The sequence below is a fragment of the Phaethon aethereus genome, assembly GCF_964289735.1.
Source record: "Phaethon aethereus genome assembly, chromosome: 4".
Lineage (NCBI taxonomy): Eukaryota > Metazoa > Chordata > Aves > Phaethontiformes > Phaethontidae > Phaethon > Phaethon aethereus.
Window position 1 is genome coordinate 2160103 of NC_138578.1, and position 254467 is coordinate 2414569.

At 44.4% G+C, this 254467-nt stretch overlaps 12 protein-coding genes across 16 annotated transcripts; 5 read left to right on the forward strand and 7 right to left on the reverse strand.

Annotated features, from left to right (window-relative positions):
• Positions 1 to 839: 839 nt before the first annotated feature.
• MOB1B (MOB kinase activator 1B) lies at positions 840 to 40275 on the reverse strand (the record flags this gene model as incomplete). Its single annotated transcript, XM_081999595.1, has 7 exons — positions 840 to 2187; positions 2754 to 2917; positions 5239 to 5372; positions 11636 to 11729; positions 16994 to 17160; positions 40007 to 40104; positions 40192 to 40275. The coding sequence occupies 7 exons, from the start codon at positions 40273 to 40275 to the stop codon at positions 2110 to 2112; spliced, it is 819 nt and encodes a 272-aa protein (XP_081855721.1). The 3' UTR covers positions 840 to 2109.
• Positions 40276 to 45300: 5025 nt separating this feature from the next.
• Positions 45301 to 53931, forward strand: GRSF1 (G-rich RNA sequence binding factor 1; the record flags this gene model as incomplete). The annotated part of the gene is made up of 9 exons (XM_081998749.1): positions 45301 to 45486; positions 45878 to 46022; positions 46933 to 47088; positions 47451 to 47591; positions 49058 to 49187; positions 51802 to 51962; positions 52102 to 52226; positions 53492 to 53627; positions 53847 to 53931. The coding sequence occupies 9 exons, from the start codon at positions 45301 to 45303 to the stop codon at positions 53906 to 53908; spliced, it is 1242 nt and encodes a 413-aa protein (XP_081854875.1). The 3' UTR covers positions 53909 to 53931.
• Positions 53932 to 70144: 16213 nt separating this feature from the next.
• On the reverse strand, positions 70145 to 104942 carry RUFY3 (RUN and FYVE domain containing 3; the record flags this gene model as incomplete). 2 transcript variants are annotated; one of them, XM_081999043.1, is made up of 14 exons in its annotated part: positions 103962 to 104942; positions 91222 to 91275; positions 82352 to 82525; positions 80882 to 80999; positions 79074 to 79175; positions 77913 to 78036; positions 77181 to 77242; positions 76089 to 76154; positions 75915 to 75984; positions 73754 to 73852; positions 72933 to 73013; positions 72132 to 72299; positions 71301 to 71398; positions 70145 to 70217 (listed from the first exon to the last, which is right to left on the reverse strand). In XM_081999043.1, exons 1-14 carry the CDS (start codon positions 104137 to 104139, stop codon positions 70145 to 70147), a joined length of 1467 nt encoding a protein of 488 aa, XP_081855169.1. In that variant the 5' UTR covers positions 104140 to 104942. The 2 variants fall into 2 exon arrangements, with proteins under 2 accessions (XP_081855169.1, XP_081855170.1); XM_081999044.1 differs by lacking the exon at positions 91222 to 91275.
• A 7123-nt stretch (positions 104943 to 112065) lies between these two features.
• Positions 112066 to 113279, reverse strand: LOC309404549 (uncharacterized protein). The gene has a single exon (XM_081999045.1). The coding sequence runs from the start codon at positions 113150 to 113152 to the stop codon at positions 112481 to 112483; it is 672 nt and encodes a 223-aa protein (XP_081855171.1). The 5' UTR covers positions 113153 to 113279; the 3' UTR covers positions 112066 to 112480.
• Positions 113280 to 117877: 4598 nt separating this feature from the next.
• UTP3 (UTP3 small subunit processome component) lies at positions 117878 to 119413 on the reverse strand. Its single transcript, XM_081999190.1, has one exon. The coding sequence runs from the start codon at positions 119386 to 119388 to the stop codon at positions 117949 to 117951; it is 1440 nt and encodes a 479-aa protein (XP_081855316.1). The 5' UTR covers positions 119389 to 119413; the 3' UTR covers positions 117878 to 117948.
• A 5746-nt stretch (positions 119414 to 125159) lies between these two features.
• Positions 125160 to 130986, forward strand: JCHAIN (joining chain of multimeric IgA and IgM; the record flags this gene model as incomplete). The annotated part of the gene is made up of 4 exons (XM_081999660.1): positions 125160 to 125223; positions 129215 to 129350; positions 130211 to 130291; positions 130785 to 130986. The coding sequence occupies 4 exons, from the start codon at positions 125160 to 125162 to the stop codon at positions 130984 to 130986; spliced, it is 483 nt and encodes a 160-aa protein (XP_081855786.1).
• A 1789-nt stretch (positions 130987 to 132775) lies between these two features.
• Positions 132776 to 141715, reverse strand: LOC309404940 (protein FAM47E-like; the record flags this gene model as incomplete). The annotated part of the gene is made up of 5 exons (XM_081999596.1): positions 132776 to 132807; positions 133144 to 133204; positions 136907 to 137056; positions 141146 to 141483; positions 141703 to 141715. 5 exons carry the CDS (start codon positions 141713 to 141715, stop codon positions 132776 to 132778), a joined length of 594 nt encoding a protein of 197 aa, XP_081855722.1.
• A 14256-nt stretch (positions 141716 to 155971) lies between these two features.
• Positions 155972 to 171842, forward strand: SDAD1 (SDA1 domain containing 1; the record flags this gene model as incomplete). Of its 3 annotated transcripts, none has more annotated exons than XM_081999476.1 (22): positions 155972 to 156061; positions 156234 to 156414; positions 156698 to 156825; positions 156993 to 157103; positions 157851 to 157922; positions 158010 to 158110; positions 159755 to 159812; positions 160718 to 160792; positions 161611 to 161712; positions 162198 to 162267; positions 162955 to 163058; positions 163661 to 163718; positions 164318 to 164376; positions 164752 to 164828; positions 165911 to 166008; positions 166423 to 166499; positions 166881 to 167013; positions 167606 to 167703; positions 168149 to 168342; positions 168851 to 168935; positions 169314 to 169475; positions 171792 to 171842. In XM_081999476.1, the coding sequence occupies 22 exons, from the start codon at positions 155972 to 155974 to the stop codon at positions 171840 to 171842; spliced, it is 2184 nt and encodes a 727-aa protein (XP_081855602.1). The 3 variants fall into 3 exon arrangements, with proteins under 3 accessions (XP_081855602.1, XP_081855603.1, XP_081855604.1); XM_081999477.1 differs by having other exon boundaries at positions 156234 to 156338; positions 156727 to 156825; XM_081999478.1 differs by lacking the exon at positions 156993 to 157103 and having other exon boundaries at positions 156234 to 156338; positions 156727 to 156825.
• A 2088-nt stretch (positions 171843 to 173930) lies between these two features.
• Positions 173931 to 185529, forward strand: NAAA (N-acylethanolamine acid amidase; the record flags this gene model as incomplete). The annotated part of the gene is made up of 10 exons (XM_081999767.1): positions 173931 to 174136; positions 174835 to 174999; positions 176845 to 176971; positions 177763 to 177853; positions 180822 to 180898; positions 182208 to 182380; positions 183239 to 183301; positions 183896 to 183962; positions 184521 to 184549; positions 185454 to 185529. 10 exons carry the CDS (start codon positions 173931 to 173933, stop codon positions 185527 to 185529), a joined length of 1074 nt encoding a protein of 357 aa, XP_081855893.1.
• An 8218-nt stretch (positions 185530 to 193747) lies between these two features.
• PPEF2 (protein phosphatase with EF-hand domain 2) lies at positions 193748 to 209177 on the forward strand (the record flags this gene model as incomplete). The annotated part of the gene is given in 16 exon segments (XM_081999256.1): positions 193748 to 193808; positions 197397 to 197524; positions 198460 to 198517; positions 199688 to 199863; positions 200902 to 201016; positions 201941 to 201987; positions 202424 to 202675; positions 202677 to 202712; positions 202804 to 202953; positions 203748 to 204083; positions 205241 to 205426; positions 206112 to 206254; positions 206778 to 206884; positions 207974 to 208137; positions 208668 to 208755; positions 208999 to 209177. Coding segments are annotated over 16 exon segments (2226 nt in total).
• Positions 209178 to 210620: 1443 nt separating this feature from the next.
• On the reverse strand, positions 210621 to 225372 carry NUP54 (nucleoporin 54; the record flags this gene model as incomplete). 2 transcript variants are annotated; one of them, XM_081999479.1, is made up of 13 exons in its annotated part: positions 210621 to 210889; positions 211234 to 211344; positions 211748 to 211867; positions 212259 to 212366; positions 212881 to 212974; positions 213538 to 213592; positions 215327 to 215523; positions 216395 to 216582; positions 219476 to 219705; positions 220434 to 220568; positions 220698 to 220781; positions 223070 to 223231; positions 225321 to 225372. In XM_081999479.1, the coding sequence occupies 13 exons, from the start codon at positions 225370 to 225372 to the stop codon at positions 210761 to 210763; spliced, it is 1665 nt and encodes a 554-aa protein (XP_081855605.1). In that variant the 3' UTR covers positions 210621 to 210760. The 2 variants fall into 2 exon arrangements, with proteins under 2 accessions (XP_081855605.1, XP_081855606.1); XM_081999480.1 differs by lacking the exon at positions 223070 to 223231.
• Positions 225373 to 227930: 2558 nt separating this feature from the next.
• On the reverse strand, positions 227931 to 250047 carry SCARB2 (scavenger receptor class B member 2; the record flags this gene model as incomplete). The annotated part of the gene is made up of 12 exons (XM_081999703.1): positions 249754 to 250047; positions 243083 to 243240; positions 239018 to 239165; positions 237443 to 237631; positions 236576 to 236667; positions 235756 to 235875; positions 234631 to 234809; positions 233969 to 234087; positions 231929 to 232002; positions 230409 to 230460; positions 229588 to 229746; positions 227931 to 227972 (listed from the first exon to the last, which is right to left on the reverse strand). Exons 1-12 carry the CDS (start codon positions 249868 to 249870, stop codon positions 227931 to 227933), a joined length of 1449 nt encoding a protein of 482 aa, XP_081855829.1. The 5' UTR covers positions 249871 to 250047.
• Positions 250048 to 254467: the final 4420 nt, after the last annotated feature.

The following is a 254467-nucleotide window of genomic DNA, read 5'->3' on the forward strand; positions in this document are numbered from 1 at the left end:
AAATGAAACCGAGGACTGCCTGAATTACCAATGGTAAACTGCTGGTGTTTTGCAAGCAGCAGCCTCTCTTTTTAACACTGGTGTCGCCAAACCTAAATTCAGTATGAACAGTACTGTATGACCGTTCTTCACTACACAACACTCTACATTTCCATTTCTAAATAAGCAGCAGTGAAAGAAGTACACAATGACAGTTTCTAGCTCAATACTAGGTTCTCTCAGTTGTTCTCAAGTCTGTTTGGGGCAGGGAAGACAGGCAGACAGAAAGAAGAGGTAACAAAACGTTGAATTGCTTCTCCAGGAAGCAGTTTAAGCAGACTAGGAAAATTTAACTCCATTGAAGATAACTAAGTTCTTAAAATAGCCTTCAGATGATTCTGAAATACATCATTCTAACCCAGAAGTACTGATTCTAGTCTCTCAAATGCGTCTATGTTTATTACTGTGCTTAGATGTGTATTAGCTGGCTATACTAATGGCCCCTTACTAATGGCTGCTGCACAGTATGTTCCACTTGACTCAGCATTTTCAGTCAAGCAAAGGCGCAAAAGATGTAATCTAAACTTTTCTGTCACGCACATGCTAGCCTTGGCTTCACCTGTAAATTTTAGGAGTTCAAGAGTCAGTCTAGCGTACACCAGTCAGTTAAGGGCTTCACGTTATTCAGGTCTAAAAATAGTGGTTTTGCAGAGTCGCAAGCTAGCAAAGCCTGGCAACGTTAGTCACCTAGTGTACCCTATTTGGCAACTAGTGATATCGTAGGATAGCGCGTTGCAGAACCTCATTCACCTCAGAGGTTGACTTCTCACAAGCGATTCTCATGTCTAGTTTGAAATAACACAAGGCTAGAGAGGTAAGTCTACTCTGACCCAGGTGGGGGAAGGCCACATTTTGTTTAGGTTTTCTCAGAAACAGAAGATGCACTTAGCAAATTACAAACCACTACAAATTCACCACTGTGCTCCTATTACTTATCCCAACTGCTGTAGACAGATTGGGAGAATTGGAGACGGGCTGCAATTTTAAATGGGGCAGAACATCACCATGCTGACTTAAATCCAAAGTGGTCCATGAAATTACACTGTCTCCAAGATACATTTCCTACCACAGAAAACACTGGCCACCAGAGCTCCTCCACAGAGCCAGGCTTTTTCTTCGTAACTTACAAACATCATTTCAGCAGTTATTTTTCAATCTTTCAAGGCAGATTTTTCTTAGTATTACCCCAGTGCTTTTTTTTTTTTTTATATTCAATATTTTCCCTAACTGTATTTGTGCAAACTGACCATTCATTTGGCAAATGCAAGGAAACTTAACTGAAGCAACCAACACAAGTTGACGCTTCCCTGTTAAATAAAGTAAAAGCAAGAATGGAAAACCAAAACCAACAGCAACAGGCATGTAACTACTCGCTAAGTATAGGTTCTTTGTAATTTTGACACCACCTTCATCATTTCACTTTAGCCACTAAAACTTCACCATCACTTCTCTTTATAAGAAATATCTACTTTTGAAAAATTCTATATTAATCTCTAAAAAAATAAGACAAATATTTGTATTAAAAGCTGGAGATCATTGATTTCAGTAAGTTATGGCTTTTTTTAGTGTAAGCATATATATTTTTTTCTAAAACAAGTATCAGTAAGTGTCCTGGGTGTTAGTTCATATTTTCTGTTTCCAGCAATGTTCAGTATTATATGTGCTTTGCACCTCAGAAGTGAGTCTGCCAAGGCACTTAGAGAATGTAAGCAAGTCTTTTAGGGACTTCATGAGAATGGGCTACCACTGACACAATACAAGAACCCATCCACCAGCAGAGTCAATCCCCCAACCAAGCATGTTTCCTTTATAAACACTCAGCACCTGCCAAAATTCCACAATGAATAACAAACACACAAAAAAAATAAAGGAACAAAAAAAGCTATTTACCACATGTCACTAACAGATAAAAGATTTCCCCTAATAGAAGCACAGAAAGTAGATCTTGGCTGTCATTAGTAACAGCACAGGTTTTTGTTTTTCTTTTTTTTAATAAAAAAAAAATTAACAAAAAAACAAATACCACACGCTCGCTAAAGAAACAAGTGACTTCAAGAAATCCTCTTCCTTTTATCTGTCCTTAGAGGTGAGTTTTTCAATCAGTTCTTGAAGCGGTGCAAGTTCTCTTCTATCAATAAGGTTGAATTCCTGTAACAAGGATGAGGAGAGACACATACATACAGAGTTTTATGTGCAGCTCAGGCGAGAAGTCTTACGCAGATCTAAGTTACTTGGTAGTAGGCTCTTTGAGTCCAGCCTTAGCCACTACAGCATTTTCTGCCTGTCTGCCGTTAGCTGAATAGCAGTGTTCCACTGCCTACATCTCACACACACACACTTAAAGGAAGGAAACATAAGATGCTCTTTTTTTAATAAGCCGCAGGACGACACATAGCTTTGCAGCAAGCACACTCTTTTCAGCCTAGCTTCAGATGCTGTCCTCCCGCTTTCTCCTGTTAGGAATTCCCATTCTACGGAATTATTTGGTAGGGAACGCTTTTCGGTATTCAATTTTGTAGCCCACGAATACTTCATTCTTTGACTGCTTCTAGCAGTAAATATACATACAAATGGGCTAAGACACTATCTTAGGGTCCTGGAAGGGTCAACTCTCCTACAAACACCCCAGCTCTTAAGAAACTGAATGGGCATCACTTTGATGCATTGCTTTTTCCAGAATATACTTCTAAACATAGTGCTCCTGCCACACTTACCTGAACAAAAAATATAAAGTGCTTGAAAGAAGTGTTAAGGTGTGCTTCTTCCTGTAGCTGGATCACCGGATCAAAGTGCTGGTGATAAATGTGAGCATAAACTCTGAAGAGACGCTTTAAAATTGTCTTTGCCACTGACATGAAATTCTTTGGGAACGGTACACCTAGGAATAAGACAACATGGCTTATTTTTAAACGCCCATGCCACGTTCATGTATTTTGAGAGCCATTATAACCCAACCCGATCTGCTGCACGAGAAAGGCCGCTCTGTTTCATACGGCAATTCGGTCTGTAAGTCACACAATGTTCTTAGGCTGAAGCACGATAACAAGAAAGACCGGAGGGGAGGTTTCCCTCCCTTCAGTACACCAGCAGCTCATGAACTTTTTCCAAGATAAATCTGACTCCATTTCTATGCTGAACCCTCCTAGCTTCAGCTTCCAGCTACTAAATCTTGTTACGCCTCTCTCTGACCGAGAATCTTCCTCCCTGTTGGTAGGATTCAGATAGCCACACACAGTTATCTAATGCACTTTTATGTCTTCTCAGTACCTGCCTGGCCTCTGACTGCCACTGCAGAAAAGGGGAAATCACCTGCAGCCTCCGAGTCTCACCGGTGGCTCTGCGCACGTGTCCAAGGCACCACAGGGTGCTCCAAGGGACACCAGATACCTTTGTGTAGGTAACTGAAACCACCTTTGGTATAGGCCATGGAGGTTTACACTTTCCTTGGCTATAGCGGAATCGGGCATAGGCTCTCTTCTGCCTGTCCCCTGTGCAGCAAAAAGACTCCATCGTGCTCATCACCATCCCTTATCCAGAGGCTACTGCTTTCTTAACTGCCTGCTTAAGTACTCTGAAACACGCTCCTTTCAGTCATTTCAGTGACAATGACCGAGGACAGGTAAAATCAGTTTCAACAGAAAATCTTTGTCAGTGCACAAGTTTTATTAAAATAGGTTAGGAAACAGCAACGGGCCACTGGGAGCAATAATCTCTTTAGTTGAGACACATCCGCAGGCTAAAAAAAGATACGTATCAACCATCTCAAAAGATTAAACCTGTTAGCTTCTCATCACATAGCAGTTTTCCCAGTTAGCTTAGTTCTCGTGCAGCCTTTCCGGTTGCTGAAGTCCTGCCTGAAGGCCAGAGGCCCAAGCTGGATGCTATAGGCCAATCATCATCGCACCAATGCTTTAAAACCCTAGCGATAAAATTTTCATACTCCTACTTAAACTGTCCCTGCTCACACACACATTATGTTTGCTTCGCTGGCTGCTGCATCGCATGGGAAGTTCATACTTAGCCGGTTACCCCCTGTGGCCTTTAAGTCTCTTTCTGAATCGCTACCTTCCAAAATACATCCTATTAAAAGAAAAGAAGTCTTCAGCAAAGTACATGCTGCAGTTAAAAAATGATCAAGTCCTGATGTAATCTTTTAAACGCAACTTTAATATTAACTCTAACCTCTACTTAATATCATTCCTATTAGCAAGCGGACTTCTACCCCAGCTCTGAACTCTACCCTGAAATGCTAAAACAAATGCCATAGTATGCCAGGAAACCACGCTCACATCCACTGAGCGGGGAAAATAGAGCTTTTTGTCACCTCTTCCCAAACTAACCAGCCTTCTGCACATTATCTGCTTAACTGTAAGTAAAAACAAATGCCACTTGATTTTAACAGGTGACCCCTCTGTTTGTCTCAGGAGGCTTATTGATAATGTGTCAAATGCTTCAGAAACTATTCACAAAATGAAAGCAACTAAGAGATCTCCCCTCCTTTTTCCGCAACGGATCATAAACCTGTGTGTAGTGGTGCACTGGAAAAATGCCAGTTAGGAGCTTGAGGCCAAATCGTCCTTCGTGCCTCTAGAAGCAGGGCTTTCTTCTTGCTGTCGTTTCTGAACTGCTGGTTGTTCATTGTTTTCCTCCTGCTATTCTGAAAGAAGCCTCTTAAAAATATACATCTTGCATCCTCAGTTGAAAAGAAAAAAAAAAATAACTAGAGATCAAAGATCTAATTCAGCTTCTTTGGAGGTAAGGTCTGGGCGAAGTTCCTTATAAGGAACAAACATCTTTCCTGCATCAAAAAGCTGCCAGCTTATACCAATTACTGGTTATAAGTTTTGAGACGCTCTGCCTTATTTGTAAGGAAACAAGCCACTGTTCAAAATGAAAACACATCAGATTTGATCAACAGTCAGTTATTAAATAGAAACACAGTACTTCCTGCATTCAGAACCGTGACAGATGTTTATTAAGAGTATTAACACATGGATCAGAGTTCACGTACTATCACATAAATTTTATCTTAAGAGATTAAAGTGCTTTTACATATATATATATATTTTCAAAAAATGTAATTTTTTCAAGTTGCCCTACTCACCAGTCATTTAGACAACCGTTTAATGCTGTAAGATTTGAATATTCCTGTACAACTGTAATCCAAATACATTGTTCAATTTTAGTTATTTACTTTACCTATTTTAGAAGGAAAGAGCGTTTCATCATCCAGCTGATCCTGGACCCAAGTCATCAGGTAATCAATGTACTTTGGTGCAGAGCACTTAATTGGTTTCTTTATGTTTGTCCCATCTGCCCAGTGGTACTCATATCTGGGTTGGGACAACAACAACAAGACATTTCTTAACACAAGTGAATCATTCATATTAAGGCCTGCAAGGTTGCTCTTCCTGCTCCGCTCCCCATACTCCCACACCCTCCCACAGCACTTCCTTGAAACTAAGGCCCAAATGCTCCCAAGTCATCTGCGGCTGCTCCGTACCCCACCTCCCCAGTGCAATCCTGCTTGAGCTGGACTGTCATCTGCAGTCTGTGAAACCCGTCAAAAACTTCATCCTTTACAGCACTACTCATTCGGGCTTGGTTGCAAGGCTTCTGCCAAAAATGCACACAGCAGCCTGTGGTCAAACCTGCATCCCTGTACATCAGAAGTTGCTGTATGAGTAGTTTTCCAAACCCTGAAAGTCCAATAGCTACTTATTCTTCTTCAAAACTTCTTGGTTTTACCCCTCCAAAAGAAAAACATTACGGCCTGCTGAAGTGAAACATCAAAAAGTTACATGAGATTCTCTCACAAAATAAAAGCCAAGCTCCGGGGCTCAAATCCATGAAGGCACCTGACTGATTTCTCATGTGAAATTTCACCCAATCGGCCCTAGCAATGGGCTTCTCTTCACCTCCGCTGGCAGAGAAGAACTGGAAAGTGAGGGGCAATGCTCAACATCTGCAGCAGCTGCCAGCCAGACACATTAATCCCCTACAATTTCAAAAGTGAAGACATTTCATAGAAGATTCTTACAGATTTTGCGTAATTGAAGACCAAAGTACATCGGCTGTTGCCAGAGGTTCCCAAATTACAATTGTACAAGACATGGAATATATTCAGAGGTAGGCTAGTGCCAAGGAATGCTATTACAAAACTGGAAGCTGGTGTACAGTGCCTTTCAGCCAACAGTTAGAAGAAACCTTCTAGGCTAAACAGTCCTCCTTTAAAAAGGTTCTTATCTGAAGATCTAGGGCTACCACGCAGCTCACCAAGATGCAGAAGAATCTCAGTTTCCAGTTGTACCACTGACCCACTTGATAGTTGCAGGCCAGTAACTGTCTTTTAGCTTAATTTTTCCATCTGTAGATAAGGTGGTATCACACCTTTACAAAGCACTGACATGACTATGGAACAGTAAAACGTGTGCTCTTTTTATCCTTTCCCATTTCCAGAACTAGTAATGCTGACACCTTTCATGTAGCACATTTAATGAGCATATTCCAGCGTCGTTGATCGTACGCTCATCATTTTAACTTCAGGAATTGAAAAAGCCATGGGAAAACATATTGAACAGCATCCACTCACACGGACAACCAGAGCACAGAACAGCTATTTTGACTGGCTTGGGGAAAGCAGCTGACACAAGTCCAGACACAGAAGATGATGGCTCATCTTCGGAACAAGATGAGAGCTTAAAAAAACCAAATATATTTAACACTGGGATCCTGACAATAACAGCTTTCAAATGAACCACCGCATTTCTTTCTATGTCTTGCTGAGTACAGGTGCATGGATCTTAATGTTCCTTGCCAATCCCTAACATCTGAGCAGTTTCTTCTCATCAGCACAGAGCTGTGCACAGCCCTCTCTTCTAAATCCAAACGCAGCATCATTTCCCATGTAGGTTTTAAATCAGCCAGCCTTGCTCAGCCACCCAGCGCTGCTGCAGAACAGCCACCCGTGGGGCAAGCCCGCCGCCAAGCCAGACGCGAAAAGGACTGCTAAGCTCCACAGCTCTGAAATCCTCCCAGAGAAGAAAAAGACCAGTGACTCAGACTAGCTGCAACACTCCTCCTTCAAAATGTAAAGTTTCAAAACAAATAAACAAAACAGACAAGGAGAGTGATGTCAACTCAGTCATGCTTTTACAGGAAACATACCCACTTCATCTACAAGTTCTCTCTCAGTTCTTTTCAAAAGAACTAGACGAGATGCTGTTAATGGTTAATATTTCTTCTTTTCATAGATAGAGTGCTCAGTTTGACTGTTATTTCTCAGTACAGCAGCAGCATAACACAATGTTTGGGCTGCAACCACCACTGTTTAAACTTTCCCTTGCTATCTCCACCATCAGTATTGTGCAGACAGTGGAGAAGGTCATCTATTTTCAAATCATAGGCATCATTTTATGCAAAGCTTAACTGCATCTGATAAAACTGGCTTCTATTTTTGTTTAACAAATTCAGTTCTGTCAGAACAGTAACTGGGAGAACATTTTCACAACAAACAAATTTTACAAATGATGACAAGCGTGCTGCTCGCAATGGTATAAAAAGATCCCATTTTTATAATGGCAACACATCAAGGGTCCTGAAAGTATTTCAAAATTCTATCTCAAAAACACAGCCAAAAATTCATGGTTGTTCCTAGGCTGTCAAAAGGCTAAGGGTTCGCAAGGGAAGGGAAAATGAACTCTTCCTACAAGACTAAATACATGACTGAAACCAAGTCAGGAATCCTAGCCCAACTTCTTAGGCAAAAAAAGAAAACGAACACACAAAAATTCCAATATATTAGAATCATTTCAACTGGTACAGGAAATGAAGGGTAAAAAAAAAAAAAAAAAAAATCACATTCTAGCTCAAGCTTGTGAGCGAACACCTGCAGCTCTGGTGATAGAAACAAATTAACCTTATTGCCATAGGCAGTTCCTCTACAGAAAATACACCTTTAGAAACCTCTACAGTTTAGTAGAGGCTTTTTTAAGGGCAAAACAGTATGTGAATGACAGAGCAAGAAACATACAGTTCACTTTGGCAAGCGCAGGAGAAAAGCTAATAATCCTTAATGACTCCAGTAGAATTCTCTCAAACTGATAAACCCAACTTACTTGCCACCTATAAACAAAAAACCCAACTATGCTTCTCACAGTAGAAAACAGCCCTAAGAATAAACAATCGTAGGACCAGCTCCTTTACCTACACATACATAGCCTAAAAGAAAAACGACCACCAAAAAAACCCAAAAAACAGCTTGACTAAAACTAAAGCTGCTATCTTGGTCCAACAGCAATAAAATGCAGCAACTCGGTAATGCCTTTTAAAAGATTCTCAGACATTTATTTGGACCTATCGCCTCTAAATCCCAGCAAAATCATATCACATCAAGACTGCTGAAAAGTACTTTGTTTTGTCCCTCGGCCATCAGGTGACACAGGCACAGAGTGGAGCATCACAAAAAGGGAAAAGGACTGGTATCGCTAAGAGACACAGGGTATTTCAAGGACGTGATTACGTGATTTATTCTTTTTTTTTTTTTGCTGCAGACACACCGGGCAGAAGGCAGCATGCGAACGTTTAGCTGCACCGTACTACGCCCATGTCGGATTTATGGGAGCTGTCCACTTTGCAGTGCCCAGCTACGCCGATTTGAACATTTGAAGACAGAAGCACTGCGGACCAACAAACCTCAGGAAAATCAGAAGGATCTCACAGCCATTAAGAGAGAGTTTAGTGCGCTCACACAAAGGCCTAAATAGGGATTTTCAGAGCCCCAGTTCAGACAACCAGCTCTGAAAAACACAGCAGCCGTGTCCCTCCTTTGCGCTCTTATTGAGGACTTGAAGCCAGGGATGAAAACAAAAAAAATTCCCCTCACCCAATGCTGGTTAGGAACCATATAACTACTATGCAGGTTCTTAAGCTCTTATCATGCCTGTTGCACTGATGGTGATACTGCAACTGATCTAAGAACAGCAACAAGTGATAACCAACTAGGGTTTGTTTGGGTAAGAAACAGTTGGTCTTTGCTGAGGTGTAAAAAGTGGAACATTACAGTGAATTATCGTATGTTTTGGTACAGATTAAACCAATACTTTTTTTGAGCTGTTAGACAACAGACTGTAAAGCAGAAGAAGGAGCTCCGTTCTTGATCTTGACGTCAATCCTTAACTAATGCAATGTACTAACACGCTGATAAAAGCTAAGTCAGCAATCCTTCCAACAAAGACAAATCCAGAAGAAATGAAAGTGATCCCACAGCACACAAAAATTTACCTGCCCCAGCTAAGCCCTTCTGTTAAGGACGCTACCAAATAGAACCAGTGGGCCAAAGGAGTAGTCATACAGCCCCAAGCATTGGCTTAAAGGTAGCCCTTGAGAGAAGATAACCTACCCTGCATCAAAAATAAAACACAAAAAACCAGACACAAACCTAGGTGACCTGTCTGTTGCCAAGGGACAACTTTTTTTCCCCTTTTAGAGGGGTTTTAAAGACAAAACACCAGTACCTGGCAGTGGATTCAGGAAACATCGCATTTCTGCTCCGGAGAAATTCAGGAAACTCCGCATTTCTGGTTACCGTCTCACTTGACACATCTGGTTTAGTTTTTCCATAGACTGCTCTAAGTTTGTCAGTCGTGCTACGAAAACTGCAACCGAGCAACAGCGAGTTCTAAATATCTAGGGATGTACGCACCAGCACCGTACAAGCCTTCTTAATGTACTGACCATCAGTATTTTTCAAGGGAGAATGCAGAAATCAGACTTGAGAGCCACAGAGCGCTTGCTGCTTTTGGTTCTCTCCAGCTACTCGTGCTACGGCTGCCTAACCTGTTTCAAATGACCTCACGTAAGTTGTTTCAGCTAAGTCATACTCTTTTGTCTGAAAGAGATGAGGATGCAATACTGGTGGTAGCTCAGCCATGGGTGTGAGGAGACAGCAACCTTCAGCCTAGAAACACTAATGAGCACCTCAGACTCAATGCCTCTTCAACTAATACAGCCTGAGCCAGAAGAGAAGAGGAAATGGAGATAAGAAACAGAGAAAAAGTCTGTAAATATCAGTGCTTTCACGCTGACAGTTTTTCCAGCAGTACTTCCCTGAAAAAAATTTTGCAGGCCACCTTTTAACTGAAAGCAAGCCATGCTTGCTCAAACTAAGAAAAACACCGAATATGCTCCGCTGCCGGTCACCATCAGCCTCACACATCACCCGATCCTGTGCCTGCCTGGCCTCCGCCCCTCACGTGCACAGACGCTTCTGATCCTTTCGCAAAACCCATCCCTGAGCACAGGCCGGGGCTGCAGAGTTCGGGCAATGCTCTACAAATCCTAAGGACAAGATCGCCCGATTAAAACCTTGGCAGAATGCATCTTCTAGCCTCTAGCACGTCTCTTCTACCCTGCTTCATAACAATATTTGAGTACGACATGTATTTCTGTCAATGGCTATCCATCTCTTGGGAGAGAAATAAATTGTTTCATCTAGCAACCAGACAGCTAATCCTTTAATAATTAACTTCCACCCCCAAATAACTGCTTCTCAGAAGACAAACAATAAAGCAAAGAAATATTTTCATGCTCTTATTTAATAAATAAGAGTCTGTTCTGCATGCCAAAGCACAAAGCAGACAACGGGCTATGTTATTGCACAAACTTATCCCGAAGTTCTTCTGCATAATGGTAAACTTCTATTCCTTTTGTATTTTCACCCCTCCCCACTTTGCAGCAGCAGGTCTGCCTGCCCACACTGCTTTTGGTATTCGGCAGCGTCCATTTTTAGCTGAAGAACGTAGCGCCAAAGCTGTCCTTGGGCCGCCTGGCTGCTTTCGCCTTGCCGAGCTCCTGCTCTCCCTGCTGCACAGCCCCAGCTCTCCACCACACCGTCTGGCCATTACCGGCTTCAGACAATAGCAACACATGTCATTATAAAGGAGGAGGAAGTGGAGGAGAAGACTGTTTTTCTTTATTGTTTGTTTAAGATTTTTCAGTCATTCAAAAAGAAGCAGTGCCCTCCCTCACCACCGGCTTAGAAATGCAGGTATTTGTCTCTTTAGACCACGCTAATCAGGCGGAGAGCAAGCAAAAACACAAACATGGGATGTCTGTTCAAAAGCCTAAGCAAAAATCAAAGAAGCAAAACTTAACTGAGGGACAGAGTAGGGGATTCCTATTCAGACTACTCAAAACTGTAGCCAAGTTTAGCCTAAAAGAAAGATTTTCGTAAGCCCTAACTGAACACTTGCATATAAAAAACTTCCAATCTTAATTTAAGAAGCCCTCATTAACATTAAAAAAAAAAAAAAAAAAAACCAGTTTTGATAGTCACTTTACTTCTCAGGCTAAAGAAAAAAATAAAATACTAACAATAAAAACACGCAACAAACAAAAAACCCCATCTTTCCACCCCCCACTGCCTTAGCAAAGCTTCAAAATTTTTTTCCCCTCCGCAGATAACAAGAGAAGACACACTTCCCACGTACAAAAGCTACCTTATCTTTGGCACTCAACTGAGCTGGTCTCATGTTTTCAAATGCAAAATCATTTCAAAAATTGCACGCTCTCAACAAAGCATAAAAAATAATCTTACTTTGGGCCAGCAGACATCACAGGGCAGCTCTCCTCTGTGCAGAAGTCCGTAATGGTTCCATAAAGCATATTGATCTGGTTGAAGAAGTCAACAGCTGAAAAGAATTTAAGCCATCAATTAACACTCTGCAATGCAACAGTAACGCAAGCTTCCTACAGCCTTAACTGTAAAGCACACACCGCTGAGGAGGGTCCTGGAATATTTTCTGGGAAAAAAACCTCATTATTACTGCTTCCTTAAGATATATTATGAAAAAGATGCAGAATGCAACCACCAACTTTGTAAAACAGCCTCTGGCAATAATTACTTCATTGTTCGCTGCAGCAAAACTGTCATTTGAAAGAAGAAAAGGGAAAAAGAAAGCTGGATTATTGCCTTTTCTGAAAGTTTGGTGCATTTTATTAGAATCACAAATTCTACTGCCAAGTCTGGAATAAAACAGAGATTTTCAGTGTAAAGTTTCCAACTAGAGAGAGAGCTGTTACTTATTAGGTGACACTGACTCCCCTTGGGCTTTGTATCCCAAAAGACTGTCTCCTCAAAGAACACTTCACAGAATCACAGAAGAGTTCGGGTCAGAAGGTACCTTTAAAGATCATCTAGTCCAACCTCCCCGGGCCATGAGCAGAGACACTTTCCACGAGACCGGGTTGCTTAAAGTCCCATCCAACCTGACCTTGAACACTTCCAGGGATGGGGCATCCGCAACTTTTCTGGGCAGCCTGTGCCAGTGCCGCACCGCCCTCACAGTAAAGAATTGTTTCCTTATACCCAGTGTAAATCTACCCTCTTTCAGTTATGCTATGGTCAGACGCTGCCTGGATGGGAAGTGGGTACAGAAGTCATGACATAGGAACAGTTGCAGTGCCCAGCAACTCCTGTGCCTTAGATAATCAATTTATTACCACAAATCAATATTTAGTCCACAATGTTTCCTCATTATAAACTATCCTTGGAGTTTCTTTCTGCTGGGTGTTACCGCTTACGTTTTGTTACATGTTTGGGAAAGTAGTTCTCTTAAACAAAGCTTTTTTTTTTTTTTTAAAATGGTCTACAGTTGAATTACTGAAATGATAGACCAAAAGAGAGCATATCTAAATATTCCCATAGTTCTTACTCCTTGAAATAGGTGCTCGATTATTTAAAACTCTTTGAAAGCAAGACTCTTCTTCGATAACCTTACAGCAGGTTCTGTTCTTAGGAACTGCGGTCACTGTAATCGGTTTATAAAATTCACTTTATCCCCCCTCGATGAATGGCCCCCCTTGCATCTTCTGAGGAGCACAGCACATAACCAAGTGGCTTGGTTTCAGGCAGGACAGAGTTAATTTTATTCCTAGCAGCTGGTATAGCGCTCCGTTTCGGACTTAGAATGAGAATAATGTTGGTATCACACCTATGTTTTAGTTGTTGCTAAGCAGTGTTTACGCTAAGTGAAGAACTCTGCAGCTTCTCACAGGGCCCTGCCATCAAGGAGGCTCGGGGGCACAAGAAGCTGGGAGGGGGCACAGCTGGGACAGCTGACCCAGACCAGCCAAGGGGATATTCCAGACGACAGGAGATCACGCTCAGCACATAAACCAGGGGGAAAGCTGGCCGGGGGCCGCTACTCGGCAACTGGCTGGGCAGCTGTCGGTGGGTGGTGATGAACTGCATTGAGCATCACTTACTTTGGTTTTGGTTTTGGTTCCGCCCCCCACCTTCCTTTTCTGTGCTATTAAACTATCTTTATCTCAACCCATGAACTTTACTTTTTTGTTTTTGCCCTGATTCTCTCCCCCATCCCACTGGGGCAGGGAGTGACCAAACGGCTGTGTGGTGTTTAGCTGCCTGTCCGATTAAAGCACACCACCGAAGTATCAATACCTAAGGTTATCTTTTCAAAATGTCTTTCAGACAGTGGATGTCATGAGTAAAAATCAAAAAGTGACCAATATTAAGCACTAGAAAATAAAATTTTAAGTAGGCTGGGTTCAATTCTTACAACTAACTAAGTGCATGATGTGGTTCAAGAATAACATATTTACTACACATTCCTGTCTCCCTCACCCTGCAACAGTTACTGTAAATTCTGCTTCTGGATGAATCCACATAAGTACGCACATACGGGAACTTAATGGTGTCCTTATTCATCCATATTTATGCATGGATGAAATTCAGCAATCGTATAAAAACCCAAATCAAGTGTAGTGGCATTCAACTCCTATATAACCCCAGTGCTTTGCCAATTTAACTATTCCAACAACACGCTCTTACCCAGAAAAGAACCCTATATAACATATAAATGGATATAACGCCCCAGTCCCCGGTCCAGGCTACATCGCTTCTACCGCTAAGAGCATTGGGCCTGCCACCTCTGACAACAGGAGCCTTTAAAGTCAGAAACCTCACTTACGAATCACAACTGCAGAGCTACTCCTCAGGATGAGGAACCGCTGTGCAGTCTGTCTGGGCTCACCATAACTTAAAATTTACTGTGGCAAGCTGTTTCTTTATTGCAAGTTACCACTTGCAACACTGAAGAGTTTCACACAACCAATCTGCAGGACAGTGTGGAATGAACACCAACAACCCACTCCTCTCAATCTGGTGCCATGCCAAAGAGAAGCCAGCGTATGCCTTGGTAGCCTGGCCGAATTTGTGTTCCTTGCTTAACCTTTTACAAAGATACACAGTTTTGCTGTAATGCAACGGAGATTGACATCCTAAACGTAAGCACCAGCAGATACCAGGCACTGTGAAAGTAACTGATGGCTGATGGAAAGGGAGGATTAAATACTGCAGCTCCCCTCACTGACTTTTGCAGCGAATAAACATCAAAGATTACACGAGCATCATAGCCGCAAGTTACAGCTACTGTTCAGCAGATGCAGGATACGAGCTACAACTGTGTCATGCAACTTGCCAGGTATCAAAAAAGGGAAGCAAACAACTGGTATGGCATGCACCTAGCACAGTTCACCTCCAGCAAAAAATCTTCTGCCCTCGCCCCCCACAGAGCAAAAGCATAAAATAGGAAGACAACATTGGGAAACGTTGATTAAAAAGTTACAGAGGAGCAGGAGGGCTCCTAACGCTTGTTTGGGCCAGGGGAGAAGGCTGTTAACACCAAAGGCAGCCAGGAGTGGTTAGATACAGCCCCTGTTTCTTAAGGGTACAGAAGAACTGTTCATTAAGTTTCCATTCCCTGCTCCCAGTAGTAACCGCAGCCCCATGTTTGCTTTAAGGCAAGCATGTTCAAAAGACCCACACAGACTTCGAGAAGATGACTAATTATTGTGAATCCCACACGTGCAAGTCTCAAAAGGCCATGAGACACACCACCCATGCACCAAAGCCAGCAGCGTGTGACAAGCAAGAAAAAAGCAAGAATCTCCTTTCCAACACATGTAGAGCTGTACCGTGTGCCTGCATATTTGCATTTCCTCTTTTTACTCATTGTTCTTAAGTTTTGAGGGTTTGGGTTATTTTTTCCAAGTGCTTTTCTACTAGAAGAGGTGCACACTGTCTGCTGTTCTATTACAAAGATAGAGGCAAAATGTACTTCTGAAATTACTTTGTAGCATTTTCCAATCAAGGAGATCTCACATGAAACTCCGGCCTAACTGATTATACACTTAGCACCCTTTTTCATTTTGGAAACATATTGGAACAATCTACACCTACATCAACTCATTACAACAAGACATCAGTAAGGCTAAGAGGTGAGCAAGAAGTAGAAGTGCAAAACCTGTTTGTTCCTGCGCTGCCACTATTGTGAAGGGCAAAAGCAACGACATTAAGCCACACGTTTTATTTCCTTATTAGATATCTCAACCAATACAAGGGGCTCACAGCTACCATGAACTGGTACTAGGTGTGGTAGAGGGATGCTGTAAATGAAGCAAGCACGTAATCTGTTAATCACTTCTAGACAAAACAATTAACCATTAAAAACCCACTTGGTGGCAGGATGCACAGAAGAGGACCGTGTCATTACAGAATGCAGCGGTTACCAAAAGACAGCTCCCCCTCTTTTGCCAAGTAGTCTGGCTGCCTTTTGCCACCCAGCTAATTTCGCAGTTAAGTCATTTGGGAAAGGAAAAACACTGCTGCCACAGAGGAAAGAAGAGACGTGGAGCGGAGAAACCACCAAAAGGGAACTATGCCAGCCATCTATGAAGCATCTTTAGTAATGCTTATTCATAAAAATGGGCTGGCTTTTTTTCTAGACAGTTTTGCAATACAGTGTGAATAACTGTATTTATCAAGAATTGTGTCAGCAATTTCAACATTCCCTGGATGCTCTAGCAAGTCATATTCCAGAGCACCGTGGGGGTAATTAAGAACCGGAAGGTTGAAGTTTCACTGCCCAAACATGTCAAAGAGCAAGAAGAAACAAGCAGAACCACATAAAAAATTACAAAACGTTTATCTTGAGCATAATTTATAGTGCACTACAGCGCACAATCACTACCATACAATCACAGAAGCACACCAAGCCAAAGACACAAGAGATGAGGTAATACCCAGGCATGGCACAAAGTCTGTGGCAGCCAAAACTCTGCATGGCCTAAGGAGCACGACAGGACTGCGGTTAATCCATTCTTCAAGCGCAGAAGGCAGGCAGCAAAGCCATGCAGCAGGGAAAGGAAGGAGGAGGAACGTGGTCAAGCCATCGGAAAACACTAATTTGGGCATCATTGTATGGGCTGAGCTAGCTTGAAAGGAGAGAGCTAGGAGAAATAGCTTTAAAGGAAGTTAAAGTAATGACGTCAGGGACTTACCAGAGCAAAGGCTCAAAGCTTTGTTAGAAAAAAAGGAAGGAACTAACTTTTGGAAAAATTGCAAAGATCCATCTCTAGGTTTGTTACAGGCAAAAGGAAAGCCAGGCCATACATGTGGCTGTAGTCTTCGGCATCTTTTAGACCTGGCCCTCACGCTTAACTAAATTAAGGTTTTACACGTAGCATGTAGAGGCTTGACTGTACCACTGGGTAACAAACCTAGCCGAAAAAGAGCTAGATTAAACGTATTAAGATGGCACTGACAGGCTACTTCCTAAAAAAAGCAGTGACATTTCTACTTCAGCACTTGTTTGTCATCAAGTGCTCAGACTTTAACCATTAAGAATAAAAATTATTTTGTTAACAGGAAGGTATTTTCGGCGCAAGGAGATTAAGGAGGTTTTGTCTCAGCGAGACGCTCTGCATCTGTCAGCTCTAAACCATGCGACATTCACCTCTCCCAACCGCAGCAGAGCGGCGCGTGGAGGACAGAAGAACCTACCGCACCACAAAGGAGTACACAGTTGTCCTCCCACAAATGTCAGCCCACATTCAAAAACCCCCTTATGAAAAAAAATGTTAGCTGACTTACTGTTAACTGCAACCCATTCATTTAAGTCTTCACCCTCTGGAAGCATAACAGCCATCCGGAGATTACCGCTTCCAAGCGTGGCTTCGGCATGTTTTAGCAGCTCGTACTGATGAGACCCTTCTGGAATGTTCTTCTTTGGTTTGAAGGTTTTGGAAGAGCGACTACCACTGCAAAAGGGAGAAGAAATATTTAGAGAACTTGCGGAAAGGGAAAAAGAAAAGAGCCGACAAGTCACACGTAAGCACAGGATTAGCATTACATACTTCCCCCACTCCCATATTTTCATGTTAAAAAAACTTGGATGCAACAGACACAGGTGCTTTGATTTTTTCTTTTAAAGAACTTAAAGATTGTCCACTATCCTGCCTTCTCATCTGCCGACCTTACTGCTAAGCCAGTCAGACAATTGGGAGCGCTCAGACTCCCCTCCCTCAGCAAACTGAATCATGGGCTACATGACACAAAAAGCACTTCCTTCCCTAGAATCTGGACAGCCAAATACAAGCCTTCTTTACTCTGAACAGTCATGAAGCTCGTCATGGTGATTAAAGATATTATTTATTTAACAGCAGAACCCCTGTTCTTTTTCTAACACCCACCTTCATGAGACCTGAGATGTCATCACACCTGCACAAGTGTGATAAGAAAGTCAGGACAGCGTGTTCAGACCTCTCTGCCTGTTCAGATCAGGTATGATACGTTAAATAGTTACTGCTAATTCCTCAAAACCAAGCTGCTGTTATTTAGGAAAGCATACTTTCTGCAGGCCTAAACAATTCAGAGTATTATCTCAGCAACAGACATAAAATAACTTTTCCAGTATCCAGGACTGTTTAGGAACTTAGTTTTTAAAATACAGTTTCTCAAAAATACATACACACTGTAGCTGAAGGCTGATACAAACCCACATTTTCCACAGACCGTCTATGTCTTTTTTCTCACATTTATAGCATACAGACCTCTCACTCCACCAGTTAGACAAGAAATAAGGATGACAACTTTTACCACTTCCATATAAATACTTGTCTTACCTATAATTTTGTTTGAAAAACACAGACTGACTTAGAAAAAAGTTTAGACATTTGATTTTTAAATGATGTCAGTGAGCCTGGATGGCACATCAAGACCTAACGTGTCAGAAACATGACATGTAGAATTAAATATTTGCAGAAAAATGTCAAATGAGCCAATATTTGTGAATGTTTTAGTACATGAGCTGAGAAAAGATTTCTGTCAGAAAACTAAGCTCTGAATTCCAATGATAGAAAGCGGAAAGATGCGAAACCCAGACAGCAGAATTTTCATTACAAACGTTATCTGGGTCTCATTTCTTCACATAAAAGACTTAGCCAATTTATCACCACCACTCTACCGGGCCAAACAGAAATTTTTCTTAGTGGGGCGTAAGGGTTCTCCCCGGCTCACTACAGTATTTCAACTGCATGTTTGAACACGCAAGGGTTGTAGCTTTTCTTTGGGGCAACGCCAGTGTAGCTACGCTGTCACACCAAAGCGCTCTGAGAAACCTAATTCTGCATGTCATTTTCCCCACCACGCCACACTACAGGCATCACAGAAAATTAACGCAGCAGATCACTCGTTTCTACAATCCCGAATGCCAACAGCGCTAGCAGAGATGCAGCACGCACCAAAGAACCCAACAAAAATTGTTCTTTCCAAAACACATAATGGCAGGTGATGGAGAACATGTCATTTGCCAAGCACACGACAAAACTGCCTGACAGTTCATTAAGCCTCAGTTCAAGCCTGAACAAGAGCAATGGAAGAAGAAAACGTAATGAAACTGGAGATACACGATGAGTTTCCCAAATTCTTTTGCGTAGGTAACAACATCTTCGCAGATGCATCTTTGGGTATTGAACAGATCCCACAAGTCCGGCTGGTTAGAGATTTACATGGTCCCGCTCCTACGCTGACTCTCCCTTGCTACAAAGGAGCAGCAGCATCCTGCCCCTCCCGCAGGTCTCCGCAGTAATCCCCTTTTCTAACCCTCTGAAGAAGCACTCGGCCAGACTAACAGAGACCGTGGGACGATATAGTTGAACGGGACACGTACATTCACACAGATACCCGAAAAACACTAATGCAGTCAGCTACTAAATGCAACGGACAGCCAGGAGGAGGATGAGGAATCATATGGCTCCCATATATTCTTTTACAGGACACTTCTAACATCGACCCAGTCATTTGCATTTCACCCTAAGCAGGGATACCAGATTCAAATCTTAAATAAAATAATTGCCTCCCAGTGGGAGTAGAAGCTTTTGTGGCTCAGGGAGTTCCCTTCACCTCCTACCCCTCCAGCCACCTGCAGTTGTTGCCAGGCCAGATTCAAACCAACTCTTAAGAAAAAGCAACTGAAAAAACCCCACAAAACAAAAAACCAAATCTTTTCACTGACTACTGAAGAGACCCGAGTTTTCCTCTTCAGGAACATACCCGCTTTATAGCCACTATGCCAACACAGGGGGTAAAAATACAACTTAAAACACCTGGCAATCGCTTTGGTAGATGGCTGCACAGACAGGGCTGACGCAAGGTAATATTCACAACAAGCGACGAGCAAGCGAGGCTGGTGTTGTTACCCTTCCACGCGCGTCAGCGTAAGCGCAAGAAGAACGGCGCATGCTAAAGACAAGCGCAGCACTTCCTAACTTGCTCACAAGATTTTGTTCTTACTCCGTCACACCTAGACGATGAGGGAAACCAACTCCTAGCACTGTCACGAAAAGCAAACCAAAGGTTTCCACAGACTGAAAAACTCAACTGCTGTAACTGGCCTGTGCAGTTGCCCGAGGCAAGATCTACAAGCTCATTATAGGGACTACTACTGGGTGAGCGGAACTCCCCGAGCGAGCGTGACGAGGAAAGCTCTATCCAGACAGAGGGAGCACTTCCCACGAGGATTCTGATCACAAAGGGCAGCACCCCACTTACGGCTTCAGCAGAAAAATCTTTCTTGGGGATGAGAAGATGGTATAGAAGCCAACGAAGAACTAACTGGGAAAAGGTTATGAAATAACTAAACCAGGAAACTGTTTGGATTTTAGCAAAAAGAGTAAGCCAAGAGAAGGAATGAGTGTTCGAGAATGAGGCACGAGGAAAGCATGGCGAAAGAACTCCCTAAAGAAAATAATCTTGAGAAAACTCTGGCTAGGACTTCACACCGTTTCCACCCCAGATCGTGAGCTTGCCCAGTAACAAACCAAGGCATTGCAGATCTGCTGAACACCCAGCAGAGATCTCCTGTGGTCACCGAGGGAGAGAATGTACAACAAACTGGAAAATCATTAGGCATCACTTCATCCCTGCTATCCCTTTCCCAAAAACAGGGTTTCTTCCCATAAGCTGGCAAAAGCTGTAACGGCAGAATACACAACGGTTTGGTCTCATCGGTTGTTCTCAATAAGCCATTCCATATTTGCTTCCACTACCTTTCTGATCGCTACATCTCAAATTCAGCACAGCCATCCTAAGACAGCAGGAAATGGTCTCACACAAAAAGCAGGCAGGCATCCAAAAGGAAAAGTCATTAGGATAACTGCAGGCTGCTAGTCGTCGCATGCTATGCAAATATCTGCAATTTTGGCAAATTATCAGAATTCTATGCATTTACGTAGGTCACCATATGTGAAGCCAGTTACCTGCATGCACGGTCATACACTCCTCGATACAAACAGAAGTTCAGGGACCCAACAACCTAATACAGCTTCTCTAAGCCAAAACCCTTATAGGACACGTTTGCTCTTGGGAAGCCTGGTTCTAAATGCTGCTGCAAACATTATTTCAACTACCTTAGTAGTGCAGAAGCTCCCCTATTATTTATTGATAAATCACCCTCATTTATTTATGCCTTAGCAACGTCAGAGAACTACCCCTTCAAATGGTTACCTTACCAAGTAATCCTGCTTCGTCCCAAAACCCTGACCACAGCAGCATGTTATTCCTGCTAACCTACATTATGATTTCCAACACTAAGCTGAAGGTAACGTGAAAAAACAAAGCAAATTAATATTTTTTCCCATTATGTTCATCTGTTACACGTGACTGACCAATAAAGTCTTCTTGTTCCACTTCTATTTCCTCAGCTCCTTGAGCCTTCACTGAAAAAGTAACTTTGAAGAGCTCTGTCTGGTGGCCAACAATACACAGAATAATAGACGTCTCGATCAAGTATGACATGTTATTTTCACCTACGTTCCATCACAAACTTACCTCCATCTGTGAGCCATTTCAGCCGAGATGTTTAGAATGCTCCCAGCTAGTTGGCAGCACTTCCCTTTCCTTGTTAAGAGCCTCTGAACTCTCCTTCAGTTTTGAAACATCACGTTAATGCAGAAGTGACAGCAGACAGAGAAACGCTCAGAAATGCCAAATTCCTTGGACATAAAAAGGTCATGAACGGGCAACATGTTGCAACATCCCCGCTATTTGTTACAACCAATTTCCAGCCCGCCAAGAAGAACTGACTTCTCAAAAAATCCCTGCAATTCCAAGGACGTCTTGCTCCCTTCACTCCCACATCCAGCACTTCTAGCAAATTATGCCCTTCTATTTTTGTAGGTAAGTACAGCTACAGCAGTGCCAGATGCAGCTCGACCTAGCACTAAATCAGGAAATGTGTTTAAAGCAACTGACTCACTGAGCAGGGATGACTCTGGAAACCTGGCTAAGAAGCCACACCTCCAAGCCACAAGAAGCCCACACGCCACTTGGCCTCACAAAGACATGACAACTTGCTTGTAAGCTAGAACTCACATTTTCCTCCAAAGCTGTAATTTTATCTAGTCATCTGCTGACAGGGAGTGTTTTTAATGATACGGATTCCGCAGGCTGTTCCCTCTTAGGTTAGCAGGATGACGTTTCCAGAGGAAAGGAACGTTTTCAGGCATCCTGCTTATACCACACTTACCATGCTGCCTCAACAGCCCACTTGAGCTTCAAACGCAGCACTGGCAGAGCTTTCACCATCAAAGCAGCCAAACATCCAGTCTAAACTCTTGATACACTTCTTGTTCGCTGCAGGAAAGGAGCCACTTAAACCTTCGCGCTCCTAAGAGAAACGCTTTGGCTGGCTTGGCTTAAGCCTCCTCACACCTGACTCTCTGTGCACTGGAGTCTTTCAATGGAGCTTTTTATCTATTTCTATGAAGTCTGCTGCATATCGAGGGAAAATTGAATTGAAACAGCAAAGTTTAGGCTCCTTATGCATAAAACTTCAGAGCTTGTTGCTACCACAGAACTAAGCTCAAGCTCTAACCTACTGTTGTGTCTAACATGGCTCAAACCAACAAGCAAAAAACCTCGCCCTGAATCTAGCGTGTTTCACAATCGATCATACGGATGCAGATCAGAGCCCAAATCATGCCTCTACCCCGTCTGCCAACCTATCCATTTTGCAGCAGCACCACAACCTAAACCACTGAAGTATTGACAGTGCTCCAAAGTCTTCCTCAAATTCCTCTTGAGTGAAGAAAACCAGATCAAGTTATCCCATAATTCACTAACAATTCATTACAGCATCTTCAATTAATGCAGTACTTACAAAGCATGCGATTACCGTGCCATTGGCAAAACAGAAGAAGAGCAGGAGACACCACCCTGGAGAAGACAGGAAAACCTGAAAAGCTTCCCCCTCCACCCTCCCCCCCGCACTTGCACATCACATACCAAACTGACATGTTTTACAAGAAATTAAGATTTTATTTTCAAATATCACAAGCATTCAACATACACGGAAAGTATAGGAAATAGTGCTCCTCCAATCTCTTTCGGGCCACCGGTAGGCTCCACAACGCAGTGCTGTGATTAGCGTAAATCGTTTCATGCAGGGCTCGTCAGGTGGACTGTTCTGTCCAACACCAGAAAGGGCAGAAGCTTGCCCTGGGGAAAGATAAATAGGAAACGCTGCAGCAGCACCGTTTTCAGCATACACCTGCCACCTATATTCTTCTAACTGGTATATAATGCTGAGGCTGGGGGATAGAATCTTTCTTGCTTTCCTTAGGGGAACGTGCGAGTAACTCACTTCTGCGAGTACAGCCATACCACTCAGCATCTCCCAAAAGCCTTCACCACCATGGTCCAACTGAAATAAGCCCTTCAAAATATGTGGAAGTGCTCGACAGATTCCAAAAAAGCTGAACTCAAGACAGTACACAGAACAGTACCTGGGGCATGAAAACTTGTCATATTTCAACTCCTGCTTTTTCATCTTCAACGGCCTTTGCAAACATTAATTAATCTTTACAAAGTCTGTTTGAAGTAGGCATGATTAGCGTCTTGTTAGACACCGGGCAACTGAGGCACCGACTCAGTGCCAAAGGCCAACGAGCAAATTTATTAGAGAAGCCCCCGAGTTTTAGTTCTGTACCTCCTTGTTTCCTTTCTCCCGCTGCGCCTCTTTTCAAATGCAGAAACTCTGCAAGCTGAGAACCCAACTCTGGAAAAGCAAACATTTCAAGCTCTCAAACAATAATACAGAGCTTCCAAGGATAAAATCCTGCTAATAATAGACACATCAGAGTATGATCGTGTTAGTTTCCAATAGCCAACATGTCAACATCGACATTAAAATAAAAGCTCAACCTGCTTTTTGGAAATCAAATCGATAACTGCAGCATTTAAACGCATTTTCCCCTGTGACAATCACAGCATCGGAAGGACAGCAGGTACAATTAAATCGTACGTGTTCAAAATCCACACTGACAAGATTTAACTTGAGCGTTTCTATTTATAACACTGAGCAGTCACAACATTCCTGTTCTGAAAAGACGGTGTGCAAGCCAGGCATTACTTTCTTCAGCTCTTACAATACCAAAAAGTCAATTACTTTCCAGTCAAATTCCCACTCATTAAAATAAGCCTGTCTCAGTTCACTTTAATTTGGAGGTAACAAATCCGATGTAAGAATCCAGGAAGCAAGCATTCCACAATCTCGTGCTCCTTAGACGTACCATCATGCAAGCAGGTCTATAGACAAATAAAGGAACCACCAACAGAGGACAGAGGAAGACGGCCAAGGAAGCTTCAACCCAATGCTCAGATGTTACAAACACAATGGGCCAGAGAAACAAGCGCTTCTGCCAAGCTCTAGGGCAGGATGAGAAGCCCCACAGCCCAGCTATTCAAGAGCTATATACAATATTGCAAATGCTCTTCTATGCCCCAATATTACTTCCCATGGAGATGACCATGAGACCCCTTGAACAGAGCGGGCTAACTGTCTGAAATGAGACATGGTGCTATCAGTCCAGCCAACTCAAATTCAGAAGACTCAAGTGCTCCGGGACAGTACGATACTGGGTTACAACTCAACATTAATGAGTATTTGAAGGCTGTTCAACACAGTATGAGAGTTAAAAGCCAGCAAGCATACAGGTAATCAGAGACTCTAAGTGCACAAGCTGATAGCTCTCACCCTGAAAAATGTCCTTCTGTGTAAATTCTTCAGATACAGTCACTGTATTATTCTGAATGATAATAAAAGCAACACGCTTCTAAAGAAGGCTCCCATCTAACTCAAGTAACTTGCACAAACATTAAGCTGTAAAGAGTATAATTCTCTTCCCATGGAGGGAAACACAGACTCTGCCAAGATCACTAAGCAAATCAAAGCAGCCCATATGGGAAAGAGTTAAGAGCTGCCAACTCCTTACAGAACAGAGCTGCTCTCCCCAAAGGTAAAGCAGCAGTTAGAAAGCAATTCCAGGCCCAAGGTTTTTGTTTTGCTTTGTTTCTTTGGTTTTTGGGGGGTTTTCTTGGTGTTTTTTTTAAGGAACAATCATTTGCGCCAACTTGAAAAAAGTTTCCACAGACACCTGGTCATTCCTATAGAAACAGAATCTATGTTGTTTATCATTTATACACTCTATTTAGGAAACAGTAACTGCAAATACTTAGATCGATGGCACACAGCTGAAGTTTTCCAGCATAGCTAGTATGACATGTAAGAATAACCTAAATTGTCTACTACAGCTAGAGTAAATCCCTGAAATTAGAAATACCGAAATTAAAAAGGGCGAAAGAAAGGGTGCCTAAGAAATGATTCTTCCCAAAGCTAACGCTGCCCTTGGTAACCAAGAGGCCTCGACTTCATAAGGAATGTCTTCGTGTGATTAACTCACCTATCGCTGGCCCAAGCCACAGCTGGTTGCCAAGGTGACAAAGAAACGGTGCCACACTTTATAACCTAGGAATTTCTTTCCAGATTTCAGCGCGCTCCTTCCACAGCACTGTCATTTGGAAAGCCGCGTGGAGCATCGTCAGGAACAAGCACTCAATTTCGCCACAGTAACAATTAGGCTTCCAGATATTTCTCTGCAACCCACCCCCATCGTATTCCCACCGTGGCTCCTGCTCGCTCCAGGACAGGATCACTTCCTACGCTAGTTCGCCTGTTCAGACCCTGACACTCTGTTGCAACCCAGGCAGTGACAGGCTCCCCGCACCCGCCGGCCAAAGGCCTCTCCGGAGCAGGCAGGCAGGCCCCGCTCAGGTCCCCTCCTTGCGGGCGCTCCTGCTGAGCACGGCCGAGCTGCCCACCTCTTTGTCGCAGATCTCTACGGTGGGTGTTTCCCCCCCGCCAAAAAAAAGCCTCAGGTCCCTTCAGTTTAGCAGCTTAACAAGAAATTCAGATTTATAAATAAAGAAATCCCAAGGTAACGGATACAAAACACAACTTTCCACAAAAGGCAGGAGGTCCCTTCAGAAAAGAAAGGAAGGAAAAAAAGCTGGGTTTTAAACACCTGTTTTAAAAATACTGAAAACCAGGGGTAAAAAAAAAAAAAAAAAATCCACCAACAAACATGAATCAAAAAGTTTCCTCATCTTAAAAAAAAAAAAAAAAAAGGCAAAACAAACCCACAAACCCACAACTATCACAGACTGAGGGCATTTAAAACAATGTCTTTATCTTCCAGCACATGGAATTGACAACTATGGCAATACAACACAGGTTATTCCTAAAAGAAGAGCTTCTTCAGATGTCCGGAAATGGAATAAATACAAATCCAGACAAAACCCCAAATTCCACTTTTTTCTTTTCAGTGAAACACTGTTATTCATACTTCCTCATCCACCCTTCTTCTTTGCTACGCCATGGAGTAAGTTCAATTTCCTGTAGGCTTTTTGACCCGAACATGCTTCTCAAGGGGCATAGTGACTCTTATCATTATAACTGACTGGAAATAGTGCCTCTTCCTACCAAAGCACTGACAGTGAAATAGCTATTTTTATGAGATTATTAATTCTCTAGCCATCCAGGCGGGGACTAAAGTCTGGCTTCCCCTTCTCAGAAAAAGAGTCGTCTTCATAAATCGAAGTTCCACACAGGATGGTATAAGAGAAGGCAAATGAAAAAGACATCATGTCATCAATATCTCTTAAAAAATACAGGTATCATTATACACAAGACTCTACATGTTAGAAGAGCAGAAGTTTATCAGACCATTCACACCCAGTAAAGAGAAAGTTACTTAAGGCAGCCTCAAGGAATGGTTTTGGTTTGGCTTGTCCCAACCATCACCGCCCAGTGTTGAAAGCTGTCATGACACGTACATGTCCACATTCTTAAAATACTTTTTTTTTCCTTCTATACATACTCATTTCAGCATCAGTGAAATCAAGCAAAAGTAGGATTCATCCAGAAGTCACATGCTCTTAACATGTACCAGAACACAGCTGAAGACAAACTTCTGCCGGCTGAGCTATGATTAGGGGACAGGTGACTGGCGCTTGAACTTCATCCCTCCGACACATGCCCTCGCTTGCCCTGCGGCAGCTCACTTGGTGCCAAATCCACGAAGACATTAGGTGGCCACAGATTGTTTCTAGCCGAGCCAGGCACCTATGCTTCTCGGCTTCTCTCTGCCTCCATTTTTCCATCTGTGAGCTCAGAGTGTGCCTGTAAACAAGGCGGAGGTGTTATGCTACAACGTTCATGTCTACTACAATCCCACCCATGTAGGTGGCAACAGTGTTCCGTTTACCCAGTTGGATGCAACCCTTCTCCCAAGTAACCACAATTCCTAATGTAAGGAACAAGCAAGTGTCCAGAACACTGTCCTATAACCAGGAAATCATCATCGGTTTGCTATGCTCACACACAAAATAAATTCCCTTGTTTCCTTTAAAACATCTTCATTTAAGACACTTTCATCTCCTGGAAAATCCTCAAAATAAACAAAGCGAGTCACAGTTGCCCTCACTGGATACTACCAGAGCTTGCTCTGTGCACTCAAAACCACATTTAAACTAATTCCCAGAGCAGCCAACAGTTGCGGAAGTGACTCAACTTCAAGCGTTGTCTTCTGCAGGACTAACAGCAGTGCTGGGCAATGAAAGGAAAAGGACAGGCCAGAGACTCAAGAAGTAGTATACCAGAGTATCTGTCAGAGAAAAACTCTGAAGAAAAAAATAAAGTAGTACACATTCAGCCAAGTATACCATACTGAATTGTAAAGACAGGCAGGCAGATGTGCAGACAGCAGAGGAACTGGTACGTGCCCATGGTATAAAATCCCGAGCCTCCCAAAAGCCTCATTATGCATGTTTCATGAATGTCACTGCACTGCTGCTCCCAAGTTTCCCCACAGACCTGCCCCTCCCCCAAGAGTTTTAAGGCCACCAAACATCACCTGAAATGAGTTTTCACTCCTATTTGCAAGAATGCAGCTTTTAGCAGAAACCCAAGCATCTCCACATGTTCTCCTCTGATATCTATTTGAAATCCTGTTACTTGAGAAGAATCAAAATTATCCAGAATGTTTTGCTGCATGCCCCCAGGTACCTACTGGCTACCTTAGGGCCAACGCAACGCTCTCTTCACTCACAAAAGTTCTGTCTTATTACAAACAGAAGTTAAATTTTCAAGAAAGCTGAGGACTGGTCTTGGCTGTTTTGCTGGGTCCTTTCAATCAGATCCAGGGTCCTCAACTATTTTAATACTAATACTTACTGTGTACATACACACACATATCATGGAACTGTAGGGCATAATCACAACCAGGTTTATTGCCGCAGATTCTAATATCCTAATATTCATGTACTACTTCTTTAGAAGAGCAGGCTACTAGCAGCTTTGAAGAAATAAACACAAAGTATTCCTTCCTCTCCAACTGCTTTGTTTTTTACTATGGACCACTGAGATGGAGGTCAGTATCTTTACCATTGAAGCCACTAATTAAGCTCTCTGTGAACTAAATAGCACTATTTTCTCACTAACTTTCCCGTCTCTTCTCAGAAAACCCTTATTTCTGTCAATTTGCATTAGCTCACTTAAAAGGGAGGGCACAGCATGAATTCAAACATGAGTTAGAACTTCACCCAGTTATGCTTCAGTTTATTTTCTACAAAGGTTCAAACCTCAGTTTACTGTACCTCATAAATCATTCAGTAGACATCACTACACTTCTTTTGTAAAACTTACCCTTTCCCGTACATGAAACTTGGCCTAAAAAGCCATTTGAACACTTACTTCTGCCGTACCTGAGTGTATGGCACATTTTTCTTTGAAGAAGGAGGACTCAATCGAGCTGTAAATAGTAGACTACTGAAAGAAGCTGAAAGGCTGCCGAAAAGGATGCTGTACCCTGCAGCGAGGACTGCCATATAACTCACGCCACAGAGAGTGCGGTTCTGCCCCGTGACAAGCGAATTCAGAAACAAAGTCAAAGGCCTGTGACAGAAGATTATGTAACATTTGTTAAGGAAAGTATACCTACATGCTTCAGACCCATGGAAACCTTCAGAAACACTCAACTCCGACCAGTTTACAGTCCAAACCATCTCTGACTGTCTTCCGCTGATTTGTTATATGCATAATGAAGACACAAACCGAAGAGCAAATGCAGGCAGAACATCTGCGTATATTTGAGAAATGCCTGAAACCTGTCACTCGGATGTATCCAAAAAAATGCTATGTTCTAGAGGAAAATGATTACACAGAGGGAAAACGCTTGCTAACTCATGTGGGAGTGAGGATGACACAGCACATGTTACGCAGACGCATGGAAACATGAAAAGCAGTTATTAGACGACTTAAACGTCATGCAGAACCTAAGGGAACGGAATACTGGTTTTTTTTCCTTTTAAGAGGGAAGCAATAACATTTAAGTCCTGGCCTGGCAGTCAAAGTGAGTATCAAGAAGACAGGGAAACAAATCAACCGCAGAATATGAGCACTACAGACAACCATAAATCAAAACTTAAAACTAGAAAGTAGCATTATGGATGCAACTAAGCAAATTATATAAGAACGACAAGGAAACAGATAAAGCTACAAGTCTGGGTTATTTCTTTCAATAACGTATCTGTTGGTGTTTAAAGAAAAGATACTGGAAACATTAATAAAGAAAGAAGGTTTACTAAACCATTTAAGTAGGCATGAAGGAGTTCAAGATCTTTCAATAAGTAACTGAAAATATCATCAAGTGGCCTGGAGAGCTGCAGCATGCCCCGGGCAGCCTTGGACACTGCCAGTCCCGCAGAGCATCATCTGGCTTGCGGGGCAAGAGGAAAGGGGGGGCGTGTCAGATAAATAACGCAGGTGATATACAGTATTTGCCCACCTACGAATGCTTCACCTTAGTAGTTTTTTGAGTTGATAAAACAAGGACAGAAGTGACTCCTACAAAAGGTATACGGTACTTGCCCTAGCAAACTCTTCCTCGGGCTACAGGGGTCTCCTTATATCCAGCTAAATACTCTTCATCTCTTCGCATTACTAACACCCTCTGCATCCTAAACTGTATCTGCTGGTAATGGTCACACTCTTTAAATACATTTAAGAAAGTAGGAAGCAGAGCTTTTCAGAAAGCTATCTAACAAGCCATTGAGGATGATGAATGGCAGCAATAAAAGCTTGGCTCCAGTATCAAATTAGATCCTTACTTAGACACCAAATATAGTGCTTGAAGAACATGCCTCAGAACATGGACGGTTTCCCAAAATGCTGATCAGTGCTTTGAAAACCAATGCTTTATGAATGACTAAAGCAAATCTTGTCATACAACCTCAGAATACACAGCAGGGCATTTAAAAAAAAAAAAAAAAGACTAAATAGTTTAATACAGTCTTCAATCCTTTTAAACACAGTAAAAGGAACAATTTGTTAACGTGTTTAGGAAAAAGGCAAAGTTAAAAAAAAGAAAATAATTAACTAGATTTTAGTGGGGGAGAGGAGTCACTTCAGCACTTTGTAAAAGGCTGTCTTTTCTTGTAACCCCCATGCAGAACCAGCTGATGGTAGGAATGTGGCAAGTGAGAAACCCTCGGCAACTTCCCAACAGAAAACCTCAAAGCATATACGTAAGGTTGCCTTTACGCTTTGATTAATAGGTAATACAGGGTCTGAATTCAGGAAGTAACAGAACAATCATTAGGGGCAAGAAATAACACAGAAAACAACAGGAAGAAGAAATGGAAGGGAAGCAGTAATGAATAATCTAACAGCTTTCCAAAAATACGCTGCATTATCTCATCACGGAGTATTTCTTAAGCATGTCCCATATTTAATACAATTTTCTAAGTACTGTGTATAACTATCTTCAGAAAAATTGGCTTCTATCTTGGAAGTATCATATCATGAAAAGCCACCTGTCTGAAGCATCTGAGGGTGAACAATAGGCTCCTACATACACAGGAGAACGCTTCTGAAATTATTTCAGCTTTTGCATTTGGCAGTTGAGTCCACAGCCAGTTTAACTGTTCTGTGGTTAATTTTAATATAGATTTCTCCTCTTTTCCACTCACACTGCAGCAAGAAATTTTAAGAGGAGCTGTCAACCACAGAAGTTAAGAATAGGACATTAAAGACACTTTTTTTTTATTTTTTTTTTTTTAAATACACCTAAGCGTTAGAAAAAACATTATTTTCTTGCCACAAAGGATAACAAGTAAAAGACACAGTAATACCATTTGGATTCCTGAATCTAGAATATTTAGCAATTGGTCCGTTCAAGCAAAACCAGGACTGTGCTACTGAATTTGCTAAAAACACAATTAAAGTAAGAGCTAGCAAAACAAAATATGGGTTATTTTATATAGGAAGCCCACTCAATCATTATTTGGGTTGAAATTATTTCTGTATCAAAAATCAGACATCTCACTCTTTAGCAGAGGAATTTACCAAAGCTTGTTTAAGCTTATTTAGTCTCTTCGTCATAAAGAATAGAATTAGACTTGTGATAAAGACAACAAATCTAGGCATTATGAGTTCTTTTCTGCAAGATGTTCTTCTTCACTGAGGAGGGGACTAAGATTTTCTACGTCAGGAGCGCTCATATCTCTACAACACAAGCAATTAACTCTGGAAGCAAGCTACCAAATTTAAAGATGAAGTGCAATGACAGACAAACAAAAAACCCAAGTACATGGAACAGAAGCAAACTTCAAATAAAACTCAACTGAAATATGCATAGGCTCACAGGAGGTATGCAAGAATAACATAAGGAATGGATTCCTGCCAAGGAACAGCTGTGAACTGGGAAAGGGAGAGCGGAGGGTGAACAAGTTCGAAGTGTCTTCACAACAAAAACAGAAGAAAAGTTGGGACAAGAAGCTCAAGTCGCATTTGGATTTCAAAGCGAATGGGAAAAGACAGAACAAAGGAAGAAAGACCGTTTACATTTGCAAGTTATATCAGAGCAACCAAAGTCAATGTTTTGAAGGGCAAGGCCTGAATAGACCAAATAGCTCCATCTTAGCCTTAGCTTTCTCCTAAAAAAAAAAAAAAAAAAAAAAAAAAAAATGCAAGAGAAGAGTGAATGAATTCACTTCCAAGTACTACTTTTAAAGTTTCAAAATGTGTTTGCAAGGAAAAAACTAGTTACCTTCATGAATTCACAGCAGAGGACTGTCTTCTTAACAACACAAAATTAGCATCTCAGACACATGAATTTACAGTCTGCTGACTCAGGCTACATATTTGAAATGGGAAGCAAAGACTTGAATTAAACAGAACACCTCCGAGATGCATATTTTACTACACTGCACAAAACAGTGTATCACGTCCCGGAAGCCATACACCTACCAAAACTAATTAAGAAATAAAAACTCTTTGCCAACTTCTTATCAAAAAAACCATTTAAGCTGCACAGATACATCTCTCTCCAGACAAGCAATACCCAGCTCTCACTCCCTTCTTTCAAATCCCTTCTCCAAAATATTAACCCAGGCAACAGTGCCCTGGTAAAGCATCTGACAGATCCATAGGCAGACTAAGCACCATGGTGGCTCTAGGAAATTACCTGAAAGATTATAAAACGAACTTTGTGGTTTCTTCTTTATGCTCCGCTTTAAACCGATCCTGAAAAACTGCAAGCACATGGTTTTAGACAGCCTAGTCAGCATGTACTGTAACTCCGGAGGAAAATTTATAGCAGCCTGCTCTATTTTAAAATTCAGTGTATTTCCTTCCAGGAGAGCTAAATGCAACAGATGTCTTCCTCTGGAAGACAGACCCCTGAAAACTTAAAGAAAAATAATTTCCTAGCCCTTAGTTGTCTCATAGAGACTCTAAAAAGGACTCTTCCAGTTTTTCTTCACAAACACTTTCAGCGTCATTCACCTGTGTTGACCTTCCTACAGCACAGCACGGTCCTTCACACCAGTACAAATACGTCCATCACAACCTCTTTTCAGTAATGTCTACATATCACGCAGCACGTGAAGTTACAATACCGTGAGCCAACATTACACTAGTGCCACAGAAGCACTATGAAAGAGAAAGGGAAGGAAACGCCATGTTTAAAATAGCAACACACACAAGACATGACAAAGGAAGGGACTAGACCCTCATAATCCAACATCATGAAATTCAGAGGCTAGAAAACTTTTTAAAGTCTATGAAAAGCAATTGAATTTATTCAGTTATAGGCTGAAAACAGATTCAATAGCATTTGAATATAAAAACCACAATCTCAGTCACTGTGTACTTAAAAAAAAAAAAAGGACAAAAACCAAACAGCAAGTTCATTGTAGATCAAGTCTAATAGGAAGTGGCTTAGTTTACAAATGCTAAAAGCATCACAAAGCATATCCTGCGGTTTAGGTTGATTTCTGGGTCAGAGGCTTATTGATAGCTTTGGCAGCAATAACTTTCTTATTGCTTCCTATGGAAGACTTAAAGCGGCATAATTAAATGCAGCTATTTACTCCTCAAAGATAAACAAGCAGCTTCATTCTGTCAGCCTTGGGCACGAAAACATATGACCACACTTGCAATTCTTAAGCCACGCCTCGGTGTACAAATGCTTGTAAGATTTTATCCTTTTTCAAAGAAAACAAAAACCTCTGTACCTCTCAGGACACGTGCAGCCTAAGATGTAACTGTGATCCCTGGGCTGTCCTTACCAAGGTGAGGTCCCAAATCCAAAGCCTCAACAGAAAATTATCAAATGCTTTTGGCACCTTTTCAAGATTAAAAACCAAGCCGCTTCACACGTGGGCAAATCCTCCCCTGAAAGAGATCCTTGTTCCATTGCTGTTCTCGGCTGACAAATGTAAATAGCTAATTGCATAGGTTCGCTTACATTGCAAACACAAAGGGAGAAGGACAAACGAGGGAAAACAATTGTGGCATAAAAGCAAACAATTAGGAAGCAATTAAGACAGGACATCACCGCGATGCAGTAAACACAACTTTCACACTGAACAATGCCTTTCTTGGTACGGTTTTGTTGGGTTTTTTTCCCATTCGAAACTAATGCTTCTATACTGAGAAGAAAGCATCTAAGAACATTTACAAATGCCAATCGCTCACTTCATCAATTACATGTTCCCCAAAACAGAGTATTAGTGACAGTTCTTTTTTTTCAAACGCAATTCCAAGATCAGACATTTACAGCCTGAACTGGCCTGCACAGCTCTGTTGTTATTCCAAGGCACACTCGTTCTTCCTGAAATAAAACCCAGGCGGCAGCCCCCTGACTCCAACCTTACCGATAAGGTAGCAGCACTGGTGCACTGCTGGCTACAATTTATTTCCATGTCATCCGACACAAATTTGAGCAGCTACTTTTTGAAAGCGTACACCCGTTTACCATGACAGGCAGACATTTCGGCAAACTCATCAAGAACAAAGTCACCAAGAGGGGAGTGGCAAGAACAGTTACCTGAACAGGTAATAAGGCACACACAAAGCCAAGTGGAGTCTGAAAGATGGGCTTGGCAACACAGCAAAGCTTATTCGGTTGCCAGTTTGCACAGAAAAAGGAAAAAGTCTCCTCCCTGACTTTGGCCGGGTCCAGACACTCCTACTGCTTCCGTTATTCTGACACCATACTTCATGTCACTACACCATGACAGCAAGTACCTAAATACTCAAAAAAATAATCCCACCAAAACAGAATTAATAGTTTTCTGGGGGTTTAGCTTCTTCAACCAGTTTATCAGAAGGACGAGAAGTGCCTCAGTGAGCTTAATCCTATCAGCAAATTGCACCCTAAAAAACTGTTCTGGGGTCTTCCAGAAAGATGAATGAGGAAGGAAACAGAGTGACAAGCACTTCAAAAGGCCTCTTCCAAAATATTTTGAAAACTGTAAAATTAATTGTACCACAGGCATCACAAGGAGCAACATGAACACCTTAGTCTAAGTTGATCATGGCCATGAAAATGGAAGTTTTCATTTCAAAGGTTTCTGGAAGCTTTCTGTTCCTTGGTGCTCCCCTCCTTGAAAGCGAGACCAGCTGCCAGCTGAGGGGCAAATCTTTTGACAGCGGGCATTTCAAAACAGGAATTAAAGAGAGTTAACACCGTAAGTGAAGCGATGTGCCTCAACAACATTAAACACAAATTTCAGGTAAAAGCATATATTTCTATAGCCACTAATTCCATGAATCATAGAATCATTTAGGTTGGAGAAGACCCTTAAGATCATTGAGCCCAACTGTTAACCTAACACTGCCTACGAAAGCTATAAGCATAAAAAAAAAAAAATAAAAAGAGAGAAAAAGCTTTACTTTCTGTGAAGTTCATAGTCAGAGCTGACTCCATATGAACTCTACCTCTAAGGAATCCTTTTGCTTTCCTCAAAACTCAAAATTACTGTTACCAAGACTTAAAACAAACAAAAAAATCCTTTAGAAAGTTGGCAATAACCTTCAACTTGTCTCTCCAATTTATTGACAGGCAAACTCAAGAGACTTTTCAAGTCCAGTACAAAAAAACAAAACACCACCAAAAACACAAAACTGAACACCTCACTAATGGTACTGGTTAAACAACACGTTTTGCGGGTAAGGTAACACATTCATGTGTCGAAAGCCTCTACCCCAACCTTTGCTCTAGGAGCGCTGCCTGCACAGTAGTACATCGGAATGCATGTATTTCCCATTCCTAACAGTCTGTAAATGCCTACACATTGATTTTCAAGGACCGAAATTCCAGTTTAGAAGTGCCTAACAGTCTTCTGTGGGAGTCCTTGATAAAGAGGAGATAAATACCACATCTCCAATTTCTAACTACAGAAGGAGCACTCACGAAGCACTCGGTTGCTCTCCAGCTACAGTGAGATGAAAAACAGTGCCCACTTTAGAAACGGCTTTCACTTGGTAAGTAGCAACAACTCGGCATCTAGGAAAGCTGAAGAAGGGGAAACAACAGCTAGCCATGATGTTCTTCAAGAGCAGGAGCAAACTGGGAAATCAGGAAGGCTGTAATAATGCTCGTCAACCCGGAAACAAACACACCAGTTCTCGTTTTGCTATTACACTGCAAGGGATGTAAGGAAGAAAAAAAAGTAACGTCCCACTGCACCTTCTGCACATACATATACACACAAATTATGATTTTAATTAAATTTAAAAAAAAAATTAACCCAAGGGCACCATCAGAAGCAGCTGCTAGGTTTCCTGTATAACAAGACAGAGAAGGAAGAGCACGTCTTTCCCCCAGTTTGGTTTACGAGTTAACTTCGCATGGATTCATAAAGCTATGCGCCCCAAACAACAACTACTCGTCCTCACCCTTACTTGCCATTTCCACCAGCTCCTAGTCTTTCAAACTCTCATCAGTTACGACTACTTACATGAAGCTCATTTTAAAAAACTATATGCTATAATGTTCTGAGAAGGATTTACTAATAATAGATGGCTTTTTTTGTTGTTAAGACAATTTCACAACTTCAATAATAAAACTGAATCCGTTCCTTTTAAAAATAAATGCTTTTCATCTAGCTTCTTTTTTATGTAAGTTTTGCCAGCGTAGGATAACACAAGCATGTTAACCATATGGCACGCCTACCAGAACTATCTTTAATTTTTTTTCCTCGGAGATGTAAACTAAAGTACCTACAACTATGCTGTAATTTCCTTTTAAAGAGAACTTATCAAGCTGAATTTTTTTGCAACTGAAGATATTTTGTAGTCCAATCCTCATTTTTTATATTTCTTTAAAGACTCAGGATAACCCAGTCAACCATCAGAGAGGTTTATAAAGTCTTCTCAGAAAGGAAGAAACAGATCAGAAAGAGAAAGTAGAAGCACTGAAAATAACAATTGCTGTCAAAACCGAGTTGTGTTAATTCAGCGCCTCGTCTCACAAGACACTCTTTTTATAATGTTACCCATAACGACAGAAGACAATGGTTTCCCTTGATTTCCCCCCCACCTCCACGTAGCTTTATATGTCACTGGCCCTAGCAACAGAGAAGAATACCAATGAATTTGTCAGCAGACAAGGACCATGCCACGGGCCCGCGAGGGGGGGCCCCAAGCACCCTGCGTTATCCAAGCCCAATCGCCCTGTTATTTGACAGCAAGCAAGTCTGCAAGCGGAACGCGGCTTTTGATATCGTACTTGAGTGTCAAACTGACAAACAACAGCCAAGTTACCGACGATAAACCTGCATGACAGGTTCACTGCAACTCAGAAAATTTTTCTAGTCTAGGTGTACAAGGACAATCTTCACCTGCCGCATCTTTAACAAAAAGACGACAGTATCGCTGATGCAGAAAAACAGCACGGTCAATCAATCTGCTTTGCTACCTGCGTACCAAGGAAACTCCGGGTGAAAAAAAGGAGTGAAGAAGTACTATGAAAAACTATGTCAAAAGTACTGTGAAACTGTGGGGGATTTGCAGCTCAAAATACAAGTCTGCACTACTAAATCTGTAAAAGTGCAAAGATACTCAACCGCTATCTTTGAATAACTCTACAAAGGTAACATGAAATTCAAGTTTGACAAAAGGTGATGCTTTCTGGCTCCTTAAAAAAAAAAAAAAAAAAAACGATGACACCAACAAAAAAACCTAACTACCTGACAGTAACACAGAAAGTTTCCCTGAGGCCTACTGTGCATATTTTAAAATTATTTTTTTAAATCCACTTCTAGACTGCAGATGAGCAAATTAGGTGCCGTCTACAACGCTCTGCCAACAACAGCTGAGACAGCTTTGCAACATTTCTAGCTTTGCCATGCCCTAACTTGGGTTTCCATTTCCACATTTCATCCAGCAGGACAACTTGAAACAATGGGGGTGGGGGTAAAGGTTCACTTGCCTACGTTTCAGAAGGGTCTGGAAAAAGTAACAAGCATCTCATTATTGCCTGTGGCAGAGGGTGGAAGGTTTCCTGCTTTTCGATTACCACTTAGCCAAATGCCACGGAGAAGGAGGCTCTCTAATTTGCAAACCAGACTCCCAGGACACCGCCGGACTCGAAATCCTGTCCCCCCTTCTCCGTTGCAGCAGCTGAGAATTACGAAGGAGGAGGACAGCTGGGCTCCTCATTAGGAGCACCGTGCCCGAATCCACGGACAGCCATTTGTACCCACCTCCCATTTGCAGCTTCCCCCCTGCAGCTGATAGGTGTCTTTCAAAATCTCTCCTGGGGTACGGCAATATGAGCGCAATGACAGGCAAGCTGGTTTGGTACGGCACAGTTAAAAGATAAATGTGACCGACAGATTTAAAAGGAAGGCAGCGTCAGTGTTATTTGTCTCCATGAGAACACAACTTACTAGAGCACTCCAGTTCCCAAGATAAAGTATCTTCTCTAAAAGCAGGCTACATATACATCTGTTGATTAACAATATAGGCCTTTAACAACTGTCAGATATTATGGCAACGGTCCCACTAACCGCTCGCATGTAACTCTGAATGTGCAAGAACACTCAGCGGGGCCAAGGCCTTAATGGAGCTTGGCTCTGCCAGGGTGCCTTTTTCAGCTGCCTGGATTGCCCTTCTTTCCCTAGAGCACATCTTCCCTTTAATTAATAGGTCACTCAACCGGTTTATGTTAATTGTCAGAAGTACCTCGTCTTTGTTCCCAAGGGGAGGGACCAAAGTTCATTCAGTTGCTGTCTACGAAGCAAAAGTGCAAAACGTTAAGCTTTTGCACACACCTAAATTGCCACCAATTCCTAAGGGAGCTTTTTTTAATGCCGCAGTAAACAATTGCCTTCTCGTTAGCCAGGCGCACCCCGCCCGCCGTCCCTCGCTGGCCTGCTCGCCCCGTTTGTGCCGGATCACCGTCCGGCAGCTGCGCAACCATCACCTCAACCGGGAATTAACTTTTAAACGCTGCCGCCCACCAAACCTGCGTCAACGCCGTCCAGTTTTACCTCCTCTACCGCCGATAACGCTACGGGCAGCAACTTCTGCCCGTACCGTTCTTTGCAACGAGTAAAAAGAAAACATTATTTAACAAAAGGAAAAAAAAAAAAAAGACTCCAGCCGACGGGTGTTTCTCGCCTGAAGGCTGCTCCCGCCTTTCCAGCGATCCCCCTTTTCGCCCTGCCAGACACGCTCTCCGGGAAGTTCTCCCCCGCCCCCCAGTTAAGAGTCTCCCGCACGGATTTACTCGCCCCGCGGGGCTGGCTTCTTAAATTCAGCTCCCCGCTGCCCGTACGGAAGGTGGAACCTTCCCCACTCCCAGGACAAACTGCCGCCCTCCAAAGGCCCCCGCGCCCAGGAGGCGCCGGCCGGCCCCGGGCAGCCGTTAACTCCAGCTCCCGCCGCTGAGGCGGGCGGCCGTTACAGCCGTTAGCGCGGCCGGCGCTCTCCCCCCACACACCCCCCTACGGGATCGGGGCACAAAGGGAGCGAGCGGGCAGGGCGCCGCTCCACCGGAGCGGGACGGAGAGAAGAGGTGCGGGACGGGGCGCCATGCCGGCGGGGAGCGGCCGCCCCGCTTCCTCAGGGCGGCGGGGAGGGGTGCCGGGAGGCGGCCGCGGTCCCTCCGCGAGCTGCGCTGCGCTGCCCGGCGGGACGGGGAAGAGGAGACGGAAGGGACCTTTCTCCCTCCTCAGGCAAAAGAGACGGCCGGAGCCCGGGTGGCCTCCTGCCTGCACGCCGCCGCGAGCTCTACGCGGTTACTCACAACAAGAAGCTCATGGCGATGGCGGCAGAGCGGGACCGGCGGCTGCCTGGGTTCGGCGCGGCTCGGCTCGGCTCGGCGCTGCTCGGCTCCCAATGGCAGCGGCGGCGCAGGGCGGGCGTGTGCGGGGAGAGCGCCGCGGGGCGGGGACAAGGCCCGCCACCTCCCGCCGCCGCTCGCGGCCCGCCCGGCCGCCATCGCCCCCAGCAGTCCCCACGGCCCGCGCCGCCCCTCCGCCGACGTTCTTTCACGACCGCTGCAGCCGCCGGCAGCCTGACCCCCGGCACAGCTCTCCCTCTCAGGCGTTCCCCTGCTTAAAGACCCTCTCAGAGCTCTCCCCGCGGACACCCTCGTCTTCCCTTGTAACAGGCACCCCCCCCCCCGTCCCTCCAGATACCCCCTTCTCCTCGTCAGGCATCCCCCGGACACCCCCATCCGCACCCGGCGGCCGCGGCCTCTGCCCCCGGGGCAGCACAGGGCTCCCTGGAAGCGTTTCCCCGAGCCCGGGGTGACCCAAAGCGAACAGAGAGCAGGGCCGGGCCTCCCGCCAGCTGCTCTCCTCTGCACAGCTCCAGGTCGCAGTGTCCCAGCCGTCAGTGGCCAGGGGCATAACATAAATGCCTCTGACAGCCTTTAGGTAGTCCTGGGCAGTGAAATCCCCGTGGTTGCCTACCAAATGTCGCAGGGGAACCATGAAAAGTGCATGAGCAATAGTGCGGCCTGCCGGTGTTCACCCCTCTTCTGCCCCGAACTGCCTCCTGTGCCACAAGCCTGCGGGGTTCAGGAACGGAGCGGTGCTCTTCGCTTTAGGTCACGTCAGGGACTCAAAACGCATTACAATTCCATTATTTACACCACCCAGGCTTCCTTAGGCGGTGTGTTCTCATTCTTCAGGTGCGTTACAAAGGGCTTCAGGTACCGCAACCCGCAGATAACCACCATGGCCGTAAAAAGAATAGGGAGATCTTAATTGTCATTTCTGCTCTCCTCACTCAACAGTCTGATCCTTCTTAAAAGACATATCTCAAAATGGCTTCTAATTTTTCAACACAAATGTTTGATTTCTGAGCAATTTTTAACTCGGCTGGCTAGGGCGAGCAGCCAGCTAGGAAACGACACACCTCAGAAGTGGAGATATGGGCAGCTGCAAACTACTGAGGTAAAAAAAAAATCAGTTTTTCTTACAAACCCTTGGCAGGTCCTTCGCCTGACCTCTTCCCTGAACCATCTTCACCTTGTGTGAGCGTGGTTACAAACTGCATGTCCTCCCATTTGTGGAAATATAATTTGTGGAACTACAATGTACCGCACAGAGTATCATTTCAGCATAAGTTTTCAAATAAGCACAATCGTGTCTTTGCTGGCAACGATTATCACACAGTGTGCCCTTCCCAGGTAAGAGGGCTGTTCTATGAAGCACAAACCGAGGGTTTTGCAAAAAAAACCCCAACCAACCAGTGCATTGCAAAAGGTGTCCGGCGGCTCATTCGACACCAGACGACAGCTGCAGGCTGTGTTTTTGGGGTTTGGGGACTCTGTTCTGGCAATCCCTACCTCCTGTTCCCAAACCAGGAAAAATGCTCTTAATTTTTGGGTTTGTCTCGGTCAGTTTATATGTTCCATGAGAAACCAAGATAGACAACAGCATCCAGAATGCTTAAAAATAAAATATTATATTCATTATCAAACAAGGACCACACATCCCACTCTAGCCTTAGCCGCATCCAAGTGCCACCTCTTTATGGTAGAAATTACAATGCCAGGGTGTAATGTCATGTAAAAATCTGCCTCTGTTTAGGTCACTAAGAAGCCAGCTGGATTTCAGAGAGGGGACAAGACAGGCAGCACGACCCCCAGAGGTTCCCTCCCGCCCCAAGGGGATTCTGTGAGCCCTGGCAACCTCACAGAGCTCACGCTGCTGCAGGTAGGCCAGAGGAAAACCCAATGCTTTTCAGATTCGTTGTCAGGCAAATTCAGTACATCGAAACGTGCTACAACCCCGCAGAGCATTAAGTTTCTGTACGGCACACAAGGGGTTTCAGCTATAATGCCTTACGTGGCAACATCGACAGCCGTCTGCTTCTCTCATGTTTTTAAATGCCGAAACTGCATTTTCTACTTTTCTGGCTCTGTCCTTCCGACTGAGTCAGAATGCCAGGTCAGTGCATTTCTAAGTAAATTAAAATTACACTACTGTTAGGACACTTTTAAAATCAAGTGTTTTACTGGGCAGCGAAAGCGTAATTAAAAAGCATTTCCCGACGTTTGCAATTTTCCTTTTGGTGGTATTAGTAACATCATCAGGCATGAAATGGGTCTCGGGGCAGTTTTTAACAGATGCTATCAGACTAAGTTGGCCACATAAATCCAACTCCAAAAAATACTGCTGATCTTTCTGGAGCATTCGTGTTGGGACTTGAACAACCTCCATTCTCTGTTCCCACCCATACGCTTCCTTCTACCCACAGCAGGTTTTATTTTAGCGTCAAGTTAAAATTAAATGTCTGTTACTGCAGCAGTCAGTAGGAAATACTTGGCCTGGGCAGCTGTCAGGAGAAATGCTTACGTAATGTGTACATTTTATGTCTCACATTAATATTGGTCTATTCGGGACTGCTAAGGGTCACACGAAGTGCTCGCTTCAGAGGCTGCCGAGGCAAGGGACTGGCAGCACGCTGCAGTCTTACATAAGAGTCGAACCGCTCAGTTGCTCCAGGAAAGGCACAGCGAATGCACCCGTGGCCTCACATCTGTCATTTTGGTTTATCCATTATGCTGTAGAGCTTAAAGAATTACTCTGAAAGGGCCCTCAAGCTGACAAAGTGCTTTGGTCCTGAACGGAACTTTCTAGCTCTTGCAGCACAGCTCGGTAAATGCAGAACATGCCAGACGAAAAAAGTTCAAAAATTAAGATCACAAAATTTAATGCGTATGTTATCGAGAATACAAAAAAAAGGAAACAAAATTTCGTGTTGAAATGTAAATAATGCAGTATGTAAATACTGAGCTCTGTAAACACTCTCCCCACGTTCTAGATTGAACCAATAGCATCCGTCATTTTTTTAATCAGATACTTGTTTGTGCATTAAAGTAAGGGATTTGATTTGTGAACAAATGAAACATTTAAGTATAAATATGAGATCAAACCTATGTACTTGTAATTATTCTCTACAAAAAATGCAGAGCATGAAGAAATTACAGGAATTATGAGGCGGTTATACAGTGGTCCTGGGAGTCACTGTAGTTGTGGAGCTGGGATAGTGAACTCAGCAGCCTTGTTATTGCTAGACTGTAGTAATAAATAACAAAGAGCAATAAATAACGTTGCCTTCAGCGCTGCTACGGTGCTCAGATATGTGTCATTCCTGCTACAATGTTCATACACTTTAGTAATAGTGTCTCAGAAATAAACTATTTGTGTAGGACCTGCTCCAGAAATCTCAACAGTGTTTATGGCGTCGACACCGTCGGCAGGGGGGTTCGTGCTACTTGCGTTTCTCCGTGCCAACTCCGCTCTCGGTTTTCCGGAGCTGGTGGGCACGCTCAAGCTAAGCACGCTATCACCCGCTGAATGCTGATGAGCAATTGTATAACAGGCTCATCTTTCATAGAAAATGGTGGAAGCCCAACTGCTTGAGTAACTTAAAGCTAAATGAGTAATTTTGGAAAATATCACAACAGAGTATAAGGTCAATTTTTATGGATGACAGATTAGAGCGAAAAGTAATGTTTCCCAATATAAGATAAGCCTTTGTTTTATTATCAACTGAGAAGATCTTTCTTTTTCCTCCGATTAAACTAAAGAATAGCTGCTATTAATTACTCTTAACAATAACCTGTTTAACATTAGGTATTTGAAAAGGCATCTTCCAAGGTAGATAAATCTAACTTCTTGGTCAGCAGCAGTACGGAGGGGCATCTCCTGAGGTTTTTTTTCATTTTTACTTAAGGTAACAGATTTCCTTTCATAAGCAGACTTCATCCAACACCAGTTCAGTCGAGTAAATAAATGAAAATTCTATCGTCCTAGGACAATTTTTTTCCCCCTGATCATAGGTGCAGAGGCTTTGATCCTTCACATGTGCTAAGGAAGCTCTGAGATTCCTGGAAAACTTTTTGTGGCATCTGAAGTGCCAAAAGATGCCCAACAAAAGGGTGCCCTCTAAAGGTAATTCGCACACACGGACAAGCTGCAAGACAAAACACCAGTGGGTTATTTTTTACTGTACTTGGGAAGCATGTATATTGAAGGAAAAATGGGTGGAAGACGTATATCTGTTAAAGAGACCCTTCTTTGCACCCTGCTTAGTTCATAAGAGAGGAATGCACATAACATTCCCTGGGTCCGTAAGATTCAGGGATCTGCTTATTCAGTTAAACTTAAAGCATGAAAGCCAATCTAGATAAAGATAAGCGTTCAAGATGAATTCCTATAGTTATCTTCATATTTTGCTCCTACCGGAATTTGCTTGCTTATTTAAGAGAAGGTTTTGAAGAGAAACGTGACTTGTAGACTATGAAAAACTGGAATGTGAACCACTTGAGCACTGATGTCAACATTCCTTTGAAAATGTGTGAATACGTGATTGACCTTGAAATTTCAAAAGAGGCGAGAGTGCTATTGTCAAGAGACTGTGCTATTATCAAGGTAACACTCTGTCTTATGAACGTTTGTTACAAGAAATAGTTTATAAAAGCAAAAGCCAGCGACAACGAGATGACATAAAACAGCCTGTTAACATTTTCAAAACGGTGATAAGAAACATTCAAGGCCTCTGAGAAATTAACGGGTTGGCAGTACTACAAGCTGAAAGACTTCTGTTGAAAAAACCCGAAACCGTGTTTTGTGTAATAGCGTGCAATGGTTTGAGACGGCAACTCGCACTTGGCAATCCCAAGACTAGAACTACAGGATGCCAGACAGAAGAGGGAAATCTTCCCTGTCTTGGCCGTCACCATCTTCCCAACACCGGGGTCCACATGCCAGGACAGCCTGGCACACGCTCCTTGCGAACAACCGCTCAGATACCTGCCTAAATACCCTGGATTTGGGCCTCCACAGTCTCCCTTGGCTTCCTCCACAGTTGGGGTATTTTTTTGGCTCATCTTTTCTCTTCCTGCTCACTTCGCTTCATCCTAAAAATTATTCTTCTGGCTTCAGCATGACCTACCTTCCCCATGCGTGCACTTAAAAGTAGCCAGAGACTGCTCTTTCCCCCTCGCCCCTCTTAGATGCAGCAATAACCGCAGGACGGTTTCCCCGATCATCCGAAAGGCGTACGTTCCTCACAAACGGGTGCGGCCAGTACTGCCTTTAAGAGAGCAGACTGTCAAGCTAGGATGGGAGCGAGGGGGAGAAAATCAGCTCTCATAAAAAAAGTCTACAGGGAAGGGGTCTAAAAGCGTTGTCCTGCTCAAGCCTGACAGTAAACATTTCCTTGCAAATATACTGCGGGGTTGTTGTCCTTCCTGCTTTGTTTGATAAAATATAAAAACGTGGCGGTGATAGAAACTCTAAATGAGCGTAAGCCAGTAACGACTCGTCCTGCAAGCCCTGAGCCACGCTTCTCCCTCCAGCTCTTCCTGCTCACGAGCATTTCGTCGGCAAGCCGCTTGTCGGCGGAGAGAGCGGAGCCGGAACGCTCCCCGCTCGGCACGGCCGGACACAGGACACCCCCGCCACTCTCCTCGCTGCGGCCGTCGCTTCGCCTCCTCCCCTCACGCCTCGAGCTCTCCGAGCCGGGAAGCAGCAGCCGCGGCCTGGCCAGAGGGGTGAGTAGCGCCCGCCGGCAGGGAGGACGCCGTGCAGCGGGCACCGGCAGGCCCCCACCCTCTCCCCCCGCCCAGGGCCGCCTCAGGGCGCCCAGGCGCGGAGCGGGGCGCGCCCCGGGAAGGGGGCACCCGGCTCCGCCCGCCGCCGCCTCCTGGGAAGGGGAGGCGGAGCCCCCGAGCCCCCGCCTGCCGGCCATGGCCGCCGCCGCAGCAGCCCGCCGAGGCCTAGCCGCCCTGCTGCTCGGCCGCCGGCCACCGCTGCCGCCCTGGCTGCGCCCGCCGCCCGCCCGCCGCCTCCCCAGCGCCGCCGCCCTAGGGCCGTGGCTGGGCGCGCCGCGAGCTGTCGCTCCGCTCTGCGCTGCCGTCCGCAGCTGCAGCCAGGTAGGGGCCCGCGAGGGACGGGGGCCTAAAATGGCGGCGGCGCGTGGCCGGGGGAGACGGAGGGGACCCCGCCCGGCAGCTGCCCCGGGACGGAGCCGGGGGAGGGCGCGACCGTCGCCTGCGCCTTTGCGCGCGAGCCGACCGGCCTCCGCCGCCCTGGTACCTCGGGGCCCCGCGCACTTACCCCCGGCAGCGGGGAGGCGGCCGCGGCCTGCGCCATGCCCGCCCGCTGGCTTGCCCTTCTTGCTGCTCCCTCCTCGCCCTGCCCGCCGTACACAAGGCCCCGTTCGCAAGCACCCGCCTACAGAGCTGAACGTAGCAGGGTGCCACTGCTGAAGGGTGCGCGCTGCCCTTTCTTACTTGTTTTTTGTTTGTTTCTTGTGGGTGACAGGCTACAGATGCACCATCCCAGGAAGGACGTCTCTCAGAGCAAGAACCAGAGTCGGCCAAGGCAGAGAATGATCATGTCTTTCTCATCAGGGCGCAAGGATTCCCCTTCTCATGCACAGAGGAAGATGTGCTTACCTTTTTTGATAGTATGGGAGTTAATTTTTCTGCATAACTGTTCGGTGTGGTGTTATTGAACCCAATAGTTAACGGCTATTTAACAGGAAGAAAATTTGAAGGTCATTAGCCAGAGAAAGATGAATTTCCAGTAGTGCTGCAAAATAATGCGTAATTTACACATATAAAACAAATAATCAACTTCCAAACTGCTGGGCCATGACCAGAAGCTCATCCTTGTGGCATTTGATATTTAATTAAGCAAGTCTTTCCCTTCTTGGTCTGCATCTCCACAGTAAAGGCAATCCAATTCAAAGTGATTCCTTCAAAGACCACTGTGATTGGCTTTTTCCCCCAACTCCCTTCTTTTAAACAAACTGGAGTGGTTTTTACTTACCGGTTTAAATTTCAGTGTTGATTTCCGATCCCCATTAATAGACTTGTGCATTCCTTAGCGAGGCTGATGCCTCCGTCCTGTAATACTACGATTCATCCTTCCAGAGTAGACTACATGGTCAGATCCAAGTGGTTAAATGGTTTAATAACCTGCCAAATTATATAAAGTCGACTTGAAGTCCTAGGAGAAAGGAACATAAACTAGGCAGAGTATAGCTGTAGAGCCTGAAAGACTACAGCATTTGTTCTGGATTTCGGATGACTCAGAAACAATTAAGTTTACCGATAAAATGGGAATATATATTATCCAGTTACACAGCTGGGGAAGCTAACGGATGTCAAATGAGTTTCTCATCTGTGATAAGCACTGTGCGTTAAAGTAAGGGTTAGAAATAGGAGTTTCCTATCCTGTGTTTCAAGACAGTATTTTGCACTGCTGAGGGGGATAGCTCTGAGCAGAATATTCAGTTCTCATCTGCGATCAAAAGACCCCCATGTTAGATGCGGTTGCATATGTTTCTGTATCATGTGTTCCTTGATTTCTAGGCTGTAGAATTCGAAACGGTGAGAACGGCATACACTTCCTCTTAAACAGGGATGGGAGACGCAGGGGGGATGCCTTGATCGAGCTGGAGTCGAAAGCAGATGTCCAGAGAGCCTTGGAAAAGCACCTGAGGTATATGGGCCCACGCTACGTGAAAGGTGGGTTTGAAACGGCAGGAGTTACATTGGAAGAAAACTCACAATAAAGCCAGTAAGAACCGCTTGAATAATAAAGCGGGCTGGCACGAGGGGGGCAGCGTGGAGAGATGCAGGATGCGGAATAGAGCAGCAAATTAGCCGGCAAGGCACCATTAAGCCAGAACTTCCGAAGCTGGACAGGAGAAGCAAAGTGGCTTGTGCAGTGAAGGGGCACCATTGCCGGACCACAGAGTATGGGTGCGGGAAGAAACATTATCTAGTTTTGTGGGGTGTAAAAAAAGCAGCTTGAGAAGAATGGCTGCAGAGTGCCACCTTCCGAGCACCGCGAGGGAAAACCTGTTTTGTGCCTGTATTCCTTGCAGTTTTTGAAGTGCACGATAGTGATGTAGAGGGCTTACTACAAAGTCTGCGGGAAGAGTCACAAGCCATAAGTGATGGAGTTGTACTACTCAGAGGCCTTCCGTTCAGCTCCACTGAGGAGGATATTGCAGATTTTTTCTCAGGTAACTCAGCCTTGTCTATGCTCTTGGGTTATGAAGCATTTATGTCTTCAAGTTGATGCTTAGATAGACTGTCGTTCCTCTAAGTGAGAAAAGCAAAAGCACATGCAGCCTTTAACACCTTAAACAGCATAAAGAGTTGCTGTCCCCCTGCAACTATAAGTAACCAAATCTTTCTGAGCAACCTTTTGGCTGCAAGGTTTTCTTGTACCTTGGACTTTCTTCAGGTCTAACCTAGGATCAGTACTTGCAGCACTTTTTTGGGGCCAGGGGAAGGAAATAGAGGAACCCAGATCCTATTGCCTGCAATTGGATTGCTACCAGTGCATAATTTGGGAAAATTGAGAGAGACAAAAATGCCTGTATGATAGTTACAGTGCTAGTGAATGCAGCATGGGTATTCACAGCTGTAAAATTATGACATCAGGTATACTACTTGAAACTGTTCACAGCAGGTTGTTTTTTTTTTTTTGTTACTGGCTTGTTTGTGGTTGTGGAAGTTAACGGCACCGGTTGTCAGCTGAGCAACTATTGCACAGCGTGTGCACGCATGCTCACATCCCACACTCCGTGCTACAGCAAGGCAGGTGGTTGTGGCCTGCATTTGTTAGCAATGAAACCTTTCTAGGTTTTGCAAAATCAGTTGACATTTCCTTAGGTAAAGTTTAAATTGTAGACTAAACCAAAAGCAATTCTTCCCCTCACCTTCTTCCACTCCAGGTAGGCATGCGCACAGAGTCCTATACATAGCTGATAATAACCACCGACATGCCAAAAGCTGAGGCCACCGCCGGTAAATTTTTCCATTGATAGCCAGTAGTCCAGTATGCTGGAATGCATCTAGTAGCAGAGTTGGCATAATGAGATGACTAGGGCAGCATCGTGGAGCAAATATTTCCATTTCTTCAGGAGCTTGGGGAGACCCTTTAAGAAAGTGACAAGGCGCAAAGAGGTACGCAGAACCACTCCTGAACAAGAAAGTGTAGTAGCCCGGTCCATTGTGTACTCTGTATCACATCAGATATAGCCATTTGCTGGATTACAGACTCCCCGAGAAGGCATTATACAGCACAAAAATTGGAGTTCAGTCAATTTGACCTGGGTTTTAAAGAGATGGGAAAAATTACCATAATAGTAAGAAAAAATTTCAACAACATTTGTCCTCTGGCCCTCCTTGTGGTCTAGAAGTTGGATTGACTTGTTATTTTCATGGTTACTTGAAGCCTTGAGTCGATTCATTATTGACAATTAAGCCTTCTGCATAACTTAAAGCAAATAAATTGTCATTAAAAACCTAAATTTAAAAAAAAAGTACATAGGCCAGCATGAGCAGTTGTTTCAGAAATATTTAACTACCTGATTAGCTTGTCAAAAACCAGAAGAGTCGGGGGAAAAAAAAAAAAGTCTCTCTCAGCTATAGCACAAGTTCCTGACAAAGTAAATGTCTTCTTCTCCCCCCACTTCTATAGGTTTGAAAATAACTGACATAGCTTTCGTTTACCGGGGAGAAAGAAAAACAGGAGAAGCTTTCGTGCAGTTTGCGGCTCCTGAAATGGCAGCTAAGGCCCTGTTACGACACAGGGAATATATGGGAAGTAGGTAGGTACTTCACTGGAGTTCACAATGGTAGAAGAATATAGTACAAAGCATGCTGGGTGTCTTACAGCTTGCTTCTCATCAGGCAAAACAGCTAATCTTCATTTATTCCCTACTTCATTATTCAGGAAGCTTCTGCCTTTATTACGCTTAAACCCTAGAACTCTGACTTCAGATTCAAATATCAGTAGAAATCATATCTAAATCTCTCTCGTGGTGTCAGGCGGTTACTTTGTGGCTTCCAACATTTCTTTTTTAATAGTACTCTCTGAAATACTCTGTGTAACCTAAGTGTTACCTTCTCTGGTGATGTTTTCTTTAGAACTTTGACAGAACTGGAAAAAAGAAGATGAAGCCTTTGTAGGCTTCTGTGCGCTGCAGAGGTACCTTTGGCACTCGCAGCTTGGGGGAATTTGGGTCCTCTCAGAGAAAAGTCTCAGGTCTTTTTGAGTACTCCTGAAGGCAGTGTCATCACAACAAAAATGGGGTGATAGCATTCAGAGCCAGGAACACTAGATAGACACCACCTACCCAGTCCCAAGTGCATGGAGATCCTGGGCCTCCTAAAGACATTTGCCCCTGCCACGTTTCCACCAGGTTCCCTAGTGCTTTTCACAATTTTGGCAACCCTTGGTTGGGTTTAGCCCAGTACCAAGCAGAAGCAATGCCTCCACTTGCAAAGTCCATATTACAAAACACAGCTTACCAGTCACCTCTGGCTTGAATCCATTCCCAGCATTGACTGCTGGCCAACAGCATACAATTGCTGACCTTTCATTGACCACATCCACCTGGGCTCTACTCCTTCCTCAGGAACCCACAGTAAACCCTTTCCTTCCAGAGCACTAAGCCTTGTGCCACACACTTCTCTCATGAGAGCCTCTTGTCTCAAAGAGAAGTGTATACATCACATTACCCCAGAACCAGAGAATCATTTAGATAGGAAGAGACCTTTAAGGTCATGAAGTCCAACTGTTAACCTAACACTGTCAAGTCCACCACTAAATCATGTCTCTAAGCACCCCATCTACACATCTTATAAAAACCTCCAGAGCAAGCACTTGGGAGAAAAATCAAAGAAACTAACAGATAGCTTTCACCCAGCTGAGCTTTCTGATTTTTTTTTCTTTACTAACACACTAAGTTCTCTTTCTAAACACCAGATAACAAATAACCTCTCCAAACCTTACCACTTCTCCTGCACAACACCCACCTACCTTCTATTCTCTCATTTCCTGTTCCCACTCTCCTTTTCCTTGCATTTGTCCCCTCTGTGGCCCATATTAAAAGAAAACAGCTGCTTTGTAGGTGTGCCCAGTAATTGAATTAACTAACACAGTTCCCTACTCTCTGGTAGAGAGTAGTTAATTCTCAATCTGCCATTAGTTTTTTCTTTGTCACGATCGAACAAGACCTGATCTGACTCGCCCACGCGAGCTCATGTACCTCTCTTTCTGTGTGATGAGCTAAGAAACTGAGTGGTTTCCAAAACTGCTTCCGACATGCTCTGGTTCATTCTTCCCCGGGGCTATCAATCTTACCCAGAAATGGCCTTCAGCTGTGCACCGTATTGAGCGTGGGTTCACGGGGGCTGAGCTGTAAGCTCTGTCAGCCTGTGTGGGGGGTTACTTCCCTTACTCTGGCTGCTCTCTTCAGGAAGGGAAGCACGCCTCCTCACTTGGACATCCCTATCGTCTTCTTTTTGATGTTATTCCTTCACTGCTGTGCATATCGCCTGATTTAACGCTGCTGGTCAAATTTCTGTGAGGCCCAGTGGGTACTGTTGCCAGCTCTCTGAAAGATTAGCACAGGCAGCTCTGAACTAAGAGGTTCTGGGATGGGTAGCTAGAAACATAAGGCATTATAATTTTATACTTTTACTAAACCTGTGAAAAAGGGCTTGGGTTTTTTTTTCTTCCTGTGGTGTAAGTGGGATCTTGCTAGAGTCCCCTAATATTCCGTTACATATTGTTGTATTCTACCCACTACTTTCACACGCCCCCTGTTACGTTTTATCCCATTAATTTTTGTAGCTGTATGTAAAATCTTAAGAGATCCACTGAAGTATTTAATACGACCCTGTGCATCTTCTGTGTCTGCCTGTCTCAGTAATCTGGTTTGGGGTTGGCTGGGTTTTTTTTTCAGTTTGGGGTTTGTAGAAATTGGAAAGGGCAATGCGCAGACATGCAGTGAGGGGAGAACAGCCTCACATACAGGGCTGCCTAGAAGGATGCATACTACTGAAATAAATAGGAAATATTTTTCACAGGAAGTAAACCTGTATTTCTGCGACAAAACAGAATTTAGGCTTGGAAGCGATTGGTATTACTTTGTATGAGGCTGTAAACTAAAGATACTGTCCAGACCAGACTGGTAATCTGTCTCGCTATATATGGGTTCATCCAGGAGAGTGGCCGTCACCGCAAGTTGAGAAGGGCTTTTATAAACGTAACTGTGTAATTGAAATGAATTAATTCTTTAGAACTGTTGCTTGCCCTGCTGTGGCTCTCGCACCCAGTAAAGCTGAGCTAGAACGTCCTGAAGGTGCTTTCTCAAAACCTTGGGTTCTTTGTGGAGGTGCAAGATGTGCCCTGTGATCTTTTCCTTTGAATTCTAGATACATAGAAGTGTACGTAGGTAGAAAGCATCAAATGCAAAGGCACATGCCTTATGACAAGCAGATGGTGTCCTACCCCAAAGTGAGAGAAGAACACGAATCCGTTTCTGAAGAAAGGGGATGGAGCGACGCGGGAGGCTCCGACGCTGAAAGAGAAAATAGTGAGTCCCTCCCTGCCGTGCTTATTCTTTGAAGCCCCTTCATTTTACCCTGCTCGTCGGTCCCCGCGTGTCTGCAGTTTTCACGCGAGGGAGGTGATCATTGCAAATATTCATGATGTTTTTTCCCTCCATTCCACAGAATTGCGCAGAGAAGGAAAGGAAAGCTCTGGGCACGTTTTGGAATCTGGGGGCGTCTCATCACCACTGCACTTCGTCCACGTGAGAGGTTTTCCTACCCAAGCTAGTGCCCAAGACATAATAAATGTGAGTAGTGGTAAAACTATGAATTAAATTCGGTTCTCATTACCAATGCAAACTCTTGATTAACTGCTACAGATGAAGTGGCTTCACATTTTTAATTTATTTGTGTTAGTCTTCACCGCTGCGTGGCTTCAAGTGGAATGCGTTTGGAAACTTGAGCCTGCTGAGGGTGACAGGCTCCCCACGGTAGCTGTGGCTTCGTGGGCACAACAGTGCTGTGCTCGCCTCCATAAATAGGAATGGATTAAAGCTTGCTGAGCTGTCTCGGTATCCGTCATTTGGACTGGAGTAGCCATTGCCAATCTTTGCTAGATTTCCCAGTAGCCAACTGCGTTGTCCCACAAGTGGGATCGTATACCCAGTGTGTAACACTCCAAGACGCGCACAGAGTGGAGGTATTTTATTTATCGCGTATTTGCGCAGGTGTGCGTGCTAGGTGGTACTCCACAAAGCTAGCACACCACACAAAGGAATCGCCACGTATCTATCCCGTTACACAATTAGCAAAAACAATAGAGAGCCTCCCAAATTTACATTCATTGTCTAGCAGTTACTGCATTGATTATTATTGGGTACACATATTTAAATTATTGCACACACTCCTAGAAATAGGGAGGGTGATTTGCATAGTCCCTCAATTGAGTCAGTGGTCATAATCTCCCCCTGCCACCTTGACCTTTGCCCCAGTTACTGTGAACTCTGCTGATCTCATGACAGTTACATTGCTGAAGAGTAAAACAACAACTCAGTCTTCATGGTTTACTGCTTAAGTACAGCTGCTTCTTCATCTCCTTGACCACTAAATCCAGGTTCATGAATCTTTTTTAATTGTCTTCTCTCCTACTAACCTGCCCCCCCAGAATCCTTCATTTGTGTCTGACGTCAACTATACAAAAAAATTAATTTCAGAATCTTTTTAGTATCACTTTTACTTCATTGTAATAGCATAGAGCGTGACAGAGTGCAGGTACCTTAGTGACTTAGATGCGTACGGAACACGTGCGCTGCCTGAAGATTTCTGTTCCTGTCAGGAATTACTCTGCCAGGAGCTTACCGAGGGTGGGAGGCTGCGCACCGGGGGACAGGGGACTTGGGTGTGCCTCAGCTTCACCCCGACCGAGAAGGGGGGCCTTTTGCTGCTGAAGAGCTCAGACTCCTCTGTAGGTGGACAGGCTTTGTGCGTACAAAGATCAAGTTTCTTGGTAATAGGGTGCTTTACTGTTCTGTTTCTTTCTCACCGAACTCTCTTTTGTTTTTCTCCTTTTCAGTTTTTTGCTCCGCTGAAGCCGACACGGATCATGGTAGAATACAACTCCCATGGAGATGCCACAGGAGAAGCGGACGTGCATTTCGGGAGCCATGAGGATGCGGTCGCTGCAATGGCTAAGGAGGGCTCACAGCTGCGTAAGTAAGGAGGAAGCGGTCCCTGAGACTCAGCTCCTCAGGTAGTTTGGCACGGCTTGTCAAGCTACTGTTAACAGCCTAGGCAAAAGGATCATCTTTAATGTAGATCTCCAAATTGCCCTATAATGTGACACTGGCTTGGGGCGGGGGGGAGGGGGAAGGAAAATGTAACAGGTACAAGTCACTGAACACAAACTGGCTCTCTCAAATTGTTCCCAGGGTGCAGTGCCATTGAATTATTCCTGAATGAACACCCAAAGGCAAAAGAAAACTGCCAGTGACAGTGGCACGGCCACAGATTTGGTAAGTGCATCCTCCTTCTCTGTTGTTCCTGTTCCATTTTTAGCACCGTGTACCTCAAGCTTAGTCCTCCTCATACTTCGGATTTCAAACAGCTTAAAGAGTAAAATTTGGAGTGGCTGAAGGGGATATCACAGCTAATCTGTCAGGCATCAGGCCCTGGACCCTCTGGCCTGCAAATCCAGATTGCACAGGATAAAAGTCCTGTGCCGAAGGGGCAGCAGCTCCTTTCTGGGGCTGCAGCAGTAGAGGTTGCTGTCCTGCCCCGACACTGCGCAGCTACGCAGCAGCTTGCCCTTCCGCAGCCGAGTGTGCCACAGAGCTTTTTTTGTTTCCCTCCTCCTTTGAACACTCTGCTGGTGTGATTGATTAAAGGTTCCGACGGGGTGGTATTCCTTGGCATGGCAGAGGAAGCGTGGCTAAATACTTACCACGGATATAGGTTAATTAGGGGCAGGGAAACGTCGCTTACAAGTACAGGCAGCAGAGTTTGACACAGCAACATTCTTCAGGTTCTTTTAATCCCTCCACTCTCTCGAAAGCAGGCCACTAGTCTAGCTGCGTGTGGTAGCCAGCCTCTTCCGTGCAAACAGATTCTTGCTGCTGAAACCTTGTCAGGTCACACTACTTACTGAAAACACAGGACAGCCCTGCCCGCTGCAGAAAGGTTTCCTAGGTCTACAACTGCGCGGCTGAATGTTTGCACCAGGGAAGATGTTTCCTGTGACCTTTATGGAAGGCCCTGGCCAACTTGTGATGCTTCCATCAACTCCCTTCTGAAAGCAGGGGGTGATGGCTGCCGCTCCCCAACGTCCTGGCCCCACAGCTACGGCAGGGAGGGCAGCCAGCACCCCCCCAGCCCCCTTCGGCCCTGTAGCTCTGTATTTCTTACCTAGGCCAGGGATAAGCTCTTGGGGCAGATTCAAGACCTTCACCTAAGCTGCGACCTACATCCCACGCAGCCTCTCTGCGCCCTGGCACAGGAACACCCGGCCCAGTTTCTGGCCCCAGCAGAATGAAACGCCCCCCACCCTGTGTGTGCGTGTACTGCAGCCCCACGTGCACACCTCACCTGTTGTAGCGGTTTGTGTCACCTTACCTTTTTGGGTGAGATCTTTTAGTATTGCCAAATTCTACTATTCTGTTATGGGAGACAAGAATTCACAATGAAATGCAGCGGTGCATTTGAAAAAATGAAAGCAACAAGCTGCAGGTGGTGATTTTTCTTTTCCCTCTTCCTTTCTTTTCAGGCCAAAGCAAACACATTCCCCGAGTACAAGCGTAAAGATTGAGTATGAGTGTCGCCGCTCAGTAAGAAGGATAAACTGTATAAAATTGAGTTTAGTGTTGTGTAATAGCATGTAATAAACGGTGTTGACATACTCTGGAAAAATTGTCTGTGCAAAACCAGAAGCAGCTGTACTGCAGGAATGGCAAATGCTGCAGGATGGAGCAGTTCTAGTTTCCAGCCGTGTAATGGTGTACAAAGCATGAATAAAACACCAGTATTTGCAATTAACAAAACCAGAGCCATTTAAGATCCTCGTACGCGAGCCAGCAGGCGCACCATGTAGTATTATAGCCAACAGCTCATGCCTCCTACCATGCCTCCCTCAATCTGCGTAAGCATCCGTCACCTGTTCTGAAATGCTTTCATACGCGTAGCCAAAGCAGAGTGGAACGGAAAGACCACTCCGGACGTGGAATACAGGCGATCAAGTTTTTATTACTGTGTGGAACAAAACATCAGAAAAAGCACCTTCCGCTCCCCCCAAACCAAACATCCAGGTGTCAACCCACACTAGCATTACAAGCAGTACCTGAGCAAATGCGCCTTGAACATCACAGAGTCTGACATCCAGTTCTTGCAGGCAGAGACGTTGACAGGAGCCTGAGACACCAGGAAAGAGGCAAGAGCGGACACAGGCAGCTGTCACTAGCTCCCTCTGACGTTTCTAAAAGCCAGTTTCCATTACAGCCCCCAGAGCTGTATTCTGAAGGGTTGGTAGCTGCCTCCCTGCTCCTTCACAATGATCTCTGTCACCTCAGAGGACGTGCTCAGGAGCCGTCCTGCTTTCCATGCGAACAACAGTCACAGCCTTCGCTTCCAACGAGCAGCCGCTCCTGCCGAGACAGTCGAAAGCTGGGCACAGGTCACAAATCGTCTGTCACTTCGGAGCTCCAAAAGCTGGACATACCAGCACAAGCGTAATTTACAGTAAGGGCGCGGTTTCCAGTTTAATCCTATACCACGGAAATTCCCCGTGGGAACCCCACTCTAGGTTTGTATGCAGGAATTTGAAATCTCGTAGATGTGTACAGCGTGTGCACAAAACTATTAACACTGAAGTCAGGGTTTTCTCCATTCATGTGTGGTGTTTCACCCCTGCCAGGTGGTGTGCCCACACTTGAGTTCTAGGCTTTTTGTATTTCAACACTGTCTACAACTACTAATCTACTTTAAGGGACAGCAGCAAGGAAACGTGCCTGGTAACTACCATGAGGGAAAAAGAAAGCGCAGAAAAAGAAAAACTATTTGAAGTTGCCCCCCCGTGAAGTGCTCTGGCTCTGAAGGCCCTTCAGAGGAGCTGGAAAACTTGGGTGGCTGAACACACCGAGAGAACTAGAAAAGAGTAATTCCTGGTACAAACTAGCACCAACCACATATATAACCTCATCTCTGACACGCTTTTTAATGTGGTTCCAGCCAGTCTAATCAAATAGATAAATCCCCTCTGAGAAATTAAACCACTAAGCCCTAAGAAAATTTGTACAAATCAAAAAACATTTGTCACATATAAATACATCCGTTTTCTACGGACTACAAAACATTCTGTGGTCTTAAAGACTGCAGTAGGCTTCCGGTATAAAACACACCAAACGCGACTACAACAGGCTACGTGCTTCATGAGGAAGCCACCACCGCTTTTTGGATTATTGTAGAATTCCTTGAGTTAAGAGCAACAAAGAATGACGTAGCATGCCCTGTGAAACCTTCTTAAACCGTGTGTCGTTAGAATTTCTAGTAGGTGAAAAGCATTCCCATTTCTTCTCGCCTTCATTTTCATCTAACCAACGAAAAGACAAAATGCCAGGTTTATTGCGACAACTTTTTCATGTGCAGAAGGGGGAGAGGTGGATCAACGTGGCCCTAAACCTTCTTTGTCCTGATGAGGATTTGGGATCTAAATACTTGGGAATCCAGTTCCTCCAGTTACCACACCAAGACAAGAAGTACAGTCACACGCATGGCTTTGGCTACCATTGTGTAGTCGCCAAGTCATGGTGAGGGTCTGCGAGAGGAAGGTCAGCGATGCCTTAAGGCATTGCCCTGCCAGACGGGTGCAGGTCGTCAGTTCTTGTATTGTGCACACCTCAAAACCACCTACACCCCCCAGCCCCTAGAACACAGGGCAAGAACTTTCACAGCTTTGATTTTTCGATACCGCTTTGCATAGCAAGCCCATGGCTGAAGGGCTGAGTCGAAGAAATGAAGCTAGAAAGTCTTTATTTGGGTCTCACCTGGCCTCCGTACACCCGGCACTGATGGAGCACAGTCGAGCCAGAGTGTCGGAGGCAACCAGGAAAGGGGAAATGGTATTTCAAGTGCAGCCAGACATGAGGATTAAAAAATGAGTGAGCCTTTGCCGAACAGCAGCATGCTCTCACACCACACGCTTAAGGACAAGACCCTTCCCAGCTTGCACACCCAGACACACATGCACACACACAGAGGTCTTGTTTTGGGTGGGGACTCTGTTGTCGCTGCATCCAAGGCTGCCCGGGCAGACCTTGGGACTACTTCACATGACAAGCTCAGGTCTGAGAGCAGGCAGACGTTTGCACAGGAGAAGGCTCAGACTGTCATTTTAGTCACAAAGAGACCATACACACCACGGAGCTGCTTCCGCTCTGAGCTCCAAAGAACACAGGCGAGTGTCTTCTCTTCACGCTCCCCCCCCGAACAACTCCAGAAAACATCATCGGCCACAACCATTTTTTGGCCACCTCTCTCGGCAGCCCGTGCCCTACAAGGGACTGGTCGAATACTGCTGGATGAGCTGCTTGTGACAGGGATTGCAGACACGCTCGGGGTTAATACTAGACGGGAGGGGCAGCTCGTTCACTGAACAGGCTTCACAGAAGATGCCACCGCAGTTCTTGCAGATGTTCTAGAACGCAGGAAAAGGACAGAGAAATTAAGGAGATGCTGAAGACACAAGCAACACAAAGCACCATTTCCTCTCATTAACACTCAGTCACAACCCAAATCCTGCTGGGCAAGAAAAAGCTGCTCCAAAACTCCACTCCTGTCCCCCCCTGAAGCCCCAAGGTTTGCTCCCATGCTCAGGACCAGTTTATAGCAAAGCTCCTTGGGTCAAATGAGAGTAGGTGAAGGCTTGTAGTAAAGCAGGTAGGAGTTGCCAATAATGAACCACTCAAGTTTTAATTGACTCAGTCTAGCAGAGCCTTTTGCCACTTAAGGTGCACGTCTATTTTGTAGCCATGGAAATACACTGGAACAAGTAGCCTTGCCCAAGATGAGGATTTAAATGTGCACATGCATTTGGAAATATATCAGTCGGATATAAAGCTGTGGCATTTGCTCTGGACTTGCACGTCTTCTCAAGATAAACGTAGGGGAATGGGCAAGACTGGAAATGCTACAGAGCGTTCCCACATGTGCAACAGGAGACTTTGTGGGGTGACGGAGGGGGCAGTCGGGGGGCCGTTCCAAGCATCGTGGTAGCGCAGTGCTGGGGAGAAGGCTGGCTTCCAACCCCGTCGAGGAACGCCATCTTGGCAGCGCCGTGGAGCAGGCTGTGTGCTCTGGCAAAACCACTAATCACCGGACCTGTCTCTGTGCCAGGCAGAACTGCAAACCCAGCTGCAGCTGGGAGCCTCTGCCCGCAAGAGCGGCGACACCTCACTGGCCACTTGGCCAGCCACGGCCTCTCCACACGAGCCCGAAAGCTTCCTGGTCAGGTAACCTTGCTGTGCTCCTCAGTCCCGTCCCTCCCCCCTATTTCCCACAGCCTATTTGGAACTGAGGTCCTGGTTCACCTTTACCCAGGTGCGGAGGCCAGAGCCCTGCACGCCGTGTGCCGGGGATGCCTGAACCGACCCCTCCCCGCTCCCGTCTGCCCACGGCTCCGCGACAGCCTCTTGGTTCAGGTTTCGGCTGATCAACGCGGGGAAACCACAACCCAGCGCCGCCTCCCAGCTCCCCCCTAAAGCACTTGCACCAGTGTGGCCGGGACACCTGCTGCCCTGACACCAGTTTTGTCAGCACCTTAACTTGCCTTCTTGCAAACTGCTCCTCAGCATCACTGCAGGAAGGTTATCAGCATTCCCACTGAACGCCCTTTCAGTAACTCTCCTGTAATCCCTCTAGATTCAGACTGTAAAGCAGTGAGGAAAGCAAGAGGGGCTTAGCCACAAAAAAGAATAAAAAAAGAGAAAAAGGCATGGTGGCTTAAGTGGAGAAATAACAAGTGTTAACACCTCCTATTCTCACTTCCAATTGATCCCAGAAAAAAGCCACTTGGCTAAAAAGGGAAGGAGCTGCTAAGGGGAGGGAAAAGCAAACCGCTGAACACAGAGTGGGGAACGCTCAAGCAGCCCCTGTTTACTTTAAGGGCAAAGAGAACTTCAGAAACAGGCTCATTTCTTTGTCCCAAGTCACCAGTAGGAAATCTTTGCTATTCCAAGGAAACACACAGTCACCAGATGACGGAGGTGACAAAGCGAGTGCGTGGAGTTACCTTTTTTTTGCTTCGGCTGCTTTCTTCCTGGCAGAGGTGGCAGATCTCGGCGTTCCCAGGTCCTGACAGCTGTTCCTAAACCCCAAGTGAAAACCCAGACGTTCTGCTTTACACGCTTCTTTACACGGCACCTGTATAGGAACTCTGCGACTGATGCGCGTATTACAACGGGGAGGAAGATGGCCCGTGCCTGTGTTTTTAACCCCTCCCTACTCACAGCGCCCCGTGCAGCCACACAGGACCACCGTGCACTTGCGGGATGACCTACAGTCGTGCTGGCCACACCACAGGGCAGGCAGGGAAGCACGGCACGGCTGCCTGAGCCAAGGACCACGCGGCTCGGCTTTCAGGCTGCGGTCAAGGCTGCCGGCCGAGCAACAAGGCGGGAACTAAACATGTTTTTCACCATGAAAAAGAGCTGACAGATGCCAAAATTCCCAGTGGACAGGACACGATGTGAGTGTTACGGCATCCCATTGGCAGTTAGGGGTCTAGCTGTGCTTTGCCAGGCACCCAGGGGAGAAAGAATGGATTCTGGTCCATTTGACGTACATGAAAAAAACAAACCAACGGACCAACACATCCCTTCCCTGTAGCCTGCAGAGCAACTGGCAAAACCCTAGCCCAGACCAAGGAGGTTAAACACCGTCATTTTCACAAAGACAAAATTAAATTATGTTTTCATTGTTCTTTTTAGACATACCAACAGGAAAAGGCATGGGGCAAAGGAATAATAAAAGGGGTTAATATTAGTTTAAAAAACAACACGGTTGTGCTGAGGAGGCAAAATGAACTCACGCAGGCGCAGCACTGCCAACTAAAAGCCTTTCTAATGAGATACGCAGCGCTTTTTCCACCAGGGAACGACTGCTGCTAGGGACCTCGCCCTTCAGTATTTCAACGCAAGAAAAAGAATCACCAACCTGCTCTTCCTGTGTGCCGCTCGGTAACCTACAAGAGAAGAACGAACACTGTCACTTGGAGCTGGCGCTTCAGTCACCGCACCATTTAAGAGAAACATCTGGACTATCAGAGAAATCTCTCATTCTGTTTTTAAAATCCTACTCGTACAGATTGTCGCGTTTGTTTCTTCAAAAGGACGCCGCCGCGTCTGCTCGCCCGAGAGGTGAGGTGTTCAGAAGCTTTGTCACACAGCGAAGCAAAGAGGCACTATGTGACCGGTGCCGTTTAGACGTTACAGCACTCCTGGCTAAATGGGAAGAGCAGGAAGAAAATCTTGTAAAATGCCTTCAGAAGAGCAGAGAAAGGGAGCATGAACATAGCAAAGACTCTTTAGATGGTACAAAGGCAGTTTAAGACTAGCTTTAAACTTACTGCTACAAAATGTTTGACCCCTTACAACTTCTGTGAACAGGCGGTGATAATGCATTTTGAGGCCTTCCAGATAAATCAGCAGCCTGACGCTCACAGCTGCTTAAACACTCAAGGTTAAACGGGGGTAAAAAGCACCCAAAGCCTGAAGGTTTTTAATATCTGGTAAAGAAGATTTCAACTGGGCTTACGCTATTTTTAAGACAATACTTTTCTGATTAACTTTACATTGGCATTCGGCGTGCTGTCAGAGCACTGCCTTTTTTCACTGGCATTCAGAGTACTTCAAACAGGCTGTTAACTGTCTCCTAGCAAAGTCCTCATTACAGAGCTGTTCCCTGAGGCTTTTAAAACATCTCTTCACCCTGAAAACCAAATCTGAAACTTGGCTTTCAAATACTGAAGAAATCCTACAACAAGAATCCTGCTCCGTAATATTCAGCTTAGAAACGTGAACTTCATTTTTACACAACCATCTCCTTGAAATATTATTTCAAGTTCTCTTTCTCCAACAGCTTCTATTCTTGTCCAGAAGCCACGGTTTATTAGCTCCAAATGCCACTGATCCACCAACCCTCACCAACAAAGATACCTTCTTTGGACACGAGTACCAAGGGTCCAGGTCCCTGCAGCATTTGGCTAACGAAGGCTGAGTAAGAAGAATTAGTCAACAGCAGATTTATATAGAAACTAAATCAAAGGTAAATGGGAGAGAGAGAGAGTTTTTCAGATCCAGGAATGCTAATGGCAAGCAGCAGAACCTCCTTCTTCCCTTTGAGAGCTATGAACAAGCAGCAAAGAGACGTCAACAAAGAGCACGAGGCTGACAATCTTTCTTAGAGAGGGAAGATGCAACATTCCCAACTTCTCATAAGCAAAGAGATTAGAGAAGGGGAAGAAGGATTTAGAAAAGGAGAAGGCAAAAATGAGATTTCTTTTCCTCCCTACTTGTGCGGCAGGACACTGTTCTCCTCTCTCGGTGGCTGTTTCAGTTTAGCGTTTTCTTCCTGGCTTTTGAGCTTCCCATCCTGCCAAAAGGAAACATTTACCCGTCAGTTGACCTACACGAAGGCTCAGGTTTGATCCCTGCCACGCTGCAAAGGGAGACTTTACATCGCTGTTTTGGGAATGCTGATCTGCCCCTCCGTGGCGCAGAGGTGCGTTTGGACACGTGAAAGCACACAAACGCCAGTCCACCCTAGGAGCGGCTCTACGCGCTTTCCTTCTGCCGTGCACAAAAAACTGGTGTCACATTTTAGAGATGGACTCTTAAACAGGTCCAACGATCTCCTTTTACTAGGAGGTACAAGAAACTTCACAGTCAACCATTTGTTTTTTTAACAGCAGAGGTTGAAAAGACGGACGTGCTGAAGAGGCTTTTTAAAGGCTGATCAGCGAGACAAATCCTCTCAGGCAGGAAAGGAAAGAAATGCTCCCCTCCTCCCCAGCTAAAACCTGTGTCACAGCCCGAGCCATATACGTATGTAACGGCACACTGAAACACGGCGGCCAAAATCCAGCCTCCCGCCTGCACGGTAAGTGCTGGCAGTCACCCACGCACGCATTGCTCTGAAGTTGTGCCTACGAGCTCAGGCGAGCTCTTAAATTTCTGCAAATGCAGACTTCCACTGGATCACCACCGACCAGTGTTGTGGCAACGGAGAAGTCCAATCTGAAATCGCTTTTTCGCACGTTGGCCCGTTGGTTCCTGGTGGGAGCACCCCGCTCGTGCCACAGCGCTCGCCTACTGAGTAAAGGACAATAACCCCACACGGGAACCTGCTCTCAAAGCCAGGGACAGGCTGTCAGCTAAGCAGCAAAGCAGAAGCAGCTAGTTTGCCTTGCAGAGAGCTACGCAACCTTTGCTTTAGAAGATCAGACTTGCCCAGTTTTGGGTTTGGGGCTTCCTCGTTTTCATTTTTACTGGCCAGCTGCACTGCACTTAATTCCCGATTCCTTCTGCTGAATTATAGCTGTTCTGCTACAGCAAACGTGGCTTTTGGATAAACGGCTCACGATGCGGAAATAACTTCACTGAAATTATGTGTAATATTGGTTTAAAAGAGAAAAAACTGAATGGTTCTTGCAGCCCGGGGGAGTCCAGCGAAGGCAACTCTCAAGCGCAGCAGCACACATGAGAACTGTGGGAACAACCTCTATTACTTCACAGTTCTCACAGTTAGAAGTTTTGTTCTCCAAAACAACTGTTGTACTGCCAATTCCCAGCAAAAAAGCCTGTTTTGTTTTACAGAAAAACCTGCAGAGCAGATTTTCACTTTCAAAGGCAAATTTACTGCTAAAAAGGGAGTTCCACTTGGGGACTAGGAGTTGTACTCTCGAAACGAACGCTGCGCATTGCTTTAAAAAACCCCACGTAATTCACTAATTCGCGGCACTACAAGAGCACTGAAAGGGATTTGTCATGCCCTCGAGATAGTTTTGTCTTCCGAGTTTTACTATTTACCGCTTTCAGAAGATTTTCCCTTATTAATATGCAAAAAATAAAAACGGGCGAGCTTGCTTTTCTTAAGAGGTAACGTGCACGGCACCTCGCCTGCTGTATTTTTACCACCTGCGCTTAGTTTTATTACACCAGTGAAGGAAAACCACAACCACTGTCAAGATTGTGCCAGGTACCCAGCTTGGAAGAGGAAACCAGCGTTCTGCAATGAAGCGTAACGCTGGCAATATCTCTGCGAGGCTCACCTTCATAAGCCGCCTATTTAGTGTGTGTGAAAAATGTTTCGAAGCTCACTTGCTTGTGGCACGTTAACAGTACCTGTTTGTTGACTAATAAAGCTCAGGAAAAGCAAACGAGCAAAATGAAACCATACTCCAAACAACAAGCCCAGAAGACTAGAAGTCGTATTACCTGTCTCAGCCAGTTCTTTGCACCTTTTTTGTTTTCTTGGCTGTGTTGGTGACCGTACGACCATCTGTCTCTTTCCCGCTTCAGTTCTAGTTCAAGGTGGCTCCTAGAATATCGAGGTGGAATTGTGAGTAAAGGCTATGGTTTTGTAATACTCGACATCGAGAGCTAATGAACTATTTAACCCTCTTTTTACACTAAAGCAGCCGAACCCCAACTCAAGAGCAGAAAACTGCCTCTTTGTATAAAAAGTTGTCTCACACTGTGCTAAGCCATAATACGTCAGGATGGAAAATTTAAAAGTTCTCAATCTAATTCCAGCACAATTTCCCAGAAAACAAACCTGTTGACTAGATCTGCAAATCCTTAAAAAATACTTGGTTGTCCATCTGTTACAGAACTGTTGATCAGTGCCCTGTTCAAGAAAACGTTATTCATCACGTCACCTGCTAGAGGACAGGCTCTGCAGCCAAAGCCAACATGCTTGACCATTTCCCAAAGCCATCCACACAGGATGGATGGACCGCTCCTCCCTGAGAGCCATGGCAATCTTCTGACACCTCACCTGGAATTGGGGCTCCTCACCAGGAGGACTCTGCAGCCTGTTCTGCTACTGACGCGGGTCAAGCTACAGCATATGAGCAGGTCAGAACACGGGCTTGAATAGGAGAGGGGAGCCCAGTGGGCTGAAAACAGGGTGCGCATGCTTATTTACGGACCGCAGTCCACGCCCTGCTCTCGCCTAACCTGTAACAACGGGATGACAAACACTCCTTCAAGACTGCTAAGCAGTCGGGCCGCTGCTCTGCACAGGTACTGCAGCCGAGGCTTTGTGTCAGTCCCGTGCGGCGGGTGCTGCCGTACAGCGAGCCGGAGGGAACAAAGACACGGCTGAGCGCAGCACATTCATATCCGGGAGGACAACTAATCAAGTGGGTCAAGGACAGACGAACGAGCACACCCGAGATCCCTGACGCAGCCCGAAGGGAAGCACGACTAAATCTAGCCGTGGATTGCAGAGCCTTTCCTCCGGGCCACCAGAAAGCTCGACGCCTCCACGACGGCAGCCTGCCCGCGCGCAACAGCGACAAAGCTCTTGGAGCACACGGACCATCAGGGACTGCAGAGCTAGGAACGCCGTCGTCTGAAATGACGGCGAGGAAATCAATGCCACACAAGCTATGGTAGCTGCCGTAGGGAACGACCCCTCCTCCAAAATCAAAGCGTATAAACTGAACATCTACTGGTAAAAGTAGTGGTAAGACTTCTACTCTAGAACATTGATTATCCTCATTGCTATTAAAACCAACATTATCCATTATTACCCCTGTTAGTCTCCTTATCACTCCAATAGTTTTTTAAATAACTCCTTATGACTACAGCCTCATTAATTATGTAGCCAAACTGAAGTGAGTAAAGCTGGTGGGGACTCGGATCCCGATATTAATCCCTTGCCCATGTTGACATTTAAAAACAAACCAACCGAGGGAATTCCTGTTTACAGCTTGATTTAAAACCAACACCACCACCAACACAAAAAGCCCCATTTCCTCTTAAAGGAATACAATTCAAGCAACACGACCCACCACCCACTGCAGCAGCCTCCAATAACTCACTGCTTTAGAAAGCTGATTCAATAAAGCAGTATAGCCTGCCGGGAAAGATGGCTCAATTATTTTCATACTGTCACCTTGATTTAGCTTGAGCGAGGAAGGCAAGTCCAACAGATGCAAAAATAGACCAATTTGCAAATGTCCTCCCCAAGTAGCTACGCCAAGGTAAACTGAGTCGGTGTGAAGCGCACAGGCAAAGAAGATGCATTTCTCCGTTATACCCTAGAACACCGCAAAGCTCACCCACACACACCCAGGGCGTTGTACAAATTTCTGGTCAAAGCCATTTGCTGGCTTTATAGGCACCCTGTGTAACTTTTTGAAAAAGGAAACAACAAGCCAGGAAGGGAGGAGGGGACCAAATAAGAAAAAAAAAAAAAAAGCATCCAGCAATGCTTCCACACAGTTCATTCCAGTGACCTTGCAATAAGAGGAAGATGCATCTCGGCGGCAGAAAGAGGGATGCTCTTCTATTTTAATGTAAGAGGATTTCTCTGTTTTCCCGATACTGGTAAACTGATGACACTGCAGGAGAAAACATGATAGCTCTCGCCAAGTTCTCTACAGTTGGCTTCCAGCTTTTTGGTTGCCTCCCAGCAAAACAGACCAGTTTCAGCTGGGAGTAAAAAAAATTAAAAAAAAAAAAAAATCACAGCACTGTTTGTCAGACGGACAACCAGGACTGACACCCCTTGCTCCAAACCCTTCAGTGTCGCTCCAGGCAAAGATTTAGCTGCTACAGCCCTGCCGATGAGTAGCAAGCTGCCTGCTTCTGCTCTTAGCCTTACATTCCAAATTATGCTGTTAGAGTGGAAAGTCTGACGCAAGGCCAGGCACCGGAGAGGTCTACGTTGCCGTCAGAGACCCGACCGCGCTCTGACGTGCGCATCCAGCTCTCAATCCCTAGAGCTGCCTCAGTGCAGCCTGAGGAGCTACCCAGCGTCCCAACCGTGTGCTGGGGCTTGTGCTGCTCTCCGTCCCGCGTCTCCAGCGCTGTAGGCTTTCACAAGAGGCGGTTATCAGCAGATGCCCAACTAATCTAACCGCAGTGCGGAAAGCCCCTGTGGACATTTCTGTGTTCAGAAAAAAAACCTGACATTTCATGGCAGTGGCTGGAAAGCTGCCTGGCAGAAAGGGGGGAAAAAAAAAAAAAGGCAGCAGAAAAGGTGCTGGCTGACAGCCGGCTGAACATGAGCCAGCAGTGTGCCCAGGTGGCCAAGAAGGCCAACAGCGTCCTGGCCTCTATCAGCACTAGTGTGGCCAGCAGGAGCAGGGCAGTGATCGTGCCTCTCTGCTTGGCACTGATGAGGCCGCACCTCGAATCCTGTGTTCAGTCTTGGGCCCCTCACTACAAGAAGGATGTTGAGGTGCAGGAGCGTGTCCAGAGAAGGGCAACGGAGCTGGGGAGGGGTCTGGAGCACAAGTCTGATGAGGAGCGGCTGAGGAAAACGGGGTTGTTCAGTGTGGAGAAGAGGAGGCTGAGGGGAGACCTTATCGCTCTCTACAACTCCCTGAAAGGGGGCTGTGGTGAGGTGGGTGTTGGTCTCTTCTCCCAAGTAACCAGCGATAGGACGAGAGGAAATGGCCTCAAGTTGCACCAGGGGAGGTTTAGACTGGATATTAGGGAAAATTTCTTTACGGAGAGAGTAATCAAACATTGGAACAGGCTGCCCTGTTCCAATGTGGTGGAGTCACCATCAGCGGAGGTGGTGAAAAAACACGTGGACGTGGCACTTCAGGATATGGTACAGTGGGCATGGTGGTGTTGGGCTGACGGTTGGACTTTATGATCTTAAAGGTCTCCAACGTTAATGATTCTATGATGTCCACCCAAGAGATGTTCTCCAACCTGCTTCTGATATTCCACCACCACATAAGACTTGGACTTTTGCTGCTGTTTTCTGCTGGCTATGTAGTCCTTTTGCACCTTCTTCCAATCCCATTTTTCAAGTTGTATCTTTAAAGACACACACATTCAAAGATTTGCCACCTCGCGAAGCATTTCACCTCCCCAGAGTTAATGCCTGCCTGGCATCTGAAGCACCACTTGTCTTCCTCCCCGTCCAACCCCTGCTTCCTTATGCACTCGCCCTGCCCGCTTTCTACTAGACACCGTAAAAATGGCCTAGAAAAAAAGATTAGAAAAGGATCTCTTCACCGCTGCCTGGAGAGCTCTTCCACTTCTAGCTGGAGGCTGTTGATTTTGTCCCCAAACTCCTGCTTGAAGAGACGGTTGTCCTGCTGGGCCAACTGACGGTCCTTCTCTGCCTGTCGCAATCTGGATTTGAGCCACATGAACTTGTGATAAAAAACAAAAGCCATGGTGGGGAGGAAGACCGAGTTTAACCAACAAATAAAAGACCCAGTGAAAAGGTAAAGCCAAAAAAAAAAAGGAATGGTAACAACAATGGAAAGGAGGAAAATATTTTAAAGAAAAGCAAAATGTAGGTGAACCAGGCAGAAGCTCTGATTTTCAAGAGTTTTTATTCTATTACTACAGTTTACAGCCATTAGATGAAAAACATAAAACATCACTATTATCCAGATTCAAAGCAAACCTCAAGTACACAGAATTTTAAGTCAAATTTGATTTTAATGTACGTTACATTTCAGCTTTACACGTGTAACTGGAACTTGCAACATAGGTTAGCTACTATATTGAGAATTAGTGCATTTTCCTGGTCTCTTCCCTGGACTGACACGTGGGCTCAAGCGCCCAGGCATTAATACACCAAAGCATTTCCGCTTCGGGCCTGACATCAGAAATGGCCAGATCCTTAAATTCTGTCTTGTTTTAGCATTACTGACACAGCAAACACAGCCCAACCCTCTGTTTTTACAGAAGAACTCTGGGGAGGGGCAGGGGAGTTAACTGTTCTAACAACTGGCTATTTGGATAGCTTGATGAAAGCTTCTGCCTTTTTATTTATTTCTCCCCCCCCGCCACCCCCAGGTAGTTAAATGCATTTCTAGTAAAAGGTTACTGAAGGTTAAGTTTATACTTTCAAGCCTGCGACTTGGGCATCGCGTAGATATTTAAAACAGGCCTCCAAGTCTGCTTGTGCGCAGGAGTCCGTTAAACAGGCTAAGCGCTGGTACACGCTTGCGGTACCGGAGGACTAGGCTGAGCCTCACCGATTTTGAAATATATCTGGAGAGAATCAATAGGTGTTCTTTCCCCAGTTGCGTTTCAGTTGCATTTGCCACCCAAGGAGCGAAATCCCACAGGACAAAGGGAGAACTGGCACCAAAGAATTTCAACAGGCATCTCACCGGAGAAAAAACACCCTTACTCAATACAGAAACCCCCCAAATGTGATCTTCTTGAAATGATAATTAAAAAAAAACCCCAAACCTCTAGGAGCACTTAAAACCTAAAGCCCGTGACAGGCCAGCACGGTGAACTTGTGCAGCCACAGGGAAGAGGATATTAGCTTGTAATAGTCCAAGCTACAGTTACTTACAGGTTTGCACTGGGGTGTTAAATTGGCAATTATTTTTCCTATTCAGAGCTGTTTCCAAGCTTTATCTGTTCTTTCATTAGCAAATCCCATTTGTATCGAGCAACAGAAACCCAGAAGCCAATGAAAGAAGTGTCATAGTAAAAGGCAACTCTTCCTTTTAAACCACTAACTACTCAGACAAGGAATGGTCAAGTACCAAATTACCATTTCCACTCCCCACCACTGCACATTTTGTTCCTTTTTCTTTTTTTTTTGTTTTGTTTTTGTTTGCCTTTTTTTTTTTTTAAACAGTAGAGTATAAAGATCAGATTAGTTTTTGTAAAATGTGTAACTTCCCTTTCTAGGAAGGGGAGAGACCTACCAAAACACCTCTCCTCGGCTTCCTTTGGTCAGGAAGAACTGCAACGTAGGTCTAGAGGGGTTCATGGCAGAGGTAGAAGGCAATGCAGAGATAAGGAGGTTTCCACTGAACTTACCACGCTATCATGTTACTCTAAGACACCTAGCTACTAATTCTGGACACACGATGTTTAAAGGAATAAGGGTAAGTCATAAATCCCCACCCTCCCACCGAGTCACTGAGGCAAAATCGTTGCAAGCAACGTCGGTTACAAGAGGGATGGTCTTCACAGTGACGAGCTATCGAGTCGCTCCCGCTCGTCCTGGACTTGGGGCTGAACCCACACAACGTAAGTGAACGGGAAACGGCTTGGGGTATGCACACAACTACTTTCAACAACTTCCAGGGATGCATTTTTTTCGCCTACTTCACAAAAAGGGGAACACAGAAAACTATTTGACTTTACAGAGCTGGCCACTCTGATATTGGCTTGACCAACACACCTAGTATCCATAAATGCTGAAGACTTGTGCTGCTGTATGCGGTATGCGTCACCGGGGTGTACAGAGCCACATGTGCCTCATTCCTTATGCTTTTCTGGTGTGTTTATTGGCCAACTCATCGGTACTTTAACACAGTTTAAATGGCAAAGTTAGGGATTTTTATACCCGACTCTGAATCTCTGAAGAAAAACTCATTTTAAAAATTCAGGAAATTCCAAATCAACTTTAGGTGACAATTAACATTTTAACAGTTGCTTTTAGCAATTCTCAAGTTCTCCCTCATAAATGAGTTCTGATGTCAGAGCTGTGAGGTGACCCGACATAAAAATGTCTAGTGATGCTTCTGGATCAGTTTGTTTGCTGCACTATTTAAGGTTTTTGCCTGTTTCACCAAATCCTTTTCACTGTATAAGTAAGTCAGAATGAGGAGGATGAGAAAATGGAAAAATAAAAACAGCAAGAGAAAAAGAGCAAATCAGTTAGCTGAGCAGATACCATAAAACATTTCAAAACATACATTTTCTACAAAGAAAATGACCTTTTTTATAAAGAACCATTCACAATACTAACCCTAAAACGAGAGCATTAATTTAGTGCAATGCCCTACTCATTAAGTAAGCCCAAGACAATACATGTTGCTGCAAGCTAGGCTTTCCCCTGATTTTCTTGGCGCTACCATGACAGTCAAGGCAATTCAAAGAGACTGAAGTTCTGAACCTCTGGCCAAACCACCACGAGGCCTGGCTTCGAGAACAAGACAGAGGGGGAAAAAGGAGCAGAGGGGAAAAATTTGCTCCTCGTCAAATCAATCTGACTTCGCTGCTGAAGCCCTCCTAAGTTCATGAGGGTTAGTAACCTGAGAGCAACACTGCCATTAGGATGGAACTTGTGCCACTTCCAAATATTATAGCTACGGGCTATCTTTAAAAACTGCTAGCGGCAGCCAGGCTGCCCTCTAATCCTCCTCCATTTACTTTCACTTGAGGATTTTTTTCAAGCTCACCTCCCTCAGAAAGCACAAGGCTGTTCGTAATGAGAATGGTTCAATTTGGGGTGTTTTTTTTAAAAAGAGTACCAGAGAGATTTGGAATAACCAAGCACCTCCGAGGCTGGCCTCTGCTGCACACTTGTCCTTCCTGCTCCCACTGTAGTATTGTCATCAACAGTCCAGCACTTCTCTAGTTCATATTTACATTTTGTATCAGTGCTACCAGAGACAGCAACTGACTTGTAACAACACACAAAAGTGCAGCTCACACAGACAAAGCTGCTACCTTAATTACCGGTTTAGTAGCATATTCTTTTCTAATGGAAACCCTCCTGAGCATGCAAAACACTTCTCCTAAAAGCATCTCACAAAATTATAGCTCTCCTTGTGTGGCTCTGTTGACTCTAAAGACTCTCGCCTGGTCCGTTCAAGGTCAGTGGGACACTACCGCTAGAATACAAACATCATTTTGTAATTGTAAAAGTTGGGGTTTTTTTACCTTTGTTCAAGCTGTTTGATGGTGGCAGCCATCTGATTTGTTTTTTCTTCCAAACGGCTGTTTAATTCACTCTTCTGTTTCACTCCCATGTCTGAACTCTGGAAAAAGTAGCATCATCGTTTTTTGTAAGTTCCAGTAAAACCAAAGCAAGTCGCGAGAAATCACGTGGCACGTGAAACAAACGGGGCAGGAGCCAAAGAGGCAGGAGAAGGTGCTCAAGCAGCAAATGCCAGGTCAATATTGCAAGGACAAATGTCTTGCCATGCAGGTAGGCGTAGGCTACATCTGGACGCCACAGAAGGGCAATACCGTAATCAGTGAAGCTTCCTGTTGAATACATACTAATGCACTACCTGCTAGTATCTTTCAACTGTTTTGCACAGAATGACTGGCTCAAGGACAGCACAAGCAACTCTTTCGTGTTCAGAATTTTTTTAAGATTCTTCCTGAGCATTTTGGTTGCTTTTAGTCTTAAGAGTCTGCTTTTGTCATCACACGGTAATGTACGTCAGTACACCATACACCTTCAAAAACTAGACTGTATTGGAACAGGAGCGACTATGGCTCGGTTTTTATACCACACCACCACAGAAGATGCTTTCCCCAATCACACACACATTTCTGGATCATCACGAGTCTTTCTTTGGTGGAAACAACATTTTCCTTTAACCTCCACCACATTCATTTGTTCAAGTACTACAGCTTTCCGGCTGGAAGACAGAAGGATGCTATACAGCCTCTAACCCTTTCACAATGAGCACCTTACAAATAGATAGGGGAAAAAAGACTATGACCTGGAACTCACTGCATCTGGTTTAATTATTTCCCTACCTGCAACTTGAAAGACAGTTCATGCTTTAGGGCCCTGAGATCATCCAGTTGCTGCCTGAGCGCCACCAGCGCATCTTGCTTCTCGCAGACATCTTTCTCTAGCATCTTCATGGCTAGCTCCATCTCCTGTCGCATCCCGATCTGCACCTCCAGCTCCTTCTCCACATCCTGGAACAAACGGATTAGTCAGCATTACCGGCCAGCTTTCCTCACTGTCCGCGAGAAAGCCACCCTTCGCCGGTGCTCCTGCCAGTGCACTCACTATCTACAAGCGTGCTGCACTGCCACAGCGTCACAGGTACAGACCTGACCCATCCAAGACACTTAAGGACAACAAATTCACATTTTCAGTCCAATATTAAAGCAATGTAAACAGCATTACCAGCAAAGGGTCACAAAGTACCACATAGGGCCATCTTTTTGATGGAGGGGACTAGTGAAAAGCTGGCAGACTTTTTATTTCCTAAAAACCTTCTGTTCAGGCAATTTTCCCCCCACCAGCTGAACACACTGTATTGAGTAACAGTTCAGGCAGTGGCAATATCCTCATCTAGCAATGGGGATATGTCAGACCTAGAAATGCAACTGTACTGCTCATTTTGAGAGACGGACCTCAAATCCATCAATAGAGCCACAAAGTTAACACCGCTTCTGACAAGACTGTCTCGGATCAGGCTGAAGCACGCAGGCAGGCATGAAAAAAAGTCCCCATGCCAAACATTTTCAGAAGTGATTGTCTGACATGGAGTTATGACGTGAAAAAGCCATTTGTAGCGAGCGCCAAGCTCACGCCATCCTTACCAGCCTCAGCTGAGTCTCCTCCTTTAACTGTTTGCGTGCCTCGGTCAGTGCGTGTCCATCAGCAGTTCTGTCTTTAGCGACCTAAGTTCAGGAAGATACCCAATTAACTTGTCATTACATACTACCAACCCTCACATTTGCTGGTTATTTGCTTTTCCCACCATCTTGACAACAAATTCTGCAACTAGCAAAACTCAGAGCTCCAATCAGTTAACGCAGCATGCGGCTTCCCTGGGAAATGATTCTATCGCCCCGTTTCCCCAAGCGCTCGGTGCGCTTGAACAGACATGACTTACATGGACGGACTGTCTGTTTTCACAACTTTCACAATATGCTAAGTATGGTTACAAAACCTCAGGAAAAGATCTTAAGGGTTTTAAAACTGAAGCCAGGTTCTGCCATAGTTACTAGCCCTTTCAATAAATCAACAAAAAAATTTTTTAGAACCTGCCCCTTGATTTCCAAAAAGGGTAACATTTCAGGCCAAAAAAGCACAACTCCTACGTCCAAGTTTTTCTGCCACCCCCTCAGTAGATCAGCCTTCCTCTTGTCCCTTCTGACACCTCCGCCCAGCAAGTCATGAACATGCTGCGTTAGCTCTTGGCTCTGCGCACGCTCACGGTTAAATCAGCTACCGCCAGGCAGGATTTACCATGGCCAGGGTCCATCTGTCACCCTCTGCGGAGAACCCACCTGGAGTCACGCTACCTAGTGCGGTTTTTGTGTGAGATGGATAAGGAAATGAAGTCTCTTCCAAAAACTGACTTCTCGGTCGAATTTGGCCTGGGACTGCCCAAAAGGTTCAGTAATCATTCACAAACACCAACCTTACGATTGGACTCTAAGATGTAAGAACTTTCTTCTTTAACCCGTTCCATCTCCTCTTGCAGTGTGATAATCCTGTTGTTTGCAACCGCAAGCTGTGAACGAAGCAGAACCACAGCAACTTATCAAAAGCGTACTCAACCCTTTTTTTTTCCTCTCTAGACATGATTTCTGTACTCAAAGTGAGGGGAAAAAAAATATCTGGAGCAGCAAAAGACAACTTGGCCTCCACCATGGAGAAAGACTAGCTGAAAAAGCATCAGTTAGTGTCACCAGTGTGATGGATTTCCAATATCGGATAAAACAGAGACTTCCCAACCAGTTTTGGTTCCTGTCTTTCAGTAAAGTTATGAACTTCTTCAGGTCTCTACCTGCTAGGCTCGGTGTAACATGTGGTTAGCGCAAGTCAAGAGAAATCCTCGCTTCATTCTCCTTCCCTTGCCAAAGATAACAAAAAGGAAAAACATGAGCACAGGGCAGCTAAGTTTTGTTGACTTCTAGCACTTGAAATTATTACCAGAGAAGAAATACTTGCGTGGGTTTGCTAAAGCTTCAGTAGTTTGGGTACAGCGGGAAGTAGGGCGCCTCAGATCTAAGATGCTCAAGCATTTGGGCAGGAGAAGAATGATGAGAACCTCACCAGAGGAGGAAGATTTGGCTGGAAACAGAGCATCAGTAGCACACATCGCCCTTAGAGACAGGGAATTCCTGCCTCAGAGGAGTTCCCAGTGAAGACATCACTGCAGACTAACAGATTACTTTGAGTGTGTGGTCAAAGGCCAAAATAGCTTCAGAAAACTCCTTCCAGCTTTGTAAATCCTAATTTGCGTAAGCCTTGCGCACAAGAAAAGCTCAGTGACATTCCAAGAGACCAGCAGTGATATTAAGTGACAAATCCAAATAGAAACGACGCTGACAGAAGTGCGAGTCTTGGGTACAGCTCGTGCCAAATACACAAATTGATGTGACGCGACGCAGTTCACTAACTACACCATGCAAACAGCCCTGGTTGGCACCGCGTGTTCCAGTGTCCCTTCAATTCTTACTTTGAACAGCATGCAGACTTGACTAAGATACAAGCAAGTAAATTATTGAAAATCAAAAAATACTTCAGACAATATTGCAATTCATCTCATGGGTACCGTGCCTAATGGGCACAGCACTCATACTCTGCAGGTAATACATCAAAAGCCACTTATTATAGTAGCACTGACGAAGGCCACCTCTACTGCAGACTACCTTTTTAAAATTAGAAAGAGCATTTCAATTGTAAAAAACATTTCTTACTCCTTAATTGCAAGAGTGGTTACACTAATTTCCATCGCTAAAGCTTCTCATCCTTTGGAATACATCCATTAGAGTAAACGTTCAATAACCAGACACACAGACCTCCTTTAATGAGGGTAAGCGAGCAAACAAGAATTGCTATTTCATATTTTTACCGCAAGAGCACCGAGACATCCCCATCAAAATCATTCTGCTGAGCGGACAGACATACTACAAAACCATTAGGATGAGACCTCATGTCACGCACTTGTCAGGGAACTGACTCCAAAAGATTTAATGACATTTATGCCATTACTAATGAACTGCAAGACCAATTTTAAAACACAGGTTATGCCCATGACTCACGTACCAACCATTCCTCATGCTCAGCCTGAACAACGTTTTCTCTATAATGGTAATTTTTGCTTTATTGCTTGAGAACTGTGACAGGCTAGAGAAAAAGTTATTGACAGTTCAGTTACTATCCTTACATTCTAGTAAAGCTCTGCACCTGTCAAGGTCAACAGACATTCAAAAACTTCTTTGTCACGTCTGGACATCTCAGAACCTACATCAGCTGTACAGTGCTGGAAACCACATCCGCCATATTCTAAGGTGTTTTCCGAAAATCACAAAGCCGTCAAAGGCTTCAGAGGGATAAAGTGCATTCAGCAGCTTTTGATTTTCAACATACACATTCGGTTGTTTTTCCACCTCATGCTTAGCCAGTAGCAACATCCAGTGTAATTCCTTGGCAGGTCAGTTATTCCAGTTCCATCGTTAAGCACTCATCATTATGTACACCAGAAAGCTGAAAATAACTCCTCCCTTACCTTTTTAATCCCTGATTCCAAAAGGCCAAAATATTAGATGATTTTCTGTTACACTTACCTCCTCGGTCAGTTTAGTGTTGGATTTTTCTAAGGCATCCACCTTGGCCTGTAGGTTGTTTACTGTAGCGCTGTTGAAGAGAAACAAAAACCCTACCGTAATTCCTTCTTTTTTAAAACCCTGTTTTCTATTTGGTTATGCTATATAATGAAGAACAAATAAATCATGTCTTACCTTAAATGTCTATTGAGTTCTTCCACATAGTTTTTCTGGTCCAAAATAGCAGTTATCTGACCATCTCTGGAAAAAAAAAAAACATCATTCACCTCAAGCATTTGGATTCAAAGAACTAGAAAGCGTGGCGACGCAGCCCGTGAGTCCAGCGTAGCACCAATACCCAGGGTCTCAACGAGTCTGTGTGACGTATATGAAATAGGAAAGGCGAGTTACAGTCTATGCCTCGGTCATCAGGCGCTATCCCCTGACTTCTCAGCAGCTGCAACTGCATGACACTCAGGCATTTTGTGACACACAAAACAGAGGAAAAAAATGGGTTTGCACTACATTTTTAGTGCGCAAGAGTCACCACATAGAAATCAGGTCAAGGAAAAGTGTCTACAAATGCATGTTTTGCATGCACTTCCCGCAGGAAATGTTAACTAAAGAAAAGAACGTTCTAAAAATCAAACTATAGATAAAACAAACGCAATCAGAACACCTGATCCTGAGACATAATTATTAAACATATACCCGAATTCAAACTGGCAGGGCTTTCTTAGAAGGAAGAAGTACTACTCTTGAAGAGCCTCAGAAAACCGCAACACCCGATCCGTGTGCCAGCGTGCCCACAATGCGTTTTTCCACTGCTTGCTCTGAACGTTGCACAGCTCTGTGCATGCTGGCACGAGTACTTTAGGCTATTATTACAGTTACCATCTTTTCCAGTTGGAGACATTTTTTTTTCTAAGGGTGTTATGGTGCGAAAAATCAACTACTTTCCTGCTAGCCGTACAACTGGTGAAGGCTACTAAGCTGCTTACCAACAAGGCTTTAAAGAACAGCAGACATAAGACCGCAGAGGGTCCCTTGTAAAATATTTTTATCTTCAATGGCCAGTTAAGGAAGAACGCACAGAATTTCTGTGAAACTTTCCTTTGTCCATGCCCCCTCCCAATATTTCCAGTATCTTATTTATACATTACGGTTTATCGTACAAGAGCAATTCAGTCTAAGTGGCTTTTTCATTAAAAATTGATCAGCTTGCAGGGCAACCCAGAATACTTGAATACAAGTGATAGGAAGCAGGAGAACTGTGCGTGTACCTACCCTTCGCTGCCTTTCGTGCTGTTCCCATCTTTCAAATACATTGAGAAATCAATAACTCCAACCTAGAAAAGAAAAATCTGCATTTTCCTTTGAACACTTTTCCCAAGACTAAACACCGTCAATAGTTGTGAAAGGTTGGAGTCATTCAGTTAGAACACCAGTACATATTGTATTAGAGCAAGGATCCATTATACCAGTAATCTACCCATGAAAACGTGGCCTATTCCAAGCAAAAACATAGTAGGATAAGCCACAAGTTGGCAAGCAAGTCTTAGGACATAAGGAGAAACCATTACCATCCCCGTACCTGTGATAGATACGCTGCTTATGCAAGCCGGAACATAAGCGCACACAGGCTCGTTTTCTTTTGTTTAACAGCTACAATGATCTCATCACACAGCGTGAGTCAATTAACAGTTCTGTCCACTTCTCCCCTCACTTTGGCTAAGTCCTTCCCTGTTTTCGCCTCCTTTTTCATTTACTACATTTCAAGTCCAGTGACCTGCACGCAAACCCATAGCAAAGCGCAGCAGCGAAGAGAAAACCAAAATCCTGAGTCTCTGATCTCAGCGCCACCAGCAAACCAAAGACCCCAATCACCATAACAAGCTTATATTAGTCTTCTATTACGTATAGTAACCAACTCTTATCTCAGTTGATGCAAGTCCTCTACAATGGAAAGTACTTCCAATTTTAAGGAGCAGAAAAGAACATTAACTGAACACCCAGTACCTGTGAGTCCAGGTCTTCTCCTTTCATGCAGAAGTTGGCATCGATGACATTCAAACCTACTAGGAGGCCAGCAATGATCGCACCTTCTTCTTCCATCATCAGTGCATTAGGCTCATAAAATTCACTGCAGGATACACGGCAAGAGAAGACAAGTGTTGCATCTTTAAAAATCAACTAAAACTATGTCAACTGCCACGGGATCCCTGCGATTTCAAAGGACAATATCACACAAGCGCAGCCTTAACAACAACCCAGGCAGCGGCACATAGTCCACACGGACACGTACTTCCACGTACTATCAACGCACTCCTGCTCTCTCCTGGCACAGTAAGTCTTCAGGCGAGGCAAAGACCCAGTAAGTAGGAGACCTGGGGCCTCACTGTTGAAAGGTGACGGAAAGTAAGCACAATTCTTGAGTAACGGTACAGCACGCTTAAGGTTTAAGAGTGGGGCTTTATATCAGAGGTTTTTTTTTTTTTAAGTAGCATACGTCTACTACTACATAATACTACTACTGACTACATGGCGTTATTAACACAGGCCGCCGCCGCCGCCACATTTTCCAGCGGACAACACCAAGTTCCCCTTTCTAGCCCCAAGTCAGTTATGGATTTACATGGACAGCCAATGGAAACCTACTTGTTTGAGTAAAGAAACACCAACACATTTATTAAATCCTACCGCTTTACACAGATGTAGTAGTTCACATCGGTGGCCTTTCAATTAGATGACAAAATTATTACTGTTTTATGAGCAGGAAGAAGAGATACAGAGAAGTGAAATGACTTGTTCCAAGTCAGACGTTAACAAAGCGACAAGGTGAGAAATAAATCCAGGGCCAAGATTTTGCAGAGACAGAATGCTGTATCCCCTCTGTCCAACTATTTCACCCAATTCATCTCTTCGGAACCAAAATCTGTGTTGATTCTAATGGATATTTGAGACGAAGCTGAGAAATAACAGCTTCTGAATTCAGAAAGAATACTAAGCATTTTTAATGATGCTTAGTATTTAATTCCTTCCTCAGAGGAAGCTCTGCATTTCACAAATATTACCATTTGTCAAAAAAAGTACATGCATACTTTACCATTCGGGTGTAAAAGATCTTAGCAGAGAACAGAAGCGAACCTAACCTCATCCGAGAGCGAGCTCAGCGCTCACCTGAGAAGATCCTTTCTGTTAATCAAGGCCTTCATGTATTCTGACAGTTTCTTCTGCATTAGAGCCAGGCGAAGCCAAGCTCTTCCTCTGCCCACAGGTGTCCTACAAAGGCCGGAAACAAAACAGTTAGGGATGTCCTGCAATGCACTTTCACAAACAGTGCTAATAATCCCATTCCATCTAAAGTTTCTGCATCTCAAAGACAGAGCTGGCACCGACAAAAACATTGAAATACAAGGTATGTACATGCAAATAGCTACGGGTAGGTTTATCTAAGCAATCGCTGCTTCTCTCATCGCTAATTTTGTATTTGTTGTTATACTAAAAAAGTATTTCCCTGACTTTAACCCTGGTGGATGCTACTACGTAGACAGAGATCAGCTGCTTCGACACATCACTTTCTAATTCAAGATCAGTTTTGCGTAAGGCAAGCACCGCTCCTTCAGGTAGGTGTTCAGTTGGCTGAGAATCCACAAAGACAACTGAAAACACAGATTCAGTACCGTTCTCTTCAACTATTTTGCTCGTCAACGCACCCACAGGATGCAACGGGTTACGGTCACAGTCCTTCCCCCTCAGTTTCTCCTGTCAATCGGAAGCACACAGCTTGAAAAATACGGTAACCGATAACGCTGCATCAAGAGCTCTGGCTCACCTCCCCTGGCATGCTGGCCAGGAGCCAGCACCAGACGCTCCAAAGGAAGGTGCAAAGCCCCCGCGCTGAGCCGTACTGCGATTACAATGAAATTTCTTTTCCGTCTCCAGCAGTCAGTCAGCTGCCTTATACCAAACAGCACGTGGGGCACTTTATCTCCTAACCTTCACCGGTATAAGCAGCAATTGCCCATGAAATTGACCTCACTAATACGTGCCACGACATTTCCCAAGGGTTAGTATCAGTGCAAGGTTTAGAAATGGATTCTAAAACTGTTCTTTATTTCAATTTCTGTAACCTTTCAATATTATTTTACAGCAGGAAAAGGTAACAGGAGATCTGGCACAACGCTGTTGGCACTCCACGCTGGTCCTGTGAGCTCTTCCAGAAGGAGTCCTGCACAGACCTCCAGTAAAAGCGCTTGTCCATATGTATCACTAAATACTAACCCAAAAGAAGCTGCTGTTGAATCTGTTCATCTCCTCTTTCAGCAACGAAGATTTAATCCTTAGTCCTGCTGCTCATACAAAAGCTTCCTTAGATCTTTTTTCTACTCCCCAGCCTGAAAGCCTCTTACAGTTTCTTTTTAGCATGGAATAGGCAAACTTCAACGTGATGTCTGAAATGACTACAAAATTTTGTGAACGCAATATATACTTAAAGTGGTTTTTTCCCCTCTCCTCTTTAACATAAGCTAGTATCTTCTCCAGCTTCTTGACTGAGCTTCCCTTCTACAAAAACTTGACAAGTTTACCTTAATTTATTTAAAAGAAAAATACCTCTGCCCATCAACCTCAAATCTATTTAACCTGGCATCACCTTCCTTCCCATTCCCTTCCTCTTCAGTCTGACTTCAGAAATAGTCAGAAAAGGTTTTTCCTGTTCCTGAGACACATCGTCACTCGTTTAGTGCTAGCAATAAATGCATTATTGCCCATCAGACCCCATGCACTTAACACAGAAAGAAAGAATATATGCTATCCTCTCCTTCTGCAGCTCCTTGATTAAGAATAAAAGAGAGTAATGATCCATTTTTATCAGCAGAAGGTGGCAGATGTATTGCTGAAGGTCGCGTTTGCCCTTCCTTCTCTTCTTCAGGATCCTTCTTACAATAAAAACATTATGTGCTTGTGCAGTGAAAGACTGTACTTACTTCAGCCCTGGGAGATCCTTAACGCTTGCTGTAATTTCTGCAGCTTCAGGAACAAGCTTTTCTACTAGTTCTAGAGGTCCCCAAAAGGACTTATTTTGCCCAAGAAAAGTCTTTTTGGCTAGAAAAGAAAGAGAGATAAAATGAGCCCGTTAGGCCTGTGCTGACTAAACACATTCTCAAACATGGTCAGAAGCGAACAAACAGTACACAAAAATAGTCAGATTTTTCTGGGGCTGCGGCTGGGCACGTACAAAAGATGACTCTTTATGCCCGAGTGTGGCAATTACTGGTATCATTCAGATAAGGCAACGGGAGCTCGAGATGGATGCCAGAAAATATTCCATGCATCCCCACTATGCCAAAGCAACAGTATCTGGTGACAACCAGCAACTTAGATTCACTGCCAGAGGTCAAAACTTCTACCAGGATGCTGTCACTGTTCCTAAGTTACAGCTGATGTGTGCACAGTAGTTTTCTCTCACTGACCATCACATTACAAGGAAAAGGACCACACCACTTAGAACCTGCTCCTTCTCCACAGCCTCCTGGGGCTTCTCTGTGCATCCTTTCCTCCTTCAGGAAAGCTTTCTAGTGACCTCCAGGTACTAAAGCTGGAAATTCATTTTCCTCTTCCATAGTTCTTACTGATACTTCACAGCAGCAGTGAGAAGATCGAGAACTCGCTTACCTTCAACCTTATGGCCAGCAGTAGGGACACTGGCAAATAGATAAACATAGAAGCTGAAGAATACGAACCCTTCTCCCCTGCATAACGTTACCCTCATCAGCACAGGCATCCCTTCTTCTGCGCCTCAGGCTGACCACCGGTACTAAAGAAGCACCGCAGGACATACATACGGGTGCTGAAAGGGCATTTAATATCCTCTGCTTTTCATGTTAAGCTGCTATCACACAGGCGCAGCACATCAATTAAAGTATTCTGGTACTTGACAATTTTAGTTGTGATTCCACATTATTAGACGGTTAAATACATGCTCTGCTTGCTATCGTAGAAAGCATCTTACAAGACCATAGCTGCACAAAGCCAAAATCCTCAGTTTTGACAGAACTGTTGAGAAAGGACCTCCGTGTTGCAGTTCCTCTTCCAGCAAGAGGACCGTTGTGTCCCCAAAGCACAAGGGAGTGCAGAAGAAAAAAAAGGGAGTCATGAGCTTGCTGAAAAGCTAATTTTACCATTGATCACTTAGTTATACTCGAGTCATCTGAAAAGCTGTTTTAAAAACAGCAAGCACCTGCAACAACTCTGAACTTTTCCCTGGCAGTGTGATACCTTCAGCAGAAGTTTTTCCCTTCCTGTGGCCTGGCAAGTCAACTGTGATCGCAGGAGTGACCCTGCCCGGCCTCTCTCTAGTCTACTGTAGAGTACAAACCCAGATTTTTGAAACGAGATCGCTCTTTCTCGCTCCCACGCTATGACGAACAGCTACGACTCCTGTCGAGCAAGGTCACCTTTCAAGCCATGTTTAAGGCAATGTTCCATCACAACGAAGAACTGCTGAAGAGGTGCATAGTCAGAGTCCAGCGTCCTGCCCAGATTAAGCGCCGATTCAATCAACCCCTTGATACTCAGTTTCGCCATGTTCATCAGGTTCATGCGTTCATTAGCCATGAGATAATTAGGATCTACAACAAAAGGAAGAAAAATACTGTTGAGTAACAAAAGCTATTTCTAATACAATAAGATATCCCATTTCTCTCTCTTTTTGTTCCTCAGCTTTAAGGACATTTTTAGGGGCAGTGGCAGTTTCACGCGAGGCACTCTCTTCAGGCCTTTTGTTGAGAAAAATCAAAATTAATGACCATTTTATAGCCAAAGCCACAACGACATGGGTATGGGCGACAGAGCACATTAAGGGTGCCTCAATACTTCAAATAACTACAGAAGCTTTACATTTTCAAGAAAATGAAGTTTGATGACAGCTGTTAATATTGTGCTTTACCTCTTGCCAACACGATACCAAATGTTACGGCCGTCACTTGTTCCAACTCAACTCCCCAGCAACTATAAACTGCTAAGAATTCTCCACTTGTGATTTGCTCCCCCATCTAAAGACAACCATGAATTCACTCACGCTTAATCCAGCAACATGCGTGTCTATCCAGTCTCGCATCTTCTCTTTTTTTTTTTTTTTGATTTAACATGGAGCCAATTCCCACCAATCTCTCTTCATTTTATCAACGCTACTGTTTTTTACCACTGACAATAAGTGGCCGATCTTCACGGCTCCTCTGACAGCTCGCCCTAAGTCCCGACACGCACAGATCTTCCAAGACTATATATTCTTCCCCTACCATAATATAAATATTCAGACCTTTATACATGCTAGTTGCTTCTCACTGCAAGAAACAAATACAGGCATCCATTTTCCAAACTACACCCTGCCTGCAGGCCTCCTGCTCCCTGACCTGTATAATGTGCCCAAGCCAACACCCATCCTTTCACAGAGCACCTCTCTTCCCAATCACCATCAGGGCATTTCCAACACCTCAAGAAACAAACTCATTTACAACAGTACTGTCCCGTAACTGGAGTGACTTGTCCTACGTCCACAACAAATAAAGTGTGCTTACGCTTTAGGCCTGGAGACAGGCAGCAGTAGAAAAAAATTCTGGCTACTAGAAGGATGTTGCATCAGTTACACGTTTTCTGTTTGTATCTGTTCCACTGGCAATCTCTCACCCAATTTTTGAGCAGGAGTTCTTTGGCGCAAGCGGTTTCATCCCTGTAAGGCACGTTTATTCTAGGGCTGCTATAAACAGCCATGGACCCTTGAACCAATTTGCCACCTTCGCAGGTGACTTTACTACGCCTAGCAGCAGAAACGGGACCAGAGGACATCCAAGACTACGTATCTAAGCACGGAGTACACCTTTTATCTGCTGTACTGACAAAGCATGCTTGCATCTAGCAAACAAGTAAAGCAAGTGAGTATCGGAGACTGAAAACTTTCAGTTAGAACAAAAGGAGATATATTTCTATTTAAAACACAAAGGAACACGTAGCTAAGTTGGAGGAAAAGCCATAAAAATATCTAGAAATCTAAGCGGCGGAAGAACGGCTGTTCCTGCCTGCTCTGTGGAGTACCACCACCCGGACCCACCCAGCGACGCTCGTGGCGGTGTTCTCAAGCTCTTTTTGACTGTTCAGAGGCTCCGTCTCTTCAACGTACGGACAGCTGAGACAGGTTCCTATGTCTCTGCTTAAAACACCTGTCATGGTCGAGGAGGAGGGGAAGATGCAACCCTCATCCTCAGGGGATACAGTCCCTAAGTGAAGTCTTGTAGAAGTTTGGGGTTATATTCAACAGCTTTGCCACCGAGTAAACACCAAATCTCTACTAGGCAGGTGGACTTGAGCTGTCTGGATTGTTAACAGTTCTCAGCCTCTTGCCAACACAACTGTGAAGAACGATTTCTTGCAATTTAAAATGCAGCAACTTTGCCAAAAGAGGCCAAGGGGTACATTCTTCTGAGACCACTGCAGTCTCCTATAGGACTTGTCCTGATGATGCAAGTCATCACCCTGCTTCATCACAACGCTGATACTGACAAGTGCGGTTTGCTCAAATACAAACTCCTTTCCAACCTAGTGATTCTGTGATTCCTTGTCTTCTCAAATGTACTGCCTCTGCAATGAGGCGTCTTGTCAGTACCCACCAGCCCAAGAGAGAGCAAGGAGCAAAGCTGAATAGAACTACAGAATCATGAAGAAAATACTTGGTATCTCCTGTACGTTGAGAAGCACTGTAGGCCCAGCAGCCTGCACCCAACAGGACTAATATTTGATTTCCATAACCTACGGCTGAATCCAGAACAGGCAAGAGGAGGAGCAACTGCTGGCGTACAACTGAGACTCCTTAGGCCAGACAGAAGGGGACGCTGAAAGGCACCGCCGGGCTGGGAGACGAAAAGCAACTACTGAAGCGGAGACACAAACATCCTCAATCAAAGAACCTGAAAAATTACAAAAGGGAATCAAAAGCGAGCACGTGTGAAACCTGGGAACAAAGGCAGATTTGCTGTACCTGCCTCTGCAGCACGCCATGGTCAGGTTCCCACGGCTCCAAGGCTAGCGGGCACCCAGGCCAGTGAGGTCTCCTTACTGCTGCTTACTTCTGGGTGGCCCGTCTGCCAGAGGACAGGCTGTTTTTACGGGGGATGCTGCTGCTGACTCAAAGAAATAGTCAGACCTAGCACCGCGGCGACAGCGCTAACAATACTCGAGTACACGTCATTAAAGCTGAGGGCTGTGAAAAAACCCACAGTATAGGGAGAGCAATGGGTCAGGGCAGCTGCCACCATTCAAACCCGATACCACGGCTGCATGTGCTTAGCCTCTCCAAAAGCAGGTGAGGACAAGGCCTCTCTTTTCCCCTTTCTTCTCCTCTAAGTTTCCCTGGAACCACCCTGGCAGGTACCGCACCGAGCGGCTCAAGGAGAGAAGACGTCTGATGGAGAAGGGGAGCGAGCGGACGGCGCTAAGCAATGCCAGCTGGGATTGCCATCAGTTGACGGCCGCGAGTCTGGCTGCACTCCAGGCCACATCTGCTGCCATGGACAAACGCCTTCTCGTTCAGGGAAGTGGCAAACAAGTCCAGCTGTTCCTGCGACTCCACCCAACCTTCTCCTGATGAGGGACAAAGCCATGAAAATCCCCTCTGAGTTTTGGTTTACTAACTGCAAGCTCTTCAAGCGCTGCTTGTCTTGGCTCACGCCTTATAAAAAGGCTGAGATTAGGCACTCTCAATTTATTTTCGTAGTTCAGAAAACTTCAAAGTACTCATTTAGGAATGCAATTCTCATGGCAGCGTTGGGATGGAGCAAGATTTAATTTAGCGGGTGATTTTTATTGCCTTTGCAGAACTACTACTATTTTAAGCCAACAGATTTGGCACGCACTTCGAGCGGATCACCCATTTCGCGATTTACAATCCATTTTATGATTTGCAATGTAGCTAACAGGCACCATTACTAGGAACGCAGACGCAAGAAAAAAAAAAGTCAGACCTGGTATTACACACCATTGCAAAAACTAATTTTTGTACCTGGAATTCAAAACCACTGCCGTATCTTTTCTTCAGTGTAGTTATACATAAAACTAACGACCACCACCTCCGACAGCATCCGTCACAGTTGCCCTGCAGGAGTACACGAACATCACTACAGCATTTGCCTCTACCGCAGACAACTACCGTCACAAAAATCGCGCTTCGCTTCGATACCGCCATTCAAAAACCGCTCTGAACAAGCTCATCTGGTAAAAAGCCATCAACCCGCTCCCTCAATACTGCTGGGAGCACAACCCCACCTGCAGCATACCCGCCCTTCTGACCAAAACAGATAAACCAGCAGAAATCTCTACTAGGTTTGAATTACCTGAGGCAATTTTTACACGTACCCTCAAAAGAGTATGATGCTGCGGTAAGAGAAACAAATGGACCTTTTTTTTTTTCTCCCCCCCCAATTTAAATACATTTTGAAGTCTGGGTTGAAGAGGATTATTTGCCTGGCCAGGCTTTGAGGACACACACCCGTGCATACGCACACTGCGCATCCTGATCTCAGTACTGAGATCAGACCCTTTAGAGAAGCCGAGTGTTTGCCTCCTGAACATACCTAGAAGTTCTGAGACTTAACCAAAACCTTGTTAATAATCACAGCTTCTTCTCCCCTGTCAGGGCAATAGCCAGATACAGGACGACGGAGAGACATCCTCTCCTCTCCAAACAGGACGTTGCCCCAGCGGCCAAGGTCCCGCGGCAGCACGCCCCGAGCAGCAAAGCACTGCCGCAGCACAGCGCGGTCCTGGCCCGCGGCCGAGCGGCTCCTTGAGCCCGTCGGTAGCAAGGCGGGCATCCGAAGTGGCCCCGCGCAGGTGGCAAATCAATTGCTAACGCCAAATTAAATAAACCGAACAAGACGACGACACGGAAAACGTTCCTTTGGTTGCGGTTATCAGCTGGTTTGAATTACGCTAGAGTGCAAGGACACTTCTCGGAATTAGGGTCCTACTCCATTATACGCTCGCAGGAAACCACACGCATTTCTTAAGAGTATTGAGAGCTGCTGCCACAGTCAGACCTTTACTGAGGTCAAGGGTATGCTTTTTGAGGCAAGGCACGTGGTTTTCCACGCGTCTGAGCAGTCTGTGACCGCTGTGTGTCAACTGGGGTCAATATTACCCTAATTAAAAAAACACAAACAAACAAGACTAATAGAGGGGTGCATGAAACATGTTCAAGACCGCTAGATCCTTTCAACACTTTTAAGAGCTAATTAACACCTGAGCTGAGGAAAGCACTGGAGAAAGAAGAAAAAGCAGGGCTATGCTTTTATTTAACACTAAAATGTGCAGTCACAGCCTAAAGAACTGAAAAATGTTTTCATCACATGAACTAATGAAAGGTTTCTGCTTCATTAGTCTGTTGTGAACGGTGCTCTGCATATGCAGCTCATCCAAGATTCTCATCTTGCAAACCGATTAACTGTTACATAGCATGAAATGGGATAAAATCCCCAAGAATTATTAAGAAAATTAAATCCTAAGTAATTTATACCATTGTTTTATGTTCTGCAACATATACACCTTTAAAATGGAGTCTTAAGAGAGCTGGGTAAGCAAGCAAATATGACTTTTACACAATAAGACTATCCGGCTGGCTTTAAGCCTACCCAGACGCTTTCTGCTTTGGCAAGCCTGACCCTCAATGTGCAACTGAGATTCTCAGTTTGAGTCAGTATCTTGTCCAACTTTCTCCTTCTGCCTCTAATTGCAAAAACTCTACCCGTGTTATACTATACGTGCCACGCCGTAAACATTAAAAGGTAAAATCTTGGCCCTTCAACTTTGCCTTCCCATGTGGTTTGGATTTCAGTTGAGGTCATGTAGGTTCTACAGAATAGACGTGTTGTCTATCCAGCCACCTTGCACATGGGATTTAAGTGGTCATGACTGAGCTGGGCTTGCATCCTGCTAGAATGACAGGGTAAAACAATCCGACTGTTTTCTTCAGACACTGAACTACCATGTTTCTCAAGAGGTAAAACCATGCCACAATCATTCACACGCTAACAGCACGAAAAGCAAAGGGTTCCTTCGAAGCTCCCATGAAGAGGTTTTCAAAAGCATCCAAGAACCTCAGCAATCCTGTCATTTGTTTAAAAGGTAAAAGAGGTACCTAAAAGTCAAAGAAAAAGTCAATGCAATACTGAATCTCAAAGGCTTAAGCGGCAACTGTGGTCTAAGTACTTCTCGCCCGGTGACAATATATTTTATCGCTCCTCATATTGAATTACTCTAAAAGAATGAAGAAGAAACTAAAATAAAACTAGAACTCTGATCAAATGCAGGGAGTCACGAAACACCGTAGATGTGAACAAATCTGCTCAAAGTGATGCCAATTAATTAGTATTTCAGCAAGGTTGTCCGTGTAGCGAAGCCATCGTAAATCAGCAATACAAACTTAGAGCAATCTGAAATTTAGAAAGGCTGCTTCTGTGTATGGAAGAGAAATGGCATCTCGCAAACAGTTCATACTGTACTCAGGTTAATTGAGATACGTTAATGGTGAAACACTTGGTTTCAAAACAAACCAGCCAGCTACCTACAGTACACTGAGTTTCGGTTAAGCAAATTCACATTAGGGAAGACGTTAGTTCCAGCTGCTCAGTCTATGAAATCATGAACGTATGTTTAATTTCAAATAGATGTGGAAAGCAAATCCCTAGATAAATTAAAGACTTCCATCATTTAAACTGGAGTTCAACATCATTATGCATTTTTTTTAGCCGCTTCTACTTCCTGACGTTCCCTTACATTCAAATGCCTCATATGCCTTCCAGCCACGCAAGCCCCTGACTACCATCCCAAGGAGGAGGTGGGTACACATTTTGCATGTCATGCAAAAACCCTCTTAAAGTCAAGCAATGATGAAAATTAAAAGGTCATGACTATTCATAAGTGAAAAGCAGGAGCATGTCTGTTTCTACAGAAATATCTTTTACTCTATTTTTTTGCTTCTACAGTCAAAATTCAACCTCTCAGAGGGACTGTGGATAAACAGGCAAGCAGCTGGACTAACGCCACGTTACAAAAACAAAATGGGATTTCCTAAGAGAAGAAAGATTTTGACAAAGAGTTTAAAAGGTGGCTTCATTTGTTCTTGCTATTATGTCCTTCACGCTGACTTTTGAGGAGGAAGGCACACTCCCCGCCATCAAGCATCCATCAGTCTCTGATGCATCACCGAGGAGGACAGTTTCCCCATGCACATCAGGCACATAGGGGCTTTGAAAAAAGCAGAACGGAGTGGTGGTCATGGGAAACAAAAATACAAGCGCAAACAAAGACGACACACATTTCCAATGTATCCTAGCCTCAAAAAGTAAACGCAAAAAATATGTACAAAGCTTTATGGGAAAAGAAAAAAGCGTCACCCCCTTTTTCCCCCCAGAAAGACTATCGTGGATATGCCCTCGGCGGGAGCTGCTGGCGAAGCAGAATTACCTGTTGTGCCAGGAGAGAGAACGTCTCCCGGGGCTGATGAGAAGCTCGTGGGGTTTACGAGGCCAGCGGGCAGAAGCCCAAGCACGTAACCAAGCGCAACAGTTAAGAAAGGCACCATCCACTGAAGATGACCAGCAAGAGAGCCATGTAGTTAATGCACCAAAAGTAATTTTTGTCCACAGTACACCCTCTTCAAAAAGATTTATACCATCTGAGTCTCCAAATATAAAGAAAAATAAATTTTCCTAGGTCATGGTTGATTTAGCTCTTTTCTTCTGCCAGAAACAACTATTTGCACTGGAAGGTTTTTCCTGAGTTGCCAGTCTAGCGGCCTTACTTCACCATCCTTAACTATCAGTTATTATTCCAGTACAAGTCACAACTACATATTTTAAGACAGATGTATCCTTCACAGTATTGCTCACACTTCACCCTCTATTTATAACCCTGAGTCCATAACATAAACGCGCTTCGCTTAATTCTACCGTTTTGCTTTACCAAGTTCCACGTTTAAATTGCTTATGTGTGCTATGAAGAAACAAAGGCACCTTTGGTTTAACACCCTGCCGGTGAGAATTAGACCAAAACCGAATAAAACCCCGGTAAGGAAACAGCCACCGTCGGATCTGCAATCCGCAACACCTTCAAAACAGTCAATGCACAAATTGGCAAAAAGAGCTGGAACGTATCTGCTGACCTTACTCTTCTGGGACTATCAGTGTGAGAATAACAGGACTTGCGCTCTGAAGTCTTCTAGACACCCAAACCCCTAGCTTTAGCTTCTCATTTGAGATTGCCGTTTTAAGAGTTTGGCCCGTATAGATAAATACCCCTCACCATCCTTCTACAGTGAAAACTACATTCTTCCTAAAAAGGAGCATTTAAACTTCTCAGCCACAAAAGGAAAAGCCCCTTATTACTCCCTTGCCTCCAAAAGGTGCATTAGCCCTTCGCACGGCAAACGCTTGCATCCCAATGGTGAACAGTTACATTTTGTCATCAAACTACAAATTTACTTCAGTGCATGCTGAATTAGAGATTCAACTATTTCACGCTTGCACCATTTTTAAGAATCAAGTAATAAGCACTAAAAAAAAGTCTTTTAGTACTTCACAGGGTTTAATAAAAATTTGCAATACAAGTTTTAGAGTCACTTTTGCACAGTCTCGAGTTGATAAATAGAAATAATTCAGAAAACCTGATGCTTCGGGGTGATTTCTGAAATATTTTTTTAAATTTAGCTTCCATATATTGCTGCTACTGTTTAATTTGTGTTTAGATCAGGCTCAGGAAAAGAACTGCCTCAGAAAGCATTTAATGTAAATTATCTAGCTGCTTGTTGATTCACTTTGTCTACCTCCACTTGATGTCGAAATACCCAAGAATTATTGAAACACTTATTAAGCACCACTGTATGCACGTATTGTCAAAAAAACAGAGGTAAGAAAGAATTTAGAAACTAAAACTGATCACATGGACCCCATGAAGGGGCTGATAAAATTTAGCAGAGAAGCCTTCACAATATCCATTTCAAATTTAAATTAATGCAATCGCAAGAGCAATACATCCACGTGAGTGATCAAAGACATTTTCTTTAACACGCTAACAGCAGAAACCAAACATCCAAACAGAGTGCAACTCGTACAGCTTGTTCTGGCTGCCAACCCGGTTCAACCAGACAAGCACGTTCAGAACCCCACGGCCATCCGGCACTGGAAAGGAAAACTGGATTTTGCACTCAGGTTCCGAATAAGCAGGCAAAAGCCAATCATTAGTGGAAATAATAGCTGAAAGATGTTGGTGTGGCACGCACCTTCAGTATCATCACGCAATTGCTCCACCACATCTGTCAAATCCTCCCAAGAGTCTTTGCAAACAGCAAAAAGAAAGGAAAAGAAAGAAAATGTCATGCAAGCCATGATCGAAAGGAAAGATTCAAAATCAACGTTTAAAAAAGGATAACTGAAAGGGAGATTTGCGTAATACAAGACTTAATTCATAGCGGCAAGAGATTTGCAAGTCAAAAGGGTTTATTAGTCTCCACAAAGCAATACAGCAAAGCATTTTTTTACTTAAGAGTCAAATTAAGGCAGGTTTCAGTAAAGCTTTAGAAGCTTCGTTTCTTCCCGCATTAAGACAAGCAACGTTTTGGTAAAGCACATCCTAAAAAGAAAAGCAAGAAGAGCATTATTTTGTTTGTCAGATCAAAGCACTAAACTTTTGATATTTATGCAGTGTCAGCATTTGCTTCAATTTCCTCCTACCCAGCCCCAAGAAGAACCCCCCCACCAGGGACACACAGCCACACATGAAAAGCAAGCACGTTTCAGGAAAAGGACATAGTGAGGACATTTTAAGTAAGGTTAAACAGAGCTTTAACTCCATTACAACCGTCACTCCAAGTGAAAAATCTTGCAGAGGTGATCCAACCGAGCCTGGACGCGGGTCACAGGTTTTACGTCGTCGTTCAGATGATGATTCGCTAAGGCCTCCATCAGGAAAACACCTCTAAGTCCTTGCCGGGAGCCTGCAGGCGGCTGGCAGGCACGGGGAGGAGGCAGGTATCCTGGGAGAGGAGCAGGCAGGACAAGGAAAACTTGTTTCCTAATTCCCAGGTTTCAAACCCAGAAAACAAAGCCAGACGAAGGCCTGGAAGGTGGGAACCCTGCGGGATTGTCAGCTCCCTACTTACGTGCTCGCTCCCCCCAGCGCTCATTTGCCATCGGTTGAACGTCAGAAGCACAAGAAAGGCTCTATGCCCCTTTACCGGCCAACCGTGCCGCAGTCCTGAGCAAAGTACACACGCCACTAGGACCTCCTCCCTCCCACGGAAAAGCTACGGCCAGCCTCCTCGTGCTTGCAGGAGCCAGCGTCGGCTAGCAAACAGCAAATTCACAGGCACTGCATTTAAAGCAAAAAAAAAAAAAAGTCTAAATATCAGTACAACTAATAAGTCAACTGATCCCCTGTCTCTGATGCTTTCCTGAATTCTACTGCACTCCTACCTCGGAGTGCTACAATGGGTCACTTTTAAGGCTTCCCTCCTTTTGTGGGTTTTTTTTTGTTTGTTTGCTTGGTTTTTTTTTAGGACTTAAAACACAGATGTTAGCATGATTGAGAAACTCAGTATTCACAGAAAATGCTTTGCATAACAAAATTACATCAACAAGCTAATAGAGTTTGTGTTTACTAGCTGTGTTTCTAGCATTTCTGAAAATGAATCAGATGAGAACCTAGCTGCCCATGCAGCTCTTTCTTTAACTCCAGTTTCCATCACATGCAAGGGTCCGAACCAGATCCCGACCACCCCAGGAGCCCTACCTGCATACTGAGACTGAAGCCAGCCACCATCACGGTCTGTTACCTAATACCGACGGTTTGGGGTTTTTTTCCTTAATCTAAAGTGTAAACGGTGAAGAACATCTCATAACCGAAACAAGATTTACCATTAGCTTCGTAACGGGGACAGAGAAAAGTGCCAGGCTTCACTTGATCTTTTCATGTGATCTTTCTCACTTGGACTTTGCACTTCAAACTCCTCCCTACACGCACCACGTAGCCTCCAGTTATTTAACCTCTAAGCCTCTTTGCTCAGCTCCATATCCAAAAAACACCCAAGACCTCCAACCTACTACGACAGCCGTTAACAACAGGTAGCGAGGCTTAAACGCAGAAGAACGGGTTTTGCTTTCTCATCACATCTCACCGCTCATCACGAGATATTTTGTTTTATTTTATTTTTTAAATCAACATAGGAAATCGCTTAACTGTATTAGGTCAGCACAGCCCAAGCAGCCCCATACCCCACCTCAGAGAACATCAGGGCTACGTTTCACAGAAAGGTGCAGCAGACCTCACGTGACCGTGCTGGCTACATCTGGACAATTGCTACCCACTTCACAGTAAAGGATTAAGGGTGTTTTCTTTTTAAACACTTAGCAAATGATTCATGTAAAACTAACAAACAAATGTCCAGCGGAGTCACTAATATTTTTTTCTATTATATCCCTACAGACAATAATCCTATCCTCTCTCTAACAAGAAAAGCTTGCAAGCATGGCATGAGTTTATGTTGGCACAAAGGCACTATGGGATTTGGACACATTTGGAAGCAAAAGCACACATTACATGAGCAATTTCTTTCATATTTTCATTCACTTCCTCATGCACCTAACCGTGGTTTGCATACATTGAATTTCTTCTCCATTGTGCAGTCTCCCCAACTTGTCTGGAACTTCCATCCAACAACAGCCGGGGAAAAAAAGGCTTAAGACATACACACACAAAAGAAAAGTCCCCAAACAAACAAACAAACAAATCACAAACCCCTGCAACTTGATAGTTTCCATGCTCCTTATCATTGTACATCTAAGACAAACTCAGTAATTTTTATTATTATGGAATTTTAAAAGCTTGTAACGGATGCGTACCAAGTTTAGAAAACAAGATGACCTACACTTCAGCCTTCATAAAACGATTGCCTCATTCCAACTAGATTCTCTGGAAGATCGATATTATGGAATTGTACATCCCACTGGAATAAATACACAAGCAAGTTCTTCACAAAGTGTCAGGAGTCCTTATTATCACTAACATATTACGCATGAAAATCCCATCATTATTTTAACAATGACATTTTTACAAGTTACTCTCTTCTCTGCTTCGCTGACCCAGCAGCGGTATTCCCAGCTGGTTTAACAGTCCCGGAGCAGCACGGGACTCAATTTGGGCTGAATTACCCCAATTAGCACTGGGCCAAGAAACCCCTCACAGCCACAGCCAAGCGACTTTGGCTGCCATGGAGCAGCGCAAGTTCAGGCTCTCTTACTACCAACCACAAAGTCTTTCAAATCCCATGTCAAATAAGGTTTACCAAGACGTTTTATCCACCACAAACAGAACCGTCTTAATGAGCAGGGATATTAACACATATGAAGCAGCAGCTCCTCCGGGTTATAACTTTGTTCCCGCTAATAAGAATACTTAAAAAGAGATGGTGATTAATGACTAGTGAATGATTACATACAGTAAGAAAACAAACAAAGACTTTCCCTCCAACCTTCATCTTCCGGAATTTGCTCATATCTTAATTTTTGGTTTAGTATTTCTCACAGACATATGCAATACTTAACAATTACACTGAAATTTGAAACAACTCCTGCAGGAATAAGGGATATTGCCAGCGGATACGGTTTCCTACGCAAACAAAACCTTTTAAAAATAAACCCGGGGAGAATGTGCCAGCATAAAAATAATTTCATGCTGCTATTAAACAGAAAGAGTGCTTTTTTTTTTTTCTTTCTTTCTTTTTCAAGATTGATGTTATTAGCTTAACATAGGGTTGGGAGTAGAAACCTTTACGAATATTCCCACCTACCACCGTACCTCTCCAATTGCCATCCAGTTGTGCGCTGCAGTACAACGCTCCTACACTTCCTGGCAGCCCCCGACACCGTTGTAAAAACGTTCAAGTCCAAAGGCAACGCTGCTAAGCAGCGAGTTGCCACGCTACCATACAACGCTGATAAAACGTGCTACATGCGAAAGCCGAGTACATGAAGCAGAAGTCAAGATCGCGTCTTCTTACGCTGAAGGCAGGACGGAGATAAAAACAGCGTCCAATTCATTTTACTGGGCTCTTGAACAGTTGCCTCATGAGCAGAAACCAGAAAAGGTTCCCAAATATACAGCAGAAGTATCCCCGTGTTATTTTAAATAAACCTAAACGAGCAAGGAACATGTGCCCTTTGACAATCGCCAAGACCATCCCATAGCTGCACAAACCCCTGTATACTCCCCTCAAACTGCCGCCACAGAATGCGGTCATTAAGAAATCATGTGCAATGAACATTATCACCTCAAAACCAGCATCTTAGCCTATACTGGGGTACCATCTACAAGCACACTCCCAGGATTTGCAGTAAGCCTAGCAGCAGAACTGCAAGTTCCCCCACGCACACGGGTTCCTAGGCCCTCAGTTTTCTGTCTACACCCTCTTTACTTCTATTAGTAAGTATCTTGCGAGTGCAACTAGGAGGATGGAATGCTCCGAACTTTTTCTACCGCTACGGCATTTTCTCATGTGTAAAGAAAGATGCTCAGAACAATACAATGAATCCACACATCCTTTGTAGTTTGTAAGCACGATACGAGAATCAAGTTCCTCCAAAGACAGGCTAAATAAGTCAGGATCATCTTTTTTTTTTTAAGTACAGAAATTCTGAACAAATGCACAAGCAGAAGCTGAGAAGTCAGTAAAATAACAAAAAAAACCCACCCCAGCACCAATTGTGGGAAGTGAAAACCAAGCTTGATACAGAAACTACCCAGCAACGGTGCAATGTCAGTCATGCAGCTTTGGCTGCTATGAAGGGCTTCACCCAAATCTGTTACGTTTACATACAGACACTTACAGAAAATATTAACTCTCTTGAAGGGCTATAAACAAACAAAACTGCAACTAGACCAGGGTGCCCATGTTCTGTTCACTGGTAAGGAAAGGAGTTATTTTTCAAGCTTGCCCACCACAGCAGTCGAGATGAATACCAGGAAAGACAACTAGACTGCGCTCAGTCAGTGCACTAGTGTGAAATCCCCTCCGCTCCTGCCTGGTGATTTCCCATGACTGAAAAAGTTCTGAGGAAAGAAGAAAAAACAACCGACACAGTTAAAATAAGACCTACAGAAGTGCTGACAAGTTAGTTAGGACTGAACAACCACCGCAGGAATTGGGGTGATGATGAAGTGAACCCAATCAAACCAAACCGAACCGCCAACAAAAATGCCAAGCAACAAGGACGGCTTTCTCCCACTCCCCCATTTTTACTCAGCATCTTTCTTTTACCTAAGCCCTGATATTCAAAGCACTGGAAGAATTCTTTCTTTGCCCTCCAGAAAGGAAAGCCAAGCCCACTCCTCCAGGCCTCCCGACCATGCCGGAGTCGGAGTGCCAAGAGTTGCAGCAGCACTTCTCATTCACTCAAAGGCACTTTCCCGTATAATTCTAAGTGAGATTCTACAGCGACCATCAGTATAACCATAACCGACAGCTTCCCTGTCAGTTATGCCTCACAACACGCTACATAGGAAAAAGCACTGTCCGTATTCTAGAGAGGGACGCTAACGGAAGAAATGTTGACACACATGCTCTTCAGAAGGTTAATTACAGGATTATTTGTCCAATTTTAACTTTCAGTCCGCTGCTCTCACCACTTGCTCTTCTTTTTGAGCCAAAGCATCCCACAACACAACGGAAAGTTGGAAGAGCTTACTGAAAAATACTGAATATGCATGATTCATCTCATTCATGTCATTTTTTTTCTTTGAGGCTAGCACATTCTCCTTCATTCTATGGACAAACACTATTTTTATCATGGAACTGAAACCTATAATCACATTATTATATTTATTTAAATTGCATTATCTCATATTTGTTGCCTTAGGAACGATATGTAATTAAAGTGTTCAAGAAAGAAAATTAAGTAGATGCTGTTAATATTATCACAGGTATGTGATGATTTTTTTCAGGCTACATTTGCAAATCAGGTGCATCATGAAGCGTCGACAAAGAAAAGGGATCAGCGAAGAGAGTTTCAGCATCGTGTTCAAACACCTCGCAAACGAAAAATCGAGGAAGCAACCAGACAGCACGCAGTCTAGAACGCCAGGAACAATCTAGTCAGAACTTATAAAGTAACTTAAGAAAAAACATTTTTTAAAACCCACTACATAAAAATCCTGTCTCTAAAAATATATCTATGTAGAGAGAGCCTTGCATAAAGAAGAAAAAATAAGTCCATCCATTCCACCCTACAGCTTCGGTCTGGGAAAGCTGTTTTGAAACCGGGAAGCGTGAAGAATGGATACTAACAACACTTAACATACGCGTTCTCCCGTGAAAGCATACTGCTGCACCAACACACGCCCGCCAACAGCGCGTCCCAGCTGTACTTCCAGAGGAGGAGAACAAACAGGAGAACACGGAGTGCTGCCCCGGGAGCCTCCGCTCTCCTCTTTGCTGACACTGCTGACCTTGGCGCCGTCGGCTCCCTGCAGATAATAGTTCATTTTATCTGACCTCTCTGAGCACACCAAGCACATTGACTCAATCCTGGCATTGTTCTCCCACAGTCTGTTCTCTCGGTTAACGCATCCTTATCCAGCATCCAACTGCCCAGAACTGCTTTACCTCACGTTACAGCACCAACACCTTGTGCTTTCATTATAAATTGTGATAATTGACTGCCAATACTTTCAGTGTAAAAGTGTTACCAGATAATCTTTTTTTTTTTTTTTAAGGACATTGTCATCACTCTTGTTTTAACACATGCTGCTCCTCATCTGGCAGCACCAGGTCACAGACTGACATGATCATTTTTCCTATGCCATGGACATTTGGACCTAAGTTAAGGCTTGCACTGCGCCAGAAGAAACAGCAGTCGCAGTCCGCAACAGTCTGGGTGGATTGCTGAAGGAAAAAAAAAAGGCACAGAGGACTCGGGAGTTCCAAGCCCACTCTCTCCCTTACACGTACGGGACAAGCAGATAGCAAAGGTACCTTCGCTACGTTAACGGCGTATTCCCACCCTGGGTTTTATTCCTGCTTCCAGACGGTTACCATCAGGCATTTCTGTATGTTGCAGCTGTGTGGAGTTACACAGACTTTCTTCACAACCAGCCTCTTCCCAGAGAGAAATACATGAGTAACTGCTATGGGAAATTTCTCATTCTATTTTGGCACTTGATAATTTGCACAACGAAAAGAAAAAACCAAACCCTGCCTTTTTTCCTGCCCCTCATCTTTCACTTCCCATCTTGGTTGACACCTAAGAGGTTTCTCTGCAACACTTTTGGTTCATTTTCTCTGAGGGAAATAAACCTGCCCCACATTTCCCACATCTGACTTCATTTAGACTGAACAAGCTTAGAAGAGCAAAGAAAAGAACTCTCACTTGTAATTTCTTAATGACAGCCCTGGAAACACAAAAGTCTAAAATTTAAAATATAAACCAAAATTAGAGTAACGCTGATTTAGGCTGAGACCTACCTTTACAGGGCACTCACTCCCTCTCCTTCTCTGAACTGCTCCCAGGCAACTGGAGGGCTGGCACATGGTACCAACTGTCCTGAGGAGCTTGTTAAAACTGCATCTTACCCCTCCTCGGTCCAGGGCCAAGTGGCCATCTCCTCTCCCTCATTTCCCTTTCTTCCCGGCATGCGATGGGATTGGGTTTAAGTACAGTAAGCAGGACATCTCCTCCGTCCCTGGGGAGATGACCTTCTTGATCATGTTATGGGCTGTCTAGATTACGTGACCTAGCTGCTATTCCAAAGGTTTATGACCGCTAACACACTCTAATTCCGTTATCTTGCATATTATTGACTTCACACGTGTTTTGTTAAACGTGGTCTCCAGCTCCTTCCAAACTTTTCATCTGTTCAGGAGAGGTACTTTTCTAACAAGAGAGGCACAAACCATGGAGCAATGCCACCTCTCCCAGCAGTTTGCTTTTCCTATTCCATGCTACTGGAGAAAACCTAAACCAAATTAACAGCTCTCAGGGTTTCTTCCTAGGCATGCTTCGTTCCCTGCAGACCAGCGTGGCTTTATACCAGGACCGCAGTCGCCCCAGTACGGTGGACGAGCCCTCGTGCCACACGGTTCCCTCACTACTGAACGGCTCTGTGGCTGCCCCACCAAAAATGAGGTGATTCTTACTCCCACATCCCCAGGCAAGCGTAAGTGCCAAGGCGGCTGCCAACTTGCAAAACAAAACTAATAACTAACAAAGTCATGCTGCTTCCTTCAATCATTTCGAAGTGTGCCAAGAAACACGGAAAAACGGAGAGGAAAACTAGAATCTGAAGGCTTATGCAATAAACAGTGCGATAGACTAATAGGCAAGAGGTATTTGAGCTTTGAGAAGAGCGCTTGCTTTTTTTGAAGAGCTGTACAACTTCTACGCAGGGCACTTTATACAAGGAAGCGTCTGAAAGTAACACTTTTAAATTACTGGTCAGAAAAGAACAACAAAAAAATCTGACCTTAGCTACCAAAAATTATCCTATGGAAAAGATAATTTCACCTTTGCATGTTATAAATATACCACTCCAACTCCCCATTTTGGTGCAAATAGAACAGGTTTTGAAAAAAAAAAGGGGGTGGGTGGGGAGATACCGCAATTCTTGACAGTTGCGAGTAAATTCAGACCATACAGTTATCGCGTGTACTTATCCTCTTCTCGATTACCAGCTGATCCCATGAGGATTAGAATTCCCAACGCTCTAACGTGAAGTTCCTCATGATTATTCAGAGTAGAAATCTAGCATCCAATAAAACCGTGCAAGGCCACTTTGCATTTCGTAACTTCTCCCAAAAGTTGAGATCAGCATTCTGTCCCATGTACACAAGCACTCTTGCACGTGCAACGGAAATACAACCAAGACGTTCTTCACACCTCAGTCCCTAAAAATGCCTCAATGATCATTATACAAGTTGCAAACAAACGAGAGCCTAATAGCCACTAGTGTCACATTTGAGTAAAGTCCTGATAACCTAATTAAGAAGCATTGTTTGTTTAAAAAAAATTTCTTTTTCAAAGCCAAGCAGATTTACAGTATATAGCAACATCACTTTCCTTTCATACACACAGAATTGTTCCAAAAGGCTGAAAAAGAAAATTAAGCACTTTTATCATTAAATTGAGCATCCACGGTACATGCTATGCTGAATACACATAGTTGCAAGAAACTCAGTAACTCTCCTGATGCATTTACGGCCCTGCTACAAGCTACTCTTAAATTTAATAAAATTTAAGTTTTGCTCAGAGTTACGCTCAAACTCAACTCTGTGGCAGAAACAGAATTACTCCAAATTTACACCGTTTCGGCTCAGATGGGAAGCCGCTTCCCAAAGTATATTGCCTTTGGCTTACGAAGTAGCAGAATTGGGCTTGGTTTTACTGGAAAACATCACCTATTGTTTTTACGCATCCATGACTAGGACTGTGATTACCACCGTGCCCTTACATTAGTAGCTCCCTCCCTGTCCCTCCAGCTCCTATCACAGAACTGGCCTTAAGTGGGATTATTCCCGAGACAGCTACAGCAAGCAGACTCTTGAGGAAAGGGCAGACAGCAGCTCTGGCCTCAAAAGTAATAAGCACCAGCTGCAGTTGCTGCCTCTCTGCTCTGGGAGACCTTGGAGCACAACCAGAAAGCAGCGATCTGCCTCTAGCTCCCCCTCACACCCCAATTCTACGATGCGGCACCATTAAAACACTTCTTCTGATGCCCCTCTCTCACCAGAATTAAAACACAGTGTTCCAGTGAGGGATAGCAAACCAGAGCAGCTAAGACTCCTCTTTAAACTGTAGTTCCTAAGTCATCTGCTTTATAAAAGTTAACAAAAAAGAGAAATAATAGAACCGCTCTTGACAAACTGTTGGAAAGAGAAAAAAACCCATACTGCAGCTTCTCATTTAGCAGTAATTCAATTTTGTCAGATATTTTACTTCTTTTGCCCTACCTTTGGTATAGCTGGAAGAAAAAAAAAAAAAAGCTTCTTTAAAAACAGCAAAGCAGAAACTCACGCCATAGCTAGTCGTATGAAGAAAAGCTTGAAGGTGTAAGACAAGTGAGCTGAAAAAGCCGGGAACCCAGGAAGGACCGCTGGGCTCCCACCAAATTTAACAACTGAGTCATCCTAGAGTGCTACGTGAGAGCAGCCCAGCACAGATGTATGGCAGTCGGAAATCTCGAGACTGAAAATCTTATTTTCCCATTGCATTTTAAACTGTCTCATCCTGCATGCTGTTCTGTTCTCGACACTTTGTCTTCCCTTCTTATTGCCTCACTGCCCAGAACCCCTCTCTTCCTCTTCTCACAATGACACCGTGGGCTGGCTGGCAGTTCTGGGATGCGAGGATGGGCGCAGACAGCTACGATGCAAGGCGACGAGCACAGTTCCTGTTCATCCTCTGCACGACAGGTACGCAGTGAAGAGGAGGAAGAAGGCAGGATGGTTGCTTGTGGACTGCGGGCATAGCAGATCACAGAGTGAAGAGAAGCCAGAGTCAGGAAAACCTCTTGGAAAGCAGCAAGAGCTGAGGGACAGCAACGGGAGGCTTCAAATCCTTATTTCAACAAGCTGTTGGATTTGCTACTGCAATATATTATTTTTTACATGTCTTGATTTGTAAGGAAAAAAATGCAACCTTTTGTTCTGTGGCAGAACCCTAGAGCTTTTTTTTTCCCCCCTCCTTCCTCTTCATAATCCCTACCTTTCTACATCTGTTTTATGGAGATATTACAAGACACGCCAGCCTCAGCTCCTAGGTCTCCTGCTTTGCCTGTCCGACAAGCGCTCGGAGCCTGCAAGCCCCGCCATCCTGTCCCCTCAGCCCCTGCGTGCAGTGAGGACGCAGCAGCAGTGCTGATGCAGTAGCACCACTTCGAACACTGGGGATAAAGCTGTGTCAGCTTTTCTATTATCAACACTTTTTACTGACCTTATATCTCTGTTTAAAATATGACTTGGGTCCAAAAAACACCCCCCAAAACAACCGGTCTTTCTGCCTCTCAAAAAGCAACGTGAATTTATGAATGTTTAAATATCTCCTTAAAAGTCGTTATGATACAGCTCTCTCTTTTTACTTAATTTTTGACATAAAAATTCAGTAATATGGCAATGCAATGAACAAATACTATTTTCTAACCCTTTCTGGTACTTGCAAGAGAGTGACTGTAATGACAGCTTTGAAAACAATTATTTTTCTAGTTTTAGGGAAGGGTTAGTCTAGTATCAGTGTTTGAATTGTTTACATAGGCAGGCAAGACTGCAATCTGTACAATGTTAAGGACACACATTCAGCATATTTCAGCAAGGCAACCCAGAAGAACTCTATTACAGACACTGGATTCATCCAAGCCTACCTTCCCCAGGAGTTTGCTCAGGGCAAGAAGGGCAAACAGAAAATAGACACACACATACAAAAATGAGGCTCTAAGAAACTGACTCACAGTGTGACTGAAAGGTTTTCCAGGCTCTACTGCGAGAAGAGCAATAAGTTGCTTAGAAGGTCATTCACTGACTACAAAAGGACCAGTCAAAAGAGTAGTAACTATTTGTGAGAGAAAGATAAAATATATATTAAAAAAAAAAAAAAAATCAATCCACCTACACTAGAATGTACTGTTAAAAAAAACAAAACACTCAAGTCCAAAAAACTTACGAGTAAGATCAAGAAAGGTCTGAATAAGCCTGCACCACATGTAAGAACATGGGAATTAAAAGTCAGCTAAATTACTACACCCTTGGCTCACTCTGTACTCACTGCTCCAGTTCTGCTTTCCTGAGCCTATAGCAGCTCTCTGAAACCCCAGGACATGCTTCAGAGGGAGTTAGTCTCTGCTTCCGAAACCTCTGTCTAGTATCCCACTGTGTGACTAAGTATTTGGCAAGCAAATCCAAACCCAAGGGCTGCTACCTCTGAAAGCAGCTGTCAAATGGAAATTGAATTATCACCTGGGAATTAATTTTAAAGCTCAAATCCTCACCACAATTTAAGCTGCCTCATCCAGCAAGACAACAATACGGTAAGACGTTACTGACTTGACAAGCCAGCATCAAACGGGTCAAGCGAGACTGCTTAGTGGAGTCACACTTCAATAGTTGCTGGAAAAGGGTCAGCTGTGAAAAGCTGGCGGCCCCTCGCTGTAAGAGCGAAAGATGCTCGGTATCCAGCACGGGGCATTCAGAACCTGGCAACGTTGGTGACCACGGGAGCGCTGGCCGCCGTGCAAAATTCCTGCAGAAATACGTCACGTCTCCTTCTTTCCCACTTTTTTTTATTGGCAGAGCAATGCGTGGATGTCCTCCTGTGTTTTTAGTACTGGCAAAGCATTCAATCCTCATTTGACGTGACCTGGTATTAAACTGCTTTCACCGTCAGGCGAGGTGACAAATCCCTTTTCAAGAAGAACGCATGATGTGGTACATCTGCACTTCTCAGGCTTCCAAGCCATTCTAAACAACAGCAAGCTCCACAGAGCTGGAAGACTTGCGATGGTGTTATCACCTGACAATAGGCATAACTGCGTAATCACTTGGGGCTTTCCAAAAACTACCCGCTGGCCGTATGCACACACACATCTGTGTTTTGCCAGTATGCTCCATTTGTAAAAGCTGACAGCTGCCTAACAGGGCTATAAGCCCTGTTTTAAGAGTAAAATCATGACTAGTTGTATCACTGGGCGCATGTCGTGGTTATCTTCCTTCCCGAGACATACAAACCTGATCTTTGCAGACAGATCTTTAAAAAATAATAACAATTAAGCACAAATCTGTCTCTCAAAGGGGTGGATTACAGAAGATGCAACAAATTCTAAGAGCAATCTGAAGCACCAATTTGGCTTGCTAATACACCGAGTGGCGCCCAGGTTCTTCAGGCAGGACTAGCCCATCTCGTCCCGGAGACACCCCCTCCCAACTCGTGCAGCGGTCGCAACAATGCGACGGCTGCAGGAATCCCGGGGCAGGGAACCGGACCGTACCTTCGTGGGTAGGCTCTGGGTCGGGTGTCAGCGAGATGTCGTCCAGCTCGCGCAAGCAGAGCCATTCTCCATCCATCGACACTCGGAATTTGCAAAGATAGATGGTCTCCATGGCAGCCTGAGTGATCTTGTCTGTGGTGGGGGTTGGCATGTCGCTTTGAGGCGTCAGAGCAGACATGATGACTCAGCTGGTACGACAACAACGGTGGGGGGGAAAAAAAAATAAGAACTGAAAAGAAAAAGCTTTCTGAAGAAGAAAATAAGAAATACCTTGCTGTTAAAGGACAGATGCTCAGGGTCGTACAGACTGCTCTGGCCTTTTCATATATAAAGCAAGGCAAAAACGCTGCTCCTTCAGGCTCGTCTCTTCTTCCCTCCTTTCCACCGACGGCCGTCGTCTTCAGCTACGCTAGAGGCTATTGATCCTAAGCGACCACAGAAAGCCTGGCTTCTGCATCAAAGACAGGAGGTAAAAAAAAAAAAGGTATAAAAAAATATAAAAAGAAAAAAAAAAGCAGAAGGAGGAAAAAGAATGGCTTCCTGTGATGATTATCCAAGCAAAAACAAAGGAAGACCGCAGAGACAGATAGCCAGGTTTGCTGAAATCAAACTGCTGGTCCCTTTCTTCCCAGATAAGCCAGGACAGCGAGTGCTGATAGGATTGGTTGTGCGCAGTAAGCAGGGTGTTGACCAAAATGGCTGACTAATGAACTGAGCTGAAAATTCAGGCTCATGTGATCAGCTGCTCCGAGCGTAGGGCAAGCAATTCCCAGGATGCTTCATAGGCGCTGCTGATGCAGGGGACGGCAATTAGGCTCTCATCATCCACAGCACCTGCTCATCAGGCCGTGCTCGTCCATTTGTGAGCAAGCACAACGCACCACGCAGATTTCTCAGCGGTCGCCCCCATACTACAAAGGGGCCCAGACTAGCAGCGCGAGGAATACAAAGACATATCTGTATTCCTTTCACGTGCCTAGATATCACTACATGAATTAAATAATTTGTTTTCACAGGAGGCGCGCAAGCTGCAGTTTACGTTTTATTCGCCTTCTCACAGGGTACCTTTGAGCTAAGATTTCCGACGTAGAAAAAAACACTAGGATGGATTTATCCTCTCAGGGAAAAAAACGCTGGGATGGATTTATCCTCTCAGGGAAACAATGAAGCGGGGGGGAAATATCTGGCTTTAAGCACTTCAGTGAGCGAGAATTAAGCTCTTGTCAGAGGGCATGTGCACATGGAAGAACAATGAGGGTTAACACCAAAAATATATCTAGCTGTTCGACCGAATCTTACACTTTAAAAACCCCATGTGAAAATTAGTACTGCTCAGGTGAGGCTGATGAAGAAGTATTACCTCTCCGCAGGCAGCAAAACAGGCTTTCAAGCTCTCAAGAACAAGGTGACGGCACTGCATTGCCCTGTCCCTTCCCGGCCGGTTGAATCTGCTCCGTGTCCCCAACCCACGCAGCCCCACCTCTAGGGGACAAGAGGTCCCAGGTCATCAGACACCCTTCTTATTCCCGAGGTCACTATTAAACCAGGGCAGAGGACACGGTATCACCACCCACTTCAACTACGGTATCAGGCAACAATAAATTAGCTTATCTTATTTCATTCCTGTGTGGCTCCGGTGTGTTTGTGGAGAGCAGATGCGTAGCATCCATCTGAAATGGACGCCTAGTCCCCACCCCATGTAAATTCAGAAAAGGCTGACAGTTCACCAGAACAGTATCTCGACAGGAATGTGTGAATGACTTATTCTCCATACTTTTTCTTCCCGCCAGAAACACTCACAAGGACGTGCGTCTATTTTGTAGGGACGCAAAATACAACTGATCACTTGATTTCAGCGTGCCAATGCATGTAACTGTCTGAAAAAAAAGCACCCATTATGTAAAAACCTCATGTAACTGGAAAAAAGGGTTAAGAGGTGTTATTTCTAACAGGCAGGAGGAAGCAGTTGCTTTCAGCGAAAACTTCCTCCTTGGTGGATAACATTTTGAGTCAGCAACTCTTTCCCCCCATTAGACTAAACCAAACAAAGAGCCATGCAGCGCAGTATTGCAGTGATGCAAAGGAGAATTATTTCACAAACAACAACATTAGGTATCATTCCTTCTGTCTAAGAAAGAATAGGGTTTATCAACCCTGCTGACAGCATTTTAAGCCCTTTGATATTTACACATCCTTTCATCTAGACAACCTCTAGTTTTAGCATTCAGGTTGCTCTGCTCTTAAAACCAGCTCAAGTCGCCATATACAAAGAGCGACAGGAGAAGAGCTGCTCGCTTCCCTCTTGCTAACCTTTTGGAAGGTTCTAAACAACCAACGAATAAGCAAAATAAACCCTTTAGAACCAATGAAGTACCAGAAGCCATTGTGCAAGCTATTATCCAATCTATCTAATTGTCAGACAGTTGAATTTTTTTGTTTTGAAACAATTAGAAATACAAGCAGCATTAGGTGTAAACCTGCAGCTCCCATTTCACAACACGCATCTTCAGCTGAATTCAGCACTGGCAAGCGACCCACATACCAGGATCACACTGGGGGTCTGTTGAAAAATTAAGTAACTGTTCAGCTACAACTGCTTTTCTTTTATTTCTTCATGTGAAGAAGCAGCAAATGACATAAAAGCAGCCAGTCTGCCCCTTCCAGCTCGGTTGTATTTTACGGCTCCTTCATGCAATGTTTCTGCTGCAAATACTCCATAGGGATATTTAAATTACTTGAAAAATGTTTTTCAGCTTTGAATAATTTTAGTTTATTAGTATGTTTTGCCCAAAACAAAGCTTTAGACCCAATGTAACAGCTAACCAGCTCTGAACAATTGCCACCTTAAAAGAAAACGAGCTACTTCACCTCTGCAAAACCGTACCTTTTACTCCTCTAAGAAACAAAATTGATACAAAGCACGCATATGCTTGGAAACTCATTAGTGAGTTGTATTTGATTTTTTTTCTTTTTTTTTTCCAACAAGAATGACAAGTTCAGAACTTACTTTCCAAGTTGATTTGTTTTCTCTTGCAGAGTTTGGATATGGGTATTTGAAGACCTAAGAACTCTTCAACTGTCCAGAGGAGGCTGTAATCTCCAGGTTCCAGTACGTGGCTGAATTTACCCCTGCAGTACCAAAATAAGAGAACCCGCCTTCCCAATACAGCTTTCAGGGCAAGCTAAGGCAAGTAGCAAAACCGTAAGAAAAGCAGGTAATGTCCGTCTGTCAGCTACAGCGCCATAGGGAAACAAAAACTGTACTCAGAAAACAATAAAACAAACCAAAAAGAACCCACACAGAAACCATCCTATGACTTACTGACCTGCGAGCCTTTTATCACCAGCTGGAAAACTCAAGACAAACCTTCCCCTAACCCCCATCCTACGTGACAAAATTATAAAGCAACAACACATATTATAAAGAAACAAAAGAAAGGTATCAAACACTTATTTTTTCATAAAGCCTTTGATAAAACTACCATACAACTCAAGGCCAACTGATGAAGCTCCATCAGGGTTCAATGAGTGTTCAAAGGACAAAAGAAAACCAAGTGCAGGTATAAATAAAGAGGACATTATTAACAAAGAACCACTTTCTCCACCTCAAACGAGTCAGCCTCGACTGGTCTTACAAAACTCTCCCATTAGCCACACTTCGGCAAAAGGGGATAGAGGCTTTGGCTACATTACAAAACAATGCAGTTTTCTGCAACAGAGTTTTCAAGATAAAAGAAGTATAAATCGACTGTGTTGGAGATTTAAGACAAACCACCTGGAAGCAAAGCACTCCATCAGCTACTAGCATTTCAAAGCTCAGTTGTACTGGAAAGTACATACACGAGTACCTTTTTAGTTTCAAAAGCCAAATAACATAGAATAATCTAGGAAATGAAACGCAAACAAATTCCCAAACAACCTTCTGGACTCCAGGTGGCACCTTTGGGTGGAGTTTTGCTTCCACTGACAGCAAAGCACAGCCTGGGAGCAAGCTGAATTTCAGTCATGAGGAGAAAACTTTCCCTGGTAACTGTGCAGAGATTGCAAAGCAGCCCTACAGCAAAACGGCAGAGCTGGCAGGTGAGATTATTGCTTCAGATGACTGAGCTGCTTCTGGTTACTTAAAATCACCGGAGACCACAGAACCATAAAAAAGCCACCAATACTATACGAATGGGAACAACTGCCAAAGGAATCTGCCCGACAGTTAACAGCTCCGATGCACTGCTGAGCTCCGAGATAGCTGCTCGGAGTGCCCCAGAGAGACTACGTGGCCGGAGGTAACTCCATGCAAACACAACAAAAATTATTAAGAAACACAAGCCTTTATATGGCAATCTGAGACAGCATGAATCACCAGCAGGTTCTTGCAAATTTTTCCAAAGCCTGTAACCTGTTTGTGGCGGCTCTATCAGATTAGGCAGCCTGACAGTCTGGTCCAGTAAGGCAGCTCCCACATTTGTAAGCGAAACAAATCCGATCTTCCTATTTTCTGCCCGTGCTCTTGCCCGACACATGAAAACCTCTTATTAGCAACCTTATGAACATGACTTCTGCTCTCATGCCCTCTCCTTCTTTCACTTGGGCTCCAACATGCCATGCAGCTCCCCATTAGTCCTCTCAGTAGCTGTTCCAGTTGTGATTACTAGAAAAATAGCATCAGGGCTGTGCCCAGTCTTAGAGGCAACGGACCTGCTATGCCACAAAGCACACTGTTGCACTCCTCCAACAGCCTTTCGCCCAAGCAACCTCTTATGTGAAATGTAATCTAAAAAGATAAAATTAGTAACAAAGCATCAGCGTTGCAAAGTCCGTTTCTGTCTCTTCTGCCAGCGCAGATACGTACGTGACCTCAAATAACGGCGGCACTTTGAACCCTGCATGCTAAAAACACGAGCGGGTAAGAGAAAGTTTAACAACCCAAAAAACTGTGACACAATTTCTTAATTCCTGGAATAAGCGACAAACTGGTTTTTGTCTACCTATTGTGAAATACAGAAGTATTATTTAAGGATTCAAGTACCTCCCATAATCAAGGGTACAATTAAAAAAGGGGACAAAAAAGTCTACTAGAAATATCATGCTATCTGGTAGGCTTTCAGTGGGAAAAAGGAATGGCTTTTGGGTTGGGTTTTTTTTTTTTTAAAGACAGATTTTAAAAAGCAAAAAATTGCTTTTACTGGATTTAAAAAGTATTCTATGGTTTTACTGCAGCTCAACATGTTTAAGGAAATCTTCTTGTTCCTTCTGTCTGTCTGGAACAGTCTCTATCAAAAAAGCAGGTGCTGCCGGAATGAATAGCTTTTGCAGCCTCCTTCCCTTAGCAGCTCTCGCCTTCACCTCATCTTTGGAATCATCTCATCTCTCTATACCTCATAAATAAGAAAACTTAGGTAAGATGGAAAAAAATTTGTTGGAGAGGAAAAAAAAAAAAGGCCGAGAAAATCGATAGAAAAAATAAACTTGTAACAGAGACCCATTCTTATTATTTCTTTCTTTGTTATCGCACATTCTTCATTTATGTTTGTCGCTAGGCTTCAGGTCACCAGCACTACAGGGCTTGCACCACTGCCCTGGTAACACAAGCATCGTGCCTCCTCCTGGGTGCAAGTAACCCTTGGGTTCATTGCTACAGCTGGAAACAACCATTGCGTGCAGAATCCCATCAAGTCACCGCTCTCCTAACACAGAGCTACGAAGGCAGCAATTAGGTCACAAGCAGCAAACATACTCTTCTAGATTTTTCAAATATAACGTTAAATAGCTCTACAGTACCCTTCAATTCTGTGGTGAGACCCCCTCTTGAGAAAGAACAGTTTAATAATCACATCGTAACAGGAAAAAAAAAAAGATGACTTCAAATAAACCTCCAAAATATTCTGAAATACTGACTTTTCAGTACATTGGTCACTACCTGCACTATAACATGTAAATGTCAACACAGAGACATCATTTTCATTACTACTCATGGAAAGGATGGCCTTCAGGCACTGAAGGGAGGAACTCGTGCAGAAAACACCCTTCACTTAAATTGCTGCTTGCACTTTACAGCTACATAGACAGGGATTAGTATTCATAGAGTATATAACTTTTTTTTTTAATACACACACAAGATGCAAAAATAGCCTTCTTCACACTCCTCAGTTTATCTTAACTCTAGAAGTAACTCCAGCACTGAAAAACTAAGGGAATCTGACACCAACAGTCACTTCAGGTACTATTGCAGAACAAGGAGAAGCAGATCAAGAATAGTCGAGGCGGAGCTGCCGTATGTTACGGCAACCTGAATTTACAATACCTGAGAAGAGCCTGTGAAACAGGGCTCCACCGGCCACCGATGCGTCTCCCCAGTAATACCAACACAGATACGACAATCTTTATAACGCGGACCAAGATTAACACCGCTGCCCCTCAATACTGCGCAGTTAACTGCCATTTAGAGGAGATGCAAGGAGTGATGACACCTGCAAGGCCACATACTCTACAGGTAGCCAGGATTAAGATGACACAACATCCTTTGTGCGTCAGAGTAGAGTTCTACCCACTGCTATAATAGCAATCCAAAGCAGCCAGTGAACAAGCAAAACGTTGCAGCAGAATCCACTGCTCCTGCTGCTCCAGGATGAACAAATGAAAGCTGCTTTTTCAGATATGACAACTGGAGAAAAAAGGCAAATAAAACCAAACAAACCAGGGATGATTAAAAAATTGATTTACAGACAGAATGTGCCCCAGGAGAAACAGGGCCCATGACACCATGTAAATAGGTTACGATCCCTGTTCCCTTCAGACAGTGCTATCGCTGCATCAGTCTGTTCCCGAGCGGGCTTTGACAGACGATATTGCACAGGCAGCTATTACCTCTGAGACTGAAAAAAGCAAGGAAACTTTCATATATACTTTTTAAGGCTTTTTCACAAAGCTTACATGAACAGCCGCTGCTGAGTAAGGCTAACACGAGGGATAAAACACAGCTCAACCAACGAGTTTTTACACTAACTCCTCGTGAACAAACGCGCTCATCTCTAGGCCTCAGTTTTGCCACATCCACACAGGAGCTTTCTTACAACGAAGTTTTAACAGTAAAAGCATGGGGGCCAAGAAGAAATATTTTTCTTAAAGGCTTCTTTTCTACCAGACATAGCTCAGTCCCTTGCACGCACATCACAGGACTATAGTGGGTAAAGACTTCCTGATTAGGAAAAAAAAAGTAAAAAAGAAAATTTTGACAGGAAGCCGTCAGTGTAAATGACAACTCACTGGGGAGGGAGTTCTGGGCTGTGGACAAAAGTTTGCCATCAGAGACAGCCCTTCATATAGCTCCAAACAAAGTTCCGTCATTTTACCTGCTCCTAGCATTACGGAAATGGAGTTCTTCCCTCACTGGTTATAGCTCTGCTGAGTAATGGCTTAAATAAAGTTCACTAGCTTTAAAGAAGGAAAAAAAAAAAGTGGGGAAAAAAAACCCCACCCCAAAATAATCACCTAATGCATCAGTAAACCCTCACCTAGGATGTAGACGGGAGGAGACAAAGCAAAGGCTAAAAGCTTGGTCACCCGCACCCTGGCCCAGAAAATGAAGCTACTAGCTATTTGCAAGATGGATGGATGGAAAAGAGAATATCTCTTCTATATGCACCCACGTACGTCGTTTTGGTTTTTAAAGCTCACGCAACACCTACTTCACAGTACTCCAGCCTACCCAAGCACAGCACAAGAACACTACGCAGAATCGTATGAAGCAGACAACTATTTGCCACCCAACACGCCCCACGCGAGACCCCACACAGCAACACGCTTCGATCCTGCCGAGCAGCCGGCACACGACGCCCTCGCCTTCGTTACGCTCCTAAGGACGGCACGAGAAGGAAGCCCGAGCAGGCATTTCCCACCCCATAACTACTTCCCAAGTCGAGGACAGCTTGTTAGATTCCAAAAGGCGGCACAAACTCTTCCCAGAGGATCCAGAAGTCTGTGTGGCACTGGTTTTGCTGAGCTCGCGGGCCAGCATCGCCCACCAACGCCTAGGCAAACCGCCTCCTTCCCGAGCGCTCGCTGCCCCTTCCCTGGCCACCTCACACCCGGGCTGCCACCTCCCTGCTCTCACGGGAGCAGCCAAGCCGCCGCCACAGACCCACAGGCCCCCTCCCATCCAGGCCCAGCCGGGTCAGGGGTAGCTTTGGGGACGGGTCCCCACTTCCCAGCAGCCCGGGCCTTACCGTGCCAAATAAGGCTCCCTAAGCTCGCCCTGTCAAAGGCCGCTCAGCTGGGGCGGGTGGGGGCGACGCTCGACGCACCCTCCGGCGGGAGCCCGGAGTCCGGCGGGGACGCGCCGAGGTCCCCCCGCCTCACTCCGGCGGTGCTCAGCCCTGCCATGGCACCCCCGCCCGCCCGCGGACAGGCGCCAAGGGAGGCCCCGAGCCGCCGCCAACCGCCCCCTCGGTCCCCCCGGGGCGGCTCCCCCCGCCGCACCACCACGCCTGAAGGGAGGCTCCCGGCCGCGGGGAGGAGCCCCGCGGCTACTCACGGCTGCCGGTGCCGCCGGCTCCGTCCGGCCCCGGGTAGCTCAGCACCAGCACGGGCAGGGCGGCCCCGTCGCGGGGCGCCGGGGGTCTCCACATGCCGGGCGGCGCGGCGGCGGCGCCTCCATGGCCGGGGTAGAGGAGGAAGAAAGGCGCTGAGGCAGGGAGCGCCTCCTCCTCGTCCTCCGTTGCCGCCGCCGCCGCCGCCGCCTCCTCCTCGGGCTCGGCCCGCCGCTCCATGGCGGGGGGCAGCTCCGCGCCGGCTCCGTCCCGGGAACTTTCCGCCAGCGGCGACAGCAGCGGCGCCCGCTCCGCCTCCGCCATCGCCGCCCCGGGCCCCGCCCCGGGCGGGAAGCAGGGCCGCGGCCGGCCTCCGCCCGCCCTCTGCCGCGGGAGAGGGGGGCCTGGTGTCGCCTTCTTCCGCGCCCCCGCCCCGCCGCCGGAGCCGCGGGGCTCCTCGCCCAGCCCGGCCCGGCGGGAGCAGCTACTCCCGGGGCAGGAGGGCGCCGCCCTGCGCAAGTTGCCTGAAGGCTGGATGCCGGGAAGCCTGAAAAAAAAACGTGTCACCCCACGCATGTAGGCGCAGGGCCTCTGCGCGCTCCCCACAGGACGTTGGTTCCATCCCTCTTCGAAGAGGATTAGATTTTTTTTCTTCTCGCCCAGCCTCATACCCTTAACACTCCCCTCCCCGCTTCACTGCCAATTCCTCTTTCTCACACTTTGTTTTTTCCGAAACTAAAAGACAAGCCCACCGCCTCTTCTAGCACCAGCTTCCCAGCCCTGCTACCATCAACACCCAGACTGCGGGGTGGGGGAAGCAGTTCCACATAAGACCCTGTCACCACCGCGTATTCCACGGTCTGTTCCTGCCCTCAGGCCGAAGGACGGCAGCAGCCCTGGGCGCACGGAGTCGCCTTCGTAGGACCAGTGCCCACGTGGGGAAACAAGGATTTTCGTCTTCAGAAACCACCTTCATAGAGCAACGAGCAAGTCGAACTCCCACGTGCTTCAACTGCACTGTGAAGCAAAGGCATTACACCAGCTCCTGCATCCCCCTCGCCTTCCCAAGGTTGACATCTCCTGCACAGCAGCACTGGCAGATCCTTTGACAAGAAGTGACAATACAAGGTCCAAAAATACTCCTTACTATGAAAACTACCAAATAGGCCATACCAACGGTAATTTCACTTAGGAGACTGTTTTTCAGAAGGCAGTAATCAAGACTTCTTATTAAGGCAGGGCAATTCATGTCCACTGTCATGTTCTCAACAGGCAGCAAGAAAGAACATAAATCTGCCAGTTTTTAAAGACTATCCTGCATTCAGTGCACTTAGGTTGAGCCAAAACACGGTGCTTCTTCCTTTTTAAATCTCACATAAAAATTGCAAAAGCACAGCTGTAAAGGCAACTTATTTCTGGAGACTGCTTCTTCCAGAGCTGCCCCACGTCGCAACTGATTTAACAGGTGTTTTAATCCGTGTTAGAAATACAAACGTTCAGCGTTTACTGTATTCACTGTATTTGCCAGTGCTAGCCAGAGTAAAACAATGTCCAGACTGTTGCTGATAGAATATTATGGAAGACAACTAGGAAAACCCTGGCAAAATTTTAAGGTGGCAGCAGCAGATGTATTTTCATTTGAGTTATTTGATAGATTTTCCTTACCCTGTATAAATAGACATTTCAGGTCATGATGCAAAAAGCATTGTTTACCTCTCTGCCACTGCATATTTTCTGAAAGCCAGGCTTCCTCTGGACGCTCATCACCCCCCAAGGATTATGTCTTACAGGTGTAGAAAGACAACGGAGCACCCCATACCTCCTTAGGACCTTCTATACACCGCCTATGTGCTTTTGAAATACAAATTATTTACGTGGAAGTGTGCACGGGACTACCTCCTGATTTACCGTGCTCGGAGCGAGCGGGTGGGAAGGACACAGAGGCAGGTACCTCCACGGCTATGCAGGGCAATTCAGGTGGGACATGGCTGTTGCCCGAGAGCCTAAGTCCTAAGCTGCCTTAGGTGCTGCTGAGGCAGACCCCACCACCAGTCCTTTCAGAGCGGGGCAGCCAGCGCTTGCGAAGCAGGAGCCGGGGGAGGACGAGTGCCATCCCATGGTTGAAGCACATCATTTAGCAGTGTCTGCGCCTTCTCCAGAAACACTGCCGGAAGAAGGAAAAAGAAAAAAAAAAAAACCACAAACAGCGTTAACCGTGAGCTTCCTCCATTCTCGCTTATTTTCCTGACCACCATCTGCAGTCCTTTCCCTATTTCACATGTGTCTGTTTTCATAGGGATCTTAAAAACCTATTTACCATCAGGGATTTCCCTTCAGCACGAAACATGCCTCAAAGAAGTATTTCTTAGAGCAACATTAGTGTCCCCCCTCCCATGGCATTAATAATCACGGCCTTCCTATGATCACTTACACATAAAACCATACGGGAAAGAACTATTTATGTTTTGTCCAATCTCTGAACTAACCAACTGAAAATAATGCCGTGTTTATTCTTCATTAAAACAGGCTGGCGCAGCGGTTAGGGGCGACATGCTGTGCCATCTGCTGGCTGCCTGCACTGGGCATGCCGATACGCTGCGTTCCCTCTTGCCTTCAGCCTTCACCCCAGCGTTTCTGGGGAGCATGTCTGTAACAGCACACTTAGTTATTATTTCCCTTATTTATTGCTCAGATGGAAGTTGCGAGAATTTTGCTTGCCAGCTGCCTAAAGCTTTTCAAGGGAACACAAAGCCACCTTGGATACTTACAGATTGCCGGCAGATCTACGCGAGATTGTCAGCCCATCATTTTTGCATGAAGTTAGCAGGTGCTGTAGCAATGAGATCAGTTAGCATCTCTGCTGGATATTTTCTGCATTCCATGTGATGTCCGTTAAACAATACCATTCCTCCCCAGAAAAACTGCCTAAGCTGCCTTTTTTCCCCGGCATGTTACCTTTTACCAACCTTTTCGCAAAGCCTCAGGAGCGTGGCTCAGCCTTCTCAGCGGCAGCCTCTGTCGTGATCCAGCACAGAGTTAATAAAAGGTGTAGTTTCAGGAAAAGCTCTATTTCCCTCCTCGGTAAGGCTGGGATCCACCAAAAGCCATGCATTCCTCACTGGGAAGAGGAAGCGGCTGACACTGTTGGTTGCTGCTCACAGTAAGGAAGGATGAGTAAACATAGGTAAAGGGCATCTTGATCCCCCCAGGTAACAGGTTACACATCTCACCCGAGGCCATCAGGTTACAGAGGGCATTGCTCAAACAAGTAGACATGTGCAGCGACCACTTCAAGAAAGCCTCCCTTTTGCCTCGTGACCCTCCGGCAGAACGCGGCCCAGGGTTCGGCACGCGCCTCGGCCCTATGAGCCGAGCTAGCCCGAGCTTCCCCGGAAAAGCAGGGCTCCAGACTGCCATTTATTGTCTTAAAACAGTTGCTGCTAAGAAACCTCGTGTTTCAAGCGCTCTCCAGCTTTTCACCTCATAAAAGAGCCCTAGCTCCCTTTGTGCTACATGCAAAGGACTGCATTCATTTCCATGTCCCAGGAAGGTCTTTTGATCATGAAAACCACACATACAGGCTCACCCCCAGCCAGTTCATGACATGCCAGATTAATCCTCACTCCTGCACTTCCCTGTGACCTCTCCTCTTCCACACAGACACCTGCTACCAACACAGGCAGCAAGTCCCAGCACTGACCTGAAACACCAGGTTTTTTTTCCCGGCTGCCATCAACCCTCCTCCGGCCCTTGCATTAGTTCCCATTACCTCTCGCCGTACAAAATGCCACCGCTCTGCAAGCAGGCAAAGATCTCCCAAGTAATTTCATGGAAGGGATCAGTGCCCAATGCTTTGTAGCCTGTTTCTGGGGAACAATTTTATTTTTTGTTTTTATTATGCAGCCTTGAACTGCTGTTTGGCCTGTAGGCAGCAGGGGGCACACAAATGCAAGGCCATTAAAGGCAGCAGAACTTACCATTTTACTATTTTGTCCTATACATCTATCTACCATACCAGAATCCCCTCTGAAATCTCCATGCATAGCTCCACGTCCCATCCATCCGGGACATATAATGATTACAAAAAGTATATCTACTTCTGCTGCTATCTGTCCAGCATCAACTTCCTGTTTTTCTACCTCTCCCTTTAACAACAAATCAGCTTTGAAAACGAACAAAATATTCTCCAGTTGGCAATTAACAGCACGTTCCTGGCAGAAACAGGCCTAGGCTGTAAAGGTTTACATCAAAGCCTATGGAGGCACATTTCACTTGCCGAAAATGAGCAGAGCGCCTGTGTGTTGGAATTAAAACATCTAGGCTGTCACAAGTTTGAGAACACACACTTGTATTTTGGCTTCCCCCAAGACTACCACACACACAAAAAAACCACCAAAACAAACACCTGGTTATACACTAGCACTTCCATACCCTGAAATCACATTTATTGACAAGACAATTATTCCCCTTAAGTGATTTCACATGGGAAGCAGGCAGCAGCACCTTTCAGATGCTACTGGTATGCAAATCAAGGCATGGGCTCCCTGAAACCTGTCCCAGGCCCAAGTGCAGGTCTTACCCAAGACCATGTTTGTTAAATTTCTAAGAAAAATTAATGGGTCATTCCTCCTTTACAGCCTGAACTGGAACTGGCCGCTCCCAGTCAGCTCCCAGCAAGAACTTTAGCGTGGCGTTGAACGTGTTTTGCCACCAGAAAGCAGGGAAGTTATCACGACATTTTGGGTTTACCTTCAACCTGAACACAATGTTACATAGCAGTTTGTCCTGTATCAATGCTACGTTAGACCTGTAACAGCAGACAACAGTTAACAGATTTATGGTAGATGACGTGAAAGTATTTATCACTGGTATAAATAACTGAGAAATCCTTGCTGTTCTTCTCACTAAATTCAGAAGGAATGGACATAGAACCTCAGGCCACACGGGACTGTAAGTAGTAACTGTCTGCTCACTTACGCAATTAAAAAATTTAAGCAAGCCTAAGAGTAGCTAGTTCTTAAACATATGAGCACAAAGAGTTAACGAGAACAAGAACTAGAGAAAACACCATAGCCACACACATCTCACTCTGCAGCTCAACGCAGGAAAAGGATGGACCGGAACAAGAGAGTAAAAAGCAGAAAGCAGTGACAGCTGCACCAATACGATCCGCAACCCACCCTCAGGAGGTCCCCCCATCCCATCCCATCGCCAGCATTTAGAGTACAGAAAGACAACAGCACCGCAATAGAAAAAAACACCTTAACACACAGGCCAGGTGAGGAAAAGGCCCTGTGCTTATTTTAGAGGCGGCACCTTCTGAAAAGCACCCTCGGGGAAAAAAAAAAATACCACCCCTCATGGCCAGTTTTCTTAAGGATACAAAAACGACAGTATCTTTTATAAAATTTTTATTGGATTCAGTACTGCTACTTGCAGCTCTCCAAAACAGAGAAAAATAAGTATCACTGAAGCTTCCTGCTTTTCTTAATTCCCGCACGAATGCCAGACAGTTCCCCAGCATATCTGTGCAATTCCCTCCGAACTTCACGGACCTGGCCCTTGCGGCGAATCTTGGCTCGCCGAAACTTCTCCCGGTGCTTGACCCTGGGGTTGCGATCGATCTTCTTCCTTCTGGGCGTAAGGCCTTTGTTCTTGATCATCTGATAGGTCACACCTCTCTTTTTATTTGGATCCTCTCCTTCCGACAACACTTCTTCTTCAAGCATGTCTTGGTCTTCAGTTCTCTTCCTCTTGTGTTTCAACTTCTCCTCCATCATCTTATAGTATTTTAGAGCAGCCTCTTCATCCAGGTCCGACTCATCTGACAGTTCAGCAGCAGTAGCCCGGCCATTAGCAAGCGCAGGTGCACGCTTTGGTTTAGTTTTCTTAACATCCAGAGGGAGAAACACCGCAAACCTCTTCTCCTTCCGTAATTTATCTTCCTTCTTATCATAGTAGTTTTTCAAAAGCATACGAACTTGTGAGGATAACTTTTGATCTATAACAGCTAGGTCATTGATTATATTTCTATAAGCAACCAGCCGTTCGATGACAGGGTGACTATGAACCGGCATCCTCTTGGACTTCAAAACCAAATAGAAGCTGATGTTGGCACAGTAATTCAAGTAGAGATGATACTTGGTCTGCAAATAGCGACTGCCTTTCCCCTGCGGGATAGTGCCGTTTTTGACCATTTGCAGCAGCGGGTGCAGTTCGTCCTTGAGCTCCATTAGCTTGACTTCAAAGTCCTCGATCAGCTGCAGGAGCTCAGGGGACTCCTGCTTCAGTAACTTCAGCTGCTCCTTCTTGGAAAGGGCCTGCAAGTCTTTGTCAATCTTCTGCCCCTTGCCATCATGGGTTTTCTGACGCTCAGCCAGATAGCCCTGGATCACATCCAGCCCGTAATCATCTTCCCCCAAGTCCTGCACCAATCGCCTCTGGATGACTTGAGCCTCCTGCTCCTCTTCCTCCTCCTCAGCATCGACTTCTTGCTGGCTACGCTTGCCCTTGGCCTGGGCATCGCTCCCATAGTCCGTGTCGTAGTAAAGCTGCTTGTGTTGGCCCCAGGAGAGCTCATGGGGGGGCTTGGTGTCCCGATGGTGCTCCTCCAAGTCGCTTTCCATGGACAGGTCCCCACCTTCATCTTCAACCTCCTCATCTTCAACCTCCTCCTCCTCCCCTTCTCCATCCTCCTCCTCCTCCCCTTCTCCATCCTCCTCCTCTGCACTGTGTTCCACGTAAAGATCCAGCCCCTCCACCTCCTCGTCCTCCTCTTCTTCCTCACCGTGTCCATCCTCCTCTTCCTCCTCGCTGTCCTCCTCGGACAGCTGCAGCCCCAGCACTTCCTCCTCCTCCTCCTCCTCGCTGTCCCCGGCCTCCTCCCCGCTCTCCAGGGCCGCCATCACCGCCTGGAACTGCGCCTCATGGAAGTCCTCCGCGTCCGCCGCCTCCGACACCAGGCCCCCGGGGTCGTCGCGGGCGATGGCCGCCTCCTCCCCGCCATCCTCCGCCTCGGCAGGCTGCGGCGACGGCCGCAGGACGGTGCCGCGGCGGGTCCTCATGGCTCCGCTACGGCACTTCCGTCGCGCTGCGCTTCCGCTTCCGCCCGCCGGCCCCGGGCCCCTTCCTTCCGCTGCCTCGCCCGCCGCCCCGCCCCGCCCCGCCTCGCCCCGGGGAGGGGCCGCCGGCGGCACTAGCGGAGGCGGGTCACGGGCGGTGGCACTGCGTCGGGCGAGAATGGGCCTTTAACCGTCCTCTATTGCAGCCCCCGCCCCCGTCCTGAGCAGGGGCGTCTTCCGCTGGATCAGGGTGCTGAGCGCCCCGTCCTGCCTGACCTGGGATGTTTTCCGGGACGGGGCATCTGCCACCTCTCTGGGCAACCTGGGCCAGGGTTTCACCACCCTCCCTGGGAAAAATTCCTTCCTTAGATCTTGTCTGAATCCATCCTCTTTCAGTTTAAAACCGTTACCCCTTGTCCTGTCGCTACAGGCCCTGCTGAACAGTCCGTCCCCATCTTTCTTACCATCCCCCCTTAAGCCCTGGCAGCTGCAGGAAGGTCTCCCCGGAGCCTTCTCTGCTCCAGGCTGAGCCCCCCCAGCTCTCCCAGCCTGTCCTCCCAGCAGAGCTGTTCCAGCCCTCGGAGCGTTGCTGGGGCCTCCTCTGGCCCCGCTCCAGCAGGTCCGCGTCTCTCCTGTGCCGAGGGCTCCGGAGCTGGACGCAGCCCTGCACGGGGGTCTCCCCAGAGCGGGGCAGAACCCCCTCCCTCGCCCTGCTGGCCACGCGGCTTTGGGTGCGGCCCAGGACGCGGTTGGCCGCCGGGGCTGTGAGCGCACATTGTCAAGTTCACTGCTGGCACCTTCCCGGGGCCGGACCCTGCCCTGCCCGGGCACACGAGCCCAGAGAGCCCGCGGGAAGCGCTCTGCACCCTGCACACGCTTTCGCCGTCCCCGCGAAAGCGCTGCCCCCTTCTAGCTCCCAGCAGAGGTTTGTATGCTTCAAAAATATTACACAGACATATCTTTTAGATGTAGCTTCAAGTTCAGAGTTGATCCCTTTCAGTTAAGCATCTAATTTGCAGATGAAATCACCCCAGGTCTGGAGCATAATTGAGTTTACTTCTACTATTAGATTTCTAGTAGAGTAATACAGACACCTAAGGAGCTGCGTGATGCGGACAGCCACTAAGCAAGGGGTTTTTTTCAGTCGAGGCAGGTATCAGCAATGAATAATGCCACGTGGAAAGAAAAGACTGCTTTTTTTCCCCCCTCAGGGGTTTTTCTTCACCTAAAAGCACAGACACGTACAACCGCCATCTGTATAGTAATCTTACAACGACGAGAGAGAAAAAAAGCAAGACAGAAAGCACACCTGACATCTGTCCCCTTGTTAACCGAAACTTCTCATTACTCAGTTCCCTGCAGCCAGACCAAAGTTTCAGAGAGAAGAAGTATTTGAAAACCTCCCTGAATGCCTCTCAAGTACATACATTCATTTACTCTCCCGAGTCTTTCCCTTCACCAAATTGCATCTTTGCATCATCAGGGATACGGGCATCTCCCTGCAGGAACCAGGCCCCTTGCTAGAGGCTGCGGATCAGCCTTCAGGCTGTAAGGCGGAGGCAGGCTGCCATGCTCGGCGGCTGCTGCTGCTTCGCCGTCCTCTGTGCTCCTTGGATCGGTCCTTGTACGCCAAAAGATAGATGTGTGCAGGGCACAGGTAAAGGAGCACGGGTAAAGGAGCAGCTGGGGACCCCTCATCAGGAGGGTTTTTAAGGCCATCTCTATTCATTCACCTTTGCATTCTCATCCTGTATTTCTGCTCGTTTGTGCCTGTCGTCCGCCACAGAGCGCCCAGCCTAGCCTCCCATCTTTCCAAAGGGAAAATCACGGTAACACCGAGCCGCACGGAAGCGGTCTGTTTTTAAGAAATGCGGACAGCCGTGCCAAAAGAGAAAAGAAAGGCACAGTAATTAGTTTAGTCCAAGCTCAGAAACCTAGAGCCTGATAAATTAAACAGCCACATGTCCCAGCAAGAGGAGTTCTGCGTACAAGTGCAGGTGTTTTTCTCTCACCACAGAGCAGGTGCAGTTTTATTTATAAATACTCCTGTCCACCTTCTTGTAGAAAAAGACTTGTCAAGCAAATATTCAAGTTAACTGAAATAGAGACGGGGTGCACAACTTTACTCACTTTTTGGTGATTTATTTGGATTCTGGTAGATCTGATGGCTTGCAACGCTCAGCTTCTCCACGTAGTCACCTCTGGGTCACAATTTTCCATATTTGGTCTTGCACCAAAGATACGTTTTGCCGGAAAGACACCTTTCCCAAATCTGTCCATGACAATTTTCAGTTATCACCTCCCCTGGATCCAGGCCTGTATAGGAAAGAGCAACACAAATAAGTCGGTTTTGGTAAGTGAGACACAGCATTCATTTTATTTTTTAGCCACACCTTGCTGGCAATTCTCACTTTATACCAGCTGGCCACTCAAATACAGCCTTCTCTGCCCATCAGGCTTTGTAATCTTGCAGCTTAATCCTACCATCTTTTTGTGTGAAGTCCATCCAGAGAAGTCTACAGCCAATTTCTACGTGGTTAAAATTCCAGGTCGCTTTTGCTAGCGTGACTTACAGAAATCCAGGCCTTCAATGTGTCCCTGACGGCTTCCATCCAACTGCCCTCACAATGTAGGACTTTTTTTTAAAGTCTGCCCTTTCAAATTTCAGAGCCTTAAAAAGAGACCAGCTTCCACTTGGACTCTCATGGATTTTAATGGAATCGACATGTTGTCTCTCAATCCAAGTTAATTTCTAAGAGCAGAAAAGAAATAGCATGTACAGATAATTGAACTTCCTTCAGAACTTGCTGAAAAGGTCATCTGCTTCTGGTGAAGCTGGAGATGACCTCGAATGTGAATTAGTTTACCCAGTTATCAGGAACTGCTCAAGCCGAACCACACTGGTTCGCTGTAAGCATCAGTGGAATTGCCACTACAAATACGATAACCAGTGACCGCTGCAGATCTATTTTCATCTACCATTTTCTCTGCTTCTGAGCAGGAGAACAAGGAGAAAAGAAAGCTGTAGGACAGGCTGCTAGGGGATGGTGTGTTACCTGGAGATACCCCGTGCCCTGGTACAGTCGTTCTCTCCACTCCTCACTCAACGCAGCAAGGACACACAAAGACACAACTGTTTTGCCCCGCGTCACCTGGTTTCCTGCACAGCTTCTTGCCTGGAAAGGCAAGTTTGGCATGTCCAAGGACAACTGTAGGTACAGGACAAGTGAAAGGGGACTGTGACTACAAGGCTGGCTCCCTTTTCTTTTCAAATTCTCAATTATTCCTCCACTAGCTTCTGCCTCTCAGTGAGGTTCAAGTCTAGCTCCCCACTCAGCCCAAAATTTAAGCCCGGGGTGATGGTTTGCTAGCCCTTTGCCAGACTGCCACAGTTCTTTAGCGCCTGCTTCCCCACATAATTTTTTGGTAATTTAAAATGTCACACAGTAGAAAGGGGATAGACCATAAAAGTAACAGTCCATAAAACAAACCTTCCTCTAATGAGTTTGTAATCTAGATGGAAATCCCCAGAGACGTGCAGGTGGCTGAACGGGACTAAAAATAGCTCTCGCGCCACCATATACAGACCAAAGGGACTGTATGCAGCCGTGCAGATTTAGAAACCGAAATTCAGATACGCTGAGCATCCGCAGTCAGGAAAAACCACCACAATCAACAGAATCACACAGAATATAGTTCTGTTCTGTCTCTTCCTTTGGGTTTGAAAATGCTCATGGATGCCTCTGCTCAGATTTTACCAGTGCTATATTTTTATCGGTGCAGCTTTGCAAAAGACCAGAACCGGCACCTTTTGCATGTGCTTTATTCCGCTGCCTGTATCCCGCCTTCTTGGGTATTTCTAAAAAAATCTCTTGTTTTGTTACAAAAAAGGTGACTGAAACAAATAGCACTTTAGATAGACGCCCCTACTGCCCCATGGTTAGCCAGGCTTATTTTTAACCTTTTGCAAAAGATGGGTCACAGAGAACATCTTGCTGCTGCTTCAGAAGAGAGCACCGCTCAAAACTCTGCTGGCAGTACTTTCTGGGGAGGGGGAAAGGAAACTAAAACAAATTTTGCTCTCCTGAAGATGGAGAAAACAAGGTTTTTAAAGAAGAATTATGGCAGAACCTAACTCCATGCTAGGAGCTGGGCTTGCACCCATCATCCCCCCGCCATCTGCTAGGGGAAACCTTGCGCATGAGTGCTGCTGATGCAACACAAAAGCTCGTTGCATCATACAACTGCCAGATGAGACGTTTGTGCTATGAGAAAAAGCTCAGGACACAGATTCTGGGATCCTTGAAGAGCTCTAGGGTTAGGGCTGCAACCAGCAAGGAAGGAAGGCACAGCCTGTAAGGTGAGAGGCTGCCTGGCAGCATTGCCTATGACTTCAGCCTCTTCAAGAGCACGGCAAGAGCGACCAACCCTGGGGAGCCAAGGGCGGCGCGGGCTGCGTGAAAAGCCTCTGTCTGGGCACAGGGCTGCTGCTCTGCTGCGTAAGGAAAAGCCGGAGAACACAAGGAGGTTTACTGCGTGCTGCTAATGTTAACGGCGAGAAACGTACGTTGGAGGGAGCAGAAATTCAGGAAACGCTGATGCATTAACCCTAGCTTAGAATGGGCCTGCCAGCATCGTACTTTGCTCTGCCTCTCTTCTTGTCCCCGATGTTGGTGTTTAGAGGCCCTCGCTAAGGCTGGGCTTCCCTTAAGAAGGGGCCTTTTCTGCGCAAGACATACATATGCTGCAGAGACAGCTCTGGTCATTGCAGGTTACATTGCGATGTTTGTTTTTTGGAGTTACACAGGTGATCCCAAATCTGGGAGAAAAAAACCCAAGGTCTCCTCCAGCACTCCCCTCCTGCAGGAGGAGTGTGCTGGCCCAGTACCTCAGAGAGTTTGCCGGGGGCCTGACTCCGAGCCTTTCATAAACCACAAATCCCATGGAGTCCCTTTTCCATTCATAAGGAAAGAAACTCCATGCAGTGCGCAGAGCTGGAGGAAGGGCTCAGCTTTGCCAGAGACCTGCTGTTGCTTTACACCTCTTTTACCTCTCCCCTCTCTCATCTGCTTTGACTGCAAGTTCTTCGGGGGCACATCGAGCCCTTAATATAGGTTTGCACAGAAACTGATGCAAACAGGTTTCTGATCTCGAAGGCTGAAGTGTTTTTATAACATGAGTGAAGTGATCTTTAAGTCTGACTTCTCAAAACTAAGAGCCAGAGCTGTGGCCCCTTGGGTGTCTGGACACTTTCTTACCTGGCACTCCTCACCCTGAGGTGGGTGAGCGCCACTAGCCCCGGTGGCAATATTTCCCCTCAGGACCAGGGTGGGTTTGCACTCCCTTGCACTCAGCAGCTTCGTTGCTTGTTGGTGAGGAACAGAATAAAAATGCACAGTAATAGTGCAACCCCTGCCCCCCCTTCACCTTTGAAAGCCAGAGGTCTTTGTGCATTAAACATGCCTGGTTTCAGGCCCCAGCCACATTTTCCACAGTGTCAGTGCCAGCCGGCTGGGCTGTTTATTTTAGGAAACAAATAGCTGTATCGTTTGCACACGCCCTTATAGGCAGACACAGGCTCTCCACTCGCGTTCTTCAAAAGAAGGGAAGGCAAGATGAAGAGCTCTTTGTTGCTGTGCGTGGCCTTGGCCATCTCCTTGGGGTTCGTCCTTGTGGCAGGTAGGTGAGAAACGAAGAACATGGAAACTGCGCTTAAGATATCAGTGATGGGTTTTGTGTAATCGGCCGTTATTAATTCTACCAGTCAAAAATCAGTCCTCAATGCCTGCTCAAGCAGCCATGCTTCAGCGGTGCTCGGACACCTCAGTGTCTTTCTGCACCAGAGCTGTGTGTTTTTAATTGCTGTCTTGAGGCTAAATAAGTGATGATTAGCTGCAAATTTAAGACTTTATGATTAGCTGTCTTTGATTGGGTTTCTGAAGCAACAAACCGCGAACATGCACGCTTGCTTTTCAGCGGTGCTAGGAAGCTTGGCAAGACTCCTACCTGCTAGATTTAAAGGCTTCTATAATCTTCCTGGTAATCCTGTCATGTGGCTACGGTCAATTTATTTGCAATTAAACTGTAGTTTATCACATAACTCCACTGAATTTCTCGGGGACTCCTGATTTAGACTGAGATCAGACTAAATGAGCACACTCCTCATGGTGGTTCACAGATGATAGATACTGACTACAGTAATGCCAGATCTCGATACAACAGTCTAAAGTCACCTTCATTCACACGGTGTATCTGGTCCGCAGGATTAATTGGTGCTCAAGGATAACCATCCCAAGAGCACCCACAGCAGCGTCCCTGCCTTCCCTCCAACTTTTGGGAGAGGGAATCTTCTTGCCGACCCAGGCAGGTCCTTGGAAATTATTGCTTCTGATGACAAGTGACCAGCTGTATAATCTATTAGCTGAAAAGGCAGAAAAGACTGAAAAATACTGTGTTGGTCCAACATAGACCACAGGCTGTTTTTAGCCATTCATACACGACTTACACACACACATAAGCAGCTTAGAGGGGAAGTTAAATTAGAGTTACAGGAGTGCTGTTTGTACTATTATGTTGATATTACTGTATTTTGGGGCCAATTGAACCTCTTCCTACTTAAATAAAGTAGCCACTTGGACGTGCAGCATAGTTTGAATAGATATTTTTGGAGTGCATAGTGATGCTGCATCTGGATTCTGCTGGGCATCACAGCATGTTACAGGATGATCCAATGTTGGAATGTGACAAATTTTGTCAAAAGAAAAAAATCTCTTCATGAGTTTTGAGGAGGGAGGGAGGGAATACCGTACTGCAGTAAACCACGCACCGGAAAATCCAACCTGCAGACATTTAGAAGGGCATTTGGAAATTTTGTATTTAACTACCATCTGCACAAAGGGACTTTACAGGGTGTTACATGGAAGTATTGCTGATCAAACTGTCTCGTTTGGAGCTTTGTAAGTGTACTTTAAAAAAAATATGGAGTACCAGTAACGTTTATGGTGTCTGAAGCCAAGAGTATTACACCAGGAATTAAATCAGGACAATATTTTTAGAATACTGTAAACCAAAATCCTGCATATTCATAAAAAATATGTTAATATAATTTTAGAAGAGGAATTAAAGCCTGCTCCCAAAGGTTTTGGGACAACTCTCAAAGCCAATAGGATCAGACTTGGATATTGGCTTTGGATTAAGGGCTTAGAAAGAACTGCACACAACGTTACATAGAATACAGTGACAGAGAGCAGAAGAAGATCTATGTGAAGGACAAGCAGCTAGAGAGTCTCTCTAAAAGAAAAGAAAGGCCAAGACTCAAAGAGACAGAGACTGAAGAGGTTTTCGTAGTAAGCTTCTGCTTCAGAGGGAAATGTTCATGTTGAGTGCTGAGTTGGGACGGTGGAATCATGCAGACCAACAGAGATTGGCACAACTTGTACGGAGAGACAAGCACCATTAAACTCTAAATAATGACCATCTCCATGTCAGATATGATTACGTATTTCTGCTTTGGTGGGGCACACTGCAGTCAGAAGTATGACTGGTCTTACACTACGCACACATTTTGCAGTAGCAATTTTACAGGTGGCCAATTGCGCTGGATGCTGTAGGGAGAAACACTAAAAGCCAGCCCTTGTTCTAAAGGGCTCAATGGGCATATGGTATAGTGGAACGTACTGTAGAGGGTTGAAGAAAATCATGAGAGCGGTAGAAAGGGCAACATCTCCTACACACCTGTGGTGGCTTTCTCCAGTGCCCAAAGTAAGGGAGCAAAGTAATTTCCTTCCTGATTGAGAAGCTCCACACAGAATCTTCTTCAGAAGGTATTCTGCTGCCAATTATCACAGAAACAGCATTTGTACCCAGCAGGTGAATTGTAGGGTCACTCTGAGGCATCATTTTTGGTTCCTGTTTCACAGCCTGTAAGGATCTCGAAAAGTAACCCAGTGGAATGGAAGCAGATGAGACCAGCATATTGTAGGGGCAGGAAGGAAGCTCCAACAAGCCTTAGGTAGAAAACCTGGAATGCTATTTACATACAATGTATTGTAATACATACATTACAATGTATGTAATGTAATGTCCATACATTACATTGTATGGACTAGATACCTGGGGGCTCTGCCAATCGATATTGCAGAGGACCTGACCTTGTTGGGTCTTGTAGTGCTTCAGGTGACAGTTGAACTGCTACCAATAGCGGCTAACAATCAGAAAACTTACGGTCCAACTCAGAGTCCATGTGTTGCTCCCTGATCCCAGCTTTGCTGTTGCTCCCATCAGCTTTCAGCACTATCCCTTTCACCCTATAGCAACAGGAGCTGTTGATCTTAAAACCCAGCAGTTCTGGACATGGAAATAAAGAAAACAGACAAGAGCTTGTGCAATGTGTGTCTGCTTCATTGCTGGTCCATGCTTTGCTAACTCAAAGAAACCTGGCTATTACAACCAAAGCTTTTGAGTCAAAATGACTCTGAAATCTTCCACAGACATGATGAACACAAACGCTTTCAGCCTGTTTCTTCCTTCCCTTCACAGTTAAACCAAGGGACAAGCCGAGTAGGTGAGTCCACAGAAGTGAGGTCCATCTCAGCACAGTATAAACTATCCCTATCTTATAAAAACCACTGGCTTTGGTACTTCTAAGCAGGTTCAAGGTGCTGTAGGAAGAGTGATGCTGCAAACTGATGGTTGTGAACTTGGTTTTAGGAGCATTTAGAAATACAGAGGGGTGTAAAAACCTACCACTTAAGAAGGGTATGACTGTCTGTAGGTAAAAGCAAGACTGGCTTGTTATGGCTGAAGAGACCAGAGGCTCTGGGTTAGGGAAAACCAAGTAGCAAATAGCAAGCTATTTCAAATCTATCTACTTGCACAGTGAGGAGGCACTGCACACCACCCAGAACACTCAAAAAGCCTCTGAGTGACAGATGGGATGTTTTACCCTGTTTTGACCAAGTTTCATATTGAATAGCATGCTAAAAGTGCAGGAGATATGCCCAAGCTGTTTCTACTTTATTTGAGTAAGAAAATCAGGACTGGAGTTTTCCCTGCCAACCACAAGCATCAGAAGGGCTACTTGCCATTCACTACCAGGTCAGCAGGCTGCCTTCTCCCGGGGTCGTGTAGTGCTTTTTGGCATCTGTTCCCTCAGGGACCTGAAGGATAGCATAGCACTCAGGGAAAAATGACACATCTGCCACATTGGCAAAGTCAGAGACATTTATTCAGAGGCCAGATCCAAACTAGGGTTTGGACTGCTAGACTAGTCCTGGTGCATGACAGAGGAATCGGGTAACATACCCCGCTAGGGTAAAAACAGTACTTCAGCTGCCAGGTATAGCTTGAGCCTTGCAAGGGGTCTTCCTTCCCATTTCATGAGAAACCCCTGAATATTTGCCTCTCAGCAGCCACACGGTGTCCGGGTTGATCGTTTTCTCCTTCCCAGACCTAACACATCCACATACAGAAGCATACTGTAGACTGAGCAGGAAAGACCACTCAACTCCTCCTTGCCCAGAGGCTCACTTGTACCTCTTGCAACCTAGACTTGAATCCATCCAGATGCCATAATGGTGCCTTTCTGGCGTTCTTATCACTTGGCTTTCTGCTAGAGCAGGTTTCAAAGTTTTTCTTCTTGACCCTGAGAGAGCATATCCTGTGCTTGCAGGTTATCCATGGGACTCTGAGAATGAGGAGCACGTGCTGGTCAATAACAAGTGTCAGTGTGTAACAGTGACCTCAAAGTTCGTCCCCTCCAAAGAAAATCCCGATGAAGAGATCCTGGAGAGAAACATACGCATCCTGTAAGTGGCAGACAAGTATTGCATGGAGGTAGTGAACAGGACATGAAGCCTAGTATGGCTTTGCCCTTTCTTTGCATTGTTTCCCAAATCCTGGCTTTGATCAAGTGAGCTGTTTTTCTATGGTATCCTGGAATATTTGCTTTTGCTTTGTGTTTTTCTAGCTCACATGAACCTATTTGGTATTTGTCCCATTCAGATACAAAAAGCATCTCCATGTTTTAAGCAGGCCAGTAGTAAATCTACAAATTAGGCTGGGGAAGTAGAGTGTAACTATTCTACAGGTGATCTAATCTGAAACAAAACCAGGCCCATGATACTGTGATAGGAAGCCTGCTATTTTATAGGCTGGGAAAACTAGTTGATGCCTAAGCTATCAGAAAAGGTTAATCCTGTGAGACACATGTCAGTTCAAGAGTAGGATGTTGTCCTCTTTATCCACACAAACCATATAAAAGCGTGTGTGGCTCTTGGAAACACGGACCAAATTCAGTCTCAGAGCTGCAGGAGTTCTGGTAGAGCTCATAACAGGAGAAACACTAATTAATCATCTCAGTCCATGTCCTGCAGGTGTCTCGGGCATCAGCCAGCTCAGAGTTCAAAAGAAAAAAAGAAAAAAGGGTTATCAGCACCGTCACCTTGGAAGTGGCACTTTCAGAAATTGCTGCAGTCCTCTTGGGGAGGGCTGTTGCCTTTGAGGACACAGAAGGGCCAAGTTGTGCCGTTCCTGGGCTTTCCTATGGAGAAGAGTCAGAATGGAAATATGAAGAACAAGATAGAAGTTGAGAATTGTTCACACAGCAGAGTAGTCCCCTGTTTAATGAGCAGTTTTCATGAGAGCGATTCTCCTTCCTCCTTTGCAGGGTCCCCCTGAAGGCTCGAGAGAATATCTCTGACCCCATGTCCCCACTCAGAACCACTTTTGTCTACCGCATGACTGAACTGTAAGTAATTTTGTTTACTAAAATAATTTCCTAGGACTTAACTGCCCCTGCAGCATTGCCCACAGCAGCTCAAACACGTGCTTGAAGGCCAGTGGAGAAAGTGAGGCAGGGTCACTGAAGAAAGTTTTCTCCACAGAGCCCAGCTTTCATATTCTGTTGCAAGTCAAGAAATTGTTAGCGCTATGATTAATTCACATAAAAACATCTCACATTTACAGGAAATGTTTCATTCTGACCCCTGTTCATCTCAAATGTCTTAAATATCAGCAAAATACACCTTGCCTGTTCAACCTTCCCTTTCAGGGACCAGTCTTGCCAATAGCAGTTTGGCAACACTAAAAACATTTGCCTGGGCGTTCCTGTGTAATACCTAGAAAGACTGCAGTACCCTCCTAGCTACGTGTGCGCAGACCAGCAAGGAAGACTTGGGTTTCAGCAGGAGCATCTTTTCATCACAACTCTTAATGCTTGTTCTATTTCCCATCTCTTCCAGCTGCAAAAAATGCGATCCCGTAGAAATTGAACTAGGTGGTGAGATATACGAAGCCCAGCAGAGCACCTCCTGCAACGAACCTGAAACCTGCTACACCTACAACAGGGACAAGTGCTACACCACAACCTTCCCATTCCTCCACCATGGGGAGATCAAAAATGTTCAAGCAGTTTTGACACCGGCATCCTGCTATGCCGATTAGCTCAAGCCGCTGCCGTACTAATGCCTCGTTGCACTCAAAGTTCCTATCAAAAATATATGTATAGCACCTTAGTACCTGGATGACAGCGTCCAAATTATCAGCTCCCAGAGTAATGCCAACTTGCCTGTTCATATTTTTCTCAACATCAGACTGGTGCCATCCTCCCAAGAGCAGCTCCTGTTTGTCACAGACACTGTTCTCAAATGCCTAGCACGTGTCTGAAATGCCATTATTATACACCTCAGACATGGTCACCATATAGACCAGATCCTCAGCGGATGTAAGCCAGTAATTCCTTTCAATTCAAGGGAACTACACCGATTTATAACACTGGGGAACCGGTATTTTTGACAGTCTTCCATCAGTCTTCATCTGAGCAAGGCTACCACAGACATCAGCAGGAATGTCTGTGTAGTTCCCTCCCTGAGCGATCTAAAGCAAAGCTCTGCGCAACCTTTATACAAGACCATTTGATTACGTGAACAGAATGTGTGCCTTTATAAGAAGGTTGTGGTACAATCATATTTGAGAGAAAACACAAGGGATGAGACAGAGAATTCAGGTTTCAAAGTTAAGTTTCAATTGGGCGTTCTAGATGCTTCTAGCACTTGGACAATCATAAGCTTCTAGTTTTCACATATGTTTAGAAAAGGTCAAAAGATGCTGGCACCCTGCAGTGTTTCACAAAGTTGCCAGGACCTCAGCTGTACCAGGAATACTAAACTCTTCTAGGACCTGTTAGGTATTTCCCTTTCAACACGTATTTACTGATTCTCCTGCCTTCTTCCAGCCCTGCTCCAATTGTTGAAAAAAAAAAAAATCAAGTTGGCTCAGATTTCTTTTCTTGTTCCTCATTTTGCATTTAAAGCTTAAAGAAATTCTGTGAAGGCAACAATAGCTAGAGCAAGACCCTAGTTAGGGATTCATTCTTTCTTTCACACCAGTAGTCTTTTTTCATGCAAGAAACCCTCACCAAATAAAGGAGCTGATCCTGTATTGCACCTTACATTTAAATGCATTATACTCAGTATTGCCAATAGAGACATGATGTATATGAGCACGTAAGGTGCCCGGCATTGCATTTGGGATGGCTGATATGATACTCCCTGTTGTCAGAAGTTGATTGTAAAACCTAAGGCTGTCCTGAAAAGTCCTTCTCTGGCTTCAGACACAATTGGAATTAATGAAACAGCAAAACAATTATTCCCATAATTGTGGCTTTGTTATAGAAATATTAAATAAACTTTTTTCTGCAGCAGTCTGTGTGTTATATTCCAGCTCAATAAGAATTCACTAAAAAAACCCAAATCTATAATTATATTCTTTCCTCCTTCACAGACAAGAAGCTGTCCCTAAATAACTGCTTATACTTACAGGGAAAGCCTCCTGAAATACTGGGATAGAAATATTATGATGCATTCGCATAAACTATGACAGATTGAGGCTGAATTGGCATATGATTTTAGGATCAGCTCTGCATCATTGAGCTGCTTCAAAGCCCTGTGAGTCCATGCAGGAAAGGAGTTTAAAAATTCAATCACCTAAATCGCTCTTGAAATTGCAATCTGCAGATCAGGATTTTACCTCACCACAGAAAAATGTGCCTTTCAGGCAGATATGCCAGGGGCTAATCACTCATATGCAAGGTGTCTGTCCTAAAGAAAAACAATTTTGTAGTGGATGAATTTTGAAGAGCGAAGGAGTGAAGAGGGTTGAGCCAAAAATCATTCTGATGTTTCACCAGAGTTACAGAAAATGAAGTCAGAAAAATAATGTTTTTTCCCCTCCTTCATGCAAAAAGATCACCAGTTCGAACAAATGCTGAAACAGAGGGAGGCAAAGAGGCTCCCGCCATGCATTGCCACAGCTCTAAGTATTTCAGTGGTTAGGCACTAAGTTCATTGAAATTTGTCTCAAAGGTATTTTCATCTTCAAAGTCCTGGTGTTCACCAACCTAGGAGTGCTGATGTTAGAACTTAGTAGGTCACGGTGAGGCTACATTTCATCTCCCAACAGAAGTCTTCAGGTTACAACCACAGGACCTTGTCAGTCCCTGGGGCTCTGCCTCTACGCTGGAACCGTGTGCCCAAGTGTGAAGTCACCACATTTGTTTGTACATCCTGTTGTAGAGACAACATAAGACTCACATTTACTCACAGCAGGCCTGGAAGTGACCCTGCAGCACATCTTGGCAGTCCAGCAATGTCACCACATCACACTACCCCCGATAAGGGGCATTCAGGAAAATGGAAATCAAAGTACAGACTTGTTTTCCAAGCAGCTGTGAACAAGTACTTGCTTAGATTATCTTGGGCAGAGCAAACAGCCACCGGGAAACAAGAAAAAAGTCTTTATCGAACTCCCCATGTGCTATTCAGCTTTATAATAAAGCATGATTCATTGCCCCCATCTTTTCTGAGGGAGAAACCTGCACTGACAGCCCTGCCCACCCCTTGGTACTGGCTTATCTTAGCCAGGTTTTCAATAACTCAAAGGAACTCAGAAAGTCAAATCAGGCTCTGAATCCTTACCTGTAAGACCAGGACAGTAAAAGAGGAGCAAGTGAAGTCTGCTCATCCGTAAGAGCATACTGGGGAGGGTCTGGGACCTCCTCGACAGAGGAAAAGGTGCTGATGGATGAAACGCCCCTTGCTGGGAGTTGTCTTAGATGTGCTGACAAAACCATGTCCTACTTTGAAAGACCGTGTTTCTCAGACTGTGAGGCCACCACTTCAGAGCGTGATTTTTTTGCAAGTCCTTCTGTCAGGGGTAAGAACTCCTCCCTCGGTGCGAACTCCTCTGTTTCATTCTCTAAGTGACTATGGTGGGACAAGGGTTCCCGCTTGGCCTTGCAATACTTTCCCGCCAGCTCCACCATTTTCTTCCCAGATCAGGTTGGTTCTTTAGATGCATTTAACGTCTCTTGAGTAATTCATCTTAGTGCATTCAAGCTAAATTCATTTTGTCTCAGACTTGTAGGAATACATTTCTATTTTATCTCCTCATGACTACTTCCAGACTTCATGCTTCCCAGGTTTGTCCTCCTTGACTAAATACTGTTCTGTTGCTTATGCAATGTTGAGTTTAAGAGGGGTGTCTTGCTACATTTTTTTACAAGTCTTTTTTAAAGCACAGAAATTTACCCTCTTAATCCTGTTTCCAGTTTGACCAAGAAGTTGAATTAGCAGCAGAAACTACAGCACATATCAAAGCCGACCAAAACAAATCCTTGAGCTCAAAGGCATTCTTTTGCAGTAGGGAGTTCAGCAAAGCAAGCAGCTGAAGACCATAACCAACCAGGCAAAGCTGCAGTTTAACTCACAAGTAGGCCAGAGGGCTGTGGGAAAGCCCAGTTCCTGCACTGTAAAGACTTCAGCTGTCTTTATTGGCTATTTTTGGTGTAGTAATAGGTAACAGTGAGTTTTAGTTGCCTTACTATATCAAGACTGCTTTTGTCAGCACAAGGTTTGTCCACGGTGGCATCTTTCCGCAGAAGAGTACTGCTTTGTACGCTCTCCGGTGGCAAGTTTCATTTATTCAGTAGGTATCTAGACTGCAGCCAGTTATGCCGTAGAGAATTCAGAGATCACTTATATTGTGTAAAGCAGTTAGGCACCGTGTGGATGCTTAAAAAACACTACGTTGTTTGTGGACCCAGATCTTTGACTAAACCAGCATGTTACAGCACAAGACATTATCAGAGCCTTCCAGCCAAGCCCAAGCACTGCTGAGTGAGCCAAGCGGTTCGTGCCCAGAATTTGTTAGTCCAAAGCCAATGTTCACACTATGTGGCCATTTCTGAAGTAACTCAAAGCTACCTTTAAGTTTATTCTAGCCTAAGAATATTCTTTTAGGAGCACATCAACTAATAGCTTCTATTCAAGAGAATTTAGAAATTTGTATTGATTCACAGTCATGAAAGAACCTTCTCTTATTTTCTCGTATCTCCTTAGACAATTCCTTGCAAGGTTTGGATGCGTCCTCCGGAGCTCTACTGTCATTTCCCCTGCCAGCATTTTTGGAAGGAACTGAAAAAAATATTCAACATAAGCATGATTAACAGCCTCAAATGAGACTTAGAGAGCGATTGCAGAAAAAAGTAAAAAGATGTAAAAGGAAAGAGTCAAACAAACAGTGCACATATTGCTCAGTAACAGCTGTTGCTTATGGTATGAGATCAAACTCTGTCAAATCCCTTCTTGGGCATTCAGATGTTGACATCTGTTTTGCACCTACAGTTAAGACGTAGCACTGGCTTCCGCACATGCTGATGGCACAATAGAGCACCAGCAAAGCTGAGCAAGTCCCAAGAGCACATTAAAACACCTGTTCACATGCTCCCAGGATCACACTTCGTACGGATCGTTCATGCTAAGCCTGAACAGGGGGATCCCAGCACCAGTTTCAAGACCCCTGCTCAACTGAGCCCCAGCTGCCTTCTGAAGCCCCCTTTGCCACCACACCAGTTCCTCCCCTCCAAAAGGGCCAACACATAGAAGAGAGAAGAACTGGAGGTCCCTGATCTAGGCCGTTTTATAACCGGGACCCTGGGACAACACAGCAATAGCCACAAGCATATCAATATGGGGATAGAGACACCCTCAGCAGATTCTCATGACTTATCCAAGGCTTTCTGTAGCCCTTTCTTTCCAGGAATTCCTTAAAGGCCGGTGTGCTATGGAGCTGTGTGACTTCCATCTCCTGAATTCATTCCCACAATAGGTAAAAATCAAACATTCACATTTCATTTTTACGTACAAGTTCCACATCCCTAAGTAAACCACGCAGTGTATATCTGTCCAGCTCTCATGAAAACTTACCAAGCAATAAATATTTTAACTGCTAATAGGTCTAGCTAGTTCAGATGTCATTTTTTTCTTTTCAAAGAAATGAGGTTGCTTTGTCAATGTGAAGTCGCTTTTAGCGATGACCTGTAACCCATCACCCTGTTATCTCACATCCTGTGTTACACACAGTAATTTCACCTAGCATCTTTGTTAAGGAAGGCAAGAAGAGTTATTCTTCATTATCCACATCAGCAACCTACCCTCGATAATCTGTTCAGTGTTCCCAGGAGGAGCTGAACAAAATGAGGTGGATCATCATTCAACTATAAACTTTACCTGTATTTCTAGGCAGCATTAAGAAAACCGTAACCTTTGCCTTTGGGTTCTTCTGAGCTCAGCTGTTCCCAGGCATCCTCACTGCAAAACTTAGTCTTTTGTCTTACAGATAGTGTTTCTTCATAAAACCCGAGTGACACTTGTCACTCGGCTCCCCAGCCCTTTGCATGTGGCATGATTTTGACCACATGCAACTCCTAAGTTTTACTTTTGGAAGCACTGCCCTCTAGAGCGTGAACAATGTCTTCCCCTGTTACTGTGTACTACATGTGAAGATGGAGTAGTTTTTTTATAAAGAAGAAACAAAGCTATGTCTAATTAGACAGAGCAATTGAAGAACCTGCCTGCTCTTCAACCTTCTCCTAATAACACCTTTACCGCAGCTGAATCCAGCACCTTTGTCAAGATGGGTATTGCAGTAGAAAGAAACCAAAATAAAAACACCCTAGAGCCTTCAGCGGTGCTGATTGCATATGAACGCATTTTGTCCACATAAGATACCAAAGAGCATTAAAGGAACTAGATTTACAACAATTACTTCAAGTCTTGATTTCTGCTTATTTGCCTCCTAGAGCTATTTGTCCACATACAGGTGCCATGAAGCCACAGTCTAATCCAAGCGAATGAGCCCTTTTGACCCATGCTGATCTCAGCTTGGCTAACACGGTCTGTTACACATCTGTTCGTGGCCATCAGGCACAATACAGTGCGCCCAGAGCCAGACCTGTCAGAAAACCATCTCACAGCTATATCACAAAAGAATGACACCACCTTTTTTTTTTTAATATTCACAATACCTTTTCAGACCTGTTCTTTGCATTCCTGAAGCTATTGACTGTTGCCTCAGGAGCTCTTAATGGTCCGTTCGCTTTCTGTTTTCTCCACATTTTGGGAACAAGATACCACGCTCCACATCTGATCTCCTCCCGTTTTGCTTGGGAAGGGACCTGCAAAAAAACACCATTGCAGCGTTCTTTCCTTGTGTTGCCATTTGTCCCTCACGCCATAGGCAGTTCAGACACTTAATACCACCTCTGAAGGGTCTACTAGGAATGATCTTGTACCCTACAACTGCACAATATAAAGGTAATGGCTAACAAGGAAGTCTGACTAGCAATTTTTTCCCTTATTCCCCACAAAGGCAAACAGTATAAAAGCCAATTCTGAGAAACACACTCAAATCTAATGACCATCTTTTTTGTTGTGGGTTTTTTTTTTTTTTTTAAACTGTTTTTTCTAAGAACCTAGGGAGGAATTCTGTGAGGCTCATGCTTTGAGAGTCAGATGTGGAATAATTTTTTTTACTAGTTCAAAATCAAATTTCCAAACACAGACAAAACCTAGCTACAGGGTTGGAGAAAGGCAAGCTTTCAGTTCAGCCAGAACTGGCCCAACTTCAACCTCTTACCTAAATTTGTCCAACAAGTATTTTCCCTAAAACCCTCGTACTGTTTTGACCTCAATCATATATGGCTTTTGATTTTGTATTCAATGATTAAAAGCAAATGCAGCAAGAAAGAGAAGGTAATGGAAAGATAGGGTCTGGAAGATCACTGCTCTACACTTCAGCTTCTGTGCTTCAGCTTCTAGTTGTTGACACCTCCACCAGTACCCCTGCTCTCCTACATCACTGCCACAGATACACTCTGGACTGAGGCATTCTTGAAGCTCCAACTCTAATATCTTGAGATGGGCATCAGACATGATGTCCCCCACCTAACCCAAACCTCACACAGTATTCAACCATCATTTTCTGTTGATTTCACTGGCTTTGGGTATAAGGAAAACTGCTGAGAAACCTCTACAGTTTGACCAGCAAAAACACCATATAGTCGAGTCCTAAATAATACTCAAGTATCATTCTGCTATTTTATTGCTCTGCTGCACGTAAAAAGTAAGCATTACTGAACATTTCCTTTTTCAACTGCATTCTGAATCCTTAAGATACAGTTAAAGAGAAATATCAAGTGCTCACTGGAAAAAAATAGGCTCCTTGCTTATCTCCATCGAGCACTCTCCCCCACAAACTATCTAAAACAATTGACTTTTGCAAATGTCAGTGGGGGGGCTCTTTTACCTTGAAGGGCAGGCTCCTTAGGTGATGAGAACTCCTCACAGCTAACTGGGGAGGCAAAATCTCCTGGGTCTTTGACTGCTCTGCTTCCACACCGTTGAATTTCAAAGCATGGAAAGGTGAAGGGACCGCGGCCTCCCTTTCACAGGTTGTGTTGAGCAAGGTCACGAGGGCATCTCGATCAATACTGCAGTTTCCTCCTCCCTGGAACAACCACCCCAAGACAGCCTCAGTGGAGAAGAAAGAAACATCTCATAACTAGTATTTTCTAGCATACATTTCCTCCTCACCCACTCTAATCTACGGTACTATTATACTCAGCATCACAGTTCCAGCTGATATACAAGTATGCTTGCAGTAGCATCACAGTGATGAGGCAAGCACAAAGTCAGTTTGAAACCAAGAAATGAATTGGTGTATTAATTTTAGATGGAAGGGGACTGCTCCAAGGTGAGACAATTATATAGTAATTCGGACATGGATGGCTTCGCTGAAAAAAAACAACACACCTTTCTGTAGCAAACTTACTCAGCAGTATTTTTGCTTTATGATACTTATACCTTGCTTTACATTTTAATGAGCTGAGTCCTATTAGTCACAACACAACATCAGAGCTGAAGTCAAGCAAGAATTCTTGGTTTTGACTTAGACTCAGTTTCACATATCCAGAGCCATATTTTTACTTAAGTCAAAAAACATTTAGCCTAAAGGAAGCACATAGGGTGGTAGAATCCAAAGGAGCAGGTGGTGGCAGTTTTGTTTTACTTACCAAAGACATAACCCAGTCACAAAAATGCTTGGTTACTCACTTTACATGTTCATCAGGGAGAACTAAGTCAGCCAGCATGGCTGTCTTTTCTCTTGCTGCTACCTTCTTCTCAGAGAGCCGTGTACATGGCTTTGTGCCTCGGGACTCCTTGCCGCTGCAGTTACCAATGCGATACAAACTGAAACACCCCTCGATTAGCTGCAGTGATAGCTGTCACCACACAGTCAGTATTAGACAACAGCCTAAAGCTGGATCCTATGTTTGCACATATGCCTTTGGATCACCAGTGGTGCAGTTTAGCACCAGACGAGGCATGATTTTTGCCAGGAATAGCTTGAGCAATTTGAACCTATTGTCAAGACCACCTTCACAAGCAGAAGGAAGGGTTGCACCTGCTATATTGAACAGCACAGTCCCAAAGTTTGGATGCAAGGGCTTGAAATTAGCTGCCACCTTCAAAATAGAAAACCCTAAAAACTTTAAGCTTGAGCTCTATGTGCCCAACAATATGTCCTTCTGTAATTATTAAAAGTGCTTGGGGAAGAATGAAGTGAAACTGCTTGTTTTACAGGTTGAATTAGCTAAGGCAAAAGTAGCCACCAGTGAGGCTGTCTCCTTATGTTTTTATATCACTCGGAACTAATCCTGACTGGTCTCTGAACAGGTCATGAGATACCAATTAATCAGAATCACTGAGGAAGGCAAAGGAACCTATCTTTTAATGAAAACTACTCCCATGCCAGATTGATATAAATGTTAATTAAGTGCTTAATTTCTTTTTATCACTCATTTCACAGAAGGCGGCATTCAGAGCCATTTGCGTTGCTCTTTTCATCTTGTTCTATACTCACTGTACTCGTGTCTTGGAAGCTGTTGCTTTGCTTTGTGTATCCTCCATACGATCCAGCACCTCCTGAGGGAGTCGGTTCTCCTGTTTGCAGTCATCGTAGCCAGTCTTGCTCCTCGAAAGGATTTCAGGATCCAGGACCTCAGCAACCTCTCTCAAGAACTGTAAGCCACGCAAGAAGACAGCCTGTGCTCAAAAAGCTCATTGGAGGAAGTCTGCTTGGGGGCTGTGGGGAGGACTGCCCAACATGCAGGTCTCCTCAGGTCTACCAGCAGTTAAGGCAGTTCATAGTCCAGAAGCCTCAATTTATAGACCTTTTCCAAAAATCCCTCAAGCATTAATTGCAACTCAGGCTGCTTGCTAGATCCGTGAATCATGCTGAAATACTAGGTTTTGCCATCGTCTCCGGCCACATGTTGTACCAGATATGAAGTTTTCCTTCAGCTGCTTTTAAGTTTCCTTCCTTTCAGCACAATCCCTTGTTTCATGATCGATTGTCCCAGTCATAGCAGCCTGGGATCAGGGCAAGCTGTGCTGTTGACTGGTCTCGTAGACCGGAGACTCAGTTCCCTTCTCTGATTTCCAAGGATTCTCCCCATGAACCCATCCATCACCTTCTTGCATCTGTTAGAGGAGTATATCCCCTTACACAAGGCTAAGTACTGACACTAAGGCACTTCATGCAGGGGTCCCCAACTTCTGTGGCATGAAGCCTGTCCCTTCAAAAAGTCTCCCAGCTCTCCCCTGTTCCTTTTGACAGGTAGTAGAAGCAAAAAGCTTTATTTTGCTACTGTGTTTGGTCACTATCCTCCATCAGCAACATCCAAGCAAGCATGTTCCAAAAGTTCCGAGCCGCACAGGAGACAAAGACCTGCTAGCTTCTGCTTGTGTGAAGCAGAGAAAGTTGAAGAACTGGAGACTGGGAAAAGAGGGATGATTCTGTAAAGAGGCCAAGAAATAAAGGTAATGAGATATACTCTGCTATCTTGGGCATATTCCTAACTTATCATTTCTGATGAGATTTGCTTCCTGGACTATGACGTCTGTGTGTATCAATGCCTGTTGAGAGCTGAGCCGATAAAGCACTTTCTGTAATTTGTTCATCGCAGGCACTAGATTCCTCAATTAGCCCACATATAATACTGTTCCACAATTAAATTGCTGACAGTTTGGACCTACCATCTAAATCTAAGTTACCTTTAATATTATTTGCCTTGTTTTTTTCTTGGTAAAGAAACAGAAGTTGCTGTGATTCTTTACCTGACAGTAGTAGCTGCATGCTACTTTAGTTTCCTGTTCCAATTCTCTGAAAAAACAGTGTTTAACCAGGATTACAAAATCATTACCTTTGGGGAGATAGTTTTTTCCAAGCGTGGGTGGAGCACGAGGGGATGCTGTTTCAGACAGCACTCTAGCCATGCAATATAATCCCTCCTGGCTTGCTGCAACGGGCTGAGCTTGGACAGACAGACCTGTGTTTCGGCACACTTCCTTTTCTTCCATGGAATGGTGGACGAAGATTTCAGTGTGCTGTTCTGAAGTGTGATTGAGACAGGCTGCTTTCTACCGTACACAATCATGTTATCAGATGAAGGAGGAAAGCCATCTCTGAAGTCATCTAGACCTTTTTTCAGAAATATCCAGTGCTGACCATTAAGGGAGTCTGAGAACCTCAGTCTGCTTTCTCAAAAGCCCTCATAAGACATTTTCTCCCTTCTGTAAGGAAATAACGTTAAGCACAGCTCAATTGCTGTTTTCTCATGAAAAAGTCTGGAGCACATTTGAGTACGAGTGGATATTCAACTCCAAGCATGTTTACCCACACTGGCTAGCAGTTTGCTGCTACTCAGCTTTTGAGAACAGTTTATAACACCCTGACATAATCTGGATGAAGGACACTCACCAAACCACAGCATTTCGAACTCACAAAATCCTGCTATAAAATCCTGGCATTTCATAATGTTATAGAGCTGATGTTTCAGGATGTATTTATTTTATACATATTTATATTGCTTCAATGACAAAAAAGTTTAAGCTATCCCTTCAAGATGGCCCACATTCCTCAGAAATGCCTCATTTCAGCTGACCACAACTTCTCCACCTTTCAGCCACTCCACATTTCCTTTGTGGCCTACCAAATTAGTTTAACATTTTGAGCAAAAAAGCTTTGGCAGTTTCAGAGAATGACTTACAAGTTGGCAGCTGAACCAAGCTTCATTTTCCAGAGCTTGCAGAAGCAGTGTCCAACCTACAGTTTCCAGGTTCATTCAGGTTCTTGCCAAGGACACTGGTAGGAGGGTGGCCGCAGCAGCCTGGAGCCGCAAACTGGAATGAGAGACCCTCTGACTGCTTGCTGAAAAGGTCAGAGGCCGAATTACTTCCCAAGTGGCAGCAATTTCTGTCTCTAAACACTATCTGAGGAACTCCACAAGCACAGTAACACAGTGAATTACAGTTATGAAAGTAATTTAAAAACCTCTTTGATCTGTAAGAAATAAACACGGGACAAAAAAGTAGTGACTTCATACTGTTTTCACCAGGACAACATTGTCCATGGCATGGGAAGATAAAGACTCTGATACCAAGTTAATGGCAAAAAACAAGACAGGCGTCACTGAACCTCAGCCATCCTGCATTTTGCACATAGCAGGTACCGATGGAGAAATGCGTGTGCGACTCTAGTTTTACTGTTTCATGCTAAATATTTTCTCACCCTAGTATGCTTTCTTTCACTTATTCTTTGGATGCTAGCAGGGCATTCCTCTTTTCTGCCAAACCATTTAGCAGCTGGGAAGTCTGTTTACCGTAAGCGCTGAGGTTCTGCTACAGAGCCATGCACAAGCAAGTTCAGTTTCCTCTCTAGTGACACAACGCCAGATCCAGAGATTTTCAGCTACACAGCACAGGCAGGTAGTTCTTCACAGATGCTCCAGGTCCAAGTGCTAAGCAGACCCTCCAAATCCTGCCCCAGAAAATGCTCCCGCAGCCACCTCTGCAGGAGCAGCCAGGCCTAGGAAGGGCAGCGCGCACATGGCTATTGCACACTCTTTGCTCGTCCTCTGTGTGTGTTTATGTCAAAGCAGCACTGCCACAGACACTGCGGAGACATCTGGTCAAGGCTTTATCTCTTCACATGCAGCCGTGAGCTAACACTCAGTGCTAACAACAGCTACAGCCCTGGCAATGCCATGGTCTTTGCTGTGCCTCCTGAGGCATACAGAGGTTCTGGATACACTGCACAAGTTCTTGGGTCCCTTGGTGAACTCTATGCCTCCTTGTCGACAAGACTGGTAAATCCACGCCCTTCTCATCTTTTGAAGGATTTTAGTCACAAATACCTTTTATTTAGCAGCCTTCCACCTCTTCATATCCCCTCCAGAGCCTGGAGCAGCTGCCTGACTTGAGACCAGAGACCCACTGAGGCTGAGGCAAGAAGTAGTCTCTTGCTGCAGCCCAGCCTGCCCGTGTTCTCCTGTGGTGTTACTCACTCTTGACTTGCTCTCGTATCCACAGATTTCACTTCTTCCACCTAAATTTCATGGTTTAAGCTCTTCACCATGCTTGTGTAGTTACTTTCTTTATCTTTATTGGCTTAAGTGATCAATTAGCAACTGACAGATACTCTAAATTGCTACTTTCGGTGCCTTAGCAATACAGTCCTTCCTTCCTAAAGAACAACAAAAATGCATTGCCTAACTAGTTTGCTTTAGAGATAATTACTGTACTTGCAATGTCAAATATTGCAATATCAGTACTTGCAATACGACACATTTTTGTACGGGGTTACTCAGGAACTGCTTAATCCAGAGGAAAAAGTGTTCTAAGAAGGTATTAAGAACTGTAAACAGTTAGGTACATACCTGATACTTCTGAGCTCTGACAGTGAAGATACCACATGGCAAAAATAACATCTTATTCTGCACAAACTAATGAAAGTTACCTCCATGGCAATGTGCAAGAACATTTCCAGAAAATCAATCTGAAAAATCAGAAAGAAAATCTGCAGAAGCTAACACTTCAGCAGTGTTGCTTCAGACAAGGAAGGCACTATTTTTAAGTCCCTACTGGCATAATACACTAGGCATGTTTGCAGTTGGTTGTTGTGGAAACCAGATTCACAACTTATCATCTGCCTAGTGCAAAGGCTTTCTTCACACACAGAAGCATGCAGAGAACTGCTGGGGACTGTGGATAAAAATCTTGGAATTAAGGCAGAATTTTATTTTGCCAAAACATATGTATTTTTCTTTTCAACATCAGCACTTCTTTATGACTGAATAACTGAAGCCTGCTGCTGCAAGCCGATGCAATATACTATTCTATGTGTCTTTACTAAGTGTACTTGAACATTAGCCTCCAAGAAAAATTTAAGACGCAAACACGGGTCAGGTCTGGTGTTATCGCTCAATTTCTTGTGGTTTTGAATGATGCAACAGACCTGTAGATCAATTTGAAAGGAATGACTTGGGACAACTAGAATACACTGGAGTATGTCTCCTTAGCAGCTTGTGGAAAATACCCTGCTAATTCCTCATCCAATTCTCATTGCACTGCCTAAGGATATCGGATAATTTATGTGCACGCTGGAAGCTTAAATGAAGAAGTTGACCTAGGTGGTATCCGAGGACCTGTAGACACTGGCTTGATATTCTCTTTGGCATCAAAATACACTGCCAGGGTATTGCTTTCTTCCATGCTGTCCTCAACAGTAACAAGACAGTGTTCAAATCTAAGTGAGCAGCCCTTCAAGCCAGCTCAGGGCAGCCTTAGGGTGTTACTACTTCAGTCACACTGCAAAGGAAAGGGAGCCATCTCAAGGCTGGCTGCTTTAACGTGAGCTCTGAGCTACACCTCAAAAACCAAAGCAGTAGCACAGTGAGGTAGATATTTTGCTAGTCTCTGGCAGCATGGCAGGCAGCACAGTACCTCTCTCTTGGGCTGTAACCTAGGGAAGGCAAAGCCCAAGCATAACCAGAATGACTTTTCCTCAAAGTTGCAAGGGTGGAAGGAATAGAAGCTTACAACTTTAAAAAGCAAGTCTGTGAGGAACGTGAATGGTTAACACTTAGAAATTCAAGTGACCAGTTTGTTTGACCTCAAGAAATGGCACAGGAAGAAAGAGACTAGATAAACAAAGCTGAGATTATTTGGCACATGATGTACACACACACACATAGAGTTAATATACCTATTTACCAAGCAGGTGACAATCAATGACGCTCAATTCTCAGTAGTTAAATCCCAGCATGTCAGGTCCTAGTTAAATGAGTATTTCATATGCATATATATAGCTATATATGCAGTTATACTTAAATATTTCTCTTGCCTATAGAGTTCATACTGGATTATTTCATGCCAAGAAGGACAGTTACCTTGGAAGAGACAGGAGACATATTAAAACGTTCCAGAACCCCATGGCTCAGAGACTGGAGTCTCCCTTCATTTGGGTGAACACAGCCACGCTCAGAGATGTTTTGCAGAGCCAGGACCAGGAGAGACCTGTGCCACCCGGCCCTGGCTGCTGTAAGCCAGGTGGTACACCCAGCAATACCTAAGCTTGTCTAACTGAATTAAGGCCCAACTTTCAGCTCCTGTCCTACCACTCCTTTCTTGATTTAGACAGGGAATTTTTGCTTTACGGAAAGTTTACAGAGGTATGAGAGCAGTGACAAATGTTAGGTCTTCCAAGCAGCCAACTCCCCCCTTGTATCAGTGGTTGTAGCACCAAAGCCTACTCTGAGATGGTTTACAATCTGACCCAACAAAAACAGGGGAGAACACATCACAGCTGACTGAGGAGCCTAAATCCTGTAAGAGTTCTCTACATATTCATCCCAAAAATCATTACCCTAAGGCAGCTACTTCTGAGTTAGAAAAATAAAGTCTTTTTGCCAGCTGCAGCCTTCTAGGGCTGCAGCCTTGTAGTCCCTACTGTGTGCTTCCCATCAAAGGAACACAAAATAATTTTCCTTTTTGCCGCTTCTCTGCCTGTCCTGTTAAGTCCTTCATTTCTGCACAGTGCAGAAATACAAGGAAATGCCTTGGAAACCCTGTTGTATCTTAACAGAAGAGACTAATAAGCCTGTCCCTTTTCTTTGGTGTAAGAACACACCCCACCTTGTACACAGGGTGGCAACACTGGTATAGATTTGCCCCGTCGGTAAGAATGATGTCAAGCTTGCTCGAAGGATCCTGCCCTTGCATAGGATCTGGCATGTTGTCAATCCCACGCTTATTCAGAAGCTTGAAATCTACAGACCAGGAATCAAACGCAGTCAGATTGAACCGATGTAAGTCAACAGTCAAAGGAATTTACAGAGCACAGCACTGATAGGTAATGTCTTGCTCCTACCAGAAGCAAGATACTTATTTCCTTTTTCTTATGACAGCAGGAATACTGAAAAATTTTCAAAAAGATGCCAGAGGAACAAGTCTAACGAACAGCTGAGTATTACAGACGTAGGTACCAAGAAATTCTTTCACGCTTTTCCAGCCAGAGAAGGCAAGTGTGCAATACTACTTCAAAGGATTGTAAGCTCAAGGTTAAAAAAAGCTTTGCTTTGCTCCTCAGATCCTCCAGACCCTCATAATTGTTAAGACACCCATAAGTGTACCCAAACCTTGGAAAATCATTGACCCTCAAACCCTGACTGACAACTGACGTCTAGAAACAAGACAGTTCTCAACAATAAGATTTATTAAGCATATATAAGGCCCCAATACACTGTGTTCAAATCTTTCAACTGTTCAATCTCAAACCCGTCTCAAAACCTGAAAACGAAGTCTAACGGTAGTTACGAGTGGGTTTCTCATCCTGAATCCGAATTTACAACACATGCTTTTACTACCCCTCATTCTAACAAATCATGCTAACTTGCATTATATGTTTAGTTTAGATAGAATTAGACACGCGATTCTTTTCCAACTGAAGTATTATCACTCTCAACAGCAGCAGCCAGACCAAAAGGCAGATTTGTAATCAAGTATCCAGACTCAATAAATACAGAGCAGAATCCAAAGAGACACGCTGATACCGTTTCCATTAGGCACAAGACCCCTGGGGATTCTCTTATCCATTAGGCTGATGGCAGAGTTTAGGAGTAACATACAGCACAGGTTTAAGACAGCTGTCGCTCCTGGGCACTAATAGCTTTTTTTAAAACAAGAGAAAAATTAAATCACAAGTACATCCCGAGTGTTTGTCAGCGGGGCTAGCTTGCTACTCGACGGTTAAGAGTCTGTGGCCTTTACCATATAACAGTGTTTTCTTACACCAAGCAAACAGTTTAAAAAGGGCAGCTGTAATTTAATCAGGATGGGCAGGGGAATGTTAACCTGTGCTCTCAACAGCCTCCTAATGTTTTTTGAGCTAAATTCTCAGCCTTTTCAACAGAGCAAGTCCATATTCAATGGCCTCCTTGTAGAAAAGGCTATTAGTTAGCATTGGTCCTGTGTAAAATATCTGGTGAGCATTCCTAATCTCCAGAAAGTATACTGATTCACAGAAATTCAAATTTAAGAAATTCAAACTTAGTAACATCAAAGTGTTACTAAGCAGACATCTTTATTACAGCACCGGATGTGTGGGGGATATCTCCTCCTAACGTGCGTGCCTCGTGTTACCAGCATCTGAATTCTATCGAGTACATACATTCATGTTCATTGCAACTGTTAGCATATTCGTGACGTTTCCGAGGGATGTTTAACATACTCACATGTCGCTGACGCATGCGCCGTTAAATGAGCCGCTGGTCCTCTGGTGGTCTCTGGTGGTTTTTTGCAGTACTTGGTCCCCTTAACTTGTCTGTCCTCCAGAGGAACTCTTTTCTTATCTACTTGCTGAGCTTGTATTTTAACATTGTACTGGTTCTTATCAGTTCCTGCCAGTTACTTGGGTAAGATAAAATAAGTTGTCCACAGCAGTTTCTCTTACACAATCCCCGCATACAAAAGGAAACTTACAAAACTCACGTTTGGTTGATTTTACATGTTAAAACCTTCTTCCTTGTCTCAGACCTTTGTTTCAAGGTATTGGAGAAATCTTTCCCGCATTTTGGGGCAGCTTTGATACCCTGGGGCTGCGATGGAACAAAAACCTAAGAGACTATCTTTTCCACTCTTTTGGCAGTTAATGAATCTAAATTAACATCACAGATCCAAGACTGAATAAAACTGCTCAAGGCATTACCAGACATAGTACTCAGGATGGAGGCTTAGCAAGCTTTTCCTACGCTGCTGCAGGGCTGAAGGTGGACATGGACACTGATGTCATGTTTATATTGCACAAAGAAGGGCTTGACAGGTGTACGAAACCACTGAAAACAGAAAGGATTTGCAATTGCTTGACTACAGCATAGAAACCTGTCACTTTAGTGCTATTTACACTGCCATTGGCTAGTTTTTGTCAGAGATTTTGGTTTTGTGAAGAACTCATCTATGAAGTATAGCCTGAGAAGGAAAAGTTGGAATTGTTTTCCACTTTTACTCTAGTCCTCACAACACACTGAAAGCTATTGCTTCAAAGATATTACTTTTGGGGCATCAAAGACAATACTTTGGGGATATGTAAGCAACCATTAGAAAACCAGTTTCTCAAACAAGCCTTTGCTATTTGGTTACTATTCAGGACATACTGGTTTTGACCTTTAAAAATCAATTTGCAAAAAACTTACTCCCTTCCGATGATTCACAACAGTGACACATTTGTGCTGCGAGGATAATGCCACAGCACGCAAAGCTAAGACTGAAAACTCACTCGTGCCACATAGATTGATTGACATCGGCACAATCAAGTGGGATTGCTGTTCTCCCACCAGAGCTGCAAGTAACTGAGCAGTTTTCAAGGCTATGGCTCTAACATCACCCTACTTTGTTGAACAACAAGACACAGTTACTATGTCTCAGTCTGCAAATAATTTATGAGTCTGTAACATAATGCAGAAACAAATATTGAAGTTGTGTTTTGAGGCCAGCTTGGTTTTCTTAAAGAGCATTGACCATCTTCTCAGTTACAAAGATGCAAGAATTAAGTCCAGGAAGATGAATTGCCTGCAGCAACTGAAGGCCATGAAGTTACACAGAATCTAATGAAATGCGAACCAAATCATACCCTATATGAATTTAAGTAAAACCTCCCAGACTTTCTGAAAACTCTACAGCTGTTGATAGAAAGAGACGGGGGCTGACTGCAGCAAGGGAAGCTGTATTTTTCTGCTTTCCCAGTTGCACTTCAACACAGAAGTGCTTTTCCCCACTCTAAGGGCTCACAGGCACTGCTCCTTTCAAACAGAGCCATACAGCTTCAGGGCTTGTTTGAATACAAGGCACCAGAACAAGCACTCACTACACAGATACCAGCTCATCTAGGTAACCTGGTGAAACACAGAGAAATCCATGTCTGGGCAAAACAGAACCAACAGCTGTTCTTCTCCAAATTCCCAGCCTAAAATCACATGGAATTTTACTCCATCCATGAACACTGCAACCCCAAACACTGCTTAATTCATTAAACCAATTAATAAAAAGTAATCTGCAGAGAAATATCTTAACGCCTTAATAGTGACCTAGGTAACATCTTTCCTTCTTTGCTTTAGTTTCAAATAGAATACTATTTCCTCATTTATAGTAAGAACAGAAAACACTGTTTGAAGTTTTAGAATTTTTTTTAGGGCATATTTAAAGCATGCATCAACTACGCACAACAAGAAAAACTGTTAAAAATTTCTCACACAAAAAGTTTTTACAATATGTTTTTTAAATATTTTTCCATACTTTGAAATAGTTTAAAAAAGAAAAAAAACCCCAAGCTTTTTCTCTAGAATTCAACTAAAGTTACGCTCGAGCTTAGAAGATTAATATAAACATATTCTTTCAAAAATGCTTTTTCTCCCTGTATTAGATCTAAAACCCCAAAAATTAGCTCATAATGATTTGAAAAAAACCCTTAGAGATTAATAATTGGATATACAGCTCTGAAAACAAAGAAGATAAATTACTTTTTCACTCTCTAGCACTAACATGTGAGTCTTTCAGAAAAATCCTCTATCACTTTTATTAGGTAAACCAACTCACAGTGAATATATAATTAGCTCCATAGCTTACTCCCACAAACACACCATAAAAACAAAAACTTATGTTTTATTTCTTATAAAATTCCCTTGGATTTTCCAGGGGAAAAAACCCAACAACAAACAAAAGGAGCCAATTTCCCCCCCTTGAATTTAAGCATTCCTGGCTTGATTAGTTTATTCAAATCAGACCAATGAGTATGCAGGAGGGAACTGGCTTAGGTTATAAATACTCACACTGGGGGTGTTGTTATGGTTTAGGGTTTTTTTTTTTTCTTCTTTGGAACAACTTGGAAAATAGCAGAAAAACTGCTAGTTTTGCTTCAGTGTGAACCGATGTGTTAAGTTTATGCTTTGTTTTTTGTTGATTAAAAGGTAATGTAAGTATATAGAAAGTATTTTAGGGCTTTTGTTGTTGTGAAGTTATGGTAAAGGAATATTAAATATCATAAGAACTTAGCAGTTCTATTTCATTTAACAATAAAAGTTCTTTTAAAAGGGTTGTAGAGTTATGTTTTATTTAAGGCATCATAAAAAGTTTTCTATGTTAACTGCTTAAGAATAACTATTAACATTTAAAATAGCTGATGTAAATAGTAAGTTTTCAACGAAGCTTCTTGATAGGTATTGTAAATCTATGTGTTGATTTCCAACTAAAAAAATACAGCTTTGTTTTTAGGTCCTTTAGTCCTATACAGAAGTTTTTACTTTTGTAGAAACAAAAGCTATAATGCTGTTCTACAGATATACTAGAAAAAAATTGTAATCTGTCTTAGGAGTGTTTTAAGGTAATATAATAAAGGTAGTTTCTTACATGGCTTGTTGTAATACAACTCGTCTTCAACTTGACTGAAAGTGTTTTACTGTAGTAAGTCAGTGATGTCTGTGTTAAAGCTGTTGAAAATTTACCTGTTTTTCTGATTGTTATTTTATGGAACAGCTGTGTAGTTCTACTTTGCTTTTACAAAAACTTGATCCTTTATGAGACATGAGTCAAGACTGTAGTGCTGAGGATTTACTAGTGGAAGTGCAGGATCAAACAACTTATTTGGTCTGTTCACTTGAGTGCTATGCTGAAGTCTTCAGTAGAGCAAAGATGCCTGAAAGAAGAAGCTAAACACGCCCAGATGCTAGTAAAGAAGCTAATTGATAAGTGGTAAGATGTGTATATGAAGTATTTCAGTGTCCTTTTTGGGCAGCACAAAGCTTGCTTTTACTTTGGTGAGTTGGTTACAACCCACATAGAGGTTCTGCTCTTAGATTTGCAGTCATTTCAGACTCCAGCTGAAGCAAAACACGATTTTTTTACAGCTGTGCAAGCATTTACAGGATGCTCTGCTTTTTATGCTCTAATTAGCACAACTGAGATACAGTATAACCTATTGTCCTGGCTTAGACTGTCCCTTTTCAAATCAGCTCCATCAAACTGTTTGGGAAGAAGAGCAGGTGACAAGAAAAAATATTTTCCTTTATGCTCTAGAGGATTAAGCTCCTTAATCTCAGGTTCTGGATGCTGCCAGATAGGGACCTCTGCATGGGGCAGCAGTAGGCAGTCATGAAAATGAAGATATTCATGAAGGGCTTGCTGCTGACTGGATAGTTAAGGTCATACTGACTGGTAGTGGTGGCAGCAGCCAGCCCTTCAGGCTTAGGCTGTGCTCGAGGAAGTGTCTGTACCTGAAGTAGGTGAAAATTTCTCAATTTCCCTGTAAAGGGATGCTGAAAAGAAAGGATGAAATTTTTGTTATGTGGTTTTTTTGTGCTAGGACTTTGAGGGGCCAAAAGAGATGTTATACTACCTTTACAGGGCTACAGTGTCCCTGCCAGCAGCAAGTAAGCACAACTTATCCCATCAGCTCTGCACAGTTTTCTGACCAAATGCTGAGGCTGTACTTTATTTTCTGTATTAAGAGTCTCCCGGTACCTGCAATGTCAGCGGTGCCTGAATCTGTTCTCCCTTACCCTGCATCATAAGGGCCTGAGGAAAATAACCTGCAGCTGTTAATTAGATGGTGAATAGCTGGGGAGGGAGGAAGAGTGCAAGTGTGAGCCATTGGTTTTCAACTGCCTTTGTTGGAGCAAGGGTGGCTGAGTGTCATTGCCCATGTGTTATGGGTCAGGCAGATGAAGAGGAAAAGGCAAGGTCTGTGGGGGATAAGTAGTGCTTGGTAACACACATGCATTTTCAGATCTTTCTCCTGTTGCTCTGTGTTGGATTAAATTAATTGGGGTGTGTAGCTCTCATCAGCTGTCCTGAGTCCTAACAAATGCTGAGCACTGTTTATCCAGAAAAATGGTTGTCCTTGCTCTATTGATACAGGGACTGACCTCACTCACATCTGGTCAATCTGAGCTGGCCCCATGGGTTAGCCCCTTGCCCAAATCCTCCCATCTTTTCCCACGGAATGTGCTGCATGTGGAGAAACATCCTGATTTCTTGGGCGTTGCTGCATGCTGCTGCCCAAAGCCTTGCCCTGTAACTACCAGAAGTCCCTGCTGTCAGCTCCTGCTGTGCATGTCTAGCCTTAACATGGGTGAAGCAAGGATGTTGCATCTTAAATGAAAAGATTAGATATACCTCACCTGCTGTTTCAGGCTGTCTAGACTGCCAGGTTTGTCAATGCCGTTGTCATTGACAGCACCAGGACGAATGAGGTCTAACCCTTCCTGGTGGGAAGGAAGATCAGCATGCGAGCTTCATGGTGCTGGTGTGGAACAAGCCAAGACCCTCTGTGCTGGGGAGGCTGTGCAGCGCTGATCTTTTGACAGCCTCTGTCCAGCTTTCTTTCTGTCAAGGGGGTTCATTTAAGAGAAGAGTTGCTGCCTCCTATCAAGGAGTTGGCAAGAGCACAGCTGTTGCTTCCTCTGTGACAGATATGATCAGTAAAACTGTTGATCGCCTTGAAATAGATATGTGCTTACATAGAAATATTTCTTAACGATAGCATAATTTCTGTCATAAGTGATCAGTTTTACCACGATCAAGTACGTGACGTTTTCAGTTTTATTTAGCCAACTGTCAGTAAAGTGGAGTAAGTGTATAGCTAGAAAAGCCTTTAAAAGCCAGCTTTTTTTGAGAGCTAGCAACAAGTTCTGCTTTCACAGGAACCCCATGCCAGTTTTGTTAGGCCGTTGCTTGAAGAGGTAGTGACTCATGCCAATGGCTGGGTGAACCTCTTTGCCCGGCAGCCTGCTGCCCGACTATGGCTCATGTCGCCGTAGACAAAGCACTCTCTGATCTGCAAAGGCACTACTGAGCCTATGGAGGAGCGTGACTCTGGCTTGGGTTTTTAAACCACAGCTGAATTGTTAGCGGCGAGCATGGACTGTGTGTGTGCGTGCTTAGTACTTAAACACGCCGCTTCTTAATCTTCAGTATATTTCAACACCAAATGAGAGCAAGTACTCAAATTTAGAAGAGAAGAGCTGACTAAACAGTTATTATTTCTTTTTGCTCCTCGTCCTTTGGCAGTGATTACTTTGGAATTTACTTGGAATATGGCCTTTGGGCTAATTTCTTCCCAAAGTCCCTCTGCACAGCTTTGCTTGCTGCTTGAGCAGACAATGTAAATTGATCCTTTCCTAAGCAGTATGGAAAGTGAAACTTAAGCCTGGTGGCTTTTGTTTGGTGGGGTTTTTTTTTCTTATCACAAGTGAGCAGCTTCATTGAAAAGGGAATCCATGATGTCAGGTGTCTACTAGGATTTCTCCTCAGACTGTGATGTCCCTCCTCTGTTTGGCTGGTAGTATGTTACCTCAGACCAATAAGTATGGAGTAGGGAAAAAAAAAATTGGAGTATAAATATATTGTGGGAAATATCTCCTTAAGATTTTTCCTGACTCTGGAAGGTGTTTAAGAACTACTGAAAATCTTTTATTCTGGCCATTATAAATAAAATATTTATTACTGTTTTCTGCTCCATGCTTGTGATTTTCATTGTAATTCAAGGTAAGAGAAGAGAATTTAATGTATTTTTAGCACTGATCAAGACTGATTTGTATTTACTTATGATATTTTATAGAGCTGTAAAGTTTGGTTGAAGACAGACACATAAATGAAGAATTAACACTTCATTACTGGGTCTAAAGCTGTGGTTTCAAGGAACAACTCCTAGAGCAAGAAATCAGGTTAAGGAGGTGCATACCTCCTCACCCCCATTTATTGGGTGTTATTAGTTCCTCACCCCACCTCTTCTCTCATATATAATTGATTGCTTGGCCAGTGTGTGAGTGTAAATAGATGCAATTGTTTCTGTAAGAAGACACAGGAATGCAGAGCTGATAGCAGGGTGAGATATTTCTTTAAAAAGTAGTTTGTCTGACAAAGGAGCTATAATTTTAAACCACAACTTATGTTTTAAACAAGTGTGGTATTTGTCATGTTGTCATGAAAAACTTCTGTTCCGAGGGAGAAGAGTGCCTCTGCATCCCAAAAGGCTCCAACTTTGTCCACCTGAAGGTTTTATTAAAAAATGGCCTGCTTCTCAGCAGCACTACCTTTGAACACGTTGAGATGATGTGAGTATAGACATTACCTCTTCCACTGCATAGATTGCATGAGAAGTGTTGAACATGGTATTTGGTTTAGAAAAAAGGAAGTCCAAAGGCTGGGCTTTGAAAGCTACTGGGATTTAGCTGTGTTAAAACCAATAAAACATTAACAGGACTTTGTGTTTTGTCATTAACTAGTTATTTAGTCAGGAATTTGTTACAGAGTTGGAGCCCCAAGCTTCCGTATTTAATGACTGATACGCTGAAAATAACCTGCCAATACCTACCACAGGACTTACTTTCTTTGGTTTGATCATTCTAGTGCAACTACAGGAAAGAAAAAATGCTTTTGATTCTAGGCAGGTAAAAACCCTGCTGAAGGCTTTCTACATAAACAGGTAAGGCTTTTTTTAGGTTCTCTTCTGATTAGTCTTGGGCTCACTTGAAGAGTTCACTTTGGTTTTATGTCCTGAATATCTACTCTACGATGCAAGACCCCTGGGCACTCCAGCTGGAGGTCATAGCAGGAGCACACACCTTCCCAGGCTGTGGCACACCCTGGACATAGAAGTGGTTGCAGTGGATAGACCATGCTTCATGGTCCTCACGGCTGCATGAGTCAAAACACTGCACTCTTTGAAGTGCAGGGAGTGGGGAACCAGTGCTGATGGTGTTCTTTGCCTTGCGTACTTAAGTCTTGTCAATAATGGAGCTGCTCTTCCATGAGGACAGGCTGAGAGGGTTGTGGTTGTTCAGCCTGGAGAAGAGAAGGCTCCAGGGGGACCTTACTGCAGCCTGCCAGGGCTTACAGGGGGTTTAGAACAAAGATAGGGACAGAGTTTTTAGCAGGGCCTAGAGCAATAGGACAAGGAATAATGGTTTTAAGCTAAAGAGATGGCATATTTAGACTAGATGCAAGACAGAAATGTTTCACAACGAGGGTGGTGAAACCCTGGCCCAGGTTGCCCAGAGAGATGGTAGCTGCCCCATCCCTGGAAACATTCTAGGTCAAGTTGGATAGGGCTCTGAGCACCCTGATCCAGTTGACGATGTCCCTGCTCCCTGCAGGGGGGCTGAACTACATGGCCTTTGAAGGTCCCTTCCAATGCAAACCATTCTGTGATTTTACGATTCTGTAAATCTATTTGTGGCACCTTTCACGTGCAACAAACCTATTAAGGACCAGATCCAGTTCCTCAGCAGTGTTGCTGCACTGCTGGCAGCGTTTAGCACTTTTCCCACCAAATTAAGATATGCCATCTGGCCAGGGCGAGTGCAGGGTCACCGAGTTGGAGTGACATCATGCAAGCGAGCCGCGGAGATCAATCGGAAAACTGCAGAGGAGGAAGCTACGTTCGCTAAATTTGACTCGTATTGTGTTTAACTTTGACAGGGTTGCCCAAAGCCTTTGTCAGTAACGAGAAGAGATGTCGGCAAGAAGCGGCTTTCGCGGCTACTCTCGCCTGCGCTCGCAGGGAGCGCTGCGCGCGGGACGTGCCTCTCGCAGAAGTTTGTCCCTTGGCGGCGCTCGTCGGGGGTGGGCCAAGATGGCGGCGCCCAGCTGGTAGCTCACGTGTTGCGGGCAGGGAAGGTGGCGGCGGCGACGGTTCCACCATGTCGGGCCGCCAGGGAAACAAGCTGCCCAGCAACCTGCCGCAGCTGCAGAACCTCATCAAGCGGGACCCCACCTCCTACACCGAAGAGGTTCGGAGCCGGACGGCCGGGACGGGGTCGGCAGCAGGAGGAGCGGGGCGAGGGGGGAGGTTGTACCGGGCGTGGAGGGCTCCGGGAAGCTGAGGCAGGCCGTGGGGCTGGGGAGGGGGGCTGGCAGATGTTGCTCGTCCCCCTCGGCAGCCGCCGTCCTCTCTGTGCTCAGTTCCTCCAGCAGTACCACCACTACCAGTCCCATGTGGAGATTTTCACCTTCCAGCCGGACAAGCCCAGTAAGGAGCTGGCCGAACTGGTGATGTTCCTGGCCCAGGTAAGCCGCGGCCCTTCCCGCCGGCAGCTGCAGCAGCGCCTGTGCCCCGAGCGCAGTGGCTGTGGCGGAGCGTCCTGTGCCTCCTGCTGCTGCAGCCCTGACCGAGCTTAGGTAAAGCTGCGCGTTGACCAAAATTTCTGCAGCACTATTGTGCGTTTCTGGTAATGTAAGTCTGTCTTTTGAGCGTTTGGTACAATTTTTTAAAAGGATGTGTTAATTGCAGCGTTCCTCTTTGGCTGTTGGCAATAACTTACTTCTATGTCTGCTAAATTGTTGCTATTCAGTGATAATTTTACTGGTTGCTTACAGTATCTCACACCTTCCCGGGGTGATGAGGTGACCCGAGGTTTTCACCGGAGGTTCCAGCTGGGTCTCTCTCTCTACCCAGGTTGCCCAATGCTACCCGGAACACATGGCCAGCTTTCCCCAGCAGCTGAAGGAGCTGCTGTCCTACCACCATACGGTGCTGGATGCAGACCTGCGCATGGTAAGACCTACACCGAAAGGCCTTTTGGGCCGACCGTGACCTGTGGTTACAGTATGCCGTTTCATGTGAGACGAGAGCTTAAGAGTTGCTTTTTAATTTTTGAATAAAGCTGGAAATTGGGGGGTGTTACGAAGTTTTGGTTCTCATTGCCTGTTTCTCTCTTACAGACGTTCTGTAAGGCTTTGATCCTGTTAAGAAACAAGAATCTAATAAATCCAACGAGTTTGCTGGAGCTCTTCTTTCAACTGCTGCGGTGTCACGATAAACTTTTACGAAAAGTAAGCTGTGCTTAGAAAAACCGGTCTTAATTTCCAGTGGGTTTTGACTAACTTACCAGAAGTTATGCAGCGCTGGCAGGCAGCTCTTCTCCTTCCCTTGGTAACAAAGGAATGAAGTTTAAAATAGCTCTGCTTTTTCAGCGATTGGCAGTGCCAGAGGCACAAATCGATGTGTGCGTTTGCTTAGTAGCAAGGTGTGCTGCTGTAAACATCTTCACCAGGCTGCTGCAGGCCTGTTCCTGCCTTTGGAATCGAACAGCTTGGATGTGTCTGCAGGTGAAAAGCATAGACATGTTGCTCTCAGAGCAGGCCTTGCTGAATTCTTTCTGACAACTCCTGAGTAAAACAACTAAAATGAAAACAGCTGCTTGTTACAGTTGTATTTCAAGTTTTCTGCTGTAAAAGTGAAAACACTTGCTTTCTGCCTCCAGAATTACTAATGTGGCTGTTAGAACATGACTGAATGAAGCAGGGGTGGGATTTTTTTTTTAAGCGATACTTCATGCTGTTCGTTTTCCTGTCTTACTGTACTGTAAACTAAGTACGCTTTTCGAATATATGAAAATAAAGCATATATGAGACTTGGCAGGATAACAACTGTAACTTAAAAGAGAAAACAATATTCTCGATGGTGATCAGTTCGGACTCTCATTTTAGTATTTAGAGACTTTGGGAGAATAGTAGTGTATCTGCAATGTTCTCCGTGTGAATTGTGTAGTTTACTCCCTTTGATCTCTCCCTTTACAGACTTTGTATACTCACATCGTGTCGGACATCAAGAATGTCAATGCTAAACACAAAAACAATAAAGTAAACACAGTAAGTGCTTGAGCTTTCAGCTTCAATTTAACCCCTTGACATTGTGAAAGACTCGTAATAATAAATGTTTCCAAACTTTTTTCCTAGACACTGCAGAACTTCATGTACACTATGTTGAGAGACAGCAATCCCACTGCTGCCAAGATATCTCTGGATGTGATGATTGAACTTTACAGAAGAAATATTTGGTAGGTGTGGCAGGCTCGTATTGATTCACCATTTATTGTGGGGCAGCCATCCTGACATCACTCGCGGCATGTAGTGCAATATGTAATGCAGGGGGCAGTGACTTAAATATATTTATCTTATTTGTGTTTCGGTGGGGTTGTATTTTCTGGAATGGAATTTAGCCATGAAGAAGTACTGTTTTGCGTGAAGCCTCAGAGTTACTTAGATTGAGTATTTGACATTTTAGCTGAAAACGGTGTGTAAATTGTGTGTATTGCATTCGAAACTGAAGCTGTGTGCAGCTTGTTTTTTTGAGCTCTTGCACGTAAAAGCCGCTAATATTAGTGTACAGCTTGTGGTGTACAGTGGAAAGAGGTATTATGTTTGTTTTCTTAAGTCTAAGTTAATTCTAGATGATTGATCTCATGGGGGCTTTGAGTTTTGGGGTTTTTTTTGTGAAGCTATAATGTAGCTCCTATTTTTAGCACAGAGCAGCTTGAAAGATTGTTCCTTAGGTAAGAATTGAAAGGAGTAGAAGCACAGAGAGTACTGTTTGTTGCTGTCTTGTACCTAATGCGTTGCTGAATCTTTTATGTTGTGTGACAAAATGCCAGAGCAGATGTTACCCCGTGGTAAGTTGCATCTTGTACTTGCAACTTGAAGTTGTTAGTCTCTTCACTACTGCTGGCTTTTTGACTGTACAAACACGTGGAAGACTTTTAATCCCTTCAGTTAGTAACGCCTTTGCTCTTGCTAGTTCTTGAACAGAAATGAAGCGTGCAAATGCAGCAAGTGATACTGCTGGTGAGCAGTGTGCCTGCTGCTTCTTGTGTAATTGCAAAATGGATTAGTGGCAGAGTGCTAAAGGTGCAGTTCTTCCATTTCTTACTCGGAGTTCTTGGCGATACATGCATGAGTTCCTCTAGAGCCTGCACAGCAACAATGCTTTGTCAGTGCATTGCCGAGAAACCACAGCTGGCAGACAGGACGTGGTGCTGGGGTCTATCTGGACGTAAGAATTTTTACGTGTAGCGTTCAAGGAAATAGTGTCTATTCCATGGCACAAATTAAAAAAATCACAGCAGTTTTGTAAGACTTACTGTCCGCAGTAGTGGGTTGAGGACTATTTTCCCTAAAAACACAGGCACTGGAAAAAACATTAGTGTTGCTGAAAGGATAAGACTTCTGCAGTATTGAAAAGTAGGTTTGTAAGTACATGAGACTTGGTATAAAATCAAATTAATTTCTGCGGCTTCTTTTCTTATAAACCCTTTTTTTGGAGTGTGCTTAATGTCAAAACTATACAGCTGCTTTTCTAATACTGGTTAGAATTCTGCATGGATTTTTTTTTTACCAGTGGAAAAAGTGGTAATCTGTCTTCCATTTACTGGATCCTGTTCCTTCTATCCCTTCAGTCACAGCATGAACTAGATGGAATGCAAGTGTGTCTGTTTATTTAGAGGCATCTATTGCGATGTTAGAAGAATAACAGAAAATGACAGAAGCTTAACTTCTTTGTTTGCAAATCTGCTTGAAGCATTGAGAGACTTGATTCTAGTGAAGCTTCCTGCTTGTAGGAGTCATGTTTCATGAGACTTAATTTTCTGAGAATAACTTGAAATTTCCAAACTGTAAGTAAAAGGTGATGTTTTGTTTTATTGCAGGAACGATGCCAAAACAGTAAATGTTATCACAACTGCCTGCTTTTCAAAAGTGACGAAGGTGAGAACAGAAATCACTTGATGAAACTGGATATTAGCTAAGCTACCTTTTTCCTGTGGATGCAGCTTTTCATTTTGTAATTGCTAACAAGCTTCACTGATGATTTGCCTTCTACTTGTTTTATTTTCAAAATGCTGCTTGTGTTGTGGGAGGAGGTAGCATTTGCTTCTTAGGTACAGAGCAAGAGACTTGGAAGCTTACCTTATAACAAGTGGAAGCTGGTTTGGGGAGGGTACGCATACTAATCGCTGCTGCTCAGAAGACACTATCAGAGTATTGCCCCTTTATAATCAGCACCGTAAGGCTTTCATTTGTTAATTGTCAAGAGAGGGGCTATCCTGCCTGGGGCTTGAGTGAATCTTAGGCCTTCTGTCATTTGTGTCAATGCTTGAGGTTTTAAAAACTTGTATTATGGTTTGAGAGAAGTTCTTCCACTAGGAAGGTCCAAAAGCTGTTCCACTCAACAAAAACCAACCAACCAAAACTAACAGAAAACACCCCTCCAACAAACCCATATAAACTAATAAAAGTTTGGGGTGGTGAGCACTGTCCTGTGTATCAGCTGTGCAGGAGTTGCTGATAATGTTGGTGTGGAGCAATTAGATTGAAATTGCTTTGCAGAACGATAGGGAGAAAATTTGCGTCTTTGAATTTGCTCCAGGCATTGTGGAAGCCCAGATGCTTTTTGATTCTTTGTGTGCCTCTGAGGATGGGAGGCAAAAATTGACTCTGTGTCTGTAAAACACCTGCAGCTTTCAGTCTGTGATTTGTCTCTCTTTCTGTTCATATCCATGCCTATAAAAAAATGGGGAGAGTCTTTGCGTAGCCTAAGAAGTAGACGTAGGGCTATTGTAAATACTCTTGTCAGTTTGTCCTGTCCTACATAAACTTACTTTGCTTTCCAGGTATTAGTTGCTAGTTTGAAGTTCTTTCTTGGGAGAGATGAAGATGAGAAACAAGACAGTGACTCAGAATCTGAGGTGGGTGTTGTGATTAAATCTTCTCATCTCTGTTCTTCAAACTTGGATATGTCTGTCATCCTAGTGACCCTGGCTCTGCCAGTCTGTCTGCTTCTGTGTTACTTGGCTTTCCATCTTGTTTCTAGCAGATGTTTCTACGCTTCACAAAACAGTTGAGTGTTTTTCATGGCTGGCCCCAACTGGTAGCAGGATGCCTTTGCCGTCTATCTAAAGACTAATGTTAAGAGCTCCTGTGCTTGCTGCTTCTCCTTGTGAAGGAAGCAAATTCAATTTGAAGACCTAAGCAGGGGCTGGTCAGTCTGGTTTGTGAAGACATGACTTGCTGGATGTGTAACGTAGAGTTGTGGGAAGAGGCTTTCACCTGGTGTATTGGAAGCTGGTTTAATTTTTTAGCTGTCCATTTTGTCCTCTGTTTTCTCCTTTGTGCTATGCTTCCTGTTTATGTAGAAACTAACATAATTCACTTAGGTTAAGAAGACTGATAATCTAACAGGATTTCAGTTTAGAACCTTCTTGTACAGGACATCGTTGTTTGTCTGTGACTGAACAATATGCTCCAATTAACCAGCTGTAAAAACTACTGTGTTGATGCACTGTTAAGTGTTTGTGTTGGCATGCCTCTGGCATGTATGTATGTGGCTACTTTCATGGAATCGTGATTTTAGGTGCTAGTATTTCTGTATGATGGAATTTAGGAAGAGGGAGAGTTTTCGAACGTAGTACGTGATCCTGAAAAATTTTGATACTTCTTGTTTCTCTGATTCCCATTTGAAGCTTGATGTCACCCGAGTCTTGTTTTCTTTGTGTTCTTTCTCTAGGATGATGTTCCCACGGCCAGAGATCTGATGTTGCGCTATGCAACTAACAAGAAAACCACCAAGCGCAAGAAGAAACTGGAAAAAGCGATGAAGGTTCTCAAGGTAAGGAGAGCGGTGTCTGACTTGCCAGCATTTTAGTCTAATCCTTCAGGTGTGGAAATCTTGTTGTTGCCCCTGTCTAATTAGCTACCTTTTGTCATCTCTTTTGGTAAAGGTCCTCAAGTGTTCTAGCGTCCATTGGCCTGGCATATGCCATGTTTGCCTGCAAGAGAGCTGTTTCAAAACAGTTTTAGAGGCTAAGTTGAGGATTAGTTTTCCTCTGGCTACCCTTTGTGTGGTCCCCTACTTTAAAGCATGTGGTGTCTTGATAACTAACTTTTTACGGCAGTTCCTCTTGCCTCTTGGGTCAGGTGGCAGAAAACCCTATGCAGTTGAAAAGAGTGATAGCTTACTTGTTAAAATCCAAGAGCCTTGTCTTGAAGAGAGGAATGGTAAATAGCAGCTGTTAACAGCAGCCTGAAATCGAACCAGTTGCAGCTTATACATGGAAAGAAAAAAAAGTCTCTTTTACTCTTTTTGCCATGCAGAAACAGAAGAAGAAGAGCAAGCCAGAGGTGTTCAACTTCTCTGCTATTCACTTGATTCACGATCCCCAAGGTAAGCATGCATATGTTGTCTTTTTTCAAGCTATGTGTTAATGCCAGACACTGAAGCTTAGATGCAACTCTGCAAGGAGAAGACAACGGGATACCTGTAGTGTGCTTTATCCTAGGGTTTCATAGCACTTCAAAAAAGTGGGACCAATCCTGCTGTGCTTGTCGTAGTGAAACGTGTAGGTGGTCAGACAAGGAAGGAGCAATATCACATCATGTGCTTCAGGTTGCTGTGGATCAGGACCTGGCTCTCTACCTCTTTGTTGTATGCGTGAAGGCCATAATTTGGTCAACGGGGAGTATTTTATCTACTATAGTTGTTTGGCTTATCCCCTTCAAAAATGTATTTCTGTTACTAGTCTGATGTTTGTCTAATACCACTTGACTTGGTTATAGTCTGATCTTGTGAACCTCTGGGGATTGTGTTTTGCTTATGAACTCAAAATATGTCTTAAAAAAAAAATCTTTAAGTACTGACCCTGTGCTTATGATGATGTGGAATTTGTGCTAGTTTTCCTCTCTGAACCTGTACGCAGCTTTAGATCTTCTAGGCATGTGAGAAGAAAAATAACTCACTGGGACAAGTGCTCTGGCTGCCTTTAATTTCTTGTGTGCGAGGGCACTGGGGATTAAAAATAACCCCGCCAAACAGACTTCTTGTCTACCACAAATCTATTATTGCTTCTTCTAGACTTTGCAGAGAAACTGCTGAAGCAGCTGGAGAACTGTAAGGAACGATTTGAAGTGAAGATGATGCTCATGGACCTAATATCTAGGCTAGTTGGAATACACGAGGTACATACTCTGATAATTTTATAATGGTCTGATGGTAGCCAGCCTGGTTTGGGTGGTGGCATGCTCTGGCCTTTTGTCTCTCGAAAATGAGGTTTAATTTTGCTGTATGTTGACAAGTGCAGATGCGTGGTCAGGTAGTTGGTCAGCTGATGGAATGGCGCAGTGGCGTAGATTTGTGTGGTGCTAAGTGAGCGCTGCCAGAGAAGGCTGTTGGTCTGGAATAGCTGAGCTGCCTCTAGCAAATAGAGGTGAGTGTGTCTTTTTTTTGAGACCTACGTGCTCCTGGGAGGGTCTTCAAAGGAGAACGGCTCTTCGAAGGAGTCCAGCAATTGCTCACGAACAGCACTCTCTCAGGTAGACTCAAAGCGTGGTCAAAACTACTGGAGTCTCTTTTTGTTTTGGGAGAGAAGCTTGTGTCCCCGAGGCAAAGGGAAGTGGCATATTGTGGGATCGTGCAGCAGAGTGCCCTAATTTGAATTCTGTGTGGTCTAACAGGAACCTATATAGAATCTTTGGTTGTTTTACAGCACATCAGCCTATGAAGGTGATCTCAAGTTAAAAGACAAGAAGCTAATCTGTTACAACTTATTTCTTTCCTGCAGCTTTTTCTTTTTAATTTCTACCCCTTCGTTCAGAGATTCCTACAGCCCCATCAGAGAGGTAAGTAGCTACTAGTAGGTAACACTGCTGGTCCATTATGTCACGTGTACAGTCAGTTCTTAGAAGCGGTGCTGTAAACGAATAGGTAGCAGTAGTGTAGTAGGAAGTAGTAGTCCAGAGAGCGTGGATGAAGGAAGTACAAGGCCCTGACTGCCAGAAGTGCAGAGCGCTTTGGAGTCTTACGGAAGCTGTGTGCATTCAACGCCCCTTACCTGAGTGTTTGAGAAACTCCAGCAACGGAATGAAATGCATCTACCGAATCTGTAGTTCCTTGCGCATCCTGACTAGTTGAGCAAAGCACGACTGCCTTTTGCTGCTTTGTTTTACTGCTGTTTCACTCTAGTTCTAGAGCGTTTCTTCTCATCTTAGCTGGCTATTAAGGGCCTGCACTGCTGCTGGGGTGGAGACCAGATGTGTTCATAAATGTTTGGTGTGAGAGGAGAAATAGTTGTCCCAAATAACTTCAGTCTGAAGTTCAAGCTTTGAGACTTAGACTGAGCAGCTTGTCGAGTTAGCTGTTTCGGTGGATGTGTTTATTGGCCAGAGTAAGATGCAGCAGTATTCTTTTGCATTTTCCTCCCACTTCTCTTTTCTTCCAGAAGTGACAAAGATTCTTCTCTTCGCTGCACAGGCTTCCCATCAGCTAGTACCACCCGAGGTCAGTATTCCACCTGTGCTGGGTGATGTTAAAAATGGACAGCAGGCTGGCAGGGAAATATAATGGAGTGCATTCGTGGGGAGGGGAAGAAAGGGAATCTGGTCAGACCCTTTGTCTTTAAAAGCTTATGGTAGTTAACCCCTAGGTTAGTCCAAGGGATTGTTTTGTATAAGGGGGAAAAAACCCAAACTATGTCTGATGTCTTCATTTCTAGAAGAATTTGTGTCTAGAAAATATATACAGGTGATAGTGACAAGTTCTGAGCTCTATCTTTCTGTAAAAAGGACTCTGTTGTCTGTTAATAATGTGTTGTAATTTTTACAGTTTCATTAAATTATGCATGAAGTTTATTTAACCTTTTTTTCTTCTTTTCAGATTATCCAGTCAGTGTTAATGACCATTGCCAACAACTTCGTCACTGATAAGAATTCTGGGGAGGTCATGACCGTAGGGTGGGTACAGAATCTTACAAAAACTGTACAACTCTCTCTGAATGTAGGAAAATATTTTTCTTATCTAAATCATCTGCAGCTTATTCCTGTCATTTGTACTATGCTTTTAAGAATCTACTTGAAAAAAAAAAAGTTAGGAGAGTATCTTGGCGTAAACTTCCCTGATTTTCATTTGCGGTGTTTTAAATTCCCCGGAATGATAGGTTTCTGTACTTAGTGCTGTGACTTAACTTTTCTGGATTTAATGATGGTGTGGGGTTTTTGGGTGGGTTTTTTGTTGCTTTCTCACTTGGTCTTGTATGTTTCTTCCTTCCTGGATATTGTTATTTCTGCCTTCAGGGCAGACCTCTTGTGTGTGAATTAATATATTTGTATGTATTCAGTGAGTGGCTAGCAGCATAGCTCAGGACTCTTCGCTTGGATGTTTTCTGGATGAAATTTGACAACAAATTTAAATGTTGCTGTTAGAGAAACTGTTATGTACTTGTAAAGCTCTGGTGTATGTGGAGTAAAGAATGATCAGTAAATGTAGGGAAGAGCTGAACTGTCCTTGAAGACAAAGCAGTCAACAGGGCCAGACTATTGTGTGTACACATGTGAATATTTTGTGAGCTATTCCTTTTCCTTTAGGTGGGGTTTTAATCCAGGTATTTAGTGTACTAAGTGTGTGCATGAAGGGAATTTGTGTGAGTCCGCAGATTTCTGTTGTACTGTCCTTAGCTTGCGCATGGTTGACTCCAGAAAATTGTTTCTTGATTTTATTTATTTTATTTTTTTTCTTGGCGTGGTGATTGTTTGGCTGCTTCTCTTGTCTGCTTGGACCCAGACTTCAGCTGTAGAATCCTGAGGCCTAGGATCAGACAAAATAATAGCTGGAGAACAGAGTATGGGCCAAAGATGGAAGGTTTTGGCGAAATGTGGCACGGAGAGCTCCTGCTGATGTTCTCCTCTGTTACATTAAATGTTGTGTAAATGCTGTATCAGGTTCTTCAGGTTCCAGATAATTCAGTCAATTACTGGCCGGTGGGAGTAAGTCCCAGCTGTCGTGTTCAAAAAATGATTCCCTTGGAATTTTTTTTTAGAATCAATGCAATAAAAGAAATCACTGCGAGATGTCCCTTAGCCATGACGGAAGATCTGCTCCAAGACCTCGTTCAGTACAAGACTCATAAAAATAAAAGTAAGTGTATTACATGGGTATGACTTTTAAATCTCTTTTCTGCTGTATCATCTGGTCCTCCATTGTTATGGCCTTCATAATAAGATGTCTTAATTGTTTTTTGTGTAGGCTGAGAGGTGTCATTAGAGTATGTTTGTTGCATTTCTCTGTATTTTGAGTGCATATAGGAGAGAAAACAGTCCAGGGTAGATATGGCAGGGGAATTAATTGACCAACATGAAGAAGGGAAACTGCTTGCTAATAAAGATTTAGCCCTAAGGAAGAGCTGGATCCTGCACTGAAGAAATCAGAGGGAGCTATAACTTCAGCAAAAGGCATGATCAGGGTGTAAATACTGATTATCTGAGTGGGCTTTCAGTTTGCTCAGGATTCTGCTCTTCTGTACTTATATCTGACTCTCTTTTTTCTGGATAGATGTGATGATGTCTGCAAGAACTCTGATACACCTTTTCCGTTCTCTGAATCCAGAGATGCTGCAGAAGAAATTCAGAGTAAGTGTTGTTTTATGTGCATTGCATTCACCATAAACATAGGCTCCTGTGCTCAAAAATTATGATGACAACTGGTCTCGTAGCCTCTTGAGAATTGAGGTGGGATCATGCCTGCGTTCTGCCTCTGCCTGCTCCCTTGCTGCTTTTTGATGTGGCGTTCTTGTATTTTAACATTTCCTTAGTTGAAATTTATCCAACTCATTGACAGAAGGATTGTGCTACAGAAGCTTGAGTAGGGTTTGTTCAACTTGTTAGTAATTCAAGATCTTATCTTATTTCATCAGGCAGAGTTTATCTTTTCCACCTGCAGCCACCTCTTTTTCATGGATTTGTGGGCATTAAAATAGCAGCCTGCTGAACATGTACTTTGTTAACTTACAGGGTAAGCCTACTGAGGCCTCTTTGGAAGCCAGGATTCATGAATATGGAGAACTAGATGCCAAAGATTATATCCCAGGAGCAGAAGTACTGGATGTTGAGAGTCAAAAGGAAAAGGGAGGAACCCAAGAGGAAGGTTGGCCTTTTTTTCTTTACCGCTTGTATTTTATCATCGTTGTCACTAGGATTTTATTTGGCCATAAAACGCGGCGTTCGTGCATTTCATTTGCTGCTGTCACGTGCTGCACGTATCTGTATTTGTCCCTTAAGAAGCACTGATACTATCCTCAAGTATGTGCCATTTATCCCGTGAAGTTTGTTACTGTGTGTTGCTTTGTATGATAGAGACTGAGGGATGGAAAAGCAGAGGAACAGACATTGTGCAGAATCGGTTGCAAGGCAGGTGGAATTTGGTAGCTGAACTTACCGGTGGGAAAGCGTGGGAGCTGCTCGTCCATTCAACGGTGGATGTCTTGTAAAAATCATTAAGAAGTAACAGTCGGATGTGTGAAGTATCTTATGTCTGTGTAAAATCTACGTAGTTCTAAGGCTGGGATTCTGAGACCCTACAGCTTGCCTGTTTGGTAACCAAGTCTCTGGGCAAAAATACAGTTAGCAGATAGGTAATGAAAGGCAGTGAGAGCTTGCGATCCAATCTGAAATTATTTCAAACTTGAGCTGTTAAACCGAATCTGTATTAGTAACACTGCACTTCTTCCCCTGAGCAGATGGATGGGAAAGTGCTAGTCTGAGTGAGGAAGAAGATAATGAGGATGGCGAATGGATTGATGTGCATCACTCCTCGGATGAGGAGCAGCAAGAAGTAGTGAGTTCTAAGTGTCTTCTACCCCAAATACAAATATGTCTTGTTAATAGACCAGATACTCTTGCTCTGTACTTCCATGTGGCTGCTCGTAACTAACTATAGAGGGCTGCGGAGTAATGTGACCGGTATCGGTGAGGTTGAAGTACTGTTGAGCACCTGTGCTGAAGCGTGCATGTTCTTAGGGTGAGGGGGACAGATGCAGGAATTCTGCCCCAGTGCTAAGTTCTTTAAAAGCTATGATATTTGCATGATGAATGCTTTTATTCGCTCTGAAATAAGCAGTGGAAATACTTCTTCTAATAGTACTTGTTGAATACAAAGAATCTTAACAGCCCGTTATAGCCTTGCCCTTACATAGGTATTTGGGAGGCAAGGGTCATGGATTATGGCGCAGAAGTGGTTTGCAGTGTTCGCGATGATTCTTCTTTTGCACTTTTTTCAAAAGGCAGAGAAGGTGAACAGCATGCCCATAGAGGAACGAAAAGCCAAAGCTGCGGCAGTCAGTACAAGCAGGCTGCTAACCCAAGAAGACTTCCACAAAATACGCCTTGCCCAGCTCTCCAAAGAACTTAATTCTGCACCCGGCAAAGCTGCCAAGAGGAAAAATATTGAAATAGATGATGAAGAGGAGGAGGGCAGGTAGGATATGAAATATTGATGAGTGCTTTCTCTTCCCTACAACCTAGTGATGCAGCTTTTAATTGCAGCAGGGCACAGAGCTCTGCTGCTGGTCAGTATCCCCTGGTGACAGGTGGAGAACAGCCACGCAGCCTAGAAGGGCTCCTGGCCTGGGGGATTTGGTTATACCTGGGAGGAAAGACGTGAGGGGCTAGTGGGAACTATGGGACTGTTTTCCCTGTTCAGAGCAGCAGTTGCAGCAGTAGTTGCATGGTTATATTTCCAGAGTTCCTTCAACTTTGTGCTTAAAGCAGGACTTGAAAAACAGTGATGAGAAGCTTTTGTAAGGGTTGTCCCAAGCATAAGGATTAGCCCGAGAGAAAGAATAAGAAGCGCTTGTGTGAAAGTTTACAGCAAGACAATGGTGTAAGAGATGCGGGAGAGACAAAGGGTCTGGAGGGCATTTTGTTTTTATTGCCAGATGAAGTTTTGTGTGTCATGGCTTTTTGTTGGATTTTTGTGTGTCTAGGGGAGAGTTGCTTTCACTCAGAGATATTGAACATCTGCATAAGAAGCCTAAATCGGATAAGGAGACCAGATTGGCAACTGCAATGGTGAGGAACTTGCCTGTTGCATATCCTCTGTCTTCCTAGATTTGGGTTTGTGTGGTGGTGTCTCTTGCGGGAGGAGGAGGGTGCCCAGCTGCCATTTGCATGTTGGGAAATCTTCTGTGTAGTTCTTTGCTATTGCATCCGGGCTGTAACAGAGTAATAGCCTCTTGCTGGTCGCAGCTGACAAGGAAAATACTAACACACCCAATGTTCACTGGGACTTGATAGAGACGGCATGGAAGAATGCATATAATGTACACAGCAAGTCGCACGGAACCTGGATTTATTGTTACTGCTGTGGAACCTGTCACCTTAGCAGCTGATGTTAACTGTAGGAAAGGAAAATGACCCCCTGTTATTATATTATGCTGTCTATTCTAGGCTGGAAAAACAGACAGAAAAGAATTTGTGAAAAAGAAAACAAGGATTAACCCCTTTGCCAGCTCTTCCAACAAAGAAAAGAAAAAGCACAAGAATTTCATGATGATCCGATATAGCCATAGTGTCCGGACAAAAAATAAGCGTTCTTTCAGGGAAAAACAGGTAATATTTGATGTTGAAAATACATGGGGCAGTCTGAGCAGTAAACTTGTAATGCAGGTGGAATGCAGTCTATCCTGTGCCCTAAGTCGGTGCTGTTTTGCTTTGATGGTGTAATTGCTGGAAAGGACTGTGGGCTAGGTGGCTTCCCTCGAATCCTACCCCAGAGGAGGTATATCGGAGACGGTGGCGGTCTTTTGTCAGTCTCTTTAATATGCATCGAGGACCAAGCCCTGTTGGAAAGTCATGTGTAGGTTAGGAAGGCAATGGTAATGTAGTTTGTTTTCCTTCATATAAATTCAAGAAGATCATACTAGAACCCTGACTCCAATCCTGTGATAGAAGAAATGCTTCCCTGATATGGAAGAGTTGTTTTTCAGGACAAGCTTTTACCGTGTTTCTTCACTCTCCATAGTCATTCTTTGACCTTTCTCCTCTTACCGTCGTAGTATGGACTCATCTGTCCTGGCCTTGAGGTCATCTAATAACTTCTCACAAATGTACTTAAAAGCACAGACATAAATGCTATTTATTGCCTCTCTGAAACTGCTTAGAATAAACAGATGGCTTCAGTTTAGCCTGCCACAGTAGTTTCACAGTATCCCGCTCTCAGTGGCGAAGCCCCTGCGCTCTGCTGTGTCCTGAGCCATAAGCTTGGCCACAGCCTTGTGAAACGTTACGCAAGGTACAAAGATGCACTTGGCTGTCCAGTTGCTGTATGTTCCTGCAGGCAGCTGTTCCCCGGGGCAGCTGAAGGAGTATCAAAAAGACAAAGCAGAAACTTAGCTCCTGAAGGCAGTGGGCAGGGAGCCTGCATAGGTGAGTGGGCTTAGATGAGCTGGCAAGGAGTGAGTGTGGACAGGGAGCCTCCCTGCTCCTGTGATGCACCTCACGTGGGGATGATGCCTGAGCTGTTTGTGGTAGCTGTCGCTGGAGCTGTGGTGTAGGCATACTGCCTTGCCCTGCTGTGTTTCACCTTGGCAGGCTAAGGCTGGGCTAACAACAAAAATCTGCCTTGGAAAATCCCTTTATCTAACCTGGCAGATGGCCAGTCTAGGGTTTTACAGGCTGTTATAAAATTGAACTCCTTTGAACATGTTCCAAGAAAAACTTAGAGAATAATCCAATTATGCAGAGGCCTTGTTTCTGTGTGGCATTAATTTTAGTGTTTTCTTGCTAGGTTCTGTCTTGTGCTAGAGAGCATTTGGATGCTTCCTTTACAAACGCTCTGAGTTGTTTCCAGGATCATATCATTAGGATAACTGTTTGTCTGCAATTTGTTGCCTGAAGAGCAGCGAGACAGAAACTCTTTATAGACTCAATAGAGAGAACATGTCTTACATGTTTCTGTTAAACAGGAAAACTTGGACCAGTATCCTCTGTAGTCTTTTTATGTGCTGTCATTCTGCCTCCCCCCAAATAAGGCTGACCACATTAACTCAGCTCTCAAAACACACAAATGTCACAAACGAACAATCCATGCACTTCTAGGACACTGCTGTGTACAATGATTCTTATACTTGGCTCTTTCTAAAAATCCTTCTTGAGCGGTTTCAGTCCTTACTCCCCAATTTAATGTTTCAAGTTTAAATGTAACAGCTAAACAGTGGAAGAAGATCTTTTTTCATACTACTTTCACTACAGTTTGGCCACAGCATCAGTTCTGTTTACTGTGATTTGGAAACAATTGTTAAAAGTGGGTTGGAGGACAGTAGTTGTAGGATACTGCATTCTGCTGCCCTCGGTGGTGGTGGAATACAATGGACTGTTGTCTATAGTCCAGAGCTAGATCCCCTTACCAACTAAAACATCACTGAAATATGCAACAAAATCTCTTCAGAGTGATATGGCACTTGTAAAAATTCTAGCATCCTTCCTTCTCCCCTTGAAAAGAAGCTTTGTAATACTCTTTTCAAGAAATGCTTTTTAATCCTACTTAACGTCTCAGCTGGACTGAAGTTTTTTCTTGATCTCTTCTCATTAAATATGAGTCAGTGGAGGAACTGTTTATGTTAATCTAATCTTTTTCATTATATAGGATTTGCTAATGGATGTACTGAAATATTTAGATTTCTTTTCTGAAGCCCAACTCATTCTTTAATTGTACTATTGAGTTTAGCTAAATAACTACAGCATTTCTGCCACCATAGTCGTTAGCATTTGCTCCCAGTTACTGCTCCCAGTTTTAGCTGATAAGCCATTAGTGTTTTTTTCAGAGGCTGAAGAAACTGAAGGGGAGGGGTTTTGATGTGATAGTGTTGTTGTCTCCTTAATTAATATTATCCTTACCTGAATATTCCACTGTTGTTTCATGTTAAGCTGGCTCTTCGAGATGCGCTTCTGAAGAAGAGAAAACGTCTGCTGAAATAAGAAAACGTTAACGGAGAAGATTACTTAACCACCCTTGAAGAAATAGCCCTGGAAATGCTTACTTCCACACACCACCCCCCCAAAGTAAAAAAGGGACTGAAATGCCTTAAGGATTTGTCTCTATTCTGTTCAGAATCACAAACTGAACGCTTCCAAGCTGTTGGATATTGCATCTATGGGACAGATGGAAGAGGCCTTAATCCTTGGAAAATTTTGATTTTTTTTCAAAGCTTGTAGGCAAGAATGTAATTAGCTTTTATCGAATATAACTTACAGCTAGTTTTGTATCTGTAAGTATTAAAACATACAACCTTACTGTAAAAATACTTTACTCGAAGCAACGCATGATTAGGTGATTGGAAAGAAAAAAGAAGATTCTGGCTCAGTCTATGAAGTGTGTCTATAAAATGTCTGTGCCTGTCTTACAGATGTGTTTTTACACATGAAGCCATTTTCTAAGTGGCTGTTTTTATCTGTTTAATAATAATAAAAACAAATTCCTGGTAATACAGGTAAGTTCAAGTGAACAGTTAAGGGGAAGAACACTTTTACTGTGGTTCATGAAGAAAAGAATGAAATTAATATATAGGAGATGCTTTTCATGTTGCCATTTAAATAGAAAGGTAACATCACATACAAGAGAACTAAGCAATGTTATTTTCCTGTGTCAGTGCATCTTGTGGTGTGACTTACTGGTGTCTGATTTTTGAAGTATACATGAGGGTAACGTGGACCTGTGGATTCTTTACTGCAAAGGTTGAACTCTTACTTCAGCCTTGACCGCTGCTATGGAGACCATTAACGGGTTCTTTGTACCTTACCCTGCCGCTAGTTTTAACAGAAACTTGAGCGAGTTCTTTATACCGCCCTTTGTCAAATTCTGTTTGAAAGGCATTTCCTTGTGGGGCAGAATAGGGTGCCACATGCACAGTACAATAGAAGAGCATTTGGTGGGATGTCTTCTTCCTTTCTTCTTAAGAAACCAGGTTAATATTGATATCCCATCTGGGAATTCATTCAGCTGAGGTATGTTATATTGAATACACAGTTGTATTCACTTTATTTGCTATTATTTGTGTATTTTTTGGTTTTGTTGTCTTTTCTTGCTTCCTAAAGCAAAAAAAAAAGGTTAGAGAGGCTTCAGGCAGCTGAGAGAGAAGAACATTTAGAAACTTTCTACAGCTTGGAATGTTACCTTCAAATTTGATGCTCCTGCTGAGGTGAAGGCAGGGATTGCCACTTGGAATGATAGCAATGATCTAGCTGGGTGGAGGATATGCAGCTGGGAGCTGGAGAGATGAATGGATGCAGAGGAGCTGTTATGGGGATGGAGAGTGGAGCAGAAGCTGCAGAGAGATCAGTCGGGGGAGGAAAGGGGAACTATACTATGCTCTTGGAAAAACAAACTTTCACCCTCTTGCCTTTTTTCCCCTAAACAAGTGAGCCCAGTTTCACTTCTTGTGCATCTGTCCAAAAACTAATGACTTCTGAAGGTGAAAGGGAGTTGTTTTCTTTGTGGTCTTCGACTTGAGGATGAGTTTCTCTTCCCTTTTCCCCCTTTTGTTTACAGCCTTGCAGTGGTGTCCAGCATACTGAGAGCAATTCCCCGTTGCGGTTACGTGTCTGGTTGTCTCCTTTCCCCTATTTCTAAAACTGAGAGGATGGGAGTGCCGATTTTAGACTACTGGACCAGCGGAAGCCGAGGGCGAGGACAGTCCTGCTTTTTTTGGGTTGTTTTTCCCTCCCTCTCTCCGTTCCTTCTTACTTCCCGTCACTCTCGAGCTGGCTGTGGGGGGGCTCCGTGGCTCTCCCCGTGGCAGGTGGGCTGTGGGGGGATGCTGGCCCAGCGAAGCGCGCTCGGCGCCGGCCGCCTCGCTCTTCTCTGAGGCGACGCGCGGGCGGCCGTTAACACCTCGCGACTGCCGCTCGCGGGCGGCCGTCACCGCCTCGGGGCGGGCGCGAGGGGAGGGCGGTCCCCGCCCACAGCGCCCGGGGCCGCCGCCATATCCCGGCCCTTCCCCTTGGGCCGTCCCTGGCCGGCGTGGAGGGCTGGCGCGGGGCTAGCTGGCGGCGGCCGCGTTTAGCGCTATGGGGTGGGCAGCGGCACGGGGGTCCCGGCTGTGGGGTCTGCTGGTGCTGCTGTGCGGGGCGGTAGCGGCGGCGGCGCCTCTCACGGCAGCAGCCCCGCTGCTGTGTAACGTGAGCCTGGACAGCCCCGCCGAGGAGCGGTGGCTGCCGGTGCTGCGGCACTTCGATCCCGCCTTTCTGCGCGCCGCTGTCGCACGGGTTATCGAGTGAGTGTGGGGCGGCGGGGTCGGGCAGCCTCCGCCTCGGGACGGGGCAAGCCCGGGCTGGGGTGTGAAATGGCCGCGGCTGGGGCGGAGGGAGCAGCGCCGTGCCCGCCGGGCCGTCAAGCAGCCCTTCCTCCGCGGTGGAGCCGCGTCAGGGGCAGCCCCGGTGGGGGCCGTGCCGGGAGCGGGCCGGGGCCCGCTTTTCCTTTCTCAGCGCCTTGGAGCCCTGGTGGTCCCCGCCGGCTGAGCCGCGGCTGCGGGGCCTGAACGACGAGGGCGAAGTGATGCTGCGTGGCTGCTGAACTTTTCGGAACTCAAAAGTTCGTTGGTGTTTTCTTATGTTGTTTTTTTTAACGCTCACTGAGCACCACTGAATTACTCATACACTTAGGAAGCGCTCAGAGGATGGACTGGGGAGATCCTTGGTAGGAGTACAAAAACCCCGCAAGCAGGAAGCCCGTGCTGAACGTTTCGCTCGGGTTGTGCAGGCTTCTTTGGGGACGTGCAGAAGCCGATGAGATTTGGTGAGGGATGGGATGTGGGGATGTCCGATACAGTGCAGATGAGCCTGCTGATGGGAGGTCGGCATCCATGGGACAGGCTGATCAGAGAAGTGGCAGACTCCTTGGGATCTGACTGCCGAGTGTAAGTTGCAAACCTTTTTGTCTCTCTGAGCTAATACCTTTTAGTGTATTTTGCAGTGAAAGCGTACCAAAATGGGTCCATGAAGTGATTCGGCCGATAGCAGCAGAACTGGAGTTCATTATGCCGCAGCCCTTTGTGGGGGAAATTCTGGGACTCTGCAAAGCGCTGGGAATAAGTCTTGGAGATGGAGTCCTGCTTAACTTCGCCTATGAATCTACCGCGTAAGTGTCTGGTACTTACAGAATCTGGTAGAAATGGGCATGGAGAATAATTTTAGTTCTGCAGGGAGAACGCGCAAAGGCTGGTGACACATGGCAGATGATTTGCACGGTTCGTTCTCATGCCATTTCGTACGTTCAGCTGCAAGGTTGCATTCTCGTTAGGCATTTTGTATCTTGAATTGAACGAGAAATGCAGAACAGTTATTTTAATTTGTTAATAAAGTTAACGTGTAGCTGTAATGTTTTTGCATATGTGTATCTATATGAATGTATAAAAGTATGAAAATAACTTTCGCTATTAAGGAAAGGCTGTCTATTCAAATTATTTGGGTTTGTTCACCTCCTAAGCTAAGTGTAATGTATTTGTCGTTTAAATTGTCTTTCAACAAAAAGGAAACTAGAAGAATTAATTGCTATGTAATTAGTTGAATCATTCATCTGAGATAACATTGCTTCCAAACCGTTCTCTGGATGAATTTTCACAACGACTACATAATGTAACTTTTTGATTTGCACAATGCAAAAAAGGATATAGTATCTTTTTGACAGCAAACAAAACCTCAGTGGAAGAAAATACTCAGTTTCGCTGTCTTTTTTATTTGCCCTAGAAGCATATGCAGGAGAATAATAAACACTTGATGTTGCCTGTGGGGATCCCAAAAATATTTCTTCATGTAGTTTTTAATAAAAAGAGGTGCATAGTCACTTGTACAGGTTTTGATTATTATTTTTTCTTACTGTGTGATACTGGGTAAAAGAGATCTTTTTTTAAATAAGAATTATTACCTGAGAAGATAGACATTTAAATGCTAGTTTTTTAGTATTTCAGAGAGGACACTTAGCATTCTGAGCCCTGGTAAGGCCCATGAAATTTTAAGTTTCTCAGCTCTAACGATGCCAAAGAAAAAACATCAACCAGGCACAAACTAGTCGTCTGCAAAATTTTTTGCCTTTACAGTTTTGCAAGACAATGCTGTGCATCACTGGAATGACAGACTCATCACTCAAAAGCAAACAAATTTTGAATTCCCTACTAATTCAATATGCTTAATAAAAAAGCCTGTTTCAACAAAACTGAAACTTATTAAAACAAGAATTTGACCACACTTCCTCTTCTAAAGAAGAGGTTAGACTATTATTGAAATGGCTGACTTGGACAACAACTGATGTTTTCATCAGTTTAGAAGGACTTTGTCTGAACTTTTTATCTAGTTGTGATTAAAAATATAAATGGAGGCCCAACTGAAATGAAATGATCTATAATTGTCAAAGTGAAATGCAGAAAGTTTCAGACTGATACTTTGTGGACATTTTTAGATGTTAGCTTTTCATCTCGATTTAGAAAAGAAGTAAAATAATTACATTTTTCCCAAGTGGAAATGCTGCTTCCTACCTGGTCTGTAATATCTCACCTGTTGAGGACAGTAGTGGGGCTTCTGACTTTCCGAACTGGGTGGGATCTGATAACTTAAATGTTTTACAGTTCTGTATGTTAGACTCTGCGGGAAAGGACTTGCCTTTATGAATATCATGTATAAATTGTATAGGACATTAGTGTTGGGTGGTTATGCAGAACTTCAGTCAAACCTTCCTGTCCCATCTTTTTTTTTTTTTAATTTGAAATCAGAACCTGTAAGAAATTCTGTCATTCTGTTCTCTCAGGTCAGGAAGCGTAATTGTATAACACAAGCTCTTACTTGTATGCTTACATAAGTAAAATACGTTGCAGAAGATAAACTTGGTTACTCCTTCTGAAATGTTGAGATCGTTCAACTAGACTGTAATATTGAAAGTGTTAACATAGCTTTTTTAAAAATTTTTTTTTTTTCCTTTTTATGTTTGAAGGTTCTGTACAAGTATTGTCGCTCAGGATGACAAAGGAAACATATACCATGGTCGGAACCTGGATTACGCTTTTGTCGATATATTAAGCAAGATTACAATTGATGTGCGGTTTATAAAAAGCGGGCAGGTATGATCTGTGGTTGACATGGCTGGGTGATGCTCTGTGAAGGAATGAGGTATGGTCATACAGCTGCGTAAGGCAGCAGGATTCAGTGTAGGAATGTGGTTCCCATCCCAAATGTACTGGATTATGTGTGCACCACAGTCACTTTCCCTAGGAGTGTGGGATGAATCCTGGTTTTCTCTGCTTTCTGGATATCCAGTTTGTGGTGATAAACTGGAACAAATAGAACAGCATAATCTGATATCTCAAGGTCATTATTTGGAAGGAGGTGTTGAAAGGAGAAAATGTTGAGATACTAAAAAAAAAAAGCGTACTAGAACATATGAATATAGCAAAGAGATAAGTGTTGGCAGGAACTGGTTCTTTATTTTTCCTACGGCCTTGTTAATTTTCATGACCAACATGTGTATTTTAGTTAATTTTTGGAAATTTTCATCTAGTTGCTAGAGCAGTCCTTGTTACTGTGACTTTTCTTAATATTCAGTAGTCTGTTTTGCAAATGGAGAATTTTTTGTTTGTTTCTTGCTTGGCTACTTGCTAGCTTGACCAAAGCGTTTGTAGCAGTGTCTGATTGTTAACAAATGAAACACAGTGAATTTTGGTCGTCAGAGTCTTTTTAGAATTTAATTTTCAGGTTTTACTGTAATTTAAGGCAAAGTGTTTTATAACAACTTACGTATTCAGGTCACAGAAAAAAAAAAAATACAGGATGCTGCTTCAGAATGTTGTCTGTTTTTTTTTTTTTTAGTGTTCTGGTCCGGAATGCTAAAATACCGCATGTTTCCTCATTTCAGATAGCATATCAAGGCACCACGTTTCTTGGTTACGTAGGCTTATGGACCGGACAAAGTCCACACAAGTTCACAATCTCCGGTGATGAACGAGGTAAAAAAACCTCTTTTCCACACCTGACGTTATGTACGCTGTTTCAGTTGATTGCTGCCTGCTCTGGCCCTTCTCTCACATTCTTCCAGAGGGAAAAATACACTTAAGGTTGCCAGGAAGGAGCTGCAATTGAATGACTTCTCTGGGCCTCAGGGAGTGAAAGCACGCACGCTGCCAGTTTTTGGCTGCTGCATAGGCGGAGACATTTATTTGTCAGCACAATGTCACCTGAGCTTGAAAAGTGTCAAAGGAGACAGAGGACCTTGGGGAAAGCTATATGAGGCAAATCCATGTGGTCTGTTCACGAGACACAATTGGAGATGGCAGAGTAGGGGTCGAGAGAAAGAGATGCTGTCGTGTATAGCAAATAAACGGCTGCTTTCCTAGTTCTCAAGTCCCTTCCTCTGTATTCCATATTTCTCTGTCCCCATAAGGCAGCTTTAAAGAGAACATGGGAAGAGAACTGTAAGACTGAGCGATCTAGGGGAGGGGCAGGAGGACTTGAGAGGATGCCTGGAGGTACTGGGAAAGCAGCTGAGGAAAGATCTGGTAGTAGAGGGAGGTTGAGAGGTGTCGCTGCTGAGAACTAAAACTGGACAATAGAAGGGCTTGTAACTGTCAGGAAGGCAGAGGACGGGTCGCTGCCTTGTCCGTCAGCACTTGAGTTTCACAAATACTGACAGGTATGCCCAACTCAGACCTTGTTTTTGTTTGTTTGTTTGTTTTGAAGCACTAGACACTTGTTGCTTTTCTTCACTTGCTGTTTGTTAGAACTGGAAACAGTGTAGTCCAGTAGAACCGACATCTAAAATAAATGTTTATGTTTCACTTGTGATTGTATTAAGCAATTTTTCTTTTTAATCTTTTCTTTTAATTTGGACAATCTCCTGCTTTCAAAATTTTTTTTAGATGTTACACAAACACTGTTCACTGTATACATTATGTTCATACTCATTTTCTGTATTAGTAGGGATTCCGCTATGGAGCACATGAACCTTTTGATTCCTGTTTCCTTTGTTAAACCTGCCTTGCATTCGCTAGATTCTTCCCATAGTTTACACTCATTTTCTTAAGAGCCTGCTTCTGATGCCAGTGTAGTTATTTAATCCTTTCAAAACTGGAACGTCCTGGGCTGATGCTCAGAGATGCAAACTGCTTTTAGTTCATACTAACATCAGCTTGGAAATAAGGTCTTAAGTCTTAATTGAATCTCTGCAAAAGGCTTGATTTAGAAAATCTTGCAGACCAAAGTCCTGTGTCTGTGAACAGGGACAATTTAGGGACAATTCAGGGACAAAACCAGTGCCGCCCTGTTCTCCCTGCTGTTTCTCAGCAGTGTGCTTCAACCCTCAGTATAAGGATTGTCTGAGACAACTGTGAGGCGGTTTAGTCCGTGCACAAACCCATTCTATTCTCCCGTTTCTGACAGAGGAATCAAGTACTGCAAACTTCTGTGTGAGATGGGCCCCTCTTGTCCGTTGGGAGCTGATGTGCTGTCGTCCACCTGCGTGCCTTGACTTTAGTCACTTTTTAACTACAGACAACAGTAAATAGCTCAACAGATGCTGCGCTCCTGTAAATCAGTTGTTGCTGACTGCTTGCTGCTTTATCTGTTACTGTACAACTGAGCTAAAAATTTAGGGAAATGAGCATGTGAACTACAGCTGGAAAGGGGGATGACTTTAAATTAGGGTGAAGGTCTATCAAGTGACAAGCATATTGTTTCTGCTGGCTTGTTCTGCTTTTGGCATATGAATAATTATAAACGACCTTCTGTTTTTGTTACTTCTCCTAATTTTCTCCAGTAACATAGAAACACCATCGCAACTTCTTTTTTTTAGCTGTTTCATGATTTCTGTGTAATTCTTCCTGTTGTTGTAATGTTTTGGTACGATGAATAATGAGGTGATTAATGCTAATGTTTGAGCTGACAGATGTAGACTATTCTATTATGTGAACAGACCTGCCATCCTTTTGGAAATATATGTCACAAAGTGTTAGTCCCTGTTACAGTCACTTTTGACTCTTCATTGCTTATTATTCAGCTATGAATAAAACCAGTTTAAAAACCGAGCAGCTAGCAAATGATCAGTACTGAAAGGAATGTGATAGTTTTTGATTGACATTGCTAGCTCTGGCAAGTTCTGAGAAGTACTGTGTATTCTCTGTACAGTGGTGAATGCTGTCTTCTTTATTGTCCACTGTACTTCATACTCTTGACCATTTTTGGCACCCTGTTATGGCACTGGTCGCAGGAATATTGTACCTTTCAGAAGACACCAAAATGCAAAGATAATGATCCCTCCTGTCATTACAGGTCTGAGATGCTTTCTGGAAAGCAGGGATGTTCATCCAGCTGCCGTGGCGGAACTTAGTTGAGATTATGTTGTCTCTTCATATGTCACCTGTAGTTTCACCTGGATGTTATGCTCTTTGTTAGCCCTTCTCCTGAAATGCGGATATTTTATGCTGATAGGTAGCTGCCCTTTTTCACAGAGGTGTTAGCTTTCTGTGGTACTTCAATATCCACATCTAATGACACAGAAAGCTGAGCACTGGAAAGACAAATTTTGTAAAAGGAGAGCTTGCTAGGGTATGTTAGCCTGGTTATGGAGCGCATCCTGCATATTTTATGTATCGATATCGGTCAAGTAATAGAGTAGAAGAGGAGCGTTGTGAGGGTTCAGTGCTGTAAACGGTGTTGATAAGCTCAAGGTGGTAGAGGCTCCGACTGCTTTCAGGTGGTGTGTGCTTTGTCAGTTCTGTATAAGCTGCCTAAATTTGATGGTTTTAGGATAGTGGTATAGTTAGAGAATTAAAGAATTTATTGCACCGCTCTTTTGTAATGCAGTAGAGGGAAAGATTGCAGAGCTAGAGATGGAATATGGAGAAGAAAGGAAGACAGGAGGATAGGCTTCACAGAACGTACGTAACATGCATGTGTAGTCATTTCTTTTTTTTTTTCCAGCGGGTGGTAGATGGTGGGAAAATGCAATAGCTGCTTTCCTTAATCGGAATTACCCTGTCAGCTGGCTGGTCCGAGATGTAAGTGCACCGAGTTTATTGTCTCATAGTTCACAGTGATGTCATTTGTGCTTACAAACTCCTAGTAAATGTGGTGTTCCAACTTTTAGTTTCACAAAAATATCAATAAATGGGTAAGTAAATGCATTTTGTAAGAGGAGATAGGCATTGTCCCCAGATGGTCAGTGGTGTGGATGAGAGAGGCAATTCCAGTCCTTCAGGGGGGCAAATTTCTAATTGATGCCAAAAGGTCTTTGAGAAGCTGTGCAAAGATTTCCTTCCTAGGGACTATTTTGGCTAGCTGTGGTTTGTAATTTAACAAATCGAGGAAGCTGCACGCTTAGATGCTTAGTATCTGCCCCGGTGGTTATTTTACACTACATTTGATACGTTACCATATTAAAAATGCAGAGCTCACTAGTGAGCAGAAGGAGTTAGCCTGGTGTTTTGTATAGCACATATTATGAATACTGTGTTAGGGTACTACTAAGATAAAACAGGTCTCCTGCTTCGCAGATTCCTGAATTACAGTAAACATGACTGATACGGTTTGTAGGTAAACTCCCTGCAGAACTGGAATCTCTGCTGGAGACTTTGTTATTCATATGTTTTGAGATGTGTCTTAAGTCTGTGACTAGAAACTACTAGCTGCAGTGTTGCTGACAGAAATAATTAATTGTTCTCCAGGGCTTCTCCCATCTTTCTGAAGAATTTTGTTTGATGCATGTTCTCAATCTTTGTTTTTAGTTCCTGCACAGCCTCCATTTTTAAAGATGTACTTCAGTAGGTTGTGGCCCCGTGCCTGAAAACAGTAGCCTCACTGGCTGCGGTGACGTAGTTTTTGCTAAGTTAGTCACCTGGTTATGGCACGAGCAAGCCAGGCTTGCTGTCAGCAATGCCTCTGTCTTATTCACTGGTGTTACCTACACTGGCAAGACAAAGACATGGAGTGGGCTTTTCCCCCCTTTCATCCACTTTTATCTATCCCATTGTCTTTTGAATGGCAGACTTCTTAGTTTTTTTCACTTTTCACCATACGCATGCGTACATATGTGTGCGTATATGTCTATGTATATTTACTGTTTCCTTTGAAAATTTGCAAAGCTGGGATTAATGAGTTCGTTTACTAGTCATACACATTTCATGTTCATATGCTAGTCAGTCTGGAAAACTATTTTCAGAGAAATATTTTCAAGTAGTACTTTACAGTCAATTGCCATTTTCAATCAAAGCTGGACCTTTTCTTCTTTTTAAGATGTCCCACTGCTTGTTTTCGTGCTTGACTGTGCTCTGTGATCTTCATTTCACTGTGATCTCCTTTTTGCATTAGACCCTGAGCAAAGCAGAGGACTTTCAGTCAGCTGTTCTCAGACTAGCTGGCATTCCCATCATTGCTGAAGTTTACTATATTGTAGGAGGTGTATCACCCAAAGAAGGCATGGTCATAACGAGGAATAGAAGAGGGCCAGCAGATCTCTGGCCTCTTGATCCTTTAGGTGGAGCGTAAGTAAAAAGAAATGGTGTATTTTGGTTTTTTGTATTTTCTCCTGAGTGATAGGCAGGCTTAGTGACACAACTTTCTTGAGACATCTTGGGCATCTCTTACTGGTGTTGATAGCTGGACACGGAAGGCTTGAAAGCCTCAGAAAGGAACCTCAGTTCCTTCTCTTTGAGAATGAGTCACACCACCTTGTCAGGTTACGGTAGTCCAGAGGGTCAAGGCTGGAAAAAGCATTTGTCTGGGTTGATTTTTTTCTTTTTTTTTAGCCAGATTCCAAAGGAGACAAGACTTTGAGGGCTTTTTCTGTCTGTCTGCCAGGTATTGCACCAGTAAATTGAGCAATTCCAAATTAGTTTTGATCCAATGTGCTAGAAGCGCTGAAGGCTTAAAAATAACTGTCCCCATCAATTTTGTGAAATCAGCAGCTTAATATATGAAGGAGATCCTGAATAGTTGCCTTGCGATGGAAAGGGCACTTAATGCATACAGTCAGCCAGTAAGTACTGGCTGGGCAATAGCCAGATGGCCTGTTGGCTCTGTGTACCCCAAACTGAATGCTGCAGGCTGCATCGTACGCACACCCGTAAGCCATTCTCTGATCGTGTCTTTAAAGCTCTGATCTTGCTTTTATTGTAGTCAGCACTAGTTTTGTCGCTGACGCCAGCAGGAGCATTACTTTGTGGTGAAGGCTGCTATGCATATCAACATAGGGTCCCTTGGGCTTGTGAGAGATGGGAAAGAGGCTTTTGAGGGAGGGTTTTCTTGTTTTGCTTTTGGCAATACAGAGATACCGATTCTTGGCCTTTATTAATTACTTACTGATTTGCCTTTTGCTTTTATGTTTGTGTGTTGTGTTATAGGTGGTTTCGTGTGGAGACAAACTATGACCACTGGACTACCCCTCCTCCTTTTGACGATCGAAGGTAAATTTAGTTGGAGCTCTGTGGTGAGGTAACACTTTTCTTTTGAAAAAGCTTGGAGGCTTGGGTGTTTTCTTCTCTGAGCAGATGTTAGCTTGTTGAGCAGGCAGCTCATTCAGTTTCTGTAATGCCACTCAAAAGGGAACGGATAAGGTAAGGAGAGATATTCACATATGCCAGAGGAAAGTCTGTGTGGCATTGAATGGCATAAAAGATGAGAAATTGCAAGGATAAGGCAGGTACCAAAAATGGCTTTATAAAGCAAAGTTTATTAAAAGTTAAAGCATTTAGATTCACAGTGAAAAAGTATTTGAATGCACTAGGAAGGTGCTCGCAGACCCCATACAGTCTTTAGGCTGCGTAGGATGCAAAAAGCTGTTGGAGGATTCCCCTGTTGGTCCTGCACTCAGTGGTGTAGTAATAGAGTAGCTTCTGCAATGTGAGACTAGATTTTTAGTCACACAGAACTCAGGACTATTTTAGGCCAAAGCAAGCATTTCAATGTAAAGGCATTTAGTGAGGAATGTTTCACATTGCTGCTCTGTAGCCTTTGGAACAGTAAAGTGTGTTTAATGATACTGCGTTGTTTTCTTGCAGAACTCCAGCCATCAAAGCTCTCAATGCTACTGGACAGCAGAACATCAATTTTGATACACTCTTTAAGGTATTTCTTTTAAGCTCTGCACTGTGACGTTGTCTTAAAGGTCTTTTTCGAAGCAGAAGTGCAGTTGCTTTTTTTTGTCAGGGATTTAAGAACTGTGCAAGGAAGGCATAGTGAAAAAGGTGTACCGCACAACTGCCTCTGGAGAGTTTAAGGCTGCTAAGTTTGTTAGAATGTTTCTGAACGCCCTTGTAATAGTCTGCTAATCCAAGTGGAAAGTGCTCGAGGTGAATCCCATCACCGTGATCTTTGTGCAGTTCCTTATTTCAAGCTCAATTACAAATATTGTGGCAGGTAGATAAAGCGTTAAGACATGAGTGATATTTACTTATTTACTCTAGTTAGTTTTGAGAACTTAAATGTTGCTTATTTCAGTGGGCTGCTTAAAAAATATTTTTCTAAAATGGTCTGATATTTTAAAACAACAAACCCAAAACAGCAAGAGAAATCCTTGATTTTGCATTATTCCTTTTCATAACTTCATCCTACTGTTGATTCTAAATAGCCTTTTAATTCCCTCTTCATTTACCAAAATGACAACTCTTCAAACTTTCTGTACAGGTGTTGTCAGTGAAGCCAGTCTTAAACAAGTAAGTATTAGATTCAGAGATGTTAATCAGGGCGTCCTGCCATGTCTCAGGCCACTTAAGTCAATCACAAACTTCCTTAGGATCTTCCTATGCATCTGTCTGAATATTTTGTGTTTTCCCAGCTTAGATTTCTGCTTGTGCATGTGGCAGTCTTTTCACTTCCACAGCATTTTTCCTCTTTGGTCTGCCACACTAGCCAAGAAACTACACTTCCTTAGGCTCAGTCTGGTAATGGGAAGTTCCTTTGTAGCAGTGAAATTAATGACTGCTTAGGGGAGCAACTGGACTTTTGCCAAGTCATTTGTGCCATTCTCAGGAGTTTCTGAAGTAGCGCTGCTTGATGTGTAGAAAGGAAAAAAATATTAAATGGGGACGCAGCTTTTAGGTACCCATTTACTGGATTTTTAAGAGAGATTAATTTCAGCATACCATTACTGTTCTGCATTATTCCATAAATGGCACCTGCGCAGGTTATGCTGTTGTGTTTTACTTCTATAAGGAGCTCAGTATATTCTCTGGATCAGTCATTTGCATTAGAGCTTGGCAATGGCTTCTTCAAAATTAATGCCATGACTTCCTCTCCTCTGTCTTAAAAATGTGAGGAAATTGGAAAGGAGAAGATTCTATCTGTGTCACGGCAAAGATTAGCAGTACTAATATTTCGATACAGTGATAAAATGGATGTAGAGATACAGTTCCTGTGCTGTACGAACTGGGGAAAAAATACTAAAAATTGTGCCAGCAGACTTCATTTTTATCAGCTTCTTTCCCGCTTGTTCTAACCGTTCTGTACCTAAGCAGTGCGTATGTTTCCACTAAAAGTTGCTCTGCTGCTTTGCTAGTTTTATAAATTAATCGTCTTGCCTTTGCAATGTTGGTCACTTTCTTCCTCTTTCCCTACCAGTAACACAGTGTATACCACAGTAATGAGTGCTGCACTTCCAGATAAGTACCAGACATGGATCAGAACTGCCAAGTGAAGAGGTGTAAGTAGCATGCTGGTACTCCTAGCTACTTGTACTGAAATAAAAATTTCAAGTGAAGAGTCATTGAAGGACAAAGCACTGCAGTGGCACTCAGGTGACCTAGTCTGAATTCCTTATTCTCCCCTTGGTTTGATTGTCGACCTTGGGTAAATACCTTCCCTTGTTGTTTTAGAGATAAAGTATTGACTTTCCTTGCAAAACTCTTGGAGATAATCTTAGGAAAAGTGCTTTATCACAGAGGAGAGTGTGGGTGTTGCCATGACCTACGGGTAGAGGTTCCCTCTCTGAACGTTTTAGGTGTTATTTTTACCAGCCCCCACGACTACACTCGTGTGCCTGCAGGTGGTTGAGTGTGACAGGAAGCCCTGCCAGGGTGAACTGAACCCCAGCAGGAGGGGTTGGCACACTTGGCACCGAGAAAGATCAAGCTGAATTTGCGACAGCCTCTCACAGGCGGCTGAACATTAGCATCCTTTGAGCGTTTTGTCCTGTGAATGTGCAGAAAAAGTCGAAGTGCTTGAACTCACCAGGTGCCTCACGCAGTAGCTTTAATGTGTTCACGGAAAGATACTAAGTTATGTTGATTTCTATTCCAATAAATTCTGGTTGCGTGGTCTCGGCAGGAGCACAAGAAGCTGCGTTCCAGTTTGAATAATTTTTTTAAACCATTATTAGTATTGTATTTGCAGCAGTTCTATTAGACATTTGATTTTAGCAAGAGTTAACTCCTTTCTTCTAGAGATTCTGAAGAGTTTGTTTGTTTCTTAACTCCATACAAAACGGTGCTCTCTTATTTATCTATCTTTTTATTTCAGCAGGCAAAATTGAGTGAAAAGCTGAAGCTTTCCAAGACTGGCGTATGCTTTTAAAGTCACTTTCACAAGTGTTACAGTTGTTTTGGCTTATTAATTAAATAATGACTTGTTAATTCTTTAAAGTGTTGCAGATGATACTGTTAATGAACCGTAATGGAGGTTTGATTGATTTTATTGTAATCACATTGATGTTCTAGCAGATGTTGATGGCTAAAAATTGCTTTTAACGTTTTTGGAAAGAGTTTTGTAACTTGAATGTACTTATGTGCTGACTAATAAATAAAAATTTTAATATATTTTTCATGGCCCATAGGTATGAATATAATAAAATAAAAATCTGCAGCTGATCGCTTGATTTATGAAAACCTGTAGTTTTAGTCCTAATGTCATCATCCTTTTCCCTGATCTGTGAGGAGCTTGTGATCTTGAGCCTAGCAGGGTCAGCTGCAGCAGTCAGCTGCATGCACAGCTGTAGACCATGGTGATTTTATTCATCAGAAACCAGGAGCTGTTATAGGAGGTGTGATAATACAGACTTTTCCCCCCAACAGTTGAGAGAAGCTTGTGCTGGTATAGCAGTGAGGTTAGAAAAAGGGTGGTTTGTCTTTTCTAGATTTCTAAGTGGCCTTTGATAGAAAGTTTACAACTAATTTCTATAGTGCAGAGGGGTGGGGGGTTTTTTTTTGTTTGTCAGGTTGTGCTGTGACCGCTTACTGAATTCGGGCACTCCTTGGGGGCAGCCCAGAAACACTGAAGGATTTAGAGTCAAGATCTGTGGATCCCTTCCCGTAAAGCTTAGAGGTCCCATTCTTCACTGGACAAAATCTGTGATAATGCCAGTAAGAATTTTACCCGAGAGAAGGAGTGATAGGAGTGTGAGGTCAGAGCACCATTTCCAGATACATGCAATGTCGCCTCCAGTTTTTGTGCACCGGTTATGCAAACTGTTCCCGAGAGAGCTTTCTGGAGATGTGGGCCCTTTATCTCCTTGCGCTGAGTCCGGCTGAGTGTCGTAACCTACTTAACTGCATCCTCTGCTGCTGCCTGGATAAATGCGCTGCAGGCTTTGCCTTGACCCCGTTTGTACAATGGTGTTAGCAGTCATATGCCGGAATGAGAAATTTGAGAAACAGAGTTCCTGCAGGAAGATGTAAACAACAGCAGTCAAGCTATCTTTGAGATTTCAGAATGACATCGCTTTACTTCGCAGAGCAGGCACTGACTCCTGATCTCAGCAGGTTATCTTTATGTAACAGCCAAGACAAGAGGATCCTTACAGGTGTAACTTGGCATAGTCTCTCCTTCACCTCAGCAGTGTTAGGCTGATTATCTGCTGGCAGTGGTGTGCCCAGATTCTCTGTGGTATACAAATTTAATCAAATGTGTTTGTTTCAATGTGTACAAATGGATCTGGACTGTATAAATATTTGGTGTCCATGAATATGCAGGAAACAATTGTCTGCTCCTCTTGTGTTTGTGTCTCACCTGTTCTTCAGAACTTGCCTAAGCCCAGCCACAGAGCAGATGAGGAAATGTGGGGTTTCTGGATGTTTCAACAAGAAAGGAAGCTAGATTTGAAGAAGTCTCATTTTATTTTATTCTGCTTTTTTTCTTTTATTTTTTTTTCTTAAGGAAAGCCTTGCATTTCGTCCATCTGAAAAGCTTCAGGTATCCTGATTGCCAACAAAATAAAGCCTTTAAGCCAACTTGAATACTTTTTTTGCTAACCAAAAGGATACATAACTTTCTGGTCTTAGTTTAATGACAAACTAAAAATATAAACACTAAGAAAGTGGTAAATTACATCTCTTACAAACTGGATGATTTAACCTGTGAAATGTGTTGAGCTGCTTTTGCGTAAGAATTGAAATTTGATAAAAATGCAGAGCGACGGGCCTGTTAATGCTTTAAATAAAACCATCTTAACGATGCCGGAAACATTAAAATGTAGCGCTGATTAGTTTTGGAGGGTTTGGGTGTTTTGTGTGATCTTCTCTGGTTTCTAAAAAATGCAGAATCGTTTGTGGTTATCTAATTGCTTGCTGATCGTTCTTCTGTTTGAGATTTCATCTCCTTTGTGTGTCCACTTTTTAGAGACTGGGAAGTCAAAATAGCTTTTCTGCTTTCTCAAGCCTGGGCAGATTCATCAGTTAGAACTATGAAGTAATTAAATAGAACTAAGTTAAATACATTATCCTTGCTTCTTCCCTCCTGTCATTTCTGCAGTACAGATTCCCTAGCTAAAACGCCCAAAGACTTTTTCATCCCAGCATACGGAATGGGTGAAACCTTTAATTTTTTTTCCTGCAGAAGTTTGCATTTAGCAAAAGGCAACTTGAAAGTGTGTGAGAGCTGCCTCTTAAGATGAGAGGGGCCAACATATGGTATTTGTCATTCATAATCTCCCTCTGTAATCCTAATCCATTTCACATCTGTAGCCTTTCTTAAGCATCACATGGGAGAGGATTCTTAAGGCTGCTCAAAACCACCAGGCAGTAAATGAAGCGAAGGGTCTGCGCTTGTTGCAGAACAGCACGCACGTTCTATACTGCAGGTGCTGAAAGACATGGCACTTCTGCTGCATGCCCAAGGGAACCGCTTTCTTGATTAATACTGAGATTTTGAGGAGGAGTTTCTGAATCTGTAATCAAACAAATCACTTCAGAAATTATTGATCACTTTGGGTACCGAATAGAAACAAAAATTTAACAAGTGGTGAGCTCCTATTGTGTTTATCTTAGTAAATCCGTAAGTTAGACATTGGTGGCAAGGTAAGTTGCATTTTTCTTTTTATTTCTCTGTAACAGTATTTCGTGTTCAGAAATAGTTACTCGGCACCCATAGTTTGAGGTGAAATATCATTTTTATATGTCAAGCTGTATAAAACTGCAGTTGGGAGTTTTCTATTTGAAATTCTCCTTTCTGGCACGGCAGTTAACTGTGCAGGTGCAGAGCTCAGTGCATGTGTAAAATAAAAGAAGCCTCACCATCTCGTTTCCAGCTACGAGATGTGCTGAGTCTGATGTACACATGGGGCATACACAGGTATTTATTCCAGGAGGGCAAGGCAGGATCATCACTTTTCTTAGTGCTAGCTAGCATTTTTATTTTTGGGAGAAGTATTTGATTATGTTTTTTTTTACTTCATCTATAGCTCTTAAACTATTGCTGTGTTTTCTTGTAGCAGAACTTAAAATTTCTGTTTCCCTCCAACATCTCTTTCAGTGTTTTTCCTACTAAGCTTTCAGTAAGTCTGCTGTATCCTGTCGTTGCCTTCCATGTTCTGCTCACCTCTTCTCTCAGTTGTTCAAATGTCTATAAAATTGTTAGGTTAGCGGGGATTCAGTTGTGCATGTGATACGTGAAGCGTGTCACCTTTGCTGGGAGCCCTGATGGAGTTGGCTTCGCCTGAGCTTCGGTGTTCCTTGCAGGAAGCCTTCCATTCACACGAGTGGAACACTAAATTCTGCACAGATCTGCGATGTGGACAAGCTCAGCCATGCGACAAAGTGTGTAGCATTTGATTCAAAATGCTGTCACTTGCTTTGGTTTTGAAGGAGTTAAAATAATATTGATGGCAAGCCAGGAAATTTAATTAGGCTTTTGTTGTTCTTGTTTCGGGATGCTTGACACAAATGGATTTGTGCAAGTTTTCCTTTAATGAGTTCTACGTGGTATTGTAGGGTAGTATTAAACGCATCGGTGGCTCGTGTTTTAAGCGTCGCAAAAACGAGTAGATTATCTGTTGGTTTAGGAGGTATGCGTGGAGTGCGGCTGTTTCATGTTTCTCCTGCCTTTAGAACGCTAACTCTGGTGAACAGGGAACGTGTATCTTCTGTACATGTCTGCTGTCTTGTACTGAGGCACTGAACTCTGTCGTTCTGTTAGTTTTCTACATCTGTGTGTGGCTCTTGACCCATGCTTTTTTTGGTGGTGGTTTAGTTCTGCCCCAGTGTAAGTGCGTACAGCAGGTTTTATCACCTTGCTTTACTTAGCAGGCGTGTTTGCTAGCAGATGCTCTATGCAGTGGTGCGTACCAGGGGAGAGGCCCGTATGAATGTATTGCAGCTTTTCAGAAGGCGTGAGGAAAGCCTGTTTCAGAGGCCTTCTAGATGCACCGGAGAAAGCGTAAAGAACTCTGCAGGAGGGGAATGGTGGCCAAGAGCAAGATGAGAAAGGAGCAGTCGGTAGCCGGCTGTTTTCTAGCTGCATCATTTTGTCTCCTCTGGTTATTTAATACAACATGTTTTTGAGGTGATGCCACTGTTCAACTTCATCAAGTCTTCCAGCCCATATCTTTATGGGTCTCTGTTCCTCTTCCTTTTCTGGGATGCAGGATTTTAGGAAGGGGAGGGGTGCACGTCACTGAGAGGTGCTGAGCAGCTGGAGTGGCTCTATTTCTTCCTCACTCCTCCCACCTTCAAAACAGGTTTAATTCCATTGGAATCTCTGGTTTACTGCTGTGCACTCCTTTACTCAGGCTGTGGCCCTCAGAAAAATCTGAGGATAAGGAAGTGGACGAAGTGGCAAAATTGCAGCTCCAGGAATCGCTTGGGACAGACTCGTTGACAAGACTGTTCACAAAAAGATAAACAGGTAGGTGCTGTTGCCTGTGCTTGCCCTCTGCAGGTGCGCCTAGGGCACACTAATACTAGACCATCCCTCAGTATGGATGGCCAAAATCTGTGTTTAAAGTAGGGCTGTCCAAGTAGCAAATGCTTGCTTGTTTTGCAGGGAAGGAGGGAAATGAGGAAAAGTTTTATTCTGTGTCTCCAAAGGTGATCTCGGAGCCAAGGTCACATGTTATCAAAACAGATAGGTGGTACCCCTGAACGCCTCCTAAGCAAGCAAAGTACCTACATCTGTACTTAAGCGCTTGCTTCAGATTTGTTCTCTATATTTAAAAAGTGATCTGGAAGTGTTCTAAATCATCAAATAGGATTTTTTTCCTCATGTTTGCATTTTTAAGGGTGTCTTTAAAGGCATCTCACATCTTCCAAAAAGCTGAAGCTTCCATCTTCCTTTGAAGCTGGTACAGTCACGTTCCTAAGCAGCACTGAAGATACATCTAGACACGCAGGCTGTGCTTGACCTCCAGTGTGAAGGAACAGTTGTCTACATGAACCATGTTTCAGGTTTCTTTTTGGGATTGGCTTGAATCTGGTCCTGTGGACTGAAATCCCATTAGTAGATGGAGTGTGTCTTCTGGTGCCATTTAATCTGTAAGGCACCTGCGTCACGCTGTTTCACACTGCTCTGCCAGGTTATACCAGAAGTATAAGTAAGCGGAGGTGCTTGGGGGTGATTCTTTCCAAAGCAAGCTCCTGATACAGAGTGAATCATTTGCATCCTGCTTCTCTGGATAGCAAATACTTGCTGAAATCTTCAGATCTGTGTCTTTGAAAAGAAATTTTTTCTTTGGATAGCCAGATGGGAGTTATAAGTCTACACTCAGAAAATCTGAGCTTGAAAATTTGTTTTCCCTGAAATGCAATTTGCCTTGTACAGGAGGTTACAAATAAGAGCCCTAAATGAGATTCTGGTTTTTGTGTGCAATTGTCCGTTTGATTAGTTAATAACCTGAAAAGTTGTTAGAGTACTTGCATTATTTAAGCACAAAGGCCATAAAGCACCAGATACAATTGGGCATAACTCAGCAGTGATTTCAGGCCATTTTTGACACTGATATGAAATAATGTTAGAGTGAAAACTGGAGCGATTGGTATTTTGTTGAGAGCATTGCTACGTATCCTCCTGTTGCATCACCCAGCTAGTGTGAAGATGCCATTGTGCAATTCGGCATCCTGGGCAAGGTAGAGAATTTCAGCACTTCATCTGCCTTTGAAACTCTCCATGCTGAAATGTTGCCTAGCATGGCTCATCCTCCCGAGCAAACACTGCACACATGCACCTTATCATCACCGGACGTGTTCCTTCAATTGGTGTTTGTGCAGATCCGTAGCTGTCTGGAGAGGAAACACGAGGGTCAGGTGGGAAGAGATTGAAGGAGGCAAAAGGATTTTGTGAAGGGAGAAAAGGAGAAGGACTCTTCCCTCTGCTGGGGAGAAGTGCTCCTGTACTCACACCGTCTTGACCCTTCAAAAGCCTTTCAGCTGTGGTCTCCTGCTAGCACCAGGCTTAACATTTTTATAGGTGTTTCTTTCTTTCCCTCCCTTTCTCAGCTTTCTCCCTGCGCAGTTCTGGGTTAGAATGAAAACCTGTATAATTCTTATGCAATACAGTCTGCGGCCGCTTTGGCGGTACTGCATGATTGATTTTTTTTTTTTTTTCCAGAGGAAACATGTCTGACTGTGAATGACATTCTGGTTGTCCTCAAAGTGAAGAGATTTCAGAATTCAACCTAAGCTTGTTTGCTCTGACAAGAGCTTTCCACAGCAGTGAGGTTACAAAAGTCTGGCTGTCCTGTCCTTTTACACTGGCTAGGATCTGAGCAAGTGATGGTATAACATGTTCCCACACTTAAGCAGACCCACGAGGTGAAGGAAAGCAGTGTTTAACAAAGCTGATTATTTTCTTATGATAGCTAATTGTTATTTTAGACTTATCTCCCCTCTAGCTGTGGTACTGAAAATAGATTTAAATACCATCTGTGTGTTCATCCCTCATAATGAAAGTTACTCTTCACAGATGGCTATATGCATGAATATTTGTCTGCAAATACTGATTGTTAACGAATCAACTTACTGACTTTTTAATTGCTGGTCAGGAACTATAAAACTTTTTTTTTCCTCTATACAGTGTACTACTGCCTCTCACATGCAGTCACGCGTAGTATTCCAGCACCTTCATCCAGGTGCTCCAGCTGTGCGTGAGGAAGCGAGGAGGCAGTGTGAAGATTTGGAGATGTAGTCTGCTCTCAGAGCTCAATCAAGATTATTTTATTGTAGCGTCTGAAACAAAGGTTCAGTCAAAGACTGCCATATTGCAAATAGTTTAAGAGCCTAAAATTAGGCATCTGAAGCATTGTGAAAGTACAGGAACGTCCCATTTATACATCTACTGTATACCATATACATATACCGTAACAGTACCCAGATAGGCAATCCCTGCTATTTTTATACAATTAGGAAAGGTGCTGAAATGATTCTTATTCATACAGCTGACCTGAAATTTGAAACAGGAAGGCAGAAATCCTCATCTCAGATGGCCTAGAAGAGAACAAAGTAGCTGGAAAAAGCTGCTAGTGGAAGATGTACTTGGGCACAAGACAGACCGCCTGCTCATTGCTTTTAATAAGTGTTAATATATTTAGTTATAGATTCTCGGCACTGTGGGACATGTTGCAGCTGTTTTGACTCTGACCAAATGGCCTTTCCTGCATCTCTTTTGTGGTTTTGGTGATACTGGGCCAGTCTGCAACGTTCTAGGAGCAGAACATGGGATCTGGTAGTTCTGTAAACGCCACCTACAAGTACTCTCTGCAGAAATCTGAAAATGGTGAGTTATTCTTTGAAAAGTAATCTTTTCCCAGCTGCTCCTGCATGTGCCGTTGGGAGGTTGCAGTGGATGTGTTTCTTTTCTGAGTTACTCGGTTTTCTTGATAGTACTGAGGCAAGGTCATGTCTTTCAGTATCCTGTGAGAAGGAGTTTCAGCTGCCAGGCAGATGACCAACAGGCTTGAGAAAATAACAGCTATTTAGACCAAGTTTAGATTAAAATCAACCAGAACCTGAGCAGAAATAAAGCAGCAAAAAGCAATTCTGTCAGAACTAGCAATTAATCAATTGTTGGCTAACGTGTGTGTTGTCACGTGCTGACAGTGAGATAGATGGTATCACCCTGCTGCTTCTGGTGGACTCCGTTTTTAAAGACTGTGTTAGCGGTGCAGGACTGATAAAGCAGACGCATTAGCAAAGCCAAAACAAATCTGGCTCTAACAAAGGTAAGAGGATGTGGCTAAGAAAAGCTGAAAAGCAAAAAGTGTGCTTTTTTCTAATTACATCAGCGCAACACTCTTAATCTCTGCTAAAGATCTAGATTTTTTTTTAACGGCTCTCCAAGCACTAATGATTCATTTTTATGAAACCCTCTGTATAATAGTATCAGTTTTCTGGGTGTGTGTTTAGGTCTGCCGTGGAACAGACTCATAAACGTGTGCGAGACTTTACACATAAGGAAGTGTAAAAAATAAAGAGATGGATCACTCCGTTGACTCATTCAGTCATTAGCACTGGCAGAACAGCAGTATGGTGCAAACTGTTTGCAAGTGACTTTGAAAGGGAAAAAGTGATTGCCTTTAGAAATGAAGAAAGAGGGGATACTGTTGTGACTCAGTGTCTTTTTTGTTTGTAATTTTTCTTTGTTGAAAAACTCCACCTTTTATTTAAGTTAGACCGCTCTATTGCCTATAGCACCAGAGAACCATGGACTTTCCCAACAAGTTCAGGGCTATTTTAGAATAAAGGCTTGTCTATAGCAAACAAGTGTAACATGAAACTAATTACTTACTTGAAACTCTGCATTCCCATCAACGTTTTCCCATGGCAGTAAAACCTCTCTGCATTTCTTGCATCTGGTTCTCAAAACCTTTCAGATCTGGTGATCTGCAGATGTGGAGCTGCTTAGGACTTACCCATGTATAATGTGCCAGGTGTCATCCTGTCTCCCTTGTACAAGGCCCAAAGGCTGTTCCCAATGGAAAGTGTAGTCAGCAGAGCTATGTTAAACCAGCCCTGCACCTGAGTGGGGAAGGGGATGGGGAACCCCAGAGAGGGTGCAGGCCCCCCCTGTAAGCTGATGCGTGAACTATATACTGCTAGCATGAATAGGCGTTTTTTAGTTTGAGTGCTGACTTCAGTAGCTTATACAATGATGTATGATTCGGTTTACTGCTTGGATCCACACAAAATGTGGATAAATCCCTTTCTCTTCCTTTTTTATTATTTTTTTCTAAACTAGTACAAACACTGCCAGATGAAACCCAACCCAGGTGAGCCAGTAAATTAGAATACCCAGCTTTTTCAGTTGCAGGGTCAGTCTCTGCAGAAGTAGCATAAAATAACAATGCCTTGCCCACATGGAGCTTAAAACGCTGTGTATGGTAGTATGCATGCTTACTGTGTGCTTGATAATGAGCCTTTCACAGATTTTATTTTTAATGTTTCAAAGGACCTAGTTTTCATCGGTATATGATTGTAGTCACAACTATGAAGTTCTGCTCGCAATACAGTTGAAATACATTTGACTTACCGCAGTAATTGGACATTTACCCACTGTTAGGGGAAAACAAAATATTTAGAAGTTGTTTATTTTAGAGAGCGATTGTGACTGTGATTCTGGTTACATGCCAGCCAAATTACAGGGAATAAGGCAGCTAGCGTTGGGTCTGTTATAAAGGAGGCTTGAAGAGGTAGCATCAGGAGCACCAAACTGCAGGAAAGGAAGACAGCCATTTTTTCATAGCCTAGCAGATCAGTAAGCATCTTCTCAACAAGATATATGGCTCAGGCAAAGAATACGTAAGTTATTCTTGAATTAAGGCTAGCCAAAGTCTTACCTTCTCGTCCATGACTTCACCGTGACTCGGCTCCCCAGCTGCACAACAGCAATAGCTCTTCCCTTCCCTTTTAGTGCTCTGAAGCTCCCAGTGCTGTAACAGTAACATAATTTAGAATTATTATTATTTTCAATATATAAGCTGTAACGATATCTTATTTAGGTAAAGGTCAATGTTTCCTGCTGAAGTACATGAAGGGTGTGCTTTATGTTATGTAATTAATGCAAGGTAATTGAATTAATGGGATCTCTGTCTCTCCACAGCACTTAGCAGCCTTTGGGGCGTGTGTGGGGATTTTATTCTTTTTATAAAGCTTCTCCACCCTGCACGTCCCATGGCTCTCCTTGCTTTGCTGAACGTGGCAGTGCTCTCTCACAAACCAGAAGCCAAGGGAATACGAACTCCTGCAGCAGCGCTAACTCTGTGACTCTGTCGTCTCCGTCTGATTTTGAGGCCAGCCTGCAGATAGAGCGGTCATCCCTCCTGCCCTCGGCTAAAGATGACACAGAGAAGCATTGCTAGAAAATGTTTTAAATGTAGGGCTCAAGGGCCTAGAAATGAAGAGGAAGGGACGCAGAGCGTAAACAAAAGAGAGATGCCGAGCAGCAGAGTTGGTTGGCAAGGTGCTGTGAAGTAACCAAGCGGTCCAAATGGTGTAAAGACCAGCTTAAGGAGGATGGAGTTGTTTCTAGAGGTTTTGTGGCAGAACTTGAAAAAGGAAATGGGAAACCCCATCTGAAATAAGCTTTTAATAGAAACCACTGGCATTGGGGAAGTGCAGAGGAATGGTTATGTTTTAAAGACCAGGGCAAATGGCTGTCATTTGAGAGAAGAGCATTGTGCCAGTGCTGGCTGTGGACTGAACAGCGATTAGGCACCTGGAAATTCCTCGCATTTCGTTCCTTCTGTGCCAGAGATCTGTCTCCCTCTTTTCAGTGTGGGTCTTAATTTTATCTTTATTTTATTCCACGAGAATGGTATGTCAACATTTATGCTAGAATAGATCCCTTTTGAAGTGTGTCCAGAACTGCAAAAGCTAAGGTGTTTATTTGGCTTAAAAGAAGGTAGACAAACCCCCTATTTTTAAGGTTCTGGAAGGGAACTTGGTGTCTTGTTTTCCCCCAGCTACTTGGGTGGCCTCAGTCAAATCTCCGGTTTCCCGAAGCCCCAGTTACCTCGACTGTAAGATGGACATGAAAATGCTTAAGGTAGACAGAAAGAGAGGAAATTGTCTATTAATAGCAAAGAATGTGTTTGGACCTTTAGGCCCTGACAAGTTGCTGTTAACACTGGTGCTGAGGAGCTAGAAGCAGTGGTTTGAAGTGCTTCAGAGGTCTCTGATCAGGCAGGGTCAGATCAACCTCTTGCAATATGGTGAAAAGGAGTGCATTTTTTCACCTTTCCTGCAAACTTGCTCCTGACAAAGAAAGGTCCCTCTTCAATTTTCAGGGTCAGGAAAGGAGCAATAGTGGAGTACCTCACCTGCAGCCACTGCAGCTCAGCAGGTTGGTTCCGTTTTTGTCCCCTAGCTTTCAAGGCAGCCGTCTTGATCCAACAGTGGTATCGGCGCTACGTTGCTCGGCTGGAAATGCGCCGACGTTGCACCTGGAGAATCTTTCAATCCATCGAGTATGCTTGTGAGCAGGATCAGATCAAGGTGAGGTGCCAAGAAGAAAGTATGTGCTTGAACGCAATCCCTCTGTGATGAAGCTAGCCAATGGCAAACTATTTTTAACGCAGGAGCAGGCAACTTCTTCTTGCGTGGGTGCGCAAGATGGAGAGAAGTCAGTCTCTGCCTGAGGGCCTGCGGGGACTCAGAGTCGCTAAGAGTGGAGCAGTCTAGGGAGGAAAGAGCATTGTTTATTAGTGAAGCTGAGTAATCTCTGTGACAAGAATTCCAGAGCTTTGTTTGAAATTCAGAGAGGGTTGTTATTTGTGGGTTTGGCGGGGGTTTTTTTGGTTGTTTGTGTTTTTTTTTTTTTTTGTCTGTTTAATGAACAGTTCTCTGCCTCTTTTTGGAGCCTGCTCTCTCTTCCCTCTGCCATTCTTTGCCATGCTGGTAGGCAGGGTCACTTACTTGAATTTTCAAACAGGAGGGTGTTTTCTGTGCCACAGACTCACTCGTTCCTGGCTGGTAACCCTGTAAGTGCTTCAGTGGGCCAAGGACTGGGTTTCCTGCCACTTTTTTTGCCTGTTGATTTCCTGCCTGCTTATATCTGATGAAACCCTAAGTAATGAGACTTGAAAGAAAGCCCTAAGGACCACTTAACATTGTAAGACTTTTCCCGAGTCTCAACAAAACAGGCAAGCTTAGTTGGTTCATTATATTTTAACTCTGATTAATATTCTCTTACATGGTTGCCTTGCTGTCAGGTGGGGAGAGAGAGGGCTTATAGGTCTACTTCTGCCTTTATGGCTGAAGGCAGAGCTACGTTTCTGACTGCATCACAAGGTATGGTATGATTTGTTGTACATGCCAGAGAAAGTGATAAGGGTATAGATACTACTTCTGGAAAGAAGATCGTGTTAGGTTGCCACTCTGCAGAATTTCATGCTATGGTGAATGATGATGGGCACTCTCTCTTCTTGCAGCTTCACAACTTCTTCAGTTACCTCATGGACCACTTCACGCCAAGCAGCAGTAAAGAGAGTAAGTTTCTCTGTGCCTTTTGTAGATGTGGCATCAGCAGCTCAGAAGGCTGCACCCTCTGTTGATTTGTTGCCCAATGCTGGCCCTTCAGGATGGCAAAGGGGGCCAAGAGACTCTGAAGAGCTATGGCATGAGGAATGTGGATAGGGAATGAATTGTCTGGAGACTGCTAGAGCTGCGTGAGGGATCTGGGGCAATTCCTGCTCCTTAGGAGCTGCGAGGGGGAATAAAAGCTCATTGTGTTTTCTAAAAGAGCAGTATTAGAAATCTGCCTTTTTTTCAGTGACCCCTAGTAACCAGGGCTTTTCAGAGTCCATTTCTGAAGCGAGAGAATCCATCTTTAGGGAACTGTGCTCTATGGTCTCTATTTATATTTTAGTGTCTCGCTTATAATTGGGGTGGGAGAAGTGCTGTGGGAACCAATATAGTATCTTCCTGAATCTGCAGAGAGCATTGCATGTTGTTTCTTAGCACTTGCTAATGGGAACTTGCTAATGAGCTTAGGTCTGCAATCTGATAGTAGCACGTCATAATTAACTATTTACTTTGCTGACCATAACCTGCTGAAGTGCTTGCTCCTTCCTTTCAAACTGCCACCCTCCTTCTCACAACTACCTCACATTTTTTACAGCAAAGCTCTGTTGAGGAAGGCTTTTTTTCAGTGTCTGCATAAAACAGGACAATAATGTCCCGTCCCTTGAGTTGGGTTCCAAGATGTTACAGCAATAAAAAAAAAAAGCATATTTATACCAAGTTTGTGCAATACTGTGAATGTAGGTGCAGGCTTAGAAAAAAGAGGGGCGTAGGAGACAGTTCCTTATTCTAAAGGTTGCTTCTGCATCTCATTGAAAATAAGATTTCAGTTAGCCATGGCAACCGATGTCCATCTGGCTCTACCAGAGTTTTGCAGAAACCAGTGCACTGCCAGCACTGCCTGACACACAGCACAGCGAAACTTCTCCCTGCAGCCTTTTCCCCACTGCAAATTCTGTAGCGGTGTCAAACTAGGAGCTAGCCTCCGCTGCTGCCATTGCTTGTGAGCTCTAGCCGAACCAAACAGCTTTTATTTAGCAAATTGCTAGAATGGTGTATTGAGGCAACTTAAGTTTTTCTTCTCTCTTTTTCTCTTTTTAAAACAACAACAATCAAACCGACCAATCTGCCATCCAGGGGATTTTATCAGTCGCATGTTCATAAGTGGGGAAAGCTTCAAAGAGGCAGAGCTGGAAAAATACTGTGACTATGAATCCATGGAGGTGCCAGACTCCTACACCGGACCCCGTCTCTCTTTCCCACTCCTTCCTGACCATGCGACTGCCTTGCTGGAAGCTTTCAAACAGAAACAAGTAAGGATCCCAAAAGGAACCACGCTTTCCCCTTTTCTACACAGGAGTGTAGGATAGATAATTTAGTTTCATACTTCCTAACAAGCTAAGCTGACTGGAGCATGAGTTGCCAGGCTGTTAAGCAAAGGGGGATGGAAATCATCTGGTAGGTATTCCCCCCTGCCACAGGAACTTATTTCCTTTTTGAAGATGCAGTCCTGACAAAAATGAAAACTTTCCGTAGCTGTGTGCCAATATTAACCCGAATTTCATTTTGAAAGGGAAAAACCTCCACAAGAGTCCATGTTGAAACATCGTCTCATTGTTGGTTGTAATTTCTTAATATGTAAAAAAGTATAATATGGCCCAGATGGAAACAGCTGATTAAAATTATGTTTTGCACCATGCAACTTTGACTCATATTTAACATGTAAAATGTGAGCTTTTTAGTGAGGAAGTCTGTCCAGTACCAATTCGGCAGCACTAACAATTGCAGTGTTCTGCTGCCATCCCTCAGTCAAGGTGCTGAACTGCAGATTAGGTCAAAACATCCCTTCTCCAAACAAAAGGCTTCTAAAATAAAGGTCTCTAGTGTCTTGAATAGTATTAAATGCCTACACCCTGCCTTTAAGGGAACATGCTTCTGCAAGACACATCGCAGCTCAGGGCCTGGCTTAATGTGGAGAAGGCTAAGAAAGGTCTAGAGGAGCAGCTTCTTACCTGTGCTACCGGGCTGGAATTTCTGCTGCTCTAGGAGGTGGTGTTGCCTAGCGGATAGAGCCTCGACCACAGCGTGTTAAGACTTATGGGTTCTCTTGCCAGCCTTGCCAATGCCGAGGCTGGGCTGCTTGGGGTGAGTCTCTTCCATCCTGCTATTTCCCACTATTTGCCTCATGTTGTTTGTAAGCCCGTAGGTCAGCAGTGAGTGTCATCCCGGTGACAGCTTCTGCTGTCCAGGCTGTCGTGGTGGGTCCTCAGGGCCTCTGCAGATAGAACTGCTGTTGTTGCTCAGATTTCCTGCTGATTTCCTGCTTTAATCCCTTTGCTTTCTCCTAGTAGCAGCTCCACGCTCGCTATGTCTTAAACCTTCTGCACGAGACCAGAAAGCATCTCAAGCAGCTGCCAAACATCAGTCATGTCTCCACCTGCTACAGCGAGGAGGTCACTGTGTGTGGTATGTCTGGGTGGGAGGGCACTGCGCAGTCTCTGGGGCAGAATGTTCCCTTGGAAGGGGTGGGAAAGATAAAAAACGGTAGCGTGAGCACGATGCGGAAGGTGGAAGGCGAATGCAGTCTGAAAGCGAAATGCATGTGGCATTGAGAGGCAACTGGGGTTGTCTAAAATATCTGGGTTTACCCTATGGTTGTCTTTGTTCTGTCACCCCAAACACAGAGTCGTTTTACTAAACCACAAAAACTGCACCCAGTCGAGGACCGGCCTCAAAACTCTTTGTCGTTTTCTGTCCTGGTCTGTGGCCTGGGATGATTTAAACAACCAAGTCCTGGAGTTGTTTTGGCCGAGTCTTCATTAGCAACGGCGGATGCATTCATAACCAGAATACTAACATGTCTTTGCATCCTATCAAGAAAATTTGAAGGAGACAAAGCTTTTTACCAGTATTTTCCTACTCTAGGACTAATGTTTAAACTTTGAGATATTACTGAAAAGTATGTACTTAGCACAGAATTTTGCGTGCAGTCAGCTTCTGAAAAGCGAACCTCTCTCTCCAATATCATGTTAAATGAGAATTTAGTTTGATTATTATTTTGTATGCAAAACTTTCTCCCATGTAATGATCAAAGTCAAACAGTTTCTTGTGCCATGTTGTGTCATTGTACGAGAGAAATGAACAAAGCTTCTGAATCAGAGTCTTCAGAAGCTGGTGTAGGTTTTTCCCTGTCCTTCTCAGGCTTCAGCTCAAGCCTTCACATCATGTCCTTTTCCTTCGGGCACATTGGCTCAGTGTAAGGAAACTTGTACCTTCTTCCCAAAATATTTCAGTGGTCATGAATTTATAGAGGAGACATTTCATAGGAAGTTATTTATTGGTGTCGTTTTAAGTTGAAGGTAAACACACTTGTCTTTTTGTGCCTGTTAGGAGACTTGCACGGACAGCTGGATGACTTGTTCCTCATATTCTATAAGGTAGGCACCGTATTTTGCAGAGGGAGGCTGGCCAGGCATTGCGAGAGGTATCGCACAGGTCATGCTGAGAAGTGTTCGCAAAATCGGGCCCTTCATGTGTGACTCTCCAGGTCAATTTGATCGGTTTTAAATGGCTTCACAAAGCAGCAGCTTACTTGCTTGCTGCCTTTGAAATCTGATATACACGTACATTTGGGAAGTGCCTGTGGACATTCTTGTAAGTAAGTGCAGATAACAATGGCAACTCTTCCTGACTGCCAGCTTTCACTTTTCAGTGCATTTGCCACTGGGAGCCTCTTATAAAAATAAGAGTCAGGACCTATTGTATAAGGTAACCTGGGACAGGAGCGAGAGAATGTGTGGTTGTCGTGGGGAGGTATATGGAGATCATGGGGAAGCCTCTCTCGTAACATCCACCTGTTCCTCGCTTTTACAGAATGGCCTTCCTTCCCCTTCCAAGTCCTATGTGTTCAACGGGGACTTCGTAGACAGAGGGAAACAGTCCCTTGAGATCCTCATCATCCTCTTTACCTTCCTCCTGATCTACCCAAAGGAGGTTCATCTCAACCGTGGGAACCATGAGGACCACATGGTCAACTTACGGTACGGGTTCTCTGCGGGACCGATAGAGGTGTCAAGGGTGTCGCGGCAAAATCCCACTGAACTCCCTTTCTCCTCTTCCTTTAAGCTACGGTTTCACCAAGGAAGTAATGCAGAAATACAAGGTACGCATACGTTTGTGTCTCCTTTACCACGTGAGATGTGGACTTTGAAGGCTTGATGCTTTGTCTTTTCCTTTCTGACCTGTCCTCCTAGGAGCACGGGAAGAAAATCTTGAAGATGATTCAGAATGTCTTCTGCTGGCTGCCCCTTGCCACCCTGATTGATCAGAAAGTCCTCATTATACACGGAGGCATCTCTGACACCACTGACCTGGACATGCTTGAGAAAATTCAAAGGAACAAAGTAGGTTTCATCTTCTAGGTATTGCAAGAGTCAACAGTGTATTTGCTGATCTGTGGCGAGGAGCTTATTTCTAGACATCAGCTTGGCCTTTGGCAAGACAAATCTAAAGGACGGTCTTCCTAGACAAACTCTGTTTAAGTTCAGGCTAAGGATCTCTTTGGTTTAACAATGTGCGTGCAGGAGGTGTGAAGGGAAGAAGTACTCTTGGCTTCTGAAATATGTAAGGATCGTAGCCAGGGAAGTGGTGGGTAATGCCATGGGTAAACAGATGTGCTGGTGCTTACTGTAAAAACGCAGTGACGATGAGACTTTGTCCCACAGTTCCTTAGACTGTTTTTCCCCCCAGATATCCAGACGGATTTTGATAAGTCATTTAACTTGTCTCTGTCTCACCTTCTCGTTGAGAAATACTACTTCCCTTCTCCAAATGTAATGACAAGCACTTGCACCAGTCAGCAGTCCTTCCGTCATTCTGCTGTCTGGTTCCCATCACAGATTAAATCCATACTCTACGTTTTGTGAAATGCCTGAACCGCGCAAAGTAAGTAAGTAAGTCAAGTCCATGAATAAGAGAGAGATGTGTAGTCAGTATGGATGTTGGGGCCGCAGCTGTAAACTAAGAATGGCACGTCCAAGAGGATGGCACTAGTAATCTTCCACAATTAATCAATATTTGATGGCAGCAAAGGGAATTGAGACTCAGAGGCTTGGGTCACTTGACAGTCTGCCAGTGGAAGATGTTACAGCTGGAGATGTAGTGTGACCAGCTCTCTTTTCTCTCTTACCTATTTTAGTTTATTTCTGTATTAAGAGGGAAGAAAAGAAAGGAGTTCAAGAGAAATGTGGAAATACAGGAAGTAAATGGGGAGAGCAAAGTAGAGGCTGACCCAGCAGGGAATGGGGCAGCCCCCAGTTTATCGCCGCAGTCCCGGCCAGCCCACGCTCCCAGCATGGCCAACAGGCTGGAGTTGTCCAGGTGGGTCCGGCAGACGGTGCAGGAGCAAATCGAGTGGTGCCGCCGGCTGGTGGACGTCAGCGAGTCGGAGGAGGAGGAGCTCACCTATTCCAGCATGGTCTCCTTGACGGATTTGGATGGGCCTTGCTGGACTCGCCAGGAGGAGTGGAAGCAGGTGACTAGTCTAAGCAGGGCCCTGAGCTCGGTGGGCTGTGAGTGCGTCCTGCACGTTTGTTCTCTGTTATGAGGGATCTTCAGTATAAAATATGTGGGTCAGTGCACAGAGCTCTCTGTGGAGAGATTTTTGCTGCTTCGTATAGTGGAGTTAAGGAGCAACTCGGTGTTGAAGTTCTAGCAGGCAGGCTAATGGTGTTTGTGCTATTTTGTACCTACTGCTCTGTATCCCGAGACAGCGCGGCGTTGATCATTCAGCGCTAAGTGGTCAGGAAGGGTTATACTGTGAGCATGTGACCTCAGGCACAGAGTGGGGCAACAGGTTTTCTTGAATCACTGCAGCGTAGAGAAATAATAGACAAGATTGATTGATTGTAGAGCCCAGTAGTTGGGTCGCTTACTGCGTACGTGGTGTATCTGAAGTCTGCTCTGTAGGTAATGAACGAGCATGTAATTTTCTGACGAATGAGTCGTGATCTTGGGTACTAAGAGCAGACTGCATTTGTGGTTTTAGCTGGACTGCACTTCGAGTAGATTGCTAGGCAGGCCAGAGCCTGGGAACTTGGTTTCCCATTTGTTAGACCACTCTGTCTGTTAGCCCCTTCTGTGCACTCTGAAACCATGGTTACTTACTTCACGTTACATACGACATCCTGGCATTGCACACCTTATCGGCATAAAGCTATATATTGAGGTCAGGGTTAACGAGATTAAACTTTAATCCAAATAGTAGTTACTGAGTCAGCATTTACTTACACTTCTAGAGGCTGCGGACTGTCCTGGCTAGAGAGCAAAGGAGTTTACTACTAAGTCTGCTCATGGCCTCAGGATCTGCTGGGTGTTCTTGCCCTGTGTTTTGGGAAGGAAGGGAAAGCTTGTTATCCTGATTTATGGACACCCCTCTTCCCCCAGGCACTCTGAGCGTGCAGGCCAACAATATTGTCACCTCTGTGGTGGACCAGGTCTGTGACAGTCCCACAGAGCAGTACGGTGGTTCAGCTGCGATGCAGGAAACATCTCTGTTTCCCTGCACTATGGTAATAGCAGCAGTGCAGGGAGTGATTCAGAGAGCGAGCTGTATTTGCTTAGTAAACTTTGATGGGTGGTATCTACGGGGTAGACTTTATTCAGTGAACTTAACTTATCCAATCCTTTCAGATCCTAGACATTCTCTGGAGTGACCCCATGCCTCAGGAGGGCTGCAGAGCAAATACAGTGCGAGGTGGTGGCTGCTACTTTGGGCCTGACGTGACAGGGAAGACCCTTGAGAAGTACAACTTGCAGTTCCTCATCCGCTCCCACGAGTGCAAGCAAGAGGGCTACGAGTTCTGTCACAACCGGAAGGTCGGTGAGGGAGGCGGCGAGGATGATACTTGTGTTTCCATCCTCCTAGGGTGGGGTTTCCATGATGGCTTGTCTCAGCTCTGCATTTCTCCCAATGGGGCTTTGTTAAGTACACACAAAATCCTATTGTGAGTTACTGAAGTGTGTTCCCAGCTGAGGTCTTAGGTCAGGACAGTCTGGAGCCAGCTACGCTGTTGGGTGCATCTGTTGTGCAGGCAAAGCACGTCCTCGCGCGTGGTAGCTGAGAAAAGATCTGAACCCTTTTGTGTCATTGCCCCCACTTAATGCAGCTGTTTCTGAAAATCATGTACAAAAGGGTGTTACTAAGCTGCTGCCACAAAGTTTTGCTCTCGAAGGTTCATGGTCACTTCAGTGATTTCAACAGGGGCACTTTTGACTCTGCTTACTGCAGTGGAGAGTAGAATTTGTCGGGAGAGCACAGCGAAATTGCAGAAGCCCAGTGTGTGGCCAGATCCACGTGAGACCAGCGCCGCCCTCGAGGAACTCACACCTGTACAGCTTCCAGGCCAGCCGCCACCTCGCTCTTCCTTCTCCATGTAAAACATGGTGCTTTCACAGTGTGTCGACTCCAGATGGGATCAGTTGTGTTGTTTTCACTGATACATGTATATACAATAGAGGATGTATGTACTGACTGTAAATGCCTCTCTTTTTTGGGGCTTAGGTGCTGACCATATTTTCAGCCTCAAACTACTATGAGATTGGCAGCAACAGGGGAGCCTATGTGAAGCTGGGACCGGACCTCGTCCCACATTTTGTTCAGTACCAAGCGAACAAGACAGCCCATACTCTCACTATGACCCAAAGGCAAGGCTTTCCGGTTGCTCTGTATTCACCAAGGCAAAATTCTGAAAGGGAACACTTTGGGAGCTTTAAGACAGTTTGACTCCGGAGCTGAACTTTCACAGCTTCATTTACTAAATAATAGCAGTAGAGGAGGATTCAAAGTTTGTGCAGAAATTACTGAGGGGAGGCTCAAGGGTTAAGGAGGGAGCATTCCAAGATCAGATGCGGACTCTTTTTTTACAGACTGCTGATTTTCCAGCTCCTCTTTTCGAAGTCAAGTTTTAACATTTGACCCTTGCTGAGGTTCCCTTCTGCTTTGTTACTTCACAAATTGATGCAGGAATTTACTGCATCAGCTGCGGGGAACTGTGCTCCAAGCACGCAGCGCTCTGTCAGGAGCACTGAGATGCAGCTGTAGCTGTGCAGAGCAGTTGTGCGAGGGTCTGGGCAGTCCATGGACAGGTCAGAGGACGGGGAAGGCGCAGCTTCTCTTGTGCTTCGTGGCAAGTCCTTAATGTGCTTCTCTCTTTTCTGCGTCCTCCAGGATCAGCAGAGTAGAGGAGTCAGCCTTTCAAGCCTTGCGGGAAAAGCTCTTTGCTCACACCTCGGCCCTCATTAGCGCGTTCAAGGCCTACGATAAGGACGATACGGGTAAATCTGAGCCGAGGGGCACTCACGTTAATTCCATGGTAGGACAGGATTGAAGCAGCTAAGTTGAGCGTGTGGCTGGTTGGGAGACTCCTCGCTGATAGTTGTCAGCGACTGTCAGAGCGGGAGGCTGTGTCTGACCTTGCTAGAGCGTTGGTCCCATTTGCTGTTATTCAGTGTCTCTGTCGGGAAACTGTTAATGCCCCAGAGTGGCATTACAATGAAGGGGGTGTCGGAGAAGCAAGAGGCGACGAGCCTAATGTGTAGCAATTTAGGCTTGGTACTAGGAGAACCCTTTGGAATAGGGAGTATTGATGAAGCATTGGGAAAGACCACCTGGAACATGTCTGTCACGTGTCAGTTGGGACAGGCTGGGTGGTCTCTACAGCCCTTTCATCCCTGGAGGCTAAAATCACCGGGAAGAGGCAAGTGAGGGATATCCTCTGTGGCAGCTGCCTCTGTCAGAGCCTTAAGGAAGGAGCTGAGAGTTGACAATTCTCTGGCTGACAGTAGTGCTCTGCTGCTGCACCGACCAAGATGTGCTGCTGAGATCTGCCCATTTGTGGCCCGAGGAAGAAAAGGGACACGGCGTTTGGCAGAACTGCTTTCTTCCCTGGCAGCAAAATGGTTAGCAAAAGTCCAGTTCAGCTGTTACAGCAGCTGTTAAACTAGGGGCTTTTCCATCTTCCTGGGTCACTGCGGAAGTACTAGTGCAGTTGTGTAGGCCACAATCTTCGGGGTGACCCTGGCTACAGGTCACAAGTTTATGATGAAATATCCGAAGTTAGTGTCTTCCACTTGTTTGGATGTTTGCAGCCCCATGGCCCTGATTTGTTGCAACGTTCAAAAGCTTGCTGAGGCTCGGGGGAGCAGCAAGTGCACTTGTGCCTGCTGTGGCTGATGACGGTACAGCCATGCAGTGTTTTTTCCTGCACCAAGGTACTCTAGTGTGCCATAGAGAAATAAAGCTGTTGCTGTCAGCAGCAGGGTAGACTGGGTATGCATTACCGCTCCAGGCTTTTTTCTTCGCCTTTGTGTGCTTTCAGCTGCCCATCTCTCAGAGGTCTCCATGGCTCTCCTTCTTCCTTACAGGAAGGATCACACTGAGCAACTGGGCGACATCAGTGGAGTCAGTCTTGCACCTGGGACTGCCCTGGCGAATGCTGAGACCACAGCTGCTGCGCAGCACGGCGGACGGCATGCTGGAATATAAGTCCTGGCTCGACGACTTGGCCATGGAGCAGCGGAGCCAAGAGGTAAGGACTCCCCCGCTTCCATCAAATCATGATGCAAAGCAGCTCACCCAATCCTCAGCATGTGGAACCAAGTATGGTGCAAAAGGAGAGCGGAGGGTTCCTCTATAAGCCAAAGTGTACTGAAGTCGATGGAAAAGCTTGCATGAATTCAGATAGTCCAGAGGCATTCAGTCAACTGTAGAAATAGATCATGCATGTGAAATGAAAACCTAGAGGTAGTTTTGGATGCAGGCTTTTGAGAAGGAAAACTATATTCCCTTCTTTGAGTCACAGTTTCTTAATTACACGCAGCAAAACCAGCTCTGCAATCATTAAAAAATGTAGCCCAAGTCACCATCTTCTCTGTTAGCCCGGAAAAGTTCTGTTTGGAAGTGACAGGTTTCACAAGGTACACATGTTGCCATGTGCACTGCTGGTAAACTCTTGAGAGCGGTAAACATTTTTATGTATGGGAAGGTCTGCAGTAACTGCTCAGAGAAAGCAGAGAGCTGTCATAAGGGTAGAAGGAAGGTGACCATGTTGTCTTTCAGCACATCCAGTCGAGCTTGCTGGAAGTCATTTATCGAAACAGATCCAACTTGGAGACCATATTCAGGATCATAGACCGAGACCATTCAGGTAAGCAGGTGTGCAGGGGGTGTTGATCATTGCATTGCAATTCCATTCTACTTTTGGGGTCCCTTTAGTTGCAGCACATGAAATGTAGATTACAAGTGATTCCGTTCTTTCCTTCAGGGTACGTGGGCAGCAGGGGTCACACGAGAGATCACACCTGAGCCAGGGTCCCGCCTTGCCTGCTGCATGGGGATTGACAGCAGCGGTGACCTTGCGCTGAGGTGGCTGTGCCTTCCTTCTCCACAGGTCTTATCTCATTTGAGGAATTCCACCAAACCTGGAAGCTTTTCAGCTCCCACATGAACATTGAACTCACGGATGATGGCATCAAGGACTTGGTTCGCAGCATTGATTTCAATAAGGATGGAAACATCGACTTCAACGAGTTCCTAGAAGCCTTCCGCCTTGTCAAGCAGTCACAGTAGTGAGAAACTGCTGAGGGCTGCCGTGTCCCATGCCTTGATTTTCTGCGAAGCCAGGGGGACGGCTTCCTCCCTAACCGCAGGCAGTTACCTGTAGAACTTACTGGTTGAAAACAGCGACCGCTGCAGCTAACAGTTGTGGTCTGTTTGGCAAAGGCAATGAGTAAAATAGATAAGCTGCCCTTCAATTCTGACCATTTTTAAAAAGCAGCTGTGTTTTCAGTAGAGAGTCCTGCTCAAAAGGAAGATGCAACTTACTTTATCATTTTGTCAATGCATGTGACGAAATGGTACAGGTCTATTCAAGTGTAGTATAACAGAAGTTAAGGTACTTCTTGTAGGCAGTGTTTTATCAAGGAAGCAACTGCTAGAGCACAGCTTTCCTTTCAATAAACAGTTTTTTCTAGATTGCTGGTTCTGGGCTGTTCATGGCTTCTCTCGTTTGTCAACTGTCTGAGCAGCGGAGCTTTGGTTTTTGGTTTTTTTTTTGCTAGTGAACAAAACTATTCTGCCTCTACCCTATTTGAGTTGTTTCTACTGAACAAACTCCTCCTGCAGAGAAGAACGGATTGTAGTTGCAGTTATTTTCAATGACTGTTGTAAGGTGCAAAAAAAGGCAACTTGAGGGAAAAGAAAAGCACCCTTTACAATGCATGTAGCAGGCACCTGCTCTGCAGTACTTGGTACAAGGTAGGATCTCAGGGACGTGACCTTGTATTTCATTTTGGGGACTGGAGCTGCCAAGCAGCACCGTGGCAGAGGGTTTGAAAGCCTGTTACCTGCCCTGCTGGGAGGAGAAGGAAGTGCATTAACATAGAGCGGGGAACAGTTGCACTGCTTTGCTAAGGTAGCTGAGAAAAAGCCAACGCCGTGAACAAGTTATTACAAAGTCGGACTGAATTTATTACTCTCCGTCAATTAAAAAAAAAGGCAGAAGACAATGGCCAGACATTCTGCGGTTATTTAAGGGGCAGCAAAACTTTGTATAATACACATACATGAAGTGATAAAAACATAACCTTCAGATGCTTGCAGTCCAAAAGAAGGACAGAAACCGGAAACATCAACTTCCAGCATCTTGCCCCAGTAAACTACAGGTATTGCAGAGACCGACATAGGTATAGCAACATAAGTATCTGTAATGATTTCAATTAGCTGCTTACATAGTAACATTACTTGATTGTTTTGACAAAAACATGGAAGTGGGCTAAGCTTTCCACAAACCAAGTCACGCGTGGAACAATTCCCTTGGCACTGCATTTCTAGGACAACGCTGTTGTAAAAAAAGGAAAAAAAACCAGAAAAAATGTACAATAGTACATATACTTTTATAGTAAAACAGTATCTGAACAGATTCAGTTTTCCTTCTTTTATTAAAGCATATACAGCTTTATAAAATATAAACCTTCCAAAGGTCAAGTTCAAAAGCTTAGGAGAGGCTTTGCTAATTCTAAAGGTAACAGCCAAAATACCATTGCTCCTAGAAGTTACGTGTTTTATTTTACCTCAACAGTTTTAGCCTTGGAAGGTGAACCATGAACTTGAGTAACATGTTCTGCGTAAGCCCAGCAGCAGAACCCACCATGTCAACTGAATACTCCTCCTCTGATGGGAATGCTCTCATTCAGCCCATGTTCTATAAGTTTGATGTCCTCCAAGTCATCCTTTATAATGCTGATGAGGTGACTCAGGCCTTCTTGCTGTTGCTTCAGATGCTGCAGGCAAATAATTTAAAAACCAGCATAAGCGTAGTTCAACTTCACGGATTCCAAGTACTGTTTCTCAAAGGTGCCATGGCTGGTGGCCTTGGCACATGGAGAAGCCTGGCATAATTTCTTTGGAAGAAGGAAAACCAGCATTTTCTGCACTATTAGCCAAACTGCATAGAGTGGTTTTGTACAACCCCTCGATGCACGGTCACCGACAGCAATAAGAAGGACTTCATCAGCAAACAAGTGAAGACCCAAGACATTCTAGATACATCTCCCAAGTTAGTGCGTATCTGGCTTAAAGTACGAAGTTCAAAGAACATCCCAGAGCTCTACGCCGTAATACTTACTTGCTTGATTTCCCTTAACAGGTCTGCATCTATGTAATAGCGCTCTTCAGCCCGCACTGCTCCAAAGTGGTTCTGCATCCTGATTTGGGACATGAGCTCATTCAGTCTGCCCTGGGAAGAGAAACAGGCTTAAATCAAACGCAACTCATTTACACCTGTCAGAGCTCCAGCATGTATGACTCCTCAAGTCACCAGGGCCAGAAGCATGGCTGCTCATTCCATTTGTAATTGTTTGGGGTTTTTTTTGGTTTTTCGGGGGTTTTTTTTTTGGGGTTTTTTTTTTTTTAAGACGACATGCAAAGGGCAAGCAACTCCAATACTTCCAAGAGCTCAAAAATACCCAATTACCCATCAGTTAACCAGCAAAGAGCGTGACACTACAGCCTAGTAACACTGCTGGACTTCTCTTGTGAAAGCTTTCCACAACAAGTATATAGGCATGGTTTGGAAAACTTACAAAATTCTCTTGTGAGGGAAAAACAGAGTTGTTGGCAAAGGTCTATTACCTACTCACCTTGAACTGCGTAGGTGCGTTAAGTTCACACTGAATTGTATCTAACTGTACACGAAGCTGCTCTTCGTCTGCTTGAATGGCGTAACCACTTTTCCTTTGGATCTCTTGCTTTATTAACACCTACAAAACAAGCCTTTGAGGTTCATTAGAGAAGACTTTGCCCATCTCTTTCCCCACTAGCCTATCCACAAGTCTTTTTGCCCTTCCTCCAGCATGTCTCTCATCAGATTTGTTCTGTGGTTTAGTCTGCTGCTCCGAGACCTCAGGGTAGTCCCATGATTTCTGAGTAAGCGAGAGAGAAGGTTCCCGAAGTAGAAAGACACACTGTGCACCTACAGCTTTCCCTGACAGCTCTGCCTGTTACTTAAACCAATACCTTTTGGATGAAATCAGAATTTCTTTGTCAACACTGGACCTGCACATGATTGCACAGATCATCCTGCCCCCCGTCAGTTTGCTTTCTGGCACTAGACCATGTGTCAGAACAAGTTATTTAGACTCTCCATGTTACCTGCAACGTTCTGTGAGAAAGCGCCATCAGTTTCCTTTTGTACTGTGCAATTTTTGCCATAGTTGTCGTTTGGTTTTTCTGCAGCTCACTGATATCTTCTGATATTATCTGCAGAAGAGACAGAGTCAGCTGGAAGTCATAAGAGTTTCTGATAACAAACACTTCAATCCTGATTTGAAACCTTGAATTTCCAAACAGTACTCGGTCCAGCAACTTAGTGTCCTCGCCAAAGGTGCTTTCAGACAGCTTTCTGCTAGACCTCCACTGTTCTGGTTTCTATTTATTTTCATTTGCAACTGGGATTTTCAGAAGGCATCAGAAAACTGGGTGCCCAAATTAAAGTCCGTGCCAGTGCAACTTAATTCAGTGGGTTTGAATTAGCCTATAACAACACAGCAAGCTTGAACCTGAAAAAAAAAAACGGAAGCCAAAACACACTGCTCAGTTTTTGTCCAAAAGATATAATTAAGGATTATATTAAGAAACAGTGATAACCAGTCACAGCACCACGCTCATGGTTCCAGTTTCAGTTTTCAACACACAGGAGGCACGAAGGAAAGCTCATTTAACACCACATCCTTTGTCAACAGCAAGCAGTCATGATCAAGCTGAGAAAGCTTACATCTAATCGAGTTTGATGCTGTTTGGTCATCTGATCTTGGACCTTCAATCTTCTCAACAGCTCCTTGAAACCCACCATTGGCACAGGAATAAGTCTACAAGAACACAAATATTTCTTACAACACACTTTTATATTAGACACACAGTATGGATTTATAATTACGAGCATAATCTAATATCAAGTTACAGGTGATCTTGGCCTATTGCAAATGAAGATTATACGTAAACATATCTTGTTTTTCTAAGTTCTACAGTCCTCACTATTGCTAACAACCTGTTCCTTTTTCATAAAGCAATCAGCTTAAGTTATCTGCAACCACTGGAGGGTACATCACCTTCAGCTGCAGGAATAAAGAAGAAAAACCCATAATGGTTGCAAAAAAGTCAGTCACAATAACTAGGCCATATAATGGAGGACACCACAACTCAAAGTGATGCAAGTTAGGCTCTTTATCCTGACAACCCTTAAGCGCCTTAGTGGGTAAAGGGAGTAGACGGGCTTTTCTTGCAATCCTCACTACTTCAGCTGAGATCAGCATTTGACAAAGTTATTCTCTAAGAAGATTCTTACGAGTTACCTGAAGGGTACTACACAATGTAATATTTTTCTCCCCTCTCCAAGTCTTTTTGTAATACTTGGACAGACTATTAGACTTACTTGTCAGGATCAGGATTATCAACTTTGGCTTGTTCCCATATAATAGGATCAACACCTTAAAAAAACCAAACACACACATTTTTAGTATGGCTAGGTCTGAACAAATATCATATCTTACAGCTGTTAAGCAGAAAAATACTAGGAAATACACAAACCCTATAAACTCTGCTAACCTGAATGACTGTTATACAAATTAGGGTTAATTAAACAAGGGTAGTTCTTAAAAGTCTTGGTCCTGGACTGTGGCAGTAAGTTCAGTCCAAAAAGCTGTCAAGCACTACTTCTGGTTGAAAGCATGGGGAAGGAACAACCCCTAAGAGATCAAATGGGACAAGCCCTACTTCAAGGGGAAAAAGTCCTATTGTTTCCACTGTATGCTACACTTGGGTCATCTTTCCTCTTTAAGTTGCTTACTGTATAGAAAAAAATAGTATTAAAAAAAACCCCAGTAAGTAATCAAAGTACCAAACCAGTTGGAAAAATAATCCCAGCAGGAATTATCATGGTTCCTAGCAGGATTTGTCTAAGGATTTTATCTGTTGACAGAACAGTTGCTTGTTTTGCCACGAACTGCTTTGTTAGGTAGTTGTGTAAAACAAAAGCTGTCTAATTGTACACGTACATTAATATCATGATGCAAGTTATCACCTTCTCCAAACCTGACTGCAAATCAGATCAGTATATTAAATGCACACACCTAGGTATGCTTGGAAAAAAACCCAACAGACAACACTGATAGGAAAGCAATTGACTTTCTGACCAGACACACACACTCCAAAAAAAGCAAAAAAAAAAAAGTGCTGGTAATTTCACAATTTCAGGGCAGCTTAAAGAGGAGACTAGAACCGTCAGCTACCGTAACGTTCTCCACTGCACAACACTCCAGGTCCTTCCTCATAAAACCTGTTGTCTTTATACCAAAACTCATCTCTCGGGCTGTGACTGCTTCTCTAGAGCTAGCACTAACACCTCTTCTTGCACATCTTCCTGCTTGATTAACTCAGCTTCCTTCTCAGTCATGGACTAACAAGCTGTGCCCAACCATCGTTACACAGGCCTTATCATACACTTCCAATATTAAAGAAACTCAACTTGCTTGTGCGCATAGCAATTACTTCTCCCAAATGCTGCAACAGTTGGAAAACTGCTGCTTGTCTTCTGATTTTTCTGCAAGAGTAGGACAAGTTATTTTTGCAATCCAGATATCATAATCTTTGCTGTGTTTTTAAACGCTATGGTCTTGCTGAACACGGTACATATTGTCTGCTGGAAACCACAGGCTGCTTTCCCTGACCCACTGCAGGGAGTTCACTCCAAGTACCACAAGCGATGCTGCGTGGACGTAGAGAATAAGCTACAATTATCCTGTGAAATAGCATGAATGGCACTTAACTACTCTAAAACAAAGCTGTATACGTACTATCTGTGGCCACATACACAGGCTAAGCGACCCCCCTGAACACCAAGAAGTGATTATAGGACATGGGACATGATTATGCTGATATTTAACTTCTTTTTAATTGGACAAGTTGAAGTGGCTGAATCATACAGTATGGTGTTGTGTGGCAAATTCCTGTTAAATTGTAACTGTCTTGGTGGACTACATTGCACTTCAGCGGGAAAACCGTCTGCCATGGAAAGCCCTACAATGGCATGCCAGAATGCCTTGGAAACCCTGATAGTTTCAAAAGGTGTTTTCCAGTGGGCCGACAGCTGCGTTTTTCCCAGAGACCCAAAAAAGCCCCAGCAGAGGCCCAGCTGTGCCCCTGCGCAGCCCCAGACTACACACCAGCAGGAGGGTTCTGCAGGAGCTGTTTCACTTGTGCCGGGGAAAGCTCCGTTCTGGCCATGGAGAGGCTGACCCCCAGCTGCTGCAGGGACGATTTTATGTTGGCTTGTTCAAAGTGGGCGTAGAGGGTCGTTGCGGGAACTCTCCTCGAAGTGCCGTTGGGCGAGCGCTCAACAACGTAAATGATCACTTCCGTCCTGAGCGAGACAAAATGTCGACTGTCAGAAAAAGGCCAGCAGCGTATAGAAATTAACACAATAAAGAACAACCCTAAATCAAAGTTACCACTTCTCCCAGCTGACTGTTAACTTCCTTTAGCTGCGATATAAAGTACAAGTAAATCAAGGGTTTAACATAGCAAGGCAGAAAGAGGAAAGCTGTAAACACTCCACAAAATGACATTGTCCCCACAAGTTTTAACAACCGTATTATATGGCGATACTAGCACTACATTAAGAATAATCTAAAACCTTTGGCTGCGGGAAAGTAGGAAGCAGAAATGTCAGCGTGCTGAAGTACTTCAGGCAGACTAGCCTGAAGGCCCCAAACAAGTCAAAGCAGACAGCACTGTGTTATAACACACGCAGAACGCGCTGGCTCAGCTAAGCTCGGGAAGAGCTTTCCCACCGAAACAAACATTTGCGATATGGAACACTGCGAAGACCCTATTACTATACATCCCAAGTGCATAGTGCCCTTCCACCTTACACATGACCAAGTGAAGAATACCTCACAGCTCCTAAAATACTAGGTATTTAATCCCACCGTCATGGTAAGCATCCTCATCTCCATTTCTTACTATTGAGAAGGGTTTGGAGAAACCTATTTCCTGACCTTGAGCTGAGGTCCTCAGCTGTGCACTCCAGCAAAAGCAAGGAACATACACAGGAAAGATACAGGGCTGAACGCCTTCAGAAAAAGCAACACAAAGGAACGGAAGACATAAAATCAGACTCGGGATGAACAGATATAAAATGAAGGAGAAAGGGAGACAGAGTAGACTAAGCACCAGCCCTTTATAACACGCAATACCGGATAAAAAGCCAAAACTGCATAAAGTTCACATACTGGTCATCTGGCATCGTTTTAACACCTTCTACGTTGACAGTGAGGGTCTGGTTTCCTCCCAGAATTTTGTGTAGCGATTCTACGAGCTGCTGCTGCTGGCTTCGTATATCTATTTCTTTTCTGTTAAAGACCAAGACCACGAGGCCATCTTCATCTTTGTTGTTGGGCATTAAACTGTAACCCACAGCCTGCAAATGAACAAACAAGAACTGGGGATATATTACTTAGCAAAAGCATACCCATGTGGCATTAAGGGTAGGGGCTAAACCCCTCAATTTTTAGAGTAACTGGTTCAAAAGTCAAGTTACAACATGTTCAGAGATGCAGAAACATAAAATTAATCCCCCTTTAAAATGTGCTCTCACAAGACCACCAGTAGAGTAGCTTTTGAAACAGTTCAGACTTTTACAAAAAGTTGGTAAGTATCCATTCCCCATCTTAAAAAGAAAAAAAAAAAAAAGCTATGGATTGGGAGACTTCTTCTGAGTTGCAAAAGGAACCAGAGGACCAGACTTTAATACAGAAAAAGTACCAGAGTTCCAGAAGAGTTTTACAACATTACATTTCCAGATGTCTGAATGAAAAACAGTTACTGACATAACCTAATTAAAAAGATAAGCCAACTGAAAACCTTTATTGATTTCTTAGCATTTACCTACTGTAGATCTGGGCAGTTTGCCTGGCAGTCCAAGTCAAAACACGGACATGGAATATTTCTGCTAGCTAAGACGTGCATTAAGTAAGATTATCACACAAGAGTTTGGGACAGACAATTTTCCTTGTGTTAGCAAGTGTCACAGTTTCTTTGTACAATTGCTTATAAAGTTGGTGTTATCTTTAATCTTGCTGTGATAAAGCTGCAGTAAAGTTAGATGTTTAATTCAACATCATAATGTAATACAGCAACACTCACTGCTGCCTGTGCTACGTAACAGCGTGCTTTCCCCGTTTCAAAAAACCCCTGTCAGCTCCAGTGTAAACTCCACGTGACTTGTGAGAAAGACCTAAACTGTTAACTCATCGTAAGCAAAAGCAGAGCGGCAGTTTTCATCTTGTCTTTCTGATGAGCTGTCGCACCAATGTATCACCAGTGATATACTGGACGGTGTGTGCTTTTCAAGGGTGACTTGCGCCATTCCCCTTGTGCAAGTTCAGCTGAAGAGAGAAATGAGTTGGGGTTGTGCCAAGAGCGTGGTCTTGGTCAGCAGCAGGTAGTTCCCTGCGATGGCGAGCCTCACAAAATCAGCCTTCTTTAGTGAGACCGTCCTGTCATGAGGCACAACAGTAAAAGCTAAGGAAGAACTCAGTTCTGTAAGGACAGAGTCTGAGGGAAACCTCATCTTTTTAAGGAAAGAAACTTCAAAGTTACCGGTATTACAGCTGTCCCCGATTCCTTCTGAGGCCTCAAAAGAAAAAACACACCCCCAAACAAACCAACCTCCACACAATCACCTACTGTTTTCTAAAAGCATCCCTTTCACCTTCATAGCTGTGAAAGAGTCCCATACTGCGGGGAAAGACTTGCCAGTACATAGAAGACTACATCTCATTATGTGTAAAGTAGTACGAAGACCACACATGCATGACTCCTCTGGTATTTGTGTTTGAAAAGAAGAAATCTTTCAAGACTCCTTTACGAAATGAAATATTTTCAAACTATTGGATTTTTTACTTTGTTTACTTGACATACCGTAGAAGCATACTTTTCTGGGTTCTGCATGCTTCTTGTTTGTTCTAGAGCTGGAATTGTGTTCAAGTGGATTCCTTGAACACCTGCAAAACCCTTCAGGTAATGCTTCGTCCTTATCCTACGTCTCATTACAGAGGCAATAAACCAAATGCGCTTATTATGACGCTTTGCTCCCATACCTGTGCTATCGACTTCTCCGCTAATTTTCTTAGGCATCCGCCATTGCTAGCATATATTGAACTTTTCTGTATTTCACTTAAGGTACACGAATTCATAATGACATTAGTAATACTCAAGTCATAGGGACAAAAGTAAACCTAGCAGGTGGCATTGTCTAACTTGAATGGAAAACTTCTCCTTTTGGTAAGTGAATCTCTAAAACCATTTCAGGCAACAACTTACATGTGAGTAAGCTTTCAGGTGCATTATCAACAAAATATTCAAGGTAACATCTAAAAAGGTAATACAACAGAAGCCAAACATTTCTTATGCAGGCGCTCAGTTGCTGCCAATATTTTACAGAAAGTGTCACAATGTGCACAAGCAAACCTAGTCTTAATTAGGTATTAACCTACATTCACGTTAGAAAGTTTACGCTTCAAAGAATCAGCCTGGGAAAGAAGGGTATCACCGTGCCTGACCCAAATCCATTTTCAAGTCTGAAGCTTAGCTCGGGGGCTCTGAGCACCCTGATCTAGTTGAAGATATCCCTGCTCATGGCAGCAGGGTTGGACTAGATGACCCTTAAAGGTCCCTTCCCACCCAAACCGTTCTATGATTCTATTAAGAAAGTCAGCAAGCGCGAGATTTGCAGAAGATTTGACATCAGAAGCAAGATGTCGGATTGCTGACGATATCATACAAGGAATGGAGTCAGCTTTAGCACTGGCAAGGATAAAGGCAGAACAAAGCTGAAGGCTGGTGTATTTAAAAAGGTATGCACGGGACAGGTTCATAGAGGGTTTTTCTAATGTAGGCAAAGCAATGGAAAAAGACCCTGAAGTTCTTATTCCAGATGTTAACAGTTTCTTTCAGATGCGAAGGTTATTTTAAACAGATTCTCTAATATTGTAACCTAAACAAACACACGTTAAAATTTATTTCCAGAGATCTGCTCCAATCACACATGCACTAATCTGAACACTATCATAGAAAAAGGTTAGTTTCATGATCCACATATGCACTCAATCTCATACCTCACAGCACCCAGATTTCCAGCACCTGTAGATCTTCAAACCTTTCAATTAGCATGCATCAGAATTGTGTACGTTACCTGGAAAGATACTCTTAACGGTAACAAAATCTGATTTAACACTCATGAGACACTCTGACACTCAGCAAGCAGAGTAACTGCTTCAGAACTGTTTGTGGGTAGTTGAAAAATTCCATACCTTAAACCTGCAAAAGGGGTTTTCCTGTGTGAACTCCACTGGAGCAATGTTATTGTTGAAGTACCCTTTGCCTGTTCCCCAGAAGGCCTGAAGCTGGTTCCATTTTGCCAAAATAGCATCTCTCTCATCTCCTAAGAGTGTCGGAGCCGAGAGGGCACTGGCTGTATTGATGAGCTGGTTTGACTGGGCAGGTGTCTGAGCAGGCTGGCTGAACAAGCCGCTTCCTAATGCTGTGTTGGATGAAGAAAAAAAAAATTAACTCCTTTACCAACCAGGACAGACTCGCTCGCTAACATGTACCATCTGCATACCACTGGTATCACTTCTTTTCACGTTTTGAGAAGAAAAATAAATGCACAGAATAAATAAATAAATCAAAATCAGATAATGTTTTTCAAAAGTGTCTTTTTACTCCCAACCTTCATCAGCAACAGAAGTTCCTGAATGCCCAGTTAGAAGAAAAGATTTTTTCTTTTCTCTTTAAATAAGAGGTCTATGTTGTCCCATGACATCATCTAGCACCTTCAACATCCAAATCTGAAGGGCAGATTTGTCGGTACAAATTCAGTGGACTCAGAGCCTACAGCTGGTCATTATCCAACTCACATTTAAAGGGAACTCAACACTGTCTTCCTCTCCTTGCTAGTACTGCTGTGACTGCCAACATCAATTCTGCAAGTACTCTTTCTACCACTGCCAAACCAAAGGGGTAAATATTGTTGTCGGAAAGTCAAGGGTGAAGCTCAGAAACTTGCCTGAGCTCTAGTTTAAGAAAAAGGCAAGTACTGCACATGTAGGCATTTCAAAAGCCACATTTCTGCAACTTCTCCACCAATCAAGAGATTAAGTGTAACAGCCTCCTTTTATAATATACTTCTGTCCCGCTACTTGTGCGTCTGTTGCAGCCTTATGCTTTGGTTGCTAAGGAAGGGGCAAACCAAGAGAAGACCATACTTACTGGTCTGTTGCTGCTGGGTACCGAAGCCTCCAAAGCCTAGCCCAGTTCCCAACCCACTACCCAAGCCAGTTCCAGTTCCTGTGCCAAAACTAGTACCAAATCCAAAGCCTTTGTTCTGGGTAGCACCAAAGAGTCCTGTGGAAATAAGCAAAAAATTATTGACTTAGAGGAGAATAGTACCTGTGAAACACAGAACATGACTGTGAAGGGCTGTGCCCTACTGTTCATTCTAAAGCAAACGCTTTCAGACTTGTGCTGTCTTACCGCTGGTGCCTGTATTGGTGGGAGCAGAAAAACTAAATGTTGGTCCCGCAGTGGTGGTAGTTGTCCCAAATCCTCCAAACGCACCTAACAAACAAAGTTTGTAAGTAAGGTAGACGGCACATTGTAAGCGGCAGCTGTAAGTAACATGACAATAAACTGCACGCTTCAAAGGGTGTTATGAGAAGAGATGTTGACGGATGTATGATGTTACAAGCATGTAGTTCACACTGATCATGGGTATCGAATTAATTGTCCAAGGAAACGGGGAGAAAACATGAACCAGAAAGCCAATACATCTACGGTGCGTCAAAAAAGCATACAAAGAAGCGGCGGTTAACTAACATCCTATTCCTTTACCAGCAGCATGTGCTTTCCTTAGTAACAGACACAACTAATGATAGTATTTCTTAGATTCACTCTCAGGGATATGTCTAGTCAATGTCATTGCTAAAGTATTTAATAAACTACCTCATGTTTTGTGAGCTTTTTCAACATTCCTAACTTCTTAAGAGCAAAAATAGAAACAAATCGAGCAAAGCCTGAGGCTACGGCACGCACAATTCCTGTGCCTATGTGGGAACGCCGGCACAGCAACGACTTCTTTCTACCAACAGGTGAAATTCTACAAAGGCGGTTTTTTTTCTTTTTTCAGGCGTAGTTTCCCCTGTCATCCTGATCAAATCTCATTTGGAGGTTTGACCACTATCAGCAGAAGACAGATGCAATAGCTATCAGCCTTCCACATTTTTTCAGGAAAACTAGTCACTGGCTACCAGATGGAGTCCTGAGTGAGGGCCTGAGCTCCACTGTGCCAGAGAAAGCCCCAAGAAACCCGTCTTCCCATTTGCCCCCTTAGAAGAGGTGCCCCGATACAGGGCGGCTGTGCTGAGACAGGTGCTACCGTACCCCAGTGCACCACTGGCCCAAGGTGCAGCCTGTGGCCTCCTGACTAGCCCTGGAGAATCGAGTCTCTCCATTTCAAACTGCTTTTACATCCACTCAAATGAAGAAAGACGGTCTGCTACAAAAGTTTTGCCAAAAAGATGCTGCCACTGCTAACTCACATGTCAATAGTCAAAAACCCCCACCTCTCTTCAGACCTACTATACTTACCACCCTCTAGTATACAGACAAAATAAATAGCTTAGGCCAAAGTTGACAGGCAATCACATTTTATTTCCATTTGGCAAACATCTTAATGCAGGCAGGTATAAAAAGTTGGTCCCTGTAACGTTCAAGTTTCAGTCCTACCAGCCAGTGAGAAACCCTAAGTGGGAGGACCATCAGATGATACAATTTTTAGGTGGTTTTGTACTCGCAGCAATTTAGTCATCCTTTCTTGAAAAAAGATCTAAGAGTGCAAACCATTAAACAAAATTAAGTATCCAGGTTCTCTTTTGGAGTAGTCCAAATTCAGCTAAAGAAATACAGTCCGAAAGCATTCATACCAAATAAAACCAAAATCAGAACCCTCGAGTGCATGAAACAGGTGAGAGTATATGCTAACACAGGGAGCAATGACACTGTGGAATGAATGTAATTCCTATACGAACAGCGGCAACGAGACCCCATGGGCTAATTCTACACAAGTAAAAGCAGTAGAAATCCATAGACTTCAGCATTTTTATATGAAGATTTTCACTTCAAATTATATCAGCTGATCGCTCAGAACTGATGGAACTAAGTGGGGCCATGAATGGTTTTCTTAATCAATACCCAGCGCCCACATCACGCAGAAGACCCTCCCAGCAGCATAGAGAATCTCTTAACGAGAGCCTGGGATGCACGCTATTTCCGGGTGCAGAAGGGCGTTTAGGAAACTGCGATCACAGCGAGGGCTGTTTATTTTGTGCTGATCGTATAAAATTTGTTTCTCCACAGAAACTATTGAGGTGTAGTGCATTCATGACAGCCAACGGAAGGCCAATGAGGAGACGCAGGGGAAGATGAAAAACATGACTGCAGTAGTCCAAGAATCTCATGTCAGGAAACATGGCGTTAGGGACCAGCTCTGCAACTGTTCGTGACTGTCTGCATCTGAACGGAAAATTCGTGTTGCCCTTTTGCTAGGTAATCGAGGCTCAATTTTATTCTGGGTCAGACTGGTAGGTTACCACAATTCACTTCCATTTCAGAGGCTGAGTATTTGCTGCATGGTTATTTTTCCACAACAGCTATTTCTTGAGAATTGAATAGGCAAAAAAGCCCTACAAGGCTATGGTTGTCAAACCCATTCCACTTTCAGAGCTTCTATCTCCAGTCTTCACTGGATATGCAGATTAGTACTAAATATAGATTCTCAGCTAGGAATGTAATTCTTGGACCTCTGCTATTAACATTTATTACAGAACAAGTATTTATGTATTATCTACCTGCACTTGCCAGACTGTTACCAAAATTGAATGGTGGAGTTGAGGTAGTGGAAACACCGAAATTCCCAATATTAAAATTCACTGCAGGATTAGCAGTTAATCCGAAACCCCCAAAATTAAACCCACTGGCGGTAGAGTTTGTAGTTTCAAGCCCACCAAATCCTGACAAGCGGGAAGCAGAAAAAGAGCAAGGTAACATTAGTTCTAAGTAAAAGGTAGGTTCAGAAAAGAAAAGCTAAAGTATTTTTCCACCACCACGGACAAGACAGGCATAGTTAAAAACAAGAGTAAGATATTAACTGGCATTAAACATGATTGACTGAACACAAGGACAGTTAAAAGCTTCCGTTTAACCCACTCTCCCTACATCACTGTTTTAAGTGTGTTATTTTTTCAACTATACTGCATATAAAGCAGCTAACATTCTTCTAATCTTATTTCAAAGCTACACATGAAAATATCCACGTGAATATTCAAAGTTCCCGTTAAGAGTCATTTTTAGCCTCCTAAGATTGCTCGATACCACTGAATCTGTACTAGTATAACCGATTGTAGCATAATTATTTCCTAAGTTATCAGGAAAGCAAGAATAAACCATCTTCATGCTAATACCACACCCACATATGAGCAGCAATAGCAGAATAATCACAAAATACAACTCCAGCAGCTGTGGTACCACGCACGCCTCAAAGACTCCAGGGCAGACTTATTCAAGCTACATTCACAAAATCTGTCCTCTGCAGCGCTTGCTGGTGTCTTACCTGATACATCCAGGTTTTTCAGTGCTAAGAAAGATGGGCTAATACAGCGACTCCCCTGTTCCTGCCCCAGGAGGAGCTGAGAACAGGTTCATGCTAGACAAGACGGACAGACAACGAGAAGTCCCGGGCTGTGATCCCAGAATTCCCTCCAATACTGGTCTGTGAGCACAATAAACACAGTAACAGTGTACAAGCTGTACAGGGTTATCTTTTACTTTAAGATGAGGCCAGAAAATCTGTGTCTGAAACAGTCAGAGTGAAAGATCACGCAGCATAGCCCAGGCTAACTGCAGTGAGGATGAGCCCTATCCAAAGGACTTACAGTGTCTACTCTCAGACCCAACAAAGAATCATTTAACTAAGCGAGAGTAAGGAAGGCTCTGGCTTACGTTTCACCAAAACTGACACTCAGTTGACAGCAGCAAAACAGTAAGAGGACAAAAGGCTTTCATCCTTTACACATTAAGCGCTGTCTTTTACACTGCTCAGAAATTAACTTCCAAGAGCACCTCACCCATAAAAGATCACTACTTGCAATCAGAAGTAATGATCCGAGTGACCTGGCAGCATTAACCAGGTACCACCGTGCATCACCACATCACATGCGCCCTAAGAGCAACCCACTCTTCATTCGACAGGTCCCGACACGGCCCCACCACCACTGTGCAGCAGCTGTTTGTGCGGGAGGAAGAAAAAAACCCAACAAAACCCGGCCGGTATGGTAGGGACAGCGTTTGACCAAAGGCGGGCGGGAAGAAGCACCGGGGGACCTCGCAACTCACCGGCTCCACCGAGAAGAGGCGAGAGGAAACGTCCACACCCGGCCCTGCCACAGCCCTGCCGAGAACAGCTCCGCACGGCCGTGCCCACCGTGCTCCGGACCGAACGTGGACCGGGAGAACCGGGCGCCCGGCCACCGCCGAGGGGCTGCGGGTCGCACTGAGGGGGGAACCGGGCGCCCCGCCACCGCCGAGGGGCTGCGGGTCGCACTGAGGGGGGAACCGGGCGCCCCGCCACCGCCGAGGGGCTGCGGGTCGCACTGAGGGGGGAACCGGGCGCCCCGCCACCGCCGAGGGGCTGCGGGTCGCACTGAGGGGAGAGCACGCGCGCCTCACCACCGCTGAGGGGCTGCGGTTCTCACTGGTAGGGGGGCACGCGCACCTCGCCACAGCTGACGGGCTCCGGTTTTCATTGGGGGCGGGGGGGGGGGGGACACGACCGCGCGCCTCACCACAGCTGAGGGGCTGCGGTTTTCATGGGGGGAGGGGGGGGCACGCGCGCCTCGCCACCGCTGAGGGGCTGCGGTTCTCACTGGTGGGGGGCACATGACACTCTGCACGTGCGCGCCGCGACCGTTAAGGGGCTGCGGTTCTCATTGGTGGGGGGACACGCGCGCCCTGCGACCGTTGGGGCTCAGGTACGAGACCCGGCGCGTGGCGTGGAGACGAAAAGGTTCCCCCCCGCCCCCGCCCGGGACTCCCCGCGCTCACCGGTCGGGTTGGCGGCACCGGCCCCCGCCGTTGTCCCGAAGTTGAAAGCCATGAGCTGCTCGTCGGCGGGGCCGCGGGAGGCGCGTGCAGCCCCGGTGTGGTCCGGCCAGAAACAAACCCCCGTCGCTTCCGGCCGCTGCCGTCAAACGCTTCCGGGTAGCGCGGCCTCCCGCCGTCAGGCGAGCGTCGCGTGGTGACGCAACCAGCGACGGCCCAGGGCTGTACCACTACGCGCGCTTGGCTGGGGGGGGGGGGGCGCTTGGCTGGGGGGGGGGGGAAGAGGTGCGGGGGGGGGGTGTGGGTGTGTGCGGTGTCATCAGCGCTTCCCCACCCACGGCCGACAGGTAAAAAAAGGGACAAGCAAGCTCAACAGATCTTCCCGTTGTGGCGGGGGAAGAAAAGGTCCTGCTCTTGGTTTTAATAGGTATTTAAGAAAATATCGCGGGGAAAATATTCCCCGAAAGAGGTCGGGAAATAAAAGCGCGGTTGGGTGGGCTGCGTCGTGTTAGAAACACGTAAACAAACAGCAACAGGGATTCAGAAAGCCAAAAACCGGAAAACGAACAGCTCTGAAGAGCGACGTCGCGGGTAGGGGCGCGGGGGAGCCGCGGCAGGCGGCCGGCAGCGGGAGCTCCGACCGGAGAACAGTGTGGCTGCGATCGCGCGTGGCGAGGCCGGGCCGGGCCTATTGCCTGAAGGAGATGCATGCGGCCGTACCGTACTCATGACGGTACCCACACAGCCAGTGCGCCATCGCTGCAGGGTCCCTCGCTGAGAAAAACCCCTTCCTCAGTGGGGATCTGCCTTAAGCTGCAATCCGCAGTTTCCCCTTGTCCGCTTCCGGACACCCTTCATTGGGGGTCAGGCTTTCCCTGCTGCAGGACGGGGCAGGCAGCTAGGACAGAAAATCCACTAGAGTTTTCCTGCGTGACAGGTTCAGTCCAGCAACTGGCCCGGGAAGGACAGGAGTAGCATGAAACCACTGTGGTGGCTCTATCTCCAACAATGTATCTGGCATCCAGAAGAGCAGCATCTAGGTAAAAGCAGAGCAAAAAGTTCCCCAGGTGTGTTTCACAGAGTGTTATTTTCAGCCTACGCCCCTGAAAGCAACATTTTGGGGGGACACGGATAAGAAGTGACAGTTTTAGCCCACGGTGTCCAATAGAGAGATTGCTCCAGAGGAACTCCTTTGAGAGGGGTCGCTGTAGAAAAACTGTGATGAGTTTCTCCTTCCTTGGGCGTACGCTTGCAGTTCTCAAGGCAACGGACAGGCAAATGTCTGGCTGGAGTGTGGCTCCTCGGACGAGGTTTAGGAGACGAGCTCTGGCCTTTTGCTGAGGCAAATGCATAGAAGAGGGAAAGCTGCAACTGCAAGGCAGTGAAGACCCTGGGCTGTGGCAGATGCTTTCAGCTTACACAAAGGATAAATAATTGCAGTCACCACAAAACATCCTGGTTGAAACTGGCTCCAGATGAACAACTGTTGAATAAATCACCAGCTAGGGAAAAAAAACCCCTCAACTAAAACAATGCCAACCCCAGTGCCTCTTTTTAGAAGACAAGAATAATTTTTAGAATATGTTTCACTTTCTAATGGAAATAGTTCTCAATGAGAATATTCTTTTAATTGGGGGAAAAATACTTCTGTGATTTTTAAAACAAGTTTCCACTTGACAAGTTAAAAAAGTGTTATGACTTCTCAAGGCCTTATATGTACCTTAATACATAAGTGTGCTTTTATCCTAAACAATAACTGTTTCTGCCAAGTCTGCATTCGCATTAAACCACACAGCTGATAACTGTGACACAAATACCAGAGAAAAATAACACCATTTTTGTACCCTCCACCATCAAGAACAATGTTGTGTTGTGTTTTGTTTTTTAAGTTGAAGAATAAAAAAAACCCCAAACCTTTAAGGATAAATGCATCACCAACGTGCAATGGGATCCGGTGCAGAGTTAGAACAGTTAAGAGGTCTGCATGGAAAAGCATTTCAAATCATCAGCTTCTTTTTACCTGGTAACTACACATGCTAAACAAAGTTTCACTCGGTGTTTTGGGTTAGTTATACCAATCGGTTTTGTGAAAGGACCGATGACATTAATAATGAACAGTCAGTGCATACTGGTAATAAGTAGCGCGCAACACTTCACAGAAAAGACAATACTAGCCCTACAGCAAAATTGTCCGTTGTTCCTGGGCGATACAGGAGCCTGCTCTGCTTCCAGAAGGGTACTTCGCAGCCCACACTCCAATGGCCATTTGCAATTCTTACCCGTGTCGTTCCTGTAATGAATCAGGCCATATTTTTTTCGCTGATACAGTGGTTATGATCGTCTATGGCTGTCAGTGCAGGTACAAAGAGAGTGCAGGGTTGAAAAAAGCAGGATCTCAAGCAGTTTTAAATTGTAGTTTTAAAGTTGTAACTTAGCTGGTAAGAAAAGTCTCCTCCCTTGACGACAGTGCAGATTCTCTTCCACCTCTACACCAGAAAAAGTTATACTTGACACGATCGTTCCTCCACAGTAGACAACACTGGGTAGTGGTAGTTGGCATTAGGTCAGCTCTAATAGTTTATTCTCCAAGTTCACACATTAAAAGAAAATCTACTAAGACGTCCTGATGAGTGGGGACCTTTCATCTTCAGTACTCTGAAAGAAAAAAAAATCGCAACACAGCAAAGTTAAATGTGGCACACGAGAGAGCTTCCACGGTGGGGAAGCCGGATTGCTGAGACTCCGAACAGGAAAGGAAAAAGCTCTTGGCTCCTACTTCTACATACAAATTCCTGTAAGAGAACGAGCACTGCACTATAAAAGCGCCAGCAGGTGGATGGCAGCTTGGGCAGGGACCCCGGGTTCATTGTAGCACCTTACAGATGATGGAAGGCCGTAGGTATCACAAGGAGAGCTATAGCTAGCTGAATTACTTTTGTGTGCAGGAAAAGCAACAAAAGCAATGTAGATAAAACATGGAATGTAGGTGTCCCTTTGTCATTTTAATCCCTGTGCAGTGTTCAAGAACATCCAAGAGAGCTGGTATGAAGGTATACATGTAGGGTGGGGCAGGAACGTCTGGGACACGGGCCTCAGGCAACGGGACACTTTTGACTCCCTAGTTGAGCCTGCCAATAACCCAGGCAGGCTCAGAAGCTCAAAAGTACCAGTCTCTCTTGTAAAGGAACCTGGAGTACAGACCTGAGAGCATGTGCTCCTGAAACGATGCGTGGGTACCCAGAAAGAAAATCAAGAATGTAGCCAAGAGAGCCAAAGATCAGCTGCTCAAAGCCACTGCTCGAGGAAAGGAGGCTGCTGACCTCACCGCCAAAGTGCTGCCACTGCTGCCACTACCATCACACCCCTAGTCCCAGTGCAGATGTGATGGTTGTGGGACCCGCTGACCCAGATGGGTCCCCGCAACTAAGACAAAGCACAGGCAACGGTGTGGCTGCGTGCTCTGGAGCTGGACATGAGACCGCTTTCTCACACAGTTAGAAGGTCTTTAGGAAACGTCACACAAGCAAGACCACACTAAGACCACAGCAACTGCAAGGGGAAAACAGCCTACTAGAGTACCCGTTCTATTCCTCTAACCAAAGGATCCATAGTTTGTCTTGTCTGACCAGGATTGCCTTGCCTGTTGGGGTGAAATTCTGGCACCAGCTTTCAACATGACTAGCAACCTTAATGCCATCATGTCATTCAGTGACAGAACTTTTCATAAATAGACATAGAAACTAGTACTGTCTGGATAAAACTCTGTCATGCTGTTTTCTATAAAATTTATCTGTTCTTTGGTCATAAATTTGCATTATGATTCTGAAAAATAATCAACTGGCATAACACAATTGTTTCTACCAAGAACACTGTCAGATTGTCACTGACTAAATCTGTCCATCAAATATGGTGGCCTTTTGCATCTTATCCTTTAGGGTCCTCTAGACAGGCTGGTTGGTGGTTGGGTTTTTTTGGTTTTTTGGGGTGGTTTTTTTTTTTTTTTTTTTTTTTAACTACTGTTGGCAAGGGAATTAGGTACGAAAGATACGACCTGCCTTACCATGTTTCTTATATTAGCTCCATTCCTTTGTTTCGGTGCATTTATTCTGAGTCTATTAAAACTTCCCCTCCCTAGAACAGTCATGTTAAACAAAAACAACATTAACAATGTTTGTGTGCAGAAAGACACTGAACAGGTGAAATCAACAACAAGAATACAAAAATATAGGCAGATGTACGGTAAGCAAGGTCAAATTCAAAAGCTACTTACTTCTTCACTTATTCCCCGGGACCTGCACACAAGCACAATAAAAACAATCCCAAAAACAATTCCTAGAGCCATAATTACAAAAGGGATTCCAGTTACAACACTGGCTTCCAGCAGGACGTGCTTGAGTTTGCTGGCAGATACTTCATCAATCAGAACACTCTGGAGCAGAGAGAGATGAAGAGGAAAAAAAAAAAATTATTTCTGTTCTTCCTATATATTAGACTGCTTTACTTTTGTGAAGGGTAAAGAAACAACACTCCCACAACTCTCCACCTCTACTTCATTGCTTGTTGATATACATTCCCTCTAAGAATTCTTAGCTCTACTCACATGGCCAGAGTGATCATCGAGTCTGCATTTCAAAGGAAAATACTTATTTTTAACTCTCAGTTTAGACATGGAATAATATAGGCCTGGAATAATGGTGTATGTCATCGAAACTAGTCCCCTAGAGTCCTCCCTGAACCCAACAAGTTCAGTGATCCAACTACAGCCCAGGAATATTCACAAAAGACCACTCAAAAAAAAAACCAAGATGTGATCTTCTGAACTCTCGTCTCTGCATCTGAGCAGCCCCTTTTCCTCATGGCCAATACCTTTAAAATAAAAGGACTGTCCGACAGTGTTTTGCAGGGCTGACCTTAAGGCTGTGGACAGCAAGCACCAGGAGGATGTTTGTTAAGAAACAAAAATAGCTTCTCACCTATCACTGCACAAAACAACATGAAAAACATCGTTTTCTTTTCTGGTTAGCTCAAAGACAGTATTTCTGCAAGCATAAACATACCACAATGCTGCAAAGAAATAACAAAAACATCTACCTCATTTATATACATCACTGGGAAAAGGAGCGTTCGGATGTTGCCTGTTTCACTGTGTAAAAAAAAAACCAAACAATTAAAAGTCACGGTTTTGCAACTTTTCAACTTGAGGATTTTGAAGACAGATTATAATAGAACAATGAACGAGGAAACTGTCCCTGAAGAACCTCTGGGCTGTTCTCTTTATTGTCAATTTTCACCTCCCTACTGGCATAGAACAATCTCAATCCCAAAGATGAATAATAAATTCTGTTTTGGGAGCAATGGCATATTTTGGGATGCGGTGGGGAGAGAAAGAGAAGGATCCATAAGAAGCCCATTAATAACCAACTGAATGACATATCTGTGCCAGTCAGCAGGAATGCTAAGCTAAGCTGATGTTGAAGGTTACTCATATTTGTAAAACACAGAAACTATTGTCCAAGCAACATGCAAATAGCAGGAAAAAAACCCCAACATTTGGCACACATGAAGTAACAGCTTACTTCTAAGTTGTGTTAATGCAACAGCTCCTGGGCACTAGAAAACAAGGTGGTAGTATTCTGAAGAAACATCACTGACTCTCCCAAAAAAATAAAATACTTCTTTTTTACTTATAGTATGTAGTAAAGCTGTGCCAATAAACATCAGCTCAAAGCTGAGTAGGAAGAAAAGCTATCTCACACCATTGGCGATGAGTAAATCAACATGTCAGACACAAGATGAAGGGAACGGTATTTCTGCACAGCTGAGCTGCGGTCTGGGGACATCCCCCTCAAACTGGAGCACCCAGGAAACCGGGCAGAATTCCCTCGCAACAAAGAAGAAACGGGGCATTTTACTCACACCTTACCTGGGATTGTACACTACTCCCATTTGCGGGGTTGTACTGACGGCCAAAGTTGCAATACTAAGGTTTCTCTTTATCACAGCAATGCACTCACAGGCAAGACACTTCCCTCCCACTAATCAAATGAGCCCTCCCTCCTGAGCTGCAGGCAGGACCTGCCTGCTGTTGTGAGACATACTGCCTGGTCTACTTCTTGTGCTCATCAGGGAAAGGCATGGGCAGCCCTGTCTGGCATCGTGCCTTCTCATTTCATTTTCATGTGACCACTGCTGAGAAATGATGGGTAACTACAAAATTTTTGTCTCCTAAAAGCTGTGGAGAGTAGGATGGCATGTCCTCGCTGCAGTGAGTAGCCACTCTCTGAGTTCTAGCTGCACTCCACCGTGGCAGACCTCCTCTTTGAGCAAACAAACTAGTGTGGTAAGACCGATGACATCACAAGTACCATGTGGAACCTGTCCATAACATCTTCCTTTTCTTGACTACTGTCTTTAATCTGCAGATGAAACTGCAAAATCTACTTGATGTGTGAGAATAGAGGATACTGCCACTTATTAATTGAAATTTGACTGGATTCGTCTCTCTCTTACTTGCTCTCTCCGCCCAATATTCCATCTGAACACTGCAGACAAATTAATTTTGAATATCAAATCTGATCTGAGATATCCACCCAGCAGCAGAGAACACTTACAAAAATTCAGGCAATTTTCTGACATGAACATTGATTTGCATCCGCTTGGCTGCTTGCAGGACAAACCCCGTCAGCTGGGGAATAAAAGAAATCAGTGTCAAAAAAAAAAAAGTAAACATGAAATAATAGGAGCTGGAAGAATACCACCTCATATTTACACTGGTGTGGACCTGACAAGGAAAGACAAGACCCACTTAGTATTATTATTTATTTTCCTTCACCAAGATACTCTTGTAACTCATATGTCTACATTCCAGTCTGCCTCTTAATTAAGGAGATGTGAAGATGCTGGAACAGAGATAAAGGTGCCAGCGTGCTGTGCAAACTTACACCTGCTCTACAGGGAGATCCTCCTTCTTCCCGATCCAGCTGTAGTTTTGGAAAAGGCCATCGCCTAACAGCTGCTTGTGTTGCTTTCTGAGAACTGTTGCAGGGACTCTGCAATCTCAGCCACAAACCTTTCCTTCTAAACGGTGAAAAACAGGTACTGGCCACACTCAATGGGAGCATACAGCCCCAGAGATCGTGAAACACTTCTCACAGTAATGCCATCACAAAAATATTCCTGTGCACCAAGTAAGAGCTGCAATTGGGTGCACAGGCGTATTTTCCTCATTCAAGCAGCAAAATTTAGTCTGCAGGGTGGGTGGGAGGGGGGAGGCGCAGAGCTCATTTTATGGTAGTACAAAAAGGCTGGATAAGTAGGAGCAGGGTCACAGGAAAAACCTGGCACCAAACCAGATACCAAGCAGCGTCTGTGCTACACCTTAAGAGAGGAACTACGCAACTTCCTCCTGCTTTAGCTACACAGCTTCATGAGTCAGAGTACTCTGTTTCTGTAAATGAGGCAGGTCATGATTTTGCTTTTTCCCCTCGATCTACCTTCGAGTGTGTGGATGCAGAGATCAGTGCTGTACTGCTTTTAGCTGGGACAGAATTAATTTTCTTCATAGTAGCTGGTATCAGGCTGTGTTTTGGAATTGTGATGAACACAATGTTGATAACACATGGATGTTTTAGTTACTGCTGAACAGTGCTTACACAGCCTTAAGACCTTTTCTGTTTCTCACACTGCCCTGCCAGGGAGTAGGCAAGGAGCTGGGAGTAGGCAAGGAGGGGACACAGCCAGGACAACTGACCCAAACTGACCAAAAGGATATCCCATACCATATGATGTCATGCTCAGTGAGGAAAAACAGGGGGGGAAGCTTGCCAGGGCTGCTGTTGCTTGAGGACTGGCTGGCCATTGCTTGGCTGATGGTGACCAAGCAGGATTTTTTTTGCATCACTTGTTTTCCTTTGATTTGTTTCAATTTTTTACTTTAAAAAAACAAACCAAACCAAAACAAAAAACTTATTAAAGTGTCTTTATCTGAGCCAAAGTTTTCTCACTTTTACCCTTCTGATTATCTCCCCAATCCTGCCCGGGGAGAGTGAGCTAGCGGCTGTGTGGTGTGCAGCTGCCTACCGGGGTTAAACCACAAATGTAAAACCATGGATCATCAGCTGCAAGCTCCCTTTATTTCTTACGCTTCATGGTGGGAATACCAACAACTGTAAACTTCCCTGAAAGACATAATCACCACAGTCTGTATCTCTCCTCTCACAACTCCATGCTATTTAAATTGAGTCCAATATCCACTGATTCTTTATTGATTTGCTCTCTTGGTCCCCATCCCTGGCTTCTTCAGCTTGGGGAAAACACAGTCAGTATAATACCCAAATGGTTGGGATGGCAGGGTGAACAGGACAAGTAGCCTCATCTGCTTCTAAGAAATATTTTAACCCCTTCATCTCGTCGTTACCAGTCTGACGGCATCTCATCATGTGCACAGGCACAATGGGAAAAGTATTTTAATTCTTGCCATCCAGCAAAGTTAGCTCTATACAAGCAAATACAAATAGTTCAGTTCTATCACATAAACTAGTACAGCTTCCCTGAGGTCAATGGGACTATGTCGATAAACACCATCCAAGAAGGTGACCTAAACCCATGTGCTTGGAGTCACCTCCTAACCCTTTAAAAAAGGCTGCACTTACAGGATTGATGTCCAGAAACGTCTCATGATACTCCTTGTTTGGGTGCATACCCTCTATGTCTTCTATAAACTTTTGATCTGCTTGGTAAAAATGTGGAGCGGATAGAAATATTGGAGCACCTGGAATGTGAAAACATAGAAAGTCACCACATAAAAAAGGCAGAGCAGGATTCGAGGAAGTCTTTAAGGAACTCAAAACTCTTCCTACTGTGCCATGTACAGTACAAGGAAAAATCCATTCTAGAGCTACAGAATAAACACTCGGCCTCCCAGTCTTCAGAACAAGCCAAACTTGCCCTTGTGCAGCATCAGCACAGCTTCACATCTCAAGCTTGTGTACCGGTCTTTTGCACTGTTTTCATTCAACTACTCAAACGTGACAGCTACTGGAGAAGAGCAGAGGATAAATGCGCAAACTGTTCAGTATGGATCCTGGTACTTCCTTCTAACATCGCTGGAGCAGACAGCATCTCACAGGAACTTCCCCTTAGTTCACTACTACAATTTTACAGCCAACTGATTACTTGTCGATGACTGGTTTCACTGAGCAGAATCATATCCCTACAGGTCTCATCAAACTGTCCTCATATATTTCAGAAAGAAAGCAGAAATATGTTCCCTGGGGATGTCCCTCCAGCCCGCTTCCACTGCTCAGTAACATACCTTGCTTGCAGATGCTGACGTTGAGGACACCCGTGCCAGGGCAGTTTCCTGGCGGCACGCAGAATCCAGCATTGTCCGGGTTAACCGTCGTGTTGGCAAACACCATAGCAGAGGGCACGAAGCGGTAGGTTGGGATGCCTGAAACAGTTCCTGAGCTGTCGTACACCAGGTAAAAAGATCTGCAAGGAAGAAAAGGCAGCCCCAGATTTGTTAGTCTTGAGCACACACTGGCACCTGCTACAGATGTCTCTTTCTGATGCCTGTGTATCTACTTAAGTTTGCTGTAAGCTACAGGCTTGGTTGAAGCCCATTCCAACAATGTTCTGTATACAGTTTAGTAGGTTTTTGATCAGCAAATACACATCTGATCATTCTGCTGCTGCACAAAGTAGACGATCCTGCACCAGCTGTGCTGCTCCAGGGACACTGACGCCTGCCTTCAGCATTTCAGGGTCTCGCTCTGGTCCCCATGTTGCTATTGAGTGTTGTGCAAGATACAGCTGGTACGTGCTACTGAGAGGAGCATGGAAAGGAACACAGTTGTGGAAGACAGAACAATTTGGCAGGTCCTGAACTGAGCTAACAGACAACTTGTATTGATTTAAATAAAGAATTTCAGATTGGTTTTGTTCTTCAAAGACAGGGAAATGGGCAAGGGAGGAGACAAGGTGGAACATAAAGAAGGAAACACCAAGATTTTCTGCATCTTCTTGCATTTCAAACAGTGTTATGTCAGGTCATGAATCTCTGAAGAGGGCAATCTGGGTTCTCTAAAAAAGCAGGGCACAGAGGAAGATTTTGGAGGAAAGAAGCTTCAGGCAAGGTTCATGTAAATCCTTCCATCCCTCTCATTACTAGCCTGGCAAAGCACTCTAGTCTGTCTTTCCAGTCGTCTTCACATTTTCACTTTGTGTTGATTTTGCAATAGTACATCCTTAACTTGATGCAGATAGAGTGTTTTTTGGTGTAACTCTCTCATCCTTATACCATGAATAAATGCAGAACACTCATAGCGCTAAAATAATAAAATCACAGGAGGAAGAACACCAGCCTAACCTGAAACCTCAAAAGGAATGGACATGAATGCTCTGCTTTAAAGCCTGAGTGACATTTTCGTCTCCTTACCTGCAGAAATCAGAAGAAAAGATATAAATGTTCTCATCTTTGCTAATCAGTGGGTGAAAGGATGTCCCATCTGTTCCATTGATCATGTTACATGTCTCTGTTGTCCACCAGCTCAATGACCTGAAGAAAACGAAGCAAACAGGGTAAGGGTGGTTAGGCGATGCCAGCTCATGGTCTAAGCAAACGAGAATCAGACCTGTTCAGCTCTAAGGCCTCTTGCCTCAGCTCCGCTAACAAAAAAGGTGATTAAAATGAATCTATACTCTCTTTGAACTGGCGCCAGGCAAGCAAGAATACGTCTGCAAGAGTTCCTCCCACGTATGTAATTCCTGGCAGATGTTTTGTTTAATGGGAGAGGGATGCTTTAGGTAGTTTATCTTTGGCTCCTTTGTAATACACGCTGGCCCCTGAAGAGGCGTTTATACCCAGGCAGAAGCTGTCCCAGGCTTCGCTGTGGGTACAGAGCAGTAAAGAAACGTGGCATCTGGGAACACTGGCTGTGTAGATGCGGGAATACTGCCCCCACAGGTGGCTGGGGTGGGTGTCCTAGAGGAGGGAGTGCAGAAAGGGGAGCAGACCGGGATTCAGAGGTGAGTATTCACAGCAGCCTGCTCTCCAAGGGCCGGGGCTGTCTTCCTCTCATAGTTATACAACACATACCAAAATACTGGGGTGCTGGTCTGAAGCTACAGCTGCTAAGAGCTACTGCCATCCTCAGAATAAAAGGACCCTTTTTTTTTTCCTAACAAATGCTTATGTTCATCCAAAATGTGAAAAGAGGCAGATTTTGACATTGGCCACACCACGCTGAAAAACTTACTCTTTTCCTTTCCATTCCACAATCCTTGAGAAGTTAAGGTAGTTCGTTTCCCCACTTAAGAAAACATATTCTCCATCATCGGTTCCATTCATCTGCAAACAGATACATGCAGTTTTCATAACTCCACTCATTCTGCAACACCTGGCTGGTAACTACAACAGGGTGGCAGGAGTTTAAGCTGTCAAATCCACCCTAGGAGAGATGGACCTCCCATGAGGTAACTGCAATTCATTAAACTCCACCTTGAATATAAATGAGGTGGAAGTGACTGGGCTGGATTCTTACACCTCCCAAGTGAAGGAAATGTAACATTAGATTAGCCCTTTTCTCCTTTTAAATTTGCCACTGAAAAAACAGCCCTTAGCAAAAAAATAAACCCACAGAAAATAGTCTGAGCACTGCAGACTATCTCAAAGAAACAAGGAGTCCCCACAGCCCAAAATAAGGTGCAACCAGAAACACTGGGGAGGCCAGTAATGGCTCCAGCACAGAAATAACATGCAATTTCAGTCCATTACTAAGGAAATAGGTCAGGAAATTTTTCTAGTAGTTCACACAACCAGCCCCACAAAGCCCACGTTATTCAAGCGAGCACAGGCAATAGTGGAGCAGTTTACATCCACCCTTGGAAAGCCAATCCACACCCGATATAAGGAAGTCGGACAAAACGCTCGCAGCTGCGCTACCAGCCAGTGCCTAGATACAGCCAAACTGAAGAAGGAACATCCTTTTGCTACCCCTGCAGCCCACCTCCTGGCCTGAGGCCAGGCACATCCTCCTCAACTGCCTGGTGACGACACTCCAAACTCTGTAGCAATGACATCATTCTCCATCTAAAGCATCAGAAAGTCTTGCATACCATGTTACCTTATTAAAGAAGCCAAATACTGGATCGATCTCAGGATGCAAAAGATGAATGGTTGACAGGAGCCTGTCTTTGTAGCCCCACAGTAATTCATGAACAGTGCGAACTGTAAACAGGGATTCTTGGTACAGCAGCAGCAGCACCTCTGTGGCAAACTGAAGAGGGGTTGACCTGGTCCACTCCATCGCAGTCTGTTAGGGGATTGGAATAAGGGAGCAACGGTCAGATTTATTGTAGGATAAATAATACCAGCTGCATACAAATACAGAAACATTTCAGCATCGCAACATTTCAACCATATTTTCAGTTTCGTTATTTCCACTTGCGGCAAGTAACATGCTGGCTAACAGGTTCTTCGGCTTTTCTCCCACAGGGATGTGCTCTTGCAAGTTCCCGTTCAGCCTGGCACTGGCACACAACTAGCTCAGTTCCATGCCACTAACTGCCATCGTCTTAAGAACGGATTTTAAGTGAAATGTGCAAAACAGCTTTCTAAACAGCCTGAATTTCTCAAGTATACTACAGCTGGCGACGTGCTTTGAATTTCACCCTTAGGAAGTTATGGTTTACATGTTTTAAAAGCCATTTTTAAAAGATAGCCATTTCTCCAAAATGCAAACAATACCAAAATTTATTTCCTTTCAATAGCTGACAACCGATTTTACAACACATCTTTAAAAAAGCAGAAACAAAAGAAGGGACTATTCCTCGGGAGAAACAACCCGTAGTTCTTCTAGTACTGCCTGTTACAGTACATCACAGTAAAAAATCTGAACAAGAGGTAATACTTGCCACCACACAAATGCCTGGGAGTAACTGCATATACAGTGACTGTATCGTTTGCAGCTGTTAGTAAGCTGAGTCCCATCTACTACTATACACAGTGCATTTATGTATTCATTCATAAAACCAGACAAGACATTTTTGGAAATGCTGGGGAAAAAGTAGAAAATAACGTACCCTGTCATTGAAGTCAATTAAACAGGTACAGGCAGTAAAGGCTTAGTTACACAACCAACAAGTCTTTTAGTACCGTCTAATTTCCTTTGGAAGGTACGACAGCTTTAGATCTGCTTGTTCTCATACTATCCATGTACGAGACCAAAAATTATGGTCTGCCTCTGATTACCAAAAGGACACTTTCTTTAAAGCGTACTTTCACCTAACACAGTTTGGGTGTGCATGTTTTAACTTCAAGTTTATTCTGAGAGCACCTTTTCATTCAGCTGTATCTGAAACTCCTCTGCTATATATACTTTTTTTTTTTTTTTAAGTTTCACTTACTCATGGAAACCCAACAAGCCCGATTTCTGCTCATCTCAGAAGTGTGTGTCAGCACTCAGCGCAAGAGTGAGGCACTAACGCTTAAGAGGCGTACGGTGAGGGAGGAACAGACCAAAAAACCCCACAACAATCCAAACCAAAAAGGAATGCAGTGCCTGCCCCAGATGTAAGCTGCCTCTCTCGTTCTTCAATCACCTTTATCTACCACAAAGGGAGAGACAGTACGAAGCAACAAGTTGCTAGTTATCAAGTGTGTTGGGATGATTTCCAAACAGAAATGAAGGAGAACTCACCACTGCAGGAATATTAACCGTTCTAATCCGGTCCACTTCAGGGTCTCCAACTGACTTCTGAGGGTCAAATACATATGTCTTTGGATTCAGAGCAGATACTTTGGTACCATTGTCCAAAAACTGAATATGCACTCTTGGCCTGTATTCTCTGAAACGCAAGACAGTTTATTCTCTAAACAAGTTAAACAAGTGCACATAATACTTATTGCAATTAACTTATGGCTATTCTATTGCTTTAAGAACTTAAAGGGTGGGATTTCCAGTTCAATAGGAGTAGATTCATTTTTGCTACTGCTGCTGTCAGCAGCAGAACTCCTCTTTGTGTTGGTGAATCCGACCTCACAGCGTGCTTCCAAAAATGCCACCCCACACGTTAATTGCACTTTATATTTTTGCCTCTTCTTTAAAAACCTCCAAGGACAGAGAACAACTTCAGACAGTACAGAAGGATTTAGAGGCACTATATATAGGACTGCCCTTGAAGTACAATTTGAAAACAAAACTCCTGCCTCTTTGCTGTAGGCAAAATTCACTCCCAGGCAGAACAAGATGTGGGCTCCATGTAAGTCTCCTTAACCTGACCAAAGAACCTAGCAGAATCTTTCTGCTGGCTTCAAACTACTTTGCACTAGGACTTCTGGGCTTGCATGTGATACGACCACAGAACAAGCCTCATTTTATCTCTTCTCCTTTAGTTCTCAGGCAGGGATCCTGGACACGACAGAAATTCAACTAATTTTTTGCTGTGAACTGCTCATGGCCTGGGAGGTTGCTTCCGTAACTGTCTAAGCAGTCAGACAAGCAGCACAAAACTCAGGAATGCTGACAAACAAGTGCAATGGCAAAAAACATCAGATGCTACCTGCTGGCCTTATGAGGAAGTCAGATCTTAATTATCCTAAAACACATGTCACAGCCATAATTCAGTCCATTGCCGCTACCATTTTACAAACAAGAAACATACAATTCTGCAGAACTGGCTGGCTCAGGCTCAAAATGAGCTATACATGTGTCTTCTACAAACCCGAAAAGGGAAATGGCAGGTTGTCTGCTCACGGCGTGATCCTTTTGGTGTACACATGAAGTGAAATGCACTGTATTTCCTAACTCTACATTCACTCCAGAGTTTGTTGACTTTTACACTGCTTTGCTTTCTGTGGAAATTTCAAGGCCCAGTATGTGAAGGGGAGTTATTCTGCAAGACCCTACGCTGTAATGTTTTTCATTCATTTCAGATCCTAGATCCTATCCTGGCTGCACGAGATCCATCCATGTGGCTTCACCGCAGGCTGTATTACTCTGGTTCAGTCTTTCAAATTTAAATCAAATTGGAAAGGCCTGTGAAACTATTCTTGTTAGAAACTGACCATTTCCCATCTTCGTTACACAAACAGCGTATCTACCACTTTTCAGCATCTGTGCCACCTAGGAACAATTTGGTCTGGCAACACTTCCAGCTTAATTTGGCAAAGAGCCTCTTGTACAGCAATCCACTTTATACCCTAGGGCTTGAACTGAGGGAATGGGAACAGGTAACTGTGAAGCGCCTTCCCTAAAATAGGCCAGAGTTAACCTGAGAAGCCTCTCCAACTCTAAAAGGGCCAGAGAGGAAAATAGTACTCCCTGGTTAGGGATACGAGTAGGAGGATCTCAGATATTAAAGACAAAAAGCTGTAAATGTGTGCAAGACCAGACAATATTCAAGTGTTCTTCGGGACTCCGCAAGCTTGGGCAGATAAGCAGCTTGCACTTCATAATTAATTATTTTATATGCTACAAATTCAAATTCCAGGATTTAAAAACACAAGAACTACTAAATTTTTGTTACAGAATTTACCTCTGCGCTAACTGTGTTTACAATGTAGGTTGGTCAAAACTATGAATTGCAGGAAGAATATGCAGGAAGAGATTCTATTTAGCCGTCCCACCTCCTCTCTGTCACTCATTAAGTTTCTTTCCTGTGCTTGTCTGGGGCAGTTCACTTCCAGCCTTTTTCCGCAATACCCTGTTTTATTAAAAACATTGAGCCATGCAGTTCATGTTAGGACATTTTAGGTGTTCTGCCACATGCTAAACCTACATGAGCCTTTAATGCTTTGCTACATGGGGCCAGTGAGACAAACTTGGTATTTATCCTCTTGGCTTGAGCCTGCAGTATGTCTGCAACATCCCTCCCTTCTCCCTCTCCTCCCACATGCCTCCTCTCTTCCCCCACCCGCCGCTGACAGTCTGGTACAGTCAGCAGCGACAGCTAGGCACGGATTAAAGAGTCTGTTGGGAGAGAGCACTCCACTTCCCTGTTTCTTCTATCAGAGCACAGCACAATCGAATCCTGTTCAGACATGTCAAAAATCAGGCTAACCAAACAAGCAACTGAAACACGCAGCGCTGGAACGCGCAGCCTCTCTCCCTCACACCGCAATAAACAATTCAGGGAGAGCCTGCGTCGGCCGCCCCGCTCACAGCCAGCCTGCGGCACGCGTCGCAGGGGAAGGCTCTCCCAGCAAGCCCCAAACCAGCAGCTCAGGACGGGCCTCCCCTCAGGCACAGGCCAGCCCAGCCAGCTACACCACCAGCCCCATCCATCCTGCTGAACTTCTTCATGGATAAGGTGCAGCTTCACAAACTGGGCTATGCGTGACACCCAGAAGATGCTCGGAGCTAAGGAAAGGGAAAAAAAAGAAGCTAGCAAAGGGGATTGAGTTCCAAGGTGCCACAGAGCATGGGCCTATGCGGTTTCATTAACCTAGAGCTAGCCCTATTTATCCCGACAGAGAGAATGCACTGCTGACTAGTTATCAGCATTACGCTACAGGGACCTGAAGAAAAGCTTGGGAACTTGAAAGCTTACGTATCTTTACTCCAGCTCTACTGGTTTATCCAATACAAGGTATTTTGCCAAAGTACCACATGTAGTTTGCCAAGGCTCAGCAGACACAGTACTGAAGTACAGAGGAGATTGGGGAAAAGATTGACGGCAGAGGGTGAAGCAAAGCTGAGGTGTGGGAGGAAGGAAACAGAAAGGCAGGACATGCTGCAGAGACCAAGGACACCACAAAGGCCCTCCCTTTTATTCTATAGTATTTTTTTCAGATACTAACTACCAGATTCTGATCATTTTGCAGCTTAGGTAAAGACAACTCCTTCTGGCACTGAGCCAGCACCCGGTCTGAATGAGCGTGTATGACCAGAAGTGAGACCGACAATGAGAAATCAACCTTTTTGCCATGGTTCTCATACCTCCACGACTTCAAAGACTGTAATGCCTCCTGCTACAGGCCTGCTCCTGGTTTATACTGCTGCATGCAGCAGAGCAAAAAGAAGCTCTAAAGAACTAGTTTGTAGGGTGACTTTAAGATCTCTCCACGTGCAGAAGACTCAGACTGTTCAGTGTGTAGCCACACCACACAGAAGGAGAGTGCAGGAGGCTGGATAAGCTCCAGCACTGCACGTGGCCTTAGTAAGTCCAGCTGTCTGTAAAAATGGTAGATATGTCTGAATCTAAGGAGGTTTTATAGGGAGGGTTGGCTAAGGAAGATCCCTGTAGTACCACTCTCTAACTGGTTTTCTGGCCACATTTCTACGTGAACGTTTTTCACAGGAAAAATTATTTCATTATTCACATCACATTGATGTGAACTGTGCAACTTCAAGTAGGAACTAATTCCTGAGTGAATCCATGAATCACGCTTTTATGCAACGCTCCTCTCCCCAGACTCTCAAACATCACCCAACTGTTGTTTCTCTCCTAAGGCAGTAGGCCAGGATGCAAACAACTTCCTCTGTGTTCAACAGCTGAGGAACAGCAGCACACAAGCAAAATCTTTCCCAAAATCTGACAGAAGTCACTGGCTTAATCTGAAACTGATTGCAGGTTCTCCAAGTGTCTGTCTAGTGGTACTGTCTGGGTGGTATATGACCATGCTCCCTTGAATAAACTCTTATTTGCACATTAACAGTGAAATTTTCTCCTAGAATGGGGTCCCAAGCATTCTGGATCCCGCTTTTTGGCTTCCTCAAACACAACAGGTTTAGTGAAATGTGAAAATAGTGAAATGGTCCTACCGGTAGGTGTATGGTCCTATTTCCTCTACAAGAGGAGTATCGCCTTGAAGCACTTCTAAAGGATTTGTCACATTAAAAAAGTAGAACTGCATGTAGACTGGGGGAGGAGGATCCTCCCAGGCTTCAAAGGTTTCGGTGCCATTTTTCAGTACTGTTCCCTGAAACAAGAGAAAGACAGATTAGCTGTTAATGATAGACACTGTATGATATTTATAGGGAAGAGAGGAATTCTATGCCCTCCGAACAAGCACGGGCAATAGGATTCAAGGCCCCAAGTCTACAAATGCTTATAGATGTGTTTTACTTTGACACATCTCACTAAATACCAAAAGATCAGACTTATGCTACAATGGCTGGCAGGCTAGGGTTATACGTTTGTTGGGTTTGTTATTCCATTTCTTCCTACAAACACTTCTGCCTGACATTTTTCAGAACAAAGACTTATCAGCTATTAGACAGCGATCCTGTTGCATTTCCTGTGTCAGCAAAAACCTAACCTGGTGTAAGATACCACAAAACATGCCAACATTACAGATAAAAAGCAGAACTCAGCAGCGGGAGGTCTCTTAACAGGGCAAAGATTCTTCGCCCTCTTTCTTGAACTGCTTTCCTACAGCAATGAGAGCTCATGACCCATTGAATGTCAGTCTATTTTTGTAACCAATGAAATGTGGACCTACAAAAGAAAAGCTCTAAATCATTATTTTATGACAGAAGCACTTAAGTAATGAATCAGTAGTTCCTCTACCTACCAGCATATACATGTTATAAAGAAAGACACAACCATACCTGTATGTAGCTCCATTAGGAACATATGATGTAGGTCTCAACCCCTCACTTTATTACCATTCCATTTAAATTCCCTTTTAGATAAAATTCACCCCAACTATAAAAGCATCACCACCACCACCACCAAAATTGAGGCTTTTTGTATAGTTACAACACTGATACCACTACTGCAGTAGTGAAGAGAAATTTGGCTTGCAGAGCGTAATTTTCAGGAGTAAGCACAAAGAAAACTGTATCTCTGAAAACCGTATCACCTGTAGGCGGAAGAAAGGGAGGGAGGGAATAATTTGCAATTAAATGGGTCTCATCAACACTTGCTCTTTTTATTCGTCCAAGAAAACAAGTCAAATATTGTAAGTGCAAGCTCAAAAGCCGGGCAGACTGGACAGCTGCCATTTCTTGGTTACTGTTTACGGGGTCTTAATTTTATCAGCCACAGTTGCCTCAGGACTTCCCACTTAAGGAGCTGTTTTCTCTCCATGTATTTAATTTTGAATGATTAGATAAAGAGAAGACTGTTTCAAAAACAAACTTATTGGCATGAGCTTGGAATGGCAGCAGTATTGCTGAATGGCAATGAAGCCAACCCAGCTGGTAGCACTTCGCTGTTGTAGACTGCTTTCTTCTGAGAATTTCAAACCACGTATTCTGTGCGCACCACAAAAGATAATATATTTTAGACATGCTTCAGGAGCTTTGACCATTTCTTTGGCACTACCAGCACTTTATACGTACCATTTCCTACACAGGCCAATGCTTTTGATCCTGTTTTCTTGTGATCTCTGTATTCAGACTGAGCCCTCCTGAAGTTGGTTTGTAAGATAGGGAACAGAAAGTCTCCCTAAATCAGGCATACCATTTCCATGATGCCACCATCAAGGGCTGAGAGCAAGACAGCAATGTATTTAAGGTACCTACAGATGACCATGATAGCTTTTCTCCATATGCAAATAACCACATTACAAAGTCAATTATTTGGGAAGTGGTGCTGTAGTAAGCTCCTGACTCCTGCTGCCTTCCCAAGTTGTATGAAGCTCACATCTCTCACGTGCACGCAACACAGTGAGTGTAAGCTTGACAATGACGAACAGAGTAACATTGCCTGTCTTGACATTAACCATCCACATCTAGGAGCTGTCCCCTAACGACTACTAAGCATATTCAGGACACCCATCTATCGCTCAAATGTCTCTCATATGAGGCGACTAAAATGAGAGATTATTACTCAGTCTAAACATGCAATGTTGAAAAAAACAAGTGCACTCTGGTCATATTCCTTCCCGTTTTAGGCTCCTCTATCCTTTATGACAGAGGGATCACATTTATGGTGTGCAGGGAGGCCACATCCCCTGTCCCCCTCTCCTGAGCTAGTCTGGAAACAAGCAGCTCCCCACTGGATGTGTAGCATCGCTAAATGTAACATGGGTTTCTACCAAGCTCTCTCTATATACACATACGCATCAGATTACATGCAAAGAACATTAATAAGAAGGCAATGAAGGAGCTTTTATGTGGCAGGTCGGTTTAAATATGGGCTCCTGAGATTTTGATAAGTGATCCTCTGGGAGATGGGCTACAGAGCAAAACGGTAGTGAAACAAAGTCATCTGGTGATTTATTTGCTGGATCTGCATGACACCATTTGGATCTCCCACAGAAGTGACGTGTCTATTGATAGCTCCGTACAGTGACAGCCCCAGCTGTAAACCCAGACTCACAAACTTCTGAGCTGGATTCAGATAGACTCCTGTGAAACTCTCAAATAATAAAATATGGTAAGCTCTTTTCTTCTATTTTTCACCAAATGTTATCAGGGATATTTGGGTCAATCACACAATATTACACAGCCTAGACGTGATGGAAAAATATGAGCACATATTTTTGAGCAAAACATATGTCCACGTCCCTCAGCTGATGGCATTCACGGCTGACTTTCCTCCACGCCAGAGTAGGATCTGATGTTACACGGCTGGGATTGCTTGTTTTTTTGTCAGAGCTTGTGTTCACTACTAGGTTAGGCAGGCTGTGAGATACTGGATCACAGGACTGCGCTTTAATCTAAAATATGTGAAAGACACAGCTCCACTTAGTTATTGCTGCTGCACTGTGTAAGGCCAGAGAATCAGACCTTTCCTCTCGATACACTTGTATGCAAGAACAAGAGACGCAACTTAAAAGTGTTCCAAAACCTCAAGTCAGACCCTAGTACTGCAGGCAGCAGCCTAGACAGGCCTCAGACTCAGGGATTCTGTCTCAGAGAGATGCAAGGGTGTACCTAGTGCAGGATCGCAACCTAAAACCAGCGGACAATACGATCCCCTGTCTTCACTCAGATGCACAGCAGGGGTTCCCCTTTCCAAGTGGAGACCACACTCATTTAGAGTGTACCAAAGCATCCCACTTCCCAGTGACTTAATTTATCATGCCAGTCCTGAATTTGCAGCTATTGCATCTGCTGGTGTTTCTTTGTCTCGACGATGCTTCACACAAAGGAAATTAAAAGTGAGCTTCCCCTCCCAAACATAACTGCTACCGGTAGTGATGATGGGGATGGGAAATGGTACTGAACATTTTTGGAACTCATACAGAAAATTAAACTTAATGTTTTTCCCCTGGAACTGCAAAATATTCAATTACAAGACATATGTTTATGCGCTCATCTATGACACAATTTAATTGCAACTTTTTAAGACAAGAGATAAGGTAAGCTTTCAGACCAACATAAAGAGACTTCTCTAACCCTGCACCTTGGGAATGGTCTGCTCAAAAGGAGCATCTCGACTGATCCTTCACCTAAGCATCCATGCTAAACTGTACCGAGCGCTCTAGTATTTCACGTTAAACAACAGCACAAAAAGGTCAATACAAACTAAATCAAAAGACAAAATATCTTCCCTGTCCTTTTGGGCCCTAAACACTCCAGACAATCCAGCTCTAGAGATGGCTGGCAATAAAAGTCCGGTGAAATTTCCAAGGCTTAGAAGACGAAGTGTTTTGTAAAGTTATCAGGTATGTGGCATAAAAAAAACACCTGAGGTAAAGGACCAATTGCCCAAGTTTGGAATTAGGTGCATAGATCAAAGGTTGTTATATTCATAAACTGCACACTTATGGCAATAATATACATAACCATATAATCAACATAGAGCACAGGGCAAACACTGCTAGAAGTTAGGAAGGCCTTTCTCTTGTGGGCACCTAATTTATTCTTGTTCATTATCGGTTTTTTCCCCCCATTATTTGCTGGAGTTTCTGGTGCTCGCCCCTGACAATGAACATATATTGGACAAGTTGGACATCTGATCTGCCATGGCATTTTAATTCACAAAATGCCACCAAAGCTAGCAAATAAGATGGTGAATAAGTTGACAAGATTTGAATGTCTTCTGGGAAAGGTGCTCCCAGTGTCCCTGTCACTACACATCTGCCTGCCGATATTCAAGGGGATGTGAAGTCTGACACCAGGCTCCCCACTCCTCCCATACCCCTGCTGTATCCAAGATCAGACTTCCCTTCCCCTGCCTTTGGCTGGAAAGGCTGCAGCACACAAATCCCCTGCTGACAGCCAACCCATCCTCAGTGGTTCACAGGTCCTGGGTTTGGACACACAGGTTCTTCAGCTGCTCCAGAATGCCGTCTTCCATTTCAGCTGCAGTTGGGACTGCAACGACAGCTCTTCACTGCAAGTCAGCTCCGTTTCAGGACTGCTAGAAAGCTCTCAACGGAACATCCACTACCTAAGGGCAACCTCTTGCCCCTTCTGCAACTCCTTCAGTGACAAAGAGGTTGAGGAAGCTAAGAAGGGCCAGAGCACAGAGATGACATTTCACGTCCAATGCCCTGGACTGCTGAGCAATCAGAAAGCTGGAAAAGTTCAAGTCTTGCCACATTTCAAAAGCAAATTGAGATTTGTTTATTTGCACACGATTTTCTAAGCTGCACACATGGTTACACAACAGACAGCAACTTTCTAGACTACACACAAACGAGAAAAAGCTCACATGGGATAAAGCACATGCAGGAAGCAGCTGAATCAGCAGAGTGACTGGGAGCATGCTGCTTTGGGGCCGAAAGCTGTCCTTCCACAGCTTGTGTGTGAGGCTCCCGGGGAAGGCCAGGAGGGAGTCAGTGGCTAGCGTAGGCAGCAGGATGCTTGATTCTGTGCAATCCAGCTGTACGCTAGCACGAGCCAAAGAGCAGCAAGAAGGCAAAGACTGAGGTCTGGAAACTTTATCCTGCATTACTGAAAGCCGTGCTGAGCGAATACCAACTTGCCCTTACATAAGCAACCATTAAGGGCAAGGAGCATGTAGCTAAGAGCTAATACGCATAAGGAGGATCAAGCCTAATTCCTGACAGTCCTACACTCTCCCGCCACACCATTTTTTTTTACGCCACTGCTCTTTTGATAAGGGTGTGAAACAGACTCAGAACTAGAAAGTCTGCTGCGATGCAGAGGATGACAGACTCCTTTCCAGAAGAGACCTAAGATCGGGGAGATGGAACTGCACATGCCTATGCAAAGCTGTACCGATTTTGGCTTGGACTTTGCATCCAACTTTGCATACATTAACACTCACGTCACTTCACACCTGGCTTTCAGACTGCCTAGAAAAGGTATGGGCTGACAATCAAATGACTTGAGGATAAACCATCCGTCACCCATGCTACGCTCCGACACGGCAGAGGGCACGTACCTGAGAAAAAACACTGTAGGAGTACCTGCATGAGCGGTTCCTGAAGAGCAGCTGACACACTGGCAGGCTGCACGGCAGCTTACCCTATGGTAGCCTTTTCTTGTGGCTATCCCCTGAAGTTGACAGGCACACTTCAAAGCGTCACAACTTGCTTTAAGCTGACTGCCACCCTAAAATTGCATTCACTAAACCAAACGGATTTAAGACAATTCGGCTTCTATGTTAGGCAATGCTCCCTGTCAATACCCCAAAGAAAAGAACAGTACATTGGTTAGGACATCACAGGGGATCAGCAGACTTTAGTCACCAGTTAGACAATAGCACTGGTCAAATCCCGTCATTTGTTAGTACTCTTGGTTCCTCTCTCAGAATAACAGGGAGAACGATAGTCCTCAGACTAGGTAGATAAATAATAATTCATCTACATGCTTCACTGATATTTTAAGGGAAAGAGCAGATAAGCAGTGTTTCTCTTGTTAAGTATGGGAGTTACTAATGCTAATGCAGTTGAGGCTTCTCACTGGAGCGATGGATAAATGCAAAGAACCAGTATGACAGAGGAACAAAAGCTGAGGCTCACCATGAACCGCGAAGGGCTCCGCATTCATAACAATGCTAGGACGGGTGCCCCCAAAGTGTGCTACAAGCAGCCTTTAACAACAGGGTGAAATGCCTCGCTGTCATCACTCAGCCTGGGAAACTACCACGTGTTTCAGCCCGTAGCACCTCTGGCTGTGCTCCAGAGGCAGCAGTAAATGGAGCAGCACAACACGCCACTGTATGAAAGCCGCAAGAAACCTATGATAGGGATGGCAAAACATAAGGGGTGCTTTAGGAGCCCCCTCCTCATCTCATGTGCTGCTGCTCTGGAGAGGCCTCCTCACTACAGCTGCTGCCCGACAGCCAGTAGAGCTGCCTCAGGAGAACTAATTTTTACTCATATTTACTCAATTTTTATGCAGCCCAGGCCCAATGCAGCTCAGCTCCATCCTGAGCCTCAGCCTAGCTGGGTTTGCCACCCAAGGATGCTCCTGCCGTCGCTCAACCACAGCTGGTGCAAGGAGGGAGCCAGACACCGCCACCCTCCAGCCCCCTCCCTCCCTTCCCTCCTCTCCTCCCAGAGTTATTTTGAGATGGAATAACCCAGTCAGGAGGGATTGGGGTAGGAATCGGGTCGTACTCTCACCTGCTTCACCTGCAGGTCCACCACTGTCTGGAAGACGTGTGCTACCAGCAAGGAGATACTGGCGATAAGCAGTGTCATGGCCAGGACACCCACGGTGACGAGGCACAGCGACTTCATGGCTGCTGCCGAGGAGGGACACCGCCGCAGCCTCCGCCGAACTGCGGGCCAGGCGCAGGGGGCGGGCGGCCGCCTGGCCCCGCCTGCCGACGGGCCGGGAGGAGCCGCCGACGCCGCGATGACGCCCGCCCCGCAGGGCGAGGAGGGTCCCGGTCCGCCCACCCACCCCTCCGTCCCCCTGCGGGAGCGAAGGCAAGGGCGGCACCTCTCCCTGGCGGGGGTTTGTGCCCCAGGGCCGGCAGGCCCTTGCTCCGCGCACCAGGTTGGTCGCCGTACCTTGCTTACCAGGAAAGAGAAAAACGGATCCAAAAAGAATTTGGTTTTGTTCCTGCTTGCGAGACGAGCTCCCGCTGGCACGGCCCAAGTCTGCCGGGCTGCTGTGGATGGATCTGCTAGTGAACGTCTCTTGATGCGGCAGGCATCTTTAAAAGGTTTTCTGGAAAATAAGCAGAAAACTAGCTATTTTTGCAGCAAGATTATTAGGGAAAAACTTGTAGGGAACACACACTGCCTCTAGACTGAATTAAGCTTCACAGGGATGCGATTCTACCACAATTCAATGAAGTTCAGCTTCCACTAACACAGTTAAGCCACTCCCCAGAAATAAATTGCTGTGCCCACTTCTCCCTTAAGAGACAGTGGGAACTATTGCTCCGCCTTCCCACCCACAACCACCTCCAAGTGCACTGCTAGCAGGAGGGAAAGATAACCTGCAACAGGGGCTTTCCCAGCAATGGCAGCTGTGCTAATTGCTTTCCATCACGGCCTCCATAGTGTACAGAAGGAAGGAAAGCCTCTGCGACGCAGGGCTCCCATCCCACTAACCATGATCAAGCTGCCAGCAGCACGAGCGTTTCGAAAGTCATGAGTCAGTTCCCTGTTCTCTCGCCCTTCCAAATCATGAGGCTGGCAGCTGGCCCTCATCAGCCTGATCCACATAACACTTTCCCTAGAAGAGAGCAAGTAGACCATCAGGTGGAGTTCCTGCTAAGATGGACTAAAGCATTTTCCTTTATAGATACTACTTCCTGCAATTGCAGTGACAGTATTATCTTACCATGTGCATTTTTCTTTTGCCTGTGAAAGGTTATGAGGTCACATTTCACAGTTGTTTGGAAAAATAGCATTTTTGTGGTTCCACCCATGCAGTAAAAAAAATAATATTGTTCCAGCAGTTTGTTTTCATTTAGATTCCCGCTCCGAAGTGGTGTTCTTAACTCTGTTTCATTATCATCTCTCCAAAAAGCAAGCAACAGAGCAAATAATTAGAATCCGTGTTTGAAGGCTAATTTAACTACTGCAATAGAATTCTCCCCCCTCGGAAAAAATCTTCCATGGGAATTCTCTGAAACCTTAAACCTTCCTTTATGCTGTAAAATATTGGCCTTTGGTGGGGACCAGCTGTAGTGACCATTTTTACAAGCAAATGCCTCCTCTTGCTCCACATTAAACACATTTTGCATGGCTGCTGAAGCAGTGGAGAGACCTCTTTCTTGTCTCAGCTAAAGTAAAGTAGTTTAACTGCTCTGTGACTGCTGCTTTTAGTGAGCATACATTGGAGTGCATGATGCGTCAGGGTAAGTAAGAAGCCGAGCAGGTCTGTTGTCTCTAAATCACAGAGAAATACAGAAGAACAAGAATAGATCGCAATTCTCTAGTTATGAAAAGCCATTTTTATTGTGACTACTTTTCATAGCCATGAAGCATTTTTTATTAATGATGTTAAAGAACATCCTATTTTATCTCAGCACTGAAACCCTGGAAAATCAAAAGAAAGGCAGGAATATTTACGGGGTTCCAGCAATCTAAGATACCTTAAATGGGAGATACATATTTTTTTTTTCCAAAGGCTAAGTGTAGTTTGCTACTGCAATGGATAAAGGATTCTTGCAGCCCATGGGACCACTGAATTTCTTTTAGCTGAACCCTGACATGAAGATTTACAGATCTAGCAACGATTGCTGCAGAATTTTGGGTTTGCTTCATTCAGTGTTCTGGTTTGTTTTTTCATAAAAATCTAACTGTGTGATGCGCAAAACCACGTCGCTTCTCCATACAGATTTTCTAGATCCTTGGTGTGAATTATTTTCTTTTTTGGCAAATTATTTTACCTTTAGAAATCAAGAAACTGCTTACTAGCAATGGTATATTTAAAACATTCCCGTGGAGAGTGACTCCACCTCTCAAGTGCAGCATGGGAATGCAGTGGGTGCACTGCTGGCTCGAGGCACGATACTGTGTCATAATTACAACTCCCTGAAACAAGCAGAGGCCTATCTTCCTGTTGCAAAATCACAATGATATTACAAGGGGAAAAGGCAGATAAGGCCCACATTCAGGAAAATGTGGAAACATGCTTACCCAAAGAAGTCTTCACGTCCTCATTCTTTTTCCTTTCCTACCCCCTTCCATTAATCTTCCCGCTTCCAACTCCCTTCACTTAACTATTTAATTCGCCATTCCCAGGAAGGTCCATGACTCAAAATGACAGTAAATACTGTCACAGAAGTTCATGACAGTTACTCTGCTCATTTGCTACACAGTCGTTTTATCTCCTCTGTAAACTCTTGGGGCAGTTTTTTTTCTTTTTCTGTTATTGTACAGAACCCATCACAACTGGGATCCCAGCCATGGTGGGTGCCTTGCACTGACACTGAAAATACGGTGAAAATAACAGGCAAATCCTACTCTGCAAAACATACCAGGTGCCAGCTCCCCTACTGAGGCCTCACTGATAATCGCTTAGTGAAAAAAATAAAGGCAAATTGGTACCTGGGACAGACTGTCCCTTCCCTGTCAAGTGCCATTCCTCACGAACAGGCCTGCATGCACTGAAGTTGGGATCTGTAGGAGAGAAGCACATCAAAACAGATGCATGTTGCCAGCAGGATCCCTTTGGAAATGTAAAGTTGCAAAGGGTGTGGAGGGCAGGTAAATCAGAGAACACTGTTAGGGCCTGGAGAAACCCAACTGTAGGAGAACACACCTAGCAAGCAGTCATGGAGCCTGCTATAGAAAGCTGCTCTCTCTTGTTATGCCCCCATCACACATATATACTGCTGGGCTACCCTAGATTTTGCAGTGTCTCATAATGAAAAGGGGAAATGCTCCCAGGGGAATAGTTCAAGGCCTCTCCTGACACTTTCTGTGTGGTTAAATGATTTGAGAACCCTTTTTTAAAAACTAAACCATGGATGAAATAGTCCTGTCCCATGCACTGGAAGGTCTTTAAGACATATAAAAACTCATTACTAACTATTAGACCTTTCTTTAGCAAATGTTTTATGCTTGGCCACAATAGAGGGGTGGAAACAGCAGATAGGAGGGGTAGGATATCTTTCGTTCTCTCTTTGTGTGCATCCATGTACTTCATGGATCTCTGGTCTTCGCCACCCAAGATAGGAATCGTGCTTGTCCTTATTTCAGACTTCAGTGCTACAATCATCTCTTACAGCTGACAGACCTGTTCACACCACGTCTAACTGGATCCAAATCTTGCATTGCTTCCTTTAGGAGCTGTGGCCTTAAGGCATACAGAGACATGAAACAGCCTTTCCAGAACGAAGTGTAGTTTCATCTCAACAGTGAGAATGCAATCATAACTAGAAAAGCATTTGATTTAATAAATACTCTACCAGTTTCTGTCTTATCTAAAATTTTGGTAGACTCGTCCATTCATCTCCCTCTGCCGCATGAGGTTTGCAGTCTGCTTTCATCTATGTACCTGTGGTACTCTGTTTACTTCCATCACCACGTTTCTGAATCCTGCCTGTATTTTCCTGTGGGATATACAACAGAAGAAATTCAGAGGTAAATATTACAGGGACTGACATCTAGTCATCAAGAATGGTGCTTTTATGAAGGTGGGGCATCCTTCTCTTTTGCATGCTATCAGGAATTTAACCCCTGGCTGCCATTTGACTCAGCAGCTCATCAACAGATGAGAACCTGCAGGTCCTTAACATTTTAGGTTTCCTGATGGCTCACCATAAAGAGCCTCTGCTGGCTGGATGTTTCACAGCATAGGCCCAGGAGGACAGCAGAAGCAGCTTTACATGTGGTACGCTCCCAGTCTTAGAGGAGCAGCTCTTGGGAAACACCTCAGTGCATCAGTAATACACAAAGAAAGTGTTTTCAGAGACTTTGCTCTTGTGCCTTTCATGCACAGCTAATACACAGACTTCTCAATGAATTTACACATACTACGTATGTTTCTAGTACTGTATGCATAATTAATAAAATAATAATTCCATTACTGATAACAGCTGCGAGTTGAGAAATTTCTGAAAGGTTTGCAAGTTGTTAGCAATCGAATTTCACTGTACTCAAGCTTTAATTTATTCTTCCCACATAGCACAATTAACAGCTGGCAGGAAAGTAGTTCTCTACAGGGCAGAGCTACCTTGCAATTGCTAGGTTCAAGAGCGACCTCGGAAAGGTCTGTGAACAAAGTTGCTGCTTGTGTAACAGCAGCCTGTGCTCTCGGTTTAGCTGTGCAGGGATGCACACAAAGTTAAGTGCATCGAACAGGCCAGGCTGGGATTTGCATTTAGAACACTGTTTGACTTCTAGATCTGGGACAATGACTTTCTAAGAG

Excerpts from the sequence above, each read along its gene's own strand:
- LOC309404549 (XM_081999045.1), bottom strand. The coding sequence starts at position 113,152 with ATGAGGCTGGGCGAGAAGAAAAAAAATCTAATCCTCTTCGAAGAGGGA.
- UTP3 (XM_081999190.1), bottom strand. The coding sequence starts at position 119,388 with ATGGCGGCCCTGGAGAGCGGGGAGGAGGCCGGGGACAGCGAGGAGGAG.